A 274,357-nucleotide genomic window follows, 5' to 3' on the forward strand; every position below is an offset into this window, starting at 1 on the left:
CAATGAGCAGCCACTGGCTGCTCACTGTTTACTAGAGATGCCCCTACTCGCGGTATATTACTAATACCAAGTAATCTTTACTTAGCAAGTAATCTTTACCAATTTAGGTCTTTCAGCCTTTTATCTAGGCTACCAAGCTATCTACCAAGCGGCTGCAAGAGAAGTTCCGAAATGCCAAAGTTTCCGAAGTTCCCGAAGTTCCAAAATTACTGAATTTCCGAAGTGTCGGAAGTTTCGGAATGCCAAACCGAACCGAAAGTTTTTCCCATGCACATGCCTAGTCTGTGCTTTGTTTTATATACAAATACCCAGAGATTGAAGACTCATTACAACCGATCATATACCCCAGCTGGGGAGACAAGTCTGACATATTTCCATCTCGTGAGTGTTCTCCCACCCACTCCCTTTTCATTTGTCTGTACCTTATTACACCATAAAGTCTTACTTTATTATTATTATACACAACATTTAGTATTTCACATACAATTTAGGGGCATTTACATTTATATATTGTGTTGGATTCCTCCTTTGTCTGTATTAGTGGAGTTATGTTTGGGTATCTGTGAGGGTGGTTTTCTACCTTTAAATAATTTTATAAAAGAAAAACAAGTAGCAAGAGAAGTGATAAAGGACAACAGCTCAATTAGCCTGCCCTTCGGTGGGTCCCCGCTCCGATCTCAAGCTGGTTTTAGCTCATCCTGTGCCATTACAGAGAGAACATCTCTGAAACATATCAGACTGGTCCCACCTGTATGGGCAGTCCAGATCTGAAATGCCAGCAAGTTCCCTCTGCACGAGAGATACAGCAACCCCAGACGATCGTTTCAGCCTTGTTAGGCATCATCAGTGAGGCATAGCTGATATTTCTCTAAGCACCGTGAGCCTCTGGATTACCCTTTACACTTAACGAGAGAAAACATCTGGATTACCCTTTACACTTAGGGAGAGAAAACAAATAACAAGAGAAGTGAGAACGGATGATCTCTGTTTTGGCACAAGACAAGCTAAAAACCAGCTTGAGATCTCAGCGGGGACCCACCGAAAGGCAGGTTAATTGAGCTGTTGTCCGTTCTCACCTCTCTTGCTACTTGTTTTTCACTTTTTAAATAATTTTAGGTATAATGGTTTTGTTTTTTATGATCTCTCCCACAATAGCCTTAGTGTTTGCCTGAGGGTTCATTAAGCAAAGGAATTTAATGTAATTATATATAAAGCCAGGGAGGCCAGAGAGGACAAGGGGATGGAGGGAATACGTGTCACTTTGTTCACAGGCTCTGTACTGTCACCACCTGTCCTCTGTAAGGTTTATGGGGTGATGAGTGCACAGTCAATCAATGTCTCCAGTTCATTAAAATGTTTCACCAGGGCAGGGGCATACCTACAGCATTTGGCACCCCGGCAGATCCTTTATTAGAATGTCCCCCAAACCACTCTGTGTGCTTTTGCCCCACTAGCCCTTCTGTGCATCTCTTTGTGCCTCTAAACCCCTCTGCACGTCTATATACACACACCTATACACAGAAACACACACATGCACATATACATAAGTAGTGTATATGTACAAGTATACACAAGAACATTCGTAATATACACAAGTATATACAACAATATATAAGTAAATATAACCAAATGCACAAATATATGTACATGCACATCTATACGTACATCCATGCACAAGCACCAATACATGTACCTACACATGTGCTAATGTGCCTACACATACCCTTATATGAATATGTACACATATACATAAGAATACACACATATACATATATAGCCAAGAGAAGAATTGGTCACCATGGATGTCAAGACCCAGAAACTACTCACTATGAATGGAGGATTCTACCTGATATCTAGCACCCAGAGACTGAACACCGGCCAGAAGGAAGGAGGTCGGGCCCTGCTGAGTGTCAAGGCCACAGTCCTGGATGAAACACAGAGCATCCACAAGTATACCAAGAAGATGGCTCCCAAGATGAACCGCTAAGGGAATGTCTGAGACAACAACAGATAAAGGATGCAGAAAAAGATGCATGGCAAGACAAACCTCTCCATGGGGCATACCGCTGGCAGATAGTGGATGTGGCTCACATTACAAAGTCCTTCCAGTGGTGGAAAAGGCAGGACTGAAAGATAGCTCTGAGGCACTAATCCTGGCAGCTCAGGAACAGGCACTCATCACCAGATCATTAGAAGTGGGTGTCTACCATACCAGGCCCGACACAATGTGCCTCTGAGCCAGTCCAGCACATAGTAGGATGTTAACAGGAACAGCATACATGGGGAGACACAACCAAATTGCTGAGATTGCATACCGAAACATCTGCACAGAATGTGGATTGGACCTGCATAAGTCCAGATGGGAGATACCACAAAGAGTAGTTGAGAATGACAGGGCTAAGATCCTGTGTGACTTCAAGATCCAGACAGACAAATACTGGCCAACCAACTCGACATTTTGGTGGTAGACAAGGAATGGAAGACTGCAGTCATGGTGGATGTGGCAATACCTACTGACTATGACATCAGGAAGAAGGTACATGAGAAGGTGGAGAAATACCAAAGACTGAAAGAAGAACTATAAAGGATGTTAAAAGTGAAGGCAGTAGTCCCAGTTGTGATAGGAGCACTCGGGGCTCTGACTCGAAAGTTGGGGGAGTGGCTTCAACAGATTCAAGGTGGGACATCTGAAATCGCTGTCCAGAACAGTGCAGTTCTAGGAACAGTTAAGATACTGGGCAGAACCCTCAGACTCCTTGGCCTCTGGCAGAGGACCCGAGAACGAGGAGTGAGAAAATCATTTTTTTTTTATATATACATGCACATATACATATATGAGAAGGCGGAGCCTGGAGTTGTGGGAGGGGTTGCAGCCGGCCTATTTAAACCCACTACTTCCCTTCATACCTTGCTGACAGCGCTTGGTCACTTCCGGTTCCGGTCCAGACGGCGAGACCCACTCCACTAAACGGCGGTAGCAGGTACACGGCGGGAGTAACTTTCGGCGGGTAAACAGAGCGGTGACGGCATCACGACTGCCGGAAAGGCGGGTCACACTTCCGGGGTTAACTGGCCGGTAAATCGTGAGTACGGGCACGTACATTCAGAACATGCAAAGATAAAAAATATATTACCAGACTTGATTAAAAATGGGAATATATAGAACAATAAAGCACAAATACATAGAGTAATATTGTCATAAAAGAGATAAAATAAAAAATGAGACTGGTTACACTCACATATTACTGAGTCACTTTAAAAGCTGACTCAGACTTAGGGCTTTAGTGGAGATGAGACTTCTTCAGCTTTAGACGTCCTGTACCGGTTATGTTTGGTCTGCACTGGGAAATGATTCTTCAAATTACTCCAGGAAGCAAGATCCAATATAAAATTTCTTTATTGTAAAATAACTAGATATTAAAAAAATAGTAACATCTATCTTTATCCAATACAGGTAAAAAACGTCCTTGAAAGCACAATACCACGACGCGTTTCGGCACTCTCAGCCTTTCTCAAGTGGTCCGGTCTTCTCATCTCCTGAGTCTTCTTAAATATTCTCAAATTTGGCGCCCTTTCGTCGCTGTCCTATGTCTCTTCCGCTTTCGTCATTTCCAAGCGTCCTTCGGTTACGTTGCGTCATGACGTCCGGCGTCTGCGTCATCAGTCCTCGTCCCGGCGTCGGTTTGCGTCATGACGTCTTTTGGTCGCCGGACCCGGAAGTGATACCGGCGCCATATTTCAAAGTCCACAACTATACAAATTTGCCAGTCCTTTAAACTACACGTTACAAGACAGTGATGAATGATATTTCGAGGGGAAAAAAGGAACGAATATATACTTATTTTCTACATATAGTAATACATAAATATAGGGATATTATATTCCTATTAGGAAGGAAGCAAAACACGATTATTAATATTTTTAAAAAAATAATTTTTTTTTTTAAAACATACATAATAAAAAGCCACATCTAAAAAACTTATAAAATTACATATAAAATTGTAAAATTATATACATGAATTAATCTCAAAGTCAATATTGAGGCCATGGGGGGATAATGATTCCAGATTAAAAATCTGGAAAATTAATTTTTAATCTGGAATCATTATCCCCCCATGTAATTTGAAGAATCATTTCCCAGTGCAGACCAAACATAACCGGTACAGGACGTCTAAAGCTGAAGAAGTCTCATCTCCACTAAAGCCCTAAGTCTGAGTCAGCTTTTAAAGTGACTCAGTAATATGTGAGTGTAACCAGTCTCATTTTTTATTTTATCTCTTTTATGACAATATTACTCTATGTATTTGTGCTTTATTGTTCTAGATATTCCCATTTTTAATCAAGTCTGGTAATATATTTTTTATCTTTGCATGTTCTGAGTGCTCTCACCACATTTTTATCTTTCACTGTATTGTTCTTTGTGTGTTGGAGTGATTCACACTTGGTGATAGCAGCACCAATTTATACTCTGTTCCCCAAATACTATTTACTTATATACGGGCACGTACATAATTACATTACTAGAGCAAAACTCATACAATACGGCGGGTACAATTACTGTCTGACTCAGGCAACAGTACGGTACCAAATCATACGGATTTTAAATCAGGCTACCGCATGAATTCATTCAGCAATCTCAATTTGGTTCTATACTGCCATCTAGTGGCAGTCAGCGATATAACATGAAAAAAAAAAGTTGTATTTTAACCCGTTAAGGACCAAACTTCTGGAATAAAAGGGAATCATGACATGTCACACATGTCATGTGTCCTTAAGGGGTTAAACGGGGTTAAGTTTAATGAAGTTGTTAAAAGTATGTCATATAAATGGATATATATTTTAATTATGTCACCATGCATAATCCTTTTATGTCACATCAGTCACTACGTAAATAATAAAAAAAAAAAAGGGGTTATCTAATAGACAAGTAAGGCATATCGTTATTATTAAAATATAATATGGGACATATGGTAATAATTGTTATAAATGCACGGATACATCAACATACGATTACAGCGGTAATTAAATTTTAATTAGATAATATCATGTCCTTTTTAGGCGGGTTGCAAACAGTTACTACACGGGAGCGACTCAGTATTAAGAAACCTGATAAATACGGTACGTTCATGGAGTATAACTCTGGTGACATTAATAGTGGATTACTGTCCTAAAGTATACACACCAGATATTCACGATAATTATGCCAAACCAATAAGGGACGCTGCGTTACAACTTACCCTCATATGTTACAGAATCTTCAAGACCAATGCTGGTTATTACGAGTCGGCAGAATCATAGAACATTTTACATCTTGGCCATAATATGTGTAATAAATAGGACCAAACGTTTAGGTGCGAGACAGGTAATAAGCATGTATTTACAGGTTATTTCAATAAGGGGAAGGGGTATGCTTATACGGGTGTTTTACGTTGAATATTTTCATCGTAGGTCAAGCAAACTAGGCATATACAAGTACAGCCGTAACCTAAACATCAACGCATCAGGTACGTATTAGTCAAGTATTATACCTACTACACGGTATAGAATCTAACACGATAGTTGGGTATAGATAAATACTGATAATTTTATAAACCTCACAAATCACGACTATTAACGTCTAAATTACACTCAATACGGTGGTAATTTCTTTAGCCATATTACTTAGATAGATTCCACGGTACTCAACCCAAAGTACAGAGAGGGCCCCACAAGTCACTCCCAGATCACGTAATACGACGTACGAGGCCCACCTTCCTGCCACAACGCTTCGGTGGCACATACATACGACAAACGCTAAATAACAGCCCTATCGTCCAATCCGCAAATAACATTACGTTAACAGCTTCAGTAGCTACTACTAGTTACTGACAAGTCGCTTCAAACACTTGTGTCATTTATATAGGATGTCTCACGCATCTGACATAGCAGAAGACGTCTCCCCTCCCAGCACGCCTGTTAGGCCACCCACCCCTTTGATGGCCCCAGCAGCAGCCGAGAACTCAGATAGTCCATGTTCATTGAGGTCATGGACTATTCCGAAAATTGCGGCAGAACTAAGACGTAGGGGTGTACCATACCCGGCCACGGCAAGAAAAGCCGAACTTTATAGGATTATGATGACAACCCCAGAGGCCCCTCAACCAGGATCCAGCTCACAGGATAATATGAATGAAACCTTAGCTGGACTACAAGTCACCATGACATCGATCCTAGCGTCCATTAGTAATATCAGCCAGAGAATGGACAGACTGGAAGCACCCGAACCAATTATCGTGGCACCAGACATCAATCTCACGCCAGAGGTTGAACACATAGCAGCACAGGGTAATGTGGCAGGGACACAAGTTGCGCAAAATCCTACCACTCATATCATCACTCCAGCACACTTGGTACCTCCTAACATTAGGAAAGACATTTTAGAAGGGAAAGATGTCAACCTTATTTCCCTTCTCATAGCATCCCAAGACGTGATAGAGAATAAGACCTTTAATTATGGGGATCTGTCAGTGGTAATGAAAGCAAGAGACCCCAGACTAAGTAAAAAATTAACCATACCGGAGTTTGTCCTAGCTTTTGGGATATATAGAGATGTTGTATGCACCAGTTTTCCACATCGTAGGGAAGAACTGGATTTGTATCTACACAAATTGGTGGATCTGGGACACAAGTACGGTGGCCATACCTTTTTTGAGTACCACAAGTCTTTTTCGGCTAAAGCAGCAGCAGCTTTGGTACAGTTCAACATAAGGACAGACTGGAGGCATTTAGATACGGAACTTTTTTGCCGTCATTTTGCCGGGCTCGTTCCACCGTCTTGTGCAATTTGTGCATCCAGTTCCCATTCCACCAATTTGTGCCCAAACGAACCAAGTCTTCCTACTACCAGCTACGCAGCTCCAGGTACCAATAATACGGACCAAAGGACATTTAAGGATAAATTAGGTAGGCCAATAGTTTTCCTAGGGAAAGCGCAGATATGTAATAACTTTAATGCAGGTGGATGCAGCTTCAGCGCTTGCAGGTTGTTACATGTCTGCACCATCTGCCACAGAGCTCACGCCAAAACGATGTGCCCTAACCGTTTGTTCCCTAAGAAATGACTGACGGAGGTCAACGTAGATACACTGGCATTTTACCTTAGTTCACATCCATCCAGGGACTTGGTACAATTTCTAATCACGGGTTACACAGAAGAGTTTCACACAGGGTTGGTAGCACTGCCCTCAGGCACTATCGAATGCCGAAACTTACAATCTGCCACTACTGATCCAACAACAGTAGACGAACTGTTGAAAGCCGAAGTAGGGAATGGTTTCATGTTAGGGCCATTCACGAGGCCACCATTCACTTGTTGGAGAACCAGCCCAATAGGCGTGGCACGGGGCAAATACAACAATAAAGCACGTTTGATTATTGATTTGTCAGCCCCTCATTCAAGCACCACACCAAGCCTAAACTCACTTATACCTTCGTCCGAGTTTTCATTACAGTACGCCACAGTTGATAATGCAATACAGGCCATTTTGGAAGCAGGAAGGGCAGCGTGGCTAGGTAAAATATTTCAAATGCATTTAAACTGCTCCCTCTGCACCCCTCTCTATGGCATTTGCATGGAGTTTGGTGGAAGGGATTATACTACTTCGCTAACCGACTGACATTTGGGGCTAAAAGTAGCCCCAAATTATTTGACATTTTTGCAGAGACACTGTGTTGGCTACTGCTGAATATCTGCTGTTGTCCAGTGGTTATACACTATCTGGACGACTTCCTAACAGTAGAAAAACAAGACACGATACCACACAGCATCAACAAGACGGTGGCCTTATTCAAGACGTTAGGCGTACCCGTGGCCGAGAACAAGACTATGGGCCCCACCACCAAGTTAACCTTCCTAGGTATTGACTTAGATTCAGCAGCCATGCAAGCCAGCCTGCCAGCAGACAAGGTTCAGAGAATCCGGGTAGAGATCGGGTAATTTCTCGATAACGGTACAACTTCGAGGAAGGATCTTCAGTCACTCCTGGGTTCTCTAAACTTCGCCATGAGAATAATACCACAGGGACGAGCCTTCATATCACGTCTCCTCAGGTTGTTACCCGATTTACCCAACGATGACAGCAGGGTTACACTGGACAGTCAGGCTAGGGCAGATCTGACTATGTGGCACCATTTCCTGTCAGACTGGAATGGGAGGAACTTGTTCATTCCACCACTAACATTAGAGTCCCCAGTGTTATGGACAGATGCCGCAGGTCAAACAGGGTTCGCAGCCATCTTCGGGAATAGATGGTTGAGGGATGCTTGGCCTAGCGAAGCAGTAGGCTTACCCGCATTTACAAAAACTTCGGCACGTTTTGAAATCTACCCCATAGTGGCAGCAGCAAAAGTCTGGGGCCACTTATGGGGTGGTAAAGCTGTCAAGTGCTACTCCGACAATACGGCGGCTTGCGAGATTCTGAACAAAGGCAGGTCTTCATCACTAATCATCATGAGCCTGGTCAGGAGACTCACATGGTTGGCAGCCACACACACTTTTTTCCTGACTTGCATACACATACCAGGTCACCAAAATACAGCAGCTGACGCACTATCCCGTTCAAAATTGCAGGTCTTCAGACAGCTACACCCAACAGCAGAGGATTGGCCAAGCAAGGCACCGCAGTTCAGAGACCTCATCCTGGACTAAAAACAATCATGGAACATGGGAAAACACTAATACAAGCCTCACTATCCCCAAACACCAGACGCACATACAACCGTGCCTTAATCTTACTGCATAAGTTCATTACCGAATACGGTATCACGAATCATTACTGTTTAACCCCTTAAGGACACATGACATGTGTGACATGTCATGATTCCCTTTTATTCCAGAAGTTTGGTCCTTAAGGGGTTAAGTACCTTAGTGGCATTCACCTCTTTTTGCCATCTTAATTTGAAACTGCAAAAGTACAATAATAGGTCGCGCTATACAGAAAGTATAACAATACGTAGATAAAAATATATATGTACTCACATTTAATAAATAGGCAAACAGAGAGTAAAAATAGATATGTGTATAAAAGTCCCAATATATGGTAAAATTCTTGTAGGTTCCAGTAGGATAGTAGAGACTTGATGGTGATATCAATGAGAGGCTGGGTCTTCTATAGCTGAGGGGATCTTGTCTCAATGACGGACATGTAAATGAAAGGATAGAGGAAACTCCAATAGTGTAAACTGTGATTGAGTAGATAAAATAAAGTGTGTATTCGGGAGGTATTACACTCACCTATTCAAGAGCGTGTACTCGCTCAAGTGTAGTTGGCATTCAGTGGCGTTGACCCCCCACTGTCGGGATATAGGTGTGGATAATTTCTCGATATGAAAAAAAGATAGAGACCAAATATAGTGCTCACTGTATAATTATAAATAAGTCTGAGAAGTAAAGGGTGTACTCACATTTGCATGAGCAGGATATACTGCTCAATATGATGGCGTGGGTGGTACAATCCCCACCTAGGATTCTTTAAACGATGGTCGGCTCCAAAGTGACGTGTAACCAGGTTAAAAATAAATGAATAAAATAAAGTAAAATAAAAGGTATATGGCAAATAAAAGGTAAAAAAGCCAATATTCCTTTATTAATACAGTAAAAAATATATATAAAAATAGCCAAAACGCGTTTCGCCACACAGGGCTTTATCAACTGGCAATAATCTTTATTGCCAGTTGATAAAGCCCTGTGTGGCGAAACGCGTTTTTTACTGCCTCTCATTGATATCACCATCAAGTCTCTACTATCCTACTGGAACCTACAAGAATTTTACCATATATTGGGACTTTTATACACATAAAAACTTATAGAAAACGGTACATGCAGTGATAACACCACAAATAAATCAGTAAATAAATAAAAAAGAAGAGTAGCAGCTACACACCCACTCTAGCGACTTGATGAGTTATATACTCAGAAATGGAAAATAGGGTGTGTGCGCTTAAGATTATAAAACTAGATAAATAGTATAAAAATTATCAAAAATAATTTATTAATTAAGTAAAAAATAAATCAGCAAAGGACTAATTCCGATCACCACTGTTATACCTTAACCGGACAATTAAATACAAAAATCTCATAAAACAGAATAACAAAAAAAATAAATAAAAAAAGGCAAAGAAATTGTATCCACAAACTAACTGCACTGAATGGCCAAAAAGATGGACTAACCTCAATATAAAGAATATATATATAGAGGTCTGATCACTAAGTGAAGGTAGGGTGGATACAAATTATATACCAAAAAACACAATAATAATAATAAATGGGAAAAAAATATATATCTGTCCTCGGTGTGGGCCCCCACCTGAGGTAGATATAACCAGAAGATGAATAAATGAGATATATAAAAATAAAAGACAAGAGACAAGAAACAATAATACTAAGTGAAATAATATAAAATGAAAAAAAAACCAGTAATTGTCCGGAAGTCCTCCCTGGGTAGGCAGAATAAAGGTGATGTTGGGCGGATCAAAGAGCAACCAGATGAACCCTCGTTATGGGAACTCCAACTCTCTCACACTGCGGTCGGGATCTTCAAAAAAGACCACAGTGGAGGTGAAGCCGTGAAGATGGACAAAGTAGGTGCAGAGTGGAACAACAACCGCCCAGACAGCAACCAGCAGATAGAAACCGCGGTCTATAGAAGACCCAGCCTCTCATTGATATCACCATCAAGTCTCTACTATCCTACTGGAACCTACAAGAATTTTACCATATATTGGGACTTTTATACACATATCTATTTTTACTCTCTGTTTGCCTATTTATTAAATGTGAGTACATATATATTTTTATCTACGTATTGTTATACTTTCTGTATAGCGCGACCTATTATTGTACTTTTGCTATTTCTCTTTTGAGGACGTTGGAGGGAACCTCATATCCATAGGTTGCAGCTTGTCTTTTCTTGTTTATTCCCCTCTAGAGCACTCAGCGCTGATCCTATACCCTTAATTTGAAACTGGCACACAACACCATAAAACTTTATTTAACCGGAATACAGCATTATGTAAGCAACACATATCCTGGTATAAAAAACTTCCTGTCCGCACATCCCATAAAAAACATGCTAAAAGGCATACAACGCCTAGACAGCCCTAAACCTACTACACGGTTACCAATTGACGCAGAAAAATTCAGGGCCTTATCAGACATGTTAGACACCAAACCCTTCGACAGTCAAACCAACAACACACTCAAAACAGCCATATACTTGGCCTTTTATGGGTTTATGCGTCCTAACGAACTCACACTTAATAACATCAATAACAAGGAAAATATGCTGCGTGTATCACACTTAAACAAAATAGGTGATCACTACACCTTATCGCTAAAACAGTCAAAAACCAATCAAGTAGGACCGCCTCTTGACATTCAGTTCTACCCAACCGGCAATCAGTGGTGCCCCGTACATTTATTCAATATATACATGGCAGGTAGGGCAGACCAACCTAAACAAGCTCCTCTCCTTACCATACACGGTCAACCATTGACTACCTCAAAGTTCGTCAAATACGTAAGATTACTGTTCACAAGAATCGGGTTCGATCCCGCAGCCTATACAGGCCACTCATTTCGTATCGGAGCAGCCACATCCGCCTCCAGCCAAAACATACCAGTTCATATTATTAAAAGGCTTGGATGGTGGAAATCTTCGGCATACCATCGTTACATACCACAACCAGAGAAAGAATTGAGGCTTGCGTTCACACAATTGGCTAAATGAGGAATCAATGTTAATGATATATGTGTATACGTAATAAAGTGTGGAATATAAATTCTCTTTTTGCCCTCTTTATTTACAGGCCAACCCGTACGTCGGTTTCGGCACACCTCAACCGACTTAGTATATTCTAATAATGTTTATAGGTATAAGTTGCTGTATACGGCCTTCTTCCCTGACCACAAATGAGAAGGCGGAGCCTGGAGTTGTGGGAGGGGTTGCAGCCGGCCTATTTAAACCCACTACTTCCTTTCATACCTTGCTGACAGCGCTTGGTCACTTCCGGTTGCCCCACCCACCTCTCCACAAAGGAAAGCTATTATATGGTTAGCCCTCTTTATTTACAGGCCAACCCGTACGTCGGTTTCGGCACACCTCAACCGACTTAGTATATTCTAATAATGTTTATAGGTATAAGTTGCTGTATATGGCCTTCTTCCCTGACCACAAATATATATATATATACACACACACACACATATACATTTATGTATTTTGTGACAAACGATATTTTCTACGGACGTTGACCTGCTGCCCACCAACTATGGTCCAGGACGTAGACCCAGTTCGGGAGTAACCCTGCCCAGCCGCCATTAGCAGCTTTCCCTCTGTGCCCCTGGTTTGGCACTTTCCCTTCTCATGAATAGAACTGAACTCTAGCTCCCTGATGGCCTTTCGCATGAACCAACTCATGAACGATCCTCAACAGTACTTAGCCACGACCACTATGAAACTAATTTCAGCACGAGGACTCCTTGGTTCCCAGTCACCTCAGCCGTACTTAACTGCGAATGTTATATAACTGTTTTCGGCATGAGTTAACCTGGGCAACTTTGTCCGGTGTTTTGAACCACTTTGCGACCCACCAGGAGAGTGCTTTTTGAGGGAAAGTGTTTAAGACTAAGGGGAACAAACGCTCCTTGAGAGCCAGGCGGAGTACTCAGTATTTTGGATGCAGGAGCCCCTGAAAGTTGACTGGCAAAATCACCAAACACTCTGGAGCTAGTTTGGGCTAGGACCATGTAACAGACCCTCCGTCAATCGATGCTCCCAGTGCTTATCAGCACCGCAACAGACACCATAAGCACTGCAGACCCCACGAACCGCAGCAGCTTGTTTGGGGTCTCGCCGTCTTCTACCCACTCTGGACCCAAGACCAGGATCCAGCTCCCATTGGGTAGACCTCTCCTTCTCCAGAGAGCGTAGCAGGAACAAGCTCTTAAAAGAGCTTAGTGATTATAGCCAGGGGAGTATACAGAGCATAGCAATCCACAGTGTAGATGCAGCCTTTACCCCCACACATGAGACGAGGCTCTATGTTGAGGGTAAAACAGGAACTCAGCAGATCTGAGGGTTTATTGAACAGCTTGGTCTTTTATACAGTTTTCCCCACAAGGTTACCACCCAGGTGGACCTTGTGGGGCACAGGAACAGCAAGCCAATAAAAACATAGTCTTACATTCAGTAACTCCCATACAGTGTACACAATCCCTCTCCTCTGCCTGTGATATAATTAACGAATACAATGGACTAACTCAATTAACTCTAAGCAGGAAAAAAAAAACATACATTTTTACAAACCCCAAAGAGTACCCCAAAGTACAACATATCCTCTGATAGCCCCGATCTGGGTGAACAACATATCCAAAAATCACCCAGATAGGTTCAGGGGTTTAGGAATTTCCTGGTCTTATTTTTGCCCCACCGTGCACATGGTCCCATGCCCAAAACGGTTCCATACACTCGATGACAAAACACCGCTGGACAATTTAAGATGGCCGCCGCCACATGTTTGAATCTGTTCCAGTTAAAAGTCCAAGGGGCAGAAACACTACTTTTGAACATGGGGTATCACAGGGCCCATAGTCCCAGGGTAGGAGACTGGCAAACAGGCCCCTCCAAAAACCAGTGGCGAAGTTGCTTTAGTCACAGACCACATCTGCGAGCAGTAAATTGTATAATGACAATTGTATCACTGGTGAAAGGGTAGTTTGTTTTTTTAAAAAAAATGCAAAAAAAATATAAACACTAACTTTGGCCAGGGTTTGTGGGTGCTAAAAAGATTGGACATATCCCATTTTGAGTACCCAAGGTGGTCTACTTTTACAAAGGGTATGCCATGACGGGGTAAGTTTCATTCCTGGGCTGCCAATCGGTCTCAAAGGTAACACAGGCTCAGCAAACCAATCTGGCAAATTGAAATAGGCAAGCCCTATATTTGACTCTAACTTTCCAAATCCCCATCAAACCTGTACAAGGGGGTACTGCTGTACTTGTGTGACATCGCTGAACACAAATATGAGTGTTTTAGGCCAGTAAAACATATAATGATAGAAACAAAAAATCGAGGTAGTATACCAGTGCTAAGGTACTAGAAACACATGAGAAGTACTATGAGTTACTGGAATACCCATGGGAGGCTTAAGATAAAAATGAAAACAAAAAATCATTTATTGGATAGAATTTAATGTATTAAAAATTGCCAGAAAATTAGCAATCACCCAGAGTGTAACACACAAACAAAATGCAGTGAAAAACCTAAAATAAATGAATTTAAATGAAAAGCATAGCTTTATAGCTAAGAGTAAAAATTCTAGAGTTGCACTATATATATATATATATTATACGTTGGAGCACACGCCTGATAGATGTATAGTATTAATGGGGGGGGGGGGGGGATAAGGTGCCCTGGTATATAAAGGATGTAAATCCTATATGTATATGACGGTGTGTATGAAAGGAAGGTGTTAGGTAATGCCTGGATATAAAGAGCCTAGGTAAATAATGTGGAAACAAAAGGCTCAGTGATAAGCATATATGATGAAATATAACAAACTCATCAGTAAGTGTTGCCAATGATATACACTGTCAGATTGTAAATAGTAAGCAAGTATATAGGGTACATTGAGCTAGCCGTGAACCTCTGTGAAGCACAGAGCAGTTTCCCCCGAAACTGTGCAGCCAATGCTGGATAAATGATAGCAGTGAGACTAAAACAAGGTTTACGTATAAAGGTGCCCAAAACTAGAATGTCATCGTGTCTGTATTAGCACATGGCATGCTTGGAAATGAATAGTATCCATCAATATTATGATCTGTATTATAATGACAAACTGATTGGGTACAGCTCCCTCTGATATACTAGAAAAAAGGGGGTAACCCTTAGTGGAAATAGAAACAAAGAGAGGACGGGTAATATACCAGTATGGGGTATAGGGAAGATATAGAAAGTATTTAAATATTAATACCAACAGAGGCTGAGGATATCAATCAGAAAAAATGATTGAGAAGTAAAAATAAAGAAGAATTTATTGAAAAATAATATATGTAAGTCTTAAAAATTGCCTATCAACCTGGCAATCACCCAGAGTGTCACACACAAATGAAATGAAGTGAGAGAACCTAGAAAAAATAAAAATAAGAAAATAGCAAAAAAGAAAAGAAAAGGAATAGCTTTATAGCTAAAGATTCCAGAGTTCCAAAGTTGCACTCCTATTGGTATCTGTAAAACACACGTCTGTGTTACAGAAAGGTGATGATAAACAAGAAATGTTAGGGGGGGAAAAGAAATAATGCGATGCTTAGAAAAGTGTGGAAGACCGGCAGAACCTAAATGAGTATTATTTAGGAAATTGCTACGGTCGACAAAGGATATAACCAATGTTGAGCACTATCTGTTCGCTGTATCTGTAAACTGGCAATAAATCACAATGGAAGTGCCAGGTGCTGCAAACAGAAGGCGCAGTAGATTGGGGTATATATTACTGATGTAACAGTTCATTAAACGATGTTGCCAGTATATTACTGATGTAACAATTCATTAAGCAATGTTACCAACGTAGTGCCCTGTCTATGCATAGGTCGGCAGTGCTTTCTCAGAAAAGGCCGCTGAGTGCTGTGAGGTTGTCACAATTCACAATGATTATAAGCAGAGACACTGTGTCGGTTTGTGCTGTTAATTATGCTGTCCATTCATAATGTAAGCTGGTAGTAGATAACTATAAACAACAAGGCACGAAAACCTGTCCCGTTATCCTGTATCATAAGAGGTGATGCAGGACAGTGTGACAAGGTATGGCAGTGTCTTGGTAAGCGTGAAAAGTTAAATCGATAATCAAAGTTAAATGTGGGACTAGGAAGGTTGCCGCCAGAAACCTGAGTTCAAAAGAATCCACACTAATGTGGAATGTTCATAGGAAGGCAGGGGGAGAGGTAGACAGAGAAAGATGACGAAAAAGCCAGAGTAGCTAAACAGTAGTCAGTAAATAGTCCCCCCATGCCTTCAAGGGCACCTAGATCCAACCCCCCCAATAAGATATACAGAAAGAATAGGGTGCAAACGAAGGAACTAAAAATTAGTTAAGTTTGATAAGCCACATGGCGCGCGCGTTTCACCCGACCAGGCTCGTCAGAATGCCTTCTAATGCTAATGCTACTAATGCTGTACTAATGGGGGGGGGGGGGGGAGCTTCATTGTATTCAAGGGACATCACATCATACAAATGTGTGCTTCATTGCACTAAAATCCAAAAGTATTCTGACATTCACAGTTAAAAATAGCATGCAGAAGTTGGACAATAAGATTTAATTTCTAAAACTTTTTATTATATTCATATAAATTGTTGTTCTATATATAAATATTTGATGTAAAATGAAAACCTGTAATATGAAAGAGGTAAATTATGGTTGAACAGACATGTAGATCAAATTCGAGGATTGTTTTTTGTCAGAACTCATAAAATTGCCTCTGTCCTTGAGGGATTAAAGGGTGGAGCACCATCTCAAAATTTCACCAGCCGCCACTGGATACAGGTATAGATTAGCATTCATTGTTCTTAATTACATAAAATGAGTATGGGCGGTCTATAGGAAGAGACGATCATTCTTAATTCTCATTTATCATTAGACAAATTTAGTGATAAATCGGTATCCACGGCAACTAAATGCTCCAAGAAATCTCCAGCTTTACATGAAATGCAAAAGTAATGTGTCCATTGTTACAGGTTAAGCATTGTTACTATCAAGTAGACTTCACAGTCTTAAGGAGGTATCCCAAAAAAAAAAAGTCAAGAGGAGAATCACATGGACGAACAGGGACATCAGTGAGTCATATTTTATCTAAAAAAGAATAATAATAAATTGTTCATTTTGTGTTCTTCTACACATGAAGATGTGGTTGACCTTTGGGGACTGTAGCGGAACTCCCTGTACCACAGCTGGGTACCTCCAACAAAGATCAAGTTGGAACCAGGGAAAACCTCAGCACTTTTGCCACAGCCATGGCGACTGGGGTCCACCTGGAGCCTCTCCATCCTGCAACAGGGTAGGAGAGTAGCTCTATTTCCTCCCAGGGACTGGATGACACACCATCCTAGGAGCTAAAGTCCTTACAAGGACTTTACCCGCTAAATTCTCCATGAGCTGGAACCAGATGCTGAGCATTAAATAGCCCTTTCCCCACTGTGGCAGCTACCCCGAGACATTTTGTTCCCCCTGTTCATAGTGATGCTTTCCGATTTCCCAGGATAGTATAGCTCTTACAAGAGCTGGGTGATTATAGAAGGTATAGCTGGTCCTTACAATCATGAGATAAGACTCTATGATGAGGTTTCGGGAACACCAAAAACAATGAAATACCGAAAGGAATCTTTCGTGAGAAGGATAGTTGTGTATCCCTTGTTCGGGAGTTTGAGTTCACCGAATGCCGCTTTCTGCGGATGAATAGGAACGAACATAAGTGGGGATGCAAGTCTCAGTGGTGTTCGGGCCGTAGAGTGTCTGATAATAGTTCCATGAACTCAATGACCAAACCCCGCTGGAAGTGTTCACCAAAACAAGATGGCCGTCACCTCGTGTTCGTCCATACGAATAGCAGTCACCCAGCCAACCACTGAGAACGTTCAGGGATTGCAGTTAGAGTAGGTGTTAGGAAGGTCAAGGGGGTTAACTAGCGGCACACAACGGTCCTGGGTGGTCGGTCTGTTTGACAGTTTGTTCGGTATACAAACTGGGTAGGTTTTAAGTGTTCGGTTAGTTCATATACCGAATAATTCAAGGCAGTAGAATTAAAATTAAACAGAAAATGTTTACAGGGTGCAATACATGAAGGAGGCATCCGTCACAGTGCTCCCTCCTTGTGGAACACTCCGGAAGACTTGGTTTGACCTTTTTCGGGTCAACTTGGGGATGTCCTGGGTTGGCTCAGTTGATATGTTCCGTTTGCCAGAACAATCCGTCGGCATGGCCATTCTGTTTCCCGAGTCGGTAGTGGATGGTGTAATTGTATGTTTGCAGGGCCAAGCTCCATCGTAGTAATCATCCATTGTCCCCTGTGACCCGGTTAAGCCAGACCAACGGGTTGTGGTCAGTGATCAAAGTGAATTCTTGTCCATATAAATAGGGAGTCAATTTCTTTAGCACCCAAACTAACGCCAAACATTCTCTTACGTTCACCATGCCAGATCCAACTCCCAGTCAAGGTGAACATGGTGTCAGGATTACAGTTGACCCAGCATGCAGAAATGTGTCACACCTAGGACTAAGAGTAATGTCTAACCAGACCCAAGAATGGCCGGACTTAACGTACCTAAGAATAGTCAATATACTAGCCGAGGTCTGGGACACAGGATGGGACACAGCGATAAGGGAAAGCCAATAATCAAAGATACCAGAAGTCAGGGAAGTCAAAACGAAGCCAAAGTCAATAACCAGAAACACGCGATCAGGAACACACTCTCGAATAACCATCTAAGGAAAACCACGACAGGGCAATGAGGAAAAGTAAAAATGTGTTTAAATAAGCTTCCTTCAGATCCGATTGGCCGTAACCAGCCTTTGACCCCAAAATGTGCATGCACATCTTTTGCGTAATGTCACACGCAGGTTGACGGCGTCATTACCATAGGCAGACGTGGGGCTATGAAATGGCGTGGATCCGCAGTGGCCGGCGTCCATTAACATGTTGCAGGAGTCAGGTATACTGGCGCCGGGCTGCTGAGCGGCACTTCCGTTATTGTCAGGAAGGCAATTACTATCACAGATATCACAAGGTGAGGATGAATACGTGACACACGGGTCCTCCTGCTACTCAGACAGCTACGGTTTGTCCAGTGTGTGCCTTCCTCCACACTGGGTGTTGTTGTATCAGGGTCATGGTGGCTCCGGTATCCCTTAACCCTCCAGAAAATTGGCCCTTTAGTCAAACTGCTTCCAGTGCTGCTTCGATTGTCCTAGTTCGCTGCCTGAATGGGGTTGGCTTTGTGGAGTACCCCCTAGCACTCATCCAGTTGTGATTCGGTTTCTAGGCAATGAGCTGCTGGGCTTGGTCTCCTATCTGTGGTATTGTTGTGGATGGGACTGCCCCAAGATGGTCTAGCAGGTTTCAATGGGCAGTTGCTGCGGAAATGACCTGGCTGGTCGCACCTGCAGCACTTTACAGTAGTTCTATAGGGAGTAGACTGGGGTCTGGGTGGTCCGCGGTAAGGGGTAGGGTTAGTGGGTACCACTGCTTGGATCTCTGGCCGGGGTGTAGGCCTTACCGGGGTTCATTCTGCTTTTCAGGAATCCATGTACTCGTGCGCCGTACGAGCTGCTTCAGTTAAAGTGAGTGGCCTCCAATGCCGGATCCACTGTCTGATGTCAGGGTTGAGGGCATTGAAGAAGTATTCTAGGAGAAATAACTGTAGGACGTCTTCTCCAGACACAGCTTGAGCCACTGAGAGGCGGTTCGGTGGAGGCGACAGACCCATTCGGTGATAGAGTTATTCCCTTGTTTTTTAATTTCACAGAACCGTCAGCGGAACGCTTCTAGGGGGACCGCGTACCGGGCTAGCAGTGCCTCTTTAACGGCTGTGCAGCTTTGTATGTCCTCATCAGGAATTGCCTGCTGCTTTCCCTGATAGTTTCCCGGATAAAATAGTGACCCATTCATCAGTGGGTACCTTGTGCAGTGTGCACTGCCTCTCAAAATCTGCAAGGTACCCATCTATTTCTCCTTCTGCTTCCAGGAAATGTTTAAAAGCTGCAAATGGCACCTTCTTCCGTTCTCAGACAACTGTATTTCTGCTACTCTGGCTTTGCATTCTTGTTTAGCTCTTTCCTCTGCATCTACAATTTCCATCACCTGTATCACGATGTCAGCGGGAGGGTTGGGACCAAACAGGGTTAGTCGTGACCGAATGGTCTGCATCCATTCGTCATCTCCCGCATTCGGTAGCATCGGTTCAGGTAAAATGTTAGCACTATCCATCTCTAGCAATTCTTGTATTAGTTCTCTATTAGGACGATTGTTCACCGTTCGCCCACATTTCTCCAAAATATCCTTTAGTGTGGATCGTTTCAGTTGTTCATACTGACTCTCCATCCGCTAGGCTGTTACTGCATCCAAAATCAGCATCTTCTCTGGTAAACAAGAACAATCCCGCCGCTTGCCACCAATTGTGGTGGCTACCCTTAGAGGATGAGGCATTTCACCGCCTGAGCCATTCTTTTCCCCCTGTTCAGAGTGATGCTTTCCGATTTCCCAGGATAGTATAGCTCTTTTACAAGAGCTGGTGATTATAGCAGGTATAGCTGGTCCCTACAATCATGAGATGAGATTCTATGATGAGGGTAAGCAAGAACTGATTTATTGGTAGCCACACTGGCCTTTTATGCAATTCCCCATGCAAGGGGCATTCCTATATGGACCTTGTGGGGAACTACAATATAGTCACAGACCAATGATAATGCTGTATAAATGCATGACACTCCCATATACAATCATACAATCCCTTCCTTCTGCCTGAGAGATAATTGAGCCAGATACTGTACTAACTCAATTATCTCTAGGTGAACAATAACCCAATTTAAATGTAACCTGAAAGTACCCCAAAAACTCACATAATCCCCACACAAGTTAAATCCCCAGATGGCCCCGATCTGGGGGAGCAACATATTTAAAAATCACCCAGATCGGTTCAGGGGTTTAAGAGTTTTATGGAAGTCTTGTTTCTGACCAACCGCACACGAGGCTCCTGCCCAAAATAGTTCCAGAGATTCAGGCTGTGCGGTCGTTCTCTTTTGGGAACTCCAAACACAACAAAATGCTGAAAGGAACCGTTCGTGAGAAGTCTAGTTGTGTATCTCTTGTTCGGGAGTTCGATTTCACCGAACGCCCCTTTCTTCGGATGAATGGGAACGAACATAAGTGGGGATAGAAGTTTCAGCAGTGTTCGGGCCGTCGAGTGTCCAATAATAGTTCCATACACTCGATGACCAAAGCCCGCTGGAAGCGTTGGTCAAAACAAGATGGCCGCCACCTCGTGTTCGTCCATACGAATGGCAGCCACCCATGATGATTTCATAGAAAGACTCAAGGGATGACCTATCTGATGACAAACTAAGCTCATCTTTGATCCCAGCGGATAAAGCAGTGCCCAATATGCAGACAGTGGGCAAGCACTGGGCAACCACTTACGCAGATGGCTGGGCACTGGGCAACCACTTACGCAGATGGCTAGTAGGCAGCGTTAATGATATGCTGAGGCCAGGAGCCATGTACATTACAGAGATTACATCATTTCAGGTACAGACAAAGGGCTTAGTCTCCGTATAAGGTAAGTAATGTTTATTTTTAACTGTGTTTGTAAAAACATAGTGGAAAACCCATTGACATTTAACGACTATTATTGCCTGACTGAACACATCTGCTCTGTGACTTCCTCTTTATTCTAGTCATAACATGACAATAGATCAGATGCTGGCTCTCATTTCCTCTCATAAATCATAGTTTGACACTTGAAATGGCAGAGAGTATCACCTATGCAGATCTACAATTTATCAAATTACCACTGAAACAATCTCAAAATGCAGGTAATATTTTATTTAACATGCTGTCATGTGGGATGAGATATACAAATACATTTTGAAATAATGAATTGAAGGACAGTGAGCTAATTGTGAGAGCTTACTTTGAGTGCTGTAGTAAGAATCTACGTATTATGATGGAGAGTCGTTGTGTCCCACTGCCAAACTCTCAACTTTACTGGGAATGTCTACCATAAGCTGGCAGTGAAAGCACCAGCCTACTTGCACATGTCTGCTGGAGGTGCCCACAAATGTGCATTTTTTGGTGTATGTATTCATTTTCCCATAGTCCTTATTTTATTTGCAGAATAATTCTCTTATTCTGTTCCTCTGAGATAGGATTCTGTAATTTGAGAGATTTGGGGATGTAAATCCAGATTTGTCTATACATTGTTGTAAACAACGTAATACGTGTTTTTTTTAAATATATTTTTAAACAAAAAGAGGTTAATATAATGAGGAAGATGAAGTCTTTGTAGTGATCCTTATCGGTATTATGGGAATAGTGGAAGATTCCTGTCCTAGTGATCCACCAGAGGTGGTAGGATAGATTGGAAATGTACATATTTAATGATATAGAAGGACCGTGTCCAAAATATGGAAATCACACTACATGAGTCCTTTATCCACTTCATCTCATGTTATATATTTCCTTATATCTGGGATTGGGTCCTCTTCTGTATCTGTGTGTAACGGAATGCAATGTATCAGCATACGATATCCGTTGGTACATCTAGGAAATCCACAGTCAGAGTAGAAAGCAAGGCAATATCCCCAATCCTCCCAATAACCGGACGAAACACAGTTTGGGAGTCAACTAACTCGGTTTATTCACAGGCAGCATATTTATACAGTTCCCCATGCAAGGGGTTTCCATACAGTAATTCCAGGGGATTTCTCCCAACATGCACTGTGACTTTCCCAACAGGCATTGCTGCACGAGAAGGATACTCCCACTAAAATGGACGATTAAGTGGATTATCCCCTCGTGCAGCAAAACCGACAATTGACATTAAAATCTGTAATTCACACAATATTCGGTACTTCGGAATAACTGAACGTTCGGTAGATAGCTGGGGTCGGGGCGCACACTTTGGGAGAATACCGCTCCGATCCCAGCTGATTTGACCGAACGCCGCACATAATACAGTTAAACATTAAAGTGGGTTTAAAAGTACCGAATAAGTACGGGACACATAATGTACCGAACGCGGAACTCCCGAACGCTCTAGAAGTCCAGCGGTGTTCGGATCATTGAGTAGCCGTTTTCAGTTCCAGGCTCTCGACGACCGAACACTGCTGCAGAGACAAAGGATCCAAGATGGCCGACCGCCGCATGGTCGGTAGTCGAACGACGGCCACCTAGGAGAGCCCTTAATTACCGATTGCAACAATGTTGCAACCGGGTAATTGGTGCCACACGACCTGTGAATGTGTGGTCTACCTGGGGAGTCCACATTCGTACGGCGAACGGCCAGGATAGCCGTGTTTCGCCGTATGAATGCTTTGTATGCTGGCAGCATACGGCTGTCAGCATGCGAACGGCCATAGGAAAATACATATACAGTTAACGTTACATAGTATAGCTTCAGCCTACGGACAACCTGCAATGAATATAGTCCAGAAGTGGCTAGGTTTGCCACAATGCTCCCCCAGAACCAAGCCGGCATACACAGTCTGATCCCAACGGATCGGCTTGGGGATGTCCGGGAGAACACTCACAGATCACTTCTCGAGTTCAGTCTGTCTGGATAACCCGTCAGCGTTACCGTTTTGTTTTCCTGGCCGGTAATGGATAGTAAAGTCAAAGGGCTGCAGCGCCAAGCTCCAGCGCAGCAGCCTGGCATTGTCTCCAGACACACGGTTTAGCCACACTAACGGGTTGTGATCTGTGAGTAAGGAGAAAGGTTGTCCGTACAAATATGGCTGTAACTTTTTAAGGGCCCACACCACGGCCAGGCATTCTTTCTCGATGGCGGCGTAGCTCACTTCACGAGGCAGCAACTTGCGGCTTAAATAGGCTACGGGGTGTTCTCCGCCATCGGCTCCCACTTGGCTCAGTACTGCCCCCAATCCAAACATTGAAGCGTCTGTGTGAACAAGAAATCTTTTAGTTGGATCAGGAGCAGTTAACACAGGAGCATTAGTGAGAGCAGTCTTGAGTTGTTGGAATGCCTGCTCGCACTCTGGGGCCCAGACAACCAGTCGGGGAAGGTTCTTCTTCGTCAGGTCGGTTAGGGGTTTGGCCAGGGTGCTATAGTCAGGGACAAACTTTCTGTAATAGCCGGCTGTCCCTAAGAACGCCAGCACCTGGGTCTTAGTCCTGGGGGTAGGCCACTTGGCTACGGCCTCAATCTTGGCTGGCTCGGGCCTCTGCTGTCCACACCCTACACGGTGGCCCAGGTACTGCACCTCGGCCATACCTATGTGGCACTTGCTAGGTTTTAGCGTTAACCCGGCCTCCCCAATGCGATCTAATATCGCCCCTATATGGCGTAGGTGGTCTTCCCAGTTCTGGCTAAACACGGCTATATCGTCTAGATAGGCACAGGCATACTCCTGAAAACCGTCCAGTAGCCGATCTACCATCCGCTGAAAGGTAGCCGGGGCGTTTTTCATCCCGAAAGGCATGACCTTGAACTGGTACAGGCCAAACGGGGTGACAAACGCCGACTTGGGGATGGCGTCATCGGCTAGTGGGATCTGCCAGTACCCCTTACACAAATCAATGGTAGTGAGATACTGGCCCCGTGCCATCTTATCCAACAGCTCGTCTATCCGGGGCATCGGGTAGGCATCAGACACCGTTTTGTCATTTAGCCTCCGGTAGTCAACACAGAATCGGGTGGTGCCATCCTTTTTAGGTACCAGGACTACCGGCGATGCCCAGGGGCTATCGGAGGGTTCGATAACCCCTAGCTGCAACATTTCGTCCAGTTCGGCTTTCATATGGGTCCGGACGGATTCCGGAACCCTATATGGAGCCTGGCGCATAGGTAGCTGTCCTGGGGTCTCCACTCGGTGGGTGGCTAGCGGAGTGTACCCAGGTAAATTGGAGAAGGTAGTCCCCTTGGCTACAATCAGCGCCTGTACCTGGGCACGCTCCTGGGGGCTTAGCCGCTCCCCCAGTTGAACTCCCCGGGAGGGCTCTATCTGTTCCTCGGGTTCTAGTAGGTCGGGTAAAGGTAGATTTTCCTGATCCTCTACGGAGGAGGCACATATGGCCGTTACATCCTCTATCCTCTCATGGTAGGGTTTGAGCATGTTCACGTGGAGCATGCGTCTCTTCCCTACCCCTGAGCAGGGGCCGATCACATAGGTAGTGTCGCATCGCTGCTCCACTACCTGGTATGGGCCTTGCCAGACGGCCTGCAGCTTATCTGTGCGGACGGGCTTTAAGATCAAGACCTTCTGTCCCACCTGAAAGCTGCGGTCCCTGGCTCCTCTATCGTACCAGCGGCGCTGGCGTTGCTGGGCCGCCTGTAGGTTTGTGTGCACAGCCTGAGTCAGCGCCTCCAGACGGTCCCTGAACTCCAGGACGTATGACACGATAGGGGTCTCGTTAGTGGTACTCTCTCCCTCCCAGTGTTCCCTAATCAAGTTCAAGGGTCCTCGCACCCTCCTCCCAAACAGTAGTTCAAACGGGGAGAATCCTGTCGACTCCTGGGGGACCTCTCTATAGGCAAAGAGTAGGTGAGGTAGAAACCTCTCCCAGTCTTTGTGGGTCTCCCCGAACGTCCGAAGCATCTGCTTCAGCGTCCCGTTGAACCGCTCACAAAGCCCATTGGACTGGGGGTGGTAGGCGGAATTAACTATTGGCTTAATGCCACACACCTTCCACATATGTTGGGTAACCTCGGCCGTAAATTGGGTACCTCGGTCCGAGATTATCTCTTGGGGAAAACCTACTCGGGAAAATACCTTCATTAATGCCTCTGCTACGGTCTCAGCGTGGATATTAGAGAGGGCCACGGCTTCGGGGTATCGGGTGGCGTAGTCCACTATAGTTAAGATATACCTTTTGCCGGAGGGACTGGGTTTTGGCAGGGGACCTACGATGTCCACTGCTACTCGGCTGAAGGGTTCTGCTATGATGGGCAGGGGGCATAGCCTGGCTTTGTGGCGATCTCCTCGTTTACCTACACGCTGGCAGACGTCGCAGGAGGTGCAATATTGGCGCACATCCTGAGAGATCCCGGGCCAGAAGAAGGCATGGGTCAAACGGTATCGGGTACGGGTCATCCCTAGGTGTCCGGACAAGGGGATGTCATGAGAAATTCGCAGCAGCTCCTGTCTATACTTCTGGGGTACCACTAGCTGTTTATTAGTTAAGGTGACAGATCCCCCCACATCTTTTGCTGTGACACGGTAGAGCAACTCTCTTTCCCAGATGAACCGCTCCCCCTCTAACCCTGCTTGGTCGGTTTGTGCCCGGTCCCTATATACTTGGAGAGTGGGATCGGTCTGGACTTCGGTCGCAAAGGTAGTCGGGGTATCCCAGGACATGGGGGTCAGTTGGGGAACATGGTCTCTTACCTGAGCCTCAGAGTGCGTTGGTGTAGCCGTGGTGCGAGCCTGTTGCCGGGTGGTTACGGGAAGGGCCTCCTGGTACGGAGTCTGGGGAATAAAAGCGGAAGTCATTTGGCCCAAGTCATTCCCCAGTACAACATCAGCAGGTAAATTCTGCATCAGCCCCACTTCTACGGTCCCCTCTCCCACACCCCAATCCAAATGAACTTTGGCAGTAGGTAGCCGGTATACTGCTCCCCCGGCCACCCGTACTGCCACGGAGCCGCCAGTGTGGGTTGCGCCTGGTACCAAATGTGGTGCAACCAAAGTTAAAGTGGCTCCCGAATCCCGGAGCCCTTGCACCTCCTTTCCCTCCAGGGTCACTAGCTGCCGATGGTGCTGTCGGTTGTCGGTGGCTCGGACTGACATTACTTCGTGCAGTACCCCCAGAGGCTCCTCAATTTGAGCGCTCAGCACGTCTTGGGTGGCGGGTGCTACCTGGTAATGGTGCGCAGCAGCCCTGGGTGCCAAATTTTGTTGCACCTGATTCCAAGCTTGTCGGCTCCGGTTTTGGGTGCACTCTCGAGAAATGTGCCCCCACTGCTTGCAGGTGTGACACTGAATGTTAGCCCTGCCGTTGTATCGGGAGGGGGCTGGTGGAGTATTCAGTGCCGGCCTGTGCAGGGGTACGGTGGGGCTGGTAGGGGTAAAATTATTAGGTGGCCCTGTAATCCGAGGGAGGGCCTTAGTTTGGGTCCCGTGATGTCTCCTGGCATCAAAATGTTGATCCGCCAATTTAGCGGCTTCGGGTAGGGTGAGGGGTTTCCGGTCTCTCACCCATTCTTGTGCCTCTGGGGACAAACCATTAAAAAATTGTTCCAGCAGCATTAACTGCCTCAACTCCTCCATGTTAGTGGCGTTGCTGGCCTGTATCCAGCCTAGCGATGCTTGGTCCAGCTTGTGCGCCCATTCTGCATGAGAATCTTTCTCAGGCTTGCGCAAGCCCCGGAATTTCCGCCGGTATGCCTCTGGGGTAATAGCATACCTCTCCAAGATTGCCCTCTTCACTTTAGGGTAATCCTTACTGTCCTCTCGGGGTACAGCACGGTAGGCTTCAGCTGCCCTACCCGATAATTTGCCTGCCAGCAGCGGCACCCATACTGCGGGCTCCAAATCGTGCAGATCGCACAGCCGCTCAAAGTCCTGCAAATACCCATCAATTTCGTCCTTTTCTTCACAAAACGCTTTAAAGGCGTGATGTGGGACTTTGGGCTTTACCTGTCCGTAGGTGGAGGCAGTAACAGACTCTGCCCTAGGCGGGGTTGCTGGTGTGCTGGTCGCCATCAGATAATCCTGTACATCTGATACCATCACGGTCAGTATTTCCAGCGGTACTGGTTGCGGTAAAAACTCCAACCTGGTTCGCAGCTCTTTTTGGAATGGGGTCTCTTCCTTGGCTGGTGGGGGTGTAGCGCTGCGGGCTCGGTCTTCCTCCATCAGTTCAGCGATCAGCACAGCTTTAGACTTGTTGCTGGCTATCTTACCCCTGGCTTCCAGTAGCTCTTTTAAAGTTTGTCGCTTTAGTATGGTATAATCAATCTCCATACGAATTGCCCTTGCTTTCCTTGTTCGGTCGTTCCAGTTTCCACGAACGCTGCTTTTTCGGCTGTAAGGTTCGGATCCCACCGCTGCCACCAATTGTAACGGAATGCAATGTATCAGCATACGATATCCGTTGGTACATCTAGGAAATCCACAGTCAGAGTAGAAAGCAAGGCAATATCCCCAATCCTCCCAATAACCGGACGAAACACAGTTTGGGAGTCAACTAACTCGGTTTATTCACAGGCAGCATATTTATACAGTTCCCCATGCAAGGGGTTTCCATACAGTAATTCCAGGGGATTTCTCCCAACATGCACTGTGACTTTCCCAACAGGCATTGCTGCACGAGAAGGATACTCCCACTAAAATGGACGATTAAGTGGATTATCCCCTCGTGCAGCAAAACCGACAATTGACATTAAAATCTGTAATTCACACAATATTCGGTACTTCGGAATAACTGAACGTTCGGTAGATAGCTGGGGTCGGGGCGCACACTTTGGGAGAATACCGCTCCGATCCCAGCTGATTTGACCGAACGCCGCACATAATACAGTTAAACATTAAAGTGGGTTTAAAAGTACCGAATAAGTACGGGACACATAATGTACCGAACGCGGAACTCCCGAACGCTCTAGAAGTCCAGCGGTGTTCGGATCATTGAGTAGCCGTTTTCAGTTCCAGGCTCTCGACGACCGAACACCGCTGCAGAGACAAAGGATCCAAGATGGCCGACCGCCGCATGGTCGGTAGTCGAACGACGGCCACCTAGGAGAGCCCTTAATTACCGATTGCAACAATGTTGCAACCGGGTAATTGGTGCCACACGACCTGTGAATGTGTGGTCTACCTGGGGAGTCCACATTCGTACGGCGAACGGCCAGGATAGCCGTGTTTCGCCGTATGAATGCTTTGTATGCTGGCAGCATACGGCTGTCAGCATGCGAACGGCCATAGGAAAATACATATACAGTTAACGTTACATAGTATAGCTTCAGCCTACGGACAACCTGCAATGAATATAGTCCAGAAGTGGCTAGGTTTGCCACACTGTGATTACTTCTTACTTAAACTCAATCTCTTCCATTGGAAGTCCTTTCTTTCCTGGTCTGATCAGTAAACCTCACTTTTCAGTCTCCATTGAGGTTAATGATGTGTCAACCCAACCCCATAACCAACCTGTTCAAAGCTCGTCAACCTACCTTTCATTAATTGCAAATATGTAGAAATATCATGAATGTTATTAGTATCTTCATTACCTGCTGCTCTTCTCACCCCTGACACGACCCTCCATGCATCTTGATCCCCTACTAAAACCAAGTGATTGCTGTTCCCCAAATAAATATATTCTACAATTACCAAGGGCAGGCCATCTCCGGAACTCGGCTCTGTCATGGAATTTTACTAATCCCATGTTTGCACCTACAGGTCTCACAGTGTATCTCGAGCTCTGTCTCATTATATGATGCCCTACCTCATCCTGTAAGACTTTCCTCAATACTCCAAGGTTAATTCTCTGTAAATACGTTATGAACAGACTGATATTTCCCTGTTTTTGTTTCTTTGTTTCCTAAGATGAAAACTCTGAGAAATGGGAGGACATGTATGAGAATGTGAACTGTCCGAAACTAGAGAAACAAGTCGTGGACTTCCAAGCCTCTCCCAACGGGAGTTCACGCCAGCTCAGGACAGGTGAGATATGTATTTAGCTAAGGATTTACATAGCTTGTAGATATGACTTTTAATATAGAACCAACACATTACAGGGAGCACCCACGGCTTCCCTTAGTTAGATGTGAACATAGCTTGACCTTTTAGAAGATCCAAGATGTCACTTACTGTCTGTATTACTGGATCACAGCTACAAAGATCTTCCTCTCTTTCTAGTATATTAAACAGATGACTGTAATGTCTCATAGTTACATAGCTGAAAAGAGACTTGAGTCCATTAAGTTCTGCCTTCTTCACATTTGTTTTTTGCTGTTGAGCCAAAAGAAGGCAAAAAAAAAAAACAGTTTGAAGCACTTTCAATTTTGCAACAAGCTAGGAAACAAATTCCTTCTTCAATGGCAGTCAGATTTATAATTGGATCAAGCAGCTATTACCCTACATTGAAAGATTATATCCTTGAATATTCTGTTTTTGCAAGTATGCATCTAGTAGCTGTTTGAACATCTGAATGGACTCTGATAATAACCTCCTCTTCAGGCAGAGAATTCCACATCCTGATTGTTCTTACAGTAAAAAAACCTTTCCTTTGCCTTAGACGAAATCTTCTTTCTTCCAGTCTAAACGCATGACCTTGTGTCCTATGTAAAGCCCGGTTTGTAAATAGATTTCCACACAATGGTTTGTATTGGCCCAGAATATATTTGTATAATGTTATCATATCCCCTCTCAGGCGACGGTTTTCTAAACTAAATAGGTTTAAATTTGTTACCCTTTCTTCATAGCTGATATGTTCCATTCCTTTTATTAATTTTGTAGCCCGCCTCTGCACTTTTTCTAGTGCCATAATATCCTTCTTTAGAACAGGTGCCCAAAATTGCACAGCATATTCAATATGTGGTCTTACCAGTGATTTATAAAGAGGCAAAATGATATTCTCGTCCCGAGAATGAATGCCCTTTTTCATGCATGACAATACCTTACTGGCCTTGGCCAATGCTGATTGACATTGGACATTGTTGCATAGTTTGTTGTCTATAACAATTCCCAACAATTCTCCTGTATATTATAAGAATATAATCTATACATTGTCCTGAATAATAAATCAAATTTTAAAATACATTTCTATTAAATAAAGCATTTTACTTAACTTTACTCCCTTTGTTTCACCACATATCAGCATTCCACCTATGGATGAGATCAGACTGCACGTATGCAATAATTGTTGCAGTATGCTAATCAGCATCTCCTCATAGAGGTCCACTATCTCGATGTACCCCTCTAGTGAATGACTGTCTGATTGTCTGAGAGACTGCCTGAGTGCCTTAATGAGTGACTGACTAACTGTCTGAGAGACTGACTAACTGTCTGAGAGACTGACTAACTGTCAGAAACTCACTGACTGCGTGACTGTCGGAGACACTGACTGACTGCGTCACTGTCTGAGCGACTGATGACTGACTGTCTGATTAAGGGGGTATCATATAACTAAATCAGCAAGAGTAACTAATGTTATAAATATAGGTTTCTACCTATAACTGTTATAGTGGATAATAGCCTTGATTTAAAAGGACACTAAAGTCACCAAAACAACTTTAGCTTAATAAAGCAGTTTTGGTGTACAGGTAATGTCCCTGCTGTCTCATTGCTAAAAGCTCTGCTATTTAGGAGTTAAATCGCTGTGTTTATACAGACAGCCCTAGTCACACCTCTTGTGAGGAACTGACTCTGCTGGGTTTCAAACCCTGGTTTACATGGTGCTAAACCTCTTCCTTACCTGCCTTTTGCAAATTTACCTGAGATCTGATACCATTGCTTGTAGAGTCAAGGTTATCAGTGACAACTCTCTTCCACTGTGTCTGGTCAGGTGTCTGGTTCTTGGCCTATAAAAGCCACTTCCTGTCTCTGTACCTTTGCCAGATTATTGCGGTTCCTGTACTCTCTAATCAAGCTTGTTCCTGTTGCTGAATTTGGACTGTTTTGACTTTGCTGCTTCTCCTTCCCATTGACCTCGGCTTGCCTCACTACGATTATCATCTTTCTGTTCCAGTCTCCCATCTCTGCTTAAGACCAGAAGGCCACTCAAGGCTCAGGGGCTCAACCACCTGGGTAACGAGTGGCTACCTCTGGCAGAAAACATTGCTGATCTGGCTACTGGACTCCAAAACTTTGTAACATCAATATCATTACAGAATAATCTGGCCCATTCATGGAGACCGTCGGATCAGATTCTGCATTGGCCCAGCAGGTTGCTTTTAATGCAATAACTATGCAGACCCAGGCACAGACCATTCAAGTGCTGCAGGATCAGGTAGCTGAACTGCAAAACGAAGTTCGATCAATGCATAATGAGTGTAACGGACCATTTCAGCATACAATTGGTAAAAATCCATTTAGGCGATAATCCCCTTTTCACAGACAGGCACAGCTACTGTAGAAACACCAAAACTCACGAATTGGATATAAGTGAATGCACCAAACTCCCGAACTGGAACCTCACGAATAGCTGCTAGCAGATGAACAGGAAAAGCTCCCAAGCGGCTTACACTCCTGGCAGTCAGTCCCTATCAGCATACAGTGAATCCCCCAAAGAACGAGACAAGGCTCTGTGTTGAGGGTCAAGCAGTGGTCTGTTTATTGAAGGCTACCTGCCCCTGTATTTATGCAGGTCTCCCACCTGGTGGGCACTCCCCTAGGGGACCAGATGGAAGACTGTAACAACGGACAGACAAGTACCAATTACAGACATACAGCAGTAAAACATCCCCACAATGCATCCTGGCTTCCTCCCCTCTGCCCTGGAGAAGTAATTCAATTATCTCCCAGGACAAAGGCAAAACTCCATTACACACGTGGGGACACAAAGACAGACTATCACTTTAAAATACATAATGGGACAAATGGTACAGTAAATATATACATTTAACATATCCCCAGATAGCTCAGGTCTGAGTGCACATTATTAGGTGAATGGCACTCAGACCACACAAATACAGTTTAATTGCCATGGAGCCAAAGTCTTTAATTACCCGAACAGGCTCCATGGCAGGCTATCTGGGTTAAAACATTCCTCCAACATAAAATACCGAATTTACATGCATTAGTTTAATCCATACGAATTAGAACCAGGGGCTGGAGGTTCAGCGGTGCCTGCACGTAAAAGTGTCCGGGTTTGGTGCATGAAAGCTGGGCACAAAAGCGCTGGCTGCCCGGGGAGCTCCAGAACACCGCCACCTAGCGGCCGCTAAGTGTAACTGCGGCCACCCAGTAACAATTAATTAAGCTGCGGTTAACCGCAGCTTCAGGGAGGTAAATGGAGGGCACACTCCAGCTTCTGGGTGGCCAATTAACAGCGCCGGACGGCTTCCCACGGCTCTGGGGAGGCTGAAAAGAAGCTGTTTGTTCGGTAGATAGAATCTACCGAACGGCTGTGCAGAAAGGGAGAAATAAATCCTTCTGCACAGTAAAATTAACCCTTTAGCTGCCGGTCCATAATCCAAAGGCAGCAGGCGGGCGACCAGGCTCCTCCAATGCAATGTGGCGAGATTGGTCTCGTCACAGTGAGCTTACCAGCTACAGGGCACATGATGTTGCGGCTGCTGCTACTACTACTGTTACACCTGCACAAGATGCCCGCTTGCTTCTACCAGAAAAATTTGGAGCAGACCGCAAAAAATGTATGGGTTTCCTAAATCAATGCCGTTTGCATTTCATGATGTTACCTAACCGTTTTCCATCTGAAAGAGAGAAGGTGGGATTTATTTTCTCCCTATTCAAAGATGAAGCCCTGGCCTGGGGCTCCCCTTTTCTGGAACAGGACAGTCCAGTCTTGGGAAATTTAAAAGACTTTCTTGAGGCCATGTGCCTAGTTTTTGATGACCCTAATCGCTGTGCTACAGCAGAAGCCACTCTCCTTCATTTACATCAAGGGGGGCGCTCTGTGGCTGAATATGCTGCTGAGTTCAGACAGTGGGTTACTGATACTACTTGGAACCAATCAGCCCAGAGGTTCCACTTCAGAAGGGGTCTCTCAGAAGCTATAAAAGATGAGCTAGCTCGTGTTGATCTTCCTGTTGAGTTTGATGCATTTGTGCGGTTGGCTATCCGTATTGATCGGAGACTTTCAGAAAGAAGATTGGAAAGACAGGGCTCTTTTAAACCAAGCGCTACTCCTACTTTCTATTCAAGAATTTCTACTCCGACCCCACAAACACCTACAGAATCTGAACCTGAGACTATGCAGGTAGATCTAATAAGAGGGCCATTATCCAATGAAGAAAAACAGTGGCGACGCACTCACAATTTATGCCTGTATTAGTAGCAATCCAAGGTCAGGAGAATACTGGAACGTGGAATAGCAATACTCCAACCAGAGTCATTGAACTGACCTTGGATTGCTACTCGTTTGTACCCTGACCTCTGGCATCCCCTGACCTCGGCTCGCTACTCGTACCTCCTGATTTCTGGCATCCTCTGACCATTGGCTTACCTACGACTATTCTCCTGGATTTCCTTTTCTGTACTGCGACTTCAAGCATTCACCTGCACAGCACCCTTGCAATTAGACACAGGCCGGGGTGGTCAAGGTAGAACTCACCTGGCCTGTGAATCTGTGCACAGGGGCTGAACATGGACAGGTATATACAAACTAAGACACGACAAGATAACATAGGCAAAACAAGAGGAGAAATAACTAAGTACTACATATGGAAATCATGGGGATTTAGTCACACTATATGATCATACATTGCATAAGCCTGCCAACAACGCCAATGTACCCCATATCTGGCAGGTCCTACACTGCCTAATGTATACTAAAACATCCAAAGAATACATATTAACATATTACACTTAACTGCAAGAAAGGACAGAAGCTTTGAGCCGCTGCCTGCAGGAACTCTAACACATAATGAAAGCTGAAAACAAATGGGTGTGTCACATAAAACAAACATTTAAAGGAAACCTGGAGACTGGGAAATCCAGGGACGAACTATAGGAATGAACCCAGAAATCCCAGCATAAAGAAAACCAGACACAGAATAGAAAACCAAAAACCAAGAAATATTAAACAAGAATAGCAAAAGGAGTACTGGATACCAGAAGCCATTACCAGAATGATCCGCAACCAGGAACGGAACGTGACACAGCTATGATAGATTCTGGAGCAGGCGGAAACTTTATGGACATTAAATTTGCAGCAGGAAATAAAATTCAGTCTATCCCTAAATCTTCACCTGTGTTAATGGAAACAGTAGACGGTTCTCCACTTACATCAGGCCCGGTTACACATGAGACTGTGCCCTTAAAATTGATGCTGGAAGTGAATCACCATGAGTCTATATCTTTCCACCTAATTTCCTCAACACAGTTTCCAGTGATTTTGGGTATACCCTGGCTTGCTCTGCATAACCCACAGATTGATTGGAAGACTAGAACTTTGTCCTTTCCTTCAGAACACTGCTTAATGAATTGTCAACCCTCTAAGGCAACACCTGTTGCCACAACAATTAATGAAATGGTTGATACAAGCTTAACTAAGCTTCCTCTACAATATCGGGATTTTGCAGATGTCTGTGATAAGAAGAATGCTGATCAGCTTCCACCTCACAGGCCTTATGATTGCCCCATAGAGCTGCTACCTGGAGCTGCTATCCCATTTGGCCATATATACTCCCTTTCTGAGCCTGAATTGAAAGCACTTCGTGAATACATACAAGAAAATCTTGCCAAAGGCTTTATTCGACCATCTACTTCTCCAGCAGGAGCTCCTATATTCTTTGTAGAAAAGAAAGATGGCAGTCTACGGCCATGTGTCGATTACAGGGACATTAATAAAATCACTGTTAAAAAACGCTATTCCTTGCCTCTCATTCCTGAACTTCTGGAGAGACTTCGCTCAGCTAAAATATTTACGAAGCTTGATCTACGGGGGGCATATAATCTGGTTCGCATAAGACCAAATGATGAATGGAAAACAGCTTTCAGAACCAGGTACGGACATTACGAATATCTAGTAATGCCATTTGGGCTTTGTAATGCCCCTGCAACTTTTCAGCATCTAATCAATGATGTACTACGGGATCTCCTGGATCAGTTTGTTGTGGCATATTTGGATGATAAAAAAGGGGGGTAAGGTTAGCGCTAATAATATATTAAACAGGCAGCGACCTTTAGAGGGTAACCCTCTAACCCTCTATATAAGAGATACACAGTAAAGAAAGAAAAAAGGTTGCGCCAAGGATAAAATAAATAAATAAAGATAAAAATAGAAACAACAATAAAAATATATGAAAAAAATATATAAAAAATATAAATAAATATAGATACAGTCCAGAATAGTTGGTCAGTTCCAATGGGTGTCTGGAGATAAGGCAGGTATAGTCACTAATTCCGCTGTGGGGGTAGGTTCTCTTGTTGTAGTAGTTTCTACCGTCTCGTCATATGGAAGACACAAGGTGAAAGGACTAATCGTGCGGAGTGTATACACTTAATGTGATAGTATAGAAAATATATATGTTACACTCACATTTAGGTGAGCTATAGCCAGCTCAGGGTTTGTAGGCATATAGCAGTATAATCCCCGCTTATGGGATATATTGGTGCTTGTCCTCCAAGGGGTATGTCCAACTCTCAGGAGAAGAGGGAAATAAAAACAGCAAATAGTGCTCTCCGATGATATTAAAAGGTGATGAATAAAATAAGATAAAATATACTCACAAGTAAAGTGCAGGTCACACTGCACTTTAGAAATAGCGTTAGTGGTATAATCCCCACTTCAGGATATGTAGAGTAAAAAATGCCAGGAAAAAATAAAATAATGATAATTGTGTATATAAAATGATAGTGGTACAATAGTCTAACCAAAAAATCATTTATTTTAAAATAACACAATATAAATAACCATTTAACGCGTTTCACCGCTGGGGCTTTATCAAAAATGGAATAACATATTACCTGGCACATAAAGAATTTATATAGGTACTGGTACTTTAAAAAATGGCGCCAAGATGACATCATTGTTTGGCAGCCAGTTAGAATCATACAGTATGCATTTTACGAAAAATAAATAAAAACTTTAAATAAAAATATGCATCTTAATCTATAGTATACCCTATCCTTGTGGGTTGAATTATGTTCCAAAACGAAGTTTTAAAACATAGTTATAACAAATTTGAAAATTGCGCGTCACGTGACTCGCACAGCATCTAGGGAAATGTAGTGTGCGAGTCACGTGATCGGCGTGAGGTAGCTGATGGGGTAGTGCAGCCGTCCTATTGGTGGGCGGCATGCACTTCTCTAAGGGTGGAGCGAAGATCATCACGTGACCCGCGGCCAATGGGGAAGTAGTGTGCGGGTCACGTGGTCGGCAGATCGGCGAAAGGGCGCATGGGAAATGTAGTTTAAGCGCCCTTTCGTCTGAGAATCGAATTACATGAAAGGGAATTCTTAATCTCTATAAGTATAGATAAACATAATGTTTAAATTAGTTGGTTACTAGGCAGAAACACTATGGTTAGACATATTATATATACATATATAGGATAAATTGATTGTAGTGATATACATTGGGGGGAGAATTAATTTGGGGCATATATATGGGAAGTCAAATGTATAACAAATGTATAACAAATAATATAAATATAATCATTGAAATACATAAAACAATTTAAAATCTGATGACACATTTTATGAACCATTTTAAAAGGAATATTTTTAAATAAATATTTTTTAAAATTTACTTTAGGTATAGTAAAACATTTTGAGAGCCATTATATGATAAAATGGCATTAATAGGGATAATAAAAACATAGGAAAGCTACATAGAAAAGTGATGATAGTGGGAATCATATGTACATACTGCAACTGTAATGCATACATTAGATGCATTTTAACATATATATATATATACTGCAAATAGCAGTGGGGAATGCTGTCAGGTTGGGGGTATCCTAGACCATAATGCCGTAGGTGACAACTATAAATAGGATAGCCCCAAACTGACAGCAAAGAAATACAAATGATAAAATAATTAAATAAATCAAAATCAACATTAAGACCTTGGGGGGTTAAAGTTTGTAAATTGAACACCCACTCCATTTCTAATCTCCCTAGAATATTTTTCATATTTCCACCTCTCCAGGGCATTTTGCATTTCTTGATTCCTATACATTTAAGGAATTTAGGGTCCCGGTTATGTTTGACAAAATGCTTAGATACAGAGTGGTTAGGATATCCGTTCTTTATATTTCTGCAATGTTCTGCTAATCTAATCTTAAGACATCTGGTGGTCATGCCCACATATTGGAGGCCACAAGGGCACTCCAATAGATAGATGACGTTGGTGGTATTGCAGCCTATAAAGTCTTTTATAGTATAGTTCTTCTTAGTACTGTTAGATCTGAAGCTAGTAATTTTGGACTGTGTGGAGGGGTCAGTACTCTTGTATACAATGCATCTTTTGCATTTGTAAAAACCTTTAGCTCCGTCTAAAAAGGTGTGTTGGGTATTTTTGATTTCTTTCGTGTAATTATTAGTCAAAATGGATCTAAACTTGGGAGCACCTCTAAAAACAATTTTCGGTTGTGTTGGTAAAATGACTTTCAGGCTATCGTCTTGTTTTAGGAGATGCCAATGCTTTTTGATTGTTTTCTTAATAAAACCACTTTTGTTGTTATAGTTAAAAATTATCGGGAGGGTGGGAGCTTCTGTGTTATTTTTATCCTTATAGGTAAGAAGGCTCTCTATACCTAAAGTTAATTTTACAAAATATTTATTTAAAAATATTCCTTTTAAAATGGTTCATAAAATGTGTCATCAGATTTTAAATTGTTTTATGTATTTCAATGATTATATTTATATTATTTGTTATACATTTGACTTCCCATATATATGCCCCAAATTAATTCTCCCCCCAATGTATATCACTACAATCAATTTATCCTATATATGTATATATAATATGTCTAACCATAGTGTTTCTGCCTAGTAACCAACTAATTTAAACATTATGTTTATCTATACTTATAGAGATTAAGAATTCCCTTTCATGTAATTCGATTCTCAGACGAAAGGGCGCTTAAACTACATTTCCCATGCGCCCTTTCGCCGATCTGCCGACCACGTGACCCGCACACTACTTCCCCATTGGCCGCGGGTCACGTGATGATCTTCGCTCCACCCTTAGTGAAGTGCATGCCGCCCACCAATAGGACGGCTGCACTACCCCATCAGCTACCTCACGCCGATCACGTGACTCGCACACTACATTTCCCTAGATGCTGTGCGAGTCACGTGACGCGCAATTTTCAAATTTATTATAACTATGTTTTAAAACTTCGTTTTGGAACATAATTCAACCCACAAGGATAGGGTATACTATAGATTAAGATGCATATTTTTATTTAAAGTTTTTATTTATTTTTCGTAAAATGCATACTGTATGATTCTAACTGGCTGCCAAACAATGATGTCATCTTGGCGCCATTTTTTAAAGTACCAGTACCTATATAAATTCTTTATGTGCCAGGTAATATGTGTTACATTACTGTTGTCCCCTGTTATAAAAGATTTATTCTGTCGCATGCTTTTGGTACTTTGGACACTGTTCTGACGGATTTACAGTCCTCGTATGGTCCAGCCCGAACCCGCTATGTACGCCTAGAGGTGGCCGCCATTTCGGGACTTTGCACGTGTTCGCGGCCATCTTACCTACAATCAGCGGTGGTCGCCCAGAATCATCTGGAACCAAAAGAGGAGACCCACACAGGCGAACACCGCTGAGACCTCCAGGATCACAGAACTCAGTGTTGGACGTACCGAACTATTCACCGTTCAGTAAAGCACTTGCCCTGCACATGGGGATTACAGCGACCCCAGGGATGACTACGGAAGACAAAGGGTTGTGGGGTTTTTACCGTCCGAACGAAGACCGACCGCAAGGCCTAAACGTATGGAACTATTTTCGGCTGAAAAGTCCGTGCGGTCGGTCTAAACTTTAGAAGCCCCTAACTTCCGAACCGCTCATCCGATCGGGCCAGTTTTTGGATATGTTGGCCTCCAGCGATGCAGGGTGCAGGATGCAGGGTGTATGGGTGTACCCCCTGGTTTTGGGGTACATCCAGAATATGGACAAAAGTATGTGTAATACAATTGTGTTACTTGGTTATCTGAGGGGAGGGGACATGTGGGTTGAACCCAATATATGATTGGGTATTTTATGCCTCCCCTTGGGAGTGTCCTCTTTGTGTGTATTTACAATAAAAAGCAGGCTGGGCATCCCAGTCCTCAGTTCTCATTTTGACCCTCAATTCGCAGCCTCGACTCGTTTTGTGTGGGGAAAGAATATCCTAGCTGCACCATAGCTAGGGGGAGATTCTACACTTACAGGTCTCTACCGAGTATCGCTCCATTCTACTCTTCAAGCCGGGAACCAGGACATCCAAGCGATCAACCCTCCTGCTAGACTGGGGGCAATCGTAACAATTGGTGGCAGCGGCGGGATCATCCTGGAATTCCTAGAAGAGGTACAGAACGGATGGAGAGTAACTACGACAAATTGAAACGCACCACGTTAAAGGACTTACTTGAGAGCCGAGGGGGACACGCAAACAGCCGCCCAAGGAGAGAGCTAATCGCGGAACTAACCGAAATGGACCAGAGTCTTACCATGGCCGAAGCCACTGCCACTTGCACCGATGAGAAAACCCGGTTGGTCCGGGAGAGGCTGCCCCTGTATGGGCCAAACCCCTCCACGGAACTCATACGGCAATTAATGGCCGAGGCCGAGGCAGATGTCGAAAAGGCCAGAGCCCACGAACACAAAATGAAACTCGCCGACCGAACCCCCCCGGAGACAACGGAAATCCCAAAGATTCCTTTTGCAGCATTTAAGCCGTTTGTGGAGAGTGAAATGGGGATTGACGAGTTCTTGGCCGATTTTGAACGGCAATGTGCACTGCACCAAATCCCCGCAACAGCTTGGCCAAAGATACTAGCCGGGAAACTGGCGGGTCGAGCTATGGAGGCTTTTCGGACTCTCAGCCCCGAGGAAGCGGAGCAATGTCAGACGGTAAAAGACACCCTACTTAAGAGATATGCCGTAACCCCCGACACTTATCGCAGACAATTCCGCAACACCAGTAAAAAAGTAAATGACACCCATGCTGAATGGGCTCACCGCATGCGGAGGGCGGCTACCCACTGGATGAATGGGTGCCGTGCCGTTACCGCAGCCGAAGTGTTGGAACTGTTTTTATTAGAGCATTTTTATGACGGGTTGGCACCAAAGGACAGAGAGTGGGTAAAGGATCGGCGTCCGAGCGATCTCAATGCGGCAGCCCGACTAGCTGACGAACATCGGGACGCTCAAGTTCACGAATATCCCCACTCTCGAATAGCCACCCGGCCCGAACTCCGAGAAAACCCTAGACCAAACCCCCGACCCGAGTTTCCGGCCGGACCTACTCGATATGCCGGGCCACCCAGCCAGTACCCCCAAGAGCGTACCCGCCCCACTTGCCACAAATGCAAGCAGCCGGGGCACTTCATTTCCAACTGCCCCCTAAACAACAACCTCCCGGGTAACAACCGCCCCGCCCGTGCTTTTTGTGTAGACCAAGCAAATACTATGGAAGAGTATCTGGGACCATTACATGAAGCTAACCCTGTGTATGCCGCAACCGACAACCGACAGCACCATCGACAGGAGGTACTGTTGGAAGGCCGCCCGGCACAAGGATTGAGAGACACCGGGGCCACCATCACTCTAGTCCAGGGGAAGCTCGTACCACCACATAAACGCTCCACAGACACGGTGGCGGTCCGAGTGGCTGGAGGGGACATATACAAATTACCCACAGCAAAAGTACATCTTGATTGGGGTGCGGGAAAAGGACTTGTGAGGGTGGGGATCATGGACAGTTTACCCGCTGAGGTCTTACTGGGCAACGACCTGGGCCCTATGACTTCGGCATTTGCCCCCTCCTATAACTCAGAGGCATATCCGGTTACCACCCGGTCCCAGGCAGTACGGGCTCGAGAGGCTTCACCGATGCGGGAGACTCAGGTAAGACCGATCCCGACTGTACCTACCTTCCCCGACCCATTACCCTGGGATACCCCTACCGCCTTCGAGGCTGAGACTAAAACTGACCCCACTCTCCAGAAATACAGAGAGCGGGCCGACAATGGGACGGGGGGATCCGACCAAGAGATATTTGTATGGGAACAGGGGAGACTGTACCGACAGACGGAAAAGAAAGGGAACCGTAGGAGGCAGTTAGTAATCCCTCACAAATACCGACGAGATATCCTCCGGATAGGCCACGACATTCCCCTAGCCGGACATTTGGCCGTAACCCGGACCCTTAAACGTATCACCCATACCTTCTTTTGGCCAGGGGTACATACCGATGTGCGTACCTACTGTAGTACGTGCGAAGTGTGCCAGAGGGTCGGCAAAAGAGGAGACCACCCCAAGGTACACCTCATAAATATGCCCCTCATCGACGAACCATTCAGTAGAGTGGCCATTGACCTGATAGGACCCCTCGCCACTCCCAGCCCCTCCGGGAAACGATATATCCTCACTATTGTGGATTACGCTACCCGCTACCCGGAGGCGGTGGCTCTATCTAATATCCAGGCAGACACGGTAGCCAATGCGCTGGTCCAAGTCTTCTCTCGTGTAGGATTTCCCCGAGAAATCCTGTCCGACCGGGGCACCCAGTTCACGGCGGAACTAACGCAACAGCTGTGGCAGGTCTGTAAAATAAAATCCCTACTCAGTTCCCCATACCACCCCCAAACCAACGGACTATGCGAAAGGTTTAACGGGACCCTTAAGCAAATGTTAAAGACGTTTACCCAGGAATATAGGGACTGGGAACGTTTCTTGCCACACCTCCTATTCGCTTATCGGGAGGTGCCGCAGGAAACTACCGGATTCTCCCCGTTCGAACTGCTATATGGACGCAAGGTCCGGGGCCCCCTAGACCTGATCCGAGAGCATTGGGAGGGGGAGACGGAGAACACAGGAGTCCCCATCATACCATATGTCCTAGAGCTTAGGGACCGCATGGAGCAGCTAGCCAGGTCGGTCCGGGCTAACCTCCAGGCGGCCCAGAGGCGACAGAAAGTCTGGTATGATAGAGGAGCACGGAAAAGGAGCTTTGAGATAGGGCAAAAAGTAATGGTTCTTAAACCCGTCAAAACGGACAAATTACAGGCAGCCTGGCAGGGCCCCTACCAAATAATAGAAAAGAAAGGAGATACCACGTACGTGATTGCCAGCTGCCACGACCCGAGCTTAAAGAAACTGTTCCATATTAACATGTTGAAAGCATATCTCCAACGCCCCGAAGATGTGCTGGCCATATGTAGTCCCGCAGCCGAAGACCCCGATAACTTGCCCATTCCCAACTTACTTACCCAGGACCAACCGGCCGATATAGTGGGCCAAGTACAGATAGGCGAGCGGCTTAACCCAGTAGAGAGGGAGCAATTGCAGCAATTGCTCCGAGAAAAACAGGCAATGTTCTCCCAAAAGCCAGGGTTCACCAATCTAGCCACCCACCAGGTAGATACCCCCGGACAGCAACCCTTGAGGCAGGCCCCCTACCGCATCCCCGAGGCGGTCAGAGCGGGGATGAAACAAGAAATCACGGAAATGCTGAACCTAGGAGTCATTGAGTCCTCCGATAGTCCCTGGGCATCCCCGGTAGTACTCGTACCCAAAAAGGACGGTACTACCAGATTCTGTGTGGACTATCGGAAACTTAATGATAAAACCGTGACAGACGCCTACCCCATGCCCAGGGTAGACGAGTTACTGGATCGCATAGCCCAGGGGAACTACCTAACCACCATTGACCTGTGTAAAGGTTACTGGCAGATTCCCCTGGCCAGGGAGGCTATCCCCAAGTCGGCATTCGTCACCCCGTTTGGCCTATATCACTTCAAGGTTATGCCATTCGGGATGAAGAATGCCCCGGCCACGTTCCAGCGCTTGGTGGATAGACTCCTTGATGGCTTCCAGGGTTTCGCCTGTGCATACCTGGACGACATAGCGATCCATAGCGCGTCCTGGGAGGAACACCTAACCCATGTAGGGATGGTCCTAGATCAGATTCGGGCCGCCGGCTTGACTCTGAAACCAGAGAAGTGCCATTTTGGCATGGCTGAAGTTCAGTATCTGGGGCATAGGGTGGGGTGCGGGAAACAACGACCAGAACCTGCCAAGGTAGAGGCAGTTGCCAATTGGCCCACCCCCACCACCAAGACACAAGTACTAGCCTTTTTAGGTACCGCAGGGTACTATCGGAAGTTTGTGCCTGACTATAGTGCCATTGCCAAACCCCTGACAGACTTGACAAAGAAAAACCTTCCTCGACAGGTCCTGTGGTCTCCCCACTGTGAAATAGCGTTTCAAACTTTAAAAACTGCTCTTGTGAATGCTCCCGTGTTGGCCGCCCCAGCCCCTAACAAACGTTTTATCGTCCACACAGACGCTTCCATGTTCGGGCTGGGAGCCGTCCTCAGCCAAGTAGGCGAAGACGGAGGGGAACACCCTATTGCCTACATCAGTCGTAAGCTCCTGCCACGCGAAGTTAGCTATGCCGCCGTGGAAAAGGAGTGCTTGGCACGAAACTGACTCCTTATCTGTACGGGCAAGAATTCACTCTGGTTACGGACCACAATCCCTTGGTATGGTTAAACCGGGTCTCTGGAGATAATGGCCGATTGTTACGGTGGAGCTTGGCTCTACAACCCTTTAATTTTACCATCACTTATCGACCCGGGAAACAGAATGGCAATGCCGATGGATTGTCCAGGCAAACCGATATCATCCCAGCCTAACCAGAAGTCTGGACAGCCTTAGTCTACCCCGAAAAGGGGTCAGACGGTGTCTGCCAGAGTGTTCCACAAGGAGGGAGCACTGTTACATTACTGTTGTCCCCTGTTATAAAAGATTTATTCTGTCGCATGCTTTTGGTACTTTGGACACTGTTCTGACGGATTTACAGTCCTCGTATGGTCCAGCCCGAACCCGCTATGTACGCCTAGAGGTGGCCGCCATTTCGTGGGGTTTTTACCGTCCGAACGAAGACCGACCGCAAGGCCTAAACGTATGGAACTATTTTCGGCTGAAAAGTCCGTGCGGTCGGTCTAAACTTTAGAAGCCCCTAACTTCCGAACCGCTCATCCGATCGGGCCAGTTTTTGGATATGTTGGCCTCCAGAACAAGATCTATCTAGCGATGCAGGGTGTATGGGTGTACCCCCTGGTTTTGGGGTACATCCAGAATATGGACAAAAGTATGTGTAATATAATTGTGTTACTTGGTTATCTGAGGGGAGGGGACATGTGGGTTGAACCCAATATATGATTGGGTATTTTATGCCTCCCCTTGGGAGTGTCCTCTTTGTGTGTATTTACAATAAAAAGCAGGCTGGGCATCCCAGTCCTCAGTTCTCATTTTGACCCTCAATTCGCAGCCTCGACTCGTTTTGTGTGGGGAAAGAATATCCTAGCTGCACCATAGCTAGGGGGAGATTCTACACTTACAGGTCTCTACCGAGTATCGCTCCATTCTACTCTTCAAGCCGGGAACCAGGACATCCAAGCGATCAACCCTCCTGCTAGACTGGGGGCAATCGTAACAATATGTTATTCCATTTTTGATAAAGCCCCAGCAGTGAAACGCGTTAAATGGTTATTTATATTGTGTTATTTTAAAATAAATGATTTTTTGGTTAGACTATTGTACCTCTATCATTTTATATACACAATTATCATTATTTTATTTTTTCCTGGCATTTTTTACTCTACATATCCTGAAGTGGGGATTATACCACTAACGCTATTTCTAAAGTGCAGTGTGACCTGCACTTTACTTGTGAGTATATTTTATCTTATTTTATTCATCACCTTTTAATATCATCGGAGAGCACTATTTGCTGTTTTTATTTCCCTCTTCTCCTGAGAGTTGGACGTACCCCTTGGAGGACAAGCACCAATATATCCCATAAGCGGGGATTATACCGCTATATGCCTACAAACCCTGAGCTGGCTATAGCTCACCTAAATGTGAGTGTAACATATATATTTTCTATACTATCACATTAAGTGTATACACTCCGCACGATTAGTCCTTTCACCTTGTGTCTTCCATATGACGAGACGGTAGAAACTACTACAACAAGAGAACCTACCCCCACAGCGGAATTAGTGACTATACCTGCCTTATCTCCAGACACCCATTGGAACTGACCAACTATTCTGGACTGTATCTATATTTATTTATATTTTTTATATTTTTTTTTCATATATTTTTATTGTTGTTTCTATTTTTATCTTTATTTATTTATTTTATCCTTGGCGCAACCTTTTTTCTTTCTTTACTGTGTATCTCTTATATAGAGGGTTAGAGGGTTACCCTCTAAAGGTCGCTGCCTGTTTAATATATTATTAGCGCTAACCTTACCCCCCTTTTTTACTGTATTTTATCATATCCCTCTGGTTTTAGCTGCTTTTAATATGTCTATTTTTGACTATAGAAATAAGCACTCTATTGACATAGAAAATGTATTCTCAACTCAGCCCAATAGTCCTATCTATATTAGACCTCCCACCTTTACCCAACAGGAATTATTTATTAAATTAGAAAGAGCTTTAACAACGGAAATCAAACTCAAATGGGAGATTGCCACTTTTAAAAAATACATTGATGAACACATCACACCCCGAGGCCTGAGACTCATGAAATTACCTACCTCAGACCAAGATGATCTAGAATTTATGAATGAGTGGAATGGTAAATTAGAAACTTGCACATTTGGTCTCATGGAAACCTTAATCAAGAAAAAAAGCAAAAAACTTTTAAACTTAGATAGGGAAATTAATGACCTAAGAGACAAACTTATGCCCTACACGGAAAGTAATGTGTATCAACAAAATTCAGTCTTAATTCAAAGCAAAATTGAAAAAATAGAAACAGATACTAAACACATCAAAGTAAAGAAATATATAAGAGACAAACAGGACTATGCCAATCGACAGGTGAGAACATACCATCTAAATAGAAAGTACACATCGGAAAAACAACCATTTGATAATAGAACAGAGCCATATAAATACCAAAGATCAACAGCACCCCACACACGCCATGAACCCCCATATGCATATGATACTAAGAATCACTTTACCAACCCACACCAACCCTCTCACCATTCCCCGTACAAACCAAGACCCCACTATAAGAACTTCAACCCCAATCATGCACCCACATCTTCATACCACCGACCAACCACATTTAAACCACGGAGAGTTCCCTACCACACTTCTATGCACCAAGAATCTCGTTCTAACTACTATAATGCACGTAGCCCTGATACTTACAAACATTCACCAAAAATCCAAAAACCTAGCCACTACTACAAAAATCACAGTGAAACCCCCATTTCACCAAATATTCAAAGACCTAGCCACTACTACAAAAATCACAGTGAAACCCCCATTGCACATACCAATAGGTACCAATTACTATCTGTAGACTCCGAAATCGAAAATGAAGATAATTTTTTAGAGATTCAGACACACCCCAGCACCTTCATAAACACACCATACCCAACAAGAGCAAAGAAAAGAACTCTAAGCCCATAGGCAAATGGAGTGGCAGAAGACAGCAAAAAAGAGAGATTAGAAAGACAATGATTGCACCAAACGAGTCAGACGCCGGTATTTTTAACTTATCACATAAAGTTTTAAATGCAGCACAGATTTCAGTTTTAAGTAAAGGACTAAAATATGCCCCAACTAACTCTTTTAAACCCTTTGAAGCATTTTTAGATGTAAATAAATTCGTACGGAAAGCTACACTCAAAAGATTTTATAATGTACACAACCCAGATACCAATCCCCCCAGCCCCTCATCTCCACCTTCCTCGACCTCCACTGACAACCCTTTTTATATCAACACTGACCTCAAACCAAAATCCACTTTTTATCCCTATCATTTTAAATCAGCCCCACTCGTGATGTTTGAGAAGTCTGTACTAAGAGATTTTAACAAAATTAAATACAATAAATATGACGCCCAAAATCTAAATACGCTAGAAAAACAAGCAATCAAACAACTACAAGAAGACAAAGACATTGTGATCAAACCTGCTGACAAAGGTGGAGGCCTAGTTATCCAATCCAGCACAATGTACATAAAAGAAGCTTACAAACAATTAAATGACATTGCTGTATATGAAAAACTATCTAGTGACCCTACATCCTCTATACAGAAAAAAGCAATCACCTTTTTACAAAAAGGACTAGACAGTAATATCATAAATAAAAAAGAATTTGATTATTTGTTTTTAAAGTATCCTCGGATTCCGGTAATTTACTTTTTACCAAAAATACATAAAGATGCTAAAAATCCCCCAGGCAGACCAATTGTATCCGGGATCAACTCTCCACTGTGTAATTTATCTCAGTACATTGATATCTTACTACAACCAGCAGTAAAACTCACAAAATCTTATTTGAAAGATTCAATGTCACTGCTGAGATTTTTAAACAGTTTTAATTGGGAACCAGATTTTATACTTGTCACATGTGATGTCACTTCATTATATACCATCATCCCTCACCAACTTGGATGCAATGCTGTCAAAAGTATATTATCCAATGAAAAGAGAATTCCGGATACTCAGATTGATTTTATTGTAGAAGGTATTAACATCATTTTAACTAATAATTATTTCTGGTTTTATGATTCCTTTTATCTTCAAAAGAGGGGGACAGCTATGGGGACCAGGTTTGCTCCCAGCTATGCCAATCTCTTTATGGCAGACTGGGAATCCAGCGCCATTTGGGGACGATATGCCTGGGGGCAAAACCTGGTCTCCTATTTCAGGTATATTGATGATTTGTTTTTTATATGGAAAGGCTCGGAGGACTCACTTAACTCTTTTATATCCCATCTTAACTCAAACAATAGAGGGATTGTTTTAACATGTGAATATAGTAAAGAAACAATTAACTTTTTAGATTTATGTATTTTTATCAAGGAAGGTACAATTCACACTAAAACACATTTTAAAAAAGTATGCACCAACACTGCAATTGATCACACGAATACGACGCAACTGTTCCCATATTGATGATTTTAGTGAACAATCACAGTTTTTAAAGAAACAATTTAAAGAAAAAAACTATTCCCCCACAAAATTGGATAATACTATACAAACAGTGAAAGAGAAATCGAGAGAGAGCCTTCTTACCTATAAGGATAAAAATAACACAGAAGCTCCCACCCTCCCGATAATTTTTAACTATAACAACAAAAGTGGTTTTATTAAGAAAACAATCAAAAAGCATTGGCATCTCCTAAAACAAGACGATAGCCTGAAAGACATTTTACCAACACAACCGAAAATTGTTTTTAGAGGTGCTCCCAATTTTAGATCCATTTTGACTAATAATTACACTAAAGAAATCAAAAATACCCAACACACCTTTTTAGACGGAGCTAAAGGTTTTTACAAATGCAAAAGATGCATTGTATACAAGAGTACTGACCCCTCCACACAGTCCAAAATTACTAGCTTCAGATCTAACAGTACCAAGAAGAACTATACTATAAAAGACTTTATAGGCTGCAATACCACCAACGTCATCTATCTATTGGAGTGCCCTTGTGGCCTCCAATATGTGGGCATGACCACCAGATGTCTTAAGATTAGATTAGCAGAACATTGCAGAAATATAAAGAACGGATATCCTAACCACTCTGTATCTAAGCATTTTGTCAAACATAACCGGGACCCTAAATTCCTTAAATGTATAGGAATCAAGAAATGCAAAATGCCCTGGAGAGGTGGAAATATGAAAAATATTCTAGGGAGATTAGAAATGGAGTGGGTGTTCAATTTACAAACTTTAACCCCCCAAGGTCTTAATGTTGATTTTGATTTATTTAATTATTTTATCATTTGTATTTCTTTGCTGTCAGTTTGGGGCTATCCTATTTATAGTTGTCACCTACGGCATTATGGTCTAGGATACCCCCAACCTGACAGCATTCCCCACTGCTATTTGCAGTATATATATATATATGTTAAAATGCATCTAATGTATGCATTACAGTTGCAGTATGTACATATGATTCCCACTATCATCACTTTTCTATGTAGCTTTCCTATGTTTTTATTATCCCTATTAATGCCATTTTATCATATAATGGCTCTCAAAATGTTTTACTATACCTAAAGTAAATTTTAAAAAATATTCCTTTTAAAATGGTTCATAAAATGTGTCATCAGATTTTAAATTGTTTTATGTATTTCAATGATTATATTTATATTATTTGTTATACATTTGTTATACATTTGACTTCCCATATATATGCCCCAAATTAATTCTCCCCCCAATGTATATCACTACAATCAATTTATCCTATATATGTATATATAATATGTCTAACCATAGTGTTTCTGCCTAGTAACCAACTAATTTAAACATTATGTTTATCTATACTTATAGAGATTAAGAATTCCCTTTCATGTAATTCGATTCTCAGACGAAAGGGCGCTTAAACTACATTTCCCATGCGCCCTTTCGCCGATCTGCCGACCACGTGACCCGCACACTACTTCCCCATTGGCCGCGGGTCACATGATGATCTTCGCTCCACCCTTAGAGAAGTGCATGCCGCCCACCAATAGGACGGCTGCACTACCCCATCAGCTACCTCACGCCGATCACGTGACTCGCACACTACATTTCCCTAGATGCTGTGCGAGTCACGTGACGCGCAATTTTCAAATTTGTTATAACTATGTTTTAAAACTTCGTTTTGGAACATAATTCAACCCACAAGGATAGGGTATACTATAGATTAAGATGCATATTTTTATTTAAAGTTTTTATTTATTTTTCGTAAAATGCATACTGTATGATTCTAACTGGCTGCCAAACAATGATGTCATCTTGGCGCCATTTTTTAAAGTACCAGTACCTATATAAATTCTTTATGTGCCAGGTAATATGTTATTCCATTTTTGATAAAGCCCCAGCGGTGAAACGCGTTAAATGGTTATTTATATTGTGTTATTTTAAAATAAATGATTTTTTGGTTAGACTATTGTACCACTATCATTTTATATACACAATTATCATTATTTTATTTTTTCCTGGCATTTTTTACTCTACATATCCTGAAGTGGGGATTATACCACTAACGCTATTTCTAAAGTGCAGTGTGACCTGCACTTTACTTGTGAGTATATTTTATCTTATTTTATTCATCACCTTTTAATATCATCGGAGAGCACTATTTGCTGTTTTTATTTCCCTCTTCTCCTGAGAGTTGGACGTACCCCTTGGAGGACAAGCACCAATATATCCCATAAGCGGGGATTATACCGCTATATTTTTTCATATATTTTTATTGTTGTTTCTATTTTTATCTTTATTTATTTATTTTATCCTTGGCGCAACCTTTTTTCTTTCTTTACTGTGTATCTCTTATATTTGGATGATATCCTGATATTTTCTGATAATCTTGAAAATCACAGAAAACAGGTCTGCATTGTTCTTGAGCGCCTTCGTACCCACCACCTATACATTAAACTGGAAAAATGTGAGTTTGAACAAACAGAAATTCAATTCCTGGGATATGTAATAACTCCTAAAGGTTTAAGTATGGACGCAAGTAAAATTAAAGCTGTGCTGGACTGGCCCATCCCCAAGAATGAAAAAGATATTCAGAGATTTGTGGGGTTTGCCAATTTTTACAGGCATTTCATTAAGAATTTCTCTGCCGTTATTACACCGATCACTGAACTTACACGTAAAGGGACTCCTTTTCAGTGGTCCAATAAGGCTGACACTGCATTTTCCAGATTAAAGACGCTGTTTACATCTGCCCCTATCCTGGTACATCCTCAGCCAGAATTGCCATTTACTGTAGAGGTAGATGCTTCTGATTCAGCTGTTGGGGCTATACTGTCTCAAAGGACTGGACCTAAGATGTTGTTACATCCATGTGCCTTCTATTCCCGCCAGATGTTACCAGCAGAAAGAAATTATGACATAGGGAATAAAGAACTTTTGGCTATAAAAGCTGCCTTTGCCGAATGGAGACATCTCTTGGAGGGAGCCACCCATCCAATTACTGTCCTCACAGATCACAAAAATCTGGAATGTATTCAATCAGCTAAGAGACTGTCAGCCAGTCCTTATTTTTCTCAAGGTTTAATTTCATACTGCCCTGATTCCAGAAATGGCAAGGCAGATGCCTTGTCTAGGATAGCTGACACCCTCCATACTACAGTAACCAAGACCACCATCTTGCCGGAGAGTAGATTTTTAGGAGTTACCTTTCCTTCTGATCTAATGTCTCACATTAAAAAGGGCTTCGCTAAAGATCCAGTTTTCCGTGATCCTCCTCGTGATCTTCATATGACCATGCTTAATGGGTTTTGGATTTTTCAACAACGTCTGTTTGTTCCAGAATCAGTGCGACTGGACGTTTTACGCCTCTACCATGACTCAAAACCAGCAGGTCATCCAGGAATCCGAAAGACACAAGAACTACTTACCCGATCCTTTTGGTGGCCTAAATATTATGAGGATGTTAAGAAGTATGTGTCCTCTTGTGATGTATGTGCCAGACATAAGACTCCTCGCTCATCACCTGTTGGCATGCTTCAGCCTCTTCCTATTCCTCATCGTCCCTGGGGATCTATATCCATGGACTTTATTGTGGAACTACCTCCCTCTAAGGAACACACTACCATTCTTGTTGTTGTGGACCGGTTAACTAAGATGAGTCATTTCATACCAGCTCGTGGTCTCCCTTCAGCTAAACAGACTGCTGACCTAGTTATTCAGGAAATTTTCGCTTACATGGAGTGCCTGATGAAGTAATTTCTGACAGGGGAGTGCAGTTTACATCTCATTTTTGGAAATATTTTTGTTCTATTCTAGGTATTAGTGTAAATCTGTCATCAGCTTTTCATCCACAAAGTAATGGACAGACTGAGCGAACCAACCAGACTTTGGAACAATATTTGTGGTGCTATATATTTTCTACCCACGGCGGAGTTTGCCTATAACAATGCCCACCACTGCTCCACTTCTCTGAGTCCATTTTTTGCCAATTATGGTTACCATCCAACCTTTCTAGTGAGTCTCCCAATTACTACTTCCATTCTTGCAGTCACTGACTGGCTAACCGCCTTACGAGATTCCCAAGAACTGTTGAAGGAGACTCTTTCGGAGGCTCAGGAATGTTACAAAAGAGCTGCTCATAGGCATAGAAAGGAGGCCCCAGTTTATCATGTTGGTGACAAGGTTTGGCTGTCAACAAAGAATCTTAAGCTTAGGATTCCTTCTCATAAATTGGGTCAAAAGTTCATGGGACCTTTTGAGATCATCGCTCAGATCAATGCTGTCACCTTCCGTCTGCAACTTCAGGATTCCATGAAAATACATCCAGTGTTTCACGTGGCACTGCTTAAACCTTTTCATGAAAATACTTTCCCTGGTCGAGCCCTGCCTGCCCCACCACCAGTCCTCGTGGATGGTGAAGATGAATACGAGGTGGAAAAAATTCTTGACTCCAGGATCTTCCGCAACAAGCTTCAATATTTGGTTCATTGGAAAGGCTATGGTGAGGAGGATAGATCGTGGGAACCAATGGACAATATTCACGCTCCTGGTCTTCTTCAGTCTTTCCATGCACAGTACCCTGCTAAACCAGGAAATCGGGCATCCAGCGGCTGTGCCTGTAGAGGTGGGGGTAATGTGAGGAACTGACTCTGCTGGGTTTCGAACCCTGGTTTACATGGTGCTAAACCTCTTCCTTACCAGTACACCAGCCTGCCTTTTGCAAATTTACCTGAGATCTGATACCATTGCTTGTAGAGTCAAGGTTATCAGTGACAACTCTCTTCAGCTGTGTCTGGTCAGGTGTCTGGTTCTTGGCCTATAAAAGCCACTTCCTGTCTCTGTACCTTTGCCAGATTGTTGTGGTTCCTGTACTCTCTAATTAAGCTTGTTCCTGTTTCTCCTACCTGTTGCTGAATTTGGACTGTTTTGACTTTGCTGCTTCTCCTTCCCATTGACCTCGGCTTGCCTCACTATGATTATCATCTTTCTGTTCCAGTCTCCCATCTCTGCTTAAGACCAGAAGGCCACTCAAGGCTCAGGGGCTCAACCACCTGGGTAACGAGTGGCTACCTCTGGCAGAAAACATTGCTGGTCTGGCTACTGCACTCCAAAACTTTGTAACATCTATATCATTACACCTCTCTGCATATGACTTACACAGCCTTCCTAAACACTTCATGAAAAGGAATCTAGATATAGCACATTCTCTTTTTTCTAGAGTTTCTTATCATTTGCACTGTTGATAGTTTGCTAGACCATACCGTTGCCTTTGTCTGTGAAGTTCAATTTACAGGGCAGGAGATAAAAACGTCTAAAGTATGTTAACATCTGATTAAAGATTAAACCATTTTTTTCCATGCAGGCTGTGTGAGTCAGTCAGTGGAGGTGTGGCAGGGGCTGCATAAACAGAAACAAAGGGATTTAACTCCTAAATGGCAGATAATTGAGTAATGAGACGTCAGAGGCATGATCAATACACCAAAACTGCTTCATTAAGATAAAGGGGGTTTGATGCCTATAATGTCCCTCTAATATTTTTGGAAAAAGGTTTTTGTAAATGATTTAATAGTTTGAAAATGTTTTAATATTGTATTAGTGTGAATATATATATAGTATATCGTGTGATACTTTAATATTTTGAAAACATTATAAAAGTTTATTCCAAAAAAAATATTAAATTGAAGCCAATGTTAGAGGCAATATAAAATTAGAACTGGATAGTGAGAAGACTAACTAATTTGTGAAAATGTGCAGGCAAGCCACTACATAAGGAAAACACTCCCAGTGTCCCTTTAAACATAGTGCACACACAACGTTACGATAACTTAGTTACGATACAGACATAGGGCACCACTTATCACAATAAAAGAGTGGAAATAATTACCCTCCAGTAGATGGGCATAAAAGTTCATATAAGAGAAGAAAAAAAGAGAGAACATCATAGGGCAAAACTTTAATAACAAAATGTTAAAATAATAAATAAAAGGTAACACTCACAAACAGTGTGGCACAATTGAATAAATCAATATGTGATTAAAAGCTTGATGCCTCAAAATGGGCTGAATCTCCAGTTGTAGCAGTCAGAGGTATAGGTCTGGATACGATCACCCTATGATGTTCTCTATTTTTTCTTCCCTTATATGAACTTTTATGCCCATCTACTGGAGGGTAATTATTTCCACTCTTTTCTTGTGATAAGTGGCGCCCTATGTCTGTATCTTAACTAAGTTATTTTACAATTTTGTGTGCACAATGTTAGAGGCAACCTTAAAAGTATCATGTGTAAAAAAATAACCATCTTTTTTTCACGTAAATCATTTTAATTCTCTCATTTCCCTACCTTTTTTTCTTTAGGCATTCATAAACGTGTATTTCACCTCGCACTTGTATTTTTCTTTATTTTCTTCACAACCACAATTGGACTTATGGTAAAATGTAAGTAATATTTTTTCTTTTTTCTTTTTTTTTTAAATACAACCTAACCCCCTACTTAAATCTACTCTTAAAAAACACCCATAAATCCCTGTTCGCCTTTCCCTTTGCTCCAGTGCCAGTCTTCATCAAGCAGAGAAAAGCAGAAACCCCACTGGTTCATTATTGTGTAGCTTAGATGTTAAGGCCCTGTACAGCTCTATACCACACCACCTGAGATTGGAACATGTACAAGAGGTGTGCAATCAGTTCATCATTGACCTATTAAGATTTGTGCTACTGCACAATTATTTCCTATTTGATGGGGTCTTCTACCACCAGGTGAAGGGGAATGGGATGGGAACATCTTGCCCCCCATTGTATGCCAACCTTCACCTGGTCCAAGGTGGTATTTTTGGATCTGCACAGTAAATACACAAGCCTCATCCTTGTGTAGAAAAGGTATATAGATGACATACTCATCATCTGAACAGGGTCTGATACTGATTTTTTCACCTTTGTCGACTTGCTGATTGCAAATAACCTAAATTTGAGGTTTACTGCCGATATAGGTCACCACTCTCTGAACTTTTTGGACGTTACACGAACCCTTTATGATGTTGGCAAGATCAAAAACCTATCTGTATAGGAAAAAGTACGGCCACCAATAGTCTGTTAAACTGGTAAAGTAATCAACCATCTCAACTTAAAAGAGGCATTCCAAGAGTGCAATACTTACTCCTCAGGAGAAGCTGTTCTGATATCGAGGATTTAAAGTTCATAGCAAGAGAGCTTCGCACTATGTTTAGGGCAAAGAGATATACCAATAAGTGTCTTAAAAAGAGCCTATTATAAGGCTCTTCATCATTGACCTTCATCATATCCAATGGACAGACATGATCTACTCAAGGACAACAAAAACTCTCTTAATTCCAACAAAGGTCAAGAACTCAAGCAGTAGAGATGCATAGCGACATTTGACTTAGGATGGAAACAGGTTAAAAACATTCTAGATAGGTTCTGGCCCTTACTCAAACAAGACAACCATTTAAATACATGCAATCTCTCCACGTGCCTCTATTACAGCATGGAGAGGAAATAATCTGAGAAATCTTGCAGTGCATAGCCACTTTAAGAGTAAGCCAGTACTAATTCACTGGCCATCTAATAAGTTGGTAGGCACCTATCAGTGTGGGCGCTGTAAAGCATGCAAATATATACAAAAAAAAATCTTCACCAACAGTGATAATACAAACAGTTTCAGGCCAAATCTTTTTTTAGTTTTAATATTAAGGGACTGATTTACCTACTAACCTGCCAATGTGATTTACATTATGTGGGAAAGACCTTTGGAAAATGTTAAATCGATGGGAAATATTGAAACACCAATTTCAAGACATCTAAGCTAAGATCAAGGGGATCCAAGAAAACGTATGTTCTCTAGAATCAAATTGGTAACCTTGTGCCAGTACCTTACCTGATGTGGAGTCCGACATTCAGAGTTATACGCTTACCCTTGCAAAGAAACACAGACCAAGTTGGCCAGGTAAGAAGCCACCTAAGCTGTGAGTCTGTGCACGGGGGGCTGTCCAGGAAGAATAGCTCCAAGTAGTAGTACAGGCAAGGACAAGAAGAAGAGTAGTTGTGGAAAGCCAAAGTCAGGGGAAGCCAGAGGTTTAGAATAAACGAAGAAAAAGCCAAGGTCGGAAGCCGTCCGGGGAGAACACTGGATCAAGATACACAACAACAGGAACCAGAGTCAATGAACTGACCCTGCCCTTGGGGAGGGCAGAGTTTTATACATGACTGATTGACTATGTGCTTCAGGTGGGCTTGGATAGACATGAGCAGCCACAGGTAAAGTCCTCCAGCCCCCAGTGCTGGACAGGGCCAGATTAACATCGGGGTTGATGGAGCTGCAGCTCCAGGCCCAGGCCCAGGCCCATGGAATAGGCCCATTTAAAAAATAAAAAATAATTATTTATTTTTTTAATTTTGGTTTTTTTTTACACACTACTCTTAGGTTTGCCACCTGACTGGTATTTTAAGGCACAGCCAGTATTTGAGGCTGCCTGGCCGTGACGGTATTGCAGTAATACCGGCAATACAAATGCAAATATTTTTCTCAGTATAAACGGAGATTACTCTGCAATATCAGCACCAGCCAGTAGGGGTCACTGTGTATGGAGAGAGGCAGGGATAAGAAGTTACAGCATCTCCTTGCCTCTCTACTTACTGACCTGCGGGGGAGCAGCTACACAGCACAGAGAGTCCAGACAGCAGCTCCCAGCCTGCAGAGACAGACTACAGCTCAGGGAAGTGAGGGATAGGGTAAAGGCTGCAGGGAGACATGGGGACACTAGGGGACACTGAGACACTATGGGACACTGGGAGACGTGGGGACACTGAGACACTTGGGGACACTGGGAAACATGGGGACACTAAGACACTAGGGGACACTGTGAGACATGGGGACGCTGAGACATGGGGAGACACTGTGAGAAATAGGTAAACACATTGGGACACGGAGACACTAGGGAAACAGTGTCCCCTAGTCTCCAAGTGTCCCCTAGTCTCCAAGTGTCTGTGTCCCCATGTTTCTCAGTGTCCCCAAATGTGTGTCCTCATGCCTCCCAGCCAGTGTCCCTAATGTCTCCGTGTCCTCTAGACTTCCAGTGTCTGTGTTCCCATCAGTGGCGTACACATGACCCATGGGGCCCCGGTGCGAAAATTGATTTGTGGGCCCCCCCGCCCCAGCGCTTACTCTGCACGTGCCGGGGTCGCAACACATGGCAGCGGGCACCTGGTCGCAGGGCTGCGATCGCGGTATGTACGCCAGTGCATGCAGATGCACACACACTTAAAGGACCACTACAGACACCCAGATCTCATCAGCTCAATGACATGGTCTGGGTGTCAGGTACCTCTAGTTTTAACCCTGAAGCTGAAAACATAGCAGTTTCTGAGAAACTGCTATGTTTCACTGAGGGTTAATCCAGCCTCTAGCAGCTGTCTCACTGACAGCCGCTAGAGGCGCTTCTGCGATTTTAAGACACTGAACGTCCATAGGAAAGCATTGAGTAATGCTTTCCTATGGGCGTTTTGAATGAGTGCGCGGCACTTGACGCGCATGCACATTCGGAGCTGAGAGATCCCCAGGGTAAGTGCTGAAGACACACACACAGGGCCGCCATCAGGGGGTGACAACCATAACAGTTGTCACGGGCCCGGCCGCCCGGGCCCCACATGTGGGGCTCATCGGGTGGCCCACACACTTAGGGCCACCCGATGAGCCCCCTCCTTCAGTGGCCCGGTCAGCGCTGTGGCCGTTGTATAGCGCGACCGGGCCCCTTTTAAAAAAAAAAAGCAGCCGGTGCTGCTGGGAGGAAGTGGTCACTTCCTCCCAGCTCACTCCGCTCGGGAGGAGCGCGCGCCAGCCGTAAAGAGGGAGAGCCAGGCAGTGAAGAGGGAGCCGCGCCGACTCCCATCATCCCCAGCCACCCTCCTGCAAAGAAAAGGTAAGAGACAGGAGGGTGGCTGGAAAACTAACTATGTATGTATGTATGTATGTATGTATGTGTCTGTATGCATGTATGTCTGCCTGTCTGTGTATGTCTGTCTGTATGCATGTATGTCTATGTATGTATGTATGTGTGTATGTCTGTATGTATGTATGTCTGTGTGTATGTCTATGTATGTATGTCTGTGTGTATGTCTGTATGTATGTATGTATGTATGTCTGTATGTATGTCTGTGTGTATGTCTATGTATGTATGCATGTCTGTGTGTATGTCTGTATGTATGTCTGTGTGTATGTCTATGTATGTATGCATGTCTGTGTGTATGTCTGTATGTATGTATGTATGTATGTCTGTGTGTATGTCTATGTATGTATGCATGTCTGTGTGTATGTCTGTATGTATGTATGTATGTATGTCTGTGTGTATGTCTGTATGCATGTCTGTGTGTATGTCTGTATGTATGTCTGTGTGTATGTCTATGTATGTATGCATGTCTGTGTGTATGTCTGTATGTATGTCTGTGTGTATGTCTATGTATGTATGCATGTCTGTGTGTATGTCTGTATGTATGTATGTATGTATGGATGCATGTCTGTGTGTATGTATGTATGTATGTCTGTGTGTGTAACGGATCACCTGGCACCCCGACTGAGTACCTCCGTTAATGGATGCTCCTAGTGCTTCCTGAGGACTCCAAGCACTCTGGCAGACACCACAATCACCGAATCCGAGAAACCTTTAAATTCTCCCAAGCATATGAATGCTGTAGACCATTGAATAGGAACCATACGAATAGGCTTGTACTCCTAGCAGTCAACTGGAACAGCATACAATAAATCCTTCCCCCAATAATGAGACGACACATCACTTTGAGGGTAAAACAGGAACTCTGGACTGGCTCATCCAGCCTGGCTTTTATTTCCAACTCACACATACAGGCCACACCCAGGGGGAGGCATAAAAGAACCAATGACATAGATGTTACCTCCCACACATCCCCTCCCCTTAGTGTGACACATAATCCCATTATGCATACAGTGTAAAATATACTTTTACACAACTTTCATAACTTTAAAACCATACATCACATTCACATAAAAATACATATCCACAATCAATCCATTCAGGGGAACAACATATTAAAAAATGGCATGAATCCGACCAGGGGTTCAAAAGTTACTAAAAGTATCTTTTGTTCCTTTCTGGCTGGCAGAAAAACATCCCCACAATGCACCCTGGTTTCCTCCCTTCTGCCCTGGAGTTAATTGGAGAAGTAATCCAATTACCCAGGACTAAAGGCAGACTCCATTAACCACATGGTTGCAAAACAACATAAAACACTTTAAAATACATAAAGTCACATTTACACATAACACACAGACATTTCACCTATCCCCAGATAGCTGGGATCTGCACGCACAAAACTACCGAATAGCGCGCAGATCCTACTCACACAGTACAATTGCCATGGAGCCAAAGTCTTTCCCATAGTCTTTCATTATATGAATAGGCTCCATGGTATGGCTATCTGGGGTATCACATTCCCATAAAGTCTGGTCCATAGTCCAAAGGCAAGAGGCGGGCAATCAGCCCCCTCCAAGGACACGTGTCGAGGTCGGTTTCGCCACAGTGTGTAAGGGAGAACAGGAGAGGAATCTGTCCTAAAACGCATATAAACATATGCGGGATGTAGAGGAAAACCCAGTTAAAATATTAGACTTTATTAGAAAGATAAATACAATAAATAAGCAATTGAATGAACAAATAAATAAATAAAGAGAACTAAAACTTTAACCATATAAGCGGGAAGGGGGGAGTGAGGTGAGACACATCTAAGTGAAAATTATGAATAAAGACCCCTGAAGGGTATAACTATAAAGCGTTGCTGTCTAAAAGATACCCCAGTGGCAACACCGTCCACCTACAGAGGTATGTAATCGCACTAGATGCCGATATGACACAGTACAGCTCTGGTGGAGAACAGTAAACGAATATACTAGTTCCTGTAAAGCAGCAGAGATACAAATAATAATCGGCAACAGTTAAAGCGATATTACATGGACTCGTATGTCAGTGGCAGCAAATGCCACACAGTATTCCAAGTCTCTAATAGGTCAGTGGAGCGAACATGTGATCGTGGGCAGAGGGAAAAACTGAGATGTAAAAAGGGAATAAGTAATGCTACTAAAGTGATACTGCCTAAAGAATACCTCAATGACACCACAGTCCACCTACATAGGCATATAGCCGCCCTTAGTGCCGGTATAATAAAGTACGACTCTGTTAGAGAGCAATAAACAATAAATTGCTACTAAATGACAGAGAGACAAATAGTCACCGGCAACAATATAGGGCGATACTAAAAGGCAACAAATGCTACAATAGATTCGAATGCCACAGAATGTTACAAAAGCTCTTGTAGGTAAATAGAGCGGACTTATAATAGTAGGCAATGGAGAGGTTAAAATATCAAAAGGCAATATGTAATGTAGCAAGTCAGGTGTTAGACTGAAAACAGGTTTCCCCATAGAGCATTAATTCTGTGCCAATATGGATAACAGGGTATCCTGCTGCCCAACCTCACTATCGTGAAGGTACAATAACCTATATACTATTTCCCAATGTGGTGTATACCTAAATAGGAAAGGAATGGTGCCTTCATGGGCACCAGGTATAGTAAAGTAGTATAGGAGGAGGACGAGATGTGTGTATGTCTATGTCTGTCTGACTGCATGCATGTATGTCTACGTATGTATGTCTGTCTATGTATGTTTGTGTATGTCTGTATGCATACATGTATGCATGTATGTCTGTCTGTATGTATGTCTATGTATGTATGTATGTCTGTATGTCAGTATGAATGTATATCTGCATATCATTATGAACGTAGGTCTGTGTGTATGTGTGTATGCATGTCTGTATGCATGTATGTCTGTCAGTATGTCTGTATATATGCATGTATGTCAGTCTGTATGCATGTATGTATGTCTGTATGCCATTATGAATGTATGTCTGTGTATGTCTGTATGCCATTATGAATGTATGTGTGTATGGATGTCAGTGTCTGTATGTATGAATGTGTGTGTATGGATGTCAGTGTCTGTATGTATGCATGTCAGTGTCTGTATGTATGTGTCTTTATGTCCTCTTGCATGTGTGTCTGTATGTATGTTAGTATGTGTCTGTCACTATGTATGACTGTGTGTATGTCTCAGTATGTGTATGCCTGTATGCGTGTATGTCTGTTTCAGTATGTGTGTCTGTTAGTATGTATCTGTGTCCTTTTGTATCAGTGTGTGAGTTTGTGTCTGTGTGTGGACCCAGTGGGCAGTATTTGGAGGCGGGCCCCAGGGGGCCCATACCCTGAGCTGAGTTAGGGGCCCCAAAATTTCTGGTGGCGGCCCTGCACACACACACACACGAACAGACGCATACACACTAGCTAACAGACACACACATTTACTGACAGAGACACACTCAGCGACAGACATACATACTCACTTACAAAACATACACTCTCACTGACAAACACACACTCACTAACAAACATCAAACAGACTCACTAATACACACACAAACACACTCAGTAACTGACACACACAGTAACACCCTCACTGACATTCACTAGCAGACACACACTCAACAGACACACTCACTGACACTCACTAGCAGACACACACACTCCAACACACACACACTCACACTTTTTTTTATTTAACCCCCCAAGCCCCAGCCTCCTTACCTTCTGGAGTGCTGGGGGGCTTCCCTGGGGTCCAGTGGTGCTGCTGGCCTCCTGGGTGGCCGGTCCTGCGGGCTTGCTGGCAAGCGCGCAAGGGAGCACCCCTGAGTGCTTTTTGTTCAGCTCCCGCGTGCGCTGCGTAGGGATGCCGGTGCCGGAAGATGACGTCATCTTCCGGCTCCTGTATCATTACGCGGCGCGTGAGGGAGCTGAAGAGGACGCACTCAGGGGAGAGTGCTCCCTCACGCGCCCGCAGAACCGGCCGTGGGGTGACACGAGGGCCAGCCTCGGGGGACCCGGAGGTGGCAGGCTCTTGGGCTCCCCAGGAGAAGAGGCTGGCCCAATGGGTACATACCGGGTCGCAGGGGCGTCCGGGCCCACTGGTGGGCCAGGCCCGGTCGCAGCCGCGAATCCGGTATGTATGCCACTGGTTCCCATGTCTGTGTCCCTAGTGTCTGTGGCCCCATTTCTCCCAGTGTCCCGAAATGTCTCAGTGTCCACATGTCTCCCAGTGTCTCCATGTCGCTAGTCACAAGTGCCCCCATGTCTCACTGTGTCCCTAAGTGTCTCACTGTGTCCTCATGCATCCTAGTGACACGGGACCCACTGAGACATGGGGATACTGGGAGAAATGGAGACACAGACACTGGGAGACTAGGGGACTGGGCGACATGGGGACACTGACACTGTGATACAGAGGGACACTGATGCCAGGCTGGCCTTCCAATTCTTAGGACAGACATGCCCCATTTTTGGGCATGTTCGCCCCTTTTGGCAGGTTACGTGATTTGCGTCAATGGCACACCCTTTTACCCCACCCATTGACTTCCTGCTTCACTGCACACTGCTGTTAGGAGGTATTGATTTACTTGAAAGATGAAAGCATAAATTAGATAAAGAGATTAGCATAGAGTATGTGTTTTCTTATAGCTGCATCCTTTGAGTTTCCCTCCAACACCAATTCCATCAGAATCATGACGCTTGAGAGGTATGCCTGTTTTACTGTTTTTGGTCGATAAGATTCTGTAATTAGGCCCATCATAATTGTCAGCACCAGGCCCACTGGGCTCTTAATCTGGCTCTGGTTCTGGATACAAGACAGGGATAAACTTCAGGCTGAAACAAGAACTGTAATGTGGCTCAGAGGCATAACAGTAGACCAACGACACACAAGGATCCAGGTATGTATCTATATTGGATAGGGGCTCAATAAGATTATCAGAGTCAGCAAGATAGGTATGAGCAGTGTGTTTATATCACATGAGTATGTTAAGAGACCCTGATTTGCAGATTCTGATGGAAGAAGGTTGCTAGGCTCTTATATGAGCTGCTTGTCCATGTCCCTCTAGGTCAGTAGTTAACCTTTTTTTCACTTGAGTACCCATTGGCAGCCTATTTCTATAAATCGTTCCCCTCATACTAACAAAATATTTATAGTTATTATACTTACTAATATTTACTTACTAATATTTCAAATGTATGTTTCTCTCGGCCCGATCTCCCTTTCTTCTCTGACCTATTCTCTCCCTGCTCTTCCTCTGTTCCACGCCCCCCCTGCTTCTCCTCTGCCCTAAGTAAGTATATGTATGTGTAATATATATTTATATAGTACATACTTATACTTACAGACACACAAAGACAAGATACAAACATTGACACATATGCAGATGCACAGGCACACAGATACAAACACTGACACATGTACAGATACATGCACTGACACACTTACAGATGTGCAGATACAAAGACTGACACATGAAGATTCACAGATACACACACATACACACACACAGATACAGACACACAGTTGCACACTTAATTAGATATTAAAATATATCTAGTTACATACGTTGTATGTAACCAGTGCACCAGAGGGACATACCAGGGCTGTATACGGGCGATATGATTGTTATGCTGTGTTTTTAATTTTGGCTAAGTTGATAAGTGCTACTATTTATCGTAGTAGTCTTATTTGCTGATAACCCTGTTTAACTTAGTGAGGCATTATATTTATGATCCCCGTGTGTCCATTTATATGAGCACTGTTTTGGACTGGTGGCCAGTTCTAATAAAGCCTTTGTATTGAGCACCAGCTCATATATAAGTACTACACTTTATATTCAGAATAGATTCAGTTCGTTCCCACTAGTGATTTATATTATTATTATTATTATTATTATTATTATTATTATTATATAGGTGTCTATTTACTTCCAGGTAGCAATATTTTGTTATTGAGCATTTCTGACCTGTTCTACAGATACACAATGATACATATGCAGATACATAGGCACTGTGTGATCAATCTGTGATTGTATTATGCACTTTTATTAACACAATCATGTGTTTACAATGCACTATTGTGCTCACATTGCACTTTATGTACATGGTTAATGTGATCATGCTCTGAACCTTTATGCTCATGATTTTGTGTCTACATTGTGCACTTTATTTGCTTTATGTATTTTTGCACATGATTTAGGTGTTCACCTTTTTATATTGCACATTTTTATGTGCTAACTTATTTTGCACGTACCATATGTGATCTATTTGCACTCTATGTATATGGTTTATGTGTATAATTTGCACTCTATGTATAGTTGCAAGAAAAAGTATGTGAACCCTTTGGAATGATATGGCTTTCTGCACAAATTGGTCATAAAATGTGATCTGATCATCATCTAAGTCACAACAATAGACAATCACAGTCTGCTTAAACTAATAACACACAAAGAATGAAATGTTGCCATGTTTTTATTGAGCACACCATGTAAACATTCACAGTGCAGGTGGAAAAGGTATGTGAACCCTTGGATTTAATAACTGGTTGAACCTCCTTTGGCAGCAATAACTTCAACCAAACATTTCCTGTAGTTGCAGATCAGACGTGCACAACGGTCAGGAGTAATTCTTGACCATTCCTCTTTACAGAACGGTTTCAGTTCAGCAATATTCTTGGGATGTCTGGTGTGAATCGCTTTCTTGAGGTCATGCCACAGCATCTCAATCGGGCTGAGGTCAGGACTCTGACTGGGCCACTTCAGAAGGCGTATTTTCTTCTGTTTAAGCCATTCTGTTGTTCCTTTAACTTTGGACTGATCATATTAACTGATTTCCTTCACACTGGAGAAGATTGTATTGTATTACATGAACTTTATGACTCAATGCCTGGAGAGTGAATCCACATCTGGGGAGTATAATGTATGTAGTTTGTGTTCAATAAAGTGTCACGTCCTGCTCTGCTCTGTTCTGATGTCTGGACTTGGCTTCTAGTATCCAGTACTCTTGATACAATTCTTGTTTAGTTTTTCTTGGTTTTTGGTTTTCTATTCTATGTCTGGTTTTCTTTATGCTGGGATTTCTGGGTTCATTCCTGTAATCCATCCCTGGGATTCCCAGTCTCCAGGTTTCATTTAAATGTTTGTTTTATGTTGCCACACCCGTTTGTTTTCCATCATTCACTCTGTTTCAGTGTTCCTGCAGGCAGCTCCTCAAGGCTTCTGCCCTTTCTTGCAGGTAAGTGCTATATATGTATTTTGGTTGTTTTAGTATACATTAGGCAGTGTAGGACCTGCTAGATATGGGGTACATTGGCGTTGTTGGCAGGCTTATGCAATGTTTGATCATATAGTGTGACTAAATCCCCATAATTTCCATATGTAGTACTTACCGTATATACTCGAGTATAAGCCGACCCGAATATAAGCCGAGGCCCCTAATTTTACCCCAAAAAACTGGGAAAACTTATTGACTCGAGTATAAGACTAGGGTGGGAAATGCAGCAGCTACTGGTAAATTTCTAAATAAAATTAGATCCTAAAAAAAATTATATTAATTTAATATTTATTTACAGTGTGTGTGTATGAATGTAGTGTGTGTGTGTATGAGTGCAGTGTGTGTGTATGTGTGCAGTGTGTGTGTATGAGTGCAGTGTGTGTGTATGAGTGCAGTGTGTGTGTATGAGTGCAGTGTGTGTGTATGAATGCAGTGTGTGTATATGAGTGCAGTGTGTGTATATGAGTGCAGTGTGTGTATGAGTGCAGTGTGTATGAATGCAGTGTGTGTATGAATGCAGTGTGAGTGTGTGTGATGCAGTGTGAGTGTGTGTGATGCAGTGTGTGTGTGTGTGTGTGTGTTGCAGAGCTTTGGTGGGGGGTGGGCATTTTTATTATTTTTTTTTATTATTTTTTTTATTATTATTATTAAAATATTATTTTATTTTAATTTTATTATTATTTAAATGTTTTTTTTTCCGTCCCCCCTCCCTGCTTGATACATGGCAGGGAGGGGGGCTCTCACTCCCTGGTGGTCCAGTGGATGGGCACTGTGTAGGAGGGGGGCTGGCAGAGAGTTTACTTACCTCTCCTGCAGCTCCTGTCAGCTCCCTCCTCCTCCGCGGCGGTCCGCTCAGCACTATGACCCCGCGGCTCTCACGAGACTTACACTGGGAGCTGACAGACAGGGCCGCCATCAGGGGGTGACAACCATAACAGTTGTCACGGGCCCGGCGGCCGTGTATAGCGCGACCGGGCCCCTTTAAAAAAAAAAAAGCAGCCGCAAGTGCTGCCGGGAGGAAGTGGTCACTTCCTCCCAGCTCACTCCGCACGGGAGGAGCGCGCGCGCCCAGCCGTGAAGAGGGAGAGCCAGGCAGTGCCGACTCCCATCATCCCCAGCCACCCTCCTGCAAAGAAAAGGTAAGAGACAGGAGGGTGGCTGGAAAATGAGCTGTGTGCATGTATGTATGTATGTATGTCTGTCTGTCTGTGTCTGTCTGTATGCATGTATGTCTGTCTGTCTGTCTGGATGCATGCATGGCTGTCTGTATGTCTATGTCTGTCTGTCTGTATGCATGTATGTCTGTGTGTCTGGATGCATGTATGTGTATGTCTGTCTGTGTATGTATGTCTGTCTGCATGCATGTATGTCTGTCTGTATGTCTATGTATGTATGTATGTCTATGTATGTATGTCTGTGTGTATGTCTGTATGTATGTCTGTGTGTATGCCTATGTCTGTCTGACTGCATGCATGTATGTCTACGTCTGTATGCATACGTCTGTATGCATACATGTATATCTGTATGCATGTATGTCTATGTATGTATATATGTATGTCTGTATGTCATTATATATGTATGTCTGTATGTCTGTATGAATGTATGTCTGCATATCATTATGAACGTAGGTCTGTGTGTATGTGTGTATGGATGTATGCATGTATGTCAGTCTGTATGTATGTATGTGTGTATGCCATTATGAATGTGTGTCTGTGTAGGTCTGTATGCCATTATGAATGTATGTGTGTATGGATGTCAGTGTCTGTATGTATGAATGTGTGTGTGGGTGTGTGTATGTATGTGTGTGTGTGTATGTATGTATGTGTCTTTATGTCCTCTTGCATGTGTGTCTGTATGTATGTTAGTATGTGTCTGTCTGTCACTATGTATGCCTGTGTGTATGTCTCAGTATGTGTGTGTGTCAGTATGTATGCCTGTATGCATGTATGTCTGTTTCAGTATGTGTGTCTGTTAGTATGTATCTGTGTCCTTTTGTATCAGTGTGCGTTTGTGTCTGTGTGTGGACCCAGTGGGCGGTATTTGGAGGCGGGCCCCAGGGGGCCCAGACCCTGAGTTAGGGGCCCCAAAATTTCTGGTGGCGGCCCTGCTGACAGAGGTGCTGAACGGACCGGCGCGGAGGAGAAGGGAGCTGACAGGAGCTGCAGGAGAGGTAAGTAAACACTCTGCAGCCCACCACAGCCCCCTGTCTGTATTATGGCAATGCAAATTGCCATAATACAGACATTGACTTGAGTATAAGCCGAGTTGGGGTTTTTCAGCACAAAAAATGTGCTGAAAAACTCGGCTTATACTCGAGTATATACGGTAGTTATTTCTCCTCTTGTTTTGCCTATTTTATTTTATCTTGTCTTGTTTTAGTTTGTATACCCAGTCCATGTACAGTCCTGTCTAGCCATGCCCATGTTATGTTTGTTTTCCTCATGTCTTGTGTATATGTTCTGGGTTTAGCTTACTATCCTTCTCTGGCTCTGGGTTCTACTAGTTCTGTCTTGTTTTCATGTTTGGTGCCTATCTCTAGTCTTGCCTTGTTTCTAGTACTGGATACAATCTTGCTGCAGAGCCTCCCTATTCAGCTCCTGAGAGGTCTGCTAATTTCCAAGCTCCTAGTTCCTGGGATCCGCTTAAAGGACCACTCTAGTGCCAGGAAAACATACTCGTTTTCCTGGCACTAGAGTGCCCTGAGGGTGCCCCCACCCTCAGGGACCCACTCCCGCCGGGCTCTAGGGGAAGGAAGGGGTTAAACTTACCTCTTTCTCCAGCGCCGGGCGGGGAGCTCTACTCCTCCTCCTCTTCTTCCTTGCGACGTCATCGGTTGAATGCGCATGCGCGGCAGGAGCCGCGCTCGCATTCAGCCAGTCGCATAGGAAAGCATTCATAATGCTTTCCTATGGACGCTTGCGTGCTCTCACTGTGATTTTCACAGTGAGAAGCACGCAAGCGCCTCTAGCGGCTGTCAGTGAGACAGCCACTAGAGGCTCTGGAGGCTGGCTTAACCCTCAGAATAAACATAGCAGTTTCTCTGAAACTGCCATGTTTATAAAAAAAAGGGTAAAAGCTAGCTGGACCTGGCACCCAGACCACTTCATTAAGTTGAAGTGGTCTGGGTGCCTAGAGTGGTCCTTTAAGCTGAATCAGGGTCTTGGTATGTGGCTGCACAAACGCTGGTGCTCAACACCAGGGGGCGTGCGGTTACCCTGCACCAGACCCTGCTAATCCACCTCCACGCTGTGACTCCTACTCTGAACATCAGGCATACTGGGTCCTGGTCCTGCACCGCTGCCCGGACAGTGTCTGGGTCCCGGGCATCGGATCGCCACCCTGACATAAAGCAGTTCTGTTTTATCCCTACATTAAAGGAATGCTCTGGTGTTCCTAACACTAATTATTTCTTCCTCTGTCTATGTGCCTCCCCCCTAACAATGTAAAGGGTTTACTTACCAGATTCACTTACCAGATTCCAGCACTGAGATCAATCAGCACAGGGTCATGGTTCCCCTCCTGCAACGTTATCCGATTGGGCAACCTGATGAGCATGCACAGTGAGCCCCACATGTGCATTAGGCCTCCCAAATAGGAAATCCTATGTGCTTTTTTACTGACGCTAGACATTCTCATGCAGATAGGGTTTGAACGATATCAAACCTACTGATAGCATGACCAAAGTCCCCTCATCAGGGAGTCTGTGACAGATCCCAAAGTGTATCAGACCCTCCAGATAGAACAAATGAAGATGACCTGGTGGAGGTACTTAGTATGAATACAGGAGTTCCGTTACAATGTTCTACATAAACAAGCATTCATGTTCAAAGACACATTTACACACAGACTCATACACACACATAAACATGCTTACATCTATGCAATTTTTATTTTATTATAATTTGTATTACTATTTACAATGAGGACCATTCAGCCCTCCTTTTTTAACTTTAAAGGGAACTGGAGTAGAACCTCCTCCCTGATGTCCAATTGGGAGCTGTAGGGATCAGTGCAAGAGAGCTGGGAGATCCCAGCAGCCCCCTCACTGCCCAGAATGGAAGTATCCAGAGCACAGCACCAAGCAAGAAAGGTGCAGGAGACGAGTTCCTGCTCTGGGGAGAAAGTGTGTTCTGTGCACCCCTTGCCTTCTGTTACCCATGGCGGGCCACCTACCCTTAGTACTTCAATGCACCATTGTAATCCATTAAAACACAATGTTCATTACCTGCTTATTACCTGGAGAAATTAAATGTAAGGTTAGACATTCCACTGACACGTGTTAACTATTACCAGGAGATGTCCAATTAAAATGAGACAACAAATAAAAAACCATGGACACAACACGCTGTTTTAGTATCAACCCCAAACTCTGGGGTCTTACAGGACAGCAAGATAAACATGACCATGGGGCAATTTCACCCCTAATCCCCCAACATTACAAACTAACTGCATATCTTTTAAATACTGTGTGGATATGGTCATGTATAAATATTAACTTTTATAACAGTTTGTAATCGAATATATACATATTGTGGGGATTAGGGACATTAGGGATATTCATTATTCTTTTTTTATTCCCAGATATCAGTGTTTCCAGAGAATTACACAGATTGTCTTTAGAATATGTGATGATGAACACCAGTCTGTCTCAAACATTACAGAGCCAAGATGATAGTCTGGAAAACAAGAAACAAAGCCTAGCACAGTCCCAGCATCAGGTAGAGCAACTGGGACAAGACCTAGCGGACACCAATCACAGCCTGCAGAGATGCCATGAGGACACCGAGCAGTATAAAAGGGAGCTGCAGAGGATCACCATCTTGCAGAATAAAACATCACAAGATATAAGAAAAACACAGCAAACATTGGAAAACGCCATCTCACAACTAAACAAAATTGAGAAAGGTAGACATCATCTCTCATTCATAAATAATTCTCTAGAGATCTCTGTAAAAAAAAAAATATTAGATAAACTTGCAAATTACTAGAGTTTGCCCTCATAAATATCATATCAGTAATCCTTCTCCCACGAAAGATCAACCAGCATGGGTTTAAAAGTTCCCCAATGTACTTTCCGGTGGATCTCGGGACTGGGTGAAATACCGTATTGTATGATTCTATAGGCTGGCAAAATCCCTGGGCACAGACGTGTGACACTAAAATTGCTGTAATATGTTTTGTTGGATTTTATTGTCACTGACTGGTATTAAGAAATTAGTAATAACTTTAACTGTTTAAATACACAATAAAAGTGTTCACTAGTTCCCCAATGGATGGCACAGTGGCAATAGTTGGTGGGGCTCCATTATTATTATCACCTAACGAGCTGTCTATCTGCATTATCATCTAGTGAGCGGTCTACCTCCAATATTATCTAACAAGCTGTCTACATCCATTATTATCTAGTGAGCTGTCTATCTCCATTATCATCTAGTGAGCTGTATATCTCCATTATTATCTAATGTGCGGTCTATCTCCATTATTATTATCATCTAACGAGCTGTCTATCTCCATTATTATCTTGTGAGCGGTTTATCTGCATTATTATCGAAATAGCAGTCTATCTGCATTATTATCTAGTGAGCGGTCTATCTGCATTATTATCTAGTGAGCGGTCTATCTGCATTATTATCTAGTGAACGGTCTATCTGCATTATTATCTAGTGAGCGGTCTATATCCATTATCATCTTGTGAGCGGTCTATCTCCATTATTATCTAGTGAGCTGTCTATCTGCATTATTATCTAGTGAGCTGTCTATCTGCATTATTATCTAGTGAGCGGTCTATCTCCATTATTATCTAATGTGCGGTCTATCTCCATTATTATTATCATCTAACGAGCTGTCTATCTCCATTATTATCTTGTGAGCGGTTTATCTGCATTATTATCGAAATAGCAGTCTATCTGCATTATTATCTAGTGAACGGTCTATCTGCATTATTATCTAGTGAGCGGTCTATCTGCATTATTATCTAGTGAACGGTCTATCTGCATTATTATCTAGTGAGCGGTCTATATCCATTATCATCTTGTGAGCGGTCTATCTCCATTATTATCTAGTGAGCTGTCTATCTGCATTATTATCTAGTGAGCTGTCTATCTGCATTATTATCTAGTGAGCGGTCTATCTCCATTATTATCTAGTGAGCGGTCTATCTCCATTATTATCTAGTGAGCTGTCTATCTCCATTATTATCTTGTGAGCGGTCTATCTCCATTATTATCTAGTGAGCTGTCTATCTCCATTATTATCTTGTGAGCGGTCTATCTCCATTATTATCTAGTGAGCTGTCTATCTACATTATTATCTAGTGAACGGTCTATCTGCATTATTATCTAGTGAGCGGTCTATCTGCATTATTATCTAGTGAGCGGTCTATCTGCATTATTATCTAGTGAGCGGTCTATCTGCATTATTATCTAGTGAACGGTCTATCTGCATTATTATCTAGTGAGCGGTCTATCTCCATTATCATCTTGTGAGCGGTCTATCTCCATTATTATCTAGTGAGCGGTCTATCTGCATTATTATCTAGTGAGCTGTCTATCTCCATTATTATCTAGTGAAAGGGTCTATCTCCATTATTATCTATCGAGCCATCTATCTCCATTTTTATCTAAAGAGCGGTCTGTCTCCATTATTATCTAACGAGCTGTCTATATCCATTATTTTTTAGTGAGCGGTCGATCTCCATTATCATCTAGTGAGCTTTATATCTCTAATAGTATCTAACAAGTTGTCTATCAACATTATTATTGAATGAGCTGCTAGGTTTCCAGGGCCCAGACCCCACTTCCAGCTATTAACTATAAGCCTAAGACTCATGAAATTAAGTATAAAATGGTGACTTTATATCAGCATGATTTTAGTATTACATCCACAAGTAGGCGGAACATCATTGATGGTAAAAATTAAATGGTATTAAACTACAAAAAAAAAACAACCATGTAAAAAGCATATTCGAACCGGATATGTGTGTCCCTTGTTAAACAAAGTAACAGGGGTTGTACATTCTTCATTGGGATCTATTCCCACCACCATCCATGGAACAAACTAAATCACAACTGTTTGTACAAAAAATGTTGTTGAGATATAAAATCCCAAACAGAAACGATGCCGCAACACCAAGTTTTGTATTATTGTTTGTAGCGGACCCCTGGTAACCCGACCGTTACCCCAGTTAATATCTTCCTTCAGCTGTTCAGGAACCTGTTAGAGTATCAAGAGACTTTTTTCCCCCAAGTAACTGGACAACACACAGCTCTGGCGGTACAACACAATTTTATTGAGCCACACACGACTTTTATGCATTGCCCCATGCAAGGGGTCTTCAACACACACAAACAGGGGCCGTATCCCAGGATTCTCTACACTAGTGAGCCCTAGCGCGGGTGTCTCCCAAATATGGAAATCCCGCCACTCAGATAAGGATCTCCCACGCAGGATGACAGGGTGGTCTTCATCCCAGGAGTCTCTGGCCCTGGGAGCCAAAGCACGGGAAAAGAGGCATTCCCTTTGTCTCCCAGGCACAGAATGCCCGCCAAACTAGCCAGTACTCAAAGAGTGTCCCCACAAACCTCAGGCGACCTCACAATGGCACATTCCCTGACTAATCTCAATTCGTGAGGTTCTTGTGCTGAAATTGCAAGGGAAGCGTCTCCTTTCAGGATATGAATGCTCCCCCGGTTGGCGTTCGTCTTTACGAAATGGCTGCCACCATTAATTAAATACTTACCCCTAGTGGTATTACATTTATGTTGTCAGTGCAAAGTTGCGGTTTCACACTTATGTTGCTAGTATGAACGTTCGGTTCAACACTTCGGCAATCCGGGACTTCGCCAATCCGAGACTTCGGAATTCGTAAAATCTCTACCTGAACCCTAACCCTACCCTAACCCTACCCTAACCTATCCTTAACCCTACCCCTTACCCTACAATAATTCTAAACCTAACCCTACCCAAACCTATCCCTAACCCACTCCTAACCCTACCCCAACCATACCGTAACCTTAAAATAAACCTAACCAGAACCCTAACCCTACCCTAATCTAACCCTAACCCGACACTAACCCTATAGTGTAACCAACAATAAACATAACCCTACCCGAACTCTGACCCTCACCTAACCCTAGCCTAACTCTACCCTAATCCTAACCCTACCCTAATCCTAACCTAACCCTAACCCTGTCATCATTCATGTAATTTTCCCTCCCTCTCTTGTTTTGCCACTTTTCAGAAATCTGAAGCACTTCAGCACTTCCAAAATTCAGCACTTCAGCAGTTCGGGCTTCGTAAATTTGGTTCGGTTCAGTACTTCGGAAATTCGGCACTTCGGCAATTCGGTTCGGTTCAGCACTTCTGAAATTAGAGACTTCGGCACTTCGGACATTAGAAAGCATCCGAATGTCGGAATTGCCAGAAATTCATCCGAATACACATTTGGACAGAATTGAATTGCACACGTCTATACATTTATTGGTATAAAAAAGGAAATGGCATTAGAGTGTCATGGCAGCCCTCATAGGTACTCGAGGGTTCAAGCAGGCATAATATTGTTTTACAGATGACATGTAGAAATGTCCCGAATAGTTTGCTGGCGAATAGTTCCTGGCGAACATAGCTTGTTCGCGTTCGCCACGGCAGGCGAACATATGTGATGTTCGGTCCGCCCCCTATTCGTCATCATTGAGTAAACTTTGACCCTGTACCTCACAGTCAGCAGACACATTCCAGCCAATCAGCAGCAGACCCTCCCTCCCAGACCCTCCCACCTCCTGGACAGCATCCATTTTAGATCCATTCAGAAGCTGCATTCTTAGCGAGAGGAGGGACAGTGTAGCTGCTGCTGATTTAATAGGGAAATCGATAGCTAGGCTAGTGTATTCAGTGTCCACTACAGTCCTGAAGGACTCATCTGATCTCTGCTGTAAGGACAGCACCCCAAAAAGCCCTTTTTAGGGCTAGAACATGTCTGTTTTTTTTTTTTTCTGTGTAATCTAATTGCAGTTGCCTGCCTGCCAGCGTGTGTGTCAGGCTCACAGCGTATACTGTGCCCACTTGCCCAGTGCCACCACTCATATCTGGTGTCACAATAGCTTGCATTTAAAAAAAAAAAAAAAAACAACAACACTTTTTTGACTGTGAAATAATAGCAGTCAGTTTCCTTCACACGTGTGCATTTCAGGGCCTGCCAGGGCACAGTGTCACACCACTGCAACTCATATCTGGTGTAACAGTAGTGTACATTAAAAAAAAAATAACATTTTGACTGTAATAGATTGAATAGCAGTTAGTTGTCTGCAAGCGTCTACAGCTTCCGCTCGGAACCTTGATGCACCATCCTCCACCAGCTTAGCTTCGGGCACCTCTCAAGTTACCACTCGCCCGCCTGCCGCCACCACCAACACTAGCACCACAGTTACTTCGCTTGATCTGTCAGAGGAGTTATTTACACATCAGTTGGAAGAAATGAGTGATGCGCAACCATTATTGCCAGAGGATGTAGATAACAGGGATATGTCTCAGTCAGGCAGCATTACACACATGGACGTACGGTGTGATGATCATGATGTTGTACCCGCTGTTGCTTCCTTTGCTGAGTTGTCAGATACAAGTGAAGCGGTTGATGATGACGATCCGTCCGTGGATGTCACGTGGGTGCCCGCTAGAAGAGAAGAAGAACAGGGGGAAAGTTCAGATGGGGAGACAGAGAGGAGGAGACAAGTTGGAATCAGGGGGAGGTCGTCGCAAGGAGCTAGTGGCACAGTCAGACAGCATGCATCGGCACCCGGGGTCAGCCAGACAGCACGCCAATCAACGCATGCTGTTGCCACCACCAGAATGCCGTCATTGCAGAGCTCAGCAGTGTGGCATTTTTTTTTGTGTGTCTGCCTCTGACAACAGTGATGCCATTTGCAACCTGTGCCAAAAGAAACTGAGTCGTGGGAAGTCCAACACCCACCTAGGTACAACTGTTTTGCGAAGGCACATGATCGCACATCACAAACGCCTATGGGATCAACACATGAGTACAAGCAGCACACAAACTCAAAGCCGCCATCCTCCTCCTGGTCCAGCATCTTCAGCCACGTCAACCACTGCTGTCCTCCTTGCCCCCTCTCAACCATCCACCACTCCGTCTCTCGCCTTGAGCATTTCCTGCTCATCTGCCCACAGTCAGGTGTCTGTCAAGGACATGTTTGAGCGTAAGAAGCCAATGTCACAAAGTCACCCCCTTGCCCGGCATCTGACAGCTGGCTTGTCTGAACTCTTAGCCCGCCAGCTTTTACCATACAAGCTGGTGGAGTCTGAGGCGTTCCAAAAATTTGTAGCTATTGGGACACCGCAGTGGAAGGTACCCGGCCGAAATTTCTTTGCACAAAAGGCAATCCCCAACCTGTACTCGATTGTGCAAAAGGAAGTAATGGCATGTCTGGCACACAGTGTTGGGGCAAGGGTCCATCTGACCACTGATACCTGGTCTGCAAAGCATGGTCAGGGCAGGTATATCACCTACACTGCGCATTGGGTAAACCTGCTGACGGCTGCCAAGCATGGAATGCGTGGCTCTGCAGAGGAGTTGGTGACACCGCCACGACTTGCAGGCAGGCCTGCTGCCACCTCCTCTACTCCTCCTACTCCATCCTCTTCCATAACCTCCTCGGCTGAGTCCTCTTCTGCTGCTGCGTCTGGCTCCACATCACACGGCACCCCCCCAGCTCCCCAGGTACTATTCCACGTCCCGGATACGGCAGTGTCACGCCGTCCTGGGGTTGACTTGCCTGAAAACAGAGAGTCACACTGGACCAGCACTCCTGTCCGCCCTGAACGCACAGGTGGATCAGTGGCTGACTCCGCACCAACTGGAGATCGGCAAAGTGGTTTGTGACAATGGAACAAATTTGTTGGCGGCATTGAATTTGGGCAAGTTGACACATGTGCTGTGCATGGCTCATGTGTGTAATCTGATCGTACAACGCTTTGTGCATAGGTACCCAGGCTTACAGGACGTCCTGAAGCAGGCCAGGAAGGTGTGTGGCCATTTCAGGCGTTCCTACACGGCCATGGCGCACTTTTCAGATATCCGGTGGCGAAACAACATGCCAGTGAGGCGCTTGATTTGCGACAGCCTGACACGTTGGAATTCAACACTCCTAATGTTCGACCGCCTGCTCCAACAAGAAAAAGCCGTTAACGACTATTTGTATGACCGGGGTGCTAGGAAAGCATCTGGGGAGCTGGGAATTCTTTTGCCACGTTACTGGACGCTCATGCGCAATGCCTGTAAGCTCATGCGTCCTTTTGAGGAGGTGACAATCCTAGTCAGTCAGCGACATCATACCATTTGTTTTCTTCCTGGAGCGTGCCCTGCGAAGAGTGCTGGGTCAGGCCATAGATGAGCGTGAAGAGGAAGAGTTGTGGTCACCATCACCACCAGAAAAAGCCTTATCAGCATCGCTTGCTGGACCTGCGGCAACGCTGGAAGAGGATTGTGAGGAAGAGGAGTCAGAGGAAGAATGTGGCTTTGAGGAGGAGGAGGAAGACCAACCACAACAGGCATCCCAGGGTGCTCGTTGTCACCTATCTGGTACCCGTGGTGTTGTACGTGGCTGGGGGAAAGAACATACCTTCAGTGAGATCACTGAGGACGAGGAACGGGACATGAGTAGCTCGGCATCCAACCTTGTGCAAATGGGGTCTTTCATGCTGTCGTGCCTGTTGAGGGACCCTCGTATAAAAAGGCTGAAGGAGAATGACCTGTACTGGGTGTCCACGCTACTAGACCCCCGGTATAAGCAGAAAGTGCCTGAAATGTTACCGAATTACGGCAAGTCGGAAAGGATGCAGCAGTTCCAAAATAAATTAAAAAGTATGCTTTACACAGCGGATAAGGGTGATGTCACAGCACAACAGGAATCTAACAGGGGAAGAGGTGAAAGTAATCCTCCTCCTCCCACGACCACGCCGGCAATGACAGGACGCTTTACAGACGTGTTGTTGATGGAGGACATGCGGAGCTTTTTAAGTCCAACGCATCGCCACAGCCCTTCGGGGTCCACCCTCAGAGAACGGCTCGACCGACAGGTAGCAGACTACCTCGCCTTAACTGCAGATATTGACACTCTGAGGAGCAATGAACCCCTTGACTACTGGGTGTGCAGGCTTGACCTGTGGCCTGAGCTATCCCAATTTGCGATAGAACTTCTGGCCTGCCCCGCTTCAAGTGTCCTGTCAGAAAGGACCTTCAGTGCAGCAGGAGGTATTGTCACTGAGAAGAGAAGTCGCCTAGGTCAAAAAAGTCTAGATTACCTCACCTTTATTAAGATGAATGAGGGATGGATCCCGAAGGGACTGACAGTGGGCGACACATTCGACTAAAAAAGGCCTGATGAGGGGGACGTAACAGGGATTAAACTGATAAGAATAGTACTTCTTAACACACCACTCCTATCTGGTGGCACATTAGATTGCACGCGCAGTGCCCCAAATTTGAATAGGAGGACCGACGAAGCATCTTTTTCCATCTCCTGGTTCCTAAAATCGTTGCCATATACATGTCCCCTGATAGGGGACATAACAGGGATTAAACTGATAAGAATAGTACTACTTAACACACCACTCCTATCTGGTGGCACATTAGATTGCACGCGCAGTGCCCCAAATTTGAAGTAGGAGGACCGACCAAGCATCTTTTTCCATCTCCCGGTTCCTAAAATCGACGCCAAATACACGTGCCCTGATACACGTGCCCTGACGTAACAGGGATTAAACTGATAGGAATATAATAACGCAGTGAGAGGCAACGCAGAGAGAGGAGTCTGAAGAAGAGGAGTCAGAGGAGGAAGGTGGCTTTGAGGAGGTGGAAGACCAAGCACAGCAGGCGTCCCAGGGGGCTTGTTGTCACCTTTCGGGGACCCTTGGTGTTGTATGTGGCTTGGTGGAGGAAGAGACATTCAATGACATCAGTGAGGACAAGGAACGGGACATGGCTAGCTTGGTATCCAACCTTGTGCAAATGGACTGTTTGCGGTTGTTTGCGGTGCGTTAAATGGGGAGTTTGGTCTGTCACTGTGACTCGGGCGTAACCCTTACACTACCTGATCGATACAACATCATACCTGATGTTTTAAAGCACGTTATTCCAAACAATTTAGGAATGTTAGGTGATCTATGCCCTTTATGGATTAAAACCAGACTCTGCATCAACTATGTAATTTTCCATGGGAGTTTTGCCATGGATCCCCCTCCGGCATGCCACAGTCCAGGTGTTAGTCCCCTTGAAACAACGTTTCCATCACTATTGTGGCCAGAAAGAGTCCCTGTGGGTTTTAAAATTCGCCTGCCTATTAAAGTCTATGGCGGTTCGCCCGTTGCAAACGGAAAATGTTATGTTCGCGACATCAGTAACGACATGTTGTCTGCAAAAATAGCCAAGAAATCCAAGCAAAAGAAAAAAGCTTAGCAAAAATAGGACAGATGAATGAAAAGGAATAACAAATTGTAGCAATACCTGCTACTGCCAGACAAGGGAGAAACCACCCACACCACTACCCGAAAAAAAACAAGTGATGCATGTACCCTGGAGGCGTTTTGCACCCCCTGGTGCTTTCTCAACATAAACTGTCATGGGAAAGTCTGAAAATATGTAGGAGGGGTCCACTCAGAGTGAGGGTCCTCAAAGTAAGATTAAGATTGCCCGCACCTGTGTGTGATAATGTTGTGTAAATTAGGAGCAGTAAGTATGCCGGGATGCTCATTACTGGTGCAGTCCCTTTTTAAAGTGAGGAGTTTGACAATCTTTCTTGTCGAGATTGATCTTAAATGTTGATCCCACTCCACAATAAGAAGTCTCAATCATGCTGATGTTATGGAGCTTTCTCAGTGCATCGCTTCCTCTTTAAAATATCGCTGGGAACTAACGATCCACTACTAGCCAAGACAAAAATATTAAAAAAATAGAGAAAACACAAAATTCTTGTCACAATTCCAAACGACAAATGTGACTAGCTGTGTTGCTAGTAGTGATATACAATATACACTAAATTCAAAGGTTGAGATATCCCAATAAAGTGTGAATTAAAAATACAAATTGATACTCAAATGTTCCATAAATCCTGGGTGGTATAAGAGTATCACCAGCATATACTTAGCGGCAGATATCTACTCTGAGCTTTATTATATCTGGCTCAGTAGACATCTGCAATGCTATCCTAATAAATTTTGGTGTACCACCCTAAAGCTACCGCTTAATTAATGTTTCAAGTGGTTACATAAACAAGTTGTTCTTTTTACCTACATATGAATAAAATAAAACACACATAGTGTACCCTGTATATACAATGTAAAAGTGAGAGAAAGCAATTTTCTTCAAACTCACAATTTTCAGAGCCTTTTATAAGCTCTAAACTCTTAGCGCTTGTCGTCTCCTCCTTGAGACATATAAGGTTAAATCTTCCAGGGAGGTCCGCAGGGACTGATGAAAGTGCAGCAGACTCCAAAGTATATAAAAGATTATTTATTCAAACAAATAGTTTAAAATAAAAAGGTATATATATACACAAATAAAATAGTAAATAAAGCACAACGCGTTTCAACCATAACAGGTCTTTCTCAAGTGCATCTGTCTTGCCAACTGAATATAAAATGCTTATATACACTAAGGGGAAACAGGGAACAGAGTGAATTATAATTTGCACCTGTGTGCATAAACCTAATATAATTTCCTTATATGGTCATAGCCGGAAGTGTTTCGCCACACAAATTATGGCTGCACTTCCGGCTATAGACAGATCCCTGCTGCCCTCCCCAACATGTCCGCCGGATCCCTTCGCTGATATCCGGTCTGTGTCCTCCATACGTGCTTCCTAGCTTGTCGGCGCGTCATTTCCTGTGACGCGAGTCACGTGATTGTCGAACGGGAACGTAATTTCCTATAACGTATTAGTCTTGACAGAGTGGCGGTCACATGAGTGATGGGCGAAACGTCCATTATGGATAGGGCAAAATGCCCTTAGTTCATGATATCGGCATATCAGATATATAAATAAATGTGAAGAGAAGAAAGGAAAAACGGACATGAATAGCATATATATCTTACTGTGTATTATAAGTATAAAAAGGATATAACATCTCACTAAATTTGCATAGAATATGTTAAAACAGTTCTCTATTTCAATGATAATATAGGAAAAGGGAGAAGGGAGAAAGTGCAAAAAAGGTGGGGTGAATTCAGACCCAAATGAATTGTACCACATATAGCTTCCAAAAGGTTCTACAGGGAGTGCAGAATTATTAGGCAAGTTGTATTTTTGAGGATTAATTTTATTATTGAACAACAACCATGTTCTCAATGAACCCAAAAAACTCATTAATATCAAAGCTGAATATTTTTGGAAGTAGTTTTTAGTTTGTTTTTAGTTATAGCTATTTTAGGGGGATATCTGTGTGTGCAGGTGACTATTACTGTGCATAATTATTAGGCAACTTAACAAAAAACAAATATATACCCATTTCAATTAGTTATTTTTACCAGTGAAACCAATATAACATCTCAACATTCACAAATATAAATTTCTGACATTCAAAAACATAACAAAAACAAATCAGTGACCAATATAGCCACCTTTCTTTGCAAGGACACTCAAAAGCCTGCCATCCATGCATTCTGTCAGTGTTTTGATCTGTTGACCATCAACATTGCGTGCAGCAGCAACCACAGCCTCACAGACACTGTTCAGAGAGGTGTACTGTTTTCCCTCCTTGTAAATCTCACATTTGATGATGGACCACAGGTTCTCAATGGGGTTCAGATCAGGTGAACAAGGAGGCCATGTCATTAGATTTTCTTCTTTTATACCCTTTCTTGCCAGCCACGCTGTGGAGTACTTGGACGCGTGTGATGGAGCATTGTCCTGCATGAAAATCATGTTTTTCTTGAAGGATGCAGACTTCTTCCTGTACCACTGCTTGAAGAAGGTGTCTTCCATAAACTGGCAGTAGGACTGGGAGTTGAGCTTGACTCCATCCTCAACCCGAAAAGGCCCCACAAGCTCATCTTTGATGATACCAGCCCAAACCAGTACTCCACCTCCACCTTGCTGGCGTCTGAGTCAGACTGGAGCTCTCTGCCCTTTACCAATCCAGCCACGGGCCCATCCATCTGGCCCATCAAGACTCACTCTCATTTCATCAGTCCATAAAATCTTAGAAAAATCAGTCTTGAGATATTTCTTGGCCCAGTCTTGACGTTTCAGCTTGTGTGTCTTGTTCAGTGGTGGTCGTCTTTCAGCCTTTCTTACCTTGGCCATGTCTCTGAGTATTGCACACCTTGTGCTTTTGGGCACTCCAGTGATGTTGCAGCTCTGAAATATGGCCAAACTGGTGGCAAGTGGCATCTTGGTAGCTGCACGCTTGACTTTTCTCAGTTCATGGGCAGTTATTTTGCGCCTTGGTTTCTCCACACGCTTCTTGCGACCCTGTTGACTATTTTGAATGAAACGCTTGATTGTTCGATGATCACGCTTCAGAAGCTTTGCCATTTTAAGAGTGCTGCATCCCTCTGCAAGATATCTCACTATTTTTGACTTTTCTGAGCCTGTCAAGTCCTTCTTTTGACCCATTTTGCCAAAGGAAAGGAAGTTGCCTAATAATTATGCACACCTGATATAGGGTGTTGATGTCATTAGACCACACCCCTTCTCATTACAGAGATGCACATCACCTAATATGCTTAATTGGTAGTAGGCTTTCGAGCCTATACAGCTTGGAGTAAGACAACATGCATAAAGAGGATGATGTGGTCAAAATACTCATTTGCCTAATAATTCTGCACTCCCTGTATTTCATACACATATTTGTTGGATGGACTACCAAAACTTATTAAGATATAAGTTAAAAACCTATTCAAAAGTATTTAAAGGAACAGTACCAAAAATTCCTTTTCTAAAAAACATTCTTAGAAACATCCTTAAAATTATTATTGTTATAAAATGCTGTTAATTTCAAAATCAATGTTGAGACCCAAAGGTAATTACTGTACACATGTACACTTTGAAAAAAGCTTCGGCTGAAACGCGTCAGTGTGGGGTGTGGAGAATAGGAAAGCTGATTTTAAATTTTAATCTTTGTTGCTGTTGTCTATATCTATGGAAAAAGGACGAGTGAGCAGTAAATATAAAAAAAAATAAAAATAAAAATAAATAAAAAATAAATGTATGCAGCTTCCGAATGAATCTAAAATGGATGCTGTCCAGGAGGTGGGGTGTCTGGGAGGGAGGGTCTGCTGCTGATTGGCTGGAATGTGTCTGCTGACTGTGAGGTACAGTGTCAAAGTTTACTCAATGATGACGAATAGGGAACGGACCGAACATCGCAAATGTTCGCCGTCCGCGGCGGATGCGAAGACGCGATGTTCACCAGGAACTATTCGCCAGCGAACCGTTCGGGACATCCCTATTTATCCCATGATGATATCATACTTTGGGCCATTTTCCAATATAATATCACAAATAATATTATCCATGACTTTAAATTTATATCCATAGAGGCCATTTAAGGCCATTTAATACGAGCTTAATTCTATAACATCCCCTTTTGATTATAATAAACATGCATCCCGTGATGATATCTTATTTTGTACCATTTTCCAATACAATATAACAAATAATATTATCTCTAGTATAGTACGTGACTTTAAATTTATATCCATAGAGGCCATTGAAGGCCATTTAATACGAGCTTAAATTGAGCTTAGTGAAAAATTTACATATTAACCAGTGCTTAATTTAAGTTTTAATGAATTAAATCTATCCATTACTGGCCCATTTAATTATAGTAAGCATCAATCCAGTAAGGCTTTCTCATTTTGTGCAATTTTCCAATACATTATAACCAATAAAATTATCTCTATCCTAATAAGTGACCTTAAAATTCATTCTATCGAAAATATTTTTGTAAACTAAATTACAAAAATATTACACCTTTTACGCCAGAAATGAAACCTCCCCAAGAAAACAACCATAACTCAGTTCAATATTCCTTATCACCCTCTGATTCTATCCCCTCTCCCAATTATCTCCATTTAGCCATATCTTGAGCATTCCCCAGAGAGTCTATATCTTTAAGAAACCTTTCCCCCTCAAGGGGAGAGTTGATTACTTTCGTCTCCATTCCCTTTTTAATAAGTAGTTTAGTCGGAAAACCCCATCTATAAGACACATTTTTATCCCTTAATACCTTGGTTATCATTCTGAATTCTCTACGTTCCATAATCACTTCTCCAGATATATCAGGAAAGATTTTCAATTGCGCATAAGAAACATCAAAAGTGTTACATTCAAAGGCTTTCTGTAATATTTTTTGTTTAAGTGTAAAAAAAATGTAATTTCACTATCACATCTCTAGGTAATTCTCTTGGAGAATTATGTGATAGGGGTAATCTATAAGAAAAGGAAAAAGAAGGAGCCTGGAAGCTAGAAAAGGGCACTCGTAGGCAAGGGGTTAACCCTCAGGGAACTACAAATGTAGTAAGCACAAAAAGAAAAAATACCAAGTGCCCTATGGTGACTTAATACATAACTTTTAATAAAGCCCTTAAAACGTAAAAGTAGCCACCCTCAGTGTAACACGATATGAATAAATCTATAAGCTCTATCTATCATATGGGCCCTCTCAAAATCCGATTTAACCAGAGAGTTCAAAAATGTTATCACATAGTTGGGACGATCCGCCTGCTACACTGTTTCAGGTATCCCCCTTCTGCGAATATTATTTTGTCTAGAGAAATTCTCCAATCTACTATATTTCTGTTTCAAACTCAAGAGCTCCTCTCTTAATTTCTGTATTTCTGCGTTACAATGATTCTGTGATTTTATTAAGGACTCTTGTTGGATGCCCAAATCTATTACTTTCTTTGATAAGATATTTAAATCTTTTGAATTTGTAACAATCTCACTTCTGATTTCCTGCACGATTGAGCTCTTTAAATCTCAATAAATCAATCATTACCTCCTTCATGGTAGCTATCGTGACGGGTTCCTCTCTTTGACTACCCACCTCTACTGGCTCATCTACTAAAGATGACTCAGCTGAGGTCATTACACTATCTGAGTGATCTAATTATGTTTTCGTATTTATATTTTTAATTCACACTTTATTGGGATATCTCAACCTTTGAATTTAGTGTATATTGTATATCCCTACTAGCCTACTGTATATTTCCAGGCAACACAGCTAGTCACATTTGTCGTTTGGCATTGTGACAAGAATTTTGTGTTCTCTCAATTTTTCATTTGTTTTTGGGGTTATGCCCCTTTGAGACCCCTGGAGTCTCTCCTTGGTACGACACTTGGTTTTTCATTGCTGTAGCACCAACCCTAGTGGCTGATGCCCAGCGGAGTCTAACCAATAAATATGCTGTAGAAAAATATATATATCTCATTTATTTTTAATAAAAAGCCCCTGTAACGGAGCTCCCCGTACTCCGACCGAGTACCCTCCGTTGATGGACGCTTCCTAGCTTGCGAGGACCACAAGCACCGCACTGGACACCACAACCACCGCAGACTCCACAACTGCCGTAGCTTAACTGGAGCCTAGCCGTCTTCCGTCCACCCTGGATCAGCTTCTGTCCTCCAGGAGAGCGTATCAGGAACAAGAGCTAAGTGATTAAAGCTCAAGGGAGTACGCAGATCATAGCAATCCCCAGTGTGATATAGCAGTTCCCTCCAATAACGAGACAAGGCTACGTATTGAGGGTCAAGAAGATCTCTGGTTTAATGGGAGGTACTCTGATTTTATGCAGTGCTCCCCTGCAAGGGAGACGCCCACAGGCAATTAGACATTAACCAACCAGATAACGGTTACATCTCACAGATTCCCTCCCCTCTGCTTGGGAGATAATTGAGTTTCTTACTGTATCTTCTCAATTATCTCCAAGCTAAAACTTATACTTTTTTTTTTTTCAATACTTCTTTATTCAGAGATTTTATATTTTATATTACAATACAATTCAAAAAATACATACTTACAAACATACATATTGCATATTACACCGATTGATATAAGTAGGTCCTACTATGTAAAGAGAATGCATTCATTAGGATGCAACAAGCCATCGCCCAAACAAACAAAAAAGAACAAACGAAAAAAAAAAATTAATTAAGGAAGTCATTAATATGTAATAAACAAAAAGTCTGTGGAAATATAATAGGAAGTATATCCCTAAAAAATGAACACAAACTCAGATGCCTGTTGTCCATATGATAATTTCTACTGACTGGTTGAAAATACATCGTCCAGACCCCCATCCCCCCCCCCCATCACCTGAAAAATTTATGAGTTACCATACAGTAAGGAGCAGGTTTTTAACCAAAATGAATACCAGTCTCTTTTTTTTTGAGACCAGTGACCAGGTATTAAGAATATCATTTTCCATTGTTAGTTGAAATTTAACTTGTTTGATTAGGGAAGCCTTCTGAAAAGGCTCTGAAGATTTCCACTGTCTCGCAATGATAACTTTGGCTGCAATAAAGCAGTGAGTAGCTAAGCATCTATATTTACTTGATTTAAAAGGCCAATTCAGATGAAGGAGGGCCGAGGCTGGATTTTTGTTTATATCGTTAAATGATGCTTCGTTCAGAGATATTTCCGAGAAGATATTGAAAGTCCAGGCCCATAATGGCTTAAGTGCTGGGCAAAACCACCATATATGAATAAATGTACCTGAATAGGTGCCACATCTCCAACAAGTTGAAGCTTGAGAAGTATACATTTTAGCCAATCTTGTCGGAGTATAGTACCATCTGTACAGTAGCTTAAAGTGGCACTCAGTCCGGTTTAAGCCATGGACAAATTTGTTTACCAAAATTAAGGAGGAAAACCAGTCGTTTGGGGAGAACACTAAATTAAGTTCATTTTCCCATATTTTTTTTGTAATTCTTTATTTTGGATGTGCAGGTGGTTACATATTATTAACGAGCGCCACAACAGCGCTTTTGAGTATTACATCAGATATGCAGTGGCAGACAGAATGCACATTTTTATATAATGTAGCGGATATCACGCTTAAACAAAACAGTTACGGTATCGGTAAGAACAAAGGAAATAGAAAGAAAACTTTTGTGAACATAAGGTAACATAAGGTGTTAATTAGAATGTGATAGTGAGTACAAATCGGTAAGCGCGGCTGTAATTATGCTAGGCCTGCCGTCTGGTATTTGGCATTTTCCCATATTTTAACCAGTTTGTGCGGGAAGGGATCTAGACCTTTAAGTAACGAGTTAGCAACCGAAATAATCTTGGGTACAGTTTGAAAAGAAAATAGAGTTTGCAACTCTTTAGCCCATGGAAAAGAAGATTGGACAACATGTTTCTGAATATAGTGTTTGATACGAAAGTAAGTAAATATTTCTTTAGATGGTATATGCAAGTTATCTACTAACTGTTGAAAGGGTAAAATATTATCGCCCTGCATAATGTCCGCTAAGGTTAGTGTGTCTTTGTTAGGCCAGTGTCTCAATGATAAATCCTCTACATTAGTTTCTAATATATTTAATTTACAAGTTCTAAGGATTAGATTAGTTAAACCCAAAATTTTCTTAATTTCTGCCCATGTTTCCAAAGAGTGGGCCAGCGATATTAAGCAGTTAGGCAAGACTCTCAAAAGCTTACCAGGATCTGACCAAATATAAGAATAGAGGCTAGAAGCATGTATAGCTTCGGATTCCATTTTATACCAGGGTTCAGAGAAAAATTGTGGTTCTTGTAAAATGTAAATATGTCGTATAGTGTTCGCATAATAAAGATTAGTGATGTTTGGGAAGTTTAGCCCTCCCTGAGACAGTTTTCTTGAGATTTTTTTGGACTTATTCTAGGCTTTTTATTTTTCCAAATGAACTTATTAATAGCCGATTGGATCATTAATAGCCAAACCTTAGGGATTTTGAGAGGGACCATTGAGAACAGATACAACCATTTTGGTAAAATATAGGAATTAATAATATTAATTCTACCTGTCCATAGGGTCTCTAAGTTTTTCCATTTTTTTAGGTTTTGATTCATATCTTTCATTAACTGCATAACGTTCCTCTCCATTATATGGGAGGCATTAGCCGGGAAACTAAGACCCAAATAATTAATTTCTATGTCAGTCCAAATAAATTGATATTTTTGGGATAGCCTTTCAACCTGTATCGAAGATATATTGATGGTTAAAGCTGTGGATTTTGATACATTTAACTTAAAATTAGAAATATTAGAAAATTCATCTATTTCTTTCATTAGTGCAGCTAATGAATCCTCCGGAGATGTAAGAATAACCAAAGCATCATCGGCATATAATGCAATCTTTATGTCCTGAAATTTAGTGGGGACCCCCTTTATTAAATGATTGTTTCTAATGTTAACCGCGAGAGGTTCAAGAGATAGAATATACAGAAGCAGTGACAGGGGACACCCATGTCTTGTTCCGTTTTTAAGATCGAACCAGGTCGAAATAATATTGGGACCTACAGTTCTGGCAGAAGGAGAAGAATACAGTACCATAATTGCAGTATATATCCAACCTTTAAAGCCATATGCCTTAAGGAGTTCTCTCAAGTAGTCCCACCCGACCCTGTCGAACGCTTTTTCTGCGTCCAAGGACAGGGCCAGGAGGGGCTCCTTATGGACTTTAGCTAAGCCGATAATATCAATAAGCTTTCGAGTGTTATTTGATGCCCATCTTCCGGGGATGAACCCTATTTGATCTGGATGAATCAATTTAGTAATGACAGATTTCAATCTCTCAGCAATAATGGCGGAATATATTTTCATATCTACATTGATTAGTGCAATCGGTCTGTAGTTTCTTGGGTCCCTACTGTCTTTTCCAGGTTTTAAAATTGGGACAATATTTGATTGTAATAATTCCTTTGGTATGGCCTCATTTTCTGCGAGTTGATTAAACATTTCCGTAAGAGGTTTTAAAAGATAAGATTTCATATATTTATAATAGAAGTTTGTAAAGCCATCAGGACCAGGAGTTTTATTTGTAGCTAATCTGTCAATTTGGAGTTGTACTTCTTCAAATGAAATCTTTTATTCAGATTGGTCAGATCCTGGGAAGAAATTCTCGGAATTTGGGAATTTAATAAATATTCCTTGATGTCCTTGGTTTCTGGGGACAACCCTAGATTGTACAAGTCTTGATAGAACTGGTTAAACTTTTGTCCAATCTCAGATGGGGTGGAGTATACAATTTGGTCAACCACCAACTTTTCTACCCTGTTTTTAGCATATTGATTACGTAATCTCCTAGTTAAACCTTTACTCGCTCTATTGCCCAAGATGTAATGGTTTAATTTTAGTTTATTTATATTTTGCTTAATTTTTTCCTCTTCTTTTAAGTTGATTTGAGTTTGTAAGTCTTTTAATTGAGTTCTCAACTCCGGAGAAGATTGTAATTTGTTCTTTTTAGAGCATGAGTAGAATTCAATATATAAATCAGGCAATTTTGTGCCGTTCTTTTTCTTGAGAAAGTGGTCTATTTTAATTATATAACCCCTCATTACAGATTTATGAGTGCACCAATTTATTAAAGGGGAGGTATCTCCCGGATCATTTTCTGCCCAAAAATATTCCAATAATTTGGTAAGATCCCTCCCTATTACTTGAGTCCTTTAAAATGATATAATTCAATCTCCAAGTATTGCGATGTAGAGGAGGAGAATTACCAAGATCAAATAGGACAAAACTATGGTCTGACCATGTGTTTTCCTTAAGATTAATATGATTAAAAAGCGGAATCGTATTGGCATTTGTTAGACAGAAGTCAATCCGGGAGTAAGTACCATAGACCCCAGATAGATGGGAAAAATCTTTTTCAGAGGGGTGCAATAATCTCCACATATCGTATAGATTATATTGCTTACAGATATTATTCAATTTTTTAGCTTGTTTAATAGCTCCTTTATTATTTGATAAGGGGGACAAAGAAGTTCTATCCATAACTGGATCACTAACACAGTTAAAATCCCCGGCAATGATCAAATGTCCCCTACTGATTTTATCAACTTTATCTATTATCAGGGAAAATTTGGTCATTGGGTCAACATTAGGTAAATAAACATTGACCAATGTAAAAACTCTATCTTCGATCTTACATATCAGAATAATAAACCTCGCTTCTAAATCTAATTCAATATGTAGAATATCCAAATTAATGTCTTTTCTAAATATAATTGCCACACCCCTTTTTTTATTATCTGTTAGTGAGGCCTGGATCACCGTTGCAAAATTTTCTCCACCCCAAGTTTGTTTGGTGTCTTTAAGCCAATGCGTTTCTTGTAGAAAAGCTACCTGTATGTTTAATTTCATCAGCGCGTCATACAATCTATGCCTTTCCTTATTTGGATTAAGCCCCTGGACATTCAAGGATAAAAACTTCAACATAGAAATACATATAAACAATATATTTTGACTTCCTGAAAGAAACAAAACCAAAAATAACTTGTCACACTAAAAATAGAAAAGAAAAAAAAACAACACCCAACACATATACCATCTGACGAAGGGCACTGAGTAAGACCCCCATCAACAGTCAACCATTTAGGTAAAAACCTAATGCTATAGTAGTCATTGAAAGCCATATAGGCGCAATGAAAATCGAGTAGCAAAACTACACAAGAGTGGAAACCCCAGACCATGCCTGAGTTAGAAACCTGCCGCTGAAATGCCCTCCTTCTTTCATAGTGTTACTCTCCCGTTATATGGAGGAGGGAGAGAGACAAGAAGAGGGGGGAAAAAAAATAAAAAAAATCAATAATTTTTAATTTGATTTATAGATAGCTTCGTTAGTCTATCATTGTCTTATACATAGTGCGCACAATGAAAATATATTATGTGCAAACTATAATAGCTAATGACTTAAGCTTGTGAAAGAATTTGTAAATTTGTGGTATATTATTACACTTGAAACAACACCTAAGTGTTAGCTTTTGAGGTGTTAATTAATTCGCAACAATTTTACTTTAGAGCCTATAAAGTGTTAGTGAGATTGCTTAAACATGGATATCCTTCTTATAATACAACACCTGTAGAATACCTATAGTGGTGACTGGTTAACATATTTAATACATTTTATAATATAAGAGCACCAAGAGTGGTAAATATATATTGTTTTTTTCAGGTATTAATCACTACCCAAGAGTTTTACCTTAATAAATATAAACTAGAAATAAATTATTTCGTAAATAAATATATTACTTAAAAAAAAAAAAAGATGCCTTCTTTTGTCTATCAATACCTTAATCATAATGCCTATGATATAAATCTATTTTATGCTAGCTATTGCTAGGTAGTATATTAAACTTATAAAAGGATTCACAGATATATGATATATAGAACCGCCTAAAGCATCAAAATAAGTATTGCTTTTTTTAACATATTAGTTAGGTCACAAAAAATTTTGCTTTAGTACATATAAAGTGATAATGATAATTTAAACATGAATATCCTTCTAGTGAGACGACACAAGAAAGTGCCTGTAGTGACTAGACTAAACTAATTAGTGCAATTATAAAAACCCAAGAAAAACGAGTGAGTATTGCTTTTTCCTTTGTTAATTACTTCAGAAGAGTTTTACCTTAGTGAGTATAAAGAAAAAAATAAAAAATAAAAAATAAAATTACAAATTCCCTCCCTTCCCTTTATCTCTCTCTTCACTTTTTCTCTTATTCCACTTTCTGACCTCCCTTATTTGCATTTACCCCCTATAGTATAAGGTTATGGATCTACAGCAGTAATTTGTTATTTTTGAGCCAATCTGTTAAAGACGCATTGGACTCAAATATTTCTCTTTTGCCTTCATAGGAGAGGCTGAGTTTTAGGGGAAAAAGCCACTTGTATTTTATATTGTGGCTTCTCAAAGATCGAGTGGCAAAGCTGAATGCTTTTCTTTTTGTTCTGGTTTCGAAGGATAAGTCCTGAAATACTTTGACTTTCTGGAAGGGTCCTTCGGAGGCTGGATTGGTTCTTGCAAATTTCAAGATAGTTTCTTTGAAATCAAACGAGAAGAAACATGCAATAATATCTTGAGGAGAATCATTTTGAATTACTTGTGGTTTAAATGTCCTGTGGCATCTTTCTATTATCAGTTCTGAAGATTTAAAGGGAACACCCAATATAGATAGGTACTCCATCACGGATTGCTTAACGTCCTCTTGTCTGCCTTTTTCTGGAATATCTCTAAAGCGTAGATTTTTTCGCCTAGAACGGTCTTCTAAGTCAGATAATTTGTTTTGTAAATTTACAATGTCCCGGTGTGTCTTATCACAATCTTCTGTTAAATTATTAACTTGAAAATCTAGTTGTTTGAGGTGGTCTTCAAAAATTTCCATTTTTGCAGTGAGAACTTTTATCTCAGTTTTAATATCCAGTTTGATTTCTGCGGCAGTTGAGGCCAGATCAGCTTTGAACTCATCCAGATTGAGCTTAAGACTAGTTTGGAGCAAGGAGATGGTTATTAAATCTTTATCAGGATTTCTTATTGGATCTGGCTCCAGGCTTTCCGAAGTCAGTTCCATATCATTTAATCTATGTTTGGAGTTCTTTTGTTGCTGGGGGGAGAAGTATGTTGTTAATGATTTATCATGAGATTTATCTTGGGTGGATTCTTTTTTGTCTTTCCTTGTAGAGAGTTTGATTTTGTGTGTTTTTTTCGTAGCCATGTTGTAGCAATTCACAACTTATGGAGAGAACAAGCCCCAACCAATCAATCTTTATGCCGACTTGCTATTTTATGGGGGGGGGGAAAAGTTTTTTACAAGTTTTGTCGAAATTTTCTCTTATTCTCTTATTCTCCTCTCTTTCTCTTCTTTCTCTTCTTATTTCTTGTTTCTTCTTTGTCTCTTCTCCTTTTTCTTTTACTTTCTCTTTCTCCCTGCTGCCTGCTGCCTTCTGTTTTAGAACCCCTCTCCTCCTCTCCTCCTTTCCTTTAAGATTCTTTTAAATGTAATGTTGATTTTGTCTGTTAACTATGGTGTAATTAGCTATTGTTTTTCTTTTAGCCTTTACTCCTTATTGCACGATTATAAGTGCCTCAATTAAGTCTAGAAACCTGTAGCCTTTTATCATTACAGTGTTTCTCTCGTTTTTTTTTTTTCCGTTTTTTTCTTCTTTTCCTTATTAACCTGAACTAAGCAGAGGGTACAGCATATGAGTATCAGCACTTTGAGTTTAAATTCAGTATCACCCAATTAAGATATACGTTTATACTCACTGCCACGGAGAGCAGCCAAAATGTGGAAGTTTGAGTTATAATATACAAAATTCTACTTCACCATGTTGTTCCCGGCGTTTGTAGAAAAAACACACATGGTTCTCTTTCAGCAGTGCTTCGAGACGTTAACAGAGTAGAGAAGTAAAAAATGTTTTCAAAGGGCAGCACTCCGAGTCTTGAGCGTATAGTTTCGAGGGTTATCGCTAATACTGTTGTTTCCCTTTCATTCGACGCCAAACCTCCCTGAGGACGATCAATTGGGAAAAAATAAACAATTTGTGTGATCTTCTCTTGCACGGCAGAGAGAGAGGCATTCAGACGCGGCTACCTCGGCAGTGCATGGCGGGCTCCCCTCCTACTCCGTCATCCCGGCGAACGCACGTATTCACGTCCACACGTCATGACGCTTGAGTGGAAAAAAAAAAAATGCTAAAACTTATACTTTATATACATTTTTATAACTCCCTGATTTTACATCACATACGAATACATTTCTTTATACATACAAATAAATGTCTTAATACATACTTTATACATACTTATATTTCTGTGATCAGCATAACTTGGGGAGCAACATATGTAAAAATCACATCAATCCGTCCAGGGGTAAAAAAGTTAGGTTGAGGTCCCTTTATTATCAATTGCAAGCATGGCTTTTCCTGCCCAAACCAGTTCCCAAATGGTCTGGCAGTGTCCCTGGGACAACGCTCTGCTGGAGAACAATGGAGCTGGGGGAGGGGAAGAGCCACACTTTCCCAGGGATTCAAAGGGTAAGAAAAAGTGTCCAAAAAGTTTCCATGTGTCCGTACACTGTTTTTAAAAGGGCCAACACTGTCCAATAAAAGTCCATAAGCCCAAATACAGTTCTTAAAGGGCAATACATCCCAGGGCCATAGTCGCAGGGCAGGAGGCTAGCAATCAGTCCTCTCCAATGCCCAGTGGCAAATTGCAGTTTGTCACAGCCCCTTAGGAGATGTAAACATCAAAATAAGGGATTTGCCTCAGAATTACATATCGGCGTTTCCAAAATCTTCACAGGCATAGGAAACAAGGGGACCCTGGACTCAATAGTAATCCGCCCCCAAATCTCCAAAACTGATACTAGGAGTATAATACTAATAACTAAAAAAAAAGAAAAATGGGGATGGGGCATTCCAACTTCTTAATCTTAATATCCATAACATTGTTACATGAGTGCCATTACTCGTAATAATTTATTTTTTTTAAACAATTTAAAAGTGAGTAAAAAATAATGATCACATAGTGAAGATAAATCAAGATTTAAAAAACAGAGAAAAACATGTTAAAGATAAGATAAGAAACAGGTGAGAGATGAGGAAAAGTACGAAATGTACCGAGAGAGAGGTAGAGGAATCCATCTAAATATAATTCCAAGATGAATGTGATACCCAATGTAAGAAGACAAGTCATATATTAATTGTTTGTAAAGAGTAAGATATTGGAACAAAGGATGTTATCATATGGACAATCTTACAATTTACATAGTTAAACATCAGACAGTGGTTATATATAATAACGATTTACTTGCTAATAACTATTGGGTATTACATTCATCCTAGAATTATATTTAGATGGATTCCTCTCTCTCTCTACATTTCATACATTCCCTCATCTCGTATCTTATCTTTAACATGTTTCTCATTTTTTTTTTTATCTTGATTTATATTCACTATGTGGCCATTTATTTTTTGTATTTTTCATTTCTTGGGTCTTCTCACTTTTTAAATGTTTTTTTATTTATTTTTTTATTACGGGTAATGGCACTCCTTTAACAAGTTTTGGGATATTAAGATTAAGAAGTTGGGATGCCCTTTTGTTAGTTATTAGCAGGTGTGGGAGATTTGGGGGCAGATTACCATTGAGTCCCGGGTCCACTTGTTTCCTATGCCTGTGTGAAGATTTTGGAAATGCCAGTATGTCATTCTGAGGCAAATCCCTTATTTTCTTGAATATTTTGATTCTTGAATACAGCCTTATTAACCTCAAACCTTAAAACCCTAACTTCCTTAGCAACCTTAAAATACTCTCTATAACCTCATAATGTAGGGTAGATGTATTCAATAATTGCAGGTGTTATTTATAGTAAGGAGCAGTAGTGTATTTTGGTTTTGTGCTGCCCTAGGCGCGACTAAGCTCAGGCACCCCTGATCTACATTTGCCCCACCCCTTCCTGTCAAGGCCACACCTCTTCCTGTTTAAGACCAATACACACTTTGACTGACAGAAGTCACATGTCCTCACTGATCCATACACTGAAAACCGTCATTCGCACACACACTGTTTAACCAATAAGCAGCGCTTACATTGCTGCCTAGTAACACCTCTAGTGGCAGTCAATCAGATGGCCACCAGAGGTGCTTCCTGGGTCAGTGCTGCAAACTGTGCAGCACATACATTCAGCATCTCCATCTGTTCCTCATAGCGATGCCTCTCTATGAGTAGATGTTGGTTAATGCAGCACTTTGCTGTGCATATGCAATAGCCTCCCATATGAAAGCATTGGATTGGCTGAGATCATCAAATTTGATTATCAGCCCAAGAGGCGGAGTGGAGTAGTGGGCCATCCGCCATGAGACCCGTGCAACGCTGGAGAAAATGTGAGTAAAATCACCTTTTACTCCTCTAACAGTTAGCCAGGGGAGCTAATTATTGCTTTTACAACTATAGTGTCATGAATACTGGAATAAAAATGTACCTTTAGTTGGGTGCATAACTGGTCTTCCCCAAGTGACTCTGGGAAGCAGTGTCTCTCACTATGAGCTGGTGTTTGGAGTAACTGCCTGCTGTGTTAGTATACACATTTGTCAGACCTGGTGCATGGTATTTGTCGAGCCCTAAGTTAGGGGCTGTAGTAGGGTACAGGGGCAGCAATTGGAGGGTTAGGACTGTAGTAGGTATAGGGGCAGCAATTGGTGGGTTAGGGTATAGGAACAGCAACTGGGGTTAGGAGTGTGTAACGGCTCCCCGGGTATAGAAGGGGTTAAAGCCACCAAAGATGTTCCCATCCTGAACACAGGATCAGCTACCGAACACTCCTAAGCGCCGAACAGGAAAACACACGAATAATCCCCCCCAAGTACAAGACGAGGTTCTGTATTGAGAGTCAAGCAGGAATCTGTTTAATGGGGGCTACATGCCCGACTTTTATGCAGGTCTTCCACCCAGGGACACTCCCATAAGGGACCTGGTGGAAGACTGTGACAAATTCTTGCAAATTCTTACAAATTCTTCTGAACAGTATAGGACCCTCCTCTCTATCCTGGAGATAAGTGGGTTAAGTGCTAGAAGTAACTCAGTTATCTCCGAGGATAGAGCATAGTCACCATTTTACAAGAATACTAAAAATGCATAAAAATACATAATTCCAAAACTACCGAACAGAATCCCCTATTCAACGTCTTTCACATAGTCTTTCGTCATACGAATGGGCTCCATGGGATAACTATCTGGGGTCGCTCTGTTCATATAGCGTCACGGCGTTTGTATGAACAAGATGAAGGAAGGTCGGCGGCTTCAGCGGTGTTCGTATGAAATTAGTGTCCATTTTTAGTTCCATAGATTCGGAAGGAAGCAATGCGCTGAGAGAGCTCCATAACTTGATCATGATTGAGACTTCTTATTGTGAAGTGGACCCCTCCTATATATTTTCAGACTTTCCCATGACAGTTTATGTTGAGAAAGCACCAGGGGGTGCAAAACGCCTCCAGGGTACATGCATCACTCGGTTTTTTTTCGGGTAGTGGTGTGGGTGGTCTCTCCCTTGTCTGGCAGTAGCAGGTATTGCAACAATTTGTTATTCCTTTTCATTCATCTGTCCTATTTTTGCTAAGCTTTTTTTTGCTTGGATTTCTATGCTATTTTTGGAGACAACATGTCATCTGTATAATATATTGTGCCTGCTTGAACCCTCGAGTACCTATGAGGGCTGCCATGACAATCAAATGCCATTTGTTTATGTACTTTTTTTATACCAATAAATGTGCACATTTTTCATATTTTCCATATCCTCCATGTCATTTACTCTATGGACTATAGGGGCTCAACCCTGTATTTATATTGTGAGATAGATCACAACTATACTCGATGTCCAATACCCACCTGGTAACTAATCAGCAGCAGGGAATGACTCACAGCCATCAGCCATCCTGTGTGCTGCGAAATGGGAGCATAATCAATAATGGGGGTCTAGTGGCCCCCCTAGCTGTTTACAATATTGTTAGTGAGATACTTTTCTACTATTGGTGCACAGTACGCTCGATAGTTCATTTTTATTTATCTCTTTCAGATTCATGCCCTGAAGGGTGGATCCTGTTTAATACAAAATGTTTGTTCATTTCGGAAAATAAAGACAACTGGTTTAACAGTTTTAGACAATGTGAGCTTAAACAGTCTTCGCTTCTTGTTCTGAGAGATCATGACGCAGATCTTAAGGTGAAGTTCTAAAAATACTACAGTATACTCCAAAGGACACTGTAGGCACCCAGACCACTTCAGTTCATTTAAGTGGTCTGGGTGCAATGTCCCATCACCCTTAACCATGCAGTGGTAATTATTGCAGTCTGGTTTGCATGATTATGCTTTATTCTCTATCACCGCGTGTTTGGCTTTATTATTTCTCACTGCGTGTTTGGCTTTATTCTCTCTCACCGCGTGTTTGGCTTTATTATTTCTCACCGCGTGTTTGGCTTTACTCTCTCTCACTGTGTGTTTTGCTTTATTCTCTCTCACTGCGTGTTTTGCTTTATTCTCTCTCACTGTGTGTTTGGCTTTATTCTCTCTCACTGCGTGTTTGGCTTTATTCTCTCTCACTGTGTGTTTGGCTTTATTCTCTCTCACTGTGTGTTTTGCTTTATTCTCTCTCACTGCGTGTTTTGCTTTATTCTCTCTCAGCGCGTGTTTGGCTTTATTCTCTCTCACTGCGTGTTTGGTTTTATTCTCTCTCACTGTGTGTTTGGCTTTATTCTCTCTTACTGTGTGTTTGGCTTTATTCTCTCTTACTGTGTGTTTGGCTTTATTCTCTCTCACCGCGTGTTTGGTTTTATTCTCTCTCACCGCGTGTTTGGCTTTATTCTCTCTCACTGTGTGTTTGGCTTTATTCTCTCTCACCGCGTGTTTGGTTTTATTCTCTCTCACCGCGTGTTTGGCTTTATTCTCTCTCACTGCGTGTTTGGTTTTATTCTCTCTCACTGCGTGTTTGGCTTTATTCTCTCTTACTGTGTGTTTGGCTTTATTCTCTCTTACTGTGTGTTTGGCTTTATTCTCTCTTACTGTGTGTTTGGCTTTATTCTCTCTCACTGCGTGTTTGGCTTTATTCTCTCTTACTGTGTGTTTGGCTTTATTCTCTCTTACTGTGTGTTTGGCTTTAATCTCTCTCACTGCGTGTTTGGCTTTATTCTCTCTCACTGCGTGTTTGGCTTTATTCTCTCTCACTGCGTGTTTGGCTTTATTCTCTCTCACTGTGTGTTTGGCTTTATTCTCTCTCACCGCGTGTTTGGCTTTATTCTCTCTCACTGCGTGTTTGGCTTTATTCTCTCTCACTGCGTGTTTGGCTTTATTCTCTCTCACCGTGTGTTTGGCTTTACTCTCTCTTACTGTGTGTTTGGCTTTATTCTCTCTCACTGTGTGTTTGGCTTTACTCTCTCTTACTGTGTGTTTGGCTTTATTCTCTCTTACTGTGTGTTTGGCATTATTCTCTCTTACTGTGTGTTTGGCTTTATTCTCTCTCACTGCGTGTTTGACTTTATTCTCTCTCACTGCGTGTTTGGCTTTATTCTCTCTCACTGCGTGTTTGGCTTTATTCTCTCTCACTGCGTGTTTGGCTTTATTCTCTCTCACTGCGTGTTTGGCTTTATTCTCTCTCACTGCGTGTTTGGCTTTATTCTCTCTCACTGCGTGTTTGGCTTTATTCTCTCTCACTGCGTGTTTGGCTTTATTCTCTCTTACTGTGTGTTTGGCTTTATTCTCTCTTACTGTGTGTTTGGCTTTATTCTCTCTTACTGTGTGTTTGGCTTTATTCTCTCTCACTGTGTGTTTGGCTTTATTCTCTCTCACTGTGTGTTTGGCTTTATTCTCTCTCACTGTGTGTTTGGCTTTATTCTCTCTCACCACGTGTTTGGCTTTATTCTCTCTCACTGTGTGTTTGGCTTTATTCTCTCTTACTGTGTGTTTGGCTTTATTCTCTCTTACTGTGTGTTTGGCTTTATTCTCTCTCACTGCGTGTTTGGCTTTATTCTCTCTCACTGCGTGTTTGGCTTTATTCTCTCTCACTGTGTGTTTGGTTTTATTCTCTCTCACTGCGTGTTTGGCTTTATTCTCTCTCACCACGTGGTTGGCTTTATTCTCTCTCACCACGTGTTTGGCTTTATTCTCTCTTACTGTGTGTTTGGCTTTATTCTCTCTTACTGTGTGTTTGGCTTTATTCTCTCTTACTGTGTGTTTGGCTTTATTCTCTCTCACTGCGTGTTTGGCTTTATTCTCTCTCACTGCGTGTTTGGCTTTATTCTCTCTCACTGCGTGTTTGGCTTTATTCTCTCTCACTGTGTGTTTGGCTTTATTCTCTCTCACCGCGTGTTTGGCTTTATTCTCTCTCACTGCGTGTTTGGCTTTATTCTCTCTCACTGCGTGTTTGGCTTTATTCTCTCTCACTGCGTGTTTGGCTTTATTCTCTCTCACCGTGTGTTTGGCTTTATTCTCTCTCACTGTGTGTTTGGCTTTATTCTCTCTCACTGCGTGTTTGGCTTTATTCTCTCTCACTGCGTGTTTGGCTTTATTCTCTCTCACTGTGTGTTTGGCTTTATTCTCTCTCACTGCGTGTTTGGCTTTATTCTCTCTCACTGCGTGTTTGGCTTTAGTCTATCTTACTGCGTGTTTGGCTTTATTCTCTCTCACTGTGTGTTTGGCTTTATTCTCTCTTACTGTGTGTTTGGCTTTATTCTCTCTCACTGTGTGTTTGGCTTTACTCTCTCTTACAGTGTGTTTGGCTTTACTCTCTCTCACTGTGTGTTTGGCTTTATTCTCTCTCACTGTGTGTTTGGCTTTATTCTCTCTCACTGTGTGTTTGGCTTTACTCTCTCTTACTGTGTGTTTGGCTTTATTCTCTCTCACTGTGTGTTTGGCTTTACTCTCTCTTACTGTGTGTTTGGCTTTATTCTCTCTTACTGTGTGTTTGGCTTTATTCTCTCTCACTGCGTGTTTGGCTTTATTCTCTCTCACTGCGTGTTTGGCTTTATTCTCTCTCACTGCGTGTTTGGCTTTATTCTCTCTCACTGTGTGTTTGGCTTTATTCTCTCTCACTGCGTGTTTGGCTTTATTCTCTCTCACTGCGTGTTTGGCTTTATTCTCTCTTACTGTGTGTTTGGCTTTATTCTCTCTTTATTCTCTCTCACTGCGTGTTTGGCTTTATTCTCTCTCACTGCGTGTTTGGCTTTATTCTCTCTCACTGCGTGTTTGGCTTTATTCTCTCTCACTGTGTGTTTGGTTTTATTCTCTCTCACTGTGTGTTTGGCTTTATTCTCTCTTACTTTGTGTTTGGCTTTATTCTCTCTCACCGCGTGTTTGGTTTTATTCTCTCTCACCGCGTGTTTGGCTTTATTCTCTCTCACTGTGTGTTTGGCTTTATTCTCTCTCACCGCGTGTTTGGTTTTATTCTCTCTCACCGCGTGTTTGGCTTTATTCTCTCTCACTGCGTGTTTGGCTTTATTCTCTCTCACTGTGTGTTTGGCTTTATTCTCTCTCACTGTGTGTTTGGCTTTATTCTCTCTTACTGTGTGTTTGGCTTTATTCTCTCTCACTGCGTGTTTGGCTTTATTCTCTCTTACTGTGTGTTTGGCTTTATTCTCTCTCACTGCGTGTTTGGCTTTATTCTCTCTCACTGTGTGTTTGGTTTTATTCTCTCTCACTGCGTGTTTGGCTTTATTCTCTCTCACCACGTGTTTGGCTTTATTCTCTCTCACCACGTGTTTGGCTTTATTCTCTCTTACTGTGTGTTTGGCTTTATTCTCTCTTACTGTGTGTTTGGCTTTATTCTCTCTCCCTGCGTGTTTGGTTTTATTCTCTCTCACTGCGTGTTTGGCTTTATTCTCTCTTACTGTGTGTTTGGCTTTATTCTCTCTTACTGTGTGTTTGGCTTTATTCTCTCTCACTGCGTGTTTGGCTTTATTCTCTATCACTGCGTGTTTTGCTTTATTCTCTCTCACTGCGTGTTTGGCTTTATTCTCTCTCACTGCGTGTTTGGCTTTATTCTCTCTTACTGCGTGTTTTGCTTTATTCTCTCTCACTGTGTGATTGGCTTTATTCTCTCTTACTGTGTGTTTGGCTTTATTCTCTCTCACTGTGTGTTTGGCTTTATTCTCTCTCACTGCGTGTTTGGCTTTATTCTCTCTCACTGTGTGTTTGGCTTTATTCTCTCTCACTGTGTGTTTGGCTTTATTCTCTCTTACTGTGTGTTTGGCTTTATTCTCTCTCACTGCGTGTTTGGCTTTATTCTCTCTTACTGTGTGTTTGGCTTTATTCTCTCTCACTGCGTGTTTGGCTTTATTCTCTCTTACTGTGTGTTTGGCTTTATTCTCTCTCACTGCGTGTTTGGCTTTATTCTCTCTTACTGCGTGTTTTGCTTTTTTCTCTCTTAGCGCGTGTTTGGCTTTATTCTCTCTCACTGCGTGTTTGGTTTTATTCTCTCTCACTGTGTGTTTGGCTTTATTCTCTCTTACTGTGTGTTTGGCTTTATTCTCTCTCACCGCGTGTTTGGTTTTATTCTCTCTCACCGCGTGTTTGGCTTTATTCTCTCTCACTGTGTGTTTGGCTTTATTCTCTCTCACCGCGTGTTTGGTTTTATTCTCTCTCACCGCGTGTTTGGCTTTATTCTCTCTCACTGCGTGTTTGGCTTTATTCTCTCTCACTGCGTGTTTGGTTTTATTCTCTCTCACTGCGTGTTTGGCTTTATTCTCTCTTACTGTGTGTTTGGCTTTATTCTCTCTTACTGTGTGTTTGGCTTTATTCTCTCTCACTGTGTGTTTGGCTTTATTCTCTCTTACTGTGTGTTTGGCTTTATTCTCTCTCACTGCGTGTTTGGCTTTATTCTCTCTTACTGTGTGTTTGGCTTTATTCTCTCTCACTGCGTGTTTGGCTTTATTCTCTCTTACTGTGTGTTTGGCTTTATTCTCTCTCACTGCGTGTTTGGCTTTATTCTCTCTTACTGCGTGTTTTGCTTTATTCTCTCTCAGCGCGTGTTTGGCTTTATTCTCTCTCACTGCGTGTTTGGTTTTATTCTCTCTCACTGTGTTTGGCTTTATTCTCTCTTACTGTGTGTTTGGCTTTATTCTCTCTCACCGCGTGTTTGGTTTTATTCTCTCTCACCGCGTGTTTGGCTTTATTCTCTCTCACTGTGTGTTTGGCTTTATTCTCTCTCACCGCGTGTTTGGTTTTATTCTCTCTCACCGCGTGTTTGGCTTTATTCTCTCTCACTGCGTGTTTGGCTTTATTCTCTCTCACTGTGTGTTTGGTTTTATTCTCTCTCACTGCGTGTTTGGCTTTATTCTCCCTTACTGTGTGTTTGGCTTTATTCTCTCTTACTGTGTGTTTGGCTTTATTCTCTCTCACTGCGTGTTTGGCTTTATTCTCTCTCACTGCGTGTTTGGCTTTATTCTCTCTCACTGCGTGTTTGGCTTTATTCTCTCTCACTGTGTGTTTGGCTTTATTCTCTCTCACCGCGTGTTTGGCTTTATTCTCTCTCACTGCGTGTTTGGCTTTATTCTCTCTCACTGCGTGTTTGGCTTTATTCTCTCTCACTGCGTGTTTGGCTTTATTCTCTCTCACCGTGTGTTTGGCTTTATTCTCTCTCACTGTGTGTTTGGCTTTATTCTCTCTCACTGCGTGTTTGGCTTTATTCTCTCTCACTGCGTGTTTGGCTTTATTCTCTCTCACTGTGTGTTTGGCTTTATTCTCTCTCACTGCGTGTTTGGCTTTATTCTCTCTCACTGCGTGTTTGGCTTTAGTCTATCTTACTGCGTGTTTGGCTTTATTCTCTCTCACTGTGTGTTTGGCTTTATTCTCTCTTACTGTGTGTTTGGCTTTATTCTCTCTCACTGTGTGTTTGGCTTTACTCTCTCTTACAGTGTGTTTGGCTTTACTCTCTCTCACTGTGTGTTTGGCTTTATTCTCTCTCACTGTGTGTTTGGCTTTATTCTCTCTCACTGTGTGTTTGGCTTTACTCTCTCTTACTGTGTGTTTGGCTTTATTCTCTCTCACTGTGTGTTTGGCTTTACTCTCTCTTACTGTGTGTTTGGCTTTATTCTCTCTTACTGTGTGTTTGGCTTTATTCTCTCTCACTGCGTGTTTGGCTTTATTCTCTCTCACTGCGTGTTTGGCTTTATTCTCTCTCACTGCGTGTTTGACTTTATTCTCTCTCACTGTGTGTTTGGCTTTATTCTCTCTCACTGCGTGTTTGGCTTTATTCTCTCTCACTGCGTGTTTGGCTTTATTCTCTCTTACTGTGTGTTTGGCTTTATTCTCTCTTTATTCTCTCTCACTGCGTGTTTGGCTTTATTCTCTCTCACTGCGTGTTTGGCTTTATTCTCTCTCACTGCGTGTTTGGCTTTATTCTCTCTCACTGTGTGTTTGGCTTTATTCTCTCTCACTGCGTGTTTGGCTTTATTCTCTCTTACTGCGTGTTTTGCTTTATTCTCTCTCACTGTGTGTTTGGCTTTATTCTCTCTTACTGTGTGTTTGGCTTTATTCTCTCTCACTGTGTGTTTGGCTTTATTCTCTCTCACTGCGTGTTTGGCTTTATTCTCTCTCACTGTGTGTTTGGCTTTATTCTCTCTCACTGTGTGTTTGGCTTTATTCTCTCTTACTGTGTGTTTGGCTTTATTCTCTCTCACTGCGTGTTTGGCTTTATTCTCTCTTACTGTGTGTTTGGCTTTATTCTCTCTCACTGCGTGTTTGGCTTTATTCTCTCTTACTGTGTGTTTGGCTTTATTCTCTCTCACTGCGTGTTTGGCTTTATTCTCTCTTACTGCGTGTTTTGCTTTATTCTCTCTCAGCGCGTGTTTGGCTTTATTCTCTCTCACTGCGTGTTTGGTTTTATTCTCTCTCACTGTGTGTTTGGCTTTATTCTCTCTTACTGTGTGTTTGGCTTTATTCTCTCTCACCGCGTGTTTGGTTTTATTCTCTCTCACCGCGTGTTTGGCTTTATTCTCTCTCACTGTGTGTTTGGCTTTATTCTCTCTCACCGCGTGTTTGGTTTTATTCTCTCTCACCGCGTGTTTGGCTTTATTCTCTCACTGCGTGTTTGGCTTTAATCTCTCTCACTGTGTGTTTGGTTTTATTCTCTCTTACTGTGTGTTTGGCTTTATTCTCTCTTACTGTGTGTTTGGCTTTATTCTCTCTCACTGCGTGTTTGGCTTTATTCTCTCTCACTGCGTGTTTTGCTTTATTCTCTCTCAGCGCGTGTTTGGCTTTATTCTCTCTCACTGCGTGTTTGGTTTTATTCTCTCTCACTGTGTTTGGCTTTATTCTCTCTTACTGTGTGTTTGGCTTTATTCTCTCTCACCGCGTGTTTGGTTTTATTCTCTCTCACCGCGTGTTTGGCTTTATTCTCTCTCACTGTGTGTTTGGCTTTATTCTCTCTCACCGCGTGTTTGGTTTTATTCTCTCTCACCGCGTGTTTGGCTTTATTCTCTCTCACTGCGTGTTTGGCTTTATTCTCTCTCACTGTGTGTTTGGTTTTATTCTCTCTCACTGCGTGTTTGGCTTTATTCTCTCTTACTGTGTGTTTGGCTTTATTCTCTCTTACTGTGTGTTTGGCTTTATTCTCTCTCACTGCGTGTTTGGCTTTATTCTCTCTCACTGCGTGTTTGGCTTTATTCTCTCTCACTGCGTGTTTGGCTTTATTCTCTCTCACTGTGTGTTTGGCTTTATTCTCTCTCACCGCGTGTTTGGCTTTATTCTCTCTCACTGCGTGTTTGGCTTTATTCTCTCTCACTGCGTGTTTGGCTTTATTCTCTCTCACTGCGTGTTTGGCTTTATTCTCTCTCACCGTGTGTTTGGCTTTATTCTCTCTCACTGTGTGTTTGGCTTTATTCTCTCTCACTGCGTGTTTGGCTTTATTCTCTCTCACTGCGTGTTTGGCTTTATTCTCTCTCACTGTGTGTTTGGCTTTATTCTCTCTCACTGCGTGTTTGGCTTTATTCTCTCTCACTGCGTGTTTGGCTTTAGTCTATCTTACTGCGTGTTTGGCTTTATTCTCTCTCACTGTGTGTTTGGCTTTATTCTCTCTTACTGTGTGTTTGGCTTTATTCTCTCTCACTGTGTGTTTGGCTTTACTCTCTCTTACAGTGTGTTTGGCTTTACTCTCTCTCACTGTGTGTTTGGCTTTATTCTCTCTCACTGTGTGTTTGGCTTTATTCTCTCTCACTGTGTGTTTGGCTTTACTCTCTCTTACTGTGTGTTTGGCTTTATTCTCTCTCACTGTGTGTTTGGCTTTACTCTCTCTTACTGTGTGTTTGGCTTTATTCTCTCTTACTGTGTGTTTGGCTTTATTCTCTCTCACTGCGTGTTTGGCTTTATTCTCTCTCACTGCGTGTTTGGCTTTATTCTCTCTCACTGCGTGTTTGGCTTTATTCTCTCTCACTGTGTGTTTGGCTTTATTCTCTCTCACTGCGTGTTTGGCTTTATTCTCTCTCACTGCGTGTTTGGCTTTATTCTCTCTTACTGTGTGTTTGGCTTTATTCTCTCTTTATTCTCTCTCACTGCGTGTTTGGCTTTATTCTCTCTCACTGCGTGTTTGGCTTTATTCTCTCTCACTGCGTGTTTGGCTTTATTCTCTCTCACTGTGTGTTTGGCTTTATTCTCTCTCACTGCGTGTTTGGCTTTATTCTCTCTTACTGCGTGTTTTGCTTTATTCTCTCTCACTGTGTGTTTGGCTTTATTCTCTCTTACTGTGTGTTTGGCTTTATTCTCTCTCACTGTGTGTTTGGCTTTATTCTCTCTCACTGCGTGTTTGGCTTTATTCTCTCTCACTGTGTGTTTGGCTTTATTCTCTCTCACTGTGTGTTTGGCTTTATTCTCTCTTACTGTGTGTTTGGCTTTATTCTCTCTCACTGCGTGTTTGGCTTTATTCTCTCTTACTGTGTGTTTGGCTTTATTCTCTCTCACTGCGTGTTTGGCTTTATTCTCTCTTACTGTGTGTTTGGCTTTATTCTCTCTCACTGCGTGTTTGGCTTTATTCTCTCTTACTGCGTGTTTTGCTTTATTCTCTCTCAGCGCGTGTTTGGCTTTATTCTCTCTCACTGCGTGTTTGGTTTTATTCTCTCTCACTGTGTGTTTGGCTTTATTCTCTCTTACTGTGTGTTTGGCTTTATTCTCTCTCACCGCGTGTTTGGTTTTATTCTCTCTCACCGCGTGTTTGGCTTTATTCTCTCTCACTGTGTGTTTGGCTTTATTCTCTCTCACCGCGTGTTTGGTTTTATTCTCTCTCACCGCGTGTTTGGCTTTATTCTCTCACTGCGTGTTTGGCTTTATTCTCTCTCACTGTGTGTTTGGTTTTATTCTCTCTTACTGTGTGTTTGGCTTTATTCTCTCTTACTGTGTGTTTGGCTTTATTCTCTCTCACTGCGTGTTTGGCTTTATTCTCTCTCACTGCGTGTTTGGCTTTATTCTCTCTCACTGCGTGTTTGGCTTTATTCTCTCTCACTGCGTGTTTGGCTTTATTCTCTCTCACTGCGTGTTTGGCTTTATTCTCTCTCACTGTGTGTTTGGCTTTATTCTCTCTCACTGTGTGTTTGGCTTTATTCTCTCTTACTGTGTGTTTGGCTTTATTCTCTCTCACTGCGTGTTTGGCTTTATTCTCTCTTACTGTGTGTTTGGCTTTATTCTCTCTCACTGCGTGTTTGGCTTTATTCTCTCTTACTGTGTGTTTGACTTTATTCTCTCTTACTGTGTGTTTGGCTTTATTCTCTCTCACTGCGTGTTTGGCTTTATTCTCTCTCACTGTGTGTTTGGTTTTATTCTCTCTCACTGCGTGTTTGGCTTTATTCTCTCTTACTGTGTGTTTGGCTTTATTCTCTCTTACTGTGTGTTTGGCTTTATTTTCTCTCACTGCGTGTTTGGCTTTATTCTCTCTCACTGCGTGTTTGGCTTTATTCTCTCTCACTGCGTGTTTGGCTTTATTCTCTCTCACTGTGTGTTTGGCTTTATTCTCTCTCACTGCGTGTTTGGCTTTATTCTCTCTCACTGCGTGTTTGGCTTTATTCTCTCTCACCGCGTGTTTGGCTTTATTCTCTCTCACCGTGTGTTTGGCTTTATTCTCTCTCACTGTGTGTTTGGCTTTATTCTCTCTCACTGCGTGTTTGGCTTTATTCTCTCTCACTGCGTGTTTGGCTTTATTCTCTCTCACTCTGTGTTTGGCTTTATTCTCTCTCACTGCGTGTTTGGATTTATTCTCTCTCACTGCGTGTTTGGCTTTATTCTCTCTCACTGCGTGTTTGGCTTTATTCTCTCTTATTGCGTGTTTGGCTTTATTCTCTCTCACTGTGTGTTTGGCTTTATTCTCTCTTACTGTGTGTTTGGCTTTATTCTCTCTCACTGTGTGTTTGGCTTTACTCTCTCTTACTGTGTTTTTGGCTTTACTCTCTCTCACTGTGTGTTTGGCTTTATTCTCTCTCACTGTGTGTTTGGCTTTATTCTCTCTCACTGTGTGTTTGGCTTTACTCTCTCTTACTGTGTGTTTGGCTTTATTCTCTCTCACTGTGTGTTTGGCTTTATTCTCTCTTACTGTGTGTTTGGCTTTATTCTCTCTTACTGTGTGTTTGGCTTTATTCTCTCTCACTGCGTGTTTGGCTTTATTCTCTCTCACTGCGTGTTTGGCTTTATTCTCTCTCACTGCGTGTTTGGCTTTATTCTCTCTCACTGCGTGTTTGGCTTTATTCTCTCTTACTGCGTGTTTGGCTTTATTCTCTCACTGTGTGTTTGGCTTTATTCTCTCTTACTGTGTGTTTGGCTTTATTCTCTCTCACTGTGTGTTTGGCTTTACTCTCTCTTACTGTGTGTTTGGCTTTATTCTCTCTCACTGTGTGTTTGGCTTTACTCTCTCTTACTGTGTGTTTGGCTTTATTCTCTCTTACTGTGTGTTTGGCTTTATTCTCTCTCACTGCGTGTTTGGCTTTATTCTCTCTCACTGCGTGTTTGGCTTTATTCTCTCTCACTGCGTGTTTGGCTTTATTCTCTCTCACTGTGTGTTTGGCTTTATTCTCTCTCACTGCGTGTTTGGCTTTATTCTCTCACTGCGTGTTTGGCTTTATTCTCTCTCACTGTGTGTTTGGCTTTATTCTCTCTCACTGTGTGTTTGGCTTTATTCTCTCTTACTGTGTGTTTGGCTTTATTCTCTCTCACTGCGTGTTTGGCTTTATTCTCTCTTACTGTGTGTTTGGCTTTATTCTCTCTCACTGCGTGTTTGGCTTTATTCTCTCTTACTGTGTGTTTGGCTTTATTCTCTCTCACCGCGTGTTTGGCTTTATTCTCTCTCACTGCGTGTTTGGCTTTATTCTCTCTCACTGTGTGTTTGGTTTTATTCTCTCTCACTGCGTGTTTGGCTTTATTCTCTCTTACTGTGTGTTTGGCTTTATTCTCTCTTACTGTGTGTTTGGCTTTATTCTCTCTCTCTGCGTGTTTGGCTTTATTCTCTCTCACTGTGTGTTTGGCTTTATTCTCTCTCACTGTGTGTTTGGCTTTATTCTCTCTCACTGCGTGTTTGGCTTTATTCTCTCTTACTGTGTTTTTGGCTTTATTCTCTCTCACTGCGTGTTTGGCTTTATTCTCTCTCACTGTGTGTTTGGTTTTATTCTCTCTCACTGCGTGTTTGGCTTTATTCTCTCTTACTGTGTGTTTGGCTTTATTCTCTCTCACCGCGTGTTTGGCTTTATTCTCTATCACTGCGTGTTTGGCTTTATTCTCTCTCACTGCGTGTTTGGCTTTATTCTCTCTCACTGTGTTTGGCTTTATTCTCTCTCACTGTGTGTTTGGCTTTATTCTCTCTCACTGCGTGTTTGGCTTTATTCTCTCTCACTGCGTGTTTGGCTTTATTCTCTCTCACTGTGTGTTTGGCTTTATTCTCTCTCACTGTGTGTTTGGCTTTATTCTCTCTTACTGTGTGTTTGGCTTTATTCTCTCTTACTGTGTGTTTGGCTTTATTCTCTCTTACTGTGTGTTTGGCTTTATTCTCTCTCACTGCGTGTTTGGCTTTATTCTCTCTTACTGTGTGTTTGGCTTTATTCTCTCTCACCGCGTGTTTGGCTTTATTCTTTCTCACTGCGTGTTTGGCTTTATTCTCTCTCACTGCGTGTTTGGCTTTATTCTCTCTCACTGCGTGTTTGGCTTTATTCTCTCTCACCGTGTGTTTGGCTTTATTCTCTCTCACTGTGTGTTTGGCTTTATTCTCTCTCACTGCGTGTTTGGCTTTATTCTCTCTCACTGCGTGTTTGGCTTTATTCTCTCTCACTGCGTGTTTGGCTTTATTCTCTCTCACTGCGTGTTTGGCTTTATTCTCTCTCACTGCGTGTTTGGCTTTATTCTCTCTCACTGCGTGTTTGGCTTTATTCTCTCTCACTGTGTGTTTGGCTTTATTCTCTCTCACTGTGTGTTTGGCTTTATTCTCTCTTACTGTGTGTTTGGCTTTATTCTCTCTCACTGCGTGTTTGGCTTTATTCTCTCTTACTGTGTGTTTGGCTTTATTCTCTCTCACTGCGTGTTTGGCTTTATTCTCTCTTACTGTGTGTTTGGCTTTATTCTCTCTTACTGTGTGTTTGGCTTTATTCTCTCTCACTGCGTGTTTGGCTTTATTCTCTCTCACTGTGTGTTTGGTTTTATTCTCTCTCACTGCGTGTTTGGCTTTATTCTCTCTTACTGTGTGTTTGGCTTTATTCTCTCTTACTGTGTGTTTGGCTTTATTCTCTCTCACTGCGTGTTTGGCTTTATTCTCTCTCACTGCGTGTTTGGCTTTATTCTCTCTCACTGCGTGTTTGGCTTTATTCTCTCTCACTGTGTGTTTGGCTTTATTCTCTCTCACTGCGTGTTTGGCTTTATTCTCTCTCACTGCGTGTTTGGCTTTATTCTCTCTCACCGCGTGTTTGGCTTTATTCTCTCTCACCGTGTGTTTGGCTTTATTCTCTCTCACTGTGTGTTTGGCTTTATTCTCTCTCACTGCGTGTTTGGCTTTATTCTCTCTCACTGCGTGTTTGGCTTTATTCTCTCTCACTCTGTGTTTGGCTTTATTCTCTCTCACTGCGTGTTTGGCTTTATTCTCTCTCACTGCGTGTTTGGCTTTATTCTCTCTTATTGCGTGTTTGGCTTTATTCTCTCTCACTGTGTGTTTGGCTTTATTCTCTCTTACTGTGTGTTTGGCTTTATTCTCTCTCACTGTGTGTTTGGCTTTACTCTCTCTTACTGTGTTTTTGGCTTTACTCTCTCTCACTGTGTGTTTGGCTTTATTCTCTCTCACTGTGTGTTTGGCTTTATTCTCTCTCACTGTGTGTTTGGCTTTACTCTCTCTTACTGTGTGTTTGGCTTTATTCTCTCTCACTGTGTGTTTGGCTTTATTCTCTCTTACTGTGTGTTTGGCTTTATTCTCTCTCACTGCGTGTTTGGCTTTATTCTCTCTCACTGCGTGTTTGGCTTTATTCTCTCTCACTGCGTGTTTGGCTTTATTCTCTCTCACTGTGTGTTTGGCTTTATTCTCTCTCACTGCGTGTTTGGCTTTATTCTCTCTCACTGCGTGTTTGGCTTTATTCTCTCTCACTGCGTGTTTGGCTTTATTCTCTCTCACTGTGTGTTTGGCTTTATTCTCTCTCACTGCGTGTTTGGCTTTATTCTCTCTCACTGTGTGTTTGGCTTTATTCTCTCTCACTGCGTGTTTGGCTTTATTCTCTCTCACTGCGTGTTTGGCTTTATTCTCTCTCACTGTGTGTTTGGCTTTATTCTCTCTCACTGCGTGTTTGGCTTTATTCTCTCTTATTGCGTGTTTGGCTTTATTCTCTCTTATTGCGTGTTTGGCTTTATTCTCTCTCACTGTGTGTTTGGCTTTATTCTCTCTTACTGTGTGTTTGGCTTTATTCTCTCTCACTGTGTGTTTGGCTTTACTCTCTCTTACTGTGTGTTTGGCTTTACTCTCTCTCACTGTGTGTTTGGCTTTATTCTCTCTCACTGTGTGTTTGGCTTTATTCTCTCTCACTGTGTGTTTGGCTTTACTCTCTCTTACTGTGTGTTTGGCTTTATTCTCTCTCACTGTGTGTTTGGCTTTATTCTCTCTCACTGTGTGTTTGGCTTTATTCTCTCTTACTGTGTGTTTGGCTTTATTCTCTCTTACTGTGTGTTTGGCTTTATTCTCTCTCACTGCGTGTTTGGCTTTATTCTCTCTCACTGCGTGTTTGGCTTTATTCTCTCTCACTGCGTGTTTGGCTTTATTCTCTCTCACTGTGTGTTTGGCTTTATTCTCTCTCACTGCGTGTTTGGCTTTATTCTCTCTCACTGCGTGTTTGGCTTTATTCTCTCTTACTGTGTGTTTGGCTTTATTCTCTCTTACTGTGTGTTTGGCTTTATTCTCTCTCACTGCGTGTTTGGCTTTATTCTCTCTCACTGCGTGTTTGGCTTTATTCTCTCTCACTGCGTGTTTGGCTTTATTCTCTCTCACTGTGTGTTTGGCTTTATTCTCTCTCACTGCGTGTTTGGCTTTATTCTCTCTTACTGCGTGTTTTGCTTTATTCTCTCTCACTGTGTGTTTGGCTTTATTCTCTCTTACTGTGTGTTTGGCTTTATTCTCTCTCACTGTGTGTTTGGCTTTATTCTCTCTCACTGCGTGTTTGGCTTTATTCTCTCTCACTGTGTGTTTGGCTTTATTCTCTCTCACTGTGTGTTTGGCTTTATTCTCTCTTACTGTGTGTTTGGCTTTATTCTCTCTCACTGCGTGTTTGGCTTTATTCTCTCTTACTGTGTGTTTGGCTTTATTCTCTCTCACTGCGTGTTTGGCTTTATTCTCTCTTACTGTGTGTTTGGCTTTATTCTCTCTCACTGCGTGTTTGGCTTTATTCTCTCTTACTGCGTGTTTTGCTTTATTCTCTCTCACTGTGTGTTTGGCTTTATTCTCTCTCACTGCGTGTTTGGCTTTATTCTCTCTTACTGCGTGTTTTGCTTTATTCTCTCTCACTGTGTGTTTGGCTTTATTCTCTCTTACTGTGTGTTTGGCTTTATTCTCTCTCACCGCGTGTTTGGTTTTATTCTCTCTCACCGCGTGTTTGGCTTTATTCTCTCTCACTGTGTGTTTGGCTTTATTCTCTCTCACCGCGTGTTTGGTTTTATTCTCTCTCACCGCGTTTTTGGTTTTATTCTCTCTCACCGCGTGTTTGGCTTTATTCTCTCTCACTGCGTGTTTGGCTTTATTCTCTCTCACTGTGTGTTTGGTTTTATTCTCTCTCACTGCGTGTTTGGCTTTATTCTCTCTTACTGTGTGTTTGGCTTTATTCTCTCTTACTGTGTGTTTGGCTTTATTCTCTCTCACTGCGTGTTTGGCTTTATTCTCTCTCACTGCGTGTTTGGCTTTATTCTCTCTCACTGCGTGTTTGGCTTTATTCTCTCTCACTGCGTGTTTGGCTTTATTCTCTCTCACTGTGTGTTTGGCTTTATTCTCTCTCACTGCGTGTTTGGCTTTATTCTCTCTCACTGCGTGTTTGGCTTTATTCTCTCTTACTGCGTGTTTGGCTTTATTCTCTCTCACTGTGTGTTTGGCTTTATTCTCTCTTACTGTGTGTTTGGCTTTACTCTCTCTCACTGTGTGTTTGGCTTTACTCTCTCTTACTGTGTGTTTGGCTTTACTCTCTCTCACTGTGTGTTTGGCTTTATTCTCTCTCACTGTGTGTTTGGCTTTATTCTCTCTCACTGTGTGTTTGGCTTTACTCTCTCTTACTGTGTGTTTGGCTTTATTCTCTCTCACTGTGTGTTTGGCTTTACTCTCTCTTACTGTGTGTTTGGCTTTATTCTCTCTCACTGCGTGTTTGGCTTTATTCTCTCTCACTGCGTGTTTGGCTTTACTCTCTCACTGCGTGTTTGGCTTTATTCTCTCTCACTGTGTGTTTGGCTTTATTCTCTCTCACTACGTGTTTGGCTTTATTCTCTCTCACTGCGTGTTTGGCTTTATTCTCTCTCACTGTGTGTTTGGCTTTATTCTCTCTTACTGTGTGTTTGGCTTTATTCTCTCTCACTGTGTGTTTGGCTTTATTCTCTCTCACTGCGTGTTTGGCTTTATTCTCTCTCACCACGTGTTTGGCTTTATTCTCTCTCACTGTGTGTTTGGCTTTATTCTCTCTTACTGTGTGTTTGGCTTTATTCTCTCTTACTGTGTGTTTGGCTTTATTCTCTCTCACTGCGTGTTTGGCTTTATTCTCTCTTACTGTGTGTTTGGCTTTATTCTCTCTCACTGCGTGTTTTGCTTTATTCTCTCTTACTGTGTTTTTGGCTTTATTCTCTCTCACTGCGTGTTTGGCTTTATTCTCTCTTACTGTGTTTTTGGCTTTATTCTCTCTCACTGCGTGTTTGGCTTTATTCTCTCTTACTGTGTTTTTGGCTTTATTCTCTCTCACTGTGTGTTTGGCTTTATTCTCTCTCACTGCGTGTTTGGCTTTATTCTCTCTCACTGCGTGTTTGGCTTTATTCTCTCTCACTGTGTGTTTGGCTTTATTCTCTCTTACTGTGTGTTTGGCTTTATTCTCTCTCACTGTGTGTTTGGCTTTATTCTCTCTCACTGCGTGTTTGGCTTTATTCTCTCTCACCACGTGTTTGGCTTTATTCTCTCTCACTGTGTGTTTGGCTTTATTCTCTCTTACTGTGTGTTTGGCTTTATTCTCTCTTACTGTGTGTTTGGCTTTATTCTCTCTCACTGCGTGTTTGGCTTTATTCTCTCTTACTGTGTGTTTGGCTTTATTCTCTCTCACTGCGTGTTTTGCTTTATTCTCTCTTACTGTGTTTTTGGCTTTATTCTCTCTCACTGCGTGTTTGGCTTTATTCTCTCTTACTGTGTTTTTGGCTTTATTCTCTCTCACTGCGTGTTTGGCTTTATTCTCTCTCACTGTGTGTTTGGTTTTATTCTCTCTCACTGCGTGTTTGGCTTTATTCTCTCTTACTGTGTGTTTGGCTTTATTCTCTCTTACTGTGTGTTTGGCTTTATTCTCTCTCACTGCGTGTTTGGCTTTATTCTCTCTCACTGCGTGTTTGGCTTTATTCTCTCTCACTGCGTGTTTGGCTTTATTCTCTCTCACTGCGTGTTTGGCTTTATTCTCTCTCACTGTGTGTTTGGCTTTATTCTCTCTCACTGCGTGTTTGGCTTTATTCTCTCTCACTGCGTGTTTGGCTTTATTCTCTCTCACCGTGTGTTTGGCTTTATTCTCTCTCACTGTGTGTTTGGCTTTATTCTCTCTCACTGCGTGTTTGGCTTTATTCTCTCTCACTGCATGTTTGGCTTTATTCTCTCTCACTGCGTGTTTGGCTTTATTCTCTCTCACTGCGTGTTTGGCTTTATTCTCTCTCACTGTGTGTTTGGCTTTATTCTCTCTCACTGCGTGTTTGGCTTTATTCTCTCTCACTGCGTGTTTGGCTTTATTCTCTCTTATTGCGTGTTTGGCTTTATTCTCTCTCACTGTGTGTTTGGCTTTATTCTCTCTTACTGTGTGTTTGGCTTTATTCTCTCTCACTGTGTGTTTGGCTTTACTCTCTCTTACTGTGTGTTTGGCTTTACTCTCTCTCACTGTGTGTTTGGCTTTATTCTCTCTCACTGTGTGTTTGGCTTTATTCTCTCTCACTGTGTGTTTGGCTTTACTCTCTCTTACTGTGTGTTTGGCTTTATTCTCTCTCACTGTGTGTTTGGCTTTACTCTCTCTTACTGTGTGTTTGGCTTTATTCTCTCTTACTGTGTGTTTGGCTTTATTCTCTCTCACTGCGTGTTTGGCTTTATTCTCTCTCACTGCGTGTTTGGCTTTATTCTCTCTCACTGCGTGTTTGGCTTTATTCTCTCTCACTGCGTGTTTGGCTTTATTCTCTCTCACTGCGTGTTTGGCTTTATTCTCTCTTACTGTGTGTTTGGATTTATTCTCTCTTACTGTGTGTTTGGCTTTATTCTCTCTTACTGTGTGTTTGGCTTTATTCTCTCTCACTGCGTGTTTGGCTTTATTCTCTCTCACTGCGTGTTTGGCTTTATTCTCTCTCACTGTGTGTTTGGCTTTATTCTCTCTCACTGCGTGTTTGGCTTTATTCTCTCTTACTGTGTGTTTGGCTTTATTCTCTCTCACTGCGTGTTTGGCTTTATTCTCTCTTACTGTGTGTTTGGCTTTATTCTCTCTCACTGCGTGTTTGGCTTTATTCTCTCTTACTGTGTGTTTGGCTTTATTCTCTCTTACTGCGTGTTTTGCTTTATTCTCTCTCAGCGCGTGTTTGGCTTTATTCTCTCTCACTGCGTGTTTGGTTTTATTCTCTCTCATTGTGTGTTTGGCTTTATTCTCTCTTACTGTGTGTTTGTCTTTATTCTCTCTCACCGCGTGTTTGGTTTTATTCTCTCTCACCGCGTGTTTGGCTTAATTCTCTCTCACTGTGTGTTTGGCTTTATTCTCTCTCACCGCGTGTTTGGTTTTATTCTCTCTCACCGCGTGTTTGGCTTTATTCTCTCTCACTGCGTGTTTGGCTTTATTCTCTCTCACTGTGTGTTTGGTTTTATTCTCTCTCACTGCATGTTTGGCTTTATTCTCTCTTACTGTGTGTTTGGCTTTATTCTCTCTTACTGTGTGTTTGGCTTTATTCTCTCTTACTGTGTGTTTGGCTTTATTCTCTCTCACTGTGTGTTTGGCTTTATTCTCTCTTACTGTGTGTTTGGCTTTATTCTCTCTTACTGTGTGTTTGGCTTTATTCTCTCTCACTGCGTGTTTGGCTTTATTCTCTCTTACTGTGTGTTTGGCTTTATTCTCTCTCACTGTGTGTTTGGCTTTATTCTCTCTTACTGTGTGTTTGGCTTTATTCTCTCTCACTGCGTGTTTGGCTTTATTCTCTCTTACTGTGTGTTTGGCTTTATTCTCTCTCACTGCGTGTTTGGCTTTATTCTCTCTTACTGCGTGTTTTGCTTTATTCTCTCTCACTGTGTGTTTGGCTTTATTCTCTCTCACTGCGTGTTTGGCTTTATTCTCTCTTACTGCGTGTTTTGCTTTATTCTCTCTCACTGTGTGTTTGGCTTTATTCTCTCTTACTGTGTGTTTGGCTTTATTCTCTCTCACCGCGTGTTTGGTTTTATTCTCTCTCACCGCGTGTTTGGCTTTATTCTCTCTCACTGTGTGTTTGGCTTTATTCTCTCTCACCGCGTGTTTGGTTTTATTCTCTCTCACCGCGTGTTTGGTTTTATTCTCTCTCACCGCGTGTTTGGCTTTATTCTCTCTCACTGCGTGTTTGGCTTTATTCTCTCTCACTGTGTGTTTGGTTTTATTCTCTCTCACTGCGTGTTTGGCTTTATTCTCTCTTACTGTGTGTTTGGCTTTATTCTCTCTTACTGTGTGTTTGGCTTTATTCTCTCTCACTGCGTGTTTGGCTTTATTCTCTCTCACTGCGTGTTTGGCTTTATTCTCTCTCACTGCGTGTTTGGCTTTATTCTCTCTCACTGCGTGTTTGGCTTTATTCTCTCTCACTGCGTGTTTGGCTTTATTCTCTCTCACTGTGTGTTTGGCTTTATTCTCTCTCACTGCGTGTTTGGCTTTATTCTCTCTCACTGCGTGTTTGGCTTTATTCTCTCTTACTGCGTGTTTGGCTTTATTCTCTCTCACTGTGTGTTTGGCTTTATTCTCTCTTACTGTGTGTTTGGCTTTACTCTCTCTCACTGTGTGTTTGGCTTTACTCTCTCTTACTGTGTGTTTGGCTTTACTCTCTCTCACTGTGTGTTTGGCTTTATTCTCTCTCACTGTGTGTTTGGCTTTATTCTCTCTCACTGTGTGTTTGGCTTTACTCTCTCTTACTGTGTGTTTGGCTTTATTCTCTCTCACTGTGTGTTTGGCTTTACTCTCTCTTACTGTGTGTTTGGCTTTATTCTCTCTCACTGCGTGTTTGGCTTTACTCTCTCACTGCGTGTTTGGCTTTATTCTCTCTCACTGTGTGTTTGGCTTTATTCTCTCTCACTGCGTGTTTGGCTTTATTCTCTCTCACTGCGTGTTTGGCTTTATTCTCTCTCACTGTGTGTTTGGCTTTATTCTCTCTTACTGTGTGTTTGGCTTTATTCTCTCTCACTGTGTGTTTGGCTTTATTCTCTCTCACTGCGTGTTTGGCTTTATTCTCTCTCACCACGTGTTTGGCTTTATTCTCTCTCACTGTGTGTTTGGCTTTATTCTCTCTTACTGTGTGTTTGGCTTTATTCTCTCTTACTGTGTGTTTGGCTTTATTCTCTCTCACTGCGTGTTTGGCTTTATTCTCTCTTACTGTGTGTTTGGCTTTATTCTCTCTCACTGCGTGTTTTGCTTTATTCTCTCTTACTGTGTTTTTGGCTTTATTCTCTCTCACTGCGTGTTTGGCTTTATTCTCTCTTACTGTGTTTTTGGCTTTATTCTCTCTCACTGCGTGTTTGGCTTTATTCTCTCTTACTGTGTTTTTGGCTTTATTCTCTCTCACTGTGTGTTTGGCTTTATTCTCTCTCACTGCGTGTTTGGCTTTATTCTCTCTCACTGCGTGTTTGGCTTTATTCTCTCTCACTGTGTGTTTGGCTTTATTCTCTCTTACTGTGTGTTTGGCTTTATTCTCTCTCACTGTGTGTTTGGCTTTATTCTCTCTCACTGCGTGTTTGGCTTTATTCTCTCTCACCACGTGTTTGGCTTTATTCTCTCTCACTGTGTGTTTGGCTTTATTCTCTCTTACTGTGTGTTTGGCTTTATTCTCTCTTACTGTGTGTTTGGCTTTATTCTCTCTCACTGCGTGTTTGGCTTTATTCTCTCTTACTGTGTGTTTGGCTTTATTCTCTCTCACTGCGTGTTTTGCTTTATTCTCTCTTACTGTGTTTTTGGCTTTATTCTCTCTCACTGCGTGTTTGGCTTTATTCTCTCTTACTGTGTTTTTGGCTTTATTCTCTCTCACTGCGTGTTTGGCTTTATTCTCTCTCACTGTGTGTTTGGTTTTATTCTCTCTCACTGCGTGTTTGGCTTTATTCTCTCTTACTGTGTGTTTGGCTTTATTCTCTCTCACTGCGTGTTTGGCTTTATTCTCTTTCACTGCGTGTTTGGCTTTATTCTCTCTCACTGCGTGTTTGGCTTTATTCTCTCTCACTGCGTGTTTGGCTTTATTCTCTCTCACTGTGTGTTTGGCTTTATTCTCTCTCACTGCGTGTTTGGCTTTATTCTCTCTCACTGCGTGTTTGGCTTTATTCTCTCTCACTGCGTGTTTGGCTTTATTCTCTCTCACCGTGTGTTTGGCTTTATTCTCTCTCACTGTGTGTTTGGCTTTATTCTCTCTCACTGCGTGTTTGGCTTTATTCTCTCTCACTGCATGTTTGGCTTTATTCTCTCTCACTGCGTGTTTGGCTTTATTCTCTCTCACTGCGTGTTTGGCTTTATTCTCTCTCACTGTGTGTTTGGCTTTATTCTCTCTCACTGCGTGTTTGGCTTTATTCTCTCTCACTGCGTGTTTGGCTTTATTCTCTCTTATTGCGTGTTTGGCTTTATTCTCTCTCACTGTGTGTTTGGCTTTATTCTCTCTTACTGTGTGTTTGGCTTTATTCTCTCTCACTGTGTGTTTGGCTTTACTCTCTCTTACTGTGTGTTTGGCTTTACTCTCTCTCACTGTGTGTTTGGCTTTACTCTCTCTTACTGTGTGTTTGGCTTTACTCTCTCTTACTGTGTGTTTGGCTTTATTCTCTCTCACTGTGTGTTTGGCTTTACTCTCTCTTACTGTGTGTTTGGCTTTACTCTCTCTCACTGTGTGTTTGGCTTTATTCTCTCTCACTGTGTGTTTGGCTTTATTCTCTCTCACTGTGTGTTTGGCTTTACTCTCTCTTACTGTGTGTTTGGCTTTATTCTCTCTCACTGTGTGTTTGGCTTTACTCTCTCTTACTGTGTGTTTGGCTTTATTCTCTCTTACTGTGTGTTTGGCTTTATTCTCTCTCACTGCGTGTTTGGCTTTATTCTCTCTCACTGCGTGTTTGGCTTTATTCTCTCTCACTGCGTGTTTGGCTTTATTCTCTCTCACTGCGTGTTTGGCTTTATTCTCTCTCACTGCGTGTTTGGCTTTATTCTCTCTTACTGTGTGTTTGGATTTATTCTCTCTTACTGTGTGTTTGGCTTTATTCTCTCTTACTGTGTGTTTGGCTTTATTCTCTCTCACTGCGTGTTTGGCTTTATTCTCTCTCACTGCGTGTTTGGCTTTATTCTCTCTCACTGTGTGTTTGGCTTTATTCTCTCTCACTGCGTGTTTGGCTTTATTCTCTCTTACTGTGTGTTTGGCTTTATTCTCTCTCACTGCGTGTTTGGCTTTATTCTCTCTTACTGTGTGTTTGGCTTTATTCTCTCTCACTGCGTGTTTGGCTTTATTCTCTCTTACTGTGTGTTTGGCTTTATTCTCTCTTACTGCGTGTTTTGCTTTATTCTCTCTCAGCGCGTGTTTGGCTTTATTCTCTCTCACTGCGTGTTTGGTTTTATTCTCTCTCACTGTGTGTTTGGCTTTATTCTCTCTTACTGTGTGTTTGGCTTTATTCTCTCTCACCGCGTGTTTGGTTTTATTCTCTCTCACCGCGTGTTTGGCTTAATTCTCTCTCACTGTGTGTTTGGCTTTATTCTCTCTCACCGCGTGTTTGGTTTTATTCTCTCTCACCGCGTGTTTGGCTTTATTCTCTCTCACTGCGTGTTTGGCTTTATTCTCTCTCACTGTGTGTTTGGTTTTATTCTCTCTCACTGCATGTTTGGCTTTATTCTCTCTTACTGTGTGTTTGGCTTTATTCTCTCTTACTGTGTGTTTGGCTTTATTCTCTCTCACTGTGTGTTTGGCTTTATTCTCTCTTACTGTGTGTTTGGCTTTATTCTCTCTTACTGTGTGTTTGGCTTTATTCTCTCTCACTGCGTGTTTGGCTTTATTCTCTCTTACTGTGTGTTTGGCTTTATTCTCTCTCACTGCGTGTTTTGCTTTATTCTCTCTTACTGTGTTTTTGGCTTTATTCTCTCTCACTGCGTGTTTGGCTTTATTCTCTCTTACTGTGTTTTTGGCTTTATTCTCTCTCACTGCGTGTTTGGCTTTATTCTCTCTTACTGTGTGTTTGGCTTTATTCTCTCTCACTGCGTGTTTGGCTTTATTCTCTCTTACTGTGTGTTTGGCTTTATTCTCTCTCACTGCGTGTTTGGCTTTATTCTCTCTCACTGCGTGTTCGGCTTTATTCTCTCTTACTGTGTGTTTGGCTTTATTCTCTCTCACTGCGTGTTTGGCTTTATTCTCTCTCACTGCGTGTTTGGCTTTATTCTCTCTCACTGCGTGTTTGGCTTTATTCTCTCTCACTGTGTGTTTGGCTTTATTCTCTCTTACTGCGTGTTTGGCTTTATTCTCTCTCACTGTGTGTTTGGCTTTATTCTCTCTCACTACGTGTTTGGCTTTATTCTCTCACTGTGTGTTTGGCTTTATTCTCTCTCACTGTGTGTTTGGCTTTATTCTCTCTTACTGTGTGTTTGGCTTTATTCTCTCTCACTGCGTGTTTGGCTTTATTCTCTCTTACTGTGTGTTTGGCTTTATTCTCTCTCACTGCGTGTTTGGCTTTATTCTCTCTTACTGTGTGTTTGGCTTTATTCTCTCTCACTGCGTGTTTGGCTTTATTCTCTCTTACTGTGTGTTTGGCTTTATTCTCTCTCACTGCGTGTTTGGCTTTATTCTCTCTTACTGTGTGTTTGGCTTTATTCTCTCTCACTGCGTGTTTGGCTTTATTCTCTCTTACTGTGTGTTTGGCTTTATTCTCTCTCACTGCGTGTTTGGTTTTATTCTCTCTCACTGCGTGTTTGGCTTTATTCTCTCTTACTGTGTGTTTGGCTTTATTCTCTCTCACTGCGTGTTTGGCTTTATTCTCTCTCACCGTGTGTTTGGCTTTATTCTCTCTCACTGCGTGTTTGGCTTTATTCTCTCTCACTGTGTGTTTGGCTTTATTCTCTCTCACTGCGTGTTTGGCTTTATTCTCTCTCACCGTGTGTTTGGCTTTATTCTCTCTCACTGCGTGTTTGGCTTTATTCTCTCTCACTGCGCGTTTGGCTTTATTCTCTCTCACTGCGTGTTTGGTTTTATTCTCTCTCACCGCGTGTTTGGTTTTATTCTCTCTCACTGTGTGTTTGGCTTTATTCTCTCTTACTGTGTGTTTGGCTTTATTCTCTCTTACTGTGTGTTTGGCTTTATTCTCTCTCACTGTGTGTTTGGCTTTATTCTCTCTTACTGTGTGTTTGGCTTTATTCTCTCTCACTGCGTGTTTGGCTTTATTCTCTCTTACTGTGTGTTTGGCTTTATTCTCTCTCACTGCGTGTTTGGCTTTCTTCTCTCTCACTGCGTGTTTGGTTTTATTCTCTCTCACCGCGTGTTTGGTTTTATTCTCTCTCACCGCGTGTTTGGCTTTATTCTCTCTCACTGTGTGTTTGGCTTTATTCTCTCTCACTGCGTGTTTGGCTTTATTCTCTCTCACCGTGTGTTTGGCTTTATTCTCTCTCACTGCGTGTTTGGCTTTATTCTCTCTCACTGCGTGTTTGGCTTTACTCTCTCTCACCGCGTGTTTGGCTTTATTCTCTCTCACCACATGTTTGGCTTTATTCTCTCTCACCGCGTGTTTGGCTTTACTCTCTCTCACTGCGTGTTTGGCTTTATTCTCTCTCACCGCGTGTTTGGTTTTATTCTCTCTCACCGCGTGTTTGGCTTTATTATTTCTCACCTCGTGTTTGGCTTTATTCTCTCTCACTGTGTGTTTGGCTTTATTCTCTCTCACTGCGTGTTTGGCTTTACTCTCTCTCACTGCGTGTTTGGCTTTATTCTCTTTCACCATGTGGTTTTCTCCTGGAGGCGGCACTTGAGGTATCAGTCTGCTTGACTTCATAGCACCAGCTATACTGACTCAGACATATTGACATATGATTTACTCAGATTGCTTAATGATTTTCCTCATTAGATAACTGTGGTTTAGAATAACCAGATTTCTCTGTAAGGAAGCTTCTGCATTCTAATCTTGCTCTCCAGGATTGCGTTATTTGATTGCAATCCTGGATCAAACATTCTCTCCCTACCCCTATTTAACCCCTTAAGGACACATGACATGAACTCTCTCCTTGCCGAGTAGAGATTGCTGTGGTGTTCGAGAACTGGCACCAGGGGTGTACCTAGGTTACCTGGAACCAGGGCAATGTACGTCAGCAGTCCCCCAAACTGTAGAATTTTGTTGCATCTCACAATGCATCCTGCAACTATTTTTATTTAGAGAAATTACACACATACTCACATTGATATACACACACACACATTCATATACATACACACACACACATATATATTTTATTTAATCTTTTCATTATATAATGAATCCCACTCAGGCTCTCCTACCCACCTCTGCTCGGGAGAGTTGGAATGGGACCTCATCCCAGGCTCCAGTAGGGAGTGCACAATTCCAAGTTCTCCAGAAAGCTCCGTACTCACGCTGTTTCTGGGGTGACATGACTGAAGAGCAGGATCAAACTGGGACAATAATGATATTTTAAAGCATTGCGGCACGATAGCAGGTAGCGAGGACAGAGATGGGACGTGTTACGTTATCACCAATGGCAAGCATGCCCCCTTAAAATGAACAGGTTACTTTTGTCCACCTCCACGGCAGCCCACGTGTAGTGATTTGCTAAAATGCTCTTTCATGATGGAAAGGGCCCTGTGTGTGATTTGCACAACACGCACATTTGATGACATGGTAAGGGGTGATGTGCATGTATGAGGAGGTTGTCTGGTGTTTTATATGTGTGTCTGCTTCTGGAATTAAATGTATGCAAAGGGCATGGACATCAACAGGAGAATGCTGGGGGCTTAAGTCGCAAATGTGAGGCTGTATAGTCCCGGATATCTTTTTTCTTTCTTCACTGTTTCCCCTGAACACTCCAGGTTTCCTTGATGAGTCTAGGAGTCAATGGTGAATGGAAGCAGTATATTGATGCCTTTGTGTAACTGTCTATGCCATGTGTGTCCACGTTTGTTTATCTGTGCCTGTGTGTAATTAAGTCTGTCCGTGTGTGCCTGTGTTTGTCTGAATGTCTGTACATGTCTGTGTGCCTCTATGTTGTGCATCCCCAAGCTGCCTGTCATCCACTGTAGACCGTCCCGATCCTCCATTTAGTATGCTACTGACTGTAACTTTAAATTCTGTGATTTGTGAGAGCTAATGCACAGGAATGTGTCATTGTTTAAGGTGAAATCATTATGCAATTATTTTGCAGACATTTTTAACAAGCAAACAGACATCATTCTGGGTTGGTAAAGACGCAGTAAAGACACCGACTGGACTGGAATGGACTTGGCCCAATGAATATCAGATGTGAGTTTGAGGTGTTTTTCAAAATCATATTTTAACAATATGTATAGTTTTCATAACATATTACTATATACAAAAAGATGTACTCCTTAGTTAATAATCCAAATATCTTTATTTAATTCAAAACAAACACTTACAAGACTATAACAACCAGTGACAAAGGCTACAAAATATGCTGCGTTCCAATTTACTCCCTTTCCTTTTGGGTGGAGGTTTTCTTACGTGAGGATTTCCAATAACACAATTGCCTCACTAGTGACTTCTACTGAGCATTCTGAGCTCAACATTTAGCTCAGAATACTGAATGAGACCATTTGGTAATGACTAACAGCTCAATCAGTGTGGCTAATACCCATTAGCAAGTAGACAGAAGTAGTCCTGGGGACACAAGTATCCTATCTATATAAATGATTCGTTACATTGATGTTATATAAACATGTTTCCCCTTCCGATATTGTTCTATTACAGATACGATTATACAATGCGTGGATTATTCCAGGATGGGAGGCTAGGAAGAGACCATTACTACAGCCAACATAAATGGATCTGTGAAAGAAATCTGATTGCACTTGAAGTATATGATACTCACTATAAAGAATTTCAATCTTCAATAACTTTTCGTGGTGTAAGGATGAAATGTGTTTACTAAATGATTGGCTTTACTTTATGTATATATTATTTTATTTCCCTGGTATATGTAGACACTTTGTAGAAGAACAATAAACGATTTAAGTAAATGATATTAATGATGTGATCTCATATAACGAAAGACCCGTTTATTGTGATGACTGCGCACCTTTTTTTAATATTTACTAACACGTAAAGGTCGGGGTTGACCCTGCCAATATAGGAAGTTCTTAAACACATTTGGGACTTCACACATTTCAGCCAAATCTCTATTTATAACAGCAATAAAGGAATTTATAATAAATGAGTTATTCATACACTACTCGTCTTCCACCGATCTGGCCACAATTACAGAGGTGCGCATGGATGAGTACTGTGACTGTACCATAGTGCGATTCATGGCACTGAGAACAATAAGCTGAGCCTACTGAGCGTCAAGGGTCAACTCAATTCTCTGCCATGAAGTTCACTTCTGAATGGGATCTAATGATCCACACCAGCCAGCAGGGTGTCCATCTCAAACCGTTTCTGGTGGATAAGTGAGAGGTACGGTCAGGAAAACGCAGAAATACAGCTTCCAAAAAGTGAACTGCCTCCAAAGGAACATATTATGGTCCCAATAGTTCTGTTTAAATGCATCACCACACAGTCATAGATTGATGGACAGATAGCACATCATTTGGTGGAATCTGCTTTAGTAGTGTCAGGTCCCATGCCCTGCCTCCGCTGGGTTTGCGGCGACCCCGTCACCGCTAGTGGCATCATCTTAGTGGCGTCTCACTGCTCAATTATCTGCCATTTAGGAGTTAAATTACTTTGTTTGACACCCGAGTCACACCTCCCTGCATGTGACTTGCACAGCCTTCATAAACACTTCCTGTAAAGAGTCATCTAATGTTTATCCTTCCTTTATTGCAAGTTTTGTTTAATTTAGGTTTTCTTATCCCCTGCTATATTAATAGCTTGCTAGACCCCGCAAGATCCTCTTTTATGTGATTAAAGTTCAATTTACATAGCAAGAGATACAATTGTTTAATCCCTTAAGGACCAAACTTCAGGAATAAAAGGGAATTATGACATGTCACACACATCGTGTGTCCATAAGGTAAATGACATCTGATTGAAACCAGTTTTTTTTTTCATGCAGGCTCTGTCAATCATAGCCAGGGGAGGTGTGGCTAGGGCTGCATAAACAGAACCAAAGTGATTTAACTCCTAAATGACAGTGAATTGAGCAGTGAAATTGCAGGGGAATGATCTATACACTAAAACTGCTTTATTTAGCTAAAGTAATTTAGGGGACTATAGTGTTCCTTTAAAGGTGTAAACAAGAAAATATTCAGCGCTTTACAAATACTGATATAGTCCAATAAGCTGTTTAATCACCGGAATCGGGGTCTCTTGTCCTGTTCAGAAGCAGATGAAAACACATAGGATGGTGCAGTACTGGCAGCATATATACCAGCAAAGAATGCACAATAAATTCACACTACGTAGAACAATTTCAGACATTTCATGAACATTTCCTTTCAAGGAGACACTTTTAGGATAGAAGTTGCTTGTGCATTCTTTACCCCGAAGTGCAGAACTTTGCTTTTTTCTACATTACATTTCAGACCCTGGGAACTTATTTACATTAACTTTCTTAATATATAAAAATAATCATTTAAATTGTCCGTCTTTTTCTGATCTTCTATTATTCTATTCTAGTTCCAGTTTCCCCCCCTAGGTGGCACTATAGGATTACAATTGAGAATCCAGGTTAATCACATGGGAGCTATTCACTAAACTTTAAATTGCAGTGGCTTCAAATCTGAATTGCACCATTTACAGGGTTATTCATTATATTAGTAATTAGTAAATTAATTTGAAATGTAAAGCCAATATAACTAAATGCGAGACTTATCAAATGAAGCAATGAATCTAGTTTGGCTATTTTCATAAAACATTTCAAATTTCCTTGGAATTATTTTTAATTAGAGATAATTATTGTTTTAGTTACTTAAGTAAAGGTAGCTGATACAGAGATAATCTCCAAATCTGCTATAGTCAAAGCATGGTTATTGTGCCCTAAATGTTGCTACGCAGGTTTCAAATCAATACAAAGAGGAATATAGTCAGAACCTAGCAGGTCAAGGGCAGAGCCAAATTTAAGGTGGTGTTTAGTACCACAACAGTTTAAAGTGACTCTATAGGTACCTGTAACGAAATCCCTGTTTAACAAGCCTCAGAGAAACAGCATTTCGTTTGACCATGTGTATTATGCTTAATTCGTATAATACTAAAGAACCGAATAAAACTACCGAAGCACCCGACCTCCCACTGAGGTCGTGTGCCCCTCATTTACCTCCCAGATCCTGCGTTTAACCGCAAGTTAATTGGCGAAAAGCATGGTGGCCCTCGTTCGTTTGACGAACACGTGGCGGTCGCCATTTTAAAACCGTCGAACGCTCAGCGGTGGAAAGGCAACAATCCTCTGGAACTATTTTCGGACACTTATTCCACCACCCACCGCTGATAAGTACCGAGTCCTCGTCCATACGGGTAATATCTCCAGAACATATTAATCACCTTGCCGTTCGGGACTTTCTTTCACCCAAGACCTACCGACCTCAGGTAGCTACAGTTATGGAACTCTCTTCGGATTGAATTGCACGAACAACTGGTGAACTTAGACTTTGCTCGACGTTTTTGAGAACTGTGTTCGTGGGATCTGAGCGCTATTCGCCTATAATATGCGCTCAGATCCAAGCTATCTGGGGTATGTGAAATATGGGGATTACGTTCGGTTAAATATAAGTTATATATTTTAATACTGTTTTGTTATAAAATAAAAAAAAATATGTTTCTCTCTGCCTGGAGATAATTAGGTTCTCTTCAACCACTTAAGTTAATTATCTCCAGGATAGAGAGGAGGGGTTACACTCTTCCTGTGTTCCTGTGGGTGTGTATAATAAGTTTACTGTACATTAATTGGTTCTGTATATTTTGTTACAGTCTTCCACAAGGTCCCATGTGGGAGTGTCCTTACTTGTACGGACGTTCTTTCACAGTAATGACCGACCACAACAGTTAATTTGGCTTAACAGAGTGGCCGGAGATAACCCCAGACTACTCAGATGGAGCTTGGCACTACAGCCTTATAATTTCACCGTACAATATTGTCCGGGAAAGCAGAATGCCAACGCAGATGGCCTATCTCGCCAGACAGAACTGGACAAATAATTGCATCATCTGGACATCCCTTAGCCGACCCGTTTGGATCTAAGCAGGTATGCCGTTCCATGGGACTAAGGGGGGAGCTGTGTAACGAAATCCCTGTTCAATAGTAGCAGAGAAACGGCATTTCGTTTAAAACATGCGTACGTATGACTATTTAGTGGAATTACAAAGTACCGAATTCCCCGACCTCCCACTGAGGTCGTGTGCTGCTCATTAACCACCCAGATCTTGCGGTTAACCGCAATGTAATTGACGAAAGGCATGGTGGTCCTCGTCCGGTTGACGAACACGTGACGGTCGCCATTTTAAATAGTCGAATGCTCAGCGGGGAAAAGTATCAATCTCATGGAACTGTTTTCGGACACTTATGCGATCACACACCGCTGAGACCTACCCAGTCCCCATTCATACGGCTGATAACTCCCGAACGCGGTCAATACTTTACCGTTCGAGACTTTACTACCATACAAGATAGATCGACCCCAGGTAGCTAAAACTATGGAACTCTTTCGGATTCAATCTACCGAACAACAGGGGAAAATAAACTTTACTCAATGATATTGAGAACTGTGTTCGTGGGATCTGAGCGCTATTCACCTATAATATGGGCTCAGATCCAAGCTATCTGGGGGTATGTGGAACATGGGGACTACATTCGGCTAAATATAAGTTATGTAATTTAATACGGTTTGGTTAAAAAAATAAAAAGAATATGTTTCTCTCTGCCTGGAGATAATTAGGTTCTCTTCAACCACTTAAGTTAATTATCTCCAGGATAGAGAGGAGGGGTTACACTCTTCCTGTGTTCCTGTGGGTGTGTATAATAAGTTTACTGTACATTGATTGGTTCTGTATATTGTGTTACAGTCTTCCACAAGGTCCCACATCGTTTTACCCCTTCATGAAGTCTCGACTCATGTTTGGGGGATTGGGAGCTATAATCACTACTTCACTTTTTTCAGCTTGAATTTCAGGAGACGCTACAAGGATCAGCGCTGCACGGATAGCAGGATCCTTTACAACCCCTACATCGGTTTCGGCACACCACACTGTCTTAATTCCAATCACAAGGTATTTCACGATCACAATATTAACCAACCACAAGTGAAAGGCTAAAGGCCTATATCTGTGGGAGGAGTTAGCGTTTCTATAAAAACGCTACTCCCCCTTTCCTACCTTGACGAGGCTTGCGCTGTTCACCTCACCCTCTTACCTATACAGTCTTTCGGGAGGCCCCCTTTTTACAGGCCTACCCCTACGTCAGTTCCGTCACACCACACCGACTTAATTCCAATCACAAGGTATTTCACGATCACAATATTAACCGACCACAAATGAATTTATTTTGAATTACTTTTCCTAAGCTGGACATATTATGCACTCATTATTATTGCCAAAACTGTGAAAAAAATATTTTAGGTTTTTTGAATATTAAATTGGAATTTCTATATGTATATGTCACATCAAATTAAAGCCCTTTTTGCCCTTTAAAAAACTGTATTTACAATGTACAAAAGGCAAATAAATTAGGACATACTTGAAAACGAGAGAAATCTCAATGTATCTTTCCTGGTAAAATATTTTATAAATAAATGCAAATTGCTTGTGTCCTTAAGAGTAAATTCAGTTTCTGAAACAGTGTCCTTACCGGTTTTATGAAGCAGTTTTGGTGTATAGATCATACCCCTGCAGTGTCTCTGCTCAATTCCCTGCCATTTAGGAGTTAAATGTATTCTGTTTATGCAGCCACACTTCCCCTGGCTGTGACTGACTGACTAAAAAAAAAAAAATTAGTTTTCACCCTTCAGCCAGATTCACTTTAAAAGTTTTATCTCTTGCTCTGTAAATTGAACTTTAATTACATATAGGAGGCCCCTGCAAGCTCTATAAAGGCTATTAACAGAGTAGGAGTTAAGAAATTCTAAATTAAACAGACATTGCAATAAATGTGAACATTAGATTTACAGGAAGTGTGTAAGTGACATGCAAGGAGGTGTGGCTAGGGCTGCATAAATAAAGTGTTTTAATGGCAGAGAATTGAGCAGTGAGACCATACACCATATACACCAAAACCGCTTTATTAAGGGAAAAAAATATGTGACTATAGTGTCCCTAGAATTGGGTTAAATTTTGTTTTAGGATATATAAGGTGCATCGTTTTTAAGATGAGCTAAACATAGGATTAATGTAAAGAGTTTATATTCAGGTTTATTTTTTGAATGCTGCATTTGCAGGGTTATTTGCAAAGTAGTCACCATCCCATGTCTTCTGTAGAACCCCCAGATTGATGATATTGGAGATGCAGAAGCTCTTATACCAAGCTGAAAACAGGTGCACCTTGGTGGCCAGGTGCCTAATCTGTTAAACGGGAAATCCTGCCCTTAGACATACTTTTTAATAAAGTAGCTTTGTGAGCAGCGTTACACCTCGGGCAGCATTACATGTCGGTTACATTGATCGAAGAAGGCACCATGACCACTTCAAACAACTGCAATGGTTGGATCATGATTGGAGTAACCCTTAATGTATATACAATGTCCTGCAGTTGGTATATACAATATCTCCTGCAGTTGGTATAACTACGCTCGACACAGGAGAGAAATCCAGCCGGAAGGCTGTGTCCCAAGCTATAGTCCTCTCTATCGCTGTCAGTGCTTTGAGGCTGCACTCACACGGTGACTTGTTTCATTGTTTTACGCCATTGCCTATGAGATACTGCTGAAATGTTAAACACAATATAAGTCACTATACCCCTCTACTATAGCCTCTGTCCCACTCTACACCACAGCCGCTATACCCCTCTACAGTACAGCCTCTGTCCCACATTACACTACAGCCACTATACCCCTCTACACCACAGCCGCTCTAACCCTCTACATTACACCTCTGTCCCACATTACACTACAGCCACTCTACCCCTCTACACCACAGCCGCTCTACCCCTCTATACTACAGCCTCTGTCCCACTCTACACCCAGCCTCTGTTCCACTCTATACCACAGCCGTTATACCCCTCTACACTATAGCCGCTATACCCCTTTACACTACAGCCTCTGTCCCACTCTATATACACAAGATAAAACAAACTATAGAAATGTAAAACTTTAATGAATTAAAACATCAATCCAGACCCAGCAATAAACATCAATCCAGACCCAGCAATAAACATCAATCCAGAACCAGCTCATTAGATGTCCAGGATACTGTCTGTAGTAGCCCCATAACATTCCCAGCATTGTGTCTAATATTGAAAGGATTCTCTTCCATCAGACAGCTTGCCCCGGCCCCGGCTATGTTCTGCCTGCCGGCTCTGCTCCTCAAGCTGAGACCTGTTGGCTGGTGAATGCGGGACCAACTGTAGAATAACCCGCGTCTTCGCCAAGTTTTTGCTTTGCCTAAAAACAAAAATAAAAGAAAGAAATAGAAACATAGAATGTGACGGCAGATAAGAACCATTCGGACAATGCGGCAGAGATTACAGGATTGTGAGTCAGAAAATTATGCCAATAGTAGCTTCGGCACCTTTTTGTAATTTTAGTTTTTTTTTGTTAGATAGTGGTAGAAAATATATGGAATATACATTGCTTTATCATGCATAATCTAAAGTATATAACTGCACTAGTTACTGTACAGATCACTGTAACTGTATCACTTTATCAAGTCAGCATGTTAATCATCACTGGCACTTTGTATTTATAAACTGGCAACTGTGCTACAGATTATAGATATAAGCTTATTCTCGACACTCAGTTGCTCCATAATTTTCTTACTGCATGTCGCTTTAAGACGTTAATATCAATCTTTATATGCACTGTTATGCACTTTCATTTTTTTTTAGCACTTTACTGAAATAGTTGTATCTAATCCTGGCACCAGGTGTTTATCCGATATACTAGATCAGTGATGGCGAACCATGGCACGCTGGGCCCTTTCTGTGGGCACACGGCCATAGGTTTGCCATCACTGCAGAGTAGGCACCTGCCTGCCCAGAACGGCAGGCGCCTACTCTGCTTCCGGTTTGGGAGGCAGGGGGAGGCAGGGGAGGGATCTTTGAAGCAGCTCCCCTGTCCTCCCGCGAGCAAGCTGTGTGGAGCGTTGCCGCGCGTTACCATGGCAACGCTCCACACAGCATCGCGCGGGAGTACAGGGGAGCTGCTTCAAAGATCCCTCCCCTGCCTCCCAAACCGGAAGCAGTACTTGCCACCACCGGACCACCAGGGATGACTGTGTCCCCCCCCTCCTTCATTAAAGGTAAGAAGGGGGGTACCCCTACCCCCCACACAGTACCCCTCCCCCACACACACACAGTACCCCTACCCCCCAGCAGTACCCCTACCCCCCCACACAGTACTCCTACCCCCCCACACAGCACCCTTCCTCTCCCCAGCACCCCTCCTTCCCCCACACCCAGAACCCCTCCACTACACCCACCATCCCTCCACTCCCCCTCTACCCCCACACACACACAGCACCTCTACCCCCACAAAGCACCCCTACCCCCCCACACAGCACCCCTACCCCCCCACACACACAGCACCCCTACCCCCCCCACACACACAGCACCCCTACCCCCCCACACAGCACCCCTACCCCTCCCCAAACACAGCACCCCTACCCCCCACACACAGCACCCCTCTAACACACACACAGCACCCCTACCCCCCCACACAGCACCCCTACCCCTCCCCAAACACAGCACCCCTACCCCCCACACACAGCACCCCTCTAACACACACAGCACCCCTCATACACACACACACACACTCCACCCCTCACACACACACACAGCACCCCTCACACACACACACAGCACCCCTCACACACACATACACAGCACTCCTCACACACCCCCACACAGCACCCCACACAGCACCCCCCCACACACACACCACCCCTCACACACGCACACACAGCACCCCTCACACACACAGCACTCCTCACACACACACACACACAGCACTCCTCACACACACACACACACAGCACTCCTCACACACACACACAGCACTCCTCACACACACAACACCCCTCACACACAGCAACCCTCACACACACACACAGCACCCCTCACACAAACACATACACTACACCCCTCAATGCAGTATGTGTGTGTATTCAGCAGTGTGTGTGCGTGTATTCAGCAGTCTGTGTGTGTATGTATTCAGCAGTCTGTGTGTGTGTACTCAGCAGTCTGTCTGTGTGTGTACTCAGCAGACTGTCTGTATGTGTATTCATCAGTCTTGTGTGTGTGTGTGTGTGTGTGTGTATTCAGCAGACTGTGTGCATGTATTCAGCAGTCTGTGTGTGTTTGTATTGCATTTGTTGGAGATACTAATAAATATAAGCTTAATTTTATCTATTTATATCATTATTTAAAATTTGTATCATTGAACTCTCTGTTGTTGTGTTCTTTTAAAACAAAGTTGTTAATTAGTTCGGACAACAGTACGAGTTGTTTTTTCTAAACTTAAACCTCAATTTTCAGGTTTAATTGCCGTGTTGGCACTTTAAGGAAAAAAAATTGGCATGTATTGCGGTTTGGGCACTCGGGCTCAAAAAGGTTCGCCATCACTGTACTAGATGGTCTTTTTACTTAGGGGGTAAATTATTACTACTTTCATTTCCTGGTGCGCTTAGCCGTCACCATGCAGCACCTGTTATGTATTCTGCGTTGCCATGGTGACGTGCTGACCACAATCCCGCATTTGCGGCACCACGTTACGTTTTTGGGGTGGAGCTTGCACGCGCCCGCCGGCGATGCACATCACCTGGGTGAGTCTATATTTCACTTAAAGGGACACTCCAGGCACCCAGACCACTTCTGCCCATTGGAGTGGTCTGGGTGCCAACTCCCACTACTCTTAACCCTGCAAGTGTAATTATTGCAGTTTTTCATAAACTGCAATAATTACCTTGCAGGGTTAACTCCACCTCTAGTGGCTGTCTACTAGACAGCCACTAGAGGTCACTTCCTGCTTCATAGCAAAGATTTTCTTTGCTAGAGCGTCGCTGGACGTCCTCACGCTGTGTGAGGACCTCCAGCGTTGCTCAATTCCCCATAGGAAAGCATTGAAAATCTACTCGAGTATATACGGTATAAACAAACACATAAATATACATACCATAATTGACATATAAATTAACACTTATTGCCCTACAGCCTCCAACTTAAATAACCGTCCTTGCCAATGAACTTAACCAGGTGCCTATGCACCAAAAGCTTTACCCACTGGTGTCTCGCCTCTCCCCTCGTCCAAACCAAAATTTCCATCATCTTAAATGCTCTACCACCAGCCGGCTTTTAACTCGGTGGGCACGTCCTATTCGGTAACTTAAAAGTTTACCTTACAGAGCAGGAGAGGTTGAGACCCACCTTGTCCATCTCCTGACATTCCATCTGCTCCCCAACCCTGTTGGCAAGGACACGCTCCCCGCCACAAACCCCGCTGTTTTAAACCTAAAATCAGCGGGGAGCCCCACCAAAACCAACCAAGGCCTGTTCCACCACTTTCTGCATGCAAGACGAAAAAAGGTCGAGCCCGACCTCCATCACTCAGAAACACATTAGCTGCCACGCATGCGACAACACCCCGTGGCGAACCAAAATCTCCTTACCCTAGAGGCCCTCCAATTTTTGTTTCATACGGCAGCGTACCATGCACCGATTATGGGCCCGCTGCCAAAAGATACGGGAAATGACCTCCGACCAATCTTTTTTTTTTTTTTCTTTCTTTATTTATTATTACTTTTTAATTTTTTTATTATTATTTATTTATTTATTTTTATTTATTTATTTATTATTACTTTTTAATTTTTTTAATTATTATTTATTTAATTTTGTTTTTATTTATTTATTATTACTTTTTAATTTTTTATTATTATTATTTTTTTTTTATTGCGGAACTACTTTTATTATAACATGATAAAATACTGTATAACACATCCATAATTTATTTTAATAATCTCTCTTCACGTAACCAAAACGTTAAACATCAATAACCATAACTTAACATATATAACTTAACACATAGTGTCATATAGTGAACCCAACACTACGCATCACGAAACAACTAAAACACACACCATTACCCTCTTAAGGGCAGATGCCATACACCACATTGGTATCATCCCAAGCTCAATGCCCCCAGGTGGATAACCCGAACATTAGGGACAGCTGAACCTGCTCCGGGAGGAGCCGAACCCATTGCATACCAACGGCAGCAAACCAACAAACCTCCGCTTCAGAAGGCGCACAACACAATAGCTCACCTCCCGGACGGACACCCGCATGCCACCTAGGAGTATAACTAGGAAAAGGACATCCAGATATTTTCTGTTGATGTAAGTGTAGCCTGGGAATTGTTACTTTTAACTAAAGTACTGGTACTCATTTTTCTACCTCAAAGGAATGAATGGTTGAGCCACCGCCTCTGAGAATTGAACCCACAATCCCCCAAGGATTGAACAAATTCTACAAAACCAGCATTACTTCACTAAGTCATCTCACCATACCCCTTCCCGGTTCTCTGCACCACGTGCGCTGACATACGCATCTTAAAAGCCTCCAAGGCAGCGCTAAACCGAAAGGAATGACACAATATTCCTTGCTGCCAATCCCCAGAACCATCAGCTTGGTGTTCCGGGGTTGTAGTTGGGGGTGCTTGCTGCGTTTAACTGTAGGAGGTGCCATGATGTCAAGTTGAGAGGAGAGAGTGGAGTTGTAGAGTGAGGTTGCATAGTTAGGGCAGTTGTGATTTGAGAATGGTAAAAGGAGTGTTTGGAGTTTGGTGGAGAAGTGCTGGAGATTGAGGGAGTTGAGGATTTTGCGAGGTTGGAGAGTTGATGGTGGTGAAATTTTGGTATGGGATATGCAGATGTTAAATGTTAGCAGATGGTGGTCAGACAAAGGAAATGGAACAGTGGAGAGATCAGAGGTGGTACAGAGATTGGTGAAGATGAGGTCAAGAGTGTTTCCTGCAGTGTGAGGAATGCAGGAGTGTTCGAAATTCAGTGATCACATATTACATGGGAAACTTTGAAGATGTTAATAATTAGAGCCATATGATTAAACCATAACCATGGTTAGATAGTTTTACAGAAGATTGCATTGAGAGTATGGTGGAGGGGCGGTGGACTCTGCATGCTGAAAGGACTGCCACTTTATTCTCGGTCATTCGGTATAATAGCATGAAAAATGTTACAGTTATATATTTTTATGTAAAAAGCCAGTTCTGCTGCACGGAGGGATAATCCACTTAACTGGATATTCTAGTTGGAGTATCCCTCTCGTACAACAGTGCATGGTGGGAGAAATGTCTTGGTTGTTAAGTTCCCCATGTAGTCCCCTACTGTACAACCCCTGTAAAGTCAGTAAGGAAACCCCTTGCATGGGGAACCACATAAATACTGTGACCTGTTATTAAAACCTTAGTTGACTCCCAGCCTTTTTGTCGTCTAGTTCTTGGGAAGGAAGGATTTATAAAACGCTACCGGGATTTTTGTATGCTGTACTTATTTTGCCTGAATTATTCTATGCTGTTCCTGTCTACCAGCGGAGATATTGTGGATTATACTACCTCTGCGCTACAGCATTGAAAGGTATATTTCAGTGTTTGCAGATGACACAAAACTGTAAAAGAATACAATGTGAGTAAGATATTGCTTTGCTACAGAGGGATTTATATAGATTGGAGGACTGGGCACACAAATGGCAGATGAAATTTAATGTGATAAAATGCAAAGTAACGCACTTCGGGGTTAAGAAAGCACACACAACTTGCACCCTAAATGGTAGTGAATTAGACAACAAATTAGGCAACAATATGCAATGTCAATTGGCAGTTGTCAACGCCAGTAAGGTTTTGCAATGTATGAATAGGGACATAAATTCTCTGGATGAAAATATAATTTTGCCTCTTTTTTAATCACTGGTAAGATCATTGCTGTGCAATTTTGGGCACCTGTTCTATAGAAGTATATCATGGCACTAGAAAAAGTGCAGAGATGAGCTCCAAAATTGATAAAAGGAATGGAGCATTTTAGATATGAAGACAGGTTAACACATGTAAATCTCTTTAGATTGGGAAAACAGTGCCTCAGAGGAGATATGATAGCATTATACAAGTATATTCAGGGCCAAAACAAACAATTGTCTAGAAATGTATTCATAAATAGGACAAGAGGTCACACATTTAGACTGGAAGAAAGAAGATTTAGTCTAAGGTAAAGGAAAGGGTTTTTTACAGTAAGTAAAATAAGGATGTAGAATTATCTGCCTGAAGAGGTGGTTTTACCAAAGTCTATACAAATGTTTAAACAGGAATTGGATAAATACTTGCAAAAACATAATATACAGGGACATAAATTGTAATTAGTGGGGTAATAGCTTTGTGATCCAAGGAGATATTTGACCGCTATTTTGGGGTCAAGATTAATTTTGTTCCTAGTTTGTTGCACAATTGGAAGTGCTTAAGACTGGGTTTTTGCCTTTGTTTGGATCAACAGCAAAAATCAAACTTGAGAAAGGCTGAACTTGATGGACCTTGTCTCTTTTCAGTTACGTAACTATGTAATATGTAACATGTATGTGTTAGTGTGTGTATCTACAGCGAGGAAAAACAAGTAAATGTTTGTCTACTGACAAAGAAATCAAAGAAATTATCAGTATGTCATTTTAATGGTAGGTGTATTTTAACAGTGAAAGACAAAATAAAAAAATTAAAAAAAATCCAGAAAAAATGCATGTCAAAAAAGTTATAAATTGAATGTCAATGAGCAAAATAAGTATTTGACCCCTTCGACGTGGTACTTGTTGGCAATCACAGAGGCCAGACATTTCTTGTAGTTGACAACCAGGTTTGCACACATCTCAGGAGAGATTTTATCCCATTCCTCTTTGCAGATCCTGTCCAAGTCATTAAGGTTTCAAGGCTGACGTTAGGCAACTGGAACCTTCAGCTCCCCCCATAGATTTTATGGGATCAAGGTATGGAGACTGGCTAGGAGGACCTTAAGCCACTCCTTTGTTGCCTTGACTGTGTGTTAAGTCATTGTCATGCTAGAATACCCATCCATTACCCATTTTCAATGTCCTGGCTGAGGGAAGGATGTTCTCAACCAAGATTGGACGGTACATGGCCCCGTCCATCATCCCTTTGATGCGGTGCAGTTGTCCTGTCACCTTAGCAGAAAAACACCCCCAAAGCATAATGTCACTTCCTCAATTCCAACTCTCTCCTTGACCCTCTTCAATCTGGCTTCTGCCCCCTCCAATCTACTGAGAATGATCTTATCAAAGTTACTAATCTAATCGCAGCTAAATCCAAAGGCCACTACATACTAATTCTTCTTGACCTCTCTGCTGCCTTTGACACCGTTGATCATGCTCTCCTTCTTCAAACTCTTCAATCACTCGGTCTCTGTGACTCTGTCCTCTTGTGGTTTTCCTCTTATCTCTCCCAACGCTCATTCGGTGTCTCCTTTTCTAATGATACCTCCTCCCTTTGTCCTGTTTTGGTTGGATTCCACCAAGGCTCTGTCCTTGGTCCCCTTCTATTTTCTCTCTACACTGCCTTTCTTGACAAACCTATTACCTCATTTGGATTCCACTACCACCTGTACGCTGATGACACCCAGATAGATCTCTCTTTACCGGACCTCTTCCCTGCCAACCTGCAACGTGTCACTGCTTGCCTTTCTTCCATCTCTGACTGGATGTCCTCCCGCTTTCTGAAACTCAAGCTCTCTAAAACTGAGCTCCTTGTCTTTTCTCCTCCTTATACTGATCCTCCTCTTTCGCTCTCCCTTCAAATTAGTGGTATCCACATCAGTCCATCCTTGCAAGCGCACTTTGTGTCATACTTGATTCTGGCCTCACCGTTGAGCCTCACATCCAGCATGTTACCAAATCCTGTAGATTCCATCTTAAAAACATAACCCTTTCTTACACAAGCTGCTACTATGGAGCTTGTCCATGCTCTAGTAATTTCCTGCATGGATTATTGTAATCCTCTCCTAATTGGTCTTCCCAAAAACCATATTGCCCCACTACGGTCTGTAATGAATGCTACCGCCAGACTGATTTTCCTCTCTAGTCGGTCCTCTCACACCTCTGTCAGTCCTTACATTGGCTTCCTGTATCCTATAGGAGTCAATTCAAAGTGCTATCCCATACCTATAAAACATTGACCAATTTTAGCCCCTCTTATATCTCTAAACAGATTCATAGGTATGCCCCTTCTTGGTCTCTCCGCTCTGCCATGCCATACGGCCAACTCACTCTTGCAGGACTTCTCACAGACGGCTCCCTTCCTGTGCAATAGTCTGCCTACCGCCATCAGAATCTCCCCTAGTATTGCATCTTTTAATAAATGCCTTAAAACCCAATTTCTTTAGGAAAGTGTATGGCCTCCCAGACTAACCTCTGCCTCACATACTTGTCTCTTGCTCTCTCCTAAATAGCAGCACTTTACTCTCTCCTCCAGCTCTGCTTCACTACCACCTTATTTGATTGCTATGTTCTGTCCTATTGTTTTTACATCCCACCTCCTATAGACTGTAAGCTCATTTTGAGCAGGGTCTTCTTTAACCTATCGTTCCTGTATGTTTTCTTGTAATTGTCCTATTTATAATTAAATCCTCCCTCTTAACATAGCCCGCATCCGCCCCTTTCTTACGCAAGATGCTACTAAGGAGCTGGTCCATGCTCTAGGACAGGCATAGGCAACCTTCAGCACTCCAGATGTTTTGGACTACACCTCCCATGATGCTTTGCTAGCATTATGGGTGTAAGAGCATTATGGGGGATGTAGTCCATAACATCTGGAGTGCCGAAGGTTGCCTATCTCTGCTCTAGGATTTATCGCATGGATTATTGTAACCCTCTCCTAATTGGTCTTCCCAAAAGCAGTTTTGCCCTGCTACAGTCTGTAATGAATGCTGCCGCCAGACTGATTTCCCTCTCTAGTCGCTCCTCTGACACCTATCCCATCTGTCAGTCCTTAAATTGATTTCCTGTATCCTATAGGAGTTAATTCTAAGTACTAATCCATTCCTATAAAGCAGTGAACAATTCTAGCCCCTCTTATATCGCTTCACAGATCCATAGGCATGTCCCTTCTCGGTCTCTCCACTCTGCCCATAACCTTCTCCTGTCCACAGCTCTTACCCATACGGCCAACTCATGCTTGCAGGACTCCTCGTGGGTGGCTCCCTTCCTATGGAATAGCCTGCCTACTGCCATCACACTCTCCCCTAGTCTTTAATCGTGAAAAATAAGTGCCTTAAAACCCATCTCTTTAGGAAAGCTCATGGTCTCCCAGAGTAACCTCTACCTCACATACTTGCCCCTTGCTCCATCTTAAATTGTAGAACTCTACTCTCTCCTCCAGCTCTGCTTCACTCCCACGTCATTTGATTGCTATTTCCTGTCCTGGTGTGTTTTATGCCCCACCTCCTGTAGAGTGTAAGCTCGTTTGAGCAGGGTCTTCTTCAACCTATTGTGCCTGTAAGTTTTCTTGTAATTGTCCTATTTATAGTTAAATCCCCCCTCTTATATTGTAAGCGCTAGTGAATCTGTTGGCGCTATATAAATGGCAATAATAATAATTAGGAGCACACCCTTTAAAAGAGTGCTCCTAATCTCAGATTGTTACCTGTATAAAAGACACCTGGGAGCCAGAACTCTTGCTGATTGATATGGGATAAAATACTTATTTCACTCATTGACATGCAAATAAATTCAGAACTTTTTTAACATATGTTTTTCTGGATTATTTTTTTTTGCTATTGTTCTGTCTCTCACTGTTAAAATACACCTACAATTAAAATTATAGATTGATAATTTCTTTGCCAGTGGGCAAACGTTCAAAATATGTAGAGGATACTTTCTTCCCTCACTGTATGTGTGCGTCAGTGTCTGTATGTGTGTGAATCTGTGTGTCAGTGCGTGTATATATGTATATATGTCAGTGAGTGTAAATGTGCATATGTTAATGTGTAAGTGTGAGCTCTTCACAGGTCTCTTCTGGCAGACGTTCTAATTTTCTCAGGCTGCAAGTGTGTGCTCTAGGCCCATATTTATTTTATCCAGGACATGGAGTTTAAATTTATCTAGAGCAGCAGAAACCTGTATCTTCATTTCATCTAAGATCATGGGATGTTAAGTATAAAACTTCATAATTTTCTTATATTTTTTAGACTTTTATTTAGATTACATTTCTTGGATAGCCTTTGATATGTTAACTGCAATCATGGAAAATATATCATTAGCACCTCAAAAGAGAATAGTCTAGTTAATATTACAATAGTTTAGCTATGTTTATAAATATTTGTTATATTTTTTATTAAACTTTATATTTTGCTGCACTCTGCGTGATTGTCATTTGGGTTTTAACTGTTAGGATATATCTCTGCCAAAATATCTGATTCAGCTAATAATCGAAATTATAGCTGTACAAATTAAAATGCTGGTTTTGAATGCTTGCAATCATATATGGGCTTCCAGTGTAACTAGGTGATGTCTATGGTGAGTAACTAGGTTACACCAGGAAACATGGCTGGTGACCATTTTGATGCTCTCTGAAGCACATGATCGGCATTCATCTTGGGGCTCTTGAATGTTTAACACAGCAGTTATTGTGAAACCCGTTTAATTGAGCACACTAATTCATCCAAAAACGCAAACCACAACACATGCCTTCATTACAACACCAACACTACACACAAAAGCACACCTGTATTTAACGCTAACACTACATACAAATACACACCTGCAAACACAGACAGTACATACAAGAACACTACTGCATTCCAATGGCAACAAAACATACAAATAGACCCCTACACCCAAACATATACTCCATGCAATTGGATTCCTACAATTAAACACACAAACACGACTCTGCAAGGGTGGTCAAAATAGTAGATCCCAGCTAAAAAAAGCATTGTTGAATAGTACGACAGATGAGGATTTACTGTTTGGCCACTATTGCACTAGAGAGGGACCAAAAACAATTCTTGCACCAAGGAACCCTGTATGTTGCAATATCTGGACATTGATAAACCTTGAGAATAAAGCCCAGATATTGCAGTCCAATTGTCCCTAGACAAACATAGATTATATTTATTAATCCAAACTGGGGATATTCATGATAATAATAATAATAATAATAATAATAATAATAATATATTGCTGTTTTTGTCTGATTAATATTGACCTTTACCAGAGATGTGGTTGCAATTTCTTCATAGTGATGGCCCAATGTGATCTTCTCTCCGATAACTTCTGGGTGATTCGCTTTAGCATAAATGGTAACAATTGTTTTCCCTTGCTGATCCTAATGAAATAAACAACAGACACAAATGTGAATCTAAACCAAACACAGAGAGAAACAGTGAATAGTGTATATCAGCCAAACAGAGAATAGTGTATATCAGGCCGCCGGTGATGGCTTGATACACACGCTACCACGTCGCGCATGTCCGCTTGGTGATGCAGGGAGGACAGCATTTGTAAGGGGCCGTCAGAAGAGAGCATGCGGGTGCTGTTACATGCTTGCTGATGAGGAAGTAACTGTCTGGAGAGAGAGTCCAAATTTGAGCTGGAGAAAGCTGGACAGAGGTCAAGGAGTCCGTGCACGCTGCCTGCCCCAGAGGGGTCAGTCTGATTCACCATTGATATACCACTGCTGAGAGCTGGGAGTTTCTGCTACAACCGAAGCATTTGGAGCCAGAGCAAGCTAAGAAGTTATTTATCTAGCCTGGTTGGTGATGTTTAACAACATTTTACATCATATTGGCTAAGTAATAATATATTGAGACTTCCTCAACTAATTTCAAGTACAGCTTAGTCCCAGCATGTTGGCTTATTTTAGGTGCCTGATTTTCTGGTTAACTTAAGTTTTTCTGTGTTTTTTTGTTTGTTTGGCTGAGCATACTGGGAGTCTTTTTCCCCCTCTCCTGGTTGAGCATACCAGGAGCACTTGGGAGTACTCTGAGCATATCAATATAATTAAAGCTACATAACAAATCAGGCGTTTGAACAACCGTCTATCACACAAATCTATACACCTGTCTAGCCTAATCTATGGAGGAGAGAATGCTAGCTTGATCGCCATCATTTACACCTGCAAGCTATACTTACTAAGTGACAGGCCTCATCTTCTACAAATTAATCTTAGTCAAGTTTAAGAGTGATTTTTTATTTTTTGCCTATTTCAAGACAGATCCAACTCTATACTGTGCACTGCTTATTTGAAGCTGCCGTTTCCTTGTATAATCAGAGGCCTGGCTATCTAGATATTTTGCCCTCTCTCACTTTTACTAAGCTTTCCAAGCTAACCAATTGCAATGGCAACCAAAAAAGATGACCTCAAACAAGGAGCAAAAAAGGAAATCCAAAAGAAAATTCACCCAAAAGCTGATAAACGCCTTTCAAACTTCCTATCTCCCTTGCAAGACAAAAACAGAAGATTGAGCCAACATGAAATACAAAGCCACAGTAATGAACAAAGTGACAGAGTATTAACATTGGTAAAGAGGCCCTAGAGGTTACTTTAAGGACCAAACTTCTGGAATAAAAGGGAATCATGACATGTCACACATGTCACGTGTCCTTAAGGGGTTAAAAGAACTCACATTTTTGGACCAAGAGCATCTGAATGCCTTCTTTGATATCAACCTATCTAAAGTTAAGGAGGAGATCCAAACTAGAACATATGATTTTAAAGGAGAACTGACGAACATGATGACTAAAATTTTATGTTTGGAAGAGAAGTTAGAAAAATCAATATCCCAATTTAATTCACAACAAGAGCGGAAGTTGGGATATATAGAAACTAAGCAAGCAGAATATGAAGACAGAGCCCGAAGGTAATAACATAGGAATAAGAGGTATCCCTGAAAATACCACTGAGAATTTGGAGATATATATAGAAGATCTTGTTATATTTCTAGGTCTCAAATGGGACAATAAGGATAATCTAATTGAAAGAATTTATAGGATACATAAACCTACATCACTCCCGGCTCAAGTATCAAGAGATGTTATAGCTTGTCTACACTCAAATTTAAGTCTGCTTTTGTAACAGCTTGGAGACAGAAATCCGTGACAGGCTCTAAATACAAATCACAAAAAATATTCAATGACTTATCTGTTGGGACCAGGAACTCACGTAAGGCTTTTCATGCCCAAACCATGACATTGAAAAACAATGAGATAAGCTACATATGGTCCTTCCCAACAGGATTATGATTTTAAAATAAAGACTTGAATTCTTTAAGGACCCTCCCTCACCCCTGCAAAGGTTAGACTCCAATAATTTGGAGTAATAACTTAATTATCTATAGTTTTTTGTTTGTTTTCCTGTGCCTCCCCCTTCCATCTGTCCTCTCTGCTGGGGATCTGCCTTGAGATGGATGGATGGTTGGTTGGGGGTTGGGGGTTTACTTTTTTGTCTCTCTTCTGTTTTTCTCTTTATATTTAATTGGCTCTATGAGATGCTCTGACCAATATTCATTTTTGGCAACCTATGGAACTTACTGGTGATTATATCTCCCAACCAGAGTGATAATGCATGCACATCTCGTACATTAAAGGTGGTCAAAACTTTAAGTATGTGTAACGAAAATATACCCCAACTCGCAGGATTCAACTTAACAAAAGACAACACAGAGGAGAGATACGTCTACCGGACCTTAGAATGGCCGGACTCAACGTATATGAGAGGAGACAGAGTCAGGAACGATCCGAGGTCAAGGGTACAAAGAGACAGCGTAAACTAGGACTAGCCGGGTCTGGTACACAGTAAACAGCAAGCCGGCAAACAGAACAGATAAGGATAAAGAGATAACGTAGTCAGAAACAAAGCCAAGGTTAATACGAAGGAACACAACTGAACACCACATGCGCTAAAGGGAACTGCAACAGAAACCACGATAGGTATAAGTGCGTCACGTGTTCGTTCATACGAATGACGACCACCCAGCCGACCGTTCAGGAGTTGGAAGTGTCTGTGATTAACCACAATGTTATTGAGGGCAGACAGGTTAACAAGCAGCACACTTCCCTGCTGGGTGGTCTGCCATTCGGGAGTTTATTCGTATTTGGGTGAATGCAAACAAAAACCAACAACCAACAACCAAAAACGAACAACCGGCAATAACCGAACAAACAGACAAATCAGGTTTAAACAGTAATCCAAAGGCAGAGAGGTCTGCCACAACGTAGTATCCCCAATTACACTAAAGTCTATATTTCGCACTTATCTTCTATACATATATAGTGCACTTGTTCACACAAAAAGAAAAGGAAGGGGAGAGATAAGTAAAGAGGAGGAAAGGGTAAATTAGTGAATGGGGAAAGGGGAAGAGAGAAAGAAAGGGAAAATAATGTAAAACTTGAAATTCTATGGTTTCAGTTAAGTGGAAGGGAAATAGAAAGGAAATGGGGTTGGATGGGCTAGGGAAGGGGTTCACCATACAATCCAGAATAAGGGTAATTTTAGGTGATACAGCGAGTTTTACATTGTCTGGAGGTTAATCCACATAAACACTTTTCTAAATAATAGGAAATACGATGCACATATCATTGATATAACACTTCTACGCACTTATACATTGACATTCACAATAATGTCAACACCTCAATAGTTAAAGAGATAATAATAACACCTCAATAATTAACTTTATTAACAGGATTTGGTTTGTTCTCAACATCTCCTTTCCCCCTCTCTCCCACCCATGTGTTGGGTGGCCAGGGTCGGATAGGCGATTGAGATATGGATTGGGTTGGAGTAATAATTATCAAGTTTGGATTAACTTTTTATTATTGCACACTTGTGGTACTTTTGAATCAATATACATGAGACAAGATTTTTTTTCCCTCTCCCCTTGGTGTTTGGTTAAATGTAAAATACCCCATATTACAATCCATTATAGACACATAAAGGGCCGTAAGTACTGTAAGGAGACCATATAATAAAGGTGTGACATTTTGTATCTATGGTCCGTGCTTTAGAGTTATAATTGTATATCATTCACTTGTCAGATTCTATTGAAGGCTAAAGTGACATTCACCCTTTACAGTGCTGTGTATTTTTTAGGATATGCATACTTAAGGTCATATAAGAATAATCACTTGCGTGATTACTGTAACAAATTCTTCCGCTTATGGTAATGTGTTTAATGGTATTTACCGTCCTCACAGGAATAGTTGTGTCCATCTACAGCAATGCACCCAGATACCTGATAAACCCAGCATGTCTAGGGACGCCGGCCGCTGCGGATCTATGCCACCTTATAGCCCCACGACCGCCCATGTTGAGGATGACGTCGGCATTCGTGTGACGTCATGCACGCTCAAGTTTTGGGGTCAAAGGCCGATTACAGCCAATTGGAATAACAGGAGGGTTATTTAAACTTATTTTTACATTCTCTCATTGCCCTGTCGTGGGTTCTGCCTGATGGTAATATGAGAGTACGTTCCTGATCTTGATTTTTTGGTATTTGACTTTGGCTTCGCTCTGACTTCCCTGATTTCTGGTATCCTTGACTTTTGGCTTTTTCTCATCGCTTTGTCTGATTCTGTATCCCTGACCTCTGCTATTATTCTGACTATTCTTGGAGACGTTAAGTCCAGCCATTCTAAGGTTAGACGTTACCCTTAGTCCTAGGTGTGATACAATTCTGCATGCGGGATCAATTAGTAATCCTGACAATTACTTCCGCTCCGGTAGTGTTTTTATCTGCCGAAGTCCCCTTATGTTATGAAAAGGTCCTGACTTTTTTTTGTTTGATTGCTTTTTCTTGTTTAATTTTCATCTTTCTGCATCACCACTGTGGACAGTGGACTTTTTTTGTTAGATTGGATAGAGTCTATTTTGATGGTGCTTTACCTTCTGGAGGAGTTTTTTGCTTCTCCCCCCCATCCCCCGGTCTAAGGGTTTGGGGATGTCTATGTTTAAGATTTGCGTGCAATGTATTTTATGTTATACTCCCTGCAGGGTGAAAGGTTGTGGCAGGTGAGGCCCTGAATAGATCAGTATGATTAAGTTTGCTTCTCTGAATGTCAGGGGGTTGAACTCCCCACAAAAGAAAATTATGAGTTTGGAATTTTTAAGAAAAGTGTCAATACATATCTGTGGTTTACAAGAAACACATTGGTTATCCACAAGTAAAGAGTGGATTAGGTCTAAAGACTTTCCACATGTGTTTAATACGGATTGCCAAAAAAACAAACAAAAAAAAACGGGGTATAGCCACTTTGATCTCTAGTATACTAGCTTTTAAGCAGATACATCAAGAATCCAATATTAAAGGTAGATACCATATTCTTATATGCAAAATAAACAATTAAATTTTTACCATAGTAAATCTTTACGCTCCCAACCATTCCCCCACCAGGTTTATATAGAGGACTGTCTCTCGGGTTGATAGAATAAAGCAAATAAGAATCATTTACTTAGGAGACTTCAATTACTTATCGGAGCCTACCCTAGACAGGAATAGCTTTAATAAAAAGGATAGTCAGAGCTATATAGTGAATCTTGCTAGACGTTTTAACGAAATTGAGGAATAATGATTGTGGCGGAACCAGCCCCACCACTTGTGCCTGGAGAGGACTGCTTGCCAGCCTCTTGCCCTGCGACTATGGCCCTAGGATGTATTGCCCTTCTAGGAACTGATTTGGGCATATTGTATTTTATTATGCTGCTGCTGGCCCTTTAAGAACCATCTGGGGACATACTGTGGAGTTACTGGGTGGCCACCATTTCATGTATCAGAGGCACATGGTGAGAACAATGGATGAAGCACATGGTGAGAACAATGGATGGCGGCCATTTTAACTCACAGACACTGTTTGGACTTTTCTACACGGTGCCATCTCGCCTGTATTTGGTGCACAAAGACATTGTGCAGTAGTTTTAAACTATACAACAGGGGACACATTATACAGTAATTCTTTTTTATATAACATGTATATGTTCTGCAGAATCTGCATTAAACTGTATCTTCCAAACTACTGAACGGATCAGGGTGAATTTTGGATATGTGGTTCACCCAGATCCCCCGGTTTTGGGGTCCCTGTGATATGTTTTATAAAACTGTATTTCTCTGCCTGTGATAATTATATTACCCATTGTGTTCAGTAATCATATCACAGGCAGAGGGGAGGATTTTGTGTGGGAGTGTCTGTGTGTATTGTACGGATTGATTGGTTGTATTTCAAAACCCTGTGGGCAGTACTATGTTTGGGGATTGTGAATAAAAGAGGCTGTATGTGCCAGTACAGTCAGTTCTGCTTGACCTCAAAACGAAGTGTTGTCTCGTTATTGGGGGAATTGGATTGTATGCTGATTGCCAGGAGTGTAAGCTGATTGTATGCTTTTCCTGTTCAGCTGCTTACAGCAATCATATGCTTGAGAGCATTCGTATGCTTCTCCGGTTCGGTGGTTGTGGTGTCTGCTGCAGTGCTTGGAGTCCTCAGGAAGCGCTAGGAGCATCCTTCAATGGAGGTAACCAGTCGGGGTGCCCGTCTATTCGTTACAATGATCTTTTGAACATATGGCATCCCCAGGAAAGGGACTTCTCCTGTTTTTTATCTTCTCATAATGGTTATTCTAGAATAGATCATATTTTATCACAGAGAGATACGACTAAAATGATCAAATTATTGATTTCAATATTCCCTGGTCAGACCACAACGCAATTATTATGGTGCTGGATGGGTTTGGATCTAATTAAGGAAACTACAGATTTTTATTTTATTTTTTTACAGAAAATATTTTCCCTGACATACCACTGCCAATGGTGTGCCTTTAAATGTACTTTTAGAGGTCACCTAATCAAATTGGGCAGTCAAGAAAAACAACAAAGTATGCATTGGTCTGAATTATATATAAACTTAGACTGTCTGGAGAGGAAAAATTATAATCTTGAACAAGGCTGATAAACTACTCTCTAATAGATTAAAAAATGAAAGAGCAAAGAAAATAGTCTAAGGTTATTTATGGCAGTGATACTCTAAATCCAGAAAAAATGGCAAAGCCTTTAAGGATTTAGAAACCTAGAATGTGACGGCAGATAAGAACCATTCGGCCCATCTAGTCTGCCCAGTTTTCTAAATACTTTCATTAGTCCCTGGCCTTATCTTATAGTTAGGATAGCCTTATGCCTATCCCACGCATGCTTAAACTCCCTCACTGTGTTAACCTCTACCACTTCAGCTGGAAGGCTATTCCATGCATCCACTACCCTCTCAGTAAAGTAATACTTCCTGATATTATTTTTAAACCTTTGTCCCGCTTATTTAAGACTATGTCCTCTTGTTGTGGTAGTTTTTCTTTTAAATATAGTCTCCTCCTTTACTGTGGCATTTCTACTTGGCTTTGTATAACTTACCAGAGAGACAGTCCCCTGTTAATGGTCAATGATTTTTATATAAACATAAGTCACCTAAAATGTCTGCTGAGCAATTGATCAAACTTAATGGAGATATTACTCTAAATGAAGTCGATACAGCCATAAGAAAACTCAAAGCGAATAAATCACCCGGACCAGACAGTTTTAGTCATTTTTTTTTTATACGTCATTAGCAAACAATATTAAAGGGATCCTTACCAATGTATTTAATCAGATCAGTTTAACAGGAGATATACTGAGGGAAATGTTAAAAGCTCACATTATTCCCATACTTACCGGTAAGCAGAATAAAAGCCCAGAAATGATTGGCCTATCTCCCTTTTAAATGTAGACTTGAAATTGTATGCTGCTATTTTAGCAGCTAGATTTAACAACATTATCCTTTCAATTATCCATAAAGTTCAGACCGGTTTTATTAAGAGTAGATCTTCCGTCCATAATGTCAGAAGAATTAGCGATATATTGGATATGGCGCAGCGAGGTGGGGTTTCCCTTTCTGACTGTCATTGGATGCCAAAAAGGTGTTTAACAGAGTCAGGAGGGATTTCATGACCCAGGTCCTTGAAGCATTTGGGCTCTGCGGGAGGATAGTTAATTATATTATAGCATTATACACTTTTCCCATGGCAAGAGTATTAGGCGCTGGTTTCTCATCGGAGTGGTTATCCCTGAATAATGGAACTAGGCAAGGCTGCCTACTTTCACCTGTACTATATTTAATGATAATTGAACCTCTGGCTGTGGCAATTAGGGCAGATAATCAGATTAAAGGCTACCCTGTGCCGACAGAAGACATTCAAGTTACGATGTATGCTGATGACGTGGTTATGACGTTATGTGAGCCGATTTCTATTATGGACAGATTTATGACGATTATTAGTGAGTTTGAGACTCTCTGGGTATAAATTATATCTAAACAAATCTGTTGCTCTGCCAATTAATTTATCTTGTGACACTAGGAAGGTACTGACCTTTTTGGTTTAGATTGCTCTAGTACATCATTTAAATATTTGGGTGTAGAGATTATGAGCAACCCAGCTAATATATTGGAGGTTCATTTCTTGCCTTTGATGAGATATACGAATAAAAAAACTAAAAGGGTGGAAATTTATAGAAGTTTCTTGGTGGGGAAGAATCAACATTACTAAGTTTTATATCCTTCCAAACTGGATTTACCTTTTCCGTATGATCCCCATGTCTTGTTCAGACAGCTGGCTTAATTTAGCCCAGTCCTATTTTAAATTCATTTGGCTAGGTCATGGGTCGTCAACCTGGTCCCTATCACCATGGGTCCCTATCACCATGGGCATTTCGGGATTCCAGGTGGGCGGTAGGGATTTCGGTGGTTAAAACCTTCCTTTGTGTGAGTGGGCGGGCACACATCAATGAACCAACGCACGCGATAATGCGTGCGGTAGGGATTTCTGAGGTTTAAACCTCCTTTTGTGCGAGTGGGCGAGCGCGCACACATCAATGAACCAACACGTGCGTGCACGCAAACAAGCAAACACATGGGAAGAGGAAGGGGAAGAGTGAAAACTGATAGCAGGGACAGGCAGAAGTGGAGAAGAGCAGTTGAAAAATAGGAGAAAGAAAAGTTAAAGGCAGGACAAGGAGAGAATTGTTGTTGGCTAATAATAATAATAATAATAATAATAATAATAAGTGGGCTAACTAGCTCAACCTTACTTTTGTACATTGCCCTAAGGAAGGTAAAATAAAGGAGATAAAAAGGAAAAGATCCCCTCACTATATGGGAGGCGCATAAATGTGTAATACGGGGACATTTGATCAGGCTATGCACTCAACGGAAGAGGGAACACGGCGCCAAAACCCAAGCTCTGATACGTGAGATTTCCACCCTTGAGACGCGACATAAAATTGACCAAACGGACGACACTTATCGACACCTCACGGACACACGTAGACAACTCAAGGACCTCCTATCCCAGAACCTATTACACACCATTCGCAAGTCCAACAGACACTTTTATGAGTTCTCTGACAAATGTGGTAGGACACTGGCACGCACACTGAAACAGAGACAGAGACTGCATCACATACACCAAATCAAAGGACGAGACGGGACAATGAAAAGGACCCCGACAGATATCCTGCAGACTTTCAGGTTCTTCTACGAAGAGCTTTACAACTTGGATACCACCGACCGAAGTACTGACGCGCGCCAACATCGGCGCAAAATAGACGATTTCCTCACGGACCATATAGGCCGCACGCTCCCGGAAGGCCTGGCTGAGGAATTGGAACAACCGCTTACGGTAGAGGAACTAGCTACTGCACTCAAACGTTCCAAAACCCATAGGGCTCCAGGCCCGGACGGACTGCCCACTTCGTACCTGCGCAGGTTTAGGGACATACTGCTCCCATGCCTGGTGCAAGGTTTCAACTCCCTGCTAGAAGAAGGTCGGTTCCCAACTGATACCCTACGCGCCACCGTAACGGTCATACCGAAGGAGGGAAAAGACCCTGCGGAATGCGGGAGCTACAGACCGATCTCTCTCCTCAATGCCGACCTCAAGCTTTTCGCCAAAGCCATAGCCATGAGGCTCTCCCGTGTGCTCCCCACCCTTGTCCACCCGGACCAGGTGGGATTCCTTCCGGGGCGTGAGGCGCGTGATAACACCACCCGAGCACTACACATGATCCACTCTGCCCGGTCGATGAAGAGGAACCTAATCCTGGTCTCCACAGACGCGGAAAAGGCGTTCGACCGGGTAGACTGGATGTACCTTGAAGCCACCCTCCGCCACATGCAATTCGGCCCCCATATCCGCTCATGGATCCTTTCCCTATATACGAACCCTACGGCCCGCATTCGGGTTAACGGCGCTCTGTCTGCTCCCTTTGCCATCCGGAACGGAACCAGACAGGGGTGCCCTCTATCCCCCCTCCTGTTTGCCCTCACTCTAGAACCCTTCCTGGAGGCGGTCAGACAGGACGGGGGAATTAGCGGGTACAGACTTCACAACGTAGAACACAAAGTGGCCGCCTATGCGGACGATATGCTATTTTTTCTAGATAACCCCACAGTCTCTTTTCCCAACCTGCTCCGAGCCTTTAGGACCTTCGGCGGTATATCCAACCTGAAACTTAACTTGAGCAAGTCGGAAGCCCTGCCGATATCTCTCACGGCAGAGAAGGTCGCGCACCTAAAATCGCAATTCCACTTCTCCTGGTGTGACTCCAAACTTAAATACCTTGGCGTCTGGCTGCCCAATGACCTGTCACTCCTATACCGACTAAACTTTTTACCCATACTCGCGACAGTACAGTCAGACCTCCAACGTTGGAGGAACCTCTACGTTTCCTGGTTCGGCCGCATCAACGTAGTAAAAATGAACGTGCTGCCGCGTCTTCTGTATCTGTTCCAGGCCGTCCCTATCACTATCCCCAGAGCATACTTCCAATCTCTGAACACAGCCATACGGCAGTTCGTATGGAACGGGAAGGCGAGCAGGGTCAGCAGGGCGCTATTGGAGCGTCCCAAAAGCAAAGGGGGCGCGGGCCTCCCATCCCTTCAAGGATACTACCACGCGACACACCTACTCAGAGTGATAGACTGGCATGCCCACCCCACGGCTAAACTGTGGGTCCCCATGGAACATGGGCAAGCAAGGGGAGCGCTCCCCTCCCGCTTATGGCTCAGCTCCCTCACGCTTTCGTCGCTGCAAACAGGCAATCCCTTGATTGACGCTACGCTACGGGTTTGGTGCTCACTGAGGTATACACGCCAACTCACCTCTACTGACAGCCCCCTCACACCTATTACACACAATCCGGGAGTGGGAGGTGGTCTCACGCCAGCGGACCTGCGCTCATTTCCCGACCCCGACTGGCTTAGCTTCCGACAGCTCCTGCAGGGACAGCAACTTAGACCCCTCACAGACCTCATGGGTGATAGGGTACCCACTGGACTGGATCACTTCCACTATGCTCAAATAAGGGCTTACTATAAGACATTCCCAAACAAACAGTGCCTACACAGACCCCCCACGCAGTTCGAATCCCTATGCATCTCTCGAACCCACCCAGACAAGGGAATCTCAATGCTGTATGCGACGCTTTTACACAACGAACACCAGACACACCCCAGATATGTGACAAAGTGGGAAGAGGAGACAGGGACTACTCTAACAGCTCAGGAATGGGACAAGATCTTTATACTGACGCACAAAACCTCCATCAGCTCCAAAGTCCAGGAGACAGGCTATAAGATTCTCACGCGCTGGTACAGGACCCCTGATGTTGCACACCGCATAGACCCTGGGATCCCTAATGAATGCTGGCGTTGCGGAGGGCCGGACGGCTCCTTCCTCCACATATGGTGGAATTGCCCTGATATTGTCCCTTACTGGACACGGATCAGAGAAGCTATCCGCCTTATAACAGAGGTCACCCTACCCCTCCACCCTCTCACTATGCTCCTACACCATACTGACATGTCTATCTCTGCCTACAAAAAATCCTTGCTTAGACACCTACTGACTGCAGCCATAGCGCTCATACCTACCATGTGGAGACAAAAGGGCGCGCCCACCTTCCAGCGGTGGCTAGACAGGGTTGGGGAGATACACCACATGGAATCACTCACGGCAGCCCTGCAGGGTAGAGAAATGTGACCACATCTGGATGCCATGGCTGTGGTACCTTATGATGGACGGGACCGGAATCCGTGGATCCCCCTCCTCCCCCCCCCCCTCGTCCCCATCCCTCCCTTCTCCCACACCCTCCCCACTTACCTGCGATGAAACATAGGCTAACCGTCACCCAAGCCCTGTCCCGCTTTGACCGCCTGACACCCATATCTCGACCTCGGATATAGGGTCGTAGACCCCTCCCGTCCTTGACTGTACCGAACCTAACCCCGAAGACTGCCCGACACCACGGACCCTGTATGACCTGGATCCCTAGACTATAGACCCAGACGATCCCTACCTACACTCACCAGACCGCCCCGTAGACACTCCACGACCAGGTGTGGCGAAACGTCCTTTTGAAACTGGATAACCCACCTTTCCTTTACGTGACTTAACTGGAATCTCAACTACCACTATGGTCAATCTGAGAAACCCCACAGGAGGTTCCCACCTGGTTTCACTGTTTTGGGCTATATAACCTCACACAGCCCACCCGCGTTAGCCCCCTATGTTTCCTGAAACTACACGTACCCTACGCTCCGTTTCTGTTACCCTCATGCTAGGCACAACCCACACTCAAGAGTGGGTCTCCACATGCCCAATGGGCTAGAGGAGTCCCTTCACTCCCCCCCATAGCACGGTACAGGACACGCCCTATTGCCAGCGGGTATTGATGATCAGGTACACCTGAATGTTTTCTAGCCAATGATTGTGTTTAGACTGCGTCTCCTTATTACGTGACTCACCTATGCCGTTGTAACTACGCTTGAGAGATATGTCAATACCGATACCATCACACATGCTACTGTCTACGTCTGGGAGTCTTCCCCAGTACGCCCTATTGGTCCGAGGCATCCTAAGCCTCCCCCACGAAGCACGGTACAGACCCCACGATGGTGTCAAACGCTGGTTACAAATATATATACATGCATGTCTCCCAGTTGCCTATTTTGGTTACTCTAAGGCACCTTATACATGTCTTTGTTGTGATTTCGTTCTGCCGTGTCATTAACCCTTATACCACTCATTTATGTTACCTTTTTATGCTACTGATGATGAGTACGAGCTATAGCCTGTCCTGTTGCTCGCTATGTGTAAATTGAAAATTGAAAATAAAGATTGTCAAAAAAAAAAAAAAAAAAGGAAAAGATTTTAAAAAAAGGTAAGAAAAATAGAGAAAAGGGGATAAAATAAAGGAGGAGAGTAAGCAGTGTTTAGTCTGGCTCATAAATTAAGTTTTGTTATCTTATAAAATAAAAGAAAGAAGTAAAGGAAGGAGAAGGAGAAAATAAAAAAAGGGAAAAAGAGATCCTTGATATAGTGATATACTATAAGGAAGGTAAAGAAGAAGAAGGCAGGAAAAGTAGAAAAAAAAAGGGGGGGGGAATTTCTTTTTATGGTGACACTTAATAAAAATTGGCACCTAATTGTTTTTGGTGTTTGTAATAAAAAGGAAAAGAGGAGGGGGGAAAGCACTGTGTGGAGTGCAGATCAAAACGTAAGAGTAAAAGTAGTTGTTAAATTGCAAAACAAATTTAGAACCCATGTCTGAAAAAAAAAGAAATCTGCTCGTGGCTATTTACCAGAGTATCTGAAGATGGGTTTCATTGAATCTGTTACAAATAAACGGCTTCCAATGTGTTTACGGTGCCACAAGACATTATCTAATGAAGCAATGAAGCCAAGTCGATTGTGAGAACATCTTGCTACAAAGCATTCGCAAGATAAAGATAAGGCTATTGAATATTTTCAAGAAATCTATAAAAAAAAAAAAATCTAAATCGTTCAACAATAGATGCATCATTTCAAAAACAAGATGCAAAGAATGAGGATGGATTAACTGCAGCTTATCGTATATCACACTTAATTGCAAAAAGTGGTAAAAGCCATAATATTGGAGAAACTTTGATAATACCCTCTATCAAAGAATTTCTCTCAACAGTAATGCATTAGGATATACCTTAAGTTTTGAAAACATTGCCCCTTAGCGATAACACAGTAAAGAGACGCATTGACGAAATGGTGGCTAATATTGAAAATAAACTTATAGGTATTCTCCAAATTTCTTCATTTTCCATACAATTGGATGAGTCTGTCATTGCAGATAATAATGCTCTACTGATGACATATGTACGGTACCTTGATGAAAACAATACATTGCAAGAAGAAATACTATTCACTGGCAATCTGATTACAGATACAAAAGGATTATCAATATTTAATGCTGTGAAATCATACTTTGCAAAAAATAATATACCCTTGAACAATATTGTTGCATGTGCTACTGATGGAGCACCATCAATGGTAGGCCGCTATCGTGGGTTTGTTGCTTACTTGAAGGAAGAAGTGCCAAACGTTTTGTGTATTCATTGTGTTGTGCACAGACAACATATTGTAGGAAAACATTTAAGTACAAGTCTCCATTCATCATTAAGTATAATAATTAAAGCAGTAAATAAGATCAAATCTAATGCCAAGTGTGATAGAATGTTTCGACAGCTGTGCCAGGATAATAACGAGCAGTTTATTAGGTTACTTTTACACACATAAGTTCGATGGCTCTAAAAGGGTAAATGCTTGTCTGGTTTTGTTGCATTATTTGATAGTGTCGTACAGTTTTTTGAAAGTGATAATGAGGCTGGTCTCTATAAACAGTTAAAAAACGTAAAGAATTATGCCTTTTATTTGGCAGACATTTTCAAGAGATTTAATTAAATTAATTTTCCGCTTCAAGGAGCCAATATAACTCTTATAAGTTGCAGAAATATTGTGTCATTTTTTTACCGAAAAGCTTGATCTTCTCCGTTATAATATTTTCGAAAGAGAATTTTATCAGTTTCCTGAATTGTCCTCTATAAACAATGATGTAACTCCGGGGGATATTGAAAGGTTCAGTAGCCAACTCAACGAAATCAAATTGGATATAGAAAAACAATTTCAAGATATTTTGAGCTTAAAAAGGTGCATGACTGGATGATAAATCTTTTTACAGCAAATGTTGCTGAGGTTGATATAACTTGCCAAGAAGAATTATTAGAACTTAAATATGACGAAGAGAGAGTAAATGTAATTTTGGCAGTGGTGGATACCAAAAACTCTGGCAAAATCAAAAAAAGGCCTGCGTTATATCCAAATATGTGGAAAATGATGTTCAATTTATTGATACCTTTCCCTACCACATATCTTGTAGAATCAGGCTTTAGTGCTGTTAATCATATTATGAGCAAACAGAGAAACCGTCTGAATATCACCGAAAGAGGAGACCTTCGTTTGTTCCTTACGAAAATCGAACCAGATATCAAATATTTAGTCTCGCAGCATCAGCCTCAAGGATCTCATTAATCACTAGTAAAGGTAATCTAAATATACTTTGTTTTCTAATTAAACTTTATAAAGTTAAAAACATTATAAACATGCATAAAGTAAAAATAAAAAGATACATTTACGTACATTTTATTTTTTAAACACCCTTCTTTCTAAATATTCCGCACTTGCGCAAAAACTGGTGGGCGGTAAGGAAATGTTTCCATCAATAAAGATGCATTAGTGGGCGGTAGGTAGAAAAAGGTTGACTACCACTGGGTTAGGTAAACACCACCGTCCATATTAGTGCAACTTATTTAGCACTGAAAGTTAAACAAGGTGGGTTAGGGGTACCTCAGCTAAAATACTACTGGAAAGCATGTATGTTAGCCCATATTATTTGCACCTAATTTGATAATGCCAAGGAAGAAGTATGGTATAAGATTGAAATGTGTCTGACCAAATTGGGTGGTGTCAGCCAAGAACTGGGGGCAATATATTGGCAGACAAAGGATAAAAGAAAAGAAGCAATACCGCACAAAGATTTCTTCTAGTTTGGTTTTTAACAACCTCTTGTACACATGAGAAAAAAGAAAAACTTTATGGCATCTCCAAGATAAAATGCTCCCATGCCTACCTATAAAACAAATTATGTATAAGGTTGAAGACTTAAATCTTTCCGGTTGGATAAATGCTGGGTTCAACAAAATTGAGAAATTGATTGAGAATAGGGTTAAAGATTTAATACATTAAAGGAGGATATTGGTCTACACAATAGAGATATTTTTAATTACATCAGAATAAAAGGTTATCTCCAAGATCATCTAGTTACAGATAGATCTCCGAAATGGATTAAACTACTGAAATTAATAACCTGCTTGGATGTGATTAAATGGTGACCCCGACAAAACCTATCCTACTTACGTAATAAAAAAAAAAGTGGGAGCAAGATTTGAAAATTCAGATTAGCTGTGAGGAATGAACAGAATCTCTAACTAAGGTCCATTATAAAAACTACACTCCTTAAATTTGACTGAAATTCACTATAAAGTGTTAAATAAATGGTACCTAGTTCCAAGCAGATTGTCTAGGATTTACCAAATGGCTTCAGATAGATGTTGGAGATGCCTAGCTCAAAGAGGAGATTTTTTTGCACATATGGTGGGCTTGTCCTCCTATTTGGAACATGTTACATAATAAAAGCCAAACTTGCCAGAGGGACTGGGTTTCTTCAGTGGTCCTATTATGTCCACCGCTGCTCTACTAAAGGGTTTGTCAATTATGGGTAGGGAGTGCAGTTTAGCTTTATATCTGTCTCCCTTTTTTCCGATCCCTGGCAGGTATCACAGGTATTGCAATATTGTTTAATATCCTGTGAGATACCTGGCCAGAAGAAATTTTGAGTCAGTCGATATTTAGTTCGGCTGATTCCTAAATGACCTGACAATGGTATGTAGTGCGCTACGCGCATTAACTCCTGTCGGTATTACCGAGGCACAATTAACTGTTTAATGGGAATGGGAATAGAGCCGGCTACTATCTTCTCGGCTACTATCTTTATCCCAAGCATATTTTTCTCCTAGGCCTGCCTGGTTCGTCTATTCGGTCTTTATAAATCTGCAGGGAAGGATCTAGAGCGACCTCGCTACCAAATTCTAAAGGGGCATCCCAGGGTAGGAAAGTGTGATTGGGAGTGGCATCGCTTATCTGAGCCTCAGAGTCGGTGGGTGGTGCGGGCTAGTTGGTGGGTGACGACTGGGTAGGCCTCCTGCGATGTAGGTCATGGAACAAAAGCGGAAGTGAGCTCCCTCAAGTCATTTCCCAAAATAACATCTGCTGGCAAGTCTTGCATCATCCCCACCTCCACCTGCCCTGCCCCTGCTCCCCAATTCAAATGTATTTTGTCAGTGGGAACTTTGTAAATGGCTCCCCCTGCCACCCGTACTGCTATACATTCCCCCGTGAGTTGTTCCTTTGGAAGCAGATTTCGTACCAAAGTAATGGTGGTCCCGGAATCCCTCAGTCCTTCCATACGCTTTCCTTCGATATGGACTACCTGTTTATGACTTTGGCGGTTGTCCAATGCCGCTTGCACTGGGTTAACCTCGTGGAGCATGCCTAGCGGTTCTTCCATCTGCGTGGTGGTGGATGGCTGTACAAATGCTCCGGTCTGATAGCAGTGTACTGCTGCTCTAGGGACAGGTGGTTGTCCTTGGTTGGGCCATGATGGTCGTGCCCGGTTTCGGGGACAATCTCTTTGTACATGGCCCAGTTGGTTGCAGGTATGGCATTGGATGTGTGCCCGGTTGTATCTGGGTTGGTATTGATTGTAGGCCCCCCCTGATCGTGGGGGGTTGACTACAGCAGGCCGGTGGGTGCTTGGCTGGGGAAATACCTTGGGTAGTGGGCGCTGTTCTCGCCTAGTGTCTTGGTGCTCGTCGGCTAGTTTAGCTGCGTCTTGTAAGGTACAGGGTTTACGGTCCCTTATCCAGTTCTGCATCTCTGTGAATAATCTCCGGTAAAACTGTTCTAATAGCAATAGTTGTATGAGATCCTGCTTAGTGGTTGCTTGCGCTGCCTCAATCCACCTGGTGGCTGCTCTTTGTAGGCGATGCGCAAACTCAGCGTGAGAGTCCTTCTCCTGTTTTCTTAGGTCCCGGAATTGAAGTCGGTACGCCTCAGGAGTAATGGCATACCGAGCTAGGATGGCTTGCTTTACTTTCTGGTAATCCCTGCTGTCCTCATCAGGCATGGCTCTGTATGCTTCCGCTGCGTGGCCTGATAATTTACCAGCCAGCAGGGGTACTTGATCATGTGGCCTGGTCTCATGCAGCTGGCACAGTCTTTCAAAGTCCTGCAAATATCCATCAATATCGCCCTCTGTGTCCATGAAGTTTTTAAACGCTTGGTAGGGAATTTTTGGTTTTCCCTGTATGATGCTGGGTGGAGCCGGTGACCCCTCTCTGGATGACTGGTTTGTTTGGTTCTGTTTAGCCATGATGTATTCTTGCACATGTGCCATGATCCTGTCAAAAGTCTCCCGGGGTGGTGTGCTTGGGTACAGAGCTATCCTGCTCTGGAATTCTATTTCAAATTCTGATGGCTCCCTCCTCCTTGGAGGTGCTGCATCCGCTGCTGCTCTGTCTCCTTCCATGAGCTCCGCAATTAGAATAGCCTTTGCCTTGTTGCTGGCTATTATTCCTCTCCTCTAGTAACTCCTTTAATGTGCTCCGTTTCAAAAGTGTAGAATTCGTTTCCATTCACCGTCTGTTCCCATGTGTTCCCGAACTCCGGTTTCATCCGAATGGTTGTACTCATGAATTGCTGTTTCTTTCCTTCTGTTCGTTTTAGTTTCTACCAAATGCTGCTTTGCTGTGCGGTTAAAATCCCGTTGCTTGCCACCAATTGTAGCGGAGTAGTAGTATTATCCACGGTGTGACGAGACCAATCTCGCCACATTGCATTGGAGGAGCCTGGTTGCCCGCCTGCTGCCTTTGGACTATGGCCCTGGGAGATTGGGCCCTTTAAAAACAGTGTTCGGCACCTAAACTATGGTACTATAAACGGACACTTATCTGCACGAACACCGCTGAGCCGTCCGTTTCCTGGTTCCCATTCGTGAGGATGTAGCCGAACAGCCATACCTTCGGTATTTCTATGTGAACTGTGGTAACCCAGATAGCTATGCCATGGAGCCTATTCGTGTGATTAAAGACTTTGGCTCCATGGCGATTAAACTGTATTCGTGTGGTCTGGGTGCCATTCACCTAATAATGTGCACCCAGACCTGAGCTATCTGGGGATATGTAACATGTCTGTGTTTGGTGTAATAAAAGTGACTTTATATATTTTAAAACATAATCCTGTATTTAGGTCCCCATATGTGTAATGGAGTTTTGTCTTTGACCTGGGAGATAATTGGATTACTTCTCCAATTATCTCCAGGGCAGAAGGGAGGAAGCCAGGATGCATTGTGGGGATGTTTTACTTCTATTTGAGCCAGATTAAAATACTGCCAGCCAGGGGGAACAAAAGATACTTTTACTAACTTTTGAACCCCTGGTCTGATTCATGCCATTTTTTAATATGTTGTTCCCCTGAATGGATTGATTGTGGATATGTATTTTTATGTGAATGTGATGTATGGTTTTAGAGTTATGAAAGTTGGGTAAAAAGTATGTTTTAACTGTATGTATAATGGGATTATGTGTCACACTAAGGGGAGGGGATGTGTGGGTTGCACCCGTGATACTATTGGTTATTTTATGCCTCCCCCTGGGTGTGGCCTGTATGTGTACACTTGTAATAAAAACCAGGCTGGGTGTGCCAGCACCTGAGACCACTGCTTGACCCTCAACATGGAGCCTTGTCTCGTTCTTGGGGGATTCACTGTATGCTGTTGGAGATTGATTGCTAGGAGTGTAAGCTGATGTATGCTTTTCCTGGTCTGCTAGCAGCTATTCGTGAGGTTCCAGTTTGGAGTGCTATTTTGTATCCAGTTCGGGAGTTTGGTGTTCTGCAGTAGCTGTGCCTGTCTCTCAGAAAGGGGCATATCACCTAAACGGATTTTAACCCCTTGTCTGCTGAAACAGTCCGTTACACACGGTATCTCCGCTGGTAGACAGGATAGGTAAATTCCAAAACAGGCAAAATGCAGGTAGCGTAGTTACAATCCCTTCCTCCCAAGAACTAGACGACACATAGCTTGGAGGTCAACTGAGGCTTTTAATTACAGACACAGTATTTATGTGGTTACAAATGTACAGGGTTTCCCAAGTCCCAATGCAGGGTTTGTCCAGTAGGGGACTACATGGGGAACTGGGTTTTGCACATATTTTACCCATCATAATTGCTGTACCAAGGAGATACTTATCCCAGCATGCATTGCTAATGGGAGTATCCCTTGGTACAGAGGAATACAGTTTTTATATTAAAATCCATAACTCACATAATATTTCTGGTATACAGCTTTATAACCATTTATTACATAGCTGGGACCTGGGCGCACAGTTACGTGAACTTGTACCCAGATCCCAGCACAATTAACCGAACACCGTTCAGTTTTCCCTTATCAGGCTCAATTCGTTTAAACGATTGCCTGAACGGAGGGAATTAACCCCTTAAGGACCAAACTTCTGGAATAAAAGGGAATCATGACATGTCACACATGTCATGTGTCCTTAAGGGGTTAAACTACCGAAAACGGTAAACTCTCGAACGACTTGGAAGTCCAGCGGGGCTTATGTTGCTGAGTAGCCAATTTTAGTTCCAGGCACTCGACGACAAAACCCCGCTGGCTTTCCGCGAACAAAGAAGGCCGCCGCCTCGTGGTCGGTACACGAATGGCGGCCACCCGCAACAAACCGCAATTAGCTTTGCTACAATGTTGCAAAGTACCTAATTGGAGACACACGACCATCTATGGGTGGTTTCCCATTCGGTACTTTGCTTAACTCACGAACAGTATGGGAATCCACTGTTCGTGTAGATGTAGGTTTAACATTAGCGGTATTCGGGTGTTTGAAACACACGAATGCCGCATACATTGTAAAATACACAGCATAGCAAGGATGCATTAGTCAGTTTAACGTATAATTTACAGTCTCTGAAGTGGCTAGGTTTGCCACAGTTATGCTGTCCCTGTGGGAAGCAATATGTAGGACGCACGTGTAGAAAACTTAAAGAACGGATTTTGGAACATAAAAATAATATTAGAAAAAAATATAATAAACACTCAGTTCCCACACATTGCAACTCATGTCCCAATTTCAGTTTGAAACACTTCCAGTACATAGGTTTAGAAAAAAATAATCATTGGAGGGGTGGCAACCTCATTAAAAAACTAGCACAGCGGGAAACGTATTGGATTAATATATTGAAAACCCTCCAACCAGGAGGATTAAATGCAGATATAGACCTGTGGTGCTTCTTAGAATAATTGTTCCTTTCTCTTCTCTCTCTCTCATTTTTCTTTTTTTTATCGTTCTGTCCGTCAGAGGTTGTATATTACATACATCCATTTAAATTTGTTTTAATAATGAATAAGCCAAGAATCAGCTCCCCTTTTCTCCACTACAGAGTATAGGAAACAAAAGGGGAATGTATTTTTTAATACATATCTCCATTTTACACTGTCTGAATATTTGGCTTTTTAGAGGCATTAGACATTCCTTAGTTCAAATTTCAATTCCAAATTTTATAGCTCTTGGAAGGTAGAAGAACTACCACCTTTATTATTTTTTACATTTTTTGTGCATTTTCTATGCACTTTTTTTTATAGATTTTTCCTAATTTTTATAAATTGTAGAATTATACTTTTTGATACATTTATGGTATCATTTTGAACATCTTGGCTTGTGCATATTACATTATGCAGTGTGCATGTTGCCTTATGCAGTATGGAGTCAGGTATTCATGCACACAGGCTTATAAATATATCAATACATGTAATACAGGTTATTGGTGTGTTCGTTTTGTTTTTTATCAATAAAGTTTATTCATAAGATCTTCAGACCAGTAATATCTCTTTAACTATTTTGCAACTCCCCTCTGTATACTCCCCACTCATGCTCCCATTTAGAAATAGTCTTTTTTGGACTCTCCTTCAACATCCTAGTTTGTCACTATGATTGACAGCTGAAACGAAGGTGGAATGCATAGCTGGAACGCATGACGTCATCATGCATGTCACGTGACCGCACAGGATGCACGAAACCCGGAAGTGACCAAATCTGAACCACAAACAGCTGAAGAAAAACGGAATCATCTGCAGAATAACTATTGGGACTGATTAGGGGTGGTATATATTAGGGGATGTTTGTAATTAGGATTGTATGCATTTGTACTCAGCATGGTTGTTAAAGATTGTCCCTGAGGAAGTCCCTAACAGGGAAGAAACGCGTTGGACTGATATATCTGCTATTATTTACTTTGATGCAAGTAATAAATGCTTTTTTTACTCTTTATTCATACAGTCATTTCATCTATTTTTGTACCTTATTTTTATATTAGATTTACATGCACCAAGCATTGAAGCAAGAAGGCACACCAAGTATATATTTGAAGGCATTTCTTGGGATGTTAAAGTGTGAGTGAACACTTGGCACTTACCTATATATCCAATGTTAATATCTACAGCATTGCACTATGCCATATATTTCTTATTTCCCGAGGCTGGAATAGCCCTATACCATACATAGGTCTGAGATATACCCTGGTGGCGTATCGGCTATGTTCCTGGGATCTGAGCGCTTTTTTGATATGTTGGGTGCTCAGACCCAGGCTGTCCATGGATATTGTACTTAAGGGGGTACCTCACTGTTAAAGGGGTGTTTATTTATATAGATGTCCTAGACCTGAGAGTTAATATAATTATGTTGTGTTCTTTGTGTCTGTCCCCTCTCAGGTCCAGTGGGGAATGCCCCTGGAATATGTTCGAGTAGACCCCTTGCATAGGGATTCCCATAAAAGGCCGTGTGTGGTCCCTCACCCTCACCCTTGTCTTGTGATCGTAGGGAACAGCTTTACCCGCCTTATTTACCATTTGGATAACTACTTGGAAATGCTACAGCACTCCTCACACTAGGGGGAATGGACATCGCTGGTGGCGGAAACCCCTCTTCTCTCAGGGTAGCCGCCACAGAGCCTATAAGGGGAAATATAGGTATAAGGAAAGAACATTATTCAGAGTTTAGGCAATATGCCCCAAGCAGGTTATCAAGTAACAGGTAAATCAAGAGAGGGAAACCTATAAGAGAAATTATAGGTTACTGGCAAACATAATATAATTAGAGATACAATTAATTCAGATTAAATAGACGTTTAGTTATTCAGGGTCTTTTGGTTGGAGGCAGTAATGCAGTTATCTGATAATTGCAGCAGGGTTACTCAGGATAGTAGCAAATAGTTAGAATAGTCTGTATTATGCAGGTATGTGGTGTTGAATTCGGTTGGAGTAAAAGGGGTTTTCAACAAAAGTAAAGAGGCAACAAAGTCCAGTATTAAGAAAGCAAGTTGGTGGAGTTGACTCCAGTAGTTATAAAGTTGGTATGCAAATAAGGTAAAAAGATAAAGTCCAATATGAATTAAAACAGGTTGGAATTGGAAATCAGGATTTGTTACCAAGCTTCTTCGAAAAGAGCAGTCTGGAAACAAGCAGGTTGGATGAATAAATCAAGATGGTTCAAAGGTATTTGGAGTTGAGCAGGTTTCTCAGTATGAGTCAAGAACAGGAGACAGGTCATGTCCAGAACCACAACTTAAATCAATGTAAAGGCAGTTTCTGTTAACAAGGTGTGGCCTCTTATAGCATGAGTAATCAGTCCAGGCAGGTAAAGATGAGAGAGAGTTCAGACATAGAGGTTAGGAAGGTGGTTAGTGGTTGAAAAAGACCTCTTGAAACGTTGTGGTCAATTTTGGTGCAATAAATCTGCCTGCGGCTTTCACATTTTGAATGCCTAGGAATCTTGCTGCCAGGAAGGCCACTAGTGGCAAAGCATAGTTACTGCAGAAATAAACTTGAACGAAGGGAATGAAATCCCAAAATTAAGGTTTGGATCCTGACAGAGAAGACTTCTCAATCTTTCCGTCACATTTTCCAGCGGAAATATATTCTTCTACAGTGAGAATTCACAGTGAATATAAAATTCAAAGTTAGTCAGCTATACTATTAGTTCAGATACTCAGACCTTAAATTTAAAATTCTCTTTTAATTCTGTCTTTAGTAAATAACCATGTAAATTGGTCAATCTACTGAAAAAGGTGAAAACGGGTGGAATGCACTATCAAGAAAATCGTCGCTTTTTGTATCCCTTTCAAAATACTTCAATAAATGATAAAGATGACAGAAATTAACAATTTTTCAGAACACAAGGATAAATTACTCCAATTGATTTGAGTGCAAGAAACATCTCTATTCTCTCTTTAGTGAAAAGAACACGGAGGATAAATGGATCATCTTCCAACAAATATCAGAAAGGTACATTTCTCAGTATGTACCATTGGGAAATAAATGCCTGACGGTATCCATCCACGAGTACTTAAGGAACTAAGTGTAGAAATAAGTGAACCTCTGTTTTTAATCTTTCAAGATGCTTTTCTTTCAGGAAGTGTTCCGGAGAATTGGAGGAAGGCAGATGTGGTTCCTATGTTCAAAAAGGGTTCAAAATCCTTGCCTGGAAATTATAGACCTGTGAGCTTAACTTCTGTGGCTGGGAAAATATTTGAAAGGTTATTAAGGGATAATATTGAATAATTCCTTGAGAAGAACATGGTTATCAGCAAAAGTCAGGACGGTTTTATGAAGCACAGGTCATGTCAAACTAACTTGATTGTTTTCTACGAAGAAGTAAGTAGAAGTATAGATCAGGGTGTTGCAGTGGATGTGATCTATTTGGATTTTCCCAAGGCATTTGATACAGTTCCACACAATAGATTAGTGTTCAAACTCAAGGAAAATCGGTCTAAATGAAAATGCTTGTTCTTGGGTAGAACATTGGCTTAAAAACAGAGTACAAAGAGTTGTCATTAATGGTAAATTTTCAAGCTGGACAGAGGTGGCAAGTGGTTCCCCTCAGGGGTCTGTTCTGGGACCCCTTCTATTTAACATGTTTATAAATGATCTTGAAGACAGCATTGAAAGTCATGTTTCAGTGTTTGCAGATGACACAAAACTTTGTAAAATAATAAAATGTGAGCAAGATATTACTTTGCTGCAGACGGTTTTAGATAGAATGGGGGACTGGGCACTCAAATGGCAGATGAAATTTAATGTTGAAAAATGCAAAGTTATGCACTTCAGCGTAAAGAATACACAAGCAACGTATACCCTTAATGGAAGCAAATTAGGGATAACAACACACGAAAAGGACTTGGGAATTGTTATAGACAACAAACTATGCAACAATGTGCAATGTCAATCAGCAGTGGCCAAGGCCAGTAAGGTATTGTCATGCATGAAAAAGGGCATTCATTCTCGGGATGAAAATATTATTTTGCCTCTTTATAAATCACTGGTAAGACCACATATTGAATATGCTGTGCAATTTTGGGCACCTTTTCTAAAGAAGGATATTATGGCACTAGAAAAAGTGCAGAGGTGGGCTACAAAATTAATAAAAGGAATGGAACATATCAGCTATGAAGAAAGATTAACAAATTTAAACCTATTTAGTTTAGAAAAACGTCGCCTGAGAGGGGATATGATAACATTATACAAATATCGGGGCCAATACAAACCATTGTGTGGAAATCTATCACAAACTGGACTTTACACAGGACACAAGGCCATGCGTTTAGACTGGAAGAAAGAAGATTTCGTCTAAGGCAAAGGAAAGGTTTTTTTTACTGTAAGAACAATCAGGATGTGGAATTCTCTGCCTGAAGAAGTGGTTTTATCAGAGTCCATACAGATGTTCAAACAGCTACTAGATGCATACTTGCAAAAACAGAATATTCAAGGATATAATCTTTCAATGTAGGGTAATAACTGCTTGATCCAAGGATTAATCTGACTGCCATTCTGGGGTCAAGAAGGAATTTTTTTCATTGCTGGTTGCAAAATTGTGGTTCAAACTGGTTTTTTTTTGCCTTCTTTTGGATCAACAGCAAAAAACAAATGTGAGGAAGGCTGAACTTGATGGACGCAAGTCTCTTTTCCGCTATGTAACTATGTAACTATTCACATTTAGATTTGGAACAAGTGTTTAGCTTTTCCCACGGACTTCTTTTTTATTTGTATGAGGCCATCCAAACACATCGTCACAACCATTCCATGGGTAGTTGCCCTGGTCTAGACTGTTTTTGTTCCATTTCTTACTATTTAGCGACAAAGCCTTCTGTTGTGTACCATGGAATTTATAAAATGTGGGTTATGATCCGTACTATTTCCTGACTTGTGTATTACACTACTACTTGTGTATTGAAGGTAAATTAAGCATTTATGATATCAAGCTATAGCATTATAAAAAGCTCACCTTTACAGGTAATCCTCCTCCAACAGGCTCATCTGGTTGACTTTCTATGGAATTAATAAAAAAACAGATGATCATCCTATCTAAAAGGTATCATCTACTATGTGAATCCTAGATCTAAAATACAGAATATCAAATCCTAGATCTAAAATACAGTATATTGTGTCCTACATCTAACATGCAGAATATCGAATCCTAGATATAAAATACAGAATATTTAAGTCAGAGGACACACGGCTCCTATATGAATCCTAGATCCAATAAGGTATGTAACGGTTTATATTCTAGGAGGGATAAGCCAAATGGCTAATGATTTAGGTAAACTAGAAAAATGGTCAGAGCTGTGGCAACTGACATTTAATGTGGATAAGTGCAAGATAATGCATCTTGGACGTAAAAACCCAAGGGCAGAGTACAGAATATTTAATGGAGTCTTAACCTCAACATCTGAGGAAAGGGGTGATTTAGGGGTGATTATTTCTGATGACTTAAAGGTAGGCAGACAATGTAATAGAGCAGCAGGAAATGCTAGCAGAATGCTGGGTTGTATAGGGAGAGGTATTAGCAGTAGAAAGAGGGAAGTGCTCATGCCATTGTACAGAACACTGGTGAGACCTCACTTGGAGTACTGTACACAGTACTGGAGACCGTATCTTCAGAAGGATATTGATACTTTAGAGAGAGTTCAAAGAAGGGCTACTAAACTGCTGGTTCATGGATTGCAGGATAAAACTTACCAGGAAAGGTTAAAGAGACTCTCCAGGCTGTTTTTACTCACCTGGTTCCAGCGCCAGGAGCCTCGTGAAGCCACACCCCCTATTTCGTCAAAATGACTAAATAGGCGGGTGCGAGCAGGGAGCAATCAGACACTTCCATTTGGAAGCGTCATTGTTCCCTTGTGCGCATGCGCGGCTTTGCCCCACATACTTCATAGGGCGGCATTCATGCCGCCCTCTGAAGTCCTGACCGCACTACCGCGCATGCGCGCAGCCGCGAGCTGAGCTGACTGACAGCTCAGCTTGCAGTCTTTGCCCGCCCCCTCTCCTCTGCTGACAGGCAGGTGAAAGAAGGCGCGCACACAGTGCACACATCAGACGTATCTTAATACATCTGACGTGTACAAGGCCTTTTTAGGGCCCTACATGATAGGAAGTCCCTCTGGTTGCCGTCTGATTGACGGCCACTGGAGGTATTCCTATCAATGTAAACACTGTATTTTCTCTGAAAGCTGTAGTTGTTCAGGTGACTATAGTGTCCCTTTAAATGATCTTAACATGCATACCTTGGAGGAAAGATGAGACAGGGGGGATATGATAGAAACATTTAAATACATAAAGGTAATCAACACAGTAAAGGAGGAGACTATATTTAAAAGAAGAAAAACTACCACAACAAGGGGACGGTGTCTTAAATTAGAGGGGCAAAGGTTTAAAAATAATATCAGGAAGTATTACTTTACTGAGAGGGTAGTGGATGCATGGAATAGCCTTCCAGCTGAAGTGGTAGAGGTTAACACAGAAAAGGAGTTTAAGCATGCGTGGGATAGGCATAAGGCTATCCTAACTATAAGATAAGGCCAGGGACTAATGAAAGTATTTTTTAAAAAAATAATGGGCAGACTAGATGGGCCGAATGGTTCTTATCTGCCGTCACATTCTATGTTTCTATAATGCAGAATATTAAATTTAGGGGACACACGCATACTATATAATCTCACAGTGATAACCATGAGCAGTAAAGCATGCTGTATTTATGGTGCCCTCCTGGGGTAACTAGTAAAACCATTTAGGAGTGGGCTGTAGTGTTTTGGTACTTGGAGTGTTCCTTTAACCAGTATAGGTCAATAGAATTACTCCATAGCTATTACCTATATTGTTTAATACATGTTGAACATTAATACTGCTGCCATTTTATTTTTGGAGACAATACATTTATATTTTATTAATACAGAGCAGTTATAATAGTATATGGTCCGGGTAAAAAAAAAAAAAAAAAAAAAAAAACTGAGTGGAGATTGTTTTCCAACTTTGCAATTTGAATAAGTTTGGCAACAACAGTGTCAGCATTTCTCTCTGGTTGGCAAACAAGCCATTATATGGGTCAAATAATCTGGAACATCTCTCTGTGTAACAATATAACTATTGTAGGAGCAATGCCTTCTTTTTAAAAAGCTTTTATCTCTGGACATGACCCACTGATTCCCATTTCCCCAGTTTCTTACCTTGAAGCTTGAAAATGCGTTTACGCATAACGATAATTAAAACAGCAAATGCCACACAGAGGAGGAGAATCACAAGAGTAACGATCAGCCAACTTTCATTTTGATTAGAAGATCTGAAACACAGCAACATAGTAACATCAAGTGAGGGTAAAAAATAAATAAATAATTAAAATTCACCATATCTGACTACCAATTTACAATTTCCTGAAACGGACTCTCAGAGGTATGCAATACCTTTGGCAACAGTAAATCAGTCCATAGGAATATCCAGGAGAAGGGTCAAATCCAGGCCGGTTTAGCAACAGGTAATAAGCAAAGTTAGGGGAGTCCAAGAGAAGCGTCAAAGTCCAATCCAGGTCGGTAACCATTAATAGGCAAGTAATTTAACTGGGATTTAACTTTGAGGGGAATAGGACTGGGACTTGGTAGAAAGGTACCGGTGGCAGAGTAAATAGGTGTCAACTGCACACGGGTAGAGACACATTAATTGGTTATAGCCATCATTGTAATAGAAAGGAGATAATTATGTAGACGTTTGAATGTTATTGTATGAGAACTCGGCGGCAGGTGATTGGGAAGTCCAATTGTCCTGTTGGCGAGTGGTATAAATACGGAGATATTGTTCCAAAATACCGTTTATCCTCTCACTTTGTTCATTTGTTTGAGGATGAAAAGCAGTGGATAATTTATGTTCTATTTGTAGATTTTTTTGTAAATTCTCTCCAGAAGACAGAAGTAAATTAAACTCCCTTATCTGTAATCATCTCATCAGGAATTATGTGAAGACAGACTTTCCTTTATGAACATTTTAGCAAGTGAAGATGCAGAGGGAACAGAAGAAAGGGGAATGAAATGAACCATCTTTGTGAGATGGTCTACAATAGTAAGAATACAAGTATTACCCTCCAACAAAGGGAGGTCAACAATAAAATCCATACTTATGGAAGACCATGGACTAAGGAGTTGGGAAATAAGAAATAAGTCACCACAACAAAAGGAAAAGAAAACTCAAACAGAAATAATAATGTACACATTTACAAAACAATTATACGGAGTGTAGATATGCTTGTATATGAAAAACTTGTTACCGGGAGGGGAAAGGGCTAATCACCAATCACTGTTCCAGTGTGGAGGATTCACAAGGAAAGTCCTTGTAAGGACTAGAACTCCAAGACTGAGTGTCGTCCAATGCCTGGGGGTGGATAGAGGGAGTTCCCCATTTGGCTCCAGGAGGGAGCGGTTTCAGAACCCCAGTCAAGCCACGGCGACTGTGGGCAGAGGTGCTGCGGTTTGTCCCCAGTTCCAGCTAGTTCAGGAATTAGTACCTAGAGGTCTGAGAACCGAGATTTCAATACCAGATAAAGTAAATACTAAAGATTGGCTTAAGGAGTGGAATAATCTATTAATTGATTGCGCTTTTAACTAATGCAGTTTCTAATTAAAATAGAAGAGAAAACATTTTAAAAAGTGAATATTGATTTAAAGGATGAAAAAAAAAAAATAAGCTAAGGAATTCCAATCAAACAGAACAGACCTCGCCACGTGTTCTTGGAGGGGGCTGCTTGCCCGCCTCCTACCTTCTGACTATGGCCCTGGGATATATGGCATTTGAAAACACTATTTGTGCCCTGTGACAAAACTGGAGATTGTGCACAAATATTACTATTGTCCATATTTTTTATGATTCCCTTCGTTTGTTGCACTGTTCCCCATGTGTTTCATCTGTTGGTCCGGCTGGATAGACTACCAGACAAACTGTGGCGTTACTGGGTGGCCACCATTTCATGTATCAGAGGCACATGTTGAGAACAATGGATGAAGGACATGGTGAGAATAATGAATGGTGGCCATTTTAACTCACAGACGCTGTTTTGACTTTTCTACACGGTGCCATCTCGCCGGTATTTGGTGCACAAAGACATCGTTCAGTAGTTTTAAACTACAGAACAGTAATTATTTTTCATATAGCCTGTATATGTTCTGCAGAATCTGCATTAAACCATATCTTCCCAACTACTGAACGGATTCGGGTGAATTTTGGATATGTGGTTCACCGAGATCCCCCTGTTCCGAAGATATATTTTTATGGGGTTAATGCATGTTTTGGGGTCCCTGTGATATGTTTTATAAACCTGTATTTCTCTGTCTGTGATATTTAAGCTAGTCTATTGTGTTGAGATAATTGTATCACAGGCAGAGGGGAGGATTTCTGATGTAATGAATGGGAGTGTTAGCTGTGTTGTAATGTGTTGATTGGTTGTTCTTCAAACCCCTGTGGGCAGTACTATGTTTGTAGAATGTGAATAAAAGAGGCTGTATGTGCCAGTACAGACAGTTCTACTTCACACTCAATTTGGAGTGCCGTCTCCTATTGGGGGAATTTGCTACAAAGGATTGCTATGCTAGTCATACTCTCTGTAACAGCACCCCCAGGCATAAAAGGGGTTAAAAGCCGTTTAGTAGATCTTCCCTTCCAGAGACACAGGCACAGCTACTGCAGAACACCAAACTTCCAAACTGGATACAAGGGAATGCTCCAAACTCCCGAACTGGAACCTCACGAATAACTGCTAGCAGCTGAACAGGAAAAGCACCTAAGCGGCTTACACTCCTTGCAATCAGTCTCTAACAGCATACAGTAAATCCCCCCAAGAACGAGACAAGGCTCTGTTTTGAGGGTCAAGCAGGAACAGACAGAGCTGTGGGTTTATTGTTATTATATACACATTAGTACCACCCAAAGGGTTTTGGAAAACAACCAATAAACATATACAAAACACTCAGACACTCCCACATAAAATCCTCCCCTCTGCCTGTGATACAATTACTTTACACAATGGGTAATGTAATTATCACAGGCAGAGAAATACAGTTTTTCCACATTATTCATAACTTTCAAAGTATGCATCACATTCACATAAAACATTTTCAGAATCAGCATACTCCAAATACAAACATACGTCAAAAGCATACAAATTGGTACAGTGGTTCAAAAGATAGATCGTAGTCCTTTGTGACCAAATGAAGCATGGCTTTTCCCAAAACCAGTTCCACAGAGTCTTCTATCCTGGAGATAATTGGGAAGTAATCCAATTATCTCCAAGGACAGAGGCAAAACTCCATTGAACACATGGCAGCAAAAGACAATAAAATACATAAAAATATATAACTGTGCAGCTATTGCATAAAACAGGTACATTCAACATATCCCCAGATAGTTTAGATCTGAGCGCACATTATTACTGAAGGGCGCTCAGATCACATACATATAGTTCAACTGCCATGGAGGCAAAGTCTTTCACATAGTCTTTCGTTATACGAATGGGCTCCATGGCATAGCTATCTGGGGTATCACTGTTCAAATAGGACAAGTACCAAATGACCCGGCTTTTGTGTCTTTGCAGGGGAAAATCAAGCGTTTCAACATGGGGCCATAGTCTAAAGGCAGCAGGCGGGCAACCAGGCTCCTCCAATGCACAGTGGCGAGATTGGTCTCGTCACACTCTCTTGCTATATCACTCCTAAGCTCCTGTCTTGCTCTCTGAAGGAGTCTACGGTGGTTATGGTGTCTGCTGGAGTGCTTGGAGCCCTCAGGAAGCGCTAGGAGCAGAGCATCCTTCAACCGAGGTACCCAGTCGGGGTGCCTGGTGATCCGTTACACTTGTCTCTTATTGGGGGAATCTGCTACAAGGGATTGCTATGCTCTTCATACTCTCTTGCTATAATCACTAAGCTCTTCTAAGAGCTTGTTGCTGTTCCTGCTTCGCTCTCTGGGGTAAGAGGTTCACCCACTGGAGCCTGGAGCCTTGTTGTAGGTCCAGGGTAGATAGGAGATGGCAAGACCCCAACCAAGCTGCGGCGGTTCGTGGGGTCTGCAGTGCTTATGGGGTCAAGTGGAGTGCTCAGTGCAGTGCTGATGGTCCTTGGTAAGCGCTAGGAGCATCTTTTGGCGGAGGTATCCAGTCGGGGTGCCAGGTGATCCGTTACATAGATGCTTTACCAACTCCTTCCAAAAGAACAGAACAATCTAAGATTTCTACAAGAACTCAGGACAAATAAAGACCTTATTAAACGATCGGACAAGGGAGGCAACATAGTATTATTGAGTAGCTAGAAATATGTGTATGCCCCATCTTCACGACATCTTGTGCTATAAGAAATTAGGAAAACCCCACCCCAGATTATTTGCAGGCATTAAAAATGTTGCTAAGCACTGCAGTCGAAGATGGCTTCATCACCACCAATGAACATAGATTCATCTTGCCAAAATTTTTACCTACTATGGCCACCTTCTACTGCCCACCTAAGGTTCACAAAAACTTAACAAATCTGCCTGGTAGACATATCGTCTCTGGCAATCAATCCCACAGAGAATGCCAGTAAATTTCTTGAAAACTTATTACATCCTTTCGTCACCACTCTGGCTTCCTTCTTACAGGATACAAAACAAACATACAATTACTAACCTTGGAGAATTTAGTAGTACCCCCTTACACTTTACTCGCAAGGATGTAGTATGCCTATACAACAACTTCCCACACACTATAGGGAATAAGGCCACCTCCTACTTTCTTGATAAATCATCTAAATACTCACCTCCCCATAAGAAATTTCTACTGGAACCATCATTTGTTTTGACACACAAATACTTTGTATTTAATAGCACCTACTATCTACAGCTGCGGGCACGGCCATGGGTACGACTTGTGCCCCCAGCTATGCCAATCTCTATCTGGTAAATTATCTGGTAAACAAACTCAGGCTGGAACTGCTGCAAAGCCACTGCCGCAGAGACATACTAGGAATGGCAGATGGATTACTGTAGGATCTGGTAGACTTAGAGTTGTGGATAAAAGGCATATTGCACAGTCTGTTGCTCTACATGATTCATTTTCTGCACTTTCAGAGTGTAATGGTGGTATGGAGATAAACTCAGGCACCAGGTGTTGTGGTGTTATGGAGACAGGCTTAGGCACTGAGGGTAGTGGTGTTATGGAGACAGCCTCAGGTACTGAGGGTAGTGGTGTTATGGAGACAGCCTCAGGTACTGAGGGTAGTGGTGTTATGGAGACAGCCTCAGGTACTGAGGGTAGTGGTGTTATGGAGACAGCCTCAGGTACTGAGGGTAGTGGTGTTGTGGAGACAGCCTCAGGTACTGAGGGTAGTGGTGTTGTGGAGACAGGCTCAGGCACTGAGGGTAGTGGTGTTGTGGAGACAGGCTCAGGCACTGAGGGTAGTGGTGTTGTGGAGACAGGCTCAGGCACTGAGGGTAGTGGTGTTGTGGAGACAGGCTCAGGCACTGAGTGTAGTGGTGTTGTGGAGACAGGCTCAGGCACTGAGGGTAGTGGTGTTATGGAGACAGGCTTGGAGACTATGGTGAGGCCTAACAGAAAGCAGTTGTTGTTGGGGGATTCCATCATAAGAGGTGTGGAGATGGACAATGGTGGTCTTGTGAGGTGTCTTTCCGGAGCTACTGCTCACAGAGACAGGAGACGTATCTGTAATATTGTTAAGCGAGCAAAGCAGGAAGGGGAATTGGATGTACTTGTCCATCTATGGACACATGACTTGGCTTGCAATGAGGTTTCAGAGGTTAAGCAAGTTTGTGTTTTTGCCAATGATATACGGTAGGTTGCTTCCACACTGTCATTCTCTGAAGTTCTGCCTGTGCATAACACTCAGAACGACAGGCTGATTAGGGACTTTAACGTGTGGCTTTGTGAATGGTGTCGGGAGCAAGGATTTCGATTTATTTCTCATGGTAGCTCTGTTTGGAATGGAAATAAACCGTACCAAAAGATGGTTTGCATTTTTCTCAAAAGGGAACAAATGTTCAGTGAGCAGTTCAGAGGTTTTGCTAGGATGTATTTAAACTAGGAGGTGGAGGCAAAAGGCTGATAAAACATCAATCCAATTGTCCCCCAAAACAAGGACAGAAGGTGCCTGTAGCAAGTGTGTTAAAAAACTGATAAGCTTAGAGTCATGTCTACAAATGCTCGCAGTTTAGGGAATAAGATCCATGAACTTGTGGCAATAATGGCAACTGATAGTGTGGATTTAGTCGCTGTTACTGAGACATGGTATAATGAGAAAAATGACTTGGACATAGCAATACCAGGGTACTCTTTATATAGAAAAGACAGGGAAGGCAAGAAAGGGGGAGGGGTGGCCCTGTATGTGAAGGATAGCATAAAATCTAGTCTAATAAAAGTTAGTGAGGCGAACATAGAGTCTGTTTGGGTTACGTTAGAATTTGGTAATCACACAGTAACTCGTGTAGGTGTTATTTATAGGCCCCCAGGACAAACAGAAGAGTTAGATAATCTACTAGTTGAGGAAATAGCTAAAATGACAATAAAGGGGGGATAAAGGGGAAGTTATTATAATGGGTGACTTTAATCTTCCTGATGTGAACTGGAAAACAAAAATAGCTGCTTGTGCCAGGAGCACATATATTCCAAACTCCCTACTGGGATTGTCTCTAAAACAAGTCGTTGAGGAGCCAACTCTTAAAGAGGCCATACTAGATTTAGTGTTAACAAATGGAGATTGTCACGACTACTAGTGTGGTACAGCACGCAGAAACTATGTAAACATATACATATAAGAAAAGGAAATTAAAAGGACAGAGCGTAAACCGGACCTTAGAATGGCCGGACTAATACGCTAGAGACAGAGAATGGTCAAAGGGAAAGCCGAGGTCAAGGAAGCAAGAAAATACACAATACCGTTTACACAAGCCAAGTCAGGGAAACCAGAATAACCAGGGAAAAGCTAAGATCAGGATACCAGGAAATCAGATTCACAAATATAAAGCACTCTCAGGAAACCAGGAAACGGAAACCACGACAGGGCAAGGTACTGGGGTGAGTTAGGGATTTAAATATCCCTCTCTATGCTCTGATTGGTCAGAGGGCGACCTCTGACCCCAAAACGTGCGTGTGCGTTGACGTGATGTCACGCACACGTTAGTATAATTTTCGGGGACGGAGCTAGAGATGGACGCGACCACGCGGTCGGCGCCATCTTGGATTTGGGCGTGATGCCCGGAAGACCTGGGAGAGCGGTTGCCGGCCGTGTGACGCGGCGGGCCGGCGACCGCAACAGAGATTTGGTATCAGATATTACTGTAGGTGAAAGTTTAGGGTAGTTTAATATAAGAACAGTGACTGAGTCCCACCACACAAAAACAAAAGTTTTAGACTTTAAAAAGAAACCCAGACTTTTCTAAAATTAGAATATGTGTAAAGGAGTCATTATCAGACTGGAGCAATTTAAATGGAGTTATTTAAAAGTTGCACTGCTGAAGGCAACAAAAAAATCATTAGGCTTGTCAGTAAAAGCAAAAAATTCAAGAAACCACTGTGGTACTCCGCAGATGTGGCCAAAATAGTAAAAAACTAAATGTTAGCATTTAGTTATTATAAAAAACAAACAAAAAAAACCCAGAGTGAGGAAGACAGAATGACCTATAAGATTATGCAGAAAGAGGCTAAGCAAGTTATAAGAGCTTCCAAATCACACACAGAAGAGAAAATAGCAGTCAGTAAGAAAAGGGGACAAAACATTTTTTAAATACATAAATGAGAAAAGGAAAGTAAAACAAGGCTTAGTTAGATTAAAAACAAAAGAAGGAAGGTATGTAGAAGAGGATAAAGGTCTAGCTGACTGCCTCAGTGAATATTTTTGTTCAGTATTTACAGATGAAAAATTAAGGAAAGGGGCCTCAGTTAGGAAAAAGGACAAATGAGGTATTTGTCACATGTGAGTTTACAGAGGAAGAGGTTCTATGTCAACTGTCAAAAATAAAGACAAATAAGTCAATGGGACCTGATGGAATACACCCCAAGTTATTAAAAGAGCTTAGTGGTGTACTAGCAAAACCATTAACAGATTTATTTAACCAATCATTGATAACAGGAGAAGTCCCAGAAGATTGGAAGTTAGCAAATGTTGTGCCCATTCACAAGAAAGGTTGTAGGGAGGAGTCGGGCCAGTAAACCTTACTGCAGTAGTGGGGAAAGTAATGGAAACCATGTTAAAGAATCGGATTGTTGAACATCTAAGAACACATGGATTTCAAGATCAGAGACAACATGGGTTTACTTCAGGGAGATCATGCCAAACTAATCTTATTGATTTTTTTTTTATTGGGTAACTAAAATAATAGATCAGGGTGGTGCAGTAGACATTGCTTACCTAGATTTCAGTAAGGCTTTTGACACTGTTGCACATAGAAGGCTTATCAATAAACTGCAATCTTTAAGTTTGGATTCCAATATTGTTGAATGGGTAAGGCTGTGGCAACAAGTGACAGGCAACAGAGGGTTGTAGTCAATGGAGTATATTCGAAGCATGGGCTTGTCACCAGTGGGGTACTTCAGGGATATGGTGACAGGGATGTACTTTGACCCATTCTCTCTAATGTTTTTATATATTGCAGAAGGTCTTGATGGTAAGGTATGTCTTTTTGCTGGTGATACTAAGATATGTAACAGGGTTGATGTTCCAGGAGGGAGAAGCCAAATGGCTAATGATTTAGGTAAACTAGAAAAATGGTCAGAGTTGTGGCAACTGACATTTAATGTGGATAAGTGCTAGATAATGCATCTTGGACGTAAAAACCCAAGGGCAGAGTACAGAATATTTGATAGAGTCCTAACCTCAACATCTGAGGAAAGGGATTTAGGGGTGATTATTTCTGAGGACTTAAAGGTAGGCAGACAATGTAATAGAGCAGCAGGAAATGCCAGCAGAATGCTTGGTTGTATAGGGAGAGGTATTAGCAGTAGAAAGAGGGAAGTGCTCATGCCATTGTACAGAACACTGGTGAGACCTCACTTGGAGTATTGTACACAGTACTGGAGACCCTATCTTCCGAAGGATATTGATACCTTAGAGAGAGTTCAGAGAAGGGCTACTAAACTGGTTCATGGATGCAGGATAAAACTTACCAGGAAAGGTTAAAGGATCTTAACATTTATAGCTTGGAGGAAAGACGAGACAGGGGGGATATGATAGAAACATTTAAATACATAAAGGGAATGCGTGGGATAGGCATAAGGCTATCCTAACTATAAGATAAGGCCAGGGACTAATGAAAGTATTTAGAAAATTGGGCAGACTAGATGGGCCGAATGGTTCTTATCTGCCGTCACATTCTATGTTTCTATTTACTTTACCTCTCCTTGCCATCACCCCTATTGATACAGACATGTATTGGCTACATAATTTGGCAGCGACTATTAACCAATACAATGTTGCTTTTTTGTTCCCACTACATTGCTGTACTTTAGTTGCAAGACCATTTAGCCTGTTTTATGAGCATTTTCTGATATCTTAGTATTCCTATTGCAGTACTGCACATTTAGAAAAAAAAAAAGTAGTATTTCATAAGGGGAGGGAGACGTCCCCTTATCTCTTTGCTTGGAGTTTAGATTTTTTTTTATATTCTCATCATACTGCTGCTCTGCTACAGATGGTCTTTTTTATTATCCTGAACTCACAAAGCTACAGCCTGTACTACCTTACTATGTATTCATTATCCCTATATTTGGGTAGAACTACAAGATTTTCATATACAGACATTTTAGCTACACTCAGGATAATTGTTTTGTAAATATGTACTTTATTATTTCTGTTTGAATTTTCTTTTCCTTTTCTTTTCGTTGTGACTTATTTCACCTCTTAATCACTATATTAAGAGTTGTTTTATTTTTAGCAATACCTAGCCTAATTGGTTGATATTTGCCACTCCACCAGTGATACAGTTATTATTTCTAGCTCTCTCCTGGTAGTTTGCTTTTTTTCCCTTATTTATTCCATAGAGACCAGTCTCACTAGAGTTAACCACTCACTCGGTACCTGTACACTGCAACAACTGTCCTGATTTTAAACTGGAAACCTTTTTATGCACGGGATTGGAAAAAGTGACCTTGGATGACAAAGGAGGAGATCTAATTAAAAAATTAAGACAAAGAGAAGGTTTTTGGATTTTTAATTTGAAGACTTTTAGTCCAAGAGGACTTAATGTTGATTTTGACATGGTATGCTTTTTATAATTATTTTTACACAATAATTTTTTATAATCATCTTTTTATAGAATTTGAAATATATTTTTCTATCAATTTTTATATAAATTCCATTATGTCATCCAACAGTCTCTTTTTTAAGATATAAATCTTAATATTCACGTTTTTATTTTTCATATAGTTGTATAATCACCCCTTATGTATATTATTAATAGTGGACTTTGACATTAAGTACTTTTATATTTTCTATTTATGTATTTTTACATTTTAAATAATGATACTGAATTGTTTTAACTATAATTAATTCGTTACTTTTGGCTAAGAATCTGATAGACACTTCTCCCTCTTCCTTTCATGCCCGTTTTTTACCTTCTGGGACTATTTGCTTAATTCACGAGCGTGGAACGCATATTTGCGTTCCACACAATACCGGAAGTACACACATTTCGTACGGACATGAAAGAGAGGCTTGAATAGCGAAAGTGGAACGCAAATGACGGCACGATGGGATTGGCCGTATAGATGGCGGGATTTTGAAACCCAGGATTTAAAAGACGGACGGAGACCTTTTTCTGTTTGCAGACCTTCTTTTATGCCCCTGAGGAAGTCCAAATTTGGACGTAACGCGTAGGGCGGAGGGACCACAACAGCACCTTTGGACTTTATTTGTACTTTTATTTTATTTTTTGTTATTATTAAATGTGTTCTTAATTCGGCGATTTTTCATCAGCCATGGGAGGAAGGATGTCGACACCATAATCCCTTTTTGACTGATACGCTGCATTACACCCGAATTTCTGTAAGTGTAACTTAATAAAACCATTTTTGTTATATATTATATCGGTGCACTATGGTTTGTGTGTCTCCCCTTTTCCAATAAGGTCTTAAAGAAGATAACAGAGACTCCGTCAAGTCCTTAAAAGATTGTTATACGCCTACACTGCGCTTCCATTCTGTGAGTGCAATCTTATTAGCGCATTATATGGTGTTTTAAACCAACTACACTATGTTCTTTTATGTTTATTTGTAGATTGTATTTTTTGCATTTTTATAAAGAAGAATAGAAGGTTCTTCTTACATTTCTACATTCTGGTAATTTAATTTTATATTTTTTACCACTGGAGAGCACGTGTGTTATATATATATTCCTTTTTTCCTTTGTCACTAGAGTTACCCCCAGCTTCAGGAGTTTAATAATTACATTACCTTTCTTTACTCTTTTATGGTCTTAAACTAATTATGGTATCAGAGTGGAAAATCACATCACAATTGGGAAACGGAGTAACTTCATGTATTCTTGAGAAAGCATCAGCTTTACCAGTTTTATTACCTGGACGGTAAGTGATATGAAAATCAAACCACTCAAAAAAGACCCCACCGGGCTAGTTTAGGATTTAACCTTTTTGCAGAGCGAAGGTGTTAAAGGTTCTTATGGTCTGTGAGATGAACAAAAGGAACAGGAGAACCCTCAAGTCAATGTCTCCATTCTTCAGAGATATTTTTATGGATAGCAATTCTATTTCTCCAACACTAATTTCTTTCTGTGGGAGATATATCTTTTCTTTCTAAAAAAAAAACAAACAAAAAAAAAAACTAGGATGTAAAGGAGAAGAAGAAGGATTGTCTCTTTCAGAGAGTACGGCTCCAATTGCAATATCTCAAGCATCTACTTCATGGGTATATTGGAGAGTAGGATTGGGTTATCTAAGAATAGGGGCAGATATGAAACGGTTTAATGATTCAAAAGAATCCTGTTCCTTTTCACCCCAATAAAGTGACTGATCTTGTTTAGTAAGGTTTGTTAGGAGAAATGTAAGAATTTTTTTTTTTTTTTTAATATATACATTTTCTATAGAAATTAGAAAATCCAATAAAACATTGAATCTCTTTATTGGATTTAATTTGGGGCCAATTTGATAGCTTCAACTTTTTGGAATCCATACAAATAGAAGAATCAGCGATTATGTAGCCCAAAAAAGGAATTTCACTTTTTTCAAAAATACACTTCAGCAAAAAACTTAGTAACTCTTAAGCCTTGGAGTACCTTTTTTTACTTGTTTGATATGTGTGACAAACTGCCATTTGCCACTGGGCATTGGAGAGGACTGATTGCCAGCCTCCTGCCCTGCGACTATGGCCCTGGGATGTATTGCCCTTTAAGGAACTGAGTTGGGGCTTATGGACTTATATAATGCTGTTTCTGGCCCTTTAACTGTGTTGTACAAAGAATGGGTACATGTGATATGGCACTTCGGATACAGCCGAAGTAGTCGAAGTGGCCGCCATTAGACAATTGAACACGTGGTGGCGGCCATTTTAATGCAGTCGAACGCGGTCAGCGGTGTGTGCCGTCAAATCCCTGGAACGGAAATCAGCCACACATTTGAACGAACATGGGACTTTGTCATCTTTTTCATGTGAAATAGACTGCCACTCGACTAACGACCACCGCGGAAGTTTAACCTCGTTTTACTTCGACACAAGTCGAAGTGCGTTCGACTATTCGAACGCCGCCTGTCAATTTTCAAGGCAGAACTAGACCGACCGCACAGCCTGAATCTGTGGAACTGTTTTGGGCATGCAAACAGGCATGCGGTCTGTCCAAAGAGACTTTTTCCATATCTCTGGAACCACTGAACCGATTGGTACGAATTTTTTATATGTTTGTCCCCAAGTGGTGTTGTTCATAAAAATATAAGTTTTATTCCTGTGTGATGAAAAATCATAAAGTTATAAAAATGCATAAAAAGTATAAGCTTTTAGCTTTGAGATAATTGAGTAGATACAGTAAGAAACTCAATTATCTCCCAAGCAGAGGGGAGGGAATCTGTGGGATGTAACCGATATGTGATTGGTTAATGCCTAATTGCCTGTGGGCGTCTCCCTTGCAGGGGAGCACTGCATAAAAGCAGAGTACCTGCCATTAATCAGTTCTGCTTGACCTCAAAACGCAGTGTTGTCTTATTATTGGGGAATTGGATTGTATGCTGATTGCATGCTTTTCCTGTTCAGCTGTTTACCGCATTCATATTATTATTATGATATTTATAGAGCGCCGTCAAATTCCGCAGCGCTTTACAATAGGTGGACGAACAGACATGTAGTTGTAACCAGACAAGTTGGACACACAGGAACAGAGGCGTTGAGGGCCCTGCTCAATGAGCTTACATGCTAGAGGGAGTGGGGTAAAATGACACAAAAGGTAAGGATAGTATTAGACTAGTGACAGTTGCAGAAGAGGAACCAGTTGGGAGCTATTAACAGTTTAATTGATACGCTTTTATGAAGAAGTGGGTTTTTAACGATTTTTTGAAGGAGTGGAGACTGAGTGAGCATCTAACGGAGGAGGGAAGCGAGTTCCACAGGAACGGTGCAGCCCTCGAGAAGTCTTGAAGGCGAGCATCAGAGGTGGGAGTACGGACAAAAGATAGACGTAAGTCTCCGGCAGATCGTAAGGGCCTAGACGGGACATACTTGTGTATAAGGGAGGATAGATAGGTGGGAGCAGCATTATGTAGAGATTTGAAAGGAAGATCCAGAATTTTAAATTGAGCTCTATATTTTATAGGAAGCCAATGTAGGGACTGTCAGAAGGGTGAGGCATGGGATGTGCGGGCCGCCAGGAAGATGAACCTCGCCGCCGCATTCATTATGGACTGTAATGGCGCAAGTTGGGAGCACGTAAGACCACTGAGAAGCCGATTACAGAAGTCAAGGCGAGAAAGGACAGTGGAATGGACCAACACCTTAGTCGCATCTGGCGTTAAGTAGGGGCGGATGCGCGCAATGTTTTTGAGATGGAAATGACAGGATTTGGCGATAGATTGAACTTGAGGCTTGAAGGAGAGGTCGGAGTCAAAGAGAACACCTAGGCAGCGAGCCTGCGTGGTGGATCTGATGGTAGCACCGTTGACTTGGAGGGAGACAGACACAGGAGTAACAACACTTGAGGGAGGAAAGACCAGAATTTCAGTTTAAGGAAGTGGGCAGCCATCCAGTTAGAAATAGCAAAGAGGCAGTCAGAGACACTAGTCAAGAAGGACAGGGAGAGATCAGGAGAGGACAGGTAATTCTCCTTGACCTGTCTGCGGCTTTTGACACTATTGATCATCAACAGCTTCTTCTCATCCTCCATGAGAGAGAGAGAGAGAGAGAGAGAGAGAGAGAGAGAGAGAGAGAGAGAGAGAGAGAGAGAGAGAGAGAGAGAGAGAGAGAGAGAGAGAGAGAGAGAGAGAGAGAGAGAGAGAGAGAGAGAGAGAGAGAGAGAGAGATATATATATATATATATATATATATATATATATATATATATACTTTGAATACAATAGGGAAAATCCCGTTTGGCAACAGTAAATCAGTCCAAAGGAATATCCAAGAGAATGGTCAAATCCAATCCAGCTCAGCAACAATTAATAAGCAAAGTTAGGGGAGTACGAAAGAAGCGTCAAAGTCCAATCCAGGTCGGTAACAATTAATAGGCAAGTAATTTAACTGGGATTTAACTTTGAGGGGAATTAGAAAAGTCACTGGGACTTGGTAGAAAGGTACCTGTAGCAGAGTAAATAGGTGTCAACTACACACTGGTAGAGACACATTAATTGTGCACTGAGACATTGAAGTTGAAGGTTTAAATAGGTGGATCCATGAACTTCAATTAGACTCTTAAAGTGATAGATTGGAAAGTGAAGTGAACCATTTAAAGGAACTGTTACATTAAGTCTTGTTATGCTTGCAATTCAACTACTTTGCCTTAAACTTTAAATTTATTTTACTGAATAACTTGGTTATTCTCCCTTTTGTAAAATATTAACCTCTGCTTTTATTCTAGTTAACCATAAACAACTTAACATAAAAACATGCAGAATTTCAGTGAGTAATTGACAGATATTTACCGTCCATTGGTTGTTTTATTATCTACTCCTTTGTCTGACTCGTTTTCATTGTCCCCATTGCTAACATCTTTATTTTCTTTATTATCTTCTTCGCTGCCATCTTTACATTTTTCGTTGTCATCTTTACATTCTTTGCTGCTATCCATCTCTTCATTCTCACTTTCGTAGGATGGGAATGGTGAAGGGACAGTTATTTCTGGCTGCGTAACTTGTAGAAGAAAAATAAAGGAAAAAGGCAAAAGTACACATTAGTGATGTGATTTATTTTAGATAACTTTCTGTCTTAGTAACTAGAGAAACAAAATTCAGCAGAATCCACCAATATCTATGATCACGCTTCATCAATGAAAACACTGAAAACATATTAAAATTGTGGAAAACCTTCTCGACGATAAGTCTTATTGCTAAGAATCCACATAAAGAGAATATAAATTCAAACTCATGTTATCAAGGGAATCATCCCAGCATGAACTGCTCTGCTGCAGTTAGAAGTTGCTGGCATTGTCCTCTTCTCAGCTAGAGGTCCAGGCTGGATTCCATGGCACTTTTAATGTTATCAGAGAAGAGATCACACAAATGTTGAAGCAACACAATTTACTCTTAAAGGGATACAATAAGCACCAAAACAACATTAACTGAATGAAGCAGCTTTGGTGTATATCATGCCCCTCACAGCCAGGGGAGATGTGACTATAGCTGAATGACCAACGTGAACAGAGGTGAGACTAGGGGGACAGGATGTATACACCAATAAATGGTGTTGGTCTCTGTCTTCACCACATCCTCAGTGACAGTCAGAAGATCTGCCTGAGCTAAGCCCAGTGGCGCAGGACTCACATGAAGCCAATAAGCTTGCTATTCACTGCAGAGGTTCAGGCCGAGAAACTCAGGTAAAAAGTCACACCATTCAAAAACAGTTGGACTAATTACAATGGAGGGGCACCTGACACCAAAACCACTAGAGCGCACTGTAATGGGTATGGTGCATAGAGTGTTCCCTTATCTCCTTTATGGCATAAAATTGAGCAGCGAAACTGACCTATAGGGGTGTGATCTATACACCAAAACTGCTCCATTAAGAACATTGCTTTTGTGGTTATAGTGTTCTACTAATTAACCAGGTTTTCTCTAGATAGAGGCACATCAGTTCTCAGGCAATCCTGATAATGTCTACTAAGATACCCTTAATGGGGTCAAAGAATAAATTCCCATTTACTACATCCAACTCAAAATATCTCAATTTGAATGCAAATATTCATTTAAAACTATAGCCTTGTGCTACACAATTCATAGCAGTGATTGGGGCAGTGACTGGCTGAGTATACCATAAAGCAGAGCGTAGCTCCGCCTCCACCATTTCATCATTGGAGGATAAGATACAGACTGCCGTCAATCAAGCATCTCTAATAAAACATTGAGTTAACTGTTCGTTGTGGAGGCAGGACCCAACTACCGCAAATTTGTCCCTGACTATAGTGCCTGCTTGTGACTATGTGTGTGTGACTGTAACTATTTACAGGAGTTCATTACACACAGGACCTCATGCACTCGTGTGCATGCGTGAGAGTGCTGCAGTGATGTCGGCACCTGGCACTGAGAAAAATGGTGGTGCCCATGTCAGGTTCAGGTAAGTTATATTCACCTTTCCTTTCCCTCGGCCCATCAGCTGCAATATGACCAATTTATGCAAATTTCCCAGACGGTGACAGTGCAGTTTTAATGGTTATCAGGAGGATGACAATGGTACATATTAAGATTGATCACAAAATAGCATCATGAACGAAGTGAGGGGAGAAGTCAATATCTCACCGTTACTACGAGACTAGATATTGATTTAGAATAGGCGAAAGAAACTGTGGTCTCCCCCGAATGGGGGGACTCTTGAGACCCCTCTCTAGAGGATGTGAGCAGGGTGGATAGCCTTGGTGTTTGTGTGTGCCATGGGCGTGGTTCCACCGGCCTCCGGAGAATAAAGCTACTGATGGATCTCCCCGGCTCTCCCCTACCCTCGCTCCCTCCCCCTGTTTTTTTTTTTTCCCTTCTCCTACTCTCGAGAGAATTCACTCTACAATCTTTCTACTCTTACTTCTGTTACGATAAACTATACAGTGCAGGCTTGCAGCAGTAATTGAAGGAGGGAGTGCATATAACAGCCGGAATACTAGCATGCCCGGATAATTCTATACTTTTAAGGGAACCGTACCTCGGGCATGTGAACTCCTCTACGATATTACGAGAAGTCTGTATTGTTGTCTTAAGTTTTACAATAATTGTTAAAAAACACCAGGATGGGTTTAGCGCTACAATATCAATACAAATTATACAGCATGACACGCAGTAGCGACTACTATATACAGTCAAGAATCATACTTTAATTCACAAGGTGGTTCGCACCGACTTTAAGTTGACATCCGATGATAATGTATTTATATCTAATTATGACTGTATTCAACCTAACATTGTTATGTTGGTATTATGTTCTGTTACCTTGTCTTGGAATAAATAAAGAATAAAAAAAAAAAATAGCATCATGAAAACGTATTGTCCACATGGGAGTCTAACCTGCATTTTTCACGTTCTTGTTGTTAAAGCAGATATAAGTGTTTCCTTTGCAGCATACTTGTATACCAGAGCCCATAGACTTTGTATTTTCACATACACATTTCTTAGTTCCTCTCATATCAAACGAGCAGTTAATCCCTCCGCATGTGGCAACAGCCTCATATTTTTTTTTGCATTTCTCACACTGACAATGGAAATGATTCTCCCTGGAGTCACTTTTCATCCCATTCGAACCTCCTCCTGCAAGTAATAACACTTGATAACTTTAAAAACTCCCCAAATACTAAGGGGATATTATATATACCTATACACAGCTATAAAACAACAAGATACATAACACATACTTTACCATTATGTTATACTAGATGGTTTTTCAGGGGTCAGAGTTAGTATTGATTTGACAGAGCTAACTGGGAGCATCTGCAGCTTTAATTTAGTTCCTCTCCCGAAAGTGAGATGCTGGAATAGGAGATCTGGAGACAGAATCGTCATGATTAAGTCTTTCTAGCTTATTTTCCAATATACATTTCTCTAATTAACTATTGCTAATTTCAAGCAGGACGAAATATGTATGAGTTGGCGCTATCCTATAGTGCCAAACCAGGGCAACCCTGGTAAAACGGATATTGGTGGCAGGGTAACTCCCAAACGGTGTCCCAGACTTGGACCATAGTTAGTGGGCAGGAGGCTGACTTCCGCACTCCTCCAGGAGTCCGTGACAAATGTACGTGGGAAGGAGCATTTGTCACATAATGGTTTGTGACTGTCTGCCTGTGGTGTGTGACTGCCTGTAACTGTGTGTTTGATTATCTACCTGTAACTATATGTGACTGTCTACCTGTAACTGTGTATATGACTGTCTGCCTGTAACTGTGTGTGTGTGTAACAATCTGTACCTGTGTGTGACTGTCTGTAACTGTGGGTGTGACTGTCTGCCTGTGACTGTGTATAACTGCCTGTAAATTGTGTGTGTGACTGTGCATGTTACTATTTGCCTGGAATGGTGTGCTACTGGCTTTATTTGACAGTGTATGTGTATAGCTGTGTACATCTGACGTTGGGCCTGTGTGTATGTGACACTGCAGAAATACACATCTGCATTCACACATGGGCCTACATTCATATTTATATCTGATTTAAATACCCATCACAAATATCATACACAGCCAATACACACATATATCACACACAGTAAATACACCCATTACAAATAATCACACACAGCCAACATACATACTACACAGCCATCAAGCCTATCAACAAAGACAACACACATGCGCAGATTTAGTCATACTATTGTGAGATTTATGGTTATGCAGAATTGCATAACTTTATGGATAAAAAAGGCTTTTATAAATGCAATTGTTGCATAGCATGTAAAAAAACTAAAAAAACAAAAAGAATGGTGACAGAATTTAAGTCTAACAATACAGGCAAAATATATAATATAAAAGAAGTTATTACATGCAATAGTAAGAATGTTATATATTTACTTGAGTGCCCGTGTGGCCTCCAGTATGTGGGCAGGACCACTAGACCCCTGAAAACAAGAATAGCAGAGCACTGTAGAAATGTAGAAAAATGTTTACAAACTCATTCTATACCTACACATTTTTGCTTGCATAACAATGACCCCAAACACCTTTCATTTACTGGGATTGCTATAGTGAAAAACCATTGGAGGGGAGGAGATATCATAAAAAAGATCGGACAAATAGAAATGAAGTGGGTGTATCAATTAGACACCCTACACCCCAAGGGGCTGAATGCAGATTTTGACCTTTTTAATTTTTTATAATAATATATTTTTTCAATAATATTTAATTAAATTTTTTTTTTTTTTTCATACAAATTGTATAAGAGTTATATTTTAATCCAATTTTTTATAATCATATTATATCTATCTTTTTTTATAACTTGATAAGAGTTTTTTCTGAAGGTCAAAGATTTTCTACCAATTTTTCATTTCTCTCGGTCTTTTTACATTTATCTTAACTCCTCATTTTTAATTTTTAATTTCTATGTTTTTATGCTTGTGTTTTTTGCTACATTCATTTGCTTTGAATGTTTCTATTGGTTTTATATACTGCTTTTTGCCTTTTTTACACCTGCACCAATGTATCATTATATACCCTTGATCTCCATATAATCTTATTTCACTATATTTATTGAAGAAAATAATGTCTATGATATATATTTATGTAATTTATCCATGCATTGTCATGTGTATATTGTTTTAATTCGCCAAACAGAATAATGTGTCTTAATGTTACATACCATTTCTATAGAACACATATATTTCCTCTAAGTAGAGGTTGTTAAACATTTAATTTATGTTGAAGTGCCATTAATATAACCTTATGCAACTAATATCTGGCGCCCATAACAAATATGGCGGTTTTACATACAAATGACCACGCTCATATTTATTTATCTTTGCAGATACTAGTTAGCACACACGCTCTGGAACGCAATGCACGCTGTTCTCCTAGCGCTGCGTGCGTTCCATTTGAGCGTAACATCATCGATCACGCCAAACAAAGGTGTAGTTCCGGAATTACGCGTACACCACGTCATTTCCGGTGCGACGCGAGTGCCGCGTCACCAGTCAGGCGACATTTGCGTTCCACACAGACAACCCGGAAATAGGAACCACCACACCACCAACGAATTTTCCAATCTACAGCCATATATAAACGGATCCCTGAGGGAGATGCCCCACACTTCTGAAGAAGCCTGATTAGGCGAAACGCGTAAAGTGGACTTTTATACTTGTTATTATATATATATTAAAGTACTTTTTATAGTATACTTTTTTATATTTTATTACTTTATCTACTTCCTGGATCCTGCATATCCTTGGTGGGGATTATACCACCCAGGCTGTTTTCACTAGAGCAGGTTTTATGCTCTAGCAATTGTAAGTACATTACTATTTATTATTTTTTTATTATATTACCAGTACTTACTTCACCATTTGCTGCTATATTTCCCTTTTATTATCTACAAACTACTGCACCTCCGAACACCCTTGGAGCCACTATCACCATATATCCCAAGACGGGGATTGTACCGTCCAAGCGCATCACAGCCGAGCTCTGTTATAGCTCATCCAAATGTGAGTGGACTGTGTATAGCTTTATTTGATATCTCCTTGTGCTGATTTACTGTACTGCACTATTATTGTTATTTATTTTTATTTTGAGGTTACCATCTACTGTTGGAATTATCCATCAAATATATGTATGTATACTTTTAAATATTAATAACTCTAGGCGCGGTACACACTCTTTTTTCTCCTATTTCTATGCAGAATTGCGGCTATTAAAATATCAAAAAAATCTTACCAAGGTTTCAATGTTTGTTCAGAACCCTTCTGATTTAGTTACCTAGAACATATGTAAACGAAGCCCAGACCATCCTTAATACCTTCATCTGGGGTGGGAAACAACCCAGAGCCCCAGTTTCAACCCTATAAAGATCCTTCTCAATGGGAAGCACGGGATTGTCCAATCTACAAAATTGTTATCAAGCAGCGATAATAAGCCCCCTTCTCTTAGCCTCTACTAAACCCAATCATCCTCTTGGATTCGCATAGAGGCTTGCCATACAGGAGGACAACTTTCCTTCCTTAGCATGGAAGCCAAGGCCCTTACGCCAAAAATACCCAAACATACTTCCCACCAACACTCTTACACTCCGACACTGGGACAGGTACAGACATAAATACAAAACAGCCAAAAACATCTCTCTAGCATTACCTATCAAAGCACTCTCTACCCTTATTCCAGATTTTCATTTTAAAATATGGCATAAAAAGGGCATCACCTCCTTATATCACCTGTTTCACAAGGGCAAACTTCATGAGTTTGAAGCACTACAAAAACAACACTATATCAACAATAAATCTGCAATTAAACAATTAAATCTGCAACTAAACTCTTGGCGGCATCAACATTATGTGTGGAACAAAAATGATGTATGTGACAGTAGTCACCATCACTGGGAACATAAAATGGACACTTCAATTAGGTCCCTGGATGACTCCTATGCTCATTGCCCATTGTAGGTGCAAGGTGTGTGTAATGTATGTGTACTATGTGTTTATTGTTAATTGTTTGTGTGCTCTCCTGTTTTGCTGATGCTTGCCACCAACTAGGAGGATTTGACTATGGAGCCTGTATAGCGCCCTCTGTTTATAGCAGCAACATCTATAAACTACCTGAATAGCAAGAGTTGCTAATTTGCATATTTTAGTAGATTTGCATATTCCTGATTCTGCAGGCAGGAGAGAGATTTTGTGTTATTTATAAGAGGGTGGGAAATACAATAATTATGTCATTGTGTTATAAGTTACTGTATGTTGTCTGCTATGATTTGGTTATTTGTATTTCATTTAAGTTGTCACAGCAATCTACATGTAATGAATCTATGGGCTAGTCCCAAGTAAAAATAAAGTTTTGTATGTTAGTTCCTTTAGAAACTGGTATCCTGTGTGTTTTTTAGGGATCGCAGTGACAGAGTCTTTGGAGCTTTTGGCTGGTTGCAGGATCCCTCTAGCCCTGTGATAAATCAAGAGAGCGAGGCCTGAGAGTCACAAGTGCCTTTTTAAAGGCAATAGAAATCATATTGCAGGCAGAGGTGGATACCTGTCTGGAAGAAGGGCAGCGGTGGAATAAACAGAGGGAACAATACCTGCAAGAAGGAATGCAATAGGCAGAGGGGACAATACCTGTCTGGAGCTGCAGCCTGGTCGGGTGGAAAAGCTCCAGAAGGACCCCAGTTAAGCTGCGGCATTTCTTCAGGTTTCCCGGTTCCAGCTAGCTTGGCAGAGGTACCCAGCCAGGGTACAGGGAGCTCCGTCACAATGTACATAACCTGCATTGTGCAGGAAAGGACACGGGGGGGCAGTACCGACAAGGACACAAACAGCAGGATAGTCGAGGGATAGTCGAAGTCAAAGGATGCCAGAGGTCAGGATAACGAAGTGTAGCCGAAGTCAAGGGATGCCAGAGGTCAGAATAAACGAAGACAGAAACCGGGGTCAATATGGAGTATAATTTCAAGAACTGAACACATAAACCAGGATCAAAGACTGGATCATGTTCCCAGGGTGAGGCAGTGCTTATGTACCCAGCTGATGACTGATCTGTCTCAGGTGAAGCACAGGCAACAGACGAAGTCCAGCCCCCAGTGCTGCAAACAAGCCAGGGATAACAGGACTAGAACAATTCCAAAGACTAGGAACTGCTGTGGCTGAATGGCAGAATAGCAGGCCCAGGACAGCAAAGGACCCCTGTTGGGCACTTCTGGGGCTGCCACGCCTGGCCGATGGTATGGCACGGTGAGAACCGTGACATCATGAATAAGATTTTTATGTATAGCATGAACTTATGTGTAGTAAGTAAAAGTCTACTGTTACAGGTAAGATTCATCTGTAGGAAAAGGTTACTGATTGCACAAGGTTTGATTTCCTTTTGGTAATTTGGTAAGACATTTGATTTGATTAGCTAAATACTTGCTATTGATTGTTGGTTAATTAGCTATTGTTTGCAAATAAGCATAGGCCTACCCAGGTGTTAAACATTCCTAGTGGGTGGTGATTTCAGGAGTTATATAAGGGTTGTTGTCATTAGGTTGGTTGCTTCATCTAAGTGCTCCATGTAAAGTTAGTAGTCGTTGAGGTGGAGGGGTGTATGTAGTTGAGATATTTGTCTGGTGTTTTAACCCGACACCATTTGTTATGTGTAGGGTAATCAGGAATGTCAATGGTTTGGCCCATCTGGCTTATTTTGGTATGGGTTAATGAAAGTAGATAGAAGTTATTATGTTTCTTGATATGTGATATTTTTAGGCAGAGATTGGTGGTAGTGGAGTTTGACTCGAGATGAGTCTAGAAGGTCTGATAAGGAGCAAAATAAGTTGCCGTCAATAGGTAATCTTTTATGTGGTTGGGTTATGCTATATTTTTGGATACCCTGAAGAATGTTTTTTTTCGTGTATGATAAGAAAGTGTGTCTGTTTGGCCATATATTGAGCATGTGGTGCTGTATGTTAGATATAATTTATTATAGGAGAGTTTTAATCTAAGGCGAGGAGAGTGGAGCTGAAGGACCGGAGCCGAGGAAACCTGAAGCAGGGACCAGCAGTACCGGAACGAGCTGCAGCAGCACGGGAACCGAAACTGAAAGTTACAGGTAACTATGGTAAACGGATATCCTGAAACAGAATGGATTTTTATAGCACAAACTCTTCCCACAAATACAGGCCTTTGGCCTTAAAACATTCTATGTATATTTATATATATATATATATATATATATATATATATATATATTGGAAGGCATGGCCTGAAGTTGTGGGAGGGGCTATAGACCTACAAAAGGGACTCCCCCCTTTCCCTGCTGTGGGTCAGACGAATAGCACTTCCAGGTCATACAAGATGCCATTTTGATTTCACCTTTGCTCCATGAGGTCTCATACTCCAAGCTGTGTCCAGGAATCCTGCTGCAGGGCTTTCCGTTAATCCAGTGGCTTTCTTTCCGGTCAGCATCACATTTGGTACCTCAGGGACTCTCAAACCGTAAGTTGACCCACCTGTCGCGCCAGGATTAGTTCCCACGGCGTTCAGCACAGCACGGGTCCTCACTTAACGGTTTCCTTTCGTTTTGCACGGTTATTTCATTACCTAATACTCACCTAGCTGTTCATGTAAAATCTGTTGTTTAAAATCTGTTAGGTTAAAATCATCTGTGCGGTTAAAACTACAAACGAAATAAAATGTTTCGCCTACACACTGTCCCCTACCGGTCTTTGGGTGTACTACAGGCTTCTTAGACATTATCGCATTTATGTACAAACCAACGAAGCACTGCATTTTCGCCCACTTACTGACCCCTACTGGTCATTCGGTATACTACAGGCTTCTCAGACATTATTGTATTTCATGTACAAACCAACAAACCACCGCATTTTCACCTACACACTGACCCCTATCGGTCATTCGGTGTACTACAGGCTTCTTAGACGTTTTTCATTTTCATGTACAAACCAATAAACTACGGCATTTTCACCTACCCACTGACCCCTACCGGTCATTCAGTGTACTACAAGCTTCTCAGATATTATTGCATTTCATGTACAAACCAACAAACCACTGCATTTGCGCCTACACACTGACCCCTACCGGTCATTTGGTATACTACAGGCTTCTCAGACATTATTGCATTTCATGTACAAACCAACGAACCACTGCATTTGCGCCTGCACACTGACCCCTACCGGTCATTCGGTGTACTACAGGCTTCTCAGACACTATTGCATTTCATGTACAAACCAACTAACTACTGCATTTTCGCCTACACACTGACCCTTATCGGTCATTTCGGTGTACTACAGGCTTCTTAGATATTGTTTGAATTTTCATGTACAAACAATAAACGTAACTAAGAGAGTTCCACCTGTGAGGATGGGTCCAAAAGATCGGAACCGTCTCACTGGTGGAAATACACCTTTATGGACACTCCAGGGGTGTCCTGGGGCTTAACCCCTATTAGCAAAGAACAAACAGAATACTCAAAGAGCTGGAGTGATCCAGACTGGCTGAGTATAGTACTGGAAATAACGAATATAGAATATAAGTGCAGTGTAATTATGAAATAAATGAATAAATGATATAACGAAATATTGAAAAAAGTGCAATCTTGCCTTATGGCTCACCTCTACAGATATCCAGTAGTACCCTAGTATCTACTAGGCTCAAATAACGCAACTGGCTAGTGACTTTATTGGGCAATTGAAAATGGTCAAGTCCAGTAGCTTTAAGCGTATTAAGTAGGTGAATGTCATTAAGCTGACATGGGTATCTGGGATATGGTCACTGAGCAAAGCCTGAATGGTTTATGAGTGCCGTGCGGCTAGTGATTAACACTAGTGTGTTTAATAGCCTGTAGATATTCAGACTATAACACAATGGTTAAACAAGTCATAGACCAAACTGGCATTAGGGGCAGCATGTGACAATTTCCCTGTAGAATAAACGTCTAGCGTCTAGGAAGGATTCATAATATCCCCTAGGAGCTATTGCTAGATGACTGTAACACTGAACATATAGTAGTTACAGTAAATACAAGGAGGCATTCATCATGCATATTAATGATCCCCAGTTAAATCAAAGGGAATCACCCTATACAGACAAACATATAGTGACCAAAAAAGAGAGGTGAAAAACAAAGATTAAAGTGACTATGTGCAGAACCATACTTAGGATGTTGGTTGCATTTTCGCCTACACACTGACCCCTATCAGTCATTCGGTGTACTACAGGCTTCTCAGACATTATTGCATTTCATGTAGAAACCAACGAACCACTGCATTTTCGCCTACATGCTGACCCCTACTGGTCAATCGGTGTACTACAGGCTTCTCAGACTTTATTTCACTTCATAAGCAAACAAACTAACTACAGCATTTTCGCTTTTATACTGACTCCTCCGGAATATTTGCATGGTTGCACGCTTAAAGTCCTTCCAATTACGTACTTTCATACATTAGGTTATTCAGCAGCCAGTCATGGTTCACTACACTCATGTTTCCGGGTACAGTTGTATTCCATATCACAGATGATATAACACGCCCGACAAGTTAATTTCCTTCAAACAGGGGCATTAACAAGCATACAATAAACATTGGGACGGAGCACTTTGCTCTATTAAACGTGCATAACACACATATGGGCAGGGGTGGACTGACAGTCTTCTGGGCCCCCGGACAAAATTAGGTCCAGGGCCCTTCGAAGACAAAATATTAAAGTAGCACTATAATATTAGAGTAGAGCCGGGCTCCCTCGGCTCTGGAGAATTCTCCTTCCTCTGCCGACGTCAGATTTGAATGCGCATTCGCGGCAAGAGATGCGCACGCATTCAAACCGCCCATAGGAAAGCATTACTAAATGCTTTCCTATGGACGTCCAGCTTGTCTTCTCGTTGTGATTTTCACAGTGAGAATCGCGGAAGCGCCTCTAACGAACTGTCAGTGAGACCGCCACTAGAAGCTGGATTAACCCTTAGTGAAACATAGCAGTTTCACTGAAACTGCTATGTTTTCAGCTGCAGGGTTAAAACTAGAGGAACCTGGCACCCAGACCACTTCATTGAGCTGAAGTGGTCTGGGTGCCTATAGTGGTCCTTTAAGGACTAAGTAAATGTTAAAAAGAATTTTAAAGTAAGTAGTCAAACCGTTTGAGAACAGTTTGACAACTTACCTGGGGTCTGCTGGGACATGAGGCTGTAGTAGGGCATAGGAGCAGTGGTGTGTGTGAGTGGTGCAGTGTGTGTGAAAGGTTCAGTGTGTGTGGGGGGGGGTGTAGTGAGTGAATGTGTAGGGTGTGTATGTGTTTTGGCAGTGTATGTGTGTATGGGGGCAGTGTGTGAATGTGTATGGTGTGGGGGCAGTGTGTGTATGGGGAGGGCAGTGTGTGGGGGCAATGTATGTATGTGTATGGTGTGTGTGGGGGCAGTGTATGTGTGGGCGGGCCGTGTGTGTGTATGGTGTATATATAGGTGGGCAGTGTATGCAGTGTGTGTGGGTGTATATATATGGTTGGGCAGTGTGTGTGTGTGTGTATATGGTTGGGCAGTGTGTGTGTGTATATGGTTGGGCAGTGTATGTGTATATATGGGTGGGCAGTGTATGTGTATATATGGGTGGGCAGTGTATGTGTATATATGGGTGGACAATGTGTGTGTATATATGGGTGGGCAATGTGTGTGTATATATGGGTGGGCAGTGTATGCAGTGTGTGTGCATATATGGGTGGGTAGTGTATGCAGTGTGTGTATATGTGTGGGCAGCGTATGCAGTCGGTGTGTATATAACGGTGGGCAGTGTATGTAGTGTGTGTGTATATATATATATTGGTGGGCAGTGTGTGTATATCAATGGGTGGGCAGTGTATGCAGTGTGTGTGTGTGTGTGTGTATATGGGTGGGCAGTGTGTGTATATATGGGTGGGCAGTGTATGTGTATATATGGGTGGGCAATGTGTGTGTATATATGGGTGGGCAATGTGTGTGTATATATGGGTGGGCAATGTGTGTGTATATATGGGTGGGCAGTGTATGCAGTGTGTGTGCATATATGGGTGGGTAGTGTATGCAGTGTGTGTATATGTGTGGGCAGCGTATGCAGTCGGTGTGTATATAACGGTGGGCAGTGTATGTAGTGTGTGTGTATATATATTGGTGGGCAGTGTATGTAGTGTGTGTATATCAATGGGTGGGCAGTGTCTGCAGTGTGTGTGTGTATATATATGGGTGGGCAGTGTGTGCGTATATATGGGTGGGCAGTGTGTGTATGTGTATATATATATATATATATATATATATATATATATATATATATATATATGTGGGCAGTGTATGTATATGGATGGGCAGTGTATATATAGGTGGGCAGTGTATATATATATATATATATGGGTGGGCAGTGTATATATATATATATATATATATATATATATATATATATATGGGTGGGCAGTGTATATATATATATGGGTGGGCAGTGTATGCACATGGGTGGGCAGTGTATGTACATGGGTGGGCAATGTATGTACATGGGTGGGCAGTATATATGTATATATGGGTGGGCAGTGTGTGTATGTATATATGGGTGGGCAGTGTATGTGTATATATGGGTGGGCAGTGTATGTGTATATATGGGTGGACAATGTGTGTGTATATATGGGTGGGCAATGTGTGTGTATATATGGGTGGGCAATGTGTGTGTATATATGGGTGGGCAGTGTATGCAGTGTGTGTGCATATATGGGTGGGTAGTGTATGCAGTGTGTGTATATGTGTGGGCAGCGTATGCAGTCGGTGTGTATATAACGGTGGGCAGTGTATGTAGTGTGTGTGTATATATATTGGTGGGCAGTGTATGTAGTGTGTGTATATCAATGGGTGGGCAGTGTCTGCAGTGTGTGTGTGTATATATATGGGTGGGCAGTGTGTGCGTATATATGGGTGGGCAGTGTGTGTATGTGTATATATATATGTGGGCAGTGTATGTATATGGATGGGCAGTGTATATATAGGTGGGCAGTATATATATATATATATATATATATATATATATATATATATATGGGTGGGCAGTGTATATATATATATATATATATATATATATATATATGGGTGGGCAGTGTATATATATATATATGGGTGGGCAGTGTATGCACATGGGTGGGCAGTGTATGTACATGGGTGGGCAGTGTATGTACATGGGTGGGCAGTGTGTGTATGTATATATATATATATATATATGTGGGCAGTGTATGTATATGGATGGGCAGTGTATATATAGGTGGGCAGTGTATATATATATATATATATATATATATATATATATATATATCTATATATATCTATATATATATATATATATATATGGGCAGTGTATATATAGGTGGGCAGTGTATATATATATATATATATATATATATATATATATATATATATATGGGTGGGCAGTGTATATATATATATATGGGTGGGCAGTGTATATGTATATGGGTGGGCAGTGTATGCACATGGGTGGGCAGTGTATGTACATGGGTGGGCAGTGTATGTATATGGGTGGGCAGTATATATGTATATATGGGTGGGCAGTGTGTGTATATGGGTGGGCAGTGTGTGTATATGGATGGGCAGTGTGTGTATATGGATGGGCAGTGTGTGTATATGGTTGGGCAGTATATGTATATGGGTGGGCAGTGTGTGTATGGGGGGGGCAGTGTGTGTATGGGGGGGCAGTGTGTGTATGGGGGGGCAGTGTGTGTATGGGGGGGCAGTGTGTGTATGTGGGGGGCAGTGTGTGTATGTGGGGGGCAGTGTGTGTATATATGGTTGGGCAGTATATGTATATGGGTGGGCAGTGTGTGTATGGGGGGGCAGTGTGTGTAGGGGGGGGCAGTGTGTGTATGTGGGGGGCAGTGTGTGTATGTGGGGGGCAGTGTGTGTATGTGGGGGGCAGTGTGTGTATGTGGGGGCAGTGTGTGTATATATGGTTGGGCAGTATATGTATATGGGTGGGCAGTGTGTGTAGGGGGGGGCAGTGTGTGTAGGGGGGGGCAGTGTGTGTATGTGGGGGGCAGTGTATGTGGGGGGCAGTGTGTGTATGTGGGGGCAGTGTGTGTATATATGGTTGGGCAGTATATGTATATGGGTGGGCAGTGTGTGTATGGGGGGGGCAGTGTGTGTATGGGGGGCAGTGTGTGTATGGGGGGGGGCAGTGTGTGTATGGGGGGGCAGTGTGTGTATGGGGGGGCAGTGTGTGTATGGGGGGGGCAGTGTGTGTATGGGGGGGCAGTGTGTGTATGGGGGGGCAGTGTGTGTATGGGGGGGCAGTGTGTGTATGGGGGGCAGTGTGTGTATGGGGGGGGGGGGCAGTGTGTGTATGGGGGGGCAGTGTGTGTATGGGGGGGCAGTGTGTGTATGTGGGGGCAGTGTGTGTATATATGGTTGGGCAGTATATGTATATGGGTGGGCAGTGTGTGTATGGGGGGGCAGTGTGTGTATGGGGGGCAGTGTGTGTATGGGGGGGCAGTGTGTGTATGGGGGGGGAGTGTGTGTATGGGGGGGCAGTGTGTGTATGGGGGGGGCAGTGTGTGTATGGGGGGGCAGTGTGTGTATGGGGGGGCAGTGTGTGTATGGGGGGGCAGTGTGTGTATGGGGGGCAGTGTGTGTATGGGGGGGGGGGGGCAGTGTGTGTATGGGGGGGGCAGTGTGTGTATGGGGGGGGCAGTGTGTGTATGGGGGGGCAGTGTGTGTATGGGGGGGCTGTGTGTGTATGGGGGGGCAGTGTGTGTATGGGGGGGCAGTGTGTGTATGGGGGGGGCAGTGTGTGTATGGGGGGCAGTGTGTGTATGGGGGGGCAGTGTGTGTATGGGGGGGGCAGTGTGTGTATGGGGGGCAGTGTGTGTATGGGGGGGCAGTGTGTGTATGGGGGGGGCAGTGTGTGTATGGGGGGGCAGTGTGTGTATGGGGGGGGCAGTGTGTGTATGGGGGGGGCAGTGTGTGTATGGGGGGGGCAGTGTGTGTATGGGGGGGCAGTGTGTGTATGGGGGGGCAGTGTGTGTATGGGGGGGGCAGTGTGGGCCTGCTTACCTGTACAATGTGATGGTTTTCTCCCTCCATCTCCTGAAGCAGCACTTGTCAGGCCAGGCTCCTCTTCTCACCCTCCATCCATGCTGGGAGTGCTCCGTGTGAGAGGGAAGCAGCGGGTGATGTCACGTCCTGCCCCCTCCCATCCTCACACGGAGCACTGAGCAGGCAGAGATAGAGGAGACCTGGCAGTGAGAGGTATGCTGCCAGGTCTCTCACTGAATGATGGGGGGGAGGTATTAGCAGATTGATGGGTTTCAGGGGCCCTTCGACTCATTATGGGCCCCTGCAACCTTCTTACAGCACTTTCTTTAACTTCCTTCTGCTGTGGAGATCTCCACAGCAGAAGCATGACTGTGCTGCCGGGCCCCCTGACTGACTCGGGCCCTCGGTCAGTGACCGATCTGCCCGACCTGTCAGTCCGCCCCTGCATATGGGTATACGCTTTTAAATGTCTATATTCAATTTTCATACATTGTTTTACCCATCCGGGATACAGGTATTTATAAACTTTATGAAGGGTATCTAATCATACTACCAGGTATATACACCTTATGCGGTATTTACATCGATTTTCTGTTTTCCCTTGGATACATCCTTAGCGTACTGGCAATTAGGGACTATAGGTTTCCAATAGGTATCCAATAGGTATTCTTTCTTGGCATCTACGCCTGTCGTATAGTGGTCCCACAAGGCCAACACCCCGCCTCAACGCTTGCAGTCATCACAACAGCTGGCATTACACTCATGGCCCAAGAATGGCAGAAAGATTTCTACCTGGGCCTCTCTGATCTACACCATTTACCGTGTGGTGCAATCCCATTGGGATTGTCACAGGGAATCTTCCCTCACACTGTAACTGATCATAGACTTATCTGCACCTCACGCCTCGGCTACCCCAAGTCTCAACTCCCTCATACCCTTCTGAGGAGTCTTCATTACAGTATGCCACCATTGTTCATACCATTACAGCTATCACTCAAGCAGCGGGGGAAGCCTGGTTAAGTAAAACTGACATCACAACGCATTTCAGACTGCCATCATCCACCCTACACTGGCACTTACAGGGCATTTATGGGCAGCAGTCATATATTTCTTCTCCTGCTTAACTTTCGGGTCAAGAGCAGCCACAATCTTAAATATATTCGTAGAACTATTTGCAGGTTGTGGTTAAACATATCCAGATGCCCCACAGTCATACACTCCCGAGATGATTTCTTGTTGGTCAAAGGGAACGCCTTTCCCTCTAGAAGCTTCAAGGAAGCCATTTGTATGTCTGAACACTTGGGTGTCCCAGTATTCCCTAAGGTCACAGAAGACCCAGACACTATCGTTGCATTCCTGGGCATACAACTTGACTTGGCATCCTTGCCAACAAGTTGGCACGTGAGAAATAGGAACAGTCGCAACAACACCAATTAACAACTCCTGCTTGGTACTCGCAACCGCATGGAACTACTATCCCTGCCAGGTTCCTTAAAATTTGCCATGCGCATCATACCGCAGGCTGCAATTTCATCTCAGACCACTTTGCTTTTTCCACACTCCCGCATGATGATCAGAGGCTGTCCCTAGACAACCAAGCCACGGCAGACCTAACCACACGTAATGGTAAACTACTGTGGCAGCTGACGTGACAGCCGCCATGGCAGGGGGTCATTTATGGTCAAGGTCATGGATTACATGAACCTCGCCAACATAACCGGGCTCTGACTAAACTGGCCTTGTCCACCAGCACACAACATGCTTGCTACAGGGTTTCCACTTATACAATACGTTTCATGTCGGACCATGACTTAGATAGCTGGTTTGAGGTTTCACCATTTATGGCATTCACTTCTTTTTGCCACCTTAAGTTAAAAATTCTCGCACAACACGGTTAAACTTTATCTCACGGACATTCAACACTATACGTATTTATACTTCCCAAAACACAGGGAAGTTCATGCACTATATAGCCAAGATATCTCGCACATGTTAAAGACACGGGGCCGCTCGGAATCATAGCCTTATGCGACTTACATACCACAGCCGATTCAGGAATTAGGAAGCTTTCATTAAAATGTCTACCTGATGGTTAACAAATGCACTATGATCCTGTATAATGTTTTGCATTAATATTTCTCTTTTTGCCCACTTTTTACCGGCCTACAGCATACGTCGGTTTCGGCACACCTCAACCGATTATTCCTAAAGCTACATCGCTACAACCATCTTATTCTATATCATATGAGAATGCCCCGAACACAAATATATATATATATATATATATATATATATATATATATATATATATATATGTATATATATATAATATAATATATATTCATTCTACATATGTATTTATCGATTGATTTTAAAGTCCAGAGAATTACACATAAACCATAAAACCTGCACATAGGGGGCACTGCTGTACGTGGGGGACTTCGCTAAACACAAATATGAGTGTTTTTTAAACAGTAAAACATATGACGATGATATCATCAGTGAAAGTGCAGATTTTGTGTGAAAAATGCAAAAAACAAATATGAACACAGGGTTGGTCACTAAATGGCTACTGAAAAAGACTGGACATACTCCATTTTTACTACTTTGGGTTGTCTACTTTTTAAAATGGTATGCCATGATGGGGTTAATTTTCATTTCTGGGCTGCCATTCAGTCTCAAAAGCAGCATAGGTCCAACAAACCATTCAGGCAAATTTCAATGTGCAAACATGGAAAAGGGGAAGGCCCTATATTCGACCCCTTTAAGTTTCCAAAACTCCATAAAACCTATACATGGGGGCACTGTTGTACTCGTAAGACATTGCTGAATACAAATATTCATATATTATTGCAGTAACAGTTAACAGTATTGTGACGGAACCAACCTCGCCACTGGGCATTGGAGAAGCCTGTTTGCCCGCCTCCTGCCTGCTGACTATGGCCCCTGGGAGATTTGACCCTTTAAATACAGGATTTGGGCATATTTTATTTTATTATGCTGCTGCTGGCCCTTTAAGAACCATCTGGGGGCATACTGTGGAGTTACTGGGTGGCCACCATTTCATGTATCAGAGGCACATGGTGAGAACAATGGATGAAGCACATGGTGAGAACAATGGATGGCGGCCATTTTAACTCAGAGACACTGTTGTGACTTTTCTACACAGTGCCATCTCGCCGGTATTTGGTGCACAAAGACATCGTGCAGTAGTTTTAAACTATACAACAGGGGACACATTATACAGTAAAATCTTTGAAAACTCACTTCTTCATTAAAGCGTATCAATTACATGTCAGCAGGTTTCTCATCCCCCACCCAGTGGCGTACATACCAGGGTCGCAGGGGTCGCGGCTGCGACCGGGCCCGGCCCACCAGGGGGCCCGGCCGCCCCTGCGACCCGGTATGTACCCACAGGGCCAGCCTCTTCTGCTGGGGGGCCCAGGAGCCGGCCACCTCCGGGCCCCCCGAGGCTGGCCCTGCTGTTACCCGGCTGGCGGGCGCGCGAGGGAGCACTGTCCCCTGGGTGCTCCCTCTTCAGCTCCCTCGCGCACCGCACTGAAACCGGAGCCGGAAGATGACGTCATCTTCCGGCTCCGGTATCAGTACGCGGCGCGCGAGGGAGCTGAAGAGGGAGCACCCAGGGGACAGTGCTCCCTCGCGCGCCCGCCAGCCGGGTGACCAGCAACACCACTGGACCCCAGGGAATCCCCCCAGCTCTCACACAGGTAAGGAGGCTGGGGGGATTAAATTAAAAAAAAAACAGAAAAAACGTGTGTGTGTGTTTAGTGAGTGTGTTAGTGAGTGTGTGTGAGTGTGTTAGTGTTAGTGAGTGTGTTAGTGAGTGTGTGTGTGTGTTAGTGTTAGTGAGTGTGTTAGTGAGAGTGGTAGTGAGTGAGTGTTAGTGAGAGTGTTAGTGAGAGTGTTAGTGAGAGTGTTAGTGAGTGTGTTAATGTGAGTGTGTTAGTGAGTGTGTTAGTGAGTGTGTTAGTGTTAGTGAGTGTGTTAGTGTTAGTGAGTGTGTGTGTTAGTGAGTGTGTTAGTGAGTGTGTGTGTTAGTGAGTGTGTTAATGTGAGTGTGTTAGTGTTAGTGAGTGTGTTAGTGAGTGTGTTAGTGTTAGTTTGTGTTAGTGTGTGTGTGTGTTAGTGAGAGAGTGTGTTAGTGAGTGTGTTAGTGTTAATGTGAGTGTGTTAGTGTTAGTGAGTGTGTTAGTGAGTGTGTTAATGTGAGTGTGTTAGTGTTAGTGAGTGTGTTAGTGTTAGTGAGTGTGTTAGTGAGTGTGTTAATGTGAGTGTGTTAGTGAGTGTGTGAGTGTTAGTGAGTGAGTGAGTGTGTGTGTTAGTGAGTGTGTTAATGTGAGTGTGTTAGTGTTAGTGAGTGTGTTAGTGAGTGTGTTAGTGTTAGTTTGTGTTAGTGAGAGAGTGTGTTAGTGTGAGTGTGTTAGTGGTAGTGTGTTAGTGGTAGTGTGTTAGTGTGAGTGTGTTAGTGTGAGTGTGTTAGTGTGAGTGTGTTAGTGTGAGTGTGTTAGTGTGAGTGTGTTAGTGAGTGTGTTAGTGAGTGATTGTGTTAGTGATTGTGTTAGTGAGTGTGTTAGTGAGTGTGTTAGTGAGTGTGTTAGTGTGTGTTAGTGAGTGTGTTAGTGTGTGTTAGTGAGTGTGTTAGTGTTAGTGAGTGAGTGTGTTAGTGAGTGAGTGTGTTAGTGAGTGAGTGTGTGTTAGTGAGTGTGTGTTAGTTAGTGTGAGTGATTGTGTTAGTTTTAGAGTGTGTTAGTTTTAGAGTGTGTTAGTTTTAGAGTGTGTTAGTGTTAGTGTGTGTGTCTGTTACTGAGTATGTTTGTGTGCGTCTGTCACTGAGTGTGTGTCTGTCAGTAAATGTGTGCGTCTGTTCATGAGAGTGTGTGTGTGTGTGTGTCTAAAGCACTTACCTTTCTCCAGCGCCGGGCTCCCTTGGCGCTGGGGATCTCTCTGTCCCGATCCGCCTCTCAGCTCCGAATGCACATGCGTGGCAAGAGCCACGCGCGCATTCAAACCGCCCATATAGGAAAGCATTACTCAATGCTTTCCTATGGACGTTCAGCGTCTTCTCACTGTGATTTTCACAGTGAGAATCGCAGAAAATCCTCTAGCGGCTGTCAATGAGACAGCCACTAGAGATGGATTAACCCTCAGTGAAACATAGCAGTTTCTCTGAAACTGCTGTTTTCAGCTGCAGGGTTAAAACTAGAGAGACCTGGCACCCAGACCACTTCATTGAGCTGATTTGATCTGGGTGTCTGTAGTGGTCCTTTAAGTGTATGTGTTTATGCATGCACTGGCGTACATACCGCGGTCGCACGGGTCGCAGCCCTGCGACCAGGTGCCCGCCCGCCATGTGTTGCGGCCCCAGCCCGCGCAGAGTAAGCGGGGGGGGGGGGGGGCCCACAGATCAGTTTTCGCACCGGGGCCCCATGGGTTGTGTGTACGTCACTGCCCCCACCCCATGACTCCTTTCCTGCAACTGTCAAAAATGACATACCAGGCACTCAATAAACCCTTCTCTAACAAACTATTTAATTCCCCTACTTTAACCCTTTGTGTCACTATACCCCACTCCCTCTAGCATGTAAGCTCATCGAGCAGGGCCCTCAACCCCCTCTGTTCCTGTACGTCCAGTGGTCTGATCTCAACTATGTGTCTGTTAGTCCACCCATTCTACAGCGCTATGGAATTTGTTGGCGCTATATAAATAATAATAATAATAATATAATCTGTATATGTTCTGCGGCATCTGCATTAAACTGTATCTTCCAAACTACTGAACGGATCTGGGTGAATTTGGGATATGTGGTTCACCCAGATCCCCCGGTTCCGGGGATATACTGGGGTTATATGGGGTTATTGCATGTTTTGGGGTCCCTGTGATATGTTTTATAAAACTGTATTTCCCTGCCTGTGATAATTATATTATGGGAGTGTCTGTGTGTATTGTACGGATTGATTGGTTGTTCTGTAAAACCCTGTGGGCAGTACTATGTTTGTGGATTGGGAATAAAAGAGGCTGTATGTGCCAGTACAGTTAGTTCTGCTTTGACCTCAAAACGAAGTGTCGTCACGTTATTGGGGGAATTGGAGTGTAAGCTGATTGAATGCTTTTCCTGTTCAGCTGTTTACAGCATTCATATGCTTGAGAGCATTCGTATGCTTCTCCAGTTCGGTGGTTGTGGTGTCTGCTGCAGTGCTTGGAGTCCTCAGGAAGCGCTAGGAGCATCCTTCAACGGAGGTACCCAGTCGGGGTGCCCGTCGATCCGTTACAAGTATCATGACATTCACCGTTAAAATATCATGCAGAACTTGAAAAATAAAATTTCTTAATTTTTTACTTTTTAATATTTTATTCACATTAAATTATGCTTCACATAAAAATAGTTTATATGAAATGAATGCCCTGAACAGAATGATGTATAATAAGTGTGAGTGCACTTAATATGAAAGAAGTGAATTACGGTTGAACAGACATATAGTGCAAATTCCAGGTTTTGTTTACGTTTTATGTTGATCTGAACTTGTTCAACTGCCTCAGTCCTTAAATCTCCTTGCAGAAATCATGCCTCCAGGAATCACCAGACTGGTCACTGACTTGGAAATAAAACCACTATCTGCAGAATTTCATCTGCTTTTAAAGCAGATTGTCACTTTTAAGAATTTCAGAAAGATTTTATCTTTATGAAATACTGATCAAAACTGCTGGAATTTCACTTAAAGTCCAATGCAATCCAAAGACACCATAAGACAAAGTAGGGTCAACGTTTCTCCAATCCCAGCGGCCATCAGTGATGGCTGAGGGAATAGGGCTTCGATTTATGGTGGCTCACGCAGTCCCACAGTATCGAGGTATATAGATAATACACAATTCCAAATAACGAGAAATAATGTCACACACTCACCAACACAAAGTCCAAAGGTAAAAATAAAAATCAGCTTCATGTTCGTTTCTCTCCCTCTGTCCAGATTCCTTCATATAGCTGGTCACCTTGTAACGGAAAATGTCACCAATCTGTTCCTGTATATATACTATTACCACAATGTCACAACATGTTTCAAAACTTCCTGCACTTCCTCCAACTGCAGTGGAATACTCAGAATGTGCTCTGCGCAATTCCCATCCAGTTATTAAATTAACAAATAAGTATCTCTTCATAGAGCATTACACAAAGCGGCCACACGTTGCACTTTTATATACATTTTATTCTATTATAGAATTGCAATCTTTAATACATTATTTTGAAATTATTATACCTATACAGGTGTCCTCTTAGGAAATATGGGAAATTCTCCATATACCCAGTGGAGGACAACATTTAAGAGTGATGGGAAACCAGACTGCACCCATGCTATTCAATCCTACATCAGGCTCTGTAAATCCTGGATACTGGAGCTTGTACTGGACCTATACATTAACCCTACCGTTGCTTTATATATTAAACCTCTAGTGTCCCAAAGGATCCTAGACATGAACCGAATTATCCACAAACAGCTGCCCCTGGTAGAGTCAGAGCACACGGCCAGCCGCCCAAGTAGAGTCAGAGCACACAGTCTGCCTCCCCCAGCAGAGTCAGAGTACACAACCAGCCACCCCAGTAGAGTCAGAGCACACAACCAGTGGCTCACAGTAGAGTCAGTGCACACAGCCAGCCGCCTCTGGTATTATTATTTTATTATTCAGATTCCGTAGCACTGTGGAATGGGTGGACTAACAGACATGTAATTATAACCAGACAACTGGACGTACAGGAAGAGAGACGTGGAGGGCCCTGCTCAATGAGCTTACATTCTAGAGGTAGTGGTGTATAGTGACACAGGGTAAAAGTAGTGGTATGAAGTTGGTTGTTAGAAAAGTATTCACTGAGGGCTTGGTAGGTCATTTGTGACAGTTGCAGGAGAGGGGTCATGGGGGTTGGGGATAAAAACCTGCTAACAGTTTAATTGATATGCTTTCTTGAAGGAGTGAGTTTTCAATGATTTTTTGAACGGGTGGAGACTGGGTGAAAGTCTTACGGAGAAGGGAAGGGAGTTCCACAGAGGAGGTGCAGAGGTGGGATTACGGACAGAGAATATACGTAGGTCTTTGGCAGAGCGTAGGGGCCTCAACGGGACATACTTGTCTATTAGGGAGGATAGGTAGGTTGGAGCAGCATTATGTAGGGACTTGTAAGCAAGCACCAGAATTTTAAAATGAGCCCTATATCTAACTGGAAGCCAATGCAGGGACTGACAGAGCGGGTAGGCGTGGGAGGTGCGAGAGGATAGGAAAATGAGCATCGCCGCCGCATTTATTATAGATTGCAGCAGTGCAATCTGGGAACACGTAAGACCACTAAGAAGGGTATTGCAGTAGTCCAGACGAGAGAGAACAAGAGCATGGACCAGCACCATAGCCGCATCCGGGGTTAAATAGGGGCGGATGCACACTATGTTTTTGAGATGTAAGCGACAGGATTTGGGGATTGATTGGACATGGGGGGTGAAGGAGAGGTTGGAGTCAAAAAGAACACCCAGGCAACGAGCCTGTGTGGTAGAGGTGATGGTAACGCCATTGACTTGGAGGGAGACAGACACGGGAATAGCAACACAGGAAAGACCAAAAGTTCTGTTTTGGACAGGTTGAGTTTGGACAAGGAAGTGAGCAGCCATCGAGTTTGCCATCGATTTTGAAATTGAAGAGAGGCAGTCAGAGACATGAGTCAAGATGGGCGGAGAGAGATCAGGAGAGGACAGGTAGATTTGCGTGTCATCAGCATAGAAATGATAACGGAAGCCAAAGGAGCTAATGAGTTTACCAAGGGAGGCAGTATAGATAGAGAACAGTAGGGGACAGAACCTTTGGGGACGCCGACAGAGTGTGGTAGAGGGGGGGGAGGGAAGAGACAGAGTCAGAGGAAGAAACACTTAAAGAGCGCTCGGAGAGGTAGGAGGAGCACCAGGAGAGGGCAGTATCCCGTAGACCAAAATTATGGAGAATGCAAAGAAGTTGTTGATGTTCAACAGTGTCAAAGGCAGCAGAAAGATCAAGGAGAATTAGGATAGAGTAATGGTTGCAAGATATTAGCAGCAATTAAATCTGGCCACAGCCAAAGTTACAGGTTTTGACAGTGTGGCGAAACCGACCTCGCCACGTGTCCTTGGAGGGGGCTGCTTGCCCGCCTCTTGCCTTTGGACTATGGCCCTGCAGGTTAAACTGTTTATTTTCCCTGCAGAAAGGCTTATTCGTGTGATCTGAGTGCCATTCATCTAATAATGTGCAGTCAGATCAAAGCTTTCTGGGGATATGTAGAAATGTGTGTTTTATGTACTAAATGTATCAGTATGTAATTTTATGTCTTTTACTGTCTTTTTGTCTGCCATGTGGGTAATGGAGTTTGGCTCTGTCTTTGGAGATAATTAGATTCCTTCTCCAATTATCTCCAGGGCAGAAGGGAGGAAGCCAGGATGCATTGTGGGGATGTTTTACTTTTACTGTTTGAGCCAGGGGGAACAAAATATACTTTTACTAACTTTTGAACCCCTGGTCTGATTCATGCCATTTTTTATATGTTATTCCCCATGAATGGATTGATTGTGAATATGTATTTTTATGCGAATGTGATGTATATTTTGGGAGTTATGAATGTTGTGTAAAAACTGTATTTTCCCTACCTATGATAATTGTATTTTCCTGTGTGTACAGATAATTAGTTTACAGGTAGAGGGGAGGGCTATGTGTGGGATGTAACTATTGTGTGATTGGTTAATGTACGTTACTGTGTGTGTCCCTCCCCTTCATGGGAGCACCTAATAAAAAGGGCTGCAAGCTAGCAGCCAGGGAGTTCTATTTTTACCCTCAACTTGAGTCCTGTCTCTTATTGGGGGAATCTGCTACAAGGGATTGCTATGCTAGGCATATTCCCTTGCCATAATCACTGAGCTTTTGTAAGAGCTTGTTCCTGCTTCGTTCTGAAGGGAGATAACTGCAGCCTGCGGTGCTTATGGTGTCTGGTGGAGTGCTTGGAGTCCTCTGGAAGCGCTAGGAGCATCCATTAACGGAGGTACCCGGTCGGGGTGCCAGTGGATCCGTTACATTGGTGGCAAGCGGTGGGATGGCGTCCTAGTGCGAGGAGAAGCAGCTCGGAGACACCGGTAACGTGTGGAGTTGTGCAGCATCCTTATCTTCAGCAACATAATGGAACCAGCAGTGGCTACAGCAAGCATGGCGTATAGCTACTCCGTACTAGAGTTTGGCACGATGGTAGGGTTACACCTGAAGTTTTACGGACCCAATCCAGAGGAGAAATACGTGCGGTTCGTGTGGAACATGGTGACCCGGAACCTTCAACACAGGGCGTTGATGGAAGGCCAGTGGGCACGTTGGGAGAAACTCCAGCCACAGGTAGAGTGGGACGAGGAAGAAACCGAGGTGGCCGGTGGAGATGGGACCGAGGTCTCTCTACCGGCCCTACAGGGATGCTGGGCACCCGGCCCAGATCCCCAGCGGCAGTATGTTTTACAGGGAGGGGAGACAGTCGGTCTCACTCCCCAGCGGCAGAATGTGTTATTGGAGGAAGAGACAACCGGTCTCCCTCCCCAACAGCAACCAGAGGTACCCGAGGTAGAGGACCTCATAGACTGGTCCTGGGAGGACCCCCTGCAGGCAGGTGGAGATGGGACCGAGATCTCTCCACCGGCCCTACAGGGATGCTGGGCAACCGGCCCAGATCCCCAACTAGAGCTGGAGTTACAGAAAGTGGAGAGCATCGACCTCCCCCCCCAGCAGCAGCCGGAGTACCAGGGGGAGGTAAGTGATATTTCTCCTCCCCAGCGGCAGTGTGTACCCCAGGGAGCTGAAGGTGCAATCCTTCCTCCCCAGCGGCAGTGTGTATCCCAGGGAGCGGAAGGTGCCGTCCTTCCTCCCCAGCGGCAGTGCGTACCCCAGGGAGCTGATGGTGTCGTCCGTCCTCCCCAGCAGCAGTATGTAACCCAGGGAGCCGAAGGTGTCGTCCTTCCTCCCCAGCGGCAGTGTGTACCCCAGGGAGCTGAGGGTGCAATCCTTCCTCCCCAGCGACAGTGTGAACCCGAGGGAGCTGAAGGTGTCGTCCTTCCTCCCCAGCGGCAGTGTGTCCTGCAGGGAGCAGAGACCATCAGTCTCACACCCCAGCAGCAGGACAAAATAATGAAAGGGGAGACAGCTGGTCCCCCTCTCCACCAGCAGAGAGAGTGTCAGGGAGAGGAGCCTGTTAACCCCTCTCCCCAGCGGCAGTTGACAGTCCAGAGAGAGGAGCTTGTTACACCCTCTCTCCAGCGGCAGCCTAACCCACCAAGGGGAGATGTTGAGCCCCGCAACTGTGCAGATGGGACCGTAGTCTCTGCGCTTACAGCCCAAGGGGTAGGGACGGTCGGTCCTGTCCCCCAGCCCCAGAGCTGTGTACCCAGAGGGGAGACGGTCGGTCTCCCCCTCCCACAACCAGGCTCCAATCAGGCTACTTCTGTGGTAGCGCTGGCACCAGGGCAGAGTACCGCTGGTCTCTGCCCACTCAGCAACCCACCAAGGCAGTCTACCAGCTCCCCACACAGCCGTGGTGAGGCACCTGGACATGGACAAGTTGCTACTTTATCCAAGTGGAGTAAACATTTATTGTGGGTGGGCTGTACTGCTGTTTGTGCTTCGTGGGTGGGTTGCTGGACTAACCAGGGCACTGACCGGCAGGTGGTCAGATACCCTGTTAGTCTGGGGGGCAAAGGGGAGAAGTGTGGCGAAACCGACCTCGCCACGTGTCCTTGGAGGGGGCTGCTTGCCCGCCTCTTGCCTTTGGACTATGGCCCTGCAGGTTAAACTGTTTATTTTCCTTGCAGAAAGGCTTATTCGTGTGATCTGAGTGCCATTCATCTAATAATGTGCAGTCAGATCAAAGCTATCTGGGGATATGTAGAAATGTGTGTTTTATGTACTAAATGTATCAGTATGTAATTTTATGTCTTTTACTGTCTTTTTGTCTGCCATGTGGGTAATGGAGTTTGGCTCTGTCTTTGGAGATAATTAGATTCCTTCTCCAATTATCTCCAGGGCAGAAGGGAGGAAGCCAGGATGCATTGTGGGGATGTTTTACTTTTACTGTTTGAGCCAGGGGGAACAAAATATACTTTTACTAACTTTTGAACCCCTGGTCTGATTCATGCCATTTTTTATATGTTATTCCCCTGAATGGATTGATTGTGAATATGTATTTTTATGCGAATGTGATGTATATTTTGGGAGTTATGAATGTTGTGTAAAAACTGTATTTTCCCTACCTATGACAATTGTATTTTCCTGTGTGTACAGATAATTAGTTTACAGGTAGAGGGGAGGGCTATGTGTGGGATGTAACTATTGTGTGATTGGTTAATGTACGTTACTGTGTGTGTCCCTCCCCTTCATGGGAGCACCTAATAAAAAGGGCTGCAAGCTAGCAGCCAGGGAGTTCTATTTTTACCCTCAACTTGAGTCCTGTCTCTTATTGGGGGAATCTGCTACAAGGGATTGCTATGCTAGGCATATTCCCTTGCTATAATCACTGAGCTCTTGTAAGAGCTTGTTCCTGCTTCGTTCTGAAGGGAGATAGCTGCAGCCTGCGGTGCTTATGGTGTCTGGTGGAGTGCTTGGAGTCCTCTGGAAGCGCTAGGAGCATCTTTCAACGGAGGTACCCAGTCGGGGTGCCAGGCGATCCGTTACAGACAGAATGACCAGTGCGGAATCAAGACAGAAGGGGGGTCAAGCAGAGAGTTGGATTCGAGAAAATCAGTGGTTGGTGTACACAGTTGCCCCGGGCTAGCTGAGGGTTAGAAAGGATGCTCCTAGCGATCACCAAGGACCGACAGCACCGCACCCGACACCATAAGTACTGCAGACGCCACGAACCGCCGCTGCTTGGTTGGGGTCTCGCCATCTCCTACCCACCCTGAACCAATGACAAGGCTCCAGGTTCCAGTGGGTTAACCGCTCTTCCTCCTAGAGAGCGAAGCAGGAACAGGAACAAGCTCTTACAAGAGCTCAGTGAAGTTAAGGGAGTATGCAGAGGATAGCAATCCCTGTAGTGATTATAGCTGTCCCCTCCAAACACGAGTCAAGGCTGCGAGTTGAGGGTCAAGTAGAACTGGTTTAATGAGCATACATGTCTTTCTTATATAAACATTTCCCCACAAGGTTACCACCCATGTGGACCTTGTGGAACACAGGACAAAAAGTTACAACAGCCAATCAACACAGTACAGTCAGACACTCCCAGCTAATGCACACAAACCCTCCCCTCTGCCTGTGATATAGTTTCTAAACACAATGGGCTAACTTAATTACCACAGGCAGAACATATACAGTTTTACCCCAAAACAGAGAAACACCCCAAAACAACAACATATCCCCACAAATCATACATCCCTGTATAGCTCTCATCTGGGCAAACAACATATCCAAAAATCACCCAGATCAGAGCAGGGGTTCCCGAATCCGATGGAAGTCATATTTGACCGACCGCAAGCATGGCTTTCATGCCCAAAAGAGTTTCACATATTTAGGCTGTGTGGTCGGTCTATCTTCTCCTTCAAATAAAGTACAAATTGCAAAGTTAAAAGTCTCAGCGGTGTTCGTGGAAATAGTAGCCGAAAATAGTTCCAGGCGATCGACGACAAAACAGAGCTGAGCGTGTTCAGCTAAACAAAAATGGCTGCAGCCATGTGTTTGTTCATACGAATGCCGGCCACCCAGCCATTCGTCAATTAAGCTGCAGTTAACCACAGGTTCTGGGTGGTTAACAAGCAGCACACTCCACTGGCAGGGTGGTCGGCTGTTCGGTAAATTTAATTTACCGAACCACATAGAGAAAAAGGCACAAACAAGCCTTTTTGCAGCCTGGGAACACAGTGTTAGCCATAGTGTAAACCCGTATTTAATAAATAAAGAGATACCCTTCCCCCCAAATAGAAACCCTTACATTAGCAAGTGGTGATACTTGTCTCCAAGATATCACAAACACACATTGTAAAGTCAGAGGCTGAACAGACGTTTACCGTCCGCTGCTCTCAGCAGTTCAAAATTCCCGCCCTATCTCAGCGCTGATACGGTGGGGTATAGCCTGCAGAATAGGAGCATTAGCGTGTGGTCGATTCCAAGCCGGTTGTGAACATCAGACCTCTGCATCCGATAGCACTTCAACGCTTTTCGCCCGCTTTGCCGGGCTTTTTCAAGATAGTGTATCGGCTAGACAGAACGTTCTTAAATACCTTTCCATCTGATCAGTTTATGATGGACTGCTGGTGGTCTCATAGTCTTAACACATAAAATGCAGGAGATAAAGGGAATACTGCCCTTCTTAAACATAAAACATATTACATATTACATAAAGATGTAATATAAACAATAGAATATGGAAAAAGCATTATTGCACATGAACTGTATTAATACAGAAAAAACTAAAATACATTATAAAACAAGGGGTAGGTAATATGCTTAGTACATATATTATGCACAATTCCCTAAATGAACCCCTAAACTTCCCTCATTCATACCTACTAATAGAGAAGGCATAATGACAAGTCAAAGAGATGAAAAAAGTGGAGAAATTACCCAAAGATGAAATACATAATTAAAAAATACAATTGAAAAAATACAATTGAAGCAAATAATGAAAAAATAATAAAAATGCAAGTAGGTATAATGGAGTGAATTGCCCATATTAACCCTCTAGAGATATTCATAGAATAAAGGGACAGACCCATACCATAAAAAGATAATAGGGATCAAAAAAATGTCATTGCTCTTAATATGCAAATGTCGAGAAAAAAACCTCATACTGCTGCTACTAACTTTAAATAGCGCCCAATAGTAAAAAGTATCAAAGGTGGATGATATAAAACTAAAAATTCTTAAGGCATGGTGTGCCATACTCGCATAAAGCTATTCAAACATGGCTCGCCTTAAGTTTAAAAGAATTCAAGTCTAGGCACCATATAGAGAGGCTGGTTACAGGATGTTTGCAAGTTCTAAGTCCACATTCATGCCCAGTGGAGCTAAAGTTTTTAAACCAAAAATCCACGACATTTCTTGGTATATTAATTTCTTAGCCAGTTCTCCCCCTCTCCATGGAACACTAACCAGGTTGTCTAACAGAAAGTTAGACAACCTGGGTCGCTCCCATGGTGTTCCATGAAGTGTTTAGACACAGAGTGTTTATCACATTTTCTTTTTAAGTTATATATATGCTCATTGAGTCTTGTCTTCAACATCCTTTTAGTTTGCCCTACATATTGTAGTCCACATGGACATCCTAAAAGATATATAACTTGTTTGGAGTGACACGTAATACACTCCTTTATGTTGGATGATTTCTTGGTGACTGAGGACTCAAAGCTAGAAATTCCTCTGAAAGGGGGACCTGTGGTTTTACACACACTGCAGTTGCCGCACTTGAAAAAAACTTTTTCTGTGTTCAGAAAGTGCGTTTTAGGTTTCAACTGTCTATAGCTATGCACCAACTGATTTTTAATTGTTGGTGCGCCCCTAAAAATTATTCTTCTGATTAACCCCTTCAAGATTCCCTTATAGAACTTTATGGACTCTTAAGCAAGTTTTCATGAATTTCTTGTGTATAATTCTAACTTACTGTGGGATACAAGTGTTGTTATATTTATACCAATAATTCACAGAGACCAGTCTGATTTTTTACACATTTTTTATAGGTTGCCTCATTGCAAGGCTACCGCATGTAGCACTGACATTTGATAGGTTATTGTTCAGATTTTCGCAGAAATATTGGGCCTTGGCCAATTTTGTTTGTTTTGAGCATATATTTCGCCTTTGTCTATATGCACATTGATCGATCATAGAGCCAGTATGCTTGAAATCTGACCACAATGAATCCCGAAACTGGTACATTTGAATGAGGTCAGCTGTGATCCAGTTCAGAGGTGCCCCTTTTACTCTCACCTTACGCAGCGGGGCATGCACATTTCAAACTTGTAGGGGTTGAGACTGAAAGAATTCAATTGCAGTCTAGATCTGGGATAATGTTTAATCTGTGCCACGGGAGGTCCTTGATGTCATTTAGAAAGGATTCAAGATTAAATTTTTTGAAGGCCTGTTGATAGGTATAGTCAGAGCACAACGGCCAGCCACCCCAGTATAGTCAAAGCACAGAGCCAGCCACCCTGGTAGAGTCAGTGCACACAGCCAGCTGCCCCCAGGTAAAGTCAGAGCACATAACCAGCTGCCCAAGTAGAGTCAGAGCACACAGCCAGCGGGCCACAGTAGAGTCAGTGCACACAGCCAGCCATCCTAATGTAGAGTCAGAGCACACAGCAACCACCACAGTAGAGTCAAAGCACACAGCCAGCTGCCTCCGGTAGAGTCAGATCATACAGCCAGCCACCCCAATATAGTCAAAGCACAGAGCCAGCCACCCTGGTAGAGTCAGAGCACACTCACTGACAGAGCACACTTACTGACAGACACACACTCACTGACAGAGCACACTTACTGACAGACACACACTCACTGACAGATGCACACACTGAAAGAAACACTCACTGACAGATACATACTGACACACACCAACACATTTACACATTCTTGGGGTCTAGTGGGGAATGGATCTTCTCATTGCAATCTTACAGTTCTTCACTGCTAGCTGGCACTTTTTCTGTGGTGATACCGGGGGCAGAGTGAAGTCACATTCCGGCTCCCGACATAACCACAGAGGGAGCGCAAGGGACCAATATGGAGCAGGAGGGGCATCAATGCTTACAGCGCTTCCTGGCCACCACCTGTATCCTTCTCCCCCGGCCCAGTATACACTGCTGATTGACATTGCACATTATTGCATAGTTTGTTGTCTATAACAATTCCCAAGTCCTTTTCGTGTGTTGTTATCCCTAATTCGCTTCCATTAAGGGTATACGTTGCTTGTGTAATCTTTACGCTGAAGTGCATAACTTTGCATTTTTCAACATTAAATTCCATCTGCCATTTGAGTGCCCAGTCCCCCATTCTATCTAAATCCCTCTGCAGCAAAGTAATATCTTGCTCACATTGTATTATTTTACAGAATTTTGTGTCATCAGCAAACACTGACACATGACTTTCAATGCTGTCTCCAAGATCATTTATAAACATGTTAAATAGAAGGGGTCCCAGAACAGACCCCTGAGGGACACCACTTGCCACCTCTGTCCAGCTTGAAAATTTACCGTTAACGACAACTCTTTGTATTCTATTTTTAAACCAATGTTCTACCCAAGAACAAGCATTTTCATCTAGACTATATTACACTATATCACTATATTACCACACAAAATATCACTATATTATTACCTCACGTAATATCACTATATTATTACCTCACATAATATCACTATATTATTACCTCACATAATATCACTATATTATTACCTCACATAATATCACTATATTATTACCTCACATAATATCACTATATTATTACCTCACGTAATATCACTATATTATTACCTCACATAATATCACTATATTATTACCTCACATAATATCACTATATTATTACCTCACGTAATATCACTATATTATTACCTCACATAATATCACTATATTATTACCTCACATAATATCACTATATTATTACCTCACGTAATATCACTATATTAGTACCTCACATAATATCACTATATTATTACCTCACGTAATATCACTATATTATTACCTCACATAATATCACTATATTATTACCTCACATAATATCACTATATTATTACCTCACATAATATCACTATATTATTACCTCACATAATATCACATCACTATATTATTACCTCATGTAATAACACTATATTATTACCTCACATAATATCACTATATTACCACACATAATATCACTATATTATTATCTCACGTAATATCACTATATTATTACCTCACATAATATCACTATATTATTACCTCACATAATATCACTATATTATTACCTCACATAATATCACTATATTATAACCTCACATAATATCACTATATTATTACCTCACATAATATCACTATATTACCACACATAATATCACTATATTATTATCTCACGTAATATCACTCAAATGGCAGATGAAATTTAATGTTGAAAAATGCAAAGTTATGCACTTCGGCGTAAAGAATACACAAGCAACGTATACCCTTAATGGAAGCGAATTAGGGATAACAACACACGAAAAGGACTTGGGAATTGTTATAGACAACAAACTATGCAACAATGTGCAATGTCAATCAGCAGTGGCCAAGGCCAGTAAGGTATTGTCATGCATGAAAAAGGGCATTCATTCTCGGGACGAGAATATCATTTTGCCTCTCTATAAATCACTGGTAAGACCACATATTGAATATGCTGTGCAATTTTGGGCACCTGTTCTAAAGAAGGATATCATGGCACTAGAAAAAGTGCAGAGGCGGGCTACAAAATTAATAAAAGGAATGGAACATATCAGCTATGAAGAAAGGTTAACAAATTTAAACCTATTTAGTTTAGAAAAACGTCGCCTGAGAGGGGATATGATAACATTATACAAATATATTCGGGGCCAATACAAACCATTGTGTGGAAATCTATTCACAAACCGGACTTTACATAGGACACGAGGCCATGCGTTTAGACTGGAAGAAAGAAGATTTCGTCTAAGGCAAAGGAAAGGTTTTTTTACTGTAAGAACAATCAGGATGTGGAATTCTCTGCCTGAAGAAGTGGTTTTATCAGAGTCCATACAGATGTTCAAACAGCTACTAGATGCATACTTGCAAAGACAGAATATTCAAGGATATAATCTTTCAATGTAGGGTAATAACTGCTTGATTCAAGGATAAATCTGACTGCCATTCTGGGGTCAAGAAGGAATTTTTTGTCCTAGCTTGTTGCAAAATTGTGCTTCAAACTGGGTTTTTTTCTTTTTTTTTTTTTTTTTTTTTTTTTTTTTTTTTCTTTTCTTTTGGATCAACAGCAAAAAACAGGTGTGAGGAAGGCTGAACTTGATGGACGCAAGTCTCTTTTCAGCTATCTAACTATGTAACTATGTAACTATGTAACTATGTATCACTATATTATTACCTCACATAATATCACTATATTATGACCTCACATAATATCACTATATTATTACCTCACATAATATCACTATATTATTACCTCACGTAATATCACTATATTATTACCTCACGTAATATCACTATATTATTACCTCACGTAATATCACTATATTATGACCTCACCTAATATCACTATATTATTACCTCACATAATATCACTATATTACCTCACCTAATATCACTATATTATTACCTCACATAGAATCACTATATTACCTCACATAATATCACCATATTACCACACATAATATCACTATATTATTACCTCACATAATATCACTATATTATTACTCACGTAATATCACTATATTATGACCTCACGTAATATCACTATATTATGACCTCACATAATATCACTCACTATATTATGACCTCACGTAATATCACTATATTATTACCTCACATAATATCACTAATTTATTACCTCACGTAATATCACTATATTATTACCTCACGTAATATCACTCACTATATTATGACCTCACGTAATATCACTATATTATTACCTCACGTAATATCACTATATTATTACCTCACATAATATCACTATATTATTACCTCACGTAATATCACTATATTATTACCTCACGTAATATCACTATATTATTACCTCACGTAATATCACTATATTATTACCTCACGTAATATCACTATATTATGACCTCACCTAATATCACTATATTATTACCTCACATAATATCACTATATTATTACCTCACATAATATCACTATATTACCTCACATAATATCACTATATTGTTACCTCACATATCACTATATTACCTCACATAATATCACTATATTATTACCTCACGTATATTATTACCTCACGTAATATCACTATATTATTACCTCACATAATATCACTATATTATTACCTCACATAATATCACTATATTATTACCTCACATAATATCACTATATTATTACCTCACATAATATCACATCACTATATTATTACCTCATGTAATAACACTATATTATTACCTCACATAATATCACTATATTATTATCTCACGTAATATCACTATATTATTACCTCACATAATATCACTATATTATTACCTCACATAATATCACTATATTATTACCTCACATAATATCACTATATTATTACCTCACATAATATCACTATATTATTACCTCACATAATATCACTATATTATTACCTCACATAATATCACTATATTACCACACATAATATCACTATATTATTATCTCACGTAATATCACTATATTATTACCTCACATAATATCACTATATTATTACCTCACATAATATCACTATATTATTACCTCACATAATATCACTATATTATTACCTCACATAATATCACTATATTATTACTCACGTAATATCACTATATTATGACCTCACGTAATATCACTATATTATGACCTCACATAATATCACTATATTATGACCTCACATAATATCACTCACTATATTATGACCTCACGTAATATCACTATATTATTACCTCACATAATATCACTAATTTATTACCTCACGTAATATCACTATATTATTACCTCACGTAATATCACTCACTATATTATGACCTCACGTAATATCACTATATTATTACCTCACATAATATCACTATATTATTACCTCACATAATATCACCATATTACCACACATAATATCACTATATTATTACCTCACATATCACTATATTACCTCACATAATATCACTATATTATTACCTCACGTATATTATTACCTCACGTAATATCACTATATTATTACCTCACATAATATCACTATATTATTACCTCACATAATATCACTATATTATTACCTCACATAATATCACTATATTATTACCTCACATAATATCACTATATTATTACCGCACATAATATCACTAATTTATTACCTCACATATCACTATATTACCTCACATAATATCACTATATTATTACCTCACGTATATTATTACCTCACGTAATATCACTATATTATTACCTCACATAATATCACTATATTATTACCTCACGTAATATCACTATATTATTACCTCACGTAATATCACTATATTATTACCTCACGTAATATCACTATATTATTACCTCACATAATATCACTATATTACTACCTCACATAATATCACTATATTATTACCTCACATATCACAATATTACCTCACGTAATATCACTATTAGTGATGTACCGAACTGTCCGCCGGCGAACAGTTCCCGGCGAAATTAGCGTGTTCGCGTTCGCCACGGCGGGCGGACACATGCGCAGTTCGATCCGCCCCCTATTCGTCATCATTGGGCAAACTTTGACCCTGTGCCTCTCGGTCAGCAGACACATTCCAGCCAATCAGCAGCACTCCCTCCCTTCCACACCCTCCAACCTCCCTCCCAGCATCCATTTTCGATTCATTCGGAAGATGCATGCTTAGTGAGAGGAGGGAAAGTTTAGCTGCTGCTGATTAGATAGGGAAATTGATAGCTAGGCTAGGGTGTGGCGAAACCAACCTCGCCACTGGGCCCTGGAGAAGCCTGTTTGCTAGCCTCCTACCTGCTGACTATGGCCCCTGGGTTATTTGGGGCATATTGTACTGTATATTGCTGCTACTGGCCCTTTTAACAGCATCTATGGACATATTGGGACTTTTGGGACTACTGTCCCTTTAAGACTGTGATACATATTCTAGTGTACTGCCTGTAATATTATATGTGTATTAAGTTTAACCTGGGATATGTATGCAGCATTCACCTGATTGTTCTGTAGAATCACTCCATTTATTATATTGAGTGAAACTACCGAACAACCAGACCACCCAGGAATAAGTGTGCCTCCAATTACAGTTTGCAACAATGTTGCAAACGGGTAATTGGCAATCCGTGTAATGTATTCTTTGTCCTCTGGGTGGCCGCCATTCGGGAAACAAACACGTGGCGGCGGCCATCTTAAACTACCGAACAGCGGTGTTTTGCCGTCGAGTGTCTGGAACTAAAATCGGACACTTGACTAGGCAAACACCGCTGAGACCTCCATACTTCCAGAAATTCGTATGGAAACTACCGAATGACCCGCCGTTCGGTAGAAAGAACCCCATAAACAAGGGAATTCATTCAAACCCTCTCCAGGCTCTATAACACAGGCAATTCGCCTGTTTTCATTCCCTTGTTTGTGACCGACCGCAGGGCCAAAATGCATGGAACTGTTTTCGGATACTTTACCCATGCGGTCGGTCAAATCTTTGGAACCCCATATCTCACGAACCATTCATCCGAATTACTTGAATTTTGGATATGTTGTCCCCCTGAATAAGGGCTATCCAGCGATGCTGGATTTAAAGGTGTACCCCCGGGTTTTGGGGTACATCCAGAACTTGGCTGAAAAAGTGTACCGGATAATTGAGTTTAATGTTATCTGAGGGGAGGGGATGTGTGGGCTGAACCATGTATGTGATTGGTTATTTTATGCCTCCCCCTGGGTGTGGCCTGTATGTGGATTAGTGTAATAAAAGCCAGGCTGGATGAGCCAGTCCAGAGTTCCTGTTTTTACCCTCAAAGTGATGTGTCGTCTCATTATTGGGGGAAGGATTTATTGTATGCTGTTCCAGTTGACTGCTAGGGGTACAAGCCTATTCGTATGGTTCCTATTCAATGGTCTACAGCATTCATACGCTTGGGAGAATTTAAAAGGTTTCTCGGATTCGGTGATTGTGGTGTCTGCCAGAGTGCTTGGAGTCCTCAGGAAGCACTAGGAGCATCCATTAACGGAGGTACCAAGTCGGGGTGCCAGGTGATCCGTTACATTGGTGGCAAGCGGTGGGATGGCGTCCTAGTGCGAGGTAAAGCAGCTCGGAGACACAGTGCGTTTGGATTTACAATTGAGGGCGACGCTGGTGTGCATACAGCGTCCCTGTTTACATAAAGATTTGGGAAAATGGGGTTCGTAGACCCCTGGGCAACACACACCTGAGGAAGAGAGTGAATTAGAATGGAGAGATAATGCCCGGATAGAATTATGGTACGATGCCCTGGAGGAAGTCCAGTATCAACGGCAGCAGCGCCTTCCTGGTGTCGCATACCGGTTGGAGGAACAAATGGCCTGGCGGATGCCGCTTCTGGGAGACCAACCTGGAGGGCAGCGGGTAAGACAACTCGAGTACCTCGTGGAAAGGGAACTGAGCTTGGACACCTCATACCGGGCACTGTGGTGGTGCACTGTCCAGCCAGAGACGTGGAGGGCAGAGGGCATCCAGCCAGAGGGGGAGAACTACACGAGCCCTGGCCTGTTGTGGAAAGCCTTAGTGGAGGATGTCGATTTCGGCAGTCCAGCAGAGTCACGGTACTGGGCTATCTTTCATTACCGAGGTGAGATGATACAGGGCCCGAGATCTATTGGACTGGGACAAGACCTCCGCCGTTTCGCTGCCATGGAACGAGAGCTGGAGATGGACTATGTAGAACTATTAAATTCCTGCCAGCCGCAGAGCAGGGACGCAGACCGGGAAAACTGGGTGGCAGACCCAGACCTGCTAGCCTACAGCTGGGAAAAGGTGGCTGAGGTACCCCCTGCTTCATTACCAGCTGCAGAAGTTGGGGACCTCATAGACTGGTCCTGGAGAGACCCACAGATGGCAGGTGAAGATGGGACCGAGATCTCTCTACCGGCCCTACAGGGATGCTGGGCAGTTGGCCCAGATCCCCAGCGGCAGTCTACGGTTCAGGGAGAGGAGCCTGTTATTACCTCTCCCCAGCGGCAGCACAGCTCACCAAGGGGAGACAGTAAGCCCCTCACCAGCGCAGATGGGACTGTGGTCTCTGCGCCCTGCCTACAGGGAGTACAGAGGGTCAGCCCTGATCCCCAGCGGCAGTCTACAGTGCAGGGAGAGGCGCCTGATACCCCCTCTCCCCACCGACAACCTAACCCACCAAGGGGAGACAGAAAACCCCTCACCAGCGCAGATGGGACCGTGGTCTCTGCGCCCAAGTTACAGGGAGCTGAAGGGGCCGTCCTCCCTCCCCAGCGGCAGTGTGATTTGTTGGGAATTGGGAGCCCAGTCTCCATTCCCCAGCGGCAGTGTGAATCACAGGGAATTGGGAGCCCAGTCTCCATTCCCCAGCGGCAGGCTGAGTTACAGGGGGCAGAGGTAGTTGGTCCTTCCCCCCAGCAGCAGAGTGATATGCCGGGAAGGCAGTGTGAAGTGCAGGGAGAGGAGAGCAGCGTCCTCCCTCCCCAGCGGAAGGCTGAGTTACAGGGGGCAGAGGTAGTTGGTCCTACCCCCCAGCAGCAGCATGATTGTTTGGGAATAGAGAGCCCAGTCTCTATTCCCCAGCAGCAGGACACTGAATTGGGAGGAGAGACAGTCGGTCTCCCTCCACAAAGACTGAAAGTAGGCATGGGAGAGGAGATTGTTACCACCTCTCCCCAGCGACGGATCATCGATGGGCAGAGTGTTCTAATGGGAGAGGAGCTGGTTACCACCTCTCCCCAGCGACAGCTTAATGTACCAGGGGGAGACTGTAAGCCCCACACCTGTGCAGATGGGACCGTGGTCTCTGCACTTCCAGCACAGGGGGTAGGGACGGTCGGTCCTGCCCCCCCACAACAGGGCTGTTTAGCCAAAGGGGAGACAGTCTGTCTCCAGCAGCAGAGCTGTGTAACTAAAGGGGAGACAGTCGGTCTCCAGCAGCAGAGCTGTGTAACTCAAGGGGAGACAGTCGGTCTCCAGCAGCAGAGCTGCGCAGCTAAAGGGGAGGCAGTCGGTCTCCAGCAAGGCTCCAACCAGACTACTCCCGGGGTAGTGCTGGCACCAGGGCAGAGTACCGCTGGGCTCTGCCCACTCAGCAACCCACCAAAACAGCCTACCAGTCCCCCACACAGCCATGGTGAGGCACCTGGACCTGGACAAGTTTTTCTCTTACTCAGGTGTAGTAACCATTTATTGTGGGTGGGCTGTACTGCTGTTTCTGTTTTGTGGGTGGGCTGCTGGACTAACAAGGGCACTGACCGGCAAGAGGTCAGGTACCCTGTTAGTCTGTTTGGAAAAGGGGAGAAATGTGGCGAAACCAACCTCGCCACTGGGCCCTGGAGAAGCCTGTTTGCTAGCCTCCTACCTGCTGACTATGGCCCCTGGGTTATTTGGGACATATTGTACTGTATATTGCTGCTACTGGCCCTTTTAACAGCATCTATGGACATATTGGGACTTTTGGGACTACTGTCCCTTTAAGACTGTGATACATATTCTAGTGTACTGCCTGTAATATTATATGTGTATTAAGTTTAACCTGGGATATGTATGCAGCATTCACCTGATTGTTCGGTAGAATCACTCCATTTATTATATTGAGTGAAACTACCGAACAACCAGACCACCCAGGAATAAGTGTGCCTCCAATTACAGTTTGCAACAATGTTGCAAACGGGTAATTGGCAATCCATGTAATGTATTCTTTGTCCTCTGGGTGGCCGCCATTCGGGAAACAAACACGTGGCGGCGGCCATCTTAAACTACCGAACAGCGGTGTTTTGCCGTCGAGTGTCTGGAACTAAAATCGGACACTTGACTAGGCAAACACCGCTGAGACCTCCATACTTCCAGAAATTCGTATGGAAACTACCGAATGACCCGCCGTTCGGTAGAAAGAACCCCATAAACAAGGGAATTCATTCAAACCCTCTCCAGGCTCTATAACACAGGCAATTCGCCTGTTTTCATTCCCTTGTTTGTGACCGACCGCAGGGCCAAAATGCATGGAACTGTTTTCGGATACTTTACCCATGCGGTCGGTCAAATCTTTGGAACCCCATATCTCACGAACCATTCATCCGAATTACTTGAATTTTGGATATGTTGTCCCCCTGAATAAGGGCTATCCAGCGATGCTGGATTTAAAGGTGTACCCCCGGGTTTTGGGGTACATCCAGAACTTGGCTGAAAAAGTGTACCGGATAATTGAGTTTAATGTTATCTGAGGGGAGGGGATGTGTGGGCTGAACCATGTATGTGATTGGTTATTTTATGCCTCCCCCTGGGTGTGGCCTGTATGTGGATTAGTGTAATAAAAGCCAGGCTGGATGAGCCAGTCCAGAGTTCCTGTTTTTACCCTCAAAGTGATGTGTCGTCTCATTATTGGGGGAAGGATTTATTGTATGCTGTTCCAGTTGACTGCTAGGGGTACAAGCCTATTCGTATGGTTCCTATTCAATGGTCTACAGCATTCATACGCTTGGGAGAATTTAAAGGTTTCTTGGATTCGGTGATTATGGTGTCTGCCAGAGTGCTTGGAGTCCTCAGGAAGCACTAGGAGCATCTTTCAACGGAGGTACCCAGTCGGGGTGCCAGTGGATCCGTTACATAGGGTATTCAGTGTCCACTACAATCCTGAAGGACTCATCTGATCTCTGCTGTAAGGACAGCACCCCAAAAAGCCCTTTTTAGGGCTAGAACATCAGGCTGCTTTTTTTTTTTTTTCCTGTGTAATGTAATTGCAGGTGCCTGCCTGCCAGCTTCTGTGTGAGGTTCACATTGGATACTGTGCCCACTTGCCCAGTGCCACCACTCATATCTGTTTTAACAATAGGTTAAGCTTTACATTTAAAGTAAATATTTTTTTTCACTGTAATAGAAGAGCAGTTGCCTGCCTGCCAGCTTCTGTGTGAGGTTCACATTGGATACTGTGCCCACTTGCCCAGTGCCACCACTCATATCTGTTTTAACAATTGGTTAAGCTTTAGATTTAAAATAAATATTTTTTTTCACTGTAATAGAAGAGCAGTTGCCTGCCTGCCAGCTTCTGTGTCAGGTTGGATGCCTTGCCCATTTGCACAGTCAGTGCCACCACTCATATCTGTTTTAACAATAGCTTAAGCTTTAGATTTTAAAGAAATCATTTTTTTTCACTGTAATAGAAGATCAGTTAGTTGTCTGCAAGCATCTGGGTGTCAGGCCTACTTCAGCGTGTGCTCTGCAGACCTGTGCCAGCGTGCTTTGACAGTTGCCAATCATATCTGGTGTCTCTTTAGCGTGCTTTTACAAAGAAAAAAGGTTTCCAGTGTAAGCTAATAGCAGACAGTCAGTGTCCTTCAAGCGGCTCTGTCAGGCCTTCCTTCAGCGTGTGCCCTGCACAACCCTGCCAGCGTGCTTTGACAGTTGCCACTCATATCTTGTGTCTCTATAGCGTGCTTTTACAACCAAAATTTTGTTTCCACTGTAATAGAAGAGCAGTTGCCTGCCTGCCAGCTTCTGTGTGAGGTTCACATTGGATACTGTGCCTACTTGCCCAGTGCCACCACTCATATCTGTTTTAACAATTGGTTAAGCTTTACATTTAAAATAAATATTTTTTTTTCACTGTAATAGAAGATCAGTTAGTTGTCTGCAAGCGTCTGGGTGTCAGGCCTACTTCAGCGTGTGCTCTGCAGACCTGTGCCAGCGTGCTTTGACAGTTGCCACTCATATCTGGTGTCTCTATAGCGTGCTTTTACAACCAAAATTTTGTTTCCACTGTAATAGAAGAGCAGTTGCCTGCCTGCCAGCTTCTGTGTGAGGTTCACATTGGATACTGTGCCTACTTGCCCAGTGCCACCACTCATATCTGTTTTAACAATTGGTTAAGCTTTACATTTAAAATAAATATTTTTTTTTCACTGTAATAGAAGAGCAGTTGCCTGCCTGCCAGCTTCTGTGTCAGGTTGAATGCCTTGCCCATTTGCACAGTCAGTGCCACCACTCATATCTGTTTTAACAATAGCTTAAGCTTTAGATTTTAAAGAAATCATTTTTTTTCACTGTAATAGAAGATCAGTTAGTTGTCTGCAAGCGTCTGGGTGTCAGGCCTACTGCAGCGTGTGCTCTGTAGACCTGTTCCAGCGTGCTTTGACAGTTGCCAATCATATTTGGTGTCTCTATAGCGTGCTTTTAAAACCAAAATTTGTTTTTCACTGTTATAGATTGAATAGCAGTTACTTGTCTTCAAGCGGGTGTCTCAGGCCTACAGTGTGTGCTCTGCAGAACTGTTCCAGTGCACATTGCCAATCATATCTGGTGTCTCTATAGCGTGCTTTTAAAACCAAAATTTGTTTTTCACTGTTATAGATTGAATAGCAGTTACTTGTCTTCAAGCGGGTGTCTCAGGCCTACAGTGTGTGCTCTGCAGAACTGTTCCAGTGCACATTGCCAATCATATCTGGTGTCTCTATAGTGTGCTTTTAAAACCAAAATTTGTTTTTCACTGTTATAGATTGAATAGTAGTTACTTGTCTTCAAGCGGGTGTCTCAGGCCTACAGTGTGTGCTCTGCAGAACTGTTCCAGTGCACATTGCCAATCATATCTGGTGTCTCTATAGCGTGCTTTTAAAACCAAAATTTGTTTTTCACTGTTATAGATTGAATAGCAGTTACTTGTCTTCAAGCGGGTGTCTCAGGCCTACAGTGTGTGCTCTGCAGAACTGTTCCAGTGCACTTTGCCAATCATATCTGGTGTCTCTATAGCGTGCTTTTAAAACCAAAATTTGTTTTTCACTGTTATAGATTGAATAGCAGTTACTTGTCTTCAAGCGGCTCTGTCAGTCCTTCCTTCAGCGTGTGCTCTGCAGAACTGTTCCAGTGCACATTGCCAATCATATCTGGTCTCACAGTAGCTTGCACGCATAGTACCACTAATCCCCAAAAAAATGACAGGCAGGGGCCGTCGTGGTCGTGGTGCTGTGATTCCCTTTTGCCCTAGAATAATGCCCAGTTTTCAGAAGCCAGGTACCCTGAACTTGAAAAGTTCTGAGGACTTAGTTGACTGGCTAACACAGGACACCCAATCTTGTACAGCCTCCGCTCGGAACCTTGACGCACCATCCTCCTCCAGCTTAGCTTCAGGCACCTCTCAAGATAGCACTCACCCGCCTGCCGCCACCACCAAAACTAGCACCACAGCCGCTTTACTTGGTATGTCAGAGGAGTTATTCACACACCCGTTTGAAGAAATGAGTGATGCGCAACCATTATTGCTAGAGGATGTAGATAACAGGGATATGTCTCAGGCAGGCAGCATTAAACACATGGAGGTACAGTGTGATGATGATGATGTTGTACCCGCTGCTGCTTCCTTTTCTGAGTTGTCAGATACAAGCGAAGCGGTTGATGATGACGATGCGTCCATGGATGTCACGTGGGTGCCCGCTCGGCAAGAAGAAGAACAGGGCGAAAGTTCAGATGGGGAGACAGAGAGGAGGAGGAGACGAGTTGGAAGCAGGGGGGGGGTCGTCGCAAGGAGCTAGTGGCACAGTCAGACAGCATGCATCGGCACCCGGGGTCAGCCCGACAGCACGCCAATCAACGCATGCTGTGTCCACCACCAGAATGCCGTCATTGCAGAGCTCAGCAGTGTGGCATTTTTTGTGTGTGTCTGCCTCTGACAACAGCGATGCCATTTGCAACCTGTGCCAAAGGAAACTGAGTCGTGGGAGGTCCAACACCCACCTAGGTACAACTGCTTTGCGTAGGCACATGATCTCACATCACAAACGCCTATGGGATCAACACATGAGTACAAGCAGCACACCTACTCTAAGCCGCCATCCTCCTCCTGGTCCAGCATCTTCAGCCACGTCAACCACTGCTGTCCTTCTTGCCCCCTCTCAACCATCCGCCACTCCGTCTCCCGCCTTGAGCAGTTCCCGCTCATCTGCCCACAGTCATGTGTCTGTCAAGGACATGTTTGAGCGTAAGAAGCCAATGTCACCAAGTCACCCCCTTGCCCAGCGTCTGACAGCTGGCTTGACCGAACTATTAGCCCGCCAGCTTTTACCATACAATCTGGTTGAGTCTGAGGCGTTCAAAAAATTTGTAGCTATTGGGACACCGCAGTGGAAGGTACCCGGCCGGAATTTCTTTTCACAAAAGGCAATCCCCAACTTGTACTCGATTGTGCAAAAGGAAGTCATGGCATGTCTGGCACACAGTGTTGGGGCAAGGGTCCATCTGACCACTGATACCTGGTCTGCAAAGCATGGTCAGGGCAGGTATATCACCTACACTGCGCATTGGGTAAACCTGCTGACGGCTGACAAGCAAGGAATGCGTGGCATTGCAGAGGAGTTGGTGACACCGCCACGAATTGCAGGCAGTCCTGCTGCCACCTCCTCTACTCCTCCTACTCCATCCTCTTCCATAACCTCCTCGGCTGAGTCCTCTTGTGCCGCTGCTTCTTGCTCCACATCAACGGCACCCCCCCAGCTCCCCAGGTACTATTCCACATCCCGGATACGGCAGTGTCACGCCGTCTTGGGTTTGACTTGCTTGAAAGCAGAGAGTCACACCGGACAAGCACTCCTGTCCGCCCTGAACACACAGGTGGAAAAGTGGCTGACTACGCAGCAACTGGATATCGGCAAAGTGGTGTGTGACAACGGAAAAAAATTGATAGCGGCATTGAAGTTGGGCAAGTTGACACATGTGCCGTGCATGGCACATGTGTGTAATCTGATCGTACAACGCTTTGTGCATAAGTACACAGGCTTACAGGACGTCCTGAAGCAGGCCAGGAAGGTGTGTGGCCATTACAGGCGTTCCTACACGGCCATGGCTCACTTTGCCGATATCCAGCGGCGAAACAACATGCCAGTGAGGCGCTTGATTTGCGACAGCCCTACACGTTGGAATTCAACACTCCTAATGTTCGACCGCCTGCTCCAACAAGAAAAAGCTGTTAATTAATATTTGTATGACCGGGGTGCTAGGACAGCCTCTGGGGAGCTGGGAATTTTTTTGCCACGTTACTGGACGCTCATGCGCAATGCCTGTAGGCTCATGCGTCCTTTTGAGGAGGTGACAAACCTAGTCAGTCGCAGTTGTGTGTGTGCGTGTGTATGGCTGTCTGCCTGTGTGTGTGTGTGTGACAGGGTGAAGATTTCTTGCACATGGGTGTGACAGGGTGAAGATTTCTTGCACAGGGCGCCCAAAGGCCTAAGGCTGGCCCTGCGCATGGGTCAGTGGCTCTGCACCAGACTTCCCTCCAATTGATCAAAGTTAAAGGATTTCAAGTGGACTGATTACAATTACAGGGCCTCTAAAGAGTCCTGTATTGTTATTTGTCGTCACTACCTTCCCGCGTCGGGAGTGGGTCATTTGCGCCCCTGCTGCCTTCCTTGCATGTGGTAGCTGTTTGTCAGGGATTTGTCAATCCATATCTGCCAAGTGACCCTATGTAGGGGTAACAGTCCCTATTCTGCTCTGTGTCAGTGTGTATCATGGTCTCTGTGGACAGGGAACAGTCTCTATTCTGCTCTGTGTCAGTGTGTATCAGGGGTTTTGAGGACAGGTGTCAATCCATATCTGCCAAGTGACCCTATGTAGGGGGAACAGTCTCTATTCTGCTCTGTGTCAGTGTGTATCAGGGATCATTAGGATAGGTGTCAATCCATATCTGCCAAGTGACCCTATGTAGGGGGAACAGTCCCTATTCTGCTCTGTGTCAGTGTGTATCAGGGGTTTTGAGGACAGGTGTCAATCCATATCTGCCAAGTGACCCTATGTAGGGGGAACAGTCCCTATTCTGCTCTGTGTCAGTGTGTATCAGGGGTTTTGAGGACAGGTGTCAATCCATATCTGCCAAGTGACCCTATGTAGGGGGAACAGTCTCTATTCTGCTCTGTGTCAGTGTGTATCATGGTCTCTGTGGACAGGGAACAGTCTCTATTCTGCTCTGTGTCAGTGTGTATCAGGGGTTTTGAGAACAGGTGTCAATCCATATCTGCCAAGTGACCCTATGTAGGGGGAACAGTCCCTATTCTGCTCTGTGTCAGTGTGTATCATGGTCTCTGTGGACGGTGAACAGTCTCTATTCTGCTCTGTGTCAGTGTGTATCAGGGGCTTTGAGGACAGGTGTCAATCCATATCTGCCAAGTGACCCTATGTATATCTGCTGTCAGTACACAGGAAAAGTACTCATCCAATACGTGAAGATCTGGGGTTTCTCTGACTCTCCTCAGTAGTGTATCAAACAGAGTCTGCACTGTGGTAACACGGACATCTTCAGGACATAACAACTATTTGCAGATAGGCAGTCTGCAGCTTCTCTTTTTCACCTGTTCTCTTCTTTCTCTTATGCGTATTCTTGTCTATATGCAGGTGGTCTCTTGCCTTTCTTTTAACCAATTCGTTCCTTCCATATGGTTTCAAAAGATCTCTGGCATCATTACTTTCAACGCAAATAACGTCATCATAGTTAGTCTCCTCATTATTCACCGGGAAGAAAGTGTTTGCACTGACTACCCACAGCATGCTCTTGCCATTGCCTACTCCACCTTCAACGACAGGGTGCAAGTCCCAAGGAGAAGGATCATTCACTTTATTATCTGTCTTTATTTCACAAGTAGTGCCTGGAACATCCTCATGGGTCACAAGATGTAAATCTGGACTAATGTCAACCCCAGGGTCTGGAAAATCATCAATTTGAAATTTTTCGAATAATCCCAGTGGGCTGCCACATTCTTCCTCCTCTGATGGTATTAAAGTTTGAAGAGATTCACTATGGGGTGGTGTCAAGCATTTTGGAGAACAATTAAGCATCTCCATCCCAATACGTTTCAGATGTCCTATCAGCTCTTCCACCCTATGCGATACTATGGGCAGGCTACCCGTGACGTCATTACTCACGGCCCTATTTCACGCGGACACTCTGTGTCAGTGTGTATCATGGTGTCTGTGGACAGGGAACAGTCTTTATTCTGCTCTGTGTCAGTGTGTATCATGGTCTCTGTGGACGGTGAACAGTCTCTATTCTGCTCTGTGTCAGTGTGTATCATGGTCTCTGTGGACGGTGAACAGTCTCTATTCTGCTCTGTGTCAGTGTGTATCAGGGGTTTTGAGGACAGGTGTCAATCCATATCTGCCAAGTGACCCTATGTAGGGGGAACAGTCTCTATTCTGCTCTGTGTCAGTGTGTATCAGGGGTTTTGAGGACAGGTGTCAATCCATATCTGCCAAGTGACCCTATGTAGGGGGAACAGTCTCTATTCTGCTCTGTGTCAGTGTGTATCAGGGATCATTAGGATAGGTGTCAATCCATATCTGCCAAGTGACCCTATGTAGGGGGAACAGTCTCTATTCTGCTCTGTGTCAGTGTGTATCAGGGCTGGGCTTTGAGGACAGGTGTCAATGTTAGGTGATTTCTGCCCTTTATGGATTAAAAGCAGACTCTGCATCAACTGTGCAATTTTCCATGGGAGTTTTGCCATGGATCCCCCTCTGGCATGCCACAGTCCATGTGTTAGTCCCCTTGAAACAACTTTTCCATCACTATTGTGGCCAGAAAGAGTCCCTGTTGTTTTTAAAATTCGCCTGCCCATTGAAGTCAATGGCGGTTCGCCGGTTCGCGAACATTTGCGGAAGTTCGCGTTCGCCGTTCGCGAACCGAAAATTTCGGGTTCGCGACAACATTAATCACTATATTATTAGCTCACATAGTATCACTATATTACCTCACATAATATCACCATATTACCACACATAATATCACTATATTATTACCTCACATATCACTATATTACCTCACATAATATCACTATATTATTACCTCACGTATATTATTACCTCACATAATATCACTATATTATTACCTCACATAATATCACTATATTATTACCTCACATAATATCACTATATTATTACCTCACATAATATCACCATATTACCACACATAATATCACTATATTATTACCTCACATAATATCACTATATTATTACCTCACATAATATCACTATATTATTACTCACGTAATATCACTATATTATGACCTCACGTAATATCACTATATTATTACCTCACATAATATCACTATATTATGACCTCACATAATATCACTATATTATTACCGCACATAATATCACTAATTTATTACCTCACGTAATATCACTCACTATATTATTACCTCACGTAATATCACTATATTATGACCTCACATAATATCATTATATTATTACCTCACATAATATCACTATATTATTACCTAACGTAATATCACTATATTATTATCTCACGTAATATCACTATATTATTACCTCACATAATATCACTATATTGTGACCTCACATAATATCACTATATTATTACCTCACGTAATATCACTATATTATTACCTCACATAATATCACTATATTATTACCTCACATAATATCACTATATTATTACCTCACATAATATCACATCACTATATTATTACCTCACATAATATCACATCACTATATTATTACCTCACATAATATCACTATATTACCACACATAATATCACTATATTATTATCTCACGTAATATCACTATATTATTACCTCACATAATATCACTATATTATGACCTCACATAATATCACTATATTATTACCTCACGTAATATCACTATATTATTACCTCACATAATATCACTATATTATTACCTCACATAATATCACTATATTATTACCTCACATAATATCACTATATTATTACCTCACATAATATCACTATATTATTACCTCACATAATATCACTATATTATTACCTCACATAATATCACTATATTATGACCTCACATAATATCACTATATTATTACCTCACGTAATATCACTATATTATTACCTCACATAATATCACTATATTATTACCTCACATATTATCACATCACTATATTATTACCTCATGTAATATCACCATATTATTACCTCACATAATATCACTATATTATTACCTCACGTAATATCACTATATTATTACCTCACATAATATCACTATATTATTACCTCACATAATATCACATCACTATATTATTACCTCATGTAATATCACTATATTATTACCTCACATAATATCACTATATTATTACCTCACGTAATATCACTATATTATTACCTCACATAATATCACTATGTTATTACCTCACATAATATCACTATATTATTACCTCACATAATATCACTATATTATTACCTCACATAATATCACTATATTATTACCTCACATAATATCACTATATTATTACCTCACATAATATCACCATATTACCACACATAATATCACTATATTATTACCTCACATAATATCACTATATTATTACCTCACATAATATCACTATATTATTACTCACGTAATATCACTATATTATGACCTCACGTAATATCACTATATTATTACCTCACATAATATCACTATATTATGACCTCACATAATATCACTATATTATGACCTCACATAATATCACTATATTATTACCGCACATAATATCACTAATTTATTACCTCACGTAATATCACTCACTATATTATGACCTCACGTAATATCACTATATTATTACCTCACATAATATCACTATATTATGACCTCACATAATATCACTATATTATTACCTCACGTAATATCACTATATTATTATCTCACGTTATATCACTATATTATTACCTCACATAATATCACTATATTGTGACCTCACATAATATCACTATATTATTACCTCACGTAATATCACTATATTATTACCTCATGTAATATCACTATATTATTACCTCACATAATATCACTATATTATTACCTCACGTAATATCACTATATTATTACCTCACATAATATCACTATATTATTACCTCACATAATATCACATCACTATATTATTACCTCATGTAATATCACTATATTATTACCTCACATAATATCACTATATTATTACCTCACGTAATATCACTATATTATTACCTCACATAATATCACTATATTATTACCTCACATAATATCACTATATTATTACCTCACATAATATCACTATATTATTACCTCACATAATATCACTATATTATTACCTCACATAATATCACTATATTATTACCTCACATAATATCACTATATTATTACCTCACATAATATCACCATATTACCACACATAATATCACTATATTATTACTCACGTAATATCACTATATTATGACCTCACGTAATATCACTCACTATATTATTACCTCACGTAATATCACTATATTATGACCTCACATAATATCACTATATTATTACCTCACATAATATCACTATATTATGACCTCACATAATATCACTATATTATTACCTCACATAATATCGCATCACTATATTATTACCTCACATAATATCACATCACTATATTATTACCTCATGTAATATCACTATATTATTACCTCACATAATATCACTATATTACAACACATAATATCACTATATTATTATCTCACGTAATATCACTATATTATTACCTCACATAATATCACTATATTATTACCTCACGTAATATCACTATATTATTACCTCACATAATATCACTATATTATCACCTCACATAATATCACTATATTATTACCTCACGTAATATCACTATATTATTACCTCACGTAATATCACTATATTATTACCTCACATAATATCACTATATTATTACCTCACATAATATCACTATATTATTACCTCACATAATATCACTATATTATTACCTCACGTAATATCACTATATTATTACCTCACATAATATCACTATATTATTACCTCACATAATATCACTATATTATTACCTCACATAATATCACTATATTATTACCTCACGTAATATCACTATATTATTACCTCACATAATATCACTATATTATTACCTCACATAATATAACTATATTATTACCTCACGTAATATCACTATATTATTACCTCACATAATATCACTATATTATTACCTCACATAATATCACTATATTATTACCTCACATAATATCACTATATTATTACCTCACATAATATCACATCACTATAGTATTACCTCATGTAATATCACTATATTATTACCTCACATAATATCACTATATTATTACCTCACATAATATCACATCACTATATTATTACCTCATGTAATATCACTATATTATTACCTCACATAATATCACTATATTATTACCTCACGTAATATCACTATATTATTACCTCACATAATATCACTATATTATTACCTCACATAATATCACTATATTATTACCTCACATAATATCACTATATTATTACCTCACATAATATCACTATATTATTACCTCACATAATATCACCATATTACCACACATAATATCACTATATTATTACCTCACATAATATCACTATATTATTACCTCACATAATATCACTATATTATGACCTCACGTAATATCACTATATTATTACCTCACATAATATCACTATATTATGACCTCACATAATATCACTATATTATTACCGCACATAATATCACTAATTTATTACCTCACGTAATATCACTCACTATATTATGACCTCACATAATATCACTATATTATTACCTCACATAATATCACTATATTATTATCTCACGTAATATCACTATATTATTACCTCACATAATATCACTATATTGTGACCTCACATAATATCACTATATTATTACCTCACGTAATATCACTATATTATTACCTCACATAATATCACTATATTATTACCTCACATAATATCACATCACTATATTATTACCTCATGTAATATCACTATATTATTACCTCACATAATATCACTATATTATTACCTCACGTAATATCACTATATTATTACCTCACATAATATCACTATATTATTACCTCACATAATATCACATCACTATATTATTACCTCATGTAATATCACTATATTATTACCTCACATAATATCACTATATTATTACCTCACGTAATATCACTATATTATTACCTCACATAATATCACTATATTATTACCTCACATAATATCACTATATTATTACCTCACATAATATCACTATATTATTACCTCACATAATATCACTATATTATTACCTCACATAATATCACCATATTACCACACATAATATCACTATATTATTACCTCACATAATATCACTATATTATTACCTCACATAATATCACTATATTATTACTCACGTAATATCACTATATTATGACCTCACTTAATATCACTATATTATTACCTCACATAATATCACTATATTATGACCTCACATAATATCACTATATTATTACCGCACATAATATCACTATATTATTACCTCACGTAATATCACTCACTATATTATTACCTCACGTAATATCACTATATTATGACCTCACATAATATCACTATATTATTACCTCACATAATATCACTATGTTATGACCTCACATAATATCACTATATTATTACCTCACGTAATATCACTATATTATTACCTCACATAATATCACTATATTATGACCTCACATAATATCACTATATTATTACCTCACGTAATATCACTATATTATTACCTCACATAATATCACTATATTATTACCTCACGTAATATCACTATATTATTACCTCACATAATATCACTATATTATTACCTCACATAATATCACTATATTATTACCTCACATAATATCGCATCACTATATTATTACCTCACATAATATCACATCACTATATTATTACCTCATGTAATATCACTATATTATTACCTCACATAATATCACTATATTACCACACATAATATCACTATATTATTATCTCACGTAATATCACTATATTATTACCTCACATAATATCACTATATTATGACCTCACATAATATCACTATATTATTACCTCACGTAATATCACTATATTATTACCTCACATAATATCACTATATTACCTCACGTAATATCACTATATTATTACCTCACATAATATCACTATATTATTACCTCACATAATATCACTATATTATTACCTCACGTAATATCACTATATTATTACCTCACATAATATCACTATATTATTACCTCACATAATTCACTATATTATTACCTCACATAATATCACTATATTATTACTTCACGTAATATCACTATATTATTACCTCACATAATATCACTATATTATTACCGCACATAATATCACTAATTTATTACCTCACGTAATATCACTCACTATATTATTACCTCACGTAATATCACTATATTATGACCTCACATAATATCACTATATTATTACCTCACATAATATCACTATATTATTACCTCACGTAATATCACTATATTATTACCTCACATAATATCACTAATTTATTACCTCACGTAATATCACTCACTATATTATTACCTCACGTAATATCACTATATTATGACCTCACATAATATCACTATATTATTACCTCACATAATATCACTATATTATGACCTCACATAATATCACTATATTATTACCTCACGTAATATCACTATATTATTACCACACATAATATCACTATATTATTACCTCACGTAATATCACTATATTATTACCTCACATAATATCACTATATTATTACCTCACATAATATCACTATATTATTACCTCACGTAATATCACTATATTATTACCTCACGTAATATCACTATATTATTACCTCACGTAATATCACTATATTATTACCTCACCTAATATCACTATATTACCTCACCACCCCCGGGTTAGCCCCCCCATTTTGAGAATTTTAACAAAAGATTATTCCATGTTTTAGATCTTTGTTAGATCAGGTTTGATCAACGATTTTTTTCGTTAGATCTACTTTAAATTATGCGATATTAACAATCATTGTCAGGGGGGCTAACCCGTAGCCAGCCCCCCCTCAACAAAAATTTGTACAAAATGTTGTTGATTATGATAGGTCTACGTTAGATCAGGTTTGATCAGGCAAAATTTTTGTTAGATCTAGTCTAATTACTGAGATATTGCATATATAATTAGGGGGGCTGGCCCCCCCTCAAGGGAAATTTAATTTTTTTAAATTGATTTTGGTAGATATTCGTTAGATCAGGTAAGATCAACAGGTTTTTTTTCCATAAGATCTATCACGCAAAAGGCGGTATTCACAATCTTATTTTAATTTTGCACATAAATACCAGTACATTTTCATATCAAGCCACAGGTAACATCATAATTTAGGGATTTGTTAACACAATGTGTAGATAATTTTCAATATTTCTTTTTTTTATTCTCTACATGCACAGTATTGAGGTGAGAAAGTCCAGCATATGCCCAGCCTGAAGTTATTAGTGATATTTGATTATGCATGTATAACCTGAGTAATGCTGTGTATGACTGTGTTAATAAAGGGCATGCAGTGTGTGTCCGTGGTGTTGTATGTTTGTGGTAATACTGTATATACTCTAGTATAAGCAGAGGCCCCTAATTTTACCCCAAAAAACTGGGAAAACGTATTGACTCGAGTATAAGACTAGGGTGGGAAATGCAGCAGCTACTGGTAAATTTCTAAATAAAATTAGATCCTAAAAAATATATATTAATTGAATATTTATTTACAGTGTGTGTATAATGAATGCAGTGTGTGTATAATGAATGCAGTGTGTGTATAATGAATGCAGTGTGTGTATATGAGTGCAGCGTGTGTGTATGAGTGCAGCGTGTGTGTATGAGTGCAGCGTGTGTGTATGAGTGCAGCGTGTGTATGAGTGCAGCGTGTGTATGAGTGCAGTGTGTGTGTGTGTGTGTGATATATGGCAGGGAGGGGGGCTCTCCTTCCCTGGTGGTCCAGTGGCATTGGCAGTTCAGTGAGGGGGAGGGGGGCTGGCAGAGCTGTAACTTACCTCTCCTGCAGCTCCTGTCAGCTCCCTCCTCCTCCGCGCCGGTCCGTTCAGCACCTCGGTCAGCTCCCAGTGTAAATCTCGCGAGAGTCTGTATTATGGCAATTTGCATTGCCATAATACAGACAGGGGGCTGGCAGAGCTGTAACTTACCTCTCCTGCAGCTCCTGTCAGCTCCCTCCTCCTCCGCGCCGGTCCGTTCAGCTCTTCTGTCAGCTCCCACTGTAAGTCTCGCGAGAGCCGCAGCTCTCGCGAGATTTACACTGGGAGCTGACCGAGGTGCTGAACGGACCGGCGCGGAGCTGGAGGACAGTGAAGAGGGAGCCCTGAGAGTGATCTTACAATCAGTGCCGGACTGGCCCACCGAGATACTGGAAAATTTCCTGGTGGGCCGCAGCAAGCTCTAATACCAGCAAGCTCTAATAACCAGCATGATGAATCTATTTAAATATTTCCCCCATGGACTGTGCCAGCCTGTCAGTCCGAGGGGTGTAAGGATCGAGGAGCTGGGGGCTGGTGCGGCTTCCAGCGGCTGGAGGGAGACCTGTCAGTCTGCATGCTTTGTATTTTATGTGATTGTTAAAACTGCAGAATTTTCTCTGATGAAGTCCAAGTTGTTTGGACGAAACGCGTTAGATTGCAGTTATTTTTAATAATTTTACTGATTGAATCTTTCAAGGCTATTTATTGCCTTTTGAATAAAGAAAAATATTTTTTATACTTCAACTGGCATTCTTCCATTTCCTGTGAAAGACAGAGCAACCTATCCGTGGAAGGCAAATACCATTTTAGCCCAGTGTGGGCTTAAAGGCGCATTACCCTACACCATCTCGTGAGTGCAATCTTTGTGGGTTAAATCCAATTATTGTTAATGTACTTCACTATGTGTTTTATATTCTTTTTTTTCTAGTTATTCAGCTGTATCCCATTTTTTTGTCTATATCCATACTTATATTTGAGGTTCGTTTGGGGGAAACCTCTTGGGAAGCTGTATCCATCTTATACGCAGTTAAGTACCTCTGCATATTCCTACCATTAAGTTGGTTAGGTGTACTTGTGTATATATATTTTTTGTGTGTATTTTTTTCATTTTCATACAGACCTGTCAGTCTCCCTGCACAACGTAAATCAATTTCGGCCGCATGCCCTGCCCGCACACGGAAGCGCTGCCTCCTGAACAGAAGCTCAGCCTTCCGCACGCAAGCTCCGCCCCCCACGCATGTTGCTGACCTCTCTGGAAAGCTGCCCACTGGACCACCAGGAAATAATTACAGAAAACTAAAAAGGTATTTACCCTTTCAGAGCCCCCTACCCACCATACAGCCCCCCTATCACACCTCACAGCCCCCCTACCCACCTCAGAGCCTCCCTACCCACCATATTATAAAAATATATATATATATATATATACCTCAATAATATGTAAGGCATATATGTATATGTATGCATGTCTTGTCACCCCAGATGATTGAGTGTTTATATATTAATACTCAATCATCTGTGGCAACACATAGCCGTACGTTTTACATGTGACAATACATGACGCAGTGACTTATGGGGCTGGCATAGATTTTTTTTCCAGGGCTGCTTTGTATCCCCAGCAGCAGGTATTTCTCTCCCCCGAGCCGCAAGAGCGTTACCACGGGTTGCCATGGCAATGCTCCGCGCAGCACGTACTGCATAATTACTGCGTAATGCTCTCATGGCTAGAGAGAGAAGAGTCCCTGCTGCTGCTGGGGATGTAAGATCACTCTCAGGGCTCCCTCTACACTGTATACAACAGCAAGGTCCGGAACAGCACATATATATAGCAGTACTTGCTATATATATATATATATATGTACAAATAGGCGGCCCGGGCCCTGCTCCAGATTTCTTAAAGGTACAGGGGCTGCCCCTGTCACAGTGCCGCCTGGAGCCGTGGCCCCACTGGGGCCAATGAATGGGCCGGCCCTGGACAATCATATTTGGATACCAGACCATTACACCAACAGGTTGGTGTATTATTATTATTATTATTATTATTATGGGAAAAGGGTATTCATGGAGGTGATACCTTGACAGACTGCCACAGTTCATAAGCACTAATAATGCCAAGACAGATCAAAATTTGACATGGCAGGACACAAAAAATGGAACTGTCCCAGCAAATTAACCCATTAAGGACACAACTTCTGAAATAAAAGGGAATCATGACGGAATATATCCGTCGTGTGTCCTTAAGTTTAAGAAATGTTGACAATTACCACAACAGGAGGACAGTCATAAATCTGAGGGGCAAATGTTTAAAAGTAATAACAGGAAGTATGTTTACTGAGAGGGTAGTGGATGCATGGAATAGCCTTCCAGCTGAAGTGGAAGTGGTTAATACAGTGAAGGAGTACAAGCATGACATAAGGCTATCCTAGATATAAGATAAGACTAATAGGGTATAAGGACTAATGCAAGTAGTCCAACATTTTTTTATGCAGAATTTGGCCAGACTAGAATGAGTTTTAGGTGCTGGCACTTCCTATGTTTCTATGAATGAAAGAGGTGGCAGCAGTCATCAAATGTCTAAAAATCTATCATTTTTGAAAATTGCTAGGGTGGCAGGCATTTGTTGGTATGTAATTACTTTTTTGTTAACATTAAGTCAGCATGTGTGGTCCTGTTTTGCAGGATTCAGTAATGTATCTGTATTCAGAAAGAACTGAACTGTTTTTTTTTTTTTTATAAATTCTTTATTTTGAAAGATTTTTGTTTTATGGGGTGGGGGTACAGAAAAGAAAACGGGAGGTTAAGGTTTGTAGTACAAATTTCACAAAACAGATGTGTGCTTTTTACAGTAGGCAAACAGTTCAAGCATGTATATCAGTTATCTGTTGGTGGTTTCCACCTGCTTTGATTGCAAATAAACATTTTCTACATTCTGGTCGATATCTGTTGTTTTTTGTCTAGGGATTGGGGTGGGGAACAGAAATGAAAAGGGTGGGGGGTAGGGTACATATTCCTTAACTTTGCGTATCAAGCATTGTACCAATAATGATTACTTGCCTTTTTGTGTCTATAACCAATATTAGGGGTATCGTGTGTGTAGCGGAGAGCTGATTTCTCGCAGCTATTCTCCACTTTAGATCCAAGGGAGGCTCAGGAACAAGTCATTAGTAAATCCACAGCAGAGTTTCCAGCAGGTAAAAAAGGTTCAGCGAAATCCCCACAGCACTCCCAATAACTGGACGACACACAGTTTCAGGAGTAGAACTGACAATCGTTTATTCCAAGGTTTCTTATAAAGCCTGCTCCCATGCAAGGGAGGGAACTACAGTAATTATGACAGTAACCAATACCATTCTTGTTACCTCCCACACATCTCCTCCCCTCAGAGTGAGTCATAATCCCCTTAAGTTGTACAGTACTTTACCCCAAACTTGGATGTACCCCTAAACCATCACATATCCTTAATATCAGGGTACCGCTAGGTAGCCCTGATCTGGGTGAATATAATATCCAAAATTCACCCAGATCGGACCAGGGGTTCGGTAGTTACAGGCAGGGGAAGTTTGACCGACCGCACACGAGTTGGTATCCGAAAAGGGTTCCACGAGAATGGGCCCTGCGGTCGGTCTCCGTTCGGCAGTTAAAACAGGCATTTATAATTGCCATCCACATTTACATTCACCTAGATAGTGATTCCCTCATTCGGTACTTTATTACTACCGAATGGGGATTCGTTATGTTTCTCCGTTCGGCAGTTACGGAGCTCTGGAGGTCTCAGCGGTGTTTGGTTGTTTGAGTGTCCGATTTGAGTTCCAGGCACTCGACGACCAAACACCGCTGGGATTTTCATGCGTAAGATAGCCGCCGCCACGTGTACGCATGCCGAATGGCGGCCACCCAGATACAATGCTAATGAGCCGGTTAACTTGCGGTTGGAAGGAATGTGAACTTTAATAGCCGGCACACTTCTCTCTGGGGTGGTCCCTCCGTTCGGTAGTTTCCATAAGTATATAGTACGGATGGAAACTACCGAATACCATACAATTCACATAATACACACACGAATAGCAATTTCAACATAGGGAAAACATATACAAACACAGTCACACAGGCATTTTGCAGGACAGGCTCACTGCATTCCGCTACACTGCTCCCCCTTGCCCACAAGCCGGCATACACAGTCTGATCCCACACGGATCGGCTTGGGGATGACCGGGGTGCTCACGGATCATTTCTCCAGATCAGTTTGTCGCGACAACCCGTCGGCGTTTCCATTTTGCTTACCCGGGCGGTATTGAATGTTAAAGTCAAAAGGCTGCAGCGCCAAACTCCAGCGCAGCAGCCTGGCATTGTCCCCAGCCACCCGGTTCAGCCAGACTAACGGGTTGTGATCCGTGAGCAGCGAAAAAGCCTGTCCGTACAAGTAGGGTTGCAATTTCTTCAAGGCCCACACCACAGCCAGGCATTCCTTCTCGATGGCGGCGTAGCTTACTTCCCGGGGTAAAAGTTTGCGACTGATGTAAGCCACGGGATGTTCTCCGCCATCGGCCCCGACTTGGCTCAATACTGCCCCCAATCCAAACATAGAAGCGTCTGTGTGAACAAGAAAATGTTTAGTTGGATTGGGAGCGGCCAAGACAGGGGCATTAACAAGTGCATCTTTCAAGTGTTGGAATGCCTGCTCACACTCCGGGGTCCAGGTTACTTGGCGGGGAAGGTTTTTACGTGTCAGGTCCGTGAGGGGTTTGGCCAGGGCACTATAATTGGGGACAAATTTCCGGTAATACCCTGCTGTCCCTAGGAAGGCTAACACCTGGGTTTTAGTTGTCGGGGTAGGCCACTGTGATACTGCCTCTACTTTGGCGGGTTCCGGCTTCTGCTTACCACAGCCCACTCTGTGGCCCAGGTACTGTACCTCGGCCATCCCAATACTACATTTAGCTGGTTTTAGGGTCAAACCAGCCTCCCGGATCCTGTCTAGAACCGCTCCTATATGGGCCAAGTGTTCCTGCCAGGTATCGCTAAATATGGCAATATCATCGAGATATGCGCAGGTATAGTCTTGGAACCCATCTAGGAGGCGGTCCACCATCCGCTGGAAGGTAGCCGGCGCGTTTTTCATCCCAAACGGCATGACCTTAAATTGGTACAGGCCGAATGGGGTGACAAAGGCGGACTTAGGGATGGCTTCCGGGGCTAAGGGAATCTGCCAATACCCTTTGCACAGATCAATCGTGGTAAGGTATTGTCCCCTGGCCATCCGGTCTAGTAATTCATCGATCCTAGGCATCGGGTATGCGTCGGATACGGTCTTCTCATTCAGTCTCCTGTAGTCCACGCAAAAGCGGGTCGTGCCGTCCCGCTTTGGTACGAGGACCACTGGAGATGCCCAGGGACTATCTGAGGGCTCAATCACTCCTAACTGTATCATCTCCTCAATCTCTTTGCGCATATTCTCCCGGACCGCTTCAGGGATGCGGTATGGGGTCTGGCGCATGGGAAGTTGACCGGGGGTGTCTACTCGGTGGGTGGCCAGAGGGGTGTATCCAGGTACATTAGAAAAGGTCTCCTGCTTTTCCTGCAGGAGTTGTTGTACCTCGATACGCTCCTGTGGGCTCAACCGATCCCCCAAGACAACTGCTCCTAAATCCCCAGCCAGCTGTCCATCTTCTAACAGATCGGGGAGGGGTAGGCTGTCGCTCTCTTCAGAGGTGGGGGCGCAGATAGCTGTCACCTCCTCTGAACGCTCCTGGTAAGGTTTCAGCATGTTCACATGGATCATGCGTCGCCCCCCATTCCCTGCGCAGTGGCCAATTATATACGTGGTGTCACATCGTTGTTCTACCACTTTATAAGGGCCTTGCCAGGCGGCCTGTAGCTTATCGTGTCGGACAGGTTTTAAAATTAAAACTTTCTGTCCGACCTGAAAGCTGCGGTCCCTGGCGCCCCTATCGTACCAGGTGCGCTGACGCGTCTGAGCTGCCTGTAGGTTTTCCTTTACCGTCTTGGTGAGTGCTTCCAGGCGATCTCGGAGGGCCAACACATATGGTACAATAGGGGTACCGTCCACGCTACGGTCTCCCTCCCAGTGCTCTCTAATCAAGTCTAGGGGTCCCCTTACCCTCCTCCCAAACAGCAGTTCAAAGGGGGAAAATCCTGTAGATTCCTGCGGCACCTCCCTGTAAGCAAACAGTAAGTGCGGCAGGAATTTTTCCCAGTCTCGGTGAGTCTCGGCGAAGGTTCGGAGCATCTGTTTTAAGGTGCCATTGAACCGTTCGCAGAGCCCATTAGTCTGGGGGTGGTACGGAGCACTAATTATAGGCTTAATTTTGCAGAACTTCCAGAGTTGTTGGGTAACCTCTGCCGTGAACTGAGTGCCCTGATCCGAGATGATCTCCCTGGGTAACCCCATCCGGGAGAAAATCTGCATCAGCGCCTCAGCCACCGTCTCTGCATGTATATTCGTTAAAGCTACCGCCTCGGGGTAGCGAGTGGCATAGTCCACTACGGTCAGGATGTACCGTTTGCCCGAGGGGCTAGGTTTCCGGAAGGGGCCTACAATATCTACGGCAACCCTATGAAAGGGTTCTTCAATTATGGGTAGGGGGTGCAGCCTCGCCTTACGCTTATCCCCCCTCTTTCCCACCCTCTGGCACGTGTCGCAGGTATTACAGTACCTGCGTACCTCCTGGCTAATCCCTGGCCAGAAGAAACTTTGGGTCAATCGATATCTGGTACGGCTGACCCCCAAATGTCCGGATAGCGGAATATCGTGCGCTATCCGGAGTAATTCGGTTCGGTACCTCTGAGGTACCACCAGCTGCCTTGTAGCAATGGGGTCTGACCCATCTATCTGTTTACTTGTTTCCCGGTACAATAGCTGTCTGTCCCATACAAATATTTCCCACTCTGCCCCCGGTTGGATAGAGGTGACCTTGTCTCGGTATACCTGTAAGGTAGGGTCAGTGATTACCTCGGCTACAAACTCGTCAGGAGGGGCCCAAGGGATACAGTCTAGGGAAGGGGAGGAATTTCTTACCTGGACCTCCGGCAGTGCGTTGTTTTGTTGGGTGCGGGCCTGTTGCCTGGTGACTACTGGGTGTGCTTCTTCAGTAGTTTGTGGTTCAAATGCGGAGGTGAGTTTGCCCAGATCATTCCCCAGGACCACCTCAGCAGGTAATTGCGGCATTAGTCCCACTTCCACATTCCCGAACCCCGCACCCCAATGCAAATGTACCCTGGCTGTGTCTAGCCGATACACGGCTCCCCCTGCAACCCTGACAGCCACAGTCTTATTCAGCTTGGCCTTGTCCGAAACCAAATGGCTTTGCACCAGGGTGATAGTGGCTCCCGAGTCTCGGAGCCCCTGCATAGGCTTCCCTTCCAGATATACGGTCTGCCTATGGTGCTGGCGGTTATCCGCATGTGCCTGTAAGGGGTTGGCCTCATGCAGCACTTCCCACTGTTCCACAGTCGTGACTGGAACGGCAGAGCTGTAGGGAAGTGGTACCTCGTCCTGGTAATGATGTGCTGCTGCTCTTGGTGGTGGTGGTGGAGGCCCTGGTCGGATCCAGGTGTTGCGTTCCCTGGACTGCGGACAATCTCGCTGGTAATGTCCCCACCTCTGGCATCGGTGGCATTGCACAGAAGCGGGTGTGCGGTATCTCTGCTGCGCTGCTGCTGGTGCTGGTGGAGGAAGGGGTCTTGGTGGGGGTTGAGGGTTAGGAGAAAATGAATTTACCCCTAGTGGCCGCATGGCCGGTTTGGTACCCACTGCCTTGGTTTGTCTGCGAGCATCCATAAAGTCATCTGCCTTTTTGGCAGCCTCGGTGAGGGTGGTGGGGTTACGATCCCTCACCCATTCCTGTAGTTCTGAGGATATACCCTCATAAAACTGCTCCAACAGCAGCATTTGTAACAAGTCCTCCATGGACCTCGCTTTACTCGACTGCATCCACCCAAGAGCTGCCCTTTCTAGTCGGCAAGCCCACTCTGCATGTGAATCTTTGTCCACCTTTTTCAATTCCCTGAAACGTCTCCGGTATGCCTCTGCTGTTATTGCATACCGGGCCAGGATAATCTCTTTCACCCGGTTATAGTTCCTAATTTCCACATCTGGTACAGTGCGGTAGGCTTCCGCTGCCCTTCCTGACAGCCGTCCTGCTAATATGGGTACCCACTCTTCCCTTGGTATGTTATGCAGTGTACACAGTCTCTCAAAGTCCTGGAGGAAGGCATCTATATCCTCCTCTGCTTCCACATACGTTTTAAAAGCTTGATAGGGAATTTTGGGCTTACCCTCTTGTGCCACAACTCCTGCTGTACTTCTTTCTGGTGTTTGTGGTCTCCTATTTCTCTTCACAAACTCCTGCACCTCTGTCATGGTTTTAGAGATGATCTCTGTGGGTGGGTTTTCCCCATAAAAGGCCAGTCTGTATTGTAACTGCCTTTGGAACTCCTCCTGTTCTGTTTCAGGTCTTTGTTCCGTGGCCTGGACCTCCTCTGCTCTGTATTCTGCCATTACTTCGGTGATAAGCGTTGCTTTGGATTTGCTGCTGGCAGAAACACCTTTCGCTTCCAGAAGGTCTTTCAATGTGGTTCTTTTTAGCGTAGAAAGGTCAATCTCCATTAATCCTTGTTCCTCTGTGAGTCTGGATCCCACCGCTGCCAACCAATGTAGCGGAGAGCTGATTTCTCGCAGCTATTCTCCACTTTAGATCCAAGGGAGGCTCAGGAACAAGTCATTAGTAAATCCACAGCAGAGTTTCCAGCAGGTAAAAAAGGTTCAGCGAAATCCCCACAGCACTCCCAATAACTGGACGACACACAGTTTCAGGAGTAGAACTGACAATCGTTTATTCCAAGGTTTCTTATAAAGCCTGCTCCCATGCAAGGGAGGGAACTACAGTAATTATGACAGTAACCAATACCATTCTTGTTACCTCCCACACATCTCCTCCCCTCAGAGTGAGTCATAATCCCCTTAAGTTGTACAGTACTTTACCCCAAACTTGGATGTACCCCTAAACCATCACATATCCTTAATATCAGGGTACCGCTAGGTAGCCCTGATCTGGGTGAATATAATATCCAAAATTCACCCAGATCGGACCAGGGGTTCGGTAGTTACAGGCAGGGGAAGTTTGACCGACCGCACACGAGTTGGTATCCGAAAAGGGTTCCACGAGAATGGGCCCTGCGGTCGGTCTCCGTTCCGCAGTTAAAACAGGCATTTATAATTGCCATCCACATTTACATTCACCTAGATAGTGATTCCCTCATTCTGTACTTTATTACTACCGAATGGGGATTCGTTATGTTTCTCCGTTCGGCAGTTACGGAGCTCTGGAGGTCTCAGCGGTGTTTGGTTGTTTGAGTGTCCGATTTGAGTTCCAGGCACTCGACGACCAAACACCGCTGGGATTTTCATGCGTAAGATGGCCGCCGCCACGTGTACGCATGCCGAATGGCGGCCACCCAGATACAATGCTAATGAGCCGGTTAACTTGCGGTTGGAAGGAATGTGAACTTTAATAGCCGGCACACTTCTCTCTGGGGTGGTCCCTCCGTTCGGTAGTTTCCATAAGTATATAGTACGGATGGAAACTACCGAATACCATACAATTCACATAATACACACACGAATAGCAATTTCAACATAGGGAAAACATATACAAACACAGTCACACAGGCATTTTGCAGGACAGGCTCACTGCATTCCGCTACAGTGTGGAAGTGTGGGGTTACAGGTAGGGTAAAAAGGGAAGGGGGTCAAAGGCCGGGCTGTAGTACCTTGTTGTTCGTGCCTTTGCCCCAGAAAGTTGTTTTTTTATAAATTCTTTGTTTTGAGAGGTTTTGTAATAAGGGGTGGGGGTACAGAAAAGAAAATTGAGGGTTAATTCGTAATACTGTAATTACCGGATATACGTGCACATTTACATAAGTTAGACATCAGATATAAGCTTAGCGGTTATACTTTCTCATGTTCGACTGTGACAATTGTGTTATACCCATGTTGCTATTCGTAATTACATGCAGACTTTCCCCATTTGTTATAAGCCTAACAGACTGAAGTATGTCGAGGAGTTTTGCGTGGTAGTTAGTTGAATTGCCTGTGACCGTGTTATTTGCTTATTCTGTTGTTTGTGTGGTAGGTCCTAGTGGTGTAATGGGGGGTTGAGTCCACTTTTTGTTCTGGATTCGGGTAAGTTTGTGATGTATGTCTTCCAGTGGAGGTTTGTCTGCTTTTTGGGATGGTAGAAGAGTCTTACAATGAGCTCTAAAGTATCCCTTGGGTTTTTGTCTTCTGGGCTCTATCACTGTCTTGGTTCGTGTTGTTTTTTATCAAGAGTGAGGGGGTAATATCGATAGGGGTGGGACAGGGAGTAGAGAGTGGGGTGGGATGGTCTGTGTGGTGAGGCAGCCTCTGTATTGGGTAAGTGAGCATTGTAAGTTATGGTTTCAATTGGTCGGGTGTATAGGGTCATGACGTGGGTTTTGTTTTCTTCTGACCTGGAGGTGTTGCATGGGTAGTAGTTATTCTATGTCCGTCTGGGTGTGTGTGTGTCGAGAGCCGTGAGTGTAAGTTTTTCTCATAGATTCCCTAGGTATGTAGTCTCGGGCTTTTACTGTGATGTGGTATGCGTGTTAGTGATTTAAGGTGGTCGGATTGGTTTTCAGGGGATGTGCAGCTAGTTTGCTGGAGTGAGGTAGGTTGGGTGTGATGTGGTGTGAGTGTAGTGCATGTAAGTGAGGGGGTGAGGGGTTTGGTATGGGGTGGAGTTTGGGGTGAGGTAGTGCTGGTCAGAGGTAGGGAAGCGGGTTTTGGTGTATACGGGGTTTTGCAACCCAGGTGGGCTCGCACGCCTGGTCCGCCAATACTATGTTGAGTTGTTTTAGTTAGGTGGAAATTCGTATATCCACGGATCCCAGATTTTATTGAAATGTTTAGTAGTGTCATGTACGAGGGCTGTGAGTTTATCCATGGTCATGGCTTCATGTATTTTCCGTGTAATCTGGGTCATGGTGGGGGTGTCAGGACTGCCCCATTTTTCAGCTATTGCTCTCCTGGTGGCTAGTGCCAATTTGGCTATGAGTTTATTCTGAGCTCTAGGGATATCGTGTAGGGGTCTGGATAATAGCCAAAGCCATGGGTCCATCGGAATAGTTGTGTGAAGTGCTTGTGTCGCTTTTTGTGCTATTTGCTGCCATACTATGGTTACTTTAGGGCAGTCCCACCATGTGTGTAGGTACGTGCCTTTACTTCCACAGCCTTTCCAGCATAGGTCTGAGTTTGTTTGTTTCATTTGTTTTAAGCGTAATGGGGTGAGGTACCATCTAAAAAGGGTTTTATAGGCTTGCTCTTTGTGGTTGACACATATGGATATTGTTGCGGTGGCTTCCCATATGTCTGTCCAGTCGCTTTGATCACTTATGGGGCCTAGGTCTCTTTCCCAGGCTGCAACATAAGGCATAGAGCCTTCTCTTGTATGTCTACTCAGTAAGGAGTATATTTTCGATATTTGTCCCTTTTGGAGTGGGTGGTTATTGCATGCAGTTTCTAGTGGTGTGAGTGGGGTAATACTTGCTTGTCGTATGTGTGGGGTTTCTACATAGCTGCGGATTTGTAGATATCGGAACAGGTCTTTAGTTGTGAGGGGAGTTTGCTGGGGGAGGTCAGCGAAGGGTACGATGGTTTGATTTTTGTAGAAGTGGTGGATGCGCGTCAGGTTATTGTCCTCGAAATGGGCGAAGTCCCTTGGAGACATACCTGGTTCGAAGTTTGTGTTCCTGAGGATGGGCATTAGTGGGGAGGGGTTTGAGATAAGTTTGTGTTTTGCAGTGATTTTGTCCCATGTTTTGAACATGGTTAGTATCGCTGGGGAGGTGGGGGGGATCGGTGGTCTGGCTTCTTTTGGGAGCCATATTCGTAAGGAGGGAAAATCTGATCCAAATATGATGTGTTCCAAGTCCACCCATCTCTTACTACCCGGGTTGGCGTGGATTTGGATTGTTTGCGATAGTTGGGTGGATTGGAAGTACTGGGTGAGGTTGGGGAGTCCGAGTCCTCCTTGTTTGTGTGGGATGTATAGAGTCTTGCGAGCTATCCTTGCTCTTTTACCTGCCCATATAAATTTGTCTATTTTGGTTTGCAGTTGTTTGAAGTCTGGGATATTGATCGGGATTGGGAGCGTTTGAAACAGGTATAAGAACCGAGGCAGTAGGTTCATTTTAATGGACGTCATTCTGCCTATCCATGATATTGCCATGGTATTCCACTTTTCAAGGTCTTGTGAGGTGGTATCTATCAGGGGCGAATAGTTAAGGTCGTAGGTTTGTGCGAGGTCTGTTGGGAGTGTGATGCCTAGATATTTAATGGCTGTATGTTGGTAAGTGAAAGGGTGTCGCGATTTGAGTATTTGTAGTGTAGTTTTGTCCATTTGGATCGGGAGGGCTTCTGTTTTTTCCAGGTTAAGTTTGTAGCCCGAGACTTCAGCGTAGTTCGTTAATTCAATCGATAGGGGTGGGAGGGATTGTAGTGGGTCCGTGATTGTGAGGAGAACGTCATCTGCATATGCAGCGATTTTGTATGTTTCCCCCTTGATGTCAAGTCCTTGAATGTCTTGGTGGTGTCTGAGGGTCTGGAGGAGGGGTTCGAGCGAAAGGGCGAATAGTATTGGGGATAATGGGCATCCTTGTCTTGTTCCATTCTTAATGGGAAAGGTGGGGGGTGTGGTAGAGTGAAGGAGGAGGGTGGCTGTGGGTGATGAGTAAAGGGATCCTAGTGCGTCAATGAAGGGTGTTGGGAAGCCAAATTTACGTAATGTCGCAAAAAGGAAGGGCCAGAGTAGTCTGTCAAAGGCTTTTTCTGCGTCAAGGGATAGTAGGAGGGTCGGGAGGCGGCTGTAGTCGGCATACCAGATGAGGTCGAAGGTGCGTCGGGTGTTATCACTGGCTTGTCTGTGGGGGATAAATCCCACTTGATCCGGATGTATAAGGAGGGGGAGTAGGGGGTTTAGTCTTTCGGCCATTACTTTTGTGAATAGTTTGACATCAACATTCAGTAGGGAGATCGGTCTGAAGTGACCTGGGTCTAGGTGTGATTTACCAGGTTTTGGGAGAAGGCATATGTTTGCTCGTAGCATGTCGGGGGGGAGAGGATCTCCACGCATGAGTGAGTTGAAGAGTTTACTTAGTTGTGGGATGAGCGCTGTCGCAAAGGTTTTATAGTAAAGGCCTGTGAACCCGTCTGGACCTGGGCATTTGTTAGGTTTGAGGGTTTTGAGTGCGTTTGCAATTTCTTCTGCTGTGATTTCTGTTGATAGTCGGTGAGCTCCTTCGGGTGTTAGTGAGGGTAGGGTAAGTGCGTCTAGATATTTGTTAATTTTAGTGGTCAGGAGGGTGGGATCGCGTCTGTGCTGAGGGCTATGGTCATATAGGTCCGTGAAGTATTCCTGGAATATAGTGGCAATTTTATCTGGTGACTCTTGTGGTGTCCCGTCTTTAGCGTTGAGTTTAGTAATATTTTTATGGGCTGTTCTACGTTTGAGTTTGTGGGCGAGTAGCGTATCCGCTTTATTGGATTTTTCATAGAAGAGTTGGCGTGTCCATTGGAGGGCTTTGGTGGTGTCTGTGGACATGAAGTCTTTTATCGCGGTTTGGAGTTGATGTATTTTGGTTTCTAGGTCTGGGGTAGGTTGGGTTTTGAAGTCACCTTCTAAGAGGCGAAGTTCTTTAAGATTCTGTTCCAATTTTGCTAAGCGTTGTTTTTTGTGATGGGCGGCTTGATTAATTAGGGTGCCCCTAATCACTGTTTTATGTGCTGCCCATAGGACGCCCGGTGAGGTAACCGAGTGCGTATTTAGGGAAAAGTAGTCTGCGATGGCTTGAGACGTGGTGTTTCTAATTATGGGGTCATGGAGTAGTTTGGGGTTCAAGCGCCATGACCACTGGCGGGTGGTGAGAGGTGGGGTCAGTGTGAGTGAGATTTCCGCATGATCCGACCATGTGATTGAGCCAATCGAGGTGTTTGTGATTAAAGGTAGAGTGGATGGGGATGTCAGGAATAAATCTATACGTGAGTGGGATCGGTGAGGATGGGAGTAGAAAGTATAGTCCCGGGTGGTTGGGTTTTGGGTTCTCCACGCATCGACTAAGCGGGTGCGTGCGAGGAAGTTTTGGAGCAGTTTGTCGGATTGTGGAATCTGTCCACGGTTTCGTGGGTTTGTGCCCCTTCTGAGCCTGTCTATCGCCGGGGAAGGTGTGGCGTTGCAATCTCCCCCTATGATGTGGTGGTGTGAGGAGAAAAGCGCTAAGTGTGCCTGTAGTGATTGCCAAAAGGAGGCTGATGGGACCGTGGGGGCATAAAGTGATGTGAATGCGAATCTTTGGGGGCCCATATTTCCTGCGACCGTGAGGTATCTCCCCTGAGGATCAGCAATTGTCTTGTTGACTGTGAGAGGGCATGCTTTGTGGAGTAGGATTGCAACCCCATTTTGCTTTCCCGTCGGTGAATTTGCTAAAAAATATCTGTTAAAGTTCCGGTTAAGCAGCGGGAACGTCTTATTGTGTGGGAAATGTGTTTCCTGTAACAGAATAATTTGAGCGTGGGTTCTGCTTGCCCAGCGCATCGTTTGGTGCCTTTTGAGAGGGTTATTAAGTCCTTTGCAGTTGATCGAGATGCATGTTAGTGGAGGTGACATTGTTATTACTCCCTTTCTTATGGTTGTGTTGGGAGTCTGACGGTCTAGATTTTAGGCGTGTGAGGACCAGGCGGGCGAGCCGTACCAGTGGTTGGGGTGGGGAGGATTGGGATGGGTGATGTAGTGTTGGGATGTGGTGGTGTGTCTGGTGTGGGTGGAAGTGTTATTCAGGAGTGTGTGAGTATGGAAGGTATTGGGGGATTCCTGGTCTTACAAGTAGCCAGCCAGGAGTGTGGAGAGCGGAGCTAGTCTCCTTGACTCGTTGAGGGAGTGGGAAGTCAAGGGTGAGGTGTTGGAGCCGGGTTTGGTGGTGGTGGGGGTCAAGAAGGTCGGTAGGATTCGAGCCTTCCCCCGAGCACCTAAGTGTACTGTGGGTTTGATTGATTGCTTGAGTAGTGTCCATGAGTATTGGTGTGTAGTCGCAGTCCTTGTGACCATATTACTGGGAGGAGTTAGGTTGTCTTACTATCTCCTATGGGGTTTGTCATGGGTCTATGTGTTTTGGTCATGTTCCTCGGTTGTTTATTTCTATATTTGTGTTGAGTCTTTATGTGTTCCATCGGTGGTGGGGCTTCCTGGAGGTCTATGTTCGTCCTAGATGTGAGCCGAAGTGATCTGTGTCTGACACAGGTGGGGATGGGGTTATTGGGTGTTATTATGGCAGTGCGGTGTTTGTTGCGGGTTGGGTCCTATGAGTCTGTCTGAGTAGTCCTGTGGGGAGGGGTTAAGAGTCAGGTGGGGGAGCGGATCTTAGCCTCAAGGGCGATTGTCAGTTCTTACTCAGGGTAAAGAAGGGGTCTGTGGGGGTGTGGGTGGTGTAGCTAGGGACGTACTTCTGGGTGTCGGGTGGTGTGAGCGCGGAGGGGACAATGGTGTTGCTTACTTGTTGCATTAGTGTAGCATCTCTGTTCGGTGTTCCCTTCCTGTGAGGATGGGTTTCCCTCGCTAGCGTTGTATGCGGGAGGACCTGTGGTGTCCCTGTAGTAGTGGGCGGTCGGTCAGTGGCAGATGGAGGGCAGCGCCTATCTCTGTGATATGGTACACGTGCAGAAGAACAAAATGACAGTTCAGCATTATATCATAGTAACATATTAACATTTCAACAATAAAGAAAAAACATGAAAGAGAAAAAAAACACATTATAAACTATATCTCCGTAGTCTGATTGAGTGATACCTGGTCTCTAGTGAAGGAAAAGGGAGAGATCACGTCCCATTAAGTAAGTGTGGGTGGTCCCTGTTATCTTTTGTTTTGTGTATGTGCCAACTCCCGGACTCGCTGGTGTTGCTTTGGGTTCTATCGGGTTGGCAGGTCGTTGGTGTGTAGGCGAAGGGCTGGTATACTGCTAAGTGTGTGCCCCCTGTTCCTGGGTACATATTTAGGGGCCCATCTATTGTTTATACAACTGTAGGTCAACGGGGTGAGGTATGCATTCAGTGTGAGGCTACATTATTGATTAGTGTTGTCGGGGGGGGAAGCCTCCCCTGTCCAGTCCCCTGTGTATCTGCACTTACTGTGTGCGTCGGGCCTACCGTCCCCTGTCTAGTATCACCCAGGTTATATGCCGTATGTCGCTATGGCCCTGTTAGCCTGTTACATGACATGCAGAAAACAATAGCATACAGTTACCAAAAACAAAGGTTAGGCAGGCGGTTCAAGGTTAGACCAAGGGCCGGCAGATAAGGTTGACAGTATACAGGTAATGCAGGTCTATCCCAACATAAATTGTCCCTAGAAGTACAGCGGTCCTGTGCCGTCAGGGCCAGGAACCCGTGGGTCTTCGTTGCCTTCTTGTTCAGTGTCCATGGTGAGATAACCAACGGGTTTCTGGGATTGTCCTGTTCGGGCGTAGATGGGGGGGGGGAGGGTCCCCCAATGTGTGAGGGGTGACCGGGGGGGGGGATGGTCTGTCAGTTCTTGAGTAGGCCTCATGGTTGCTTGAGAGGGTGGAGGGAGAGTGGGGGGGGGGGAGGTGTCGTGACTTCTCAGGCTCGCCCAGGAGATCTTAGTTCAGCCTGTTGGTTGTCCTGTCAGGCTAGTGGTGTTTAGGGAAAGGGTCATTAGGTCCCACTGAGTGATCCCTGTGTTGGGTGGAGGGTTGGATCCCCTATGTCGGTGAGTGTCCCCAACAGGGTTGGAAGTTCAGGAAAGCGGGAAAGAGGGGGGGACCAAATGTCAGGGAAATTGTTCCGTGGGGTTTCAAACCTGTGTTGCGGTCCTGTGTGGAGGAAAGTCCAGGCAGGATTACCGGTGTCCCCGGTCTGTGTCTTCATGAGCCCCTTCTTGCTCACTTCTTGGGTGTCTGCATCGGTCGGTTTCTCTGGGACTGGCGATGTGTTGTAGTGTCATCTTCCATTGCTTGGCGGCCTTGTTGTGAGGCGGCTCTGGTATGAGGAGCTGCTGTGTGGGTAAGTGGCACCCCGATGTGCTTGGCGAAGTCTAGCATGTCGGCTGGGTAGTGGAGTGTGTAAGAGTGGTTTTCTTTTCGGACCATTAACTTGAAGGGGTGGCCCCACATATATTTCCAACCGTTTTGTGCTAGGGCGGCTGTGAGGGGTTTAAGTTCCCTCCTTTTGCGCAGAGTTACTGGCGCCAGGTCTTGAAATAGTTGTAGTTGGTGTCCCTGGTACCTTGGTGGATTTGTGCGGGCCGCTGCCATCAGTTTCTCTTTCGTGGTGAATAGGAGCAGTTTTACGATTACATCCCTAGTAAGGGTTGGCGTGGGAGGCCGAAGCGCTCGATGTGCTCTCTCTATTTGGAGGTCGTTGGCCGAGGCTTCTGGCCAGAGGCTGGAGAAAATTTCCTGGACGGCTGGGAGGATGGCTTCCGCGGTGACCGTTTCTGGAAGGCCCCTGATTCGAATGTTACTCCGGCGGGATCTGTTGTTGAGATCCTCCAGGCCATCTTCCAGTTGGACTATTCTGTCCTGCATGAGCAATAGTTCATGATCGTGTGATTTAGTGGTCGCTGTTAGGTCTGAGATGTCGGTCTCAGCCTGTGCAGTGCGTTCCGCCAGTGCGTCCATATCTGTTCTGAGGCCCGCCATTTGCTTCTCAAGTTCCGCAGCTGTGTGGGCCTTGATGTCTTCGGACGTTTCTTTAAGGAGTCGTCTTAGGTTGCCCATCGTGATGGGGGCCGCGGTGTCCACAGGGACATCGCTGTCGTCCGATTCAGAGTCGGATTGTCGTGCTGATTGAGTCAAAGATGGCCGCCCCTGTTCCGAGGTGCGGAACAACGTGGCTACTGAAGGGGTTTGTTCCTTCTTTTTTTTAGTGCCACCCATGGTGTAAAGGTTGTGGGGGCAGTGTATGCGATGTATAATGTTCGTTTTTAGGGTCAGATGGTTAAGTTTTACCGCTGATGCTGGCTGATTGAGTGCTCGGGGTGAGGGAGCTCAGAGATCACACGTCCGTCTTCATCGGCGTTCAGGCTCCGCCCCCTGAACTGTTTTTTTAACCACGGCCATTACCTTAGTATTGTTGCCAGATTCTAAATGAGGTCCTTGCCTTCTATTTCTATAAAGATGCATGTACACAGCCATAAGCAAAAGGAGCACATTGACAGTTTTCTTTTTTAAACAGTTTAATTAGTATCTTAAAAGTAAATATAAAAGTTGTTTGCATTGTCTAAATGTAAGTAATACTTTGTAGAAATAAATGTTGCAGGGCTTTTACAGAAATATATAAAAATGGAAACATGAACTTCTGAAATGCAAATCTCTGCTTTAACATAGAACTACTTTTGAAAGCCCTGATACCTGATGAATGTATCTATGGATTGAGCTATATCATCTCAGACATTTTCTTTTCCTCTGCAACAAATACTGTAATGGCTATTTTAAATATGCATTATAAATGCCCATATGGTGCAAACCATATCACCTCATTTGAAAGTTTAGAGAAACATTATTTAGTTTTGTTGTGAACCAATATGTAGCTCGATTAAGAGGTGTGGGCCAGGTTTACAAATAATTGTAATATGGTGGATGCAGTTATGTGAAAAAAGGTCTATAAATGACCCTAGATAACTTTAACATAGATAATTTTATAATGAATGTTTAAAACTATGACTTAGATCATTTGTTATATCTGTTATGTTAACAGAAAAGGTTACACTTTAACATATATAACTACTTCTGAAAGCCCACATACTTTGTTTGGGTCAACGGTTTTTACAGTGCGTACCATATCGTCATATACCTCCCAAACATTTTCTTTTCTTCTACAACATGAAATGTAATGTCCTCCTTGAACATGCATTATAACTGCCCCTAGTGTATAAACCATATCTGATACTGTCACCTCATTGGGAAATTCAGAGAGCCATTGCTTTGTTGTTGGTAAACCAACACGTGGCTCGATTATGAGATGTGGTCCAGGTTTACAGATTATTGTAGTACGCTGATTGCAATCGAGTGAACATGGTCTGTTAATGACCTTAGAGGAACTTTGTAAAGCACGCTCAAAACCATGACTTAGATCATTTGTGTTGATCGGCCAAAAGATATTGCATATTTCTCGGTTATTTTTACATGCTGCATTTTGACATGTATATGTTTCAGTTGCACTGGGAATGTTTTTTAAAAACATTTGAATTGTATTGCCAATGTAATCTTCTGCATTCAAACTAATAATTCCACCATGAAGTGTAAGGCTTGGGTAAATGTCCACTAACAACTGGGCTCTCTTTTTATACATGTTTTGATTTAAACCAAATTCAACAAAATATTTAACACCACTAAAAAACGTGTTTTCTGAATTATTTATGAAGTTTCTGTACAATTCGTAATCAACATACATGGTGGACACACAATGCAGCAGAGAATCAAATGGACAAGTATTGTTGACCTTATATATGGTATTTTTTATTTTGATGATGTTTAAGATACTTCCATTCTGCAGAACACCTAAAGGTTTTCGTATATAAGGGTTATCAATTATTTGGCAGATATTTGGATATGGTGTTAAATATGTCTGTCTTTTCTTGAAGGGCTTGTTCAATGTTGCAAGAAAATCCTTGGACTTCAAAGATTGCATATCAACTTTATTTTCTGCATCGGAATTATTTTCAATTTTAAATTGAGGTTTGGTTTTACCCCGCCAACATTCTTCTTGCCTAAGCTCCAGCACATTCTCTTCTATGTGCTTAGTTTCTGAAACACTCTTTTGTTTACAAGATTCTTTAGGAGACAGTAGAGTGTCCAACTGTTTCTTTATGTGTTCACTAACCTCTTCTTCTTCATATGTTTTTACTTGTTGACAATATTTTTCATGTCCAGACTCATTAATGACCTCTTCCCTCTGCACTGTTGAACTAATAATTTCTGGAACATGTACAGCAGCTGCTATTTTTGAACTTCCACAAAGAGCTATTAAATGACATGCAACAAATTTGTCAACTCGCATTGGACGGCCAAAATCTCCCTCAACTGATGCAGAAGAGGCTGTATTATTTGGTGATTGAAAAACTGGTTGCATTACAGATGTCCAAATGGGAAAATATTACAATAGATGGACTAAATTCTGAGAAAAATTTGGACAGAAATAAGGGTTAGGTTGGTTCCCCTGTTCTAGACTTGTTCTTTCTGCTTCCTGAACTATGTCATTTAGCCAACCCGACAGTGGTTCAGAATAGTTTTTTTCTTTTTCATCAGTATTTCAGTGTCATCAGAATTCTCCATGTATTTGTCAATAATTTCAAAGTTCCCAGTCTCGATGCAATGACAAAGGTATGCCTTTGATGTTTCATATTTTGATGTTTCAGAGACACAGACTTTACCGGTTGTCTCACATACAGAAAGGATCAAAGTACTGAGAACTAGGTGTTTTAGAATGTCAAACGAGTCACACTTGACCATGAGTCCAACACAGCGAATGTAGAATGTAGAACAAGTTTTGCTTTTTTTGGATAGCACTTCCACCGACATACTATTTTAATCAGATGGGCAACATCTCCGCGTATATAGCATTTGGGTTTCTCAGTTTTTTCCCCCAAGTAGAATTAACATGCAGATCTTCAGGTAGGTGTTCAGGCTGCAATCATTGAGGGCTCTTGAGATTGCACCAAGTAATGCACAAGAAAAATCACAGACGCATTCTTTAGGCAATTTCTGTACATCTTTTATCCATTTTTCCATCCAAAATGTTATAGTTGGAGTATCTTGTGTTTCGCTCAACATTTGACACACACTCATTTGTGTATTCTCAAAGTTAATCACAATCTCATATAAAAAAAATATGAGCAGACAATTTATTTTCTCGTTTTAGTTTTAATACCAAACTCCCTGTGGCATCTACCTGGATTTTGGAGAAGGAAGCCTTTGAACAATACATTTTATAAATATATATTTGTTCCTTTGACCAGTAATGATACTGGAGAAACTGACGGAAGCGAAGCACAGAGAGATGGACACAGGTTTCTTCAGGAAGGAAGAGATTCTTTATTGGATCACCGATCGGGACTCAGAGGGACTAGCGTCACCAAAATACAACAAGTTCTGAGCCCCGGACAATAGTGCAGGCTCCTTATATAGGCACATAACTCCTCCCATATTAAGCTCCACCCGCACATTCTCTTGACCAATCAATACAAATAAGAATTAACTTCCTGCTTGACCGCATGGCCTGTCCAGCACAATGGAGGAGGGGGAATACTACATCCTGTATTCTTGCACATGCTCCGTACACTACTGATCGTATCTTGCCTCGTGCAACCAACTGATCGATACGTCAGCATATGTACGTACACATGCCACGTGGTAATCTCGGCCTACTAAATTTATTTTTACCGAGATTCCACCACAGTAATGAACAAAAAAAAGTGTCATATGATATAGTATGAATATCTCCTGCATACTTATGAGTACTTTTCATCTGAGAGAGTGATAAAACCGGATCTTTCAACTTAGGTGTACCAAACATGCGATCCACAGCTTCCTGTCTGGCATCTTGACAAATTCTTAATGATGGCATGTTGTGTGGCTCCTTCTCTCCAAATGTAATTTCAGAATCAAGTTTTTCTCGTCTCCAATTGGAGGGTAATGTTTTTAACATTTCTTCTCCAAGTTTCCTTCTCTTCTCACCTCTCAACTGATTTTTTTTTTAAATGTGGTATGGGTCTTGTGTCAGGGGCTCGAACATGAAGAATTAAAAGGTTACCAAGATCAGGTTCCTGTTCTGCAGAAATATGCACTACTGCTTTGCACTCTGTGCAATGCCCATTTGCAGTTATGAATTTTCTTGTTTTGTCTTCACCTATACGGACTTTGTTCCTCTTAAAGGAGAAAGCACATGGGATTCCATGCTGCTTATAAAGCACATCTGCGATTGTAGCAGTCCATGTGTTTTTTTTTTTAAGCACCTTACGGCTCTTCTTGCAGTTACCCTCATTATAGATCACTGTTTTTGGCTCAATTTCTAAATATTGTTCATAAGGTATTGATATTTGCCATAGAAGCGTTGGTTCATTTCCCTGTGTGTGCACAAAGACACCTTCAGAAGAGTCTTCATCAGTTGTGCTTCTGTCAGACCACAGCTCTTCCATGATTTCAGTAACGTTTGATTGAGGTAAGAAGCTGCTAAATTCCATGCGCAAAAAAGTCTGCAAACCATACCTATTTTGAAATATGCAGTCATGAATCTGTTTTGGTTTAAATATACACTGAGATGTGCCTGATTCTTTTGCCTCAGAGGAATATTTCTGGAAGGAGGAGTGAGAACATACTTCCCTCCAAATAGGATCAGAGGCTGACTTTAACTCTCCCTTATCATTAAAAATGCCTGGATAAGATTTTAAGGTCTCTTTTAAAATGCGATTATCAATGGCTGGTTTTCGTGGCATCTAAAACCAGAATATGAGAAATTTTTAATGGATAAACTAGACTTTTTTCAGTTACTAGTATAAACGTATTGTTACATATATAATCTGCTTTCAAGTAACCAAATCGGTATACAAAGACTTCTGCATGAGATACAAAGGGGGCAGATTAAGACACATGGAGGGGCTGAGCAGGCAGACTAAGACACATTGAGGGCATGTGGGGGGTAAGACACATGGAGGGACTCTGGGGGGATGAGACACATGAAGGGGCTGGGAGAGAATGAGACACATGGAGGGGTTAGGGGATGAGACAAAAGGAGGAGCTAGGGGAGAATAAGACACATGTAGTGGCTGGGGGAGAATGAGATACATGGAGGGCCTGGGGAAGTGAGACACATGGAGTTGCTGGGGGGGAGAATGGAGGGGCTGTGGGGAGAATGAGACACATGGAGGTGCTTGGGGTCAAATGGGACACATGGAGGGGACAATGATAGACATAGAGGGGATGGTGGATGAGACACATCGAGGGATGAGACACATGGAGGGGCTACGGGGATAAGACAAATGAAGGGGCTGTGGGGGATAAGAAACATGGACGGACACTTGAGGGACTGTGGGGGGTGAGACACACAAAGAGGCTAGGGGGAGAATCTGATAAATGGAGGGGCTAGGGGAGAATGAGATGCATGAAGGGGCTGGGGAGGAGGATGAAACATGGAGGGACTGTGGGAGGATAGAGGCAAACAGAGGATGGGAAAGAAGGTAATGACACAGTGAGGGCTGAGAAGGGGACAGTGGCACACAGGTGGGCTGGGGAGGGGGGGAAAGACAGAAGGGCTTGGGGGGGGTCAGAGACACACAGAAGGGATGGGGAAGGAGATTATTATTATTATTGGTAATAAATAATATTGTTTAACAATAAACGAGACAGTTACCAAATGTTACAGGAACAATATATGAGGACCCTGCTCAAATGAGCTTACAGTCTCAGTGGACAGTGAAACAGAGAGGGGCTGGAGAAAGGGACAATGACACACACAAAGGAGTTAAGAGGGAAATGACACAGAGGGGCGCGAGCTCAGAGCGTTGCCACAGTTACCATGAAAATGCTCCAGATCTGGCGAGAGTACCCAGGAGCTGAAGGCTAGAGTACACTACCCACTAGGACCACTAGGACTTGGAAGTAATATCCCCCTCCCTGGGCAAAGATAAGAAGAAAGAAAAAAATATATATAAATATATTTTTGTTACAAATCTGCCTCTCCCTACCTCCACACACACAATATTTCCTTACACATTTGCACACTGCCCCCCCATACACACACACTACTCAGAGGCGGATCCAGAGCCTGACCTCGGGAGGGGCACTTGCAGATTATTTAGAGAAATAATCCAGACACAATACCCACTACAGCTCAATGTAGTGGTTATGGTGCCAGTAGTGCCGGGACCCCCTCCCAGAGTAAGTAGTCAAACCGTTTAAGAACAGTTTGACAACTTACCTGAGGTCTGCTTGGAAATGGGGCTGTAGTAGGGCATAGGAGCAGAGGTGCAGTGTGTGTGTGTTTGTGTAAGAAGGACTGTGTGAGCAGTGTGTGTGTGAGGATGGCAGTGTGTGTTAGGGGGCAGTGTGCGTTGCAGTGTGAGGGGGGGCAATGTGTGTATGGGGGGAAGTTTGTGTGTGGGGGGCCAACGTGTGTGTAGGGTGTGTGTGTGTGTGTGTATTGGGGGCAGTGTATGTGGGCAAAGTGTGTATATAGGGGAAATTTTTGTGTTTGTATGGGGCAGTGTATGTGTGTGGGAGCAGTAGTGTATGTGTATGGTGGGCAGTGTATGTATGTGGGGGCAGTGTATGTATGTGGGGGCAGTGTATGTGTATGGGGGCAGTGTATGTATGTGGGGGCAGTGTGTGCGGGAGCAGTCTATGTATGTGGGGGCAGTGTATGTGTGTAGGGTATGTGTGTGATAAGGATGGGGGGCTTTTTTAAATTTTTTTTTTTATATTTGATAATGATTTTTTATTTTTTTCATTTAAAATATACATAATGCCCCCCTCCCTTCTTACCTTTGTTTAGGGAGGAGGGGGACATTTCTCGATCCCTGGTGGTTCGGTGGGTAATCTCTGGTGCTCCATGTAGTGAGAGTGAACTCTAGCCCCGGTCTCCAGGGATAGAGTTCACTCTCGCGAGATCCGGAGCTCCGTGCTCGCGAGAGAAGGACCTGGAGGAGCTGCAGACTGAGCTCCCCTGGGTCCTCTCTCTCTCCCTCCTCTGCCGGCGGCCAGCAAACAGAGCCTGCGGACCGAAGAGGGAGATCTCTGATCTCCCCTTTGGTCCATGAAGGCACATTGCAGGGCGGGCGCTTGGACAGCGCCAGCCCTGCATTAGCCGGCAGGGGAGAGGGAGAACCTCGGATTCTCGGGGGGGGGGGGAGATCCGCCAGTGACACTACTCCCATGAACACACTGCCCCCCACAGATAGCACCCCTCACACACACTGAGCCTCAAACAGACAAGAGCCTGAACAAAGTGTCTGTCCACTGATAGAGCTATATAGGCTTAGATAGCTTAGTAATATACTTAATTTGTATTTTTTTATTAAAGCATTTCTATATAAAATGCCAACACCTTGTGCAATCTCTCAAATACAACTTATTTATTTGCAGACAGTTATCCTTTAACTTCTACAATATGCGTCATTTGTTTTTAGGAAAATTCTAATTTTCTTATTATTTCCCTCTTTGTAAACCCTTTTCTCTAGAACACATGAGAGGCCTAAGTTTCTGCAAACATGCAGTTTTTCACATACAGAATAATTAACCACAGTACTGCAACACAGTCCATCTCTGCCTTCTTACGCCCCATATATAATGGCCTGCACATAGGTGGGTGTGCATAGCTGCCAAAAGTGCCGGATTGTTGGGACAGTCACGACTTCTGCTGTTCTGAAAATGTAATATTGTCATCCATACATGCACATGTCTGTAAGCATATCCATGCTGATAAACAAATATACAAATATACCCATGGAAATTATACACTGAAAGTAGTAAAGTAGTTTCTTACTTGCATATAAATATCCCATACACCGTAATCCAATACCCACCGTAACACAGATATTCTACCAATATGTGTTTCTTTGACAACTGTTATAATTGGAGCGAAAATTATTATCCAATCAAAGAATAGGTCATACACAGCATTACTCAGGGTTATCCTTGCATATTCCAATATCACTATTAACCACCGGCTGGGCATTTGCTGGACTTTATCCCCTAAATAATGTGCATGTATAGAATAAAACAATATTGAAAATGACCTACACATTGTGTTAACTAAACTCCAAGCAAATTCCTAAATTAGGAGAATATTTGTCTGTGGTATCTCCTGTTTATGATGACACGTGGCTTGACATAAAAATCAACTGGTATTTATGTGCAAAATCAAAATAAGATTGTGAATACCACCACTTGTGATCGATCTAATGACAAAAACAGTTGTTCATACCTGGTTTAATCCACCCCATCCACACCCTTATCCACTTTCTACCCTCGCATCCATAAAATGTAACTGTTCACCACATTGTAATGAAGCCATGTAAAGCGTTACCAGTTTGTAAGCTATAGACATCACGATTTTGCAACTGCGCTTGTACATTCTATTGTTACGAATATCTATCAAAATCAATTTCACTTAAGGGGGGGCTAACCCCTAGTCACGCCCACAAAGTTAAGTAGTGAATACCGCCTCTTGCGTGATAGATCTAACAAAAAACCTGTTGATCTTACCTGATCTAACGAATATCTACCAAAATCAATTAAAAAAAATTAAAAATTCAGTTGAGGGGGGGCCAGCCCCCCTAATTATATTTGCAATATCTCAGTAATTAGACTAGATCTAACACAAATTTTGCCTGATCAAACCTGATCTAACGTAGACCTATCATAATCAACAACATTTTGTACAAATTTTTGTTGAGGGGGGGCTGGCTACGGGTTAGCCCCCCCTGACAATGATTGTTAATATCGCATAATACCACTATATTACCTCACATAATATCACTATATTACCTCACATAATATCACTATATTACCTCACATAATATCACTATATTATTACCTCACATAATATCACTATATTATTACCTCACATAATATCACTATATTATTACCTCACGTAATATCACTATATTACCTCACATAATATCACTATATTATTACCGCACATAATATCACTATATTATTACCTCACATAATATCACTATATTATTACCTCACGTAATATCACTATATTACCTCACATAATATCACTATATTACCTCACATAATATCACTATATTATTACCTCACATAATATCACTATATTATTACCTCACGTAATATCACTATATTATTACCTCACGTAATATCACTATATTACCTCACATAATATCACTATATTACCTCACATAATATCACTATATTATTACCTCACATAATATCACTATATTATTACCTCACGTAATATCACTATATTACCTCACATAATATCACTATATAACCTCACATAATATCACTATATTATTACCTCACATAATATCACTATATTATGACCTCACATAATATCACTATATTATGACCTCACATAATATCACTATATTATTACCTCACATAATATCACTATATTATTACCTCACGTAATATCACTATATAATTACCTCACATAATAACACTATATTACCACACATAATATCACTATATTATTACCTCACATAATATCACTATATTATGACCTCACGTAATATCACTCACTATATTATGACCTCACATAATATCACTATATTATTACCTCACGTAATATCACTATATTATTACCTCACATAATATCACTATATTATTACCTCACGTAATATCACTATATTATGACCTCACGTAATATCACTATATTATTACCTCACATAATATCACTATATTATTACCTCACATAATATCACTATATTACCTCACATAATATCACTATATTATTACCTCACATAATAACACTATATTACCTCACATAATATCACTATATTACCACAGATAATATCACTATATTATTACCTCACGTAATATCACTATATTACCTCACATAATATCACTATATTACCTCACATAATATCACTATATTATGACCTCACATAATATCACTATATTACCTCACATAATATCACTATATTATTACCTCACATAATATCACTATATTATGACCTCACATAATATCACTATATTATTACCTCACATAATATCACTATATTATTACCTCACGTAATATCACTATATTATTACCTCACGTAATATCACTATATTATTACCTCACATAATATCACTATATTATTACCTCACGTAATATCACTATATAATTACCTCACATAATATCACTATATTATGACCTCACATAATATCACTATATTATTACCTCACATAATATCACTATATTATTACCTCACATAATAACACTATATTACCTCACATAATATCACTATATTATTACCTCACATAATATCACTATATTATGACCTCACGTAAAATCACTCACTATATTATGACCTCACATAATATCACTATATTATGACCTCACATAATATCACTATATTATTACCTCACGTAATATCACTATATTATGACCTCACATAATATCACTATATTATTACCTCACATAATATCACTATATTATGACCTCACATAATATCACTATATTATTACCTCACATAATATCACTATATTATTACCTCACATAATATCACTATATTATGACCTCACATAATATCACTATATTATGACCTCACGTAATATCACTATATTATGACCTCACATAATATCACTATATTATGACCTCACGTAATATCACTATATTACCTCACATAATATCACTATATTATTACCTCACGTAATATCACTATATTATGACCTCACGTAATATCACTCACTATATTATGACCTCACATAATATCACTATATTATGACCTCACATAATATCACTATATTATGACCTCACGTAATATCACTATATTACCTCACATAATATCACTATATTATTACCTCACATAATATCACTATATTATTACCTCACATAATATCACTATATTATTACCTCACATAATATCACTATATTATGACCTCACATAATATCACTATATTATGACCTCACATAATATCACTATATTATGACCTCACATAATATCACTATATTATTACCTCACGTAATATCACTATATTATGACCTCACATAATATCACTATATTATGACCTCACGTAATATCACTATATTATTACCTCACGTAATATCACTATATTATGACCTCACATAATATCACTATATTATGACCTCACGTAATATCACTATATTACCTCACATAATATCACTATATTATTACCTCACGTAATATCACTATATTATTACCTCACATAATATCACTATATTATGACCTCACATAATAACACTATATTACCTCACATAATATCACTATATTACCACAGATAATATCACTATATTATTACCTCACGTAATATCACTATATTACCTCACATAATATCACTATATTATGACCTCACATAATATCACTATATTACCTCACATAATATCACTATATTATTACCTCACATAATATCACTATATTATGACCTCACATAATATCACTATATTATTACCTCACATAATATCACTATATTATTACCTCACGTAATATCACTATATTATTACCTCACGTAATATCACTATATTATTACCTCACATAATATCACTATATTATTACCTCACGTAATATCACTATATAATTACCTCACATAATATCACTATATTACCTCACATAATAACACTATATTACCTCACATAATATCACTATATTACCACACATAATATCACTATATTATTACCTCACATAATATCACTATATTATGACCTCACGTAATATCACTCACTATATTATGACCTCACATAATATCACTATATTATGACCTCACATAATATCACTATATTATTACCTCACGTAATATCACTATATTATGACCTCACATAATATCACTATATTATGACCTCACGTAATATCACTATATTACCTCACATAATATCACTATATTACCTCACATAATATCACTATATTATGACCTCACGTAATATCACTATATTATGACCTCACGTAATATCACGCACTATATTATGACCTCACATAATATCACTATATTATGACCTCACATAATATCACTATATTATGACCTCACGTAATATCACTATATTACCTCACATAATATCACTATATTATTACCTCACATAATATCACTATATTATTACCTCACATAATATCACTATATTATTACCTCACATAATATCACTATATTATGACCTCACATAATATCACTATATTATTACCTCACGTAATATCACTATATTATGACCTCACATAATATCACTATATTATTACCTCACGTAATATCACTATATTACCTCACATAATATCACTATATTACCTCACATAATATCACTATATTACCTCACGTAATATCACTATATTACCTCACATAATATCACTATATTACCTCACGTAATATCACTATATTATTACCTCACATAATATCACTATATTATTACCTCACATAATATCACTATATTATTACCTCACGTAATATCACTATATTACCTCACATAATATCACTATATTACCTCACATAATATCACTATATTATTACCTCACATAATATCACTATATTATTACCTCACGTAATATCACTATATTACCTCACATAATATCACTATATAACCTCACATAATATCACTATATTATTACCTCACATAATATCACTATATTATTACCTCACGTAATATCACTATATTACCTCACATAATATCACTATATAACCTCACATAATATCACTATATTATTACCTCACATAATATCACTATATTATGACCTCACATAATATCACTATATTATTACCTCACATAATATCACTATATTATTACCTCACATAATATCACTATATTATGACCTCACGTAAAATCACTCACTATATTATGACCTCACATAATATCACTATATTATGACCTCACATAATATCACTATATTATTACCTCACGTAATATCACTATATTATGACCTCACATAATATCACTATATTATGACCTCACGTAATATCACTATATTATGACCTCACATAATATCACTATATTATGACCTCACGTAATATCACTATATTACCTCACATAATATCACTATATTATTACCTCACGTAATATCACTATATTATGACCTCACGTAATATCACTCACTATATTATGACCTCACATAATATCACTATATTATGACCTCACATAATATCACTATATTATGACCTCACGTAATATCACTATATTACCTCACATAATATCACTATATTATTACCTCACATAATATCACTATATTATTACCTCACATAATATCACTATATTATGACCTCACATAATATCACTATATTATTACCTCACGTAATATCACTATATTATGACCTCACATAATATCACTATATTATGACCTCACGTAATATCACTATATTATTACCTCACGTAATATCACTATATTATGACCTCACATAATATCACTATATTATGACCTCACGTAATATCACTATATTACCTCACATAATATCACTATATTATTACCTCACGTAATATCACTATATTATTACCTCACATAATATCACTATATTATGACCTCACATAATAACACTATATTACCTCACATAATATCACTATATTACCACAGATAATATCACTATATTATTACCTCACGTAATATCACTATATTACCTCACATAATATCACTATATTATGACCTCACATAATATCACTATATTATTACCTCACATAATATCACTATATTATGACCTCACATAATATCACTATATTATTACCTCACATAATATCACTATATTATTACCTCACGTAATATCACTATATTATTACCTCACATAATATCACTATATTATTACCTCACATAATATCACTATATTATGACCTCACATAATAACACTATATTACCTCACATAATATCACTATATTACCACAGATAATATCACTATATTATTACCTCACGTAATATTACTATATTACCTCATATAATATCACTATATTATGACCTCACATAATATCACTATATTATTACCTCACATAATATCACTATATTATGACCTCACATAATATCACTATATTATTACCTCACATAATATCACTATATTATTACCTCACGTAATATCACTATATTATTACCTCACGTAATATCACTATATTATTACCTCACATAATATCACTATATTATTACCTCACGTAATATCACTATATTATTACCTCACATAATATCACTATATTATGACCTCACATAATAACACTATATTACCTCACATAATATCACTATATTACCACAGATAATATCACTATATTATTACCTCACGTAATATCACTATATTACCTCACATAATATCACTATATTATGACCTCACGTAATATCACTATATTATGACCTCACATAATATCACTATATTATGACCTCACGTAATATCACTATATTACCTCACATAATATCACTATATTACCTCACATAATATCACTATATTATTACCTCACGTAATATCACTATATTATGACCTCACGTAATATCACTCACTATATTATGACCTCACATAATATCACTATATTATGACCTCACATAATATCACTATATTATGACCTCACGTAATATCACTATATTACCTCACATAATATCACTATATTATTACCTCACATAATATCACTATATTATTACCTCACATAATATCACTATATTATTACCTCACATAATATCACTATATTATGACCTCACATAATATCACTATATTATTACCTCACGTAATATCATTATATTATGACCTCACATAATATCACTATATTATGACCTCACGTAATATCACTATATTATTACCTCACGTAATATCACTATATTATGACCTCACATAATATCACTATATTATGACCTCACGTAATATCACTATATTATTACCTCACATAATATCACTATATTATGACCTCACGTAATATCACTATATTATTACCTCACGTAATATCACTATATTATGACCTCACATAATATCACTATATTATTACCTCACGTAATATCACTATATTATTACCTCACGTAATATCACTATATTATGACCTCACATAATATCACTATATTATGACCTCACATAATATCACTATATTATTACCTCACGTAATATCACTATATTATTACCTCACGTAATATCATTATATTATGACCTCACATAATATCACTATATTATGACCTCACGTAATATCACTATATTATTACCTCACGTAATATCACTATATTATGACCTCACATAATATCACTATATTATGACCTCACGTAATATCACTATATTATTACCTCACATAATATCACTATATTATGACCTCACGTAATATCACTATATTATTACCTCACGTAAT

At 42.1% G+C, this 274,357-nt stretch overlaps 2 protein-coding genes across 4 annotated transcripts; one reads left to right on the forward strand and one right to left on the reverse strand.

Moving 5' to 3' along the window:
• Positions 1–21,536: 21,536 nt before the first annotated feature.
• LOC134610524 (B-cell differentiation antigen CD72-like) lies at positions 21,537–124,280 on the forward strand. Its single transcript, XM_063453489.1, has 7 exons — positions 21,537–21,614; positions 29,298–29,414; positions 54,912–54,992; positions 70,365–70,688; positions 97,349–97,494; positions 123,537–123,634; positions 124,100–124,280. The coding sequence occupies exons 1-7, from the start codon at positions 21,545–21,547 to the stop codon at positions 124,278–124,280; spliced, it is 1,017 nt and encodes a 338-aa protein (XP_063309559.1). The 5' UTR covers positions 21,537–21,544.
• A 6,360-nt stretch (positions 124,281–130,640) lies between these two features.
• On the reverse strand, positions 130,641–207,669 carry LOC134610559 (uncharacterized). 3 transcript variants are annotated; one of them, XM_063453542.1, is made up of 7 exons: positions 207,612–207,658; positions 187,538–187,777; positions 184,976–185,183; positions 170,053–170,165; positions 167,835–167,878; positions 141,703–141,816; positions 130,641–130,875 (listed from the first exon to the last, which is right to left on the reverse strand). In XM_063453542.1, exons 1-7 carry the CDS (start codon positions 207,649–207,651, stop codon positions 130,798–130,800), a joined length of 837 nt encoding a protein of 278 aa, XP_063309612.1. In that variant the 5' UTR covers positions 207,652–207,658; the 3' UTR covers positions 130,641–130,797. The 3 variants fall into 3 exon arrangements, with proteins under 3 accessions (XP_063309612.1, XP_063309611.1, XP_063309613.1); XM_063453541.1 differs by having other exon boundaries at positions 141,697–141,816; XM_063453543.1 differs by lacking the exon at positions 187,538–187,777 and having other exon boundaries at positions 141,697–141,816; positions 207,612–207,669.
• Positions 207,670–274,357: the final 66,688 nt, after the last annotated feature.

This window comes from Pelobates fuscus, chromosome 5 (genome assembly GCF_036172605.1).
Source record: "Pelobates fuscus isolate aPelFus1 chromosome 5, aPelFus1.pri, whole genome shotgun sequence".
Lineage (NCBI taxonomy): Eukaryota > Metazoa > Chordata > Amphibia > Anura > Pelobatidae > Pelobates > Pelobates fuscus.

What these genes read in the sequence shown, in the direction of transcription:
- LOC134610559 (XM_063453541.1), bottom strand. Translation starts at nt 207,651, where the DNA reads ATGAAGCTGATTTTTATTTTTACCTTTGGACTTTGTGTTG. An exon ending in ACGCATTTTCAAGCTTCAAG is followed by an intron (nt 167,879 to 170,052) that starts GTAAGAAACTGG and finishes TTAATTCCATAG; the next exon opens with AAAGTCAACCAGATGAGCCT. An exon ending in CAACCACATCTCTGGTAAAG is followed by an intron (nt 130,876 to 141,696) that starts GTCAATATTAAT and finishes TTTTGTTTTTAG; the next exon opens with GCAAAGCAAAAACTTGGCGA.
- LOC134610524 (XM_063453489.1), top strand. Translation starts at nt 21,545, where the DNA reads ATGGCAGAGAGTATCACCTATGCAGATCTACAATTTATCAAATTACCA. An exon ending in AATTGGACTTATGGTAAAAT is followed by an intron (nt 54,993 to 70,364) that starts GTAAGTAATATT and finishes TTTTATTCCCAG; the next exon opens with ATATCAGTGTTTCCAGAGAA. An exon ending in ACTAAACAAAATTGAGAAAG is followed by an intron (nt 70,689 to 97,348) that starts GTAGACATCATC and finishes TATCTCTTTCAG; the next exon opens with ATTCATGCCCTGAAGGGTGG.